Source organism: Populus alba, chromosome 8, assembly GCF_005239225.2.
Source record: "Populus alba chromosome 8, ASM523922v2, whole genome shotgun sequence".
NCBI classification, from domain to species: Eukaryota; Viridiplantae; Streptophyta; class Magnoliopsida; order Malpighiales; family Salicaceae; genus Populus; species Populus alba.
The window spans coordinates 11,959,199-12,239,074 of NC_133291.1; the positions used below are offsets into that span (position 1 = coordinate 11,959,199).

General features: G+C 34.5%; 34 protein-coding genes, 2 long non-coding RNA genes, 3 other non-coding genes and 2 pseudogenes across 65 annotated transcripts; 21 read left to right on the forward strand and 20 right to left on the reverse strand.

The window, feature by feature from the left end:
• Nucleotides 1-6,277: 6,277 nt before the first annotated feature.
• On the forward strand, nucleotides 6,278-8,010 carry LOC118054048 (uncharacterized). Its single transcript, XM_035065493.2, has one exon. It carries the CDS (start codon nucleotides 6,552-6,554, stop codon nucleotides 7,800-7,802), a length of 1,251 nt encoding a protein of 416 aa, XP_034921384.1. The 5' UTR covers nucleotides 6,278-6,551; the 3' UTR covers nucleotides 7,803-8,010.
• A 2,823-nt stretch (nucleotides 8,011-10,833) lies between these two features.
• On the forward strand, nucleotides 10,834-17,142 carry LOC118057480 (protein NPGR2). Of its 4 annotated transcripts, none has more exons than XM_035070076.2 (7): nucleotides 10,834-11,109; nucleotides 11,704-11,969; nucleotides 12,580-12,832; nucleotides 13,328-14,544; nucleotides 15,495-15,648; nucleotides 16,248-16,593; nucleotides 16,751-17,141. In XM_035070076.2, the coding sequence occupies exons 2-7, from the start codon at nucleotides 11,718-11,720 to the stop codon at nucleotides 16,755-16,757; spliced, it is 2,229 nt and encodes a 742-aa protein (XP_034925967.1). In that variant the 5' UTR covers nucleotides 10,834-11,109; nucleotides 11,704-11,717; the 3' UTR covers nucleotides 16,758-17,141. The 4 variants fall into 4 exon arrangements, with proteins under 4 accessions (XP_034925967.1, XP_034925980.1, XP_073267255.1 ...); XM_073411154.1 differs by lacking the exon at nucleotides 10,834-11,109 and adding an exon at nucleotides 11,173-11,562 and having other exon boundaries at nucleotides 16,751-17,142; XM_035070082.2 differs by lacking the exon at nucleotides 10,834-11,109 and adding an exon at nucleotides 11,174-11,502.
• Nucleotides 17,143-21,028: 3,886 nt separating this feature from the next.
• TRNAM-CAU (transfer RNA methionine (anticodon CAU)) lies at nucleotides 21,029-21,100 on the reverse strand. The gene has a single exon. It is a non-coding gene; the product is annotated as a tRNA-Met (tRNA).
• Nucleotides 21,101-25,154: 4,054 nt separating this feature from the next.
• On the reverse strand, nucleotides 25,155-28,031 carry LOC118057505 (multiple organellar RNA editing factor 2, chloroplastic). The gene is made up of 4 exons (XM_035070108.2): nucleotides 27,565-28,031; nucleotides 27,367-27,464; nucleotides 27,211-27,276; nucleotides 25,155-25,460 (listed from the first exon to the last, which is right to left on the reverse strand). Exons 1-4 carry the CDS (start codon nucleotides 27,981-27,983, stop codon nucleotides 25,318-25,320), a joined length of 726 nt encoding a protein of 241 aa, XP_034925999.1. The 5' UTR covers nucleotides 27,984-28,031; the 3' UTR covers nucleotides 25,155-25,317.
• Nucleotides 28,032-48,139: 20,108 nt separating this feature from the next.
• On the reverse strand, nucleotides 48,140-49,979 carry LOC140955903 (uncharacterized). Its single transcript, XR_012170637.1, has 3 exons — nucleotides 49,862-49,979; nucleotides 48,864-48,945; nucleotides 48,140-48,273 (listed from the first exon to the last, which is right to left on the reverse strand). It is a non-coding gene; the product is annotated as an uncharacterized lncRNA (long non-coding RNA).
• A 546-nt stretch (nucleotides 49,980-50,525) lies between these two features.
• Nucleotides 50,526-51,323, reverse strand: LOC140955872 (uncharacterized). Its single transcript, XM_073411031.1, has one exon. The coding sequence runs from the start codon at nucleotides 51,321-51,323 to the stop codon at nucleotides 50,526-50,528; it is 798 nt and encodes a 265-aa protein (XP_073267132.1).
• A 1,060-nt stretch (nucleotides 51,324-52,383) lies between these two features.
• LOC118057534 (protein NRT1/ PTR FAMILY 5.2) lies at nucleotides 52,384-57,468 on the forward strand. Its single transcript, XM_035070140.2, has 4 exons — nucleotides 52,384-52,567; nucleotides 54,393-54,610; nucleotides 55,602-56,167; nucleotides 56,274-57,468. The coding sequence occupies exons 1-4, from the start codon at nucleotides 52,459-52,461 to the stop codon at nucleotides 57,151-57,153; spliced, it is 1,773 nt and encodes a 590-aa protein (XP_034926031.1). The 5' UTR covers nucleotides 52,384-52,458; the 3' UTR covers nucleotides 57,154-57,468.
• A 505-nt stretch (nucleotides 57,469-57,973) lies between these two features.
• Nucleotides 57,974-62,098, reverse strand: LOC118057526 (protein unc-13 homolog). Its single transcript, XM_035070129.2, has 5 exons — nucleotides 61,450-62,098; nucleotides 60,300-61,187; nucleotides 59,740-60,195; nucleotides 59,440-59,626; nucleotides 57,974-59,055 (listed from the first exon to the last, which is right to left on the reverse strand). Exons 1-5 carry the CDS (start codon nucleotides 62,038-62,040, stop codon nucleotides 58,091-58,093), a joined length of 3,087 nt encoding a protein of 1,028 aa, XP_034926020.1. The 5' UTR covers nucleotides 62,041-62,098; the 3' UTR covers nucleotides 57,974-58,090.
• A 6,855-nt stretch (nucleotides 62,099-68,953) lies between these two features.
• On the forward strand, nucleotides 68,954-81,484 carry LOC118057550 (uncharacterized). Of its 8 annotated transcripts, XR_012170626.1 has the most exons (26): nucleotides 68,956-69,228; nucleotides 69,664-69,856; nucleotides 71,571-71,788; nucleotides 73,120-73,225; nucleotides 73,331-73,432; nucleotides 73,667-73,726; nucleotides 73,874-73,952; nucleotides 74,212-74,362; nucleotides 74,810-74,933; nucleotides 75,046-75,226; nucleotides 75,753-75,781; nucleotides 76,127-76,275; nucleotides 76,588-76,690; nucleotides 76,885-76,980; nucleotides 77,054-77,109; nucleotides 77,207-77,330; nucleotides 78,283-78,345; nucleotides 78,465-78,524; nucleotides 78,614-78,775; nucleotides 79,106-79,179; nucleotides 79,269-79,362; nucleotides 79,550-79,686; nucleotides 79,786-79,866; nucleotides 80,787-80,892; nucleotides 81,209-81,330; nucleotides 81,435-81,484. XR_012170626.1 is itself a non-coding variant. In XM_035070168.2 (25 exons), exons 2-25 carry the CDS (start codon nucleotides 69,683-69,685, stop codon nucleotides 81,278-81,280), a joined length of 2,601 nt encoding a protein of 866 aa, XP_034926059.1. In that variant the 5' UTR covers nucleotides 68,956-69,445; nucleotides 69,664-69,682; the 3' UTR covers nucleotides 81,281-81,484. The 8 variants fall into 8 exon arrangements, 7 of the variants coding, with proteins under 7 accessions (XP_073267241.1, XP_034926059.1, XP_034926051.1 ...); XM_035070168.2 differs by having other exon boundaries at nucleotides 68,956-69,445; nucleotides 81,209-81,484; XM_035070160.2 differs by having other exon boundaries at nucleotides 81,209-81,484.
• Nucleotides 81,485-82,957: 1,473 nt separating this feature from the next.
• LOC118057588 (heterogeneous nuclear ribonucleoprotein 1) lies at nucleotides 82,958-86,930 on the reverse strand. Of its 2 annotated transcripts, XR_004688986.2 has the most exons (3): nucleotides 86,502-86,930; nucleotides 83,878-85,168; nucleotides 82,958-83,378 (listed from the first exon to the last, which is right to left on the reverse strand). XR_004688986.2 is itself a non-coding variant. In XM_035070219.2 (2 exons), the coding sequence occupies exons 1-2, from the start codon at nucleotides 86,721-86,723 to the stop codon at nucleotides 84,020-84,022; spliced, it is 1,371 nt and encodes a 456-aa protein (XP_034926110.1). In that variant the 5' UTR covers nucleotides 86,724-86,930; the 3' UTR covers nucleotides 83,658-84,019. The 2 variants fall into 2 exon arrangements, 1 of the variants encoding a protein (XP_034926110.1); XM_035070219.2 differs by lacking the exon at nucleotides 82,958-83,378 and having other exon boundaries at nucleotides 83,658-85,168.
• Nucleotides 86,931-89,348: 2,418 nt separating this feature from the next.
• Nucleotides 89,349-91,177, forward strand: LOC118057600 (uncharacterized). 2 transcript variants are annotated; one of them, XM_035070235.2, is made up of 3 exons: nucleotides 89,349-89,592; nucleotides 89,689-89,777; nucleotides 89,942-91,177. In XM_035070235.2, exons 1-3 carry the CDS (start codon nucleotides 89,521-89,523, stop codon nucleotides 90,807-90,809), a joined length of 1,029 nt encoding a protein of 342 aa, XP_034926126.1. In that variant the 5' UTR covers nucleotides 89,349-89,520; the 3' UTR covers nucleotides 90,810-91,177. The 2 variants fall into 2 exon arrangements, with proteins under 2 accessions (XP_034926126.1, XP_034926132.1); XM_035070241.2 differs by having other exon boundaries at nucleotides 89,351-89,592; nucleotides 89,692-89,777.
• A 1,036-nt stretch (nucleotides 91,178-92,213) lies between these two features.
• LOC118057617 (uncharacterized) lies at nucleotides 92,214-95,714 on the reverse strand. The gene is made up of 2 exons (XM_035070259.2): nucleotides 94,766-95,714; nucleotides 92,214-92,665 (listed from the first exon to the last, which is right to left on the reverse strand). Exons 1-2 carry the CDS (start codon nucleotides 95,005-95,007, stop codon nucleotides 92,605-92,607), a joined length of 303 nt encoding a protein of 100 aa, XP_034926150.1. The 5' UTR covers nucleotides 95,008-95,714; the 3' UTR covers nucleotides 92,214-92,604.
• Nucleotides 95,715-98,359: 2,645 nt separating this feature from the next.
• On the forward strand, nucleotides 98,360-102,413 carry LOC118057631 (actin-related protein 2/3 complex subunit 2B). 2 transcript variants are annotated; one of them, XM_035070270.2, is made up of 10 exons: nucleotides 98,360-98,507; nucleotides 99,005-99,071; nucleotides 99,305-99,512; nucleotides 100,319-100,485; nucleotides 100,607-100,684; nucleotides 100,806-100,938; nucleotides 101,219-101,310; nucleotides 101,438-101,494; nucleotides 101,737-101,788; nucleotides 102,116-102,413. In XM_035070270.2, the coding sequence occupies exons 1-10, from the start codon at nucleotides 98,449-98,451 to the stop codon at nucleotides 102,313-102,315; spliced, it is 1,113 nt and encodes a 370-aa protein (XP_034926161.1). In that variant the 5' UTR covers nucleotides 98,360-98,448; the 3' UTR covers nucleotides 102,316-102,413. The 2 variants fall into 2 exon arrangements, with proteins under 2 accessions (XP_034926161.1, XP_034926169.1); XM_035070278.2 differs by having other exon boundaries at nucleotides 100,352-100,485.
• Nucleotides 102,414-106,318: 3,905 nt separating this feature from the next.
• On the reverse strand, nucleotides 106,319-107,456 carry LOC118057646 (uncharacterized). 2 transcript variants are annotated; one of them, XM_073410714.1, is made up of 2 exons: nucleotides 106,860-107,456; nucleotides 106,319-106,673 (listed from the first exon to the last, which is right to left on the reverse strand). In XM_073410714.1, exons 1-2 carry the CDS (start codon nucleotides 107,305-107,307, stop codon nucleotides 106,435-106,437), a joined length of 687 nt encoding a protein of 228 aa, XP_073266815.1. In that variant the 5' UTR covers nucleotides 107,308-107,456; the 3' UTR covers nucleotides 106,319-106,434. The 2 variants fall into 2 exon arrangements, with proteins under 2 accessions (XP_073266815.1, XP_034926181.1); XM_035070290.2 differs by having other exon boundaries at nucleotides 106,319-107,451.
• Nucleotides 107,457-109,712: 2,256 nt separating this feature from the next.
• LOC118057672 (protein PROTON GRADIENT REGULATION 5, chloroplastic) lies at nucleotides 109,713-110,726 on the forward strand. Its single transcript, XM_035070314.2, has 2 exons — nucleotides 109,713-110,192; nucleotides 110,410-110,726. Exons 1-2 carry the CDS (start codon nucleotides 109,914-109,916, stop codon nucleotides 110,512-110,514), a joined length of 384 nt encoding a protein of 127 aa, XP_034926205.1. The 5' UTR covers nucleotides 109,713-109,913; the 3' UTR covers nucleotides 110,515-110,726.
• Nucleotides 110,727-111,216: 490 nt separating this feature from the next.
• Nucleotides 111,217-114,009, reverse strand: LOC118057651 (eukaryotic translation initiation factor). Its single transcript, XM_035070300.2, has 5 exons — nucleotides 113,713-114,009; nucleotides 113,382-113,550; nucleotides 113,157-113,282; nucleotides 111,628-111,693; nucleotides 111,217-111,552 (listed from the first exon to the last, which is right to left on the reverse strand). The coding sequence occupies exons 1-5, from the start codon at nucleotides 113,919-113,921 to the stop codon at nucleotides 111,505-111,507; spliced, it is 618 nt and encodes a 205-aa protein (XP_034926191.1). The 5' UTR covers nucleotides 113,922-114,009; the 3' UTR covers nucleotides 111,217-111,504.
• Nucleotides 114,010-116,579: 2,570 nt separating this feature from the next.
• On the reverse strand, nucleotides 116,580-118,809 carry LOC118057682 (large ribosomal subunit protein uL14). The gene is made up of 4 exons (XM_035070325.2): nucleotides 118,658-118,809; nucleotides 118,158-118,442; nucleotides 116,989-117,030; nucleotides 116,580-116,840 (listed from the first exon to the last, which is right to left on the reverse strand). The coding sequence occupies exons 1-4, from the start codon at nucleotides 118,668-118,670 to the stop codon at nucleotides 116,758-116,760; spliced, it is 423 nt and encodes a 140-aa protein (XP_034926216.1). The 5' UTR covers nucleotides 118,671-118,809; the 3' UTR covers nucleotides 116,580-116,757.
• Nucleotides 118,810-121,180: 2,371 nt separating this feature from the next.
• LOC118057688 (uncharacterized) lies at nucleotides 121,181-127,030 on the reverse strand. Of its 3 annotated transcripts, XR_012170576.1 has the most exons (4): nucleotides 126,680-127,025; nucleotides 123,681-125,559; nucleotides 123,228-123,458; nucleotides 121,181-123,027 (listed from the first exon to the last, which is right to left on the reverse strand). XR_012170576.1 is itself a non-coding variant. In XM_035070355.2 (3 exons), exons 2-3 carry the CDS (start codon nucleotides 125,418-125,420, stop codon nucleotides 123,291-123,293), a joined length of 1,908 nt encoding a protein of 635 aa, XP_034926246.1. In that variant the 5' UTR covers nucleotides 125,421-125,559; nucleotides 126,939-127,030; the 3' UTR covers nucleotides 123,029-123,290. The 3 variants fall into 3 exon arrangements, 2 of the variants coding, with proteins under 2 accessions (XP_034926246.1, XP_034926229.1); XM_035070355.2 differs by lacking the exon at nucleotides 121,181-123,027 and having other exon boundaries at nucleotides 123,029-123,458; nucleotides 126,939-127,030; XM_035070338.2 differs by lacking the exon at nucleotides 121,181-123,027 and having other exon boundaries at nucleotides 123,029-123,458.
• A 6,640-nt stretch (nucleotides 127,031-133,670) lies between these two features.
• LOC118057712 (uncharacterized) lies at nucleotides 133,671-136,272 on the reverse strand. The gene is made up of 5 exons (XM_035070381.2): nucleotides 136,198-136,272; nucleotides 135,329-136,105; nucleotides 134,813-134,998; nucleotides 134,496-134,621; nucleotides 133,671-134,388 (listed from the first exon to the last, which is right to left on the reverse strand). The coding sequence occupies exons 1-5, from the start codon at nucleotides 136,270-136,272 to the stop codon at nucleotides 134,287-134,289; spliced, it is 1,266 nt and encodes a 421-aa protein (XP_034926272.1). The 3' UTR covers nucleotides 133,671-134,286.
• A 5,004-nt stretch (nucleotides 136,273-141,276) lies between these two features.
• Nucleotides 141,277-150,385, forward strand: LOC118057729 (pre-mRNA-processing factor 19 homolog 2). The gene is made up of 18 exons (XM_035070406.2): nucleotides 141,277-141,459; nucleotides 141,545-141,630; nucleotides 142,147-142,218; nucleotides 142,336-142,398; nucleotides 142,943-143,029; nucleotides 143,839-143,986; nucleotides 144,073-144,194; nucleotides 144,402-144,518; nucleotides 145,401-145,496; nucleotides 145,586-145,645; nucleotides 146,933-147,007; nucleotides 147,710-147,814; nucleotides 148,535-148,651; nucleotides 148,802-148,879; nucleotides 148,966-149,062; nucleotides 149,411-149,462; nucleotides 149,746-149,816; nucleotides 149,903-150,385. The coding sequence occupies exons 1-18, from the start codon at nucleotides 141,447-141,449 to the stop codon at nucleotides 150,016-150,018; spliced, it is 1,575 nt and encodes a 524-aa protein (XP_034926297.1). The 5' UTR covers nucleotides 141,277-141,446; the 3' UTR covers nucleotides 150,019-150,385.
• A 1,560-nt stretch (nucleotides 150,386-151,945) lies between these two features.
• Nucleotides 151,946-154,438, forward strand: LOC118057740 (plasmodesmata-located protein 2). Its single transcript, XM_035070417.2, has 3 exons — nucleotides 151,946-153,450; nucleotides 153,875-153,988; nucleotides 154,113-154,438. Exons 1-3 carry the CDS (start codon nucleotides 152,688-152,690, stop codon nucleotides 154,118-154,120), a joined length of 885 nt encoding a protein of 294 aa, XP_034926308.1. The 5' UTR covers nucleotides 151,946-152,687; the 3' UTR covers nucleotides 154,121-154,438.
• A 3,409-nt stretch (nucleotides 154,439-157,847) lies between these two features.
• Nucleotides 157,848-161,142, reverse strand: LOC118057750 (uncharacterized). Its single transcript, XM_035070427.2, has 4 exons — nucleotides 160,738-161,142; nucleotides 160,409-160,664; nucleotides 159,261-159,413; nucleotides 157,848-158,599 (listed from the first exon to the last, which is right to left on the reverse strand). The coding sequence occupies exons 1-4, from the start codon at nucleotides 160,933-160,935 to the stop codon at nucleotides 157,908-157,910; spliced, it is 1,299 nt and encodes a 432-aa protein (XP_034926318.1). The 5' UTR covers nucleotides 160,936-161,142; the 3' UTR covers nucleotides 157,848-157,907.
• Nucleotides 161,143-164,130: 2,988 nt separating this feature from the next.
• On the forward strand, nucleotides 164,131-166,833 carry LOC118057759 (uncharacterized). Its single transcript, XM_035070440.2, has 5 exons — nucleotides 164,131-164,551; nucleotides 164,653-164,772; nucleotides 165,553-165,648; nucleotides 165,753-165,845; nucleotides 166,279-166,833. Coding segments are annotated over exons 1-5 (543 nt in total). The 5' UTR covers nucleotides 164,131-164,550; the 3' UTR covers nucleotides 166,512-166,833.
• A 2,787-nt stretch (nucleotides 166,834-169,620) lies between these two features.
• On the forward strand, nucleotides 169,621-172,543 carry LOC118057773 (28 kDa ribonucleoprotein, chloroplastic). The gene is made up of 4 exons (XM_035070473.2): nucleotides 169,621-170,177; nucleotides 171,569-171,670; nucleotides 171,765-172,037; nucleotides 172,138-172,543. Exons 1-4 carry the CDS (start codon nucleotides 169,767-169,769, stop codon nucleotides 172,189-172,191), a joined length of 840 nt encoding a protein of 279 aa, XP_034926364.1. The 5' UTR covers nucleotides 169,621-169,766; the 3' UTR covers nucleotides 172,192-172,543.
• On the reverse strand, nucleotides 172,519-178,478 carry LOC118057763 (uncharacterized). Its single transcript, XR_012170592.1, has 7 exons — nucleotides 178,044-178,478; nucleotides 176,343-177,183; nucleotides 175,445-175,617; nucleotides 175,072-175,156; nucleotides 174,819-174,968; nucleotides 173,182-173,354; nucleotides 172,519-172,754 (listed from the first exon to the last, which is right to left on the reverse strand). It is a non-coding gene; the product is annotated as an uncharacterized protein (transcript).
• A 951-nt stretch (nucleotides 178,479-179,429) lies between these two features.
• On the forward strand, nucleotides 179,430-180,908 carry LOC118057780 (uncharacterized). Its single transcript, XM_035070484.2, has one exon. The coding sequence runs from the start codon at nucleotides 179,430-179,432 to the stop codon at nucleotides 180,906-180,908; it is 1,479 nt and encodes a 492-aa protein (XP_034926375.1).
• Nucleotides 180,909-189,540: 8,632 nt separating this feature from the next.
• On the forward strand, nucleotides 189,541-192,605 carry LOC118057795 (auxin-responsive protein IAA13). 2 transcript variants are annotated; one of them, XR_004689030.2, is made up of 5 exons: nucleotides 189,541-190,121; nucleotides 190,742-191,061; nucleotides 191,384-191,585; nucleotides 191,959-192,020; nucleotides 192,120-192,605. XR_004689030.2 is itself a non-coding variant. In XM_035070509.2 (5 exons), exons 1-5 carry the CDS (start codon nucleotides 189,748-189,750, stop codon nucleotides 192,167-192,169), a joined length of 924 nt encoding a protein of 307 aa, XP_034926400.1. In that variant the 5' UTR covers nucleotides 189,552-189,747; the 3' UTR covers nucleotides 192,170-192,605. The 2 variants fall into 2 exon arrangements, 1 of the variants encoding a protein (XP_034926400.1); XM_035070509.2 differs by having other exon boundaries at nucleotides 189,552-190,121; nucleotides 191,384-191,501.
• A 2,103-nt stretch (nucleotides 192,606-194,708) lies between these two features.
• Nucleotides 194,709-201,117, reverse strand: LOC118057785 (3-isopropylmalate dehydratase large subunit, chloroplastic). The gene is made up of 15 exons (XM_035070498.2): nucleotides 200,958-201,117; nucleotides 200,686-200,826; nucleotides 200,398-200,568; nucleotides 198,848-199,000; nucleotides 198,665-198,733; nucleotides 198,466-198,582; nucleotides 197,756-197,830; nucleotides 197,564-197,641; nucleotides 197,349-197,444; nucleotides 197,156-197,205; nucleotides 196,611-196,665; nucleotides 196,297-196,428; nucleotides 196,027-196,074; nucleotides 195,771-195,929; nucleotides 194,709-195,037 (listed from the first exon to the last, which is right to left on the reverse strand). The coding sequence occupies exons 1-15, from the start codon at nucleotides 201,012-201,014 to the stop codon at nucleotides 194,897-194,899; spliced, it is 1,542 nt and encodes a 513-aa protein (XP_034926389.1). The 5' UTR covers nucleotides 201,015-201,117; the 3' UTR covers nucleotides 194,709-194,896.
• Nucleotides 201,118-205,380: 4,263 nt separating this feature from the next.
• TRNAS-AGA (transfer RNA serine (anticodon AGA)) lies at nucleotides 205,381-205,462 on the reverse strand. The gene has a single exon. It is a non-coding gene; the product is annotated as a tRNA-Ser (tRNA).
• Nucleotides 205,463-205,510: 48 nt separating this feature from the next.
• Nucleotides 205,511-210,929, forward strand: LOC118057812 (glutamyl-tRNA(Gln) amidotransferase subunit B, chloroplastic/mitochondrial). Of its 4 annotated transcripts, none has more exons than XR_012170600.1 (10): nucleotides 205,511-205,649; nucleotides 206,090-206,760; nucleotides 206,994-207,206; nucleotides 207,603-207,743; nucleotides 207,841-208,044; nucleotides 208,610-208,807; nucleotides 209,536-209,604; nucleotides 209,783-210,084; nucleotides 210,262-210,378; nucleotides 210,480-210,502. XR_012170600.1 is itself a non-coding variant. In XM_073411104.1 (10 exons), exons 2-9 carry the CDS (start codon nucleotides 206,119-206,121, stop codon nucleotides 210,558-210,560), a joined length of 1,665 nt encoding a protein of 554 aa, XP_073267205.1. In that variant the 5' UTR covers nucleotides 205,511-205,649; nucleotides 206,090-206,118; the 3' UTR covers nucleotides 210,561-210,572; nucleotides 210,665-210,929. The 4 variants fall into 4 exon arrangements, 3 of the variants coding, with proteins under 3 accessions (XP_073267205.1, XP_073267207.1, XP_073267206.1); XM_073411104.1 differs by lacking the exon at nucleotides 209,783-210,084 and adding an exon at nucleotides 210,665-210,929 and having other exon boundaries at nucleotides 210,480-210,572; XM_073411106.1 differs by lacking the exon at nucleotides 209,783-210,084 and adding an exon at nucleotides 210,665-210,929 and having other exon boundaries at nucleotides 207,603-207,735; nucleotides 207,848-208,044; nucleotides 210,480-210,572.
• A 2,190-nt stretch (nucleotides 210,930-213,119) lies between these two features.
• On the reverse strand, nucleotides 213,120-215,861 carry LOC118057806 (uncharacterized). 2 transcript variants are annotated; one of them, XM_073411012.1, is made up of 2 exons: nucleotides 214,064-215,860; nucleotides 213,120-213,469 (listed from the first exon to the last, which is right to left on the reverse strand). In XM_073411012.1, exons 1-2 carry the CDS (start codon nucleotides 215,857-215,859, stop codon nucleotides 213,463-213,465), a joined length of 1,803 nt encoding a protein of 600 aa, XP_073267113.1. In that variant the 5' UTR covers nucleotide 215,860; the 3' UTR covers nucleotides 213,120-213,462. The 2 variants fall into 2 exon arrangements, with proteins under 2 accessions (XP_073267113.1, XP_034926414.2); XM_035070523.2 differs by lacking the exon at nucleotides 213,120-213,469 and having other exon boundaries at nucleotides 214,060-215,861.
• Nucleotides 215,862-216,648: 787 nt separating this feature from the next.
• LOC118058012 (uncharacterized) lies at nucleotides 216,649-221,752 on the forward strand. The gene is made up of 4 exons (XM_035070746.2): nucleotides 216,649-216,931; nucleotides 220,291-220,361; nucleotides 220,663-220,798; nucleotides 221,181-221,752. The coding sequence occupies exons 1-4, from the start codon at nucleotides 216,667-216,669 to the stop codon at nucleotides 221,264-221,266; spliced, it is 558 nt and encodes a 185-aa protein (XP_034926637.1). The 5' UTR covers nucleotides 216,649-216,666; the 3' UTR covers nucleotides 221,267-221,752.
• Nucleotides 221,753-221,951: 199 nt separating this feature from the next.
• LOC118057858 (histone-lysine N-methyltransferase family member SUVH9) lies at nucleotides 221,952-227,733 on the reverse strand. 5 transcript variants are annotated; one of them, XM_035070598.2, is made up of 4 exons: nucleotides 225,359-227,733; nucleotides 225,219-225,270; nucleotides 222,394-222,448; nucleotides 221,952-222,261 (listed from the first exon to the last, which is right to left on the reverse strand). In XM_035070598.2, the coding sequence occupies exon 1, from the start codon at nucleotides 227,515-227,517 to the stop codon at nucleotides 225,430-225,432; it is 2,088 nt and encodes a 695-aa protein (XP_034926489.1). In that variant the 5' UTR covers nucleotides 227,518-227,733; the 3' UTR covers nucleotides 221,952-222,261; nucleotides 222,394-222,448; nucleotides 225,219-225,270; nucleotides 225,359-225,429. The 5 variants fall into 5 exon arrangements, with proteins under 5 accessions (XP_034926489.1, XP_034926482.1, XP_034926474.1 ...); XM_035070591.2 differs by lacking the exon at nucleotides 225,219-225,270; XM_035070583.2 differs by having other exon boundaries at nucleotides 221,952-222,448.
• Nucleotides 227,734-231,491: 3,758 nt separating this feature from the next.
• Nucleotides 231,492-232,714, reverse strand: LOC118054065 (uncharacterized; annotated as a pseudogene).
• Nucleotides 232,715-245,696: 12,982 nt separating this feature from the next.
• On the forward strand, nucleotides 245,697-246,986 carry LOC118057949 (uncharacterized). The gene is made up of 3 exons (XM_035070690.2): nucleotides 245,697-245,907; nucleotides 246,106-246,235; nucleotides 246,351-246,986. The coding sequence occupies exons 1-3, from the start codon at nucleotides 245,748-245,750 to the stop codon at nucleotides 246,856-246,858; spliced, it is 798 nt and encodes a 265-aa protein (XP_034926581.1). The 5' UTR covers nucleotides 245,697-245,747; the 3' UTR covers nucleotides 246,859-246,986.
• Nucleotides 246,987-249,443: 2,457 nt separating this feature from the next.
• On the forward strand, nucleotides 249,444-252,102 carry LOC118057922 (uncharacterized). Its single transcript, XR_012170625.1, has 2 exons — nucleotides 249,444-251,499; nucleotides 251,590-252,102. It is a non-coding gene; the product is annotated as an uncharacterized lncRNA (long non-coding RNA).
• On the reverse strand, nucleotides 251,691-255,326 carry LOC118057894 (probable folate-biopterin transporter 8, chloroplastic). Of its 2 annotated transcripts, none has more exons than XM_035070628.2 (2): nucleotides 254,560-255,326; nucleotides 251,691-253,886 (listed from the first exon to the last, which is right to left on the reverse strand). In XM_035070628.2, exons 1-2 carry the CDS (start codon nucleotides 255,062-255,064, stop codon nucleotides 252,733-252,735), a joined length of 1,659 nt encoding a protein of 552 aa, XP_034926519.1. In that variant the 5' UTR covers nucleotides 255,065-255,326; the 3' UTR covers nucleotides 251,691-252,732. The 2 variants fall into 2 exon arrangements, with proteins under 2 accessions (XP_034926519.1, XP_034926528.2); XM_035070637.2 differs by having other exon boundaries at nucleotides 251,691-253,875; nucleotides 254,560-254,947.
• Nucleotides 255,327-256,466: 1,140 nt separating this feature from the next.
• On the forward strand, nucleotides 256,467-259,235 carry LOC118054073 (DEAD-box ATP-dependent RNA helicase 13-like; annotated as a pseudogene).
• Nucleotides 259,236-261,158: 1,923 nt separating this feature from the next.
• LOC118057913 (ammonium transporter 1 member 1) lies at nucleotides 261,159-263,003 on the forward strand. Its single transcript, XM_035070656.2, has one exon. It carries the CDS (start codon nucleotides 261,278-261,280, stop codon nucleotides 262,793-262,795), a length of 1,518 nt encoding a protein of 505 aa, XP_034926547.1. The 5' UTR covers nucleotides 261,159-261,277; the 3' UTR covers nucleotides 262,796-263,003.
• A 1,915-nt stretch (nucleotides 263,004-264,918) lies between these two features.
• On the forward strand, nucleotides 264,919-271,293 carry LOC118057907 (carboxyl-terminal-processing peptidase 2, chloroplastic). Its single transcript, XM_035070647.2, has 13 exons — nucleotides 264,919-265,076; nucleotides 265,176-265,461; nucleotides 265,546-265,695; nucleotides 266,340-266,422; nucleotides 266,581-266,789; nucleotides 267,583-267,651; nucleotides 268,011-268,129; nucleotides 268,492-268,567; nucleotides 268,642-268,683; nucleotides 270,079-270,187; nucleotides 270,596-270,693; nucleotides 270,770-270,863; nucleotides 270,958-271,293. The coding sequence occupies exons 1-13, from the start codon at nucleotides 264,981-264,983 to the stop codon at nucleotides 271,081-271,083; spliced, it is 1,557 nt and encodes a 518-aa protein (XP_034926538.1). The 5' UTR covers nucleotides 264,919-264,980; the 3' UTR covers nucleotides 271,084-271,293.
• Nucleotides 271,294-273,380: 2,087 nt separating this feature from the next.
• LOC118058022 (small acidic protein 1-like) lies at nucleotides 273,381-273,803 on the forward strand. Its single transcript, XM_035070752.2, has one exon. It carries the CDS (start codon nucleotides 273,463-273,465, stop codon nucleotides 273,649-273,651), a length of 189 nt encoding a protein of 62 aa, XP_034926643.1. The 5' UTR covers nucleotides 273,381-273,462; the 3' UTR covers nucleotides 273,652-273,803.
• Nucleotides 273,804-279,876: the final 6,073 nt, after the last annotated feature.

The following is a 279,876-nucleotide window of genomic DNA, read 5'->3' on the forward strand; positions in this document are numbered from 1 at the left end:
CCCCGAATGGACATCCTCTGTTTATGTATGTGCGGGATGAGTGGGTGGATAGTGTGGGTTTCCGGCAGTTTTTCTTTGTTTCTTTTCATTTGTTTACATGAGATGCTAAGTGTATGTTATGTGTATCAGCGATTAAGAATTGAAATTCGCACCAGAAAGCCTCAGTTCGAAGATAGAAAAATATATATATCCGAATTGTGAAACTTATACTCCCTTGGACCTTTTACTGAAAGAATTAACGAAATGACGGTTGAATATAGTGTGGAAACGTGATTCAACCATATTTTTAAAAATTTTAATTTTAATTTTATTAAAAAAAATTATATATATAGTTTTGGATTATTTAATGTGTTAATCTTAAAAACTAATTTTTTAAAAATAAAAATTTGATATATTTCTAAACAAATAAACACTTTGAATCGTAACCACAATCTCAAATAGACGGGTTTAAATTAAATTCAGAATCCTTTCCAACATAGTTTTTAGACTTGACCCGGTCCAAGATCTTGGTTCTGGTAGCCCGGGTCAATTTTTTTTAAATCAAAATAACATCGTTTCAGTAAAAAAAAAAATTAATAAATATAACTAGGTTTTTGATCAGGTCAACCGGGTTGCTGGGTTACATCAAATTTTTTATTTTTTTATTTTTTTTCAATCCAATTCAATTCTAACCTCTCATTCATCAGGTGCCAGATTGATCTGCCAGGCCAGGATAGGTTTCAAGTGTATGCTTTCCAAGTTTAAAGAGACTTCATTCTCCTTTTTATTTAGTAGAGCCATTCTGAGCAAAGTTATAAATACCGTTGTGGGAGCTTTTCTGAATTTTCAACTGGTATGAAACGTTTTGATACCGGCTCATTTTGACATTCTGAAGTAATATTATAATATCTAATATTAATTTTATATGCTAAAAAATATTTATTTTTTTGATAAATCCGTTATCTAATCCACTATTTCACTTGTTTGTTTTTTATAAGTCATACTCCTATAGGCTCGAGAGCAAGAAAAGAAGAAGATTCCCAAAGACTTATACCGCAACCTAGCAGAATGAGATAGAATTTATTCCCATTGTCCTATGCTTTTTTTTTTTTCTTTAGATGTGTGGTGGATGATAATGATTATGGTTCAAAATGTTTTTTTTTTAAATATATATTAAGATAATATTTTTTATTTTTAAAAAATTATTTTTAATATCAGTACATAAAATTAATATGAAAATATATAAAAATTTAATTTTAAACAAAAATAATTTTAAATTTTTAAAAAACAGGATTTCACACTATTACATTTTATCTCTGCTAAGAGAAAGGCCGTTGATCCTCCATCCACTTTATGGGTTAAAGCTCCTGGTGAAAAGGCTAATTATTTGGGCCTCCGCCTAGATTCCTCAATTGGCCCATCTAGCGATCAAGGGAAAGCATGTTATTCGGAGTGTCTGCTGGAATTAACCCAGCAAAGTTCTATTTGGGCTTCGTTTGGAGGGTTAAGATATTAGAGAGAGGCAAGACTCCCATGCTTGGTTGTTTGATTATGTTTAGTTGTGGAATATTTTCTATTTTTTTAGAATATTTTTCAGAAATATAAAAAAAAAATTTACTAATTGAAAAGGAAGATTGTTTCCTTGAAAAATCATTTTTTTCTAATTCTCTAATTCTTTGAAAAAAATGATAATTATCAAAATAATTGTTTTTTGAATTTTTCATGATTAGACATTATGTCACACTATAGTTTTGATTGTAAGGTATCATTGTAGTATATATGTAGTTTATACTTAAAACCTTAAATGTAATGTGATTTTTATAGTTTTTTAAAACAACATTCTATATTTTTTTCATTTATGATTATAAAAAAAATAATAGTAATGTTTTCATTTATACCTTTATAAATCAATAAATTATCGAATTTCTTTTTTGTGCAGTGAGTTGATATTAATAAAATACATATAAATTCATTTAAAAAAAAAAAACTTAAAACCAAATTCATTATCATGGCTTTGTAGAAATAGTAGGATGATACACTATATTTATGTCTTAAGAGAGAATTCATTTATATCTCTTCCTTAAATGTTTCTTCTATAACCAATAAAACCTTCTATTTGAATTGAAAAGAGTTTTTATTGACATTCTTCTTCTTCTTCTATTTATTTATTTCTTTGAATTTAAACATATTCAAAGAGCAAGTGATGTGATGTAAGTTTGTTTTACCATGAAGCAGTAATCATTGATCATAACATACTGGGTTGTGTTTTTACCTGTGTTTGGGTGTGTTTGATATAAAAATATATTAAATTAATAATTTTGATGTGCTGATATAAAAAATAAAAAATATTTTAATATATTTTTAAACGAAAAATATTTTTTTAAAACACTTTGCATCACAATACCAAATACATATTTAACAACAAAAGGTAAAGAACAATTATTATGAGATTAACCTAATATTTTAGCAGATACTAATCTCTATGTCCACGCTTCATCACGGGGCTGGACTATTTCTTAAACAAAAAATAATATTTACATGCTAAAAATAGGTGAAAAAAATATAAAAAATCGAGTGGGGGCACATGTGCCGTTAAAATCAAGTGAGTCTCCCGTCAATTTTGGATAGCAAGTGTAGCACATTCATATAAAACATTGATGATTTTTCTTGATATCACTTGGTTTTTATCATCAAAATCTTTTTGGTTCTATCATTTGTATTGTAATTAGAGCTTTAATGTCTATTTGATGTCCTTTTTCTCTCTTTTCTTTTTTATATCCAGCTATTTGACAATTTCTTTTTAACATGTCATGATTTGGAATAGTAATAAATTATTAATAATATATTTTTTTTTTATCAATATTTTTTCAAAGAATATTATTTCACCGATATTTAGAACAAATATTGCTAAGAAGCCAAAGTAGCCGCAAATTCTGGCTAGTTTTCTTTTGGAAAAAGGCACCTCCTGCATGGTATTCATGCTTTGATTTTCTTGATGGTTGAACCAAACCCTTCCTTGTCGTTTTTTGGATAGTCAACGTTCCCCTCTGACTCCATTAACGTTCCGATTGCTATCACTAGCCAACCTGTCGGCAATATCCAGGAGAGATCAGACAAACATCATGTCTGACGTCGCCAGAGAAGCATGGAGAAAATATTTAATTCAACTCCAAGCTAACCCTCATCGGACAGAGGTTATTTAATTCTGGATCGATGTGCTCTTGCTTCCATGAAATTCTTGACTTTCATTTATGTTCTTAGAGCTTGTTTTCTTGTTTCTTATTGTAGTTTGACTCTATCAATCACGGATGTCTCTGCAGGCATTCACTTCTGGGCGTGTAGCCGGGTTCGGTGGTGCCAGGGGCGGAGGAGCATAGAAGATTCCTGGCTCCTCCCTTGGGTTTTGTTAATTCTGAACGAGAGCTGCCCTCTGGAATCTTGATCGAGGTGCCAGGGAATCCACCATTAGCCCAAAATTTGGCATTGAGTTTGAACTGAAATCATTCATCAAATTGTGCTGAAATTTGGGCTGGTACTCCCGTTATTTTTATGCTATGCTTTGTTTGCTTGTTTATTGGAAAATAAATTATTTTAAATTATTTTTTTATAAAAATAAATTTTAAAAAGCAAATTATATTTTTATATTTAGTACTGTCATCAAAATTGAGTTTAAAAAATAATTTTTAGTATTTAGTTATGTAATAATAAATAACCTGGAAAATAATTTACTAGTTTTTTCAAATTTATTAAAAAAGCTGGGATCAAATATGAAAAATTAAAAAAAATCAAAGGGAGATGAAATTAAGAAAATTTAATTTTATAAATTATTTTAAATAAAATAAATAAAAAAATAGATCAAATCTGACAGATAAAAATACTAAAGGAGCATAAGTTTTTTTTTTTAAATCTAATTTTATAGATTATTTCGTGAAAAAAAAATAAAAAATAAAAAAAATATTTTGTCATTTCACCTTATTTTAAAAAAAAAGGTTTTGAAAAATGTTTTTCAAAGAAAATATAAGAAAACACCTTTTTATTTAATACCAATTTTTTCTTTAATTTTTCCTTAATCAACTTTGTTCAAGGTTACCACACATTTTTTTTTTTTTTAAAAAAGAGTATTTTTAAAAAAAAGTATTTTCATGGAAAAAAAAACAGGGCCTAAAAGTCCTAGAGGCAGATGATCATTTTAAAATTCTTGGAAAAATCCATTCGTCACGAGTCTTACGTGCCTTGAACCTAATTAATAGGCGCACATTTAACAACACTTGGATTGGATCCTCTTTCGTAGATAAGAATCCGACGACTAGGACTAAGTTACACGTGTCACACTGTCATGTTATTTAAAAAGATCGTGGTATATTCTAAACTTTAAAATATAACTAATCAAGCGCATTTAGGAAATAATAGAGTATAGAAACTAGAATAAGATCTTAATATTTATATAGAGTAGGAGTACGTGCTCGTAATAAATATATAATAGGCATGCACATGAATGTAGGGACATTTGCACGTAGCTAGCTGGCATATAATACGAAAAATTGGATAATTTGTTAGCTGTGTTTATTAATTGTTTATTTGATTGGAGTTGAATGTGACTGAAAATTAAATAGCTTTTTTAAAGCAAGCAATAAATATTTCATCTACCAAGCACGTGATTCGGAGCTTAAAGATTCTTTCTTTATTTTTTTGGCTTTTGATTTTTTTTTTGACAGCACAAAAGGTTTGTTCATCCAAGTGCAACACAAAGTTTCATGGAATAACCTATTTATTTTTATATTTTAAAAATATATTTTTTTAAATATTTATTTTATTTTATTTACTTCAAATTAATATTTTTTTTGATATTTTTAAATTATTTTGATATGTTGATATCAAAAATATTTTTAAAAAATAAAAAAAAATTATTTTAATACATTTCTAAATAAAAATATTTTAAAAAACAACCATAATTATATTTTCAAACAGGCTTAAATACTGTAAGTAATTACATGAGAATCCTGCACACTAGTTCCAAATCATTTTTTTACAAAATTCTGCAGGAATATATATATATATATATATATATTAAGTATTTAAGGTTGTTATAGTTTTTATTTTTTAAAGTGTTTTATAAATGTTAATACATTTCTAAATAAAAATATTTTTAAAAAACAACCACAATTATATTTTTAAACATGCTTAAATACTGTAAGTAATTACATGAGAATCCCGCACAGTAGTTCCAAATCATTTTTTTACAAAATTCTGCAGGAATATATATATATATATATATATATATATATATATATATATATTTGTATTAAGTATTTGAGATTGTGATAGTTTTTATTTTCTAAAGTGTTTTATAAATGTATTTTACTTTTAAAAAATATCAAATTAATATATTTTTTAGTATTTTAATAATTTTAATGTGATAATATAAAAAAAATTCTGAAAAAAATTAATTTAATATATTTTTTAAATAAAAAATATTTTTTTAAAAAAAACCTTACATCATTATATTAAACATATAATATATAATATACATACATCATACATACATCCAGGTAGGCAATGAAATGAAAATAGGAGGGGAAGCCGAAATGCTTTTTTTATTTAACAAGTTTTTCTACTTTCGTTTAAGATTTTAATGTAATTGAAAGTTTTCCCGAAATCGTGAAAAGAAGGCAAGATAAGGTGCCTTCTTTCATAATTGTCCGAAACTCTTATGGATGATCAGTACTGTGATCACATCATTGGATACAAAGATATCCAAGAGGCTGTTCGGAGTATATAGTTTTTTTATAGGAAATTCATTAAAAAATAATATATATATTTTTAATTTTTTTAAAATTATTTTTTATATTAACACATAAAACAATTTAAGAGTATAATTAAATTAATTTTAAATATTTTTTTTCATGAAACACTGCTTGTAATACAACTTCAAACCACGCCAAAATCTGTTCATCAAGGAAAAAAAAAGAAAGATAACTAATCAGTGTGCACTACGATACAGTCACATTTACTTCAAGAAATAATATGCTACGTACTAAAGTAATTAAATCTAAGCAAAGATTTATAAAAAATATATTCATAACTTAACTAATTAAGTCTTGAATTTTTTATTTAAAAATTATTAATTTAAGTTTTATAAATTTAAAAATTAATAAAAAAATTATATAATTATTAATTTTTAGAATCTATAAAATTAATCGAGTTGAATATTTAAAATAATATATATATATATATATATATATATATTAAAGAGAAAGAAGATGAAATAGAATAATAATATATCATTATCTTGTTGATGAGACGCAACAAGTACAGAGCAGAAAAAGGAGCACGATAATGCATGCTATTGTTTGACGGCATGCTTTCGAAAACGAGAGTCTTGTCATCTTACAGCTGCACCAAACGCGTGTTTATAATTAAGGGAGTATTTATGAGTTAATGTAGCGAACAGTTAGTGGTTGAAACCAATTTAATGCAGAATCAAATTGTTATATGAGGGCTATAAGACCCTCGCTCACATCCATCAATTTCTCATCAACGCTCGGCCTCGTTCTCCTAAAATCACAAACAAAATGGTACGTTTTACAAGGGAAGGTGCTTTGTTATCCTTGCTCTGTCTTAATGTGCTCGTAGTGAGCGTGCTTTCTAGAGATGTAGTGGCTGTTCAAAATGAGGACGAGAAGTTCCTAGTTATTGAAAAGGGTGGAGGATTTGGCGGTGGATTTGGCGGAGGAGGTGGTGCAGGTGGCGGGTTTGGGGGCGGAGCAGGTGGGGGCGGGGGTTTTGGTGGTGGAGCAGGTGGGGGTGGGGGATTTGGGGGTGGTGCTGGAGGTGGCGGCGGGTTTGGGGGTGGTGCTGGTGGCGGGATCGGCAATGGTGGTGGCCTTGGGGGTGGGATTGGAAAGGGGGGTGGCCTTGGTGGTGGGATTGGCAAGGGGGGTGGGATTGGAGGTGGAATTGGCAAAGGAGGAGGTCTAGGTGGAGGGATTGGGAAAGGTGGTGGACTCGGAGGTGGCATTGGGAAAGGTGGAGGATTAGGTGGTGGAATTGGCAAAGGTGGGGGATTAGGAGGTGGAATTGGTAAGGGAGGGGGAGTTGGCGGTGGGATTGGGAAAGGAGGAGGTCTAGGTGGAGGGATTGGAAAAGGAGGTGGCATTGGTGGAGGAATTGGGAAAGGTGGTGGACTCGGAGGTGGCATTGGAAAAGGTGGAGGATTAGGTGGAGGAATTGGCAAAGGTGGGGGATTAGGAGGTGGGATTGGTAAGGGAGGGGGAGTTGGCGGTGGCATTGGGAAAGGAGGAGGTCTAGGTGGAGGGATTGGAAAAGGAGGTGGACTCGGAGGTGGCATTGGGAAAGGTGGAGGATTAGGTGGTGGAATTGGCAAAGGAGGGGGAGTTGGCGGTGGGATTGGGAAAGGAGGAGGTCTAGGTGGAGGGATTGGAAAAGGAGGTGGCATTGGTGGGGGTATTGGGAAAGGTGGTGGACTTGGAGGTGGCATTGGGAAAGGTGGGGGATTAGGAGGTGGCATTGGGAAAGGAGGAGGTCTAGGTGGAGGGATTGGAAAGGGTGGTGGTGTTGGTGGTGGGATTGGAAAAGGAGGTGGTATTGGTGGAGGTTTTGGGAAAGGTGGAGGAGTAGGTGGTGGTTTTGGAGGTGGATCTGGTGGTGGGATTGGTGGTGGGTTTGGAAAAGGTGGAGGTGTTGGAGGAGGAATAGGAGGTGGTTCTGGCGGTGGCTTTGGGGGAGGAGGTGGCAGCGGAGGTGGGTTTGGTGGTGGGGGTGGGTTTGGAGGCGGTGGAGGTGGAGGAATCGGACACCACTAAACTTTATACGTTGCATGCATGCATGCAATCTCATATAAAGAAAAAAAAGAGAGACCTCTATAAAAATATATAAACTACGCAATTTGTCTAGTATTTTTATTGTATCGTCATCATGATAATTGATTTCTTAATTAATAAATATTGTTGTTTCTCTGTTCGTGTATTTTATTTATTATACTTAATTTCTTCCAAGAATTTTGCACGCCTATATGCTCTTGCTTTCTCTTGAACTCAAATGTGAACTTATATAATTCTGAGCTACGGCTAAGCTACACATGAGATGAAGGAGAGTCATTATCAAAATGGGTCCTATTTTTATTTAATAATAATAGCAATTCCATCAAAGAGAGGAGTCATAGCTAGGCGAGTCAAGGAATGTCCTCCCAAATAAATGTTTTGCTGATTAAAGACGAAAGCTATGGGTCTATAAGCCATTCATAAATAATCATAGTGGTCTATGCCTTTGAAAAATTGCCTTCTCAGCCATTTAATTTTGTGTTTTAAAAATATATTTTTTAAAAAATTAATATTTTTTATTTTTTTATCTTAAACTAATTTTTTGATATTTTTAGATTGTTTTAACATACTAATGTTAAAATTAAAAAAACTATATATACTATTTTGATGTATTTCTAAAAAAAAAAAACACTTTAAAAATACAATTACTATTATATTTTTTAACACCTTTTTAAATATAAGGACTGAGGTGTTATAATATAAATAAAATTAATTTAAATCAAGAAAAAAAATAAAAATATTTTATTTTTTTAAAAATATAAAAACAAATGAGTTTTTAATTCGAATAGATATATATAAAAAAATCACTTATAACAAGCATTGACATTTATGTTTGTGTTACAACGAGTTAGTTTTTTTTTTTAAAAAGGTTTATTATACTTTTATTTTAGTTTTTCTCTTTTTGAGGGGCTGTTTTCTTGATATTTATGTTTACTGGCAATTTTGGCAGCATAGATTGGGCCTCCAGTCATTCTAATGGACCTAAACATTCGTCTTTGGACCTTTCCTTCATTCAGGGGTAAAGTAAATGAAAACATTTTAACTTTGGGCTAATTAATGATGGCTGAACAAATACATAATGGGCCTTGGTTGGCATTAGATCATCATAATGATATGCTAATAAATACTTGGGCCTTGTTATCCAATATGGGTATCATACAATTTCATGAATTGACCTAGCATGTAGACTGGATTTTTTTAGACAAGTCAGTAAAATTCTTGTTTATTGATAGAAAATTGTATGATATCCAAGATATGATACAATTTCATAAATATCACGAGATTTGACCTAGTATGTTTACTTAGAATCTTTTTATTTATGGACCAATAAAAAATCTTTTTTTTTTTTTATTATTAAAATTTGAGTTGATTTATGCAAATTTATTTAACCCGCAACCCACAACTTGGACCGACCAAGTTGGATCCTATAATAATCCTATAAGTATGGGTTAGAGTCTATTATTTAGGTTTGTTTGAGATTATAATAGCGATATTGATTTAAAATGCTTTTCACTTGTAAATATGTTAAAATATTTTTTTTAAAAAAAAATTATTTTTGACACTAGCATATTTAAATGATCTAAATATATATATATATTTTTTATTTTAAATAAAATAAAATTAAAAACTTTTAAAAATATGATTTACACTGTTTTTCTAAAACATAATCAGTTTCAACCACGCAAAAACAGGGCCGACTTTACTTTTATAGCTAAGAATGAATTGTGCAGCCTATAGACAACCAAATAGTTGTTGCATGGAGAGGAAGACCATACGTGAAGGGTTATGGGTGCTCTTTAATATTGTGTTCTATGCATGAAAGAAGGAAAAATATATGACAAATTTTGTCAAGGATTTTTATTTTTTATTTTTTATTTTTTTATTTTTTTATTTTAAGAATCAAGTTATATATCAACAGAAGAACATGAGTTTGTTTGTTAGAATAAAAGGAGAAAAAAAAATGACATTTCAATTATTATTTTTCTTGAAAACCATTTTGCTTATGTAGTTGCTTTTATTTTATGTATAATAGTTTAATTGTCGAGTTGTAAATGCAAGGTTAGTGTATAACTGGCTTGTATGTTCCAACCATGTTGCAGGAGACCTAGTTTTTTTTTTTTTCTTCATTAAAAAATATATAATTTTTTAAGAAACTTTTTGTTATTATTATTAAACCGAAAAATATATTTATGTTAAAATGTTTTCTTTGTCAATATAATTTTTTTATTATCGTATCTCTTGATCATCCTGGTGAAGATAATATTTTTCAATAAAATCAATGTTTTTATTTTATTTAAAAATATTTTTTAATTATTAAGACAAGTTAACTAACAATCTTATTATAAGCAATGAAAAGATAATTTTTTTTAAAATATAAAAAAATTATTAAAATTTAAATAAAAACTTATAATAGTATTTAAAAACCATGTTAAAATTAAAAATATATGTGAATTTTGTAAAATTTTCTCGGACTGTAAAAAACCAAGGAAAAAAAGAAGACAGTAAAGAACCATGCGTCTGTCCTGCATGCTTCAATAAAATGATTAAAAAAACATAAAGTGCTTTACATCAACCATAAAAAACCTAATTATTTTGGTGTCTTGGGTTAATCTTCTCCCTCTCCTTTTCAATCCTTGAATCTCAAGAGCATCGCATTCATGAGACAGCTAGCACTAGAAAACAGAGTAATAAAAACATACCCACCCACCAGAGCACAGCCTCTTGGCTTAGCCATACTTCAGAAAAAAAGCTTACTTGGCTGTGTCTTTGTTCCTAAAAGGCTTGTTGGCCTCGCCAGTTGCCTGAAGTATCTGCTACTGCAAGAAAAATAAGTCGTGTGTGAGAGAGGAATTATTGTGGGGGGCAGCGCTGCAGTTGACCAGAGCGTGAAGGGTAGATTTCAAACTGGGTCCCATGTCCATTTCTTTCACCAATAGCATGAGCTGTGCAATAAAGTATATTTTTTGATAACATTAATGCATACTTTAATTAATTAATAAATGTGTAATTATGATCCAAAAGCTTCCCTCTGTTCACACCTTTGAAATAAACTCCGCTCATTCATGCTTCGGTGGACTGTTTGAAACTTCAACAACTACACTGGAAATAGCTCTCAAGATAAATTAACTTTAAGGAAATTGTAGTCCACACTCTGAGGGAAGGAAAAGGACGGTTAATAATATATAAAAGGGGAAAGAAAGAAGCTTTGGATTCTTTGTTGAATTGCGGAGATGTACCGTGAAAGTCTTGATGTGTTGTGGGCTCAGTCAATACTTTTTTGCCATGAAAGGTACTTTCTTTTGGATGGTTATTTTGATCCCAGCTGTTTTCTTTGTCTATATGGTAAAGGGTTTATTTTACTTCCCCCACTTTACCTTTCATTACAATCATGTTCTCTTGTTGATTTTCTGTTGCAAATAAGTCGTCTGGGTGGTTTAGCTGGACTTTTCTTGTTTTTGAGCTTTCGACTCCCTTTTTACTTTTCTTTAGCCTGTAGGGTGCTGAGGTCTGGGTGGTTTATTTATGTGGTGGGCTTTGGTGAAGAAGAACTCAAATTTATTGGCTGGTTTTGCATTTCAAGTGATAATTTGGATGCTCGAATTCTCAGTTTTGTGGTTTCAAGGGCTTGAAATGTGTAAAGCGATACCAAGACTTTCAAGTCATGGTTGATTAGGATGGCAATGTAGGTTTCATATGTTTGTTAAGAAAAACGTATTGGTTCAATGTATTTGAGAGTTCACAGGTTCAGGTTCTTCCATGTTGTTCATGATCATAGAATACATGGCAGGCAATTAGAGCATAGTTATTTTTTGTTGTTTAAGTTACTCAATGAATTCTGATTTTGTGTGTTTTGCTTTTGATTCTGTTTTGGAACAATATCAAGGGTAATGAAACGTTATGAGACTTAAGAATTGGATACAAAGGCGGGGACTTGGCATCAGAGGGAGATTGTGGAAGATGATGAAGTGTATACGTTCCGGGGAGCAGCTAAGATTAGATGACATGGCTTCTTCTTCAGAGTCCTTGGCAACTCGGGACTATTCGGCCAGTTATTCATCACGAGCTGCTGAGGCAGATATAAAGATCGAGAATAGCAACATTGAAGAAGCAGAGTCATCCCTTCGTGAGAGTGGTTATCTCAACTACGAGGTAAGGAAATAAGGCTTTGTTATCATTTTTTTTTTTGCTCTGCCAGAATTTAATGCCAATAGACTTGATAAACTGTTTAAATTTTCATATTAAATCTGTGAAGAAGACATTGAAAAAAGCTGTGCAATGAACTTTATCTATATACAGGATTTAGCTGTTATGCACCTTTCAGGTGTGGATAATGGGGATGCCTTGATATGTTAGGGTGACCTAAAAAACTTCCATTTTGCAGTGAATGAAACCACAGCATAACCATTTGGGGGCAGCATTGTGTGGTGTGCGTGTGTAATTTGAGATGAAGCATATAATGTCAAACTCATGATGTTATTTGAGATGGTCCGATCCCATTCAAGGTCAAACTAATGGATGCATCATTAGGAAAAAATATCGAATTAAAGTATTAGAAGAGAAGAAAGGGAAAGTGTATTTGAAGCACTCACCTGCGGCTTGCATTTTTCTTTGGGCTCATTTATAAGATTTGATGCTTTGTTTCTGTTTTATTTGACGCACCTTACTGCATTTCCTCATCATTGAAATTGGTATTTTTGTTGAATTTTATAATGTAACCTCACAATACTTCATGAGGCTAAGAGGCCATCTAATTTTATAGGAAGCAAGAGCATTATTGGGAAGGCTCGAGTATCAAAAAGGAAATATAGAAGGAGCACTTCATGTGTTTGAAGGAATCGACATTGCTTCTGTGACTTCTAAGATTAAACTCTCCCTTTCTAGAAGATGTGAACAAAACCGACGCCGTTCTCAAAGTGATGCTGCACCACCCATGTCGATGCATGCTATTAGTTTACTTCTTGAAGCTATTTATCTCAAAGTAAAATCATTGCAGGGTTTGGGACGGTTTGAAGGTATATTCTGACCTTATTTTCGTTTTCCATTTTATATTTTCTAGTTGAGTGCAATGAAACTTTGGGATCCAAATGCTGTGGTTTGATTTTGGAGAGCCACTGGTTTGTAAGACCCTGCAGTAGCAGGACTGTCAGTGGGCAGCAAGCTTCTCTTAATGTAGTTTGTTTGGATATCTCAAGTCTCGAATAGGTCCAAATATAAAAAATAAATAATTATAGAGGCACTTTTGCTTGTTTTAAGAAAAAAAATTGAATATATCAAGGAGTCATGTTGCTTGGTTCTTACAACTATTGTACCTAAGTTTTCTCTATGGGTTATTTTGTATGCAGCAAGCTATTTAATGTACGTATGTTTAGATGTTCTTATGTCATGAACACATGCACGCACAGATGCAAATGATGGAAATATGAGATGAAAGGATTCTAGATGGCTGTATGTGATGTATATATTATTTTTTCCTTATGGCTAACTTTCCTTCCTGCCTATGTTTGCAGAAGCTGCTCGGTCATGCAAAGTGATTTTGGACACTCTTGAGTCTGCATTACCAGAAGGCATACCAGAAAGTGTTTCTGCAGATTGGAAGCTACAGGATATTCTAAACAAAGCTGTTGAATTGCTTCCTGAGTTATGTAAACTTGTTGGGTCTCTCCAAGAAGCTATCTTGTCATACCGGAGGGCTCTCCTATATAATTGGAATCTGAATATGGAGACCACAGCTAAGTTAGAAAAGGAATTTGCTGTTTTTCTGTTGTATAGCGGTTGTGATGCAAGCCCTCCTAATCTCCGTTCACAGGTGGACGGATCTTTTGTACCAAGAAACAATATAGAAGAGGCTATTCTTCTGTTGTTGGTTCTATTAAGAAAATTTGCTGCAAAAAAGATTGAGTGGGACCCGACAATCATGTACCACCTTTCTTTTGCACTATCTGTTTCAGGGGAACAGAGAGCACTGGCCCATCAGGTGGAGGAGTTGCTTCCAGGGATCATGGAAAGGAGAGAAAGATATAGCATTCTTGCTCTCTGTTACCATGGAGAGGGTGAGCAAATGATTGCTTTGAATCTTTTGAGGAATTTGCTGAATAACAGAGAGAACCCAGACTGTGTTTTGGAATTATTATTAGCTTCAAAAATTTGCGCAACGAATATGATTTGTGTGGATGAAGGGATAACTTATGCTTGCAAAGCGCTCTCTAAATTGCATGGAAGATGCGACCAGATGGCAAGTGTTGCAAACTGCTTACAGGGTATTTTACTGTCAACTCAATCCAGATCAGTTGCTTCTGATACAGAGAGAATTTCTAAACAAACTGAAGCGCTTGAGGTGCTGGAAAGTGCTGAAAAAATGATGAGAGAAAGAGACCCGTCTATCATATTCCATCTCAGTCTAGAAAATGCTGAGCAGAGAAAGTTGGATACTGCCCTTTACCATGCAAAGCAGCTTTTAAAACTTGAGGCTGGGTCTAATGTTAGAAGTTATATCCTTGTGGCGCGAATATTGTCTGCTCAAAAACAGTTTGTTGATGCAGAGAATGTAATTAACGCTGCTCTAGATCAAACTGGGAAGTGGGATCAAGGAGAGCTGTTGCGGACAAAAGCTAAACTCCAAATTGCACAAGGGAAATTACAGAATGCAATAGATACCTACATTTATCTGCTTGCTATTGTCCAAGTTCGAACTAAAAGCTCAGGTTCTGGCAAGAAGCTGCCGAAGGTACGTTTGATTTACATACCCATCATGCCTATTATGGCGACACTGTGAAAAAACATATGTTAGGACGTTTAAATTGTAAATTTCTCACTAAGCAGAAAAGTCAGCAGCGTTAAAGAAATGGGAGCATGTCTTAGTCTTTGAGCATAATGTTTCGAAAGAATATACAATTTATTTTCTTCTCAATTGGACATGCATCAGGAAATTATTTTAACGAAGACAAGGGTTCGCTCATTTGCTGATATGATTTTAATTTTTTAACTCTCATAAGTGCTTTTCTTGAAATTTAGCATTCCCATGTGTTTATTCACTGGAATGCATCATATAGTTGTTTGAATGTAACATCACCAGGAACATAGTTGTTTGATCTTTTCCAATGAAGAAAATAATTTAAATTGGAGAATAAGAACTTTTTGCTTCATATTTTTTGTAATTATTTGTAATGCACAAAAATATAAATATTTACAGCCTTTGAAATACAAAAGTGTCTTTGAATGTCAATGAAAATGTTTCTTTTTTCTATATTAAAATTTGTAAAATTTCCCAAAAGTAATCCATGATTATTTAGATTGTGAAACTAGAAATAGATTATGGTATCGTGAGCAGTGCTTGCAACTAAATTTATGTTTTTCAACTTTGAGGTGAGAGTTAAGACTTATCACGTTTTAGGAAGTTTTCATGGGAAATATTTCTTGAAATTGTCTAGTAAATAACGAAATCCTCATCAACTCTCTACGGAGAGCTATTCTCATCCCAAAGTACTGTATGAATTTGAAAAGCTTTTGGGTTCTGTCGTTGCCTTGAGAGGTGAAAACAACTGGAGTTTGGGTTTGAACCCAATGAAGTCTGTGCTGAGGCAAAAATAGTAGTATTGAATAGCACGAATATGCTTCTCAATGTTTTTTTTTTTTTTTTTTTTTTTTAATGTTTTTTACATATATATAATTTTGCAGAATCGGAGAAACAGTGATCGGAGTTTGGAAATGGAAACATGGCATGATCTGGCTAATTTGTACACAAGTTTGTCAAAGTGGCGGGATGCTGAGGCCTGTCTTTCAAAATCCAAGATTATCAGTCCATATTCTGCTTCAAGATGGCACTCAACAGGTGATTAGATGTTCATAAATGATGCACTCCCACCTTCATCATGTCTTTGATATACAGGCTGAAGCTACATATAATATATAGGCTGTCTAGTTTATGTGCAAGATTGGATCCCTTTTCTGCTTATTAGCTCCTCTCAACCCAAAGTCTTATGTTAAAAGATAATAAGCACATGTTAAAAGCTGCGTCTCTTAACTGCAACTTAAACACTTCAACTGCAACCAGAATAGTTCCTAGAACCTTTCTTAGAAGTCCATTTCTTATTTGGAAAGTATATAAAGTCACCGACATACCACTTTCATCCTCGTACGCCGAAACTATTGAAGGAAATGTTAGGAAATGGCTCCAAAACATAAGATTGCTTAAAACTATGGATTGTTCTGTAATGTGGAAAAATCATATTGAAAGTTCAGTTTTAGTCGACTATGTTGCTTGCTGGCATATATGTCATTTTTGATGTATAGATTTTTTAGGTTTGGGGTACCAAATTAAAACAAGTTGCTTATAGACAAGTCAGTTCTGCAGCAAAATGTGAATTAATGTTCTGCCAGATCTTTCTAATACATTAAAAATATTAACAAAAGAACTGGTGATTATGTTAGGTTTACTCTATGAAGCAAAGGGCTTGCATCAAGAAGCTCTGAAAGCATTCAGGGCAGCATTAGATGTGGAACCTAACCATGTCCCAAGCTTGGTATCCACTGCCTGTATCCTCAGACGACTAGGCAGTCAGTCAATACCAATTATCAGAAGCTTTCTCACCGATGCTATTCGACTTGACAAAACAAACCATTCTGCGTGGTACAACCTTGGACTACTCTACAAGGCTGATGTCAGTGCATCAGCACTTGAGGCTGTCGAATGCTTCGAGGCCGCAGCGTTTCTGGAAGATTCTGCACCAGTTGAGTCCTTCAGATTACGACCTGATCTTGAAGCACATTTTGCTCCGTAAGCCCATATGGATGTAGATATGTATTATTACTCAAAAATACTTGTTTGACTTACTCTAGTTGAATGATGTAATGTAAGAGTTAATTTTATTTGTTTTTCTAGCAAGTTTTAATCCCCATTCTTTCTTTTAATATTTAACTTCAAATTAATCCAGCTTATAGTAATGGAAGGGAGTAATTATATTTATCAGACATGTTTCTGGACTCGAGGGATTCAATTCAAGAGAAAACATATTGAGTTTGAACTATGGGGATCATGAAATTGGTGAGCAGAAAAAATTCAGGTGGAAATTCTCTTCTCCAAGCAAATTCTTTTTAGCTATTAAGCCGACATACTTCTCTGGTCACTAGGAATGGAAGAATCCAGTCCAACTGGATCGAATTATATCAGATACCTGACGATTCAGGTGAAATTATACTAGCAGTTGTTGACCTAATAGATTCTTTTGAGAAAGCATATTTTGCGCCTATCATATGATTCAAGGTCTTTCAGACCTCCCCTCGTGAACAAGGAATTCGAATCTATGAACTCATAATTTTTATTTTTATTTAGATTTCAATGAACATTTTTCTTTTCTTAACACAGGAAGTGGACATTTTCTTTGCGTACAGAAAAAAAGGGCGTGTCATAAATAATTATATTGTAAATTGTGCTCACAAATTAAGTTTTTCCTTTAAAAAGAGAGGAGAGACACCAAATTGAAACTGATAGTTTTGAAGTAAAGAAAGAAATCAAAGGACTGCAAGAATAAGAATACTAACGTGTTGCAGGGCGAGGATAATTGATTGCTTATCTTATTTGATAGACATACTTACAGATATATAGTAAAAGAAAAAACTGAAATGCTAACTAATAGCAATAAATCATAAAAAACTGAAACTAGTATAACAGAAAGGTAACGTGGACTTATAGCATTCCTGAAGCAATCTTTAACAAAAACGATTAAGGAAACATGGGAAAAAGAATATTTTTAAAATTATTTAGGTTTCCTAAACTTGGGAATTATTATAAAGGTTGTGGTTGGAGTTCATGCTGCGATGGCCAGTTGTGGCGTCACAGGTCCTGTTTGGTTGAACATGGTTGCTCTTGCTGTCAGGAAGCATGCTATGTTAGAGAATAATATAAATCATATTCTGGGACCTTATTTAAAAGCTTAAGTTTTTGGGTTGAAATGATTTTTTAACATAATTTCAGAGCCTTAATAACCAAGCGGTCACGAGTTCGAATCTCAACGATAAATTGAACCTGTGCAAGTTTCAAGTCCGTATTAAAAAATAATATAAATCATATTCTAGGACCTTATCTAAAAGTTTAAGCTTTTAGATTGAGATGATTCTTTAACATGCTGTTCCATTTGTCGTGGTTGCTGGTACTCATAAGGCATGCTGACATCTGAATCCTATTGGATAGAATATCTGATATTCTTTGGATATTTTCCACTAGTATTCCTTGATTTAGAAGATAAGCCTGCAGTCTTTACATGGAACAGTTTAACAGATAACAATGCATACAAAATCACATATGATGAATTCTGCAAAACCTAGTTTAGACAACCGATCCAATGCGTATATGCACGATCACGCTCAAAACTGTCCTGTAAATTCTCGATTCTTATGAATGCTTTTGTTGATTACCCTCTCTTTTTTGTATGACAATTGTGTCCATTCTATCCGCAAAATCCAGCAGCCTTGCTAAATGAAATGAGATGTCCATCAGAAGTCCTGCAAATCTGAGAATTCTTAGATTGCATGGACTTCTTGTGGCAGTGGCACTCCTCTTAATGTTGTCAATCCTGCATTTGATTATGTGCCACCAGAGCTTGTCACTCTTCTTGTTACAGGCACGTAAGACTTGTTCTTATTTTTCTTGGGCAAATAGCTTCTCTGTTTCCAATTATCATCATTATGAAACAAAATTCCAAAAATTTAACTGGACTGTCTGTTGTACAGCTACATCTTTTTATCTGGTTTTTTAAGTTCTGGTCATTCTTTATGCTGCAGAGGAGGACATAACCCCTCATTCATGTACCGGCTCATTGCTGATTATAACTCTGCTGACGATTTGAATCTGCAAAAGAAAGCCAAGTCTTGAAAGGGTGAGCTTTATTTCTTCGTTGGATATTTTGTCTTTTCTGGCGATCCTGTTCTGTGTTGGATAACTTATAATGGCTGTGGACAAGTTCTTAACCTGTTTTGGTTGTTTACCGGATTCTGAAATAACAGTATTGTTTCTTGTCTTTCCTGAAATTGGCCGCTGGATTTTCTATTTTTTGCAGGCATGGCCGAGAGAACTTGATACAGGTTATAAATGAACCGTGAAAGCTGAAATGGTAGGTTAATCAGGTTTCTTTACATCAAAGAGAAACATAGGATGTAAAATTCAGGTTCTTTTTTCGGCTGTTGATGATGATACTAATTGCTTGCAAGATAGGCAAAAACGAAACCCAGAGAGTTTTCTTTCCTTGGGAAAAATATACTCCAATAGAATTGAAATATAACAATATAGCGTTGCTATTTGTTAGAGAAGTGACTCCCTGCAAAAGCAAGAAGTTTCAAACTCTGAAACTGTGCATTCGATCAGCTGTGAACAGTGTGTTCTATGATTAACCCATAAAAAACATTAGCTTTGGTGCTGCAATTTTGCAACCATGGAACTGCTCGTGCAATGCTTGAGGCATCAAATACTCGGAATGAGTTCACTTTTGATACCCTGTTAGAGAAGGAAACTGATCCTCAAGTTCAAGCACCTTGGGATACGAGCAAATTTTCGTTTTATTCTCCTTATCCATTTCTTTATCAGGGTTCCTCCGTTTTTAGCTCCCGGTGCTCCTTTCTGGACAGTAACTTCTCCATGCCGCTGCCTGCATGGGAATGGAACAGAAGCACACGATTGGATTTGGTCATCTGAACGTGACATCCAGTCATGACCAGAAAAGACATCCAACCATGGCTCGGTGATTCCAGATCACATTGATTGGATATTGATATCCGGTTCAAAATGTTGCAAGAAATCTGTGCACTCACACCTATGTTCCATTGTTTTTGTAACCTTTGCAGTCATTGATCCATCCACTCCAAATGAGGCAAAACGCTTCAGCACTGGAAATCAAGAAGAAGAAGGAGAATCTAGCCTGAAATTTGAAAACCTTATCCGAAAATTTCAAACACAACACTTTGCAGTGCCGTTATAATCTACAACTAGGTTAATGGGTAATGCAATTGCTTACAGATAGGCAGCACAACAATACATCACACCCTAATGAAACTATTCCGCAATTTCCTGATTGTGGAATCAATACAGGTTTGGATAAAAAGCCATGGACTTAAAGAGCACATGAACAAAGAGTAATTACCAGCTTGTGAGATGTAAAGATGAAGATACCATTGATTCGAGGGAAGAACTTCATCAGAACAGGGAATGAATATAAAAAGTAACAGAAAACCAAATACGCCAAAACAAAAACATATGACCAATTTATCACTCTTTGCGAAGATCTATGCCAGCCTTCTTAGCAACAGCATCCAGTCCGTTCTTCTCTATAGTCTTTAACGCTTTGGTTGACAATCGCAGCTTGACATAGCGCTTGCCAGCTTCCCACCACACCCTCTTGTACTGCAAGTTGACAAACTGCAACTTCTTGGTCTTGTGGTTTGAAAAGGAAACTTTGCTGGCCCTGTTGGCTTTCTTCCCGGTAAAGGGGCAAATTCTACCTGCAAAAAGATGGTTCAAATCACACAATGAATCAAATTCTAAACAACTCTAACAACGCCAACAACGCCAACGAAATTTGTTAAGGATCATAGTAAGCACCAACTCACTCCCATGTACATTATGAACAAAAATCAAATAAGCAAGGATTATCCCTGCGTCGTATCAGACAGAGACTAGCATGTCAAGACAGATGCAACACCTAGATCCCCAAAACAAGATGTTACTAAGAAACCGAGGCAAGTAAATCCTATAATTAGCAACGCCGCGCTTTTCTACCAAATGTTATGCGGCAATGATACTTGATCCAAAATAAAATAAAATTTCACAGTCCAAAACTTTGATTAATCCAGACCGAAGGAAAACAAGAGAAAGGGAGAAGATTTTACGTGCGACGAGAGGTTGAATAGAGGGAGTGAAAGGAGCAGTGAGTGGTTTTGGTGGGTTGTTAGGCTGGTTTTTCCAAGGTCTATGGTTTAATAGTGTGCCCTCTATTAAAATAGATTTATAGGTATTATCATTATCTTTTACTCAACCTCCAAACTTTATAAAATGAATTATTCAAAACAAATAATTTGTATTTTAAAGGGTTGTTTTGTAAAAATGGTTTGAAATGTTTTATAAACATAATGTTCGTATATATATAATATTTGATATATAATTTTCATAAAAAGATATACTATTTCTTGCAAAAATGACGGAGTGTTTTAGAAGCCTTTCTCTTTATCAGAGCCAGGTTTCGATCCTGGGACCTGTGGGTTATGGGCCCACCACGCTTCCGCTGCGCCACTCTGATCTTGTGATTGGGATCCGTATCTTATTATATATCCAAACACTTTCTTTTCAACCAGCCGATGTGGGACGGCTTCTGCGTTTGCCCCATCTCCAGACCTCCCCCAGAACAAAACAGAGCGGTAGCAGTGTGTTTATTTATTTATGGGTGTGACGTTCATTGTACAGACACCGTAGTCTTCCACCACAAATTTTTGAAGGACAAACTTGTGATCGGAAAACATGTCTTTATGTTGCTCAACACTTCAAGTACAGTTCTCTTTCTTCTTCGCATGTAGTCCTCTCGTTGAAGCCAGCATGAACCGTTTAGTTACGGTCCCTCTCGTTCTATCTGCTTAAACAACTTTATTGAGCAATATAAAGTCTGAACTTTGAGATCGATCAAGGTTTCTGTTTTTGGTTCAAAACAGAAGCAGCAACATATATATATATATATATATATAAACCTTTTTGGTTTTTATTTTTGCTTTTAAAGAAATAAGAACCTGTTACCAATTGCCATGAATCGTGTAGGGTTTTTCTGCTAATTTGGGCTGTTGTTAAAATGTGGGCAGCCTATACTGAATTTGTGTTTGTGACGGTGATAAAGTTGTTTGTGATCGGAATTTGAGCTTTTCTTCTTCAAAGAAACTGGGTTAGTGCACAGATAGGCTAGCTACATAATTCGAGACTTTTGCTTTATCAAGATGCGATGGAAGTGGATGTTGCTTTGCCCCACCCTTTTCCATTGTAATCTTATTTCATATCTTCACCCAAAAAATTTACCAAATTGTTCAAAGCTAACGAAAGTGGCTCCTAAAAAAAGTCTCGGCAACGAGTTCAGGCCAACCAGATCCCTGAAAATCCAAGCTTCAACCAGTTAATATGATTCCGGCATTTGCAAGCTTCCATTACATTCCAAAAAAAAGGTTCTCCTACATGTCATATAGGCAAAAGTTAATATCAGACAATTTCAATAGTGCTCTGACATGTTAAACGGTAGGGTTATTTTATCAGGCATGAACAGAGGATTCGGTAATCCAGATCTGCATGCAGGTGGTTTTCCCAATTAGTTCATGGAAATTACTGAAACAAGCAATCATTTTCGGAATCCGGCCAAGTAAATATCAAGAGGGACATATTCCACCACTACAACACCGTCATCAAATAACCTTCCCATGTAAACAATGTCCTGCGATGCATGAGGCTTCTGTTCTTCTGAAATCGACAGAAACACAGCCTGGCTCCAAAATGCGTCCAAGATTACAATCCTGTTCCTTACCGTCATCCTTCTCAATAGAATTCGGTCCTGTTCTCATACTATCATTCAGATGAGTTTTTTCAACATCTCCACTGACTTCCGCCAGATTTAGCTTTTCTTCAGCCATCACTTTGTTTTCTCCGACCTTCTCCAAATTGAAATCTTCTCCAGCTGTTGATTTGTTTTCCACACAGACTTCCTCTATTTGAATGCCATCATCAGCGACCTTGTTGACATATTGCTGTCCAATTCATCTTGAGCTGGTTCTTGAGAGTCAGATAAACTCTTACATACCAGGTCTTGAACAACCACCACCGCCACCCTGACCTGGCTGGCATGGCTCCTCTTCCGTGGCATCACTTGCTGGTTTATTTTCACCATCGCTGTCGCCTTCCATAACTTTTTGGTAAATAAATTCCTTGATGTTCCTTCTTTTAGAATTTATTTAATCACACTCTACGCTTTTTACCTACTTTTGACCCCATAAAAAATCAAGAAAAAAAAATTAAAAAAAAAAAAAAAACAAGAGTATATACATAAAGAAAGCCTAAAAGATTACTCAAGTTAGTGATGAAATTTAAAAATAAAAAATTAAAAAGTTGGAAGACCAAAATTTATAAGACTTGGCAAAATTAGCAATCCAATTATGATTGATAAAGGGCTTATTTAGTGAAAATATTTTTATTTGAGATAAAAAGAATACAAATTTGGATAAGTAAGGACTCAAAAAGAATTTTGGAAGGCTCAATTAATTTTATTGAGCACTTAATTGCAAGAAAAAAATGATTTTTAAAGTCAATTTATGTTTTAATTGGAAGAAATTGAAGTTTAGGGATCAAATTGTAATTTTAAAAAAGTTAATTTAGTGAAATCAAGGGTTTAATTGCAAAACTATTGAAGTTTGATGTACAATTAGGAATTAAATTAAAGAAATTTGAAACCAATGACCAAACTGAAAAAGGTGTGTGATTGTAGGGGTTCAACTTGACCAAATCCAGGGCCAAATTGAATGAAATTGAACATTTGATGGTTAATTAAAAGTTGAAGTGCACAAATTAGAAACCAGGGATCAAGATAAAAATAGTGCTTAATTTCGAGGCTAATGATTGAGTTCGACATGGTAAAATTACATAAAATTAAGAGTTTGAAGGTAATTACGGGTGTAATTAAAAACAACTGGAATGCAATTTGTTAGATTCTAAATTAAAAACACTATTTTTTAGGGTTTAACTTAAACAATACGTCATTTAGCCACTTTAGCTTCCTTTTCAACCGTTTTGGTTGATCTAGTAGGCTCTTTTAGGAGGATGAAAATAGCATTTCAAACCATCTTTGAGATTATAACAACTATCATTCAACTAAAAAACACCTTGGCTATAAATATTAGTTACTTCCATCAAACATTTAAATCTTATTTTCTTTACATCCCATTTTATTTAACAGACTCAACAACATCTTATTCTCAATCAGTTATCATTGCATTTTCAGATTTTAGCTTGACAGGGTTGTTGTTTTCAAACAAATAAATATGAACTACAGGCCTCCAAATTGCTTAAGGTTAGATCCAAATGAAAGTTGTATATCCCTTCTACCAAGATTAGGTGGTCTTCGATGACGATGACATAGGAGTTGCTCTAACAAAGTCTCAAAAGTTCTTAACTCAGTCATCGATGGTTATGATACTTATTTCACAACATCACTAATCTTTTTCATGTGTCTCACTTCAAGTCTTATAAAAAATTGATTATGTTTTTGTCAAGATCAAAAGGCCAGAAACAAGATCCTTGCATGATTCGTTTTGGTCCAATTCTTTACATAAAATCATTAAGACCACTTTATTAGTCAATAATTTAGGATTTATTTGTATCAATAACATGTTTTTAATAAGTTTTAATTCTAAGGTTTTGATTTTGAATCAAAATCTATTTTTATAGAGTTGTGTTTTTTTAGTGATAATTAAAATGTATGAATACTAGATTATTGATCATTGCATGATTTCTAACATGAATGTGTCCTTGATTTGTCTATATCTTGTTTGATTTGAAATCTACACTGCTATGTTCAGGTTAAATGTTTTTTAATGCCTTTATGTTCTGTGTTTTTACAGGTTTGATTTATTTTGATTAAAAAATTAAATTTTTGTGTTTTTCTGAAAGTTGATTTGGATTTGAATTTTAGTTTAGGTTTGTTTTTTAGGTTACATTAGTGAATGTTTGTTTGGTTTATGATCAAATCCCATCAAGTCAAAACCAGGTAAGAGGTTAAGATATTATTCAGCTAACAATATTTCTGCTAAAAGTTTTCTTTTATAAAACAAAATAAATTTGTGCTGAACATGGTTTTAAAAATAATAAATTTACATTTTTTTTGAAAATTTAAATAAGTTAATAAAATTCAACAGCCCTGAAGCTTTTTTCTCTGTAAATTAATAATTAATATTAATAGACTGATATTTAAATATTATAAATTGACTAAAAAACTCATATAATTTATTTGAAAATTCATCAATTTTAATTAAAAATATTTTTTACCAAATATTAAGTTTAAACTTTCCTGTCCTCATCCCCAATTGCTTATCAAGGAAAAATACCCCTAATTACTTGGGAAAATATCCACACCCTCGCCGGATCGAGTTTAGTAGACACCGACTGGCACAGGTAATTTTGTCATCACAATTCACCGAATAAACCAACGTTAACCACCTCTCCATGGGAGCGACCAACAAACATTATACCAAAAATTTCAACCACGGGGTTCGTCGCAAGTAAAACATAACAAGCAGCTGAGCAACCAGATCTAGAAAGAGCAGACGAGGAAATTACGAGAATAGCAGATTTTACATTCATCAGACATCTCAAGAGGGGTACAAATTATAACAAAGAATATCCATAGTTTAACTGTTAAGCAGAAACACGAGTAGCCATGCAGGACAAGCTCCCAATTGCAGAAACTATACAGTAAGCTTCCCCCCGTGCAGTGGTTCACCGTGAATTTTCTCTGCGTCGCACATATCGGGTTCTGTCATTATATCTTGGTCTGTCATTAGCTCTCTGCGGCTGAGGTTCCACCCTTCTCTGTCTTTCAGGTGGCCTCTGAACTATCTCACCATTCACAAACAACTCAGCTGCCATAAAAGAAAGCCATGAAAAAGTAACATGATAAGCACCTCTAAACTTCACAGTGGTGGCATGAGAACTGCTCTTCACCATCAAGGTGAAGAAGCAACAGAACCAGTGATTACAATTCAAGCAAGGCATTTGTTAATTGAAAGCATGGCGTGTTAATGGAAAGGAAATTGAGCCTCCAAAGCTCTGAATAAAATCTGGAATCTTGATCCAGGCCATGTCTAGTTTCTAGAGACATATTGAAACAGACTGAATGCAGGCTCAACCAGCAAATTTAAACAAAAGATATCCTTTTGCTAAAACAGAGAAGAGTCTAACCTGACCTTTCAAACTAGCATTTCAATTTTCCAATATTACAAACTAACCAAAGATTTAAGTGCTTATGTAACTGGTGTCCTGAATTGTCAAAACTCCAAGATAAATTTTATAAAAGCAATACAATTCTGTATCATCTACAATGATTCTGCACCTCCAATTAGCACAAAAAGAACAGAACAGGTAATGAGTGTATATTAATGTCAGTCCATTAGCATTCAAAGCCAGACATTGCCCATTTGAGGCTTTTAGCTTTGCCAAGATGGACTGCGATAGAGCAAGCAGATAACTATTAGTAAAATGTAAAATGAATAATGTCAAGACACCAAAAGGAGTTTTCGAAAGAAGTGCATTTTATGTATCATCTCCAATGATTCTTAACCACTATTGAGTAAAGGTGGACAGAACAGGTAATGAGAGTAAATTGATGCGAGTCCATTAGCATTCAAAACTAGACATTGTCCATCTGAGGCTTTTAGCTTTGCCAAGATGGACTAAGATAGAAATAACAGCAAGCCATAAACGAAAAGTTACAATCAACCCTATAAATACATTCACCAAGGAAATAACTACACAGTTCATCTTTAAACACTTAGCAATGCTGTAGCAATCATGTTTCATCTCCACTGATCCGCATCTCCATTGAATTTAAAGCACAGAACAGTCTAGAGAGAACAAATTGATTTTAGTCCATTAGCATTCAAAGCTAAACATTGCCCATCTGAGGCTTTTAGCTTTGCCAAGATGGACTAAGATAGAAAACACAGCAAGCCATAAAAACGAAAAGTTACAATTAACCCTATAAATACATTCACCAAGGAAATAACTACACAGTTCATCTTTAAACACTTAGCAATGTTGTAGCAATCATGTTTCATCTCCACTGATCCGCATCTCCATTGAATATAAAGCACAGAACAGTCTAGAGAGAACAAATTGATTTTAGTCCATTAGCATTCAAAGCTAAACATTGCCCATCTGAGGCTTTTAGCTTTGCCAAGATGGACTAAGATAGAAAACACAGCAAGCCATAAAAACGAAAAGTTACAATTAACCCTATAAATACATTCACCAAGGAAATAACTACACAGTTCATCTTTAAACACTTAGCAATGTTGTAGCAATCATGTTTCATCTCCACTGATCCGCATCTCCATTGAATATAAAGCACAGAACAGTCTAGAGAGAACAAATTGATTTTAGTCCATTAGCATTCAAAGCTAAACATTGCCCATAAGGCTCTTTAGCTTTGCCAAGATGGACTGTGCATTGAAGTAAATCAAATTATACCATCACCATTGTTTCTTCCTATAAAAACCTTCAAGCAGAACACCTTTGTCAAAATCACGCACACCCACACATAGAGAGCATCTTAACCAACTCCGAAACAAAAGAAAATTAGTTGCGCTCTTATAAGGAAGTGCAAAGTCTTACCACCATAGTCCTTGTACTCGGGGTCAACATATGAATCCGGGAGGACAAAGAGAACACCAGGCAAACCTGTTAACAAAGAAATAAAAATCAATAATCACGAGGAAAGACATTGTAAATCCATTTCTTGAGTTGCAATGAGTTAACATCTGAACAGACCTTCAAGCTTGTTAGAGGTTTCCTCATCAATCTCGCATCCAAATCCAAAATACCTCTCACAGGAAACATTATAAATCTTCTGCTTTGCTTCCTCTTCACTAGAAACAAAAGAAACAACACAAAAAACATTTAGCAGTCAAGAAACCGACAAATATCGAAACTTTCAATTAAAGAACGAGACCCGTAAACCCATTTTACCTGCCAACAACTTTGGATAAAGTTTCAATATAACAATCAATCATTTGCTGCTTAGTGGCACCCTCACCACCAGGCTTATCCATAACAATAAGCCAGTGCTCATAATCACAACCAGGGAAAAGTGGGGCCATCTCATTGGGTGGCCGGTCACTGAAGTTTGACCCCGAGTTCAAGGGCGAGTAGCCCGAGTTGCCGGCTCGGTTAACCCGGCATCGAATGGAAGTGAAACGGGCGGCGGGGTTAGTGGTTTTGTTGATAGATTGGAGATTGTGAGAGAGTGAGGGTAAAGATTGGCGGCAGAGAAGAGTGGGAGGTGAGGGAAGATGGGTTATTGAGATGGTGGAGAGGAGGCGTTTGGGGAGGAGGACGCAGAGATTAAGGTGGCGGGTGGTGAGGGAGCGAGCTAGGGTTGGGGTCATTTTGATGAAATTAGGGTTTTGGAGATTACCATTGCAGCTGAGGGGTTTTGGGGGGCTATTTATTAAGATGGATGGGATATTTTTGCTTTGGGCCTGGAGGACTTTGAGTTAGAGAATCTTGGGCTAGGCTTTGGGTCCAGAGGATTTGGGTTGGTGTCTATTAGAATTCTTTTGGATACTTTATTTGTGATAATGTTGATTCTTCCTCTTCTTTTTTTTTTAGAATAATGTTGATTTTTCTTAAAATTAAAAGTTTTTTTTTTTTTTTACCTTTGTATACGATAATAATAATAATAATAATAATATATTTGATTTAATAAGGTATAATTTCATGTGTTATAGTTGTCTCTAATTGATTTTGGTAAAAAATTAATCAAATTGAATAAATCTAGTTAAATTAATGTAAGTAAACTCATGGTTAAGTTAGCATTGAAAGAAAAAAAAATATTTAATAAAATTAGCTAAGAGAAAAAGAAAAGGTGAAGTATTTGAAAAACAGAGCGAAAACGCACCTGTAAAACACCGGGTTCTTGAATCAAGTTGGGGTCATAGTACCTCATGGGAGGTCTCATTATTTCCCGGAGCAGGACCTCAGGCAGCTCGGGTACGGCTGCCGTTGCTTTAGGGCAGTATCAGGCTTGAGTTGAGCCCGACGTCTTACTAACCATGGGCCACATACACGTTTGTCTGCCCAGTTCCCTCTGCTTTCTGACTGTAGCTCTTGCCGGATTTGTGCTTCGCGGCCACCAGGCGGTGGTTATTGCCGTTTTGTTCTCTTCCATTTCAAGTAGAAGCAATCAAGTCCCTTATTTGCTTCTCTCGTCGGTGCTGTGTATCAGTGGCGGGAAGGATTTGTCTTTTTGTAAGGACAGCTCAGCTTGTGTCCTGTTTGGACCAAAGTTTTTAAACCAGCCCAGCTCATGACGCGGCCTGAAGTTTTGGGGTTGCATGGGCTCATCTATACTTAAAAAAAAATAATGATTTAATTATAATATTTTTTAAATTTAAATTATACTGTTCTAAAACGAATTTAAAATTTTTTAAATGAATTTGACACAGTTTTAAATTGATCTATTTGATTAATCAAATTACATTAAATTATTTTTATATGATTTAATTTAAAATCTAAATTAAATATTAAGACCAGGTTAATAAATTATAAATTGACCCATCAGTATGGAAAGTTTAATAACACTGAATTAGATTAAAGAATACCAGCCTTTAACATACACACCTGATGGTATCAAATTGGTTAATGATGTGGTGTGGATGAGCTGTGTCACGTATATTTAAATTTCTTTATGAGAATGAGATCAAAAGCATTGTATTTTTTTTTATTAAATAATAAAGGCTATTGAGATAAATTATTTTTTAACAATTTTAAAAATATATTTCTTACATGTGTAAGAAAATTAATGAGTTTTAAAAAAACTAATTCTAAAAAGTTCAACTTAAAAACTTAAAAAATAAAAAAATAATCATTTTTTAAATAAAATAAAAAACTCTCAGATCGATCCACTAGATTCCAGCAGCATTTTATATCTTATTCTGACTAGGTGCCACAAATAATTTCGTAAAACTTGATGATTGTTTTCCCTTCCACGTTTATTCTTCTTTTTCTTTCTTTCTTGCTTGGCAGGACCAGCAATCCTTTATTTCCAAAGAAGGAGAGCCACAATCTTACACTAAGCTAATGATGCACGTTATATTTATACACAACTTGTTAATTTAAAAAGATCAATGAATAGAAAGGTCAAAGATAGTGATTATCTAACACGCAGATGTTTAATAGAATAATAAGAACAGGTTACGTGAGTCTAGTTTCATTTCTAGACCAATTATTCTTCATTTTATTTACGTGTTGAGTACAAATACTTGTAGGTTTGACAAGATATTAGACTCAATATTTTTGAATTTAATTAAATAATAAGCTCAAATGCTTGTAAATATAATAAGACGTCAAACTCAATCTTTTGGACTTGGCTTCATGTTAAGTTCAAGCACTTATAAATCTGATAATATACTAAACATAACTCTTTTTGGGCTTAGTTGCTCATGAAGCTCAAGTGTATATGGGTTTGGCAAGATGTTAAACCCAAATCTCTCGAATTCACATTATACCCAAATGCATGCAAGTCCGATAAAATACCAGATCTTATGATAATCATTCTCTTATACCTTTTAGGTGTATAAAAAATATTTTAAGAATCAGTTATATTTTAATTAATATTAATATTATGATAGGGTTATCTCTCTCAATATTGAATACAATATAAAATTTTTCTATAACTCTACTATTTTTTTATCAGCACTAATAATGTATAAGGGTAATTCCCATCAACATTAATGTTGCACTAAGAAATTTTTAATTTTCTTATTAAAATATTTAAGAAGAAAAAAGCTTTCAATCCTTTAAGCAAAACAACAAGGCTCAAATACAAGAGCTATAAATATATATTAAACCATCTAGGTAAAAAGATTCATGATCTTTATTTTCTTATCATATATTCTTCAAAGCATTAATTTATTATACAAAAACTAAGAGTAAGTGTTCTTATTTTTAGAGTTTAATGTTCTTCTATTTATTTATTACAATTCCTTATTGAAGAGTTCCTAAACCCTACAAAAAAATATAGTTTTGTGGGTACCGAGACTTATACCACTAATTCTTTGCTCTTCTTTTCCCATTGAATGAAATATTAACGAAAATATGTGATTATCTCATTTTTAAATATTCAAACACTATTTTTGAATATTTTTGAATTAATATATTGAATTTAGCAAATTTTTTATTTTAATATCATAAATTAAAAAAAAATTATTTTAATATATTTTTAATTTAATTTAAAAATATCTTCCAGCACTCTAAGTTTTTTTCCATCACCATCCATTTGAATGCAAAAGATGAATTGATTGTTGATGTCATACGTGTGAACCTTTGTCATATTTTCAAAGTTGAGAGTATGAACATTATCCCGAGAATATCATGTCGATAAAATAATTATTTTACTTTATTCAAACCTTTTCTTTTAATTAGTTTTTTTTTAATCCGTCTCGATCTAACTTTCCCTCTATCAGATGATTAATTTAATTATTATCCACGGACTTGAATAATGAATGAAATATTAATGATGTCTTTAGAATTATGATAATATTTATTTTTTAAAGTTTTTTATTCAGAAATATAGTAAAATAATATTTTTTTTATATTTTAAAATTATTTTTAATATCAACAAAATAAACTAATTTGAAAAAAACATTTTAAAATACAAAAAAAAATATTTTTGAAAATTCAAAACCATCGAGTTTATGTTAAACAATCATTTTCACAAATACCATTCAAATTAGCAATTTTGTTTGGTCCCCGTTTTCTTCATCTCTTTATTGTCCTTCTTCACTGCACGTTCTTGTCAAGAGAGGCTTACGTGTGTGGAAGTATTTTAGACATGAATGAGCAATGCTTATCTCTTACACTTGCAAGCTAGTTGGTGGAAACTTCTGAAACGAGGTAGATCCTACGTTGTCTGTAACGGAGCATGACAAGAAATGCGGTCACCTCTGAAACATGCATCAGCATGGTTTAAGAGAAACTTTAATTATAATTTTTCTAAATTTTCATTTATCAGTTGGAAAAAAAAACTTAGAGTAGGCATATTGATAGAAGAATTTAGAAAATAGTTTAAAGTGTAAATGTTAGAAATATTATAATGGACAAACTAACGAAATAATGTTTTCCTTCTCTCATCAATTAATTTATTAGTTTGTGTTCGGAAGTTCCTTTTCTTCCCTCTGTTTGTTTATAGCTGTCTTGACATTGACGAGGATTTGAAGGCTTTTAATTGTAATTTGAGTAGAGGAATTGACAAATTATTTGGGTCTTTCGAAGGTGTTGCTCTCGGTTTCTATTTTTATTTTTTAAGAATTTTTTTTTTATTATGTTGCGCTATGCATACATTTTTATCCCACCGACCAAAATCTTAGTTCCAGATCGAGTCCTTCTAACGTTGTCTTTGGACACAAAACGAAGGCATCAATTTTATTTTTTTTAGTTTTTTTACATGGATTTGATGACGCCCTGGGTGGCCATATATCAAATCAAATTATATATCATGACTTAGTTTTGAGGAACTTTAGAGAAGCTATGCATAACACTATATAATTTGAAATATTCTGTAAGAAAAAGAAAAAGAAAACAGTAAATGGAAAGGCAATTCATTGGAATATTCTAAAGATAATATGAAAATTAACGTCTTCTTTTTCGTTTGCTTTTTAGGGTTCATGAAATTTGCTAAGAGTCTCTATCGTGCATAATTTCTTCATTGCCCACCATTCATTGAACCCCTTCTTGTCCTGGAAGCTTATGTACTTGAGCACTACAACTCAGCAAGAGTTCAAGAAATCTACCAACTCAATTCATTAATCACAGGCACAGAGCTTTCTACGATCGCAAGTACTGGGCACAAGCTGCATGTTTGACGCAAGGTTATGCTATTGATTTCAACGTGTGATGAAATACCAACTCAGTCAACTAATAATCTGTAAAGATTTCTGCCCAATCACAACTCACTTTAGCTTTATATATATATAACGTGCCATTTCATCCACCTATATATGATCGGTAGCTATCTGTATTCACCGGAGAATACCGAGTCTTAATCAGCTAGATACTTTTCTTCTTTCTCTGCTGTTCATGTAAAGCGAGAAGGGAAACCAAGTTGCGCATGCTTTAGGCAGGCAGGCAAGCTAGCTAACTCCAATATGGGTAGAAGATGCCCCGCCTTATTTCTATTTCATCACACTTTTTATCCTTTAAGCGAGAGGTAACTGCCAATCCTTCCACAAGGGAATTGGTATATTATTTTGAAAATAAATTCTAGAAGATCGTTAAAGGGAACGTGTGCTTAAAATCCGATGATAAAGCAATTCCGGCTATATATATATATATATATATATATATATATATCATGCTGTAAGATTCCTCTTTGATGAGAAGACTCTTTATGGAGTATTTTAACAAATCACATGTCACGTCAACTCACAGCATATTTCCAAGTAATAAAGTGGAGATCAGTATACAGTTATAAATGTTAATTACAGCAGGGGTGCTTCTTGAGTTCAGAGAATGGAGAGGAAGTGGAGCTACGAGGAGCTCAGAACATTGAACTTTGTCGTGGATGAAACAACCTGATACCTGCAAAATGGGACATTTAAGTTAATACATGTTTTACACAACCAGGGCCATCATTAACAGCTCAGAATCAGGAGAGATTGAAGAGCTCACTCACAGTAATTCACCAAAATGGACTGCATTTTTTCTATTAAAAAAAATAAGAGGCAAATGTTCAGCCCCTCTCTCCCTTTCTCTCTAAATTTAATATAAAAATCAAATAAGATTAAATATTAAAAAGTAAAATTAAAAAATAAAATCAATCAAAAAAATAATAAACAATCAAAAAAATAAGAATTATAATTGAAATAAAAAATAATTAGAGGACAACTTTTGATTTTGACTAATCTAGTGCTATTCTTGATTAGAGAAGAGAGAAAAAAGGGGGGAACTCACTCATAGCCGAACCACCACAAATCACTGGAGGTTGGTTATTTTTGGTTGTCGAGAGTCGTCGCACCCGCCTCTTGAAAAGTGCTGGCCTCTTCCACACTTTGGTATATATCACACATGTGCCAAATGTTTTTTTTGTTTTTTTAGTAACATTTTACATTTTTAAAAGTACTGAATTTCTCTTACCTTTATTTGATAATGATAAAAAAAAAAAATCAAGATTAAATAACAAAAAATCCTTGGACTTGAGCCTAAGAAAATTATATTTCAAGGATAATCAAGGCATTTTAAATATCAAATTGAAATGAAATTCCGATGAAGTTCTTAGAGACAAGTTAGGTGAGTTTTGTTTTTAAGAGCTAAAATTATTTGATTTTGTTTTATAATAGTAAAATTATCATTTTATTGTGTGAATCTTCCGTGAAACATGAATGTATGTATAATTAAATACTAAATGTTTTAGCTTTTGTTTTAATTTAATGTGACTTAATAACAACGTAACCAAGAGGATTGTGACCTAAATGTCCTTTCTGCAGTGCCTAAATTTGACGGCAATTGTCTACTCCGCTCATCTAGAAGTTTGGTAAGATATTCATATTACCATTAGTCAAAGAGCAAAACGTCAAATATGAAAGCATGGAAAAGTCAATTTTCTTCTAGCGAGAACTCCATCCCTTAATTCTAATTCGCTTCTTTCTCGTTCCTTTTGAGGTTCGATGCATTAGAGAATCTATATTCTCTTCTTCCTCACCGGTAGATGGTGAATTTGTCCGATGTAGCTAGAACGGAAGTGCTCCTCGAAGATGGTGTGGATAGTGCTCAGATTAGTCAAGTTGATTATCGGATTATATAAAAATAATTAATATATTTTTTTCAAGTAAAAATTTTTTAATCTTGAAATTTCTACAAACACACTCTACTTTATATTTATATTTTTTATTAAATAAATAAAAATAATGAAATTTAAACTTGTCTGATATCTTATTAAAAAAATTATTTTAATTTAACTATTTAAGTTGTTAAGTGAAGTTTATAATATAATTTATGTTATGTTATAACAGAATGATTCCTAAACATAATTAAAGATAATGATTTTGCTGTTTTCACACTACAAACCATAAATATTTTACATTGTCACTGTCCGATTTTAAACTCGTCCTCGGGGAAGGTTTGACCGTTAAAAATTTAGGATTTCATGAGTAAAGATAGACGGCAAAGCTATGGAAAACGCAAGCATGACGCCCACACCTTGTAACGAGGAGCTAGCCTTGTCGTATTATAATAATAGTATTTCTTCAGTAACATGGGTCCTACTCAGGCCAACCAGAGAAGAACCGCAAACACACGGTTGACCGAACCCAGAGAGAATAGAGTGAAGAGCTAGGATATTTAGGAATTACAAGCCATCAGGCTGGAATCAAATTTTATAAGATAACCATTTTAATTTAATAGGTTAAAATGTGAGGTAAGATTTTATAATATAATTTATATTATTTTATAACACAATCTTTTAAGTAAAAAATATTTTAGAATTGAAACTTACACAAGTTTATATCAAGGTTGTTAATTCCGTTTCGGTAGATGTTTCGTTTTTTTTAATTGGAACGAAATGTTTCAGTTTCGGAGTGTTTCGGCGTGCCGTTTCGGGGTTGTACTGTTCATATATATATATATATATATATATTATATATATATATATTCCACAAACATAATTCAAATTCAAGATAAATTAATTATAAATTATGCAATACAAACACAATGCCAAATAAATATAATTTTTAAAATTTAAAATATTTTTAAATAGTAAAGATTAAATAGATCTTTAACTTAAAATAATATAAACCATATATTAATTTTTAAAAATAATATTTTTTGGCCGAAACGGAACAACCGGAATGAAACCGGAACGTTTCGGCCGGAATTTCCGGAACGAGCCGAGATTTAAAATGAGATGAAATTTGTTCCGTTTTGTTTCGTTTTTTGAATTGGTATGAAATGTTTCGGCCATTTCGGGCGGAACGGAACGAAATTGACAATCTTGGTTTATATTACCTTGTGGTTGATTTTTTTATCAAATAAATAAAGATGGTGAGATTTGAACTCGTGATTGTTTGATTATTAAGACTTTGATATCATATAAAAAAAACCATCTTAACCCAATAGTTTAAGTTATTAGATAAGGTCTAAGATATAATTTATATTATTCTCTAACAAATTTTATTATATGATCATGAATATTTAAGTATATTCTCATCTCCAACAAATGAGTTTGAATAATGTAGGATTTAATTTCTTCACCTACCCAATTTAAAATAAGTCTGAACTTAAAAAAAGACAAACTATATTTTCATTCATGGAGTATAAAACCATAAAATAAAGTCTAAACTTCAAATTCATGTGTGAAATCATAAAAATTCACATACTATATTATAAAATAAAATTACAATTTCATAAAATAAAAACGAGTTAAAAAAGCGAGTGGAACCCGATTGGACGAATCCTTCACCCGCCTCCGCATCTAACTCTAGTCAAATTATACTGGATTTTATACGCTTCTAATCCAGCCAGATAAAATCCCATTCAAACATATCATATTATAATAAAAAGGTCGGGTGAAATTATAATCCATAGAAGATAGCCCTTATTCCTATTATTCCTTTTATGAAATTATAATCCATAAAAGCAAATAAAAGCTATTTTATTTGCTTTTATTTTAGATTTCAGTACTATACAGGTTGATTTAGAGTTTGTTTCTTAACTCTCTTTCAACCATCTGATTTTTTTTATATATATAAAAAAGTAGTTTTATTAGAAATTGTTGTAGTTACTACCTAGGTAAGGAATTATATACTCTTTAAGGTAAGTAAAAAATAGACTGATTATTTTTTAAATTGTTTTTATTTAAAAATATATTAAAATAATATATATTTTTTATTTTTTTAAAAATTATTTATGATATTAACGCATTAAAAATGATCTAAAAACACAAAAAAATATATTAATTTGAAGTAAAAAAAATAAAAAAATTTAATATTTTTAAAAGTGCTTTTGAAACGCAAAAAAAAAAACCGGGTCTAAATAAAATGAATGATAGGATTAATTTTCAACAGATAGGAGATGAATCGAAGATGTGAACAAAGATTGTTGTTTTGTCAATTTCTTGGGATCCTTAATGTTGATATTGTGGGTGAACTGGAGATCAGGTTGGAGACCATAACAAGGTTGACTGGAAAGTGACAACACGGAATGATTTTTTTTATTTGGAAGTCAAAAGAGTGTTTAAGTCTAAGAATGCCTTGAAAAGGACTCCAAATGAAGAAAAGAGAGGTTTCCTTTCCTGAAATTCGAGAGTCCATTACATTGCTTAGTCGTCGATGAAAGATAGAAACCTCAGACTTTTGTTCCCTTTAATTTCTTTTACTACAAGTGTGAAGGAAATATACTCAACTCTCGACGAGGTTGAAGCTCCCATGTCGTTTATTGGCTTGTCGTTTCTCTGTAGCAGGTTAACTAGGTTAAGGCAGGTGGCTTAAACCTTTGATGAATTATATTAAACTATTATTTATATCTTAATGCTTTCTTAATTATGTTGGATGTCAATATTTTTTGTCTTAATGTTATCCCTCGTTGTGCAAATCAATGCAATTATCTTAATTCCCATGGTTTTCGAATGTGAGCGCATATTGATTAATATAAAAATATGACAACTTAATTAAGAGAAAGGTATCGTTGAAAGAAAATATAAATGGGATTAAACCATACATTATCATTGTTCCATATATAAGCTTTCTAACAATGTAAAAGTACTTTGAAATTCATTTTTAGTTATTTTTACATTTCTAAAAAAATGAAATATATATCTTAAACTAATTACAGTTTACAAAATGAAGATATATTTGCTTGATTCTATTAAAAACTATATATGAAAAAAAAGAAGTTAAATTTAGTTGAAAACTTCTAGTTTTATCTCATTGGTAAAGTTGTTTAATAAATGTTAAATTGAATTGTTTTTTTATTACATATCATTGACATTGTCAAATTTTTTTAAAAAATTATTATCCAACAACATGAGGAGCAAACTTAGCATATGTACTGATAACACTAATTTTACAAGGGTTAGGGCTCTCACCATTATCCTCTCAGAGACAATATTGTCAGGAGCAAAGAGTTAACTAACATACATCATCACCTTTCCACCTCTGCTTCCACCAATTACAAGAGACAGAGACCCCTAGGGTAAAGTCTTGTTATCAGGCCTTGCTGAAGCTTTTCCTTCTCCTTCAACTATCAGTCCTACAAAGACAAAAACAAATATAAAGCTAGAAGCAAGGATAAAGAAAAAGGACCATCAACCTAACTTGTAAAACAACTTGGTAGAATCCATGGGTCATTTCATTGACTTCATACATAGTTGAAGTCAACTCCAGCACAACACAATTCTTCTCCTTGTTCGAGATTTGATGAGGTTTTCTATTTACTTTATGAGGGGGCCTTCAGTAATGGGAACAACTTTAGATGGGTTACAGTTCTTCTCTGAGATTGAGTGTCCCAATAAATCTTACAACTAGCCATCTCCCCCTTAATTTCTTGACATGTATTGGCTTCTTAACCAACGTGTTCTTCATGACACCATTGTTTATATTGGCAAAGGTGAAGAGCCACTACACGTCATTGTTATAATCAGTGCCGACAACAAATTGATAACAACTTTTAAAAATGTTGACAGTAGGCTCGAGCCTAATGATCCTACAAAATTTTCAAATGAGGATATGATCGTCCATCCATTGGGGTGTACCTAGTCTTGACCCAGCTAACAGTAGTTGAACACTTCCCTTGCAACCCTTGAAGAAGGAATGGATACCCCATTAAATACATACAGATGAAGATGATAATTTTAAAATAACCTTAAATGAAGCCCAGGGTCTACTCACTGATATGCTCAGCGAGGTCGGGTATTGAGCCACGCACTTTCCAAATTAATAGTGGGGTAGAAATTCTACATCCATAGCACTTGCGCTGCTAGGGACGTTGTTCTTAAGAATTTAGGGCAACCTTTCTCTCCTTTAAATGTCTCTAACAGGGATATGAGGGGGACTCCTATGAGACCTCCTATCCTGGGTGTTTCTGGTAAAGGAAGGAGAAAGACTCATACAATAAAGTTTTCTCCCTCACACACCAAAGAATGATGCTAATGTAGCTCTCCTTCTTGTACTAGGGTCCATTCTGATATATCTTTGTCCCCTATTGCTTTTTCAAGCTTAGTTAGAACATGAACTTCTCATTGGGGATAAGAACCCTTTTTTTTTAGATGGATCCAATGTTCATGTGGTCCATTTGTTTTATTTGAAAGAAAGGCAAAAAAATTTTAGAAAGGGAAATATCTGAAGTGGGTTTTTTCTTGAATTGGAGAAGAGATGATCCAGGGTCTTGTTACAGGAGAAAATTTTCAAAAAATCATAGAAAGTGAAAGTAAAAGAGAAGCCACAAGCAAGAACTATAAAGAAACAAACTTTTCATTCCTATTGTAGGATAAATACCATCACATATCTAAAAACTCCACTCAATTACTACATTAAAAGCCAACCACCGTTTTATTTCTCGAGAGACACCTCCTCTTAGTAAGGACAAGCCACTTGGTTTGAAGATCCCAACAATCTTATGTGGGTATGTAAGATCTTATAGGGAAGGTAAAAAAGGTCTTATTTATTGCAAACAAAGACTCTTAAAAATCTTTGCATATAAAACCTGAAGATTTGGGGCCTATTAATAGATCAACATTCTTTTTTTTTTTGTTTGATCTTCCCTTTAAAAGAATGATCAAAGAGAGGGAAATTGTAAGATCCCACATCGGCGGCTGAGGGGTGTGTTGCTGGCCTTATTAGTAGTGCTGGTGCTAACATGTTGAACGTGTTTTGGGACGTCAAGCCCAGTAGTGGCCTCGCGTCACCAGGAACAAAATCGTGAGGGAGGTAAGGCCCGAAGCGAACAATATTCAGCATGTTGGGCCGGGCTGTTACATTTGGTTTCAGAGTCGACCTCACTGGCTGTCTGGTTGTGCCGACGGGGTCGTCGGGCTCCTTAGGGGGGTGGATTGTAAGATCCCACATCGGCGGCTGAGGGGTGTGTTGCTGGCCTTATTAGTAGTGCTGGTGCTAACATGTTGAACGCGTTTTGGGATGTCAGGCCCAGTAGTGGGCTCGCGTCACCAGGAACAAAATCGTGAGGGCGGTAAGGCCCGAAGCGAACAATATTCAGCATGTTGGGCTGGGCTGTTACAGTAATAACCTATCATCTTTAAGCTCTGCCAAGCATTGAGCCTAGACACATGTAGATCCAATGAGGTGTTTGTTTTTTTTAACGCGAGAGGTATTTTATCCTAACAAGTCAGAGATATTTTATTTTGATAAGTCATAGATATTTTATCTTAAAACATCAGAGATATTTTGTTGATACTTTAACCATTCTCTTTAATAAATAATGTGGAAACTATGTAATCTTTTAAAAATTTTAAGTTATTTATTTATTTTGTATCAGTTTTGAGTGGGGTAATTAAACCATAATCCATACTTTATCTAAAACTCAATCTTTTTCCTAGAAGGTGATAAAATGAGTTTCACTCTATGAATTTTATTCATAATATTTGTATATCAATTACAAGTTAACAATTCATCAATACATCTGCCTTTATATAGCAGTAGGCAGTAAAACTATTATGGAAAGACTCCTATAATTACGGTCTGTTACAAACTAATTTCTAACTGATATAAATATATTATGTATAGTTAATAGTAAAGTGAAACTAATATAATATTTAACACCCCCTCTCAAATTGGTGCATAGATATCAGTCATGCCCAATTTGTCGAGACTGGTATGAAAGATTTGGTTGGATACTGCCTTCGTCAGTACATTTACAAGTTGATCTTGAGATCAAACATGAGGAACTTCAATAATCTTTTCTTTCAATTTTTCCTTGATAAAATGTCTATCAACTTCAACATGTTTAGTTATATCATGTTGGACAGGGTTATGAGCAATGTCGCATGCCGCCTTGTTATCACAATACAACCTCATCGGACTTGTTTGTTCAACCTGTAATTCCTGCATTAAATTTTTTATCCATAATAATTCACATATTGCTTTGGCCATTCCCCTGTATTCAGCTTCAGTTGAGGATCTAGCCACTACTTCTTGTTTCTTACTTCGCCAGGTGACCAAGTTTCCACCCACAAATGTGAAGTATCCCGATGTAGATCTTCGATCTTGTATTGAGCCTACCCAATCAACATCGGTATATCCATCAATCTTCAAGTTGTCCTCTTTTTTAAATAGAATTCCTTTACTTGAAGATGATTTCAAGTAACGCAAGATACGGGTGACAACTTTCATATGTTCTTCACTAGGGGAGCATATAAATTGATTGATTACACTTAAAGCATAAGCTATATCAGGTCTGGTATGTGCAAGATACATTAATCTTCCCACTAGTCTCTGATAACGTTCTTTATTAGTGTGAATTTGTTGTGGATGTATACTTAGTTTCAGGTTTTCTTCTATAGGAGTGCTGACAGGACTACAAGCTGTCATACCTATTTCTTTTAACAAATCTAAGGCATACTTTCGTTGTGATAAAAAAATTCCTTCTTTCGATCTTGATACTTCAATACCAAGAAAGTATTTTAAGTGACCTAGAGATTTCATTTCAAATTCTTAGGCAAGATGAGTCTGCAAAGCTTTCTACTCTTCAGGATTATTTCCGGTTACTATCATATCATCCACGTATACGATTAGAGCTGTGACTTCCCCCTTTTTTATTTTCAGGAATAACGTATGGTCAGAGTTACTTTGCTTGTATCCAATGGATTTCATGAAATTAGTGAACCTCCCGAACCATGCTCTCGGAGATTATTTTAACCCGTATAAGGATTTCCTTAACCTGCATACCTTTGTGCTTCCTTTGATTTGCATAATGCATCAAGGAGGTAATTCCATATATACTTCTTCTTGGAGATCCCCATGCAAAAAGGCATTTTTTACGTCAAGTTGATATAGGGGCCAGTCAAGGTTCACGGCCAAAGATAGTAGGATACGAATAGTATTTATCTTGGCCACCGGTGCAAATGTTTCCATATAATCAATCCCATAAGTTTGAGTGTACCCTTTTGGTAACAAGCCTTGCTTTAAACCTTTCAATAGTGTCATTCGCTTTATGTTTAATGGTAAACACCCATCGACATCCAACTGGTACCTTTCCTGCAGGAAGTTCAACTACTTCCCATGTGCAATTTTTTTGAAGGGATTTCATTTCTTCATTCATGGCCTCTTTTCATCTTAGATCTGTTATGGCTTCCTGCGCACTGCTAGGAATAAATATAACAGATATTTGATTCATAAAAGTTTCATTTTCCTTTGATAATCTATGATAGGACACATAATTACTCATATGATAATGAGGATTAGAGGTAAGAAGTGGTTCATACAAAGTTTTGGGTTTTCCTCTCGTGGTTCTGTGAGGTAAAACTTTGAGTTGAGTTTCAGAACTTACTTGAGGTTCAGTTATGGATTTAAGTTCAGGATACAATTGTAGTGGGGAAGCTGGTAATTGAGGTACCTGAGTTCCTTGTTGTAGTACCTCTATTCGGTTTTCTTCACTGTCAATAGTTTGTTGTTGTTCTGCTCCTATATATTTTTCACTATTTCCATCTAATGCATCTTGCATGGTATGTGAAGATGCATTACTAGGATGCTTATCTCTTGTAATATATTGGTCATCATAACATGTCTGCCAATTACCCTTGTTGTGCTCCTGACTTGAGGATTCAAGGGGAGAGTTCAACAACTCAGTGAGTAGATATAGCAATGAGAAATATACACACACGAGGTAATATAGCAATGAGAAATATATATACAAGTATGGCTTTAGTTCTTATACGAAGGTTTATCAAATAGGCCATAACAAGAATATCATATGGTAGAACTCGTCAGAAAATCAAAATGCAATGAGCATGAGGCTCCGTACTGTGGGATGATCAGTCCACACAGGTTGGTGACTCCCCCGACCAACTAGGGTTCAGATACGATGTGCACAAAGACTAACACTACCCTGTTAGCATGGGTATTCTGACTGACATACCATAGGTTCATAATCATAATCAAACAAACATATTCATATCTCAAAGCTCAACTCATGACATCAATCAAATGAGGAGCTATCAATTCAGAATTCACTTCAAAATACATACTGGTTCATATCAAGAATTCAGATTCAATAATTGATCATGCTTTATCATAACAAGGATAATAATCAATATATATTATCAAGAAGCATGATCCAATTCATATTAACAAATCAAATATTTATAGTATTTCTCATGCATATGGAAAATTATCTACTCACCTGACTCAAAAGCAAATAGAAGCCAAAAGCAGACACTGAAGAAAATCCTACTGACGTCCCGTCGGTAGAATATCAGAATTATCTGAATACAAAGGAGACATATTCAAGAATGACTCGAAAGAACATATAACCTATTTAATACACTTAACTAAGTGTGTATTCCGTAATCTTATATGTTTTTGAACTAACTAGTCACTTTTCTCAAAAACCCAAAATCTAACGGTTTTCCCGAAATCTAATCCATAATAAAAACAACTAATAAAATAGATAATAATTCACTAAGTAACCCTTAATTATTCATCAAACTAATATGCAAAAGCTAATATTACAGCTAGGGACTAATCTGGAATTTATCATATTTTTAGGGCCAAATTGTAACTTTTATCAAATGGAGGACCAAACTGAAATTTGTCATAAATCCATGAATATACTGAAATTATGACCTTAATTAATCCTCAATTCTATCCAGGATGTATCATTATGCTTCAGGGATCATTCTGGAATTTTACTAAATTTTTAGGGTCAAATTATACTTTTTGTCAAATTGGAGGACTAAATTGAAAGTGTTAAATTCTCTTATCTATACAGTAAATCTGTCCATAATTCATATTTTATTCTGTTTAGAATCTCGGAATATGCTCCAGGGACCAAGATGAAATTTTCCAAAGTTTGGGGACTAAACTGTAATTTCTGTAAATTGAGGGACCAAATTGAATTTTCATCATCTTTAACCTCAAACCCAGAATTTCAACAGATCACCTACTGTTAACCCCTGATTTCTAACACAAATTCACCATTCAAACAAAACCATAACTCAAAATCATCATAATCTTCCACAATCAACTTAATAATCAATTACCCACAACAATCAACCCCTAACCTTCAATTTAATTCATCAATTAAACCAAAAAACACAAATTCTCAAAACCCTAACATTCATCAAAACTAAAATTAAAGCTTAATTAACATATTATACACATTAAACAACCTAAATCTTACCTTTTTCACTTATTTCCTCCAATTCTCTTCCTTTTTCCCTTATTTTCCCCTCTTTTCTCTTCTTCTTCTTTCCTTTCTCACTTCTGCCGATTCTCTTCCTCTCAAAATCAGATTTCTATTATTATTATTATTATTTTTACTTCCTATTTATATTTATCAACTATTTATCCAATTACTACTATACCCCTCATTTAATTTATTCCTACATCTAAGCCTTCAAGGGGTTTCTAGGCTTTTCCTATCCCTTTAATACAAAACATCACAATCTCCCCACCTTATAAAAGTTTCGTCCTCGAAACTTAATAGAAAAGATTGAATACTTACCGAGATTATCGAAAAGATGAGGATACTCCTCACACATCTTATCCTCAAGCTCCCATGTCGCTTCCTCACGTGAATGGCCTTTCCATTTCACTTTTACTGAAGCTATGTCCTTCGACCTAAGCTTCCTCACTTGTCGGTCGACTATAGCTTCCGGTTGCACCTCATAAACCATATCATCCCTCAAGTCAATGGGATGAACCTCTAATACATGTGATGGATCTGCCATATATTTCCTTAACATGGAAACATGAAATACCGGATGAATAGCAGACAAGTTTGGTGGTATGCTAACCTATAAGCAACTACCCCAACTCTATCCAGAATCTCATACGGTGCAATGAAACGAGGACTCAACTTGCCTTTCTTCCCAAACCTGAATACTCCTTTTGTAGGTGATACTTTTAAGAACACACTATCACCCACTGAAAACTCTAAGTCACGCCTTCTTCTATCCGCATAACTTTTCTGTCTACTCTGAGCTGTTTGAAGCTTCTTTCTAATTACCTCAATCTTCTCTGAGGTAATTTGAATCAGCTCCGGTCCCATTAGCCTCTTCTCACCAACCTCAAACCAACAAACCGGTGATCTACACTTTTGGCCATACAAAGCCTCATAAGGTGCCATCTCTATGCTAGCCTGATAACTGTTGTTGTAAGCAAATTCCACTAATGGTAGGAACTTACACCAACTAACTCCAAAATCCATAACACAAGCCCTTAACATATCCTCCAAGGTCTGAATAGTCCTCTCAGACTGACCATCTGTCTGAGGGTGAAAAGTTGTACTCAAATGCACCTTAGTACCCATAGCTTCTTGAAATTTCACCCAAAACCGCGATGTAAACTGTGGACCTCTATCAGACACTATCGAGATTGGCACTCCATGCAACCGTACAATCTCACTAATAAACAATTCTGCCAACTTTGCATATCCATAAGTAATCTTAACTGGCAGAAAATGGGTTGATTTTGTCAACCTATCAACAATCACCCATATCGAATCATAACCCTCCCGACTCCTAGGCAATCCTGTCACAAAGTCCATTGTGATCCTTTCCCACTTCCATTCTGGAATCAACAATGGTTGCAACAATCCAGGAGGTTTCTGGTGTTCACCCTTTACCCTCTGACAAGTCAAACACCTAGAAACAAAATCTGCTACATCAGCCTTCATCCTATTCCACCAATAACACACCTTAAGGTCTTTATACATCTTGGTAGAACCTGGATGCATTGTGTAAACTGTCTGATGTGCCTCTATCATCAAGTCTCTCCTCAGATCATCAACATCAGGTACACAAAGCCTATCCCTATACCTCAGCACATCATCATCACCAATCACAAAACCTACAGCCTTACCCTGCTCAACCTCATTTCTAATCCTGAGTAGTGAATCATCTTTCTTTTGAGCTGCTTTTATCTTATCAAACAAATTTGACTTAACCTGAAAATGAGCAATCATTGCTCCAGCTTCACTAAGATCAAATCTGATTCCTTCATCCACTAACTCATACAGCTCCCTAATCAGAGGTCTTCGTACTTCCTGAATATGAGCTAAGCTCCCTGATGATTTTCTACTCAAAGCATCGGCAACTACATTTGCCCTACCCGGGTGGTACTGTATGGTACAATCATAATCCTTCAGTAGTTCCATCCATCTCCTCTGCCTCAGGTTTAGATCCCTCTGCTGAAAGATGTATTTCAAACTCTTGTGATCTGTAAAGATCTCACAAGTTTCACCATACAAGTAGTGCCTCCAAATCTTCAAAGCAAAAATCACAGCCGCCATCTCTAAATCATGTGTAGGATAGTTCTGTTCATGCTTCTTCAGCTGCTGTGAAGCATAGGCAATAACCTTGCCATGCTGCATTAGAACACATCCTAACCCCACTCTCGAAGCATCACAATACACTGTGTAACCACCAGAACCTGATGGTACTGCTAGAATAGGCGCTGTAGTCAATCTCTCCTTCAACTCTAAGAAACTTTTCTCACAAGCTTCAGACCACTGAAACTTAATATTTTTCTGCGTTAACTTAGTTAATGGTGCAGAAATTCGAGAAAAGTTCTCCACAAACCTCCGATAGTAGCCAGTTAAACCTAAGAAACTTCTAATCTCTGTCGCCGAAGTAGGCCTAAGCCACTGCTTAACTGCTTCAACCTTTTGAGGATCAACCTCAATCCCATTCCTTGACACTACATGCCCAAGAAATGCTACACTCTCCAACCAAAACTCACTCTTTGAGAACTTGCCATACAACTGATGATCTCGCAGAGTTTGAAGCACCATTCTCAAATGTTGCTCATGCTCCTCTCTAGACCTCGAATACACCAAAATATCATCAATAAAAACTATCACAAATCGATCAATAAATTGGCCAAACACTCTATTCATCAAGTCCATAAAAGCCGCTGGTGCATTCGTCAACCCAAAAGACATCACTAAGAACTCATAATGACCATACCGAGTTCTAAAAGCTGTCTTTGAAATGTCTGCCTCCCTAATCCTCAATTGATGATACCCAGATCGAAGATCGATCTTAGAAAAGAATTGAGCTCCTTGTAACTGATCAAACAAATCATCTATACGAGGGAGTGGGTATCTATTTTGAACTGTCACCCGATTCAATTGCCTATAATCTATACACAACCTCAATGACCCATCTTTCTTCTTCACAAACAACACCGGAGCTCCCCAAGGGGACACACTTGGTCGGATAAACTTTTTATCCAACAAATCCTGCAGCTGCTCCTTTAACTCTCTCAATTCTGCTGGCGCCATTCTATATGGTGCCATTGATATTGGTTCGGTGCCCGGAACCAAATCAATACAAAACTCAATCTCCCTATATGGAGGCAATCCAGGTAAGTCATCAGGAAAGACATCAATAAACTCTCTAACTATAGGGACTTCATCTAATTGAGGAACTTCTTTCTCTACATCCACTATATATGCTAGGTAGCACTGTACCCCTTTTCGAGCCATTTTCCTCGAGATAGCCGACAACATAATTGATGGAGACCCAATCTTATCTCCTTGAAATACCAACCCAACTTCTTGATCTAGATCAAACATTATTTTCTTACCCCAACAATTTACCGAAGCCCTATGCTTAGCCAACCAATCCATTCCTAAAATCACATCAAAATCAACCATATCTAAGACATTTAAGTTTCCCATAAAGATCTTATCTCCAATCTCTATTTCACAATCCAGATACACATACTTTACTACTATTAACTCATCTAAGGGAGTGGAGACTGAAATGGGGAATTTTAACAAGGTTGGTTGTTTATCTAACCTCATAGCAAAATATGGGGACACAAATGAATGAGTTGCACCCGTATCAAACAAAACTTTTGCTTCACAATAGCAAACCATAAGAATATGTTGAGGTGCGGATGTACTGCCCTACCTCCTATACCTTGCATCTCTAAACTACACAATAAGGACATCATCTTTATTGTCATTTACTCTAATAGTATCAGCTATTCATCTATTCCTCGACATTTCTTAAAATAAAAGAGAGAGCACTTAAGTCATGCTAGAACAAATAGCATGGTAATTATCACAAAATTATAGGAAAGCATATCTATCACGAGGAAGAAGACATGCTTGATGAGAATTTAAAATTTAAAAAAAAAAAAAAAACAACAAACAAGACGATACAGATCCTAATGCTCCATTTATTATGAAATTAATTATATTATTGTTTCTTTAACCTAAAGCTCTGATACCAAGTTTGTCACGACCCGATTCCCGAATCCATGACCGGCACATAGGCAAGGTTCCCCTCCAAGGTTCCAAACCTATACGAACCCAAACTTACATACAATCTTATCCTTCAAAACTCAATCAGAGTTGTTCAACGCAACATAAACAACAAACTAACTTCATAATATAATTTCATAGTTTTGGAGCACTAACTTGACATAAAAAGAAAGATACGAATTACAACCAAAAGCAGGTTCGGAAGGTTCAACAAAAGTAACCCGCTATCAAGCTATAAGCCTGAAAAGAATAAATAATGAGAGGGTGAGTTCAACAACTCAGTGAGTAGATAACGTTTAATATACACACACGAGGTAATATAGCAATGAGAAATATATATACAAGTATGGCTTTAGTTCTTATACGAAGGTTTATCAAATAGGCCATAACAAGAATATCATATGGTAGAACTCGTCAGAAAATCAAAATGCAATGAGCATGAGGCTCCGTACTGTGGGATGATCAGTCCACACAGGTTGGTGACTCCCCCGACCAACTAGGGTTCAGATACGATGTGCACAAAGACTAACACTACCCTGTTAGCATGGGTATTCTGACTGACATACCATAGGTTCATAATCATAATCAAACAAACATATTCATATCTCAAAGCTCAACTCATGACATCAATCAAATGAGGAGCTATCAATTCAGAATTCACTTCAAAATACATACTGGTTCATATCAAGAATTCAGATTCAATAATTGATCATGCTTTATCATAACAAGGATAATAATCAATATATATTATCAAGAAGCATGATCCAATTCATATTAAAAAATCAAATATTTATAGTATTTCTCATGCATATGGAAAATTATCCACTCACCTGACTCAAAAGCAAATAGAAGCCAAAAGCAGACACTGAAGAAAATCCTACTGACGTCCCGTCGGTAGAATATCAGAATTATCTGAATACAAAGGAGACATATTCAAGAATGACTCGAAAGAACATATAACCTATTTAATACACTTAACTAAGTGTGTATTCCGTAATCTTATATGTTTTTGAACTAACTAGTCACTTTTCTCAAAAACCCAAAATCTAACGGTTTTCCCGAAATCTAATCCATAATAAAAACAACTAATAAAATTGATAATAATTCACTAAGTAACCCTTAATTATTCATCAAACTAATATGCAAAAGCTAATATTACAGCTAGGGACTAATCTGGAATTTATCATATTTTTAGGGCCAAATTGTAACTTTTATCAAATGGAGGACCAAACTGAAATTTGTCATAAATCCATGAATATACTGAAATTATGACCTTAATTAATCCTCAATTCTATCCAGGATGTATCATTATGCTTCAGGGATCATTCTGGAATTTTACTAAATTTTTAGGGTCAAATTATACTTTTTGTCAAATTGGAGGACTAAATTGAAAGTGTTAAATTCTCTTATCTATACAGTAAATCTGTCCATAATTCATATTTTATTCTGTTTAGAATCTCGGAATATGCTCCAGGGACCAATCTGAAATTTTCCAAAGTTTGGGGACTAAACTGTAATTTCTGTAAATTGAGGGACCAAATTGAATTTTCATCATCTTTAACCTCAAACCCAGAATTTCAACAGATCACCTACTGTTAACCCCTGATTTCTAACACAAATTCACCATTCAAACAAAACCATAACTCAAAATCATCATAATCTTCCACAATCAACTTAATAATCAATTACCCACAACAATCAACCCCTAACCTTCAATTTAATTCATCAATTAAACCCAAAACACAAATTCTCAAAACCCTAACATTCATCAAAACTAAAATTAAAGCTTAATTAACATATTATACACATTAAACAACCTAAATCTTACCTTTTTCACTTATTTCCTCCAATTCTCTTCCTTTTTCCCTTATTTTCCCCTCTTTTCTCTTCTTCTTCTTTCCTTTCTCACTTCTGCCGATTCTCTTCCTCTCAAAATCAGATTTCTATTATTATTATTATTATTTTTACTTCCTATTTATATTTATCAACTATTTATCCAATTACTACTATACCCCTCATTTAATTTATTCCTACATCTAAGCCTTCAAGGGGTTTCTAGGCTTTTCCTATCCCTTTAATACAAAACATCACACTGACAATAAATTATAATTAAGAGTTGGAACAACTAATACGAAGTCAAGACTTATATTTTCAGTAAGGATGACAGACCCTTTCCCATTAACAAACGATAAGGTACCATTTGCTGATGATATAATATATTGTTCTGATGGTTTAAAAGATTGAAGCCATAACTTGTCAAAGGTCATATGATCAGTAGCTTCGGAATCAATTATCCATTCATTTCTACTGCTAAGAGTGGATGTATGAAAGACTTTACCAGATTCTTCCTCTATTAATGTTGAAGGATGTTTTCCTTATTTCAGATGTTGATGTTCTGCCACAAATTCTTCCTTAGTCGTGAGACTGGTCTTTGTTTTGTTTGAAGGATGTTCTGCCACTGCAACTAAAGCATGAGTATTGGATTTTGAATTTCATTTACGAGTTGCTTTAGCAGGATCCCACCATCCTGGATACCCAATTAGTTCATAGCATTTCATCTTTGTATGTCCAGTTTCACCATAGTGTGTGCAGACATATTCTGACTTCGCCTTTCCAATTTCATAGCTGCTATTTTGAGTTTCTGATGTCCGATTCTTTTCAATAATAGGGCCATTTGATCGGTAGATTCTTGGCTTGCCTCGTCGTGCCATCATTGCAGATGATTCAGCATGTCCAGCTTCATTGTTCAAAGTAGCTCTGCGAATAGCATCACAACGTACATAAGCATGAGCTTCTTCAAGATCCAGTATCGGATCTTTTCTAAGAATTTCCCCTTGGATTTGTTCAAATTCTGCATCCAATCCATTCAAGAAAACATGTACCCGTAATCTTTCAACAGATCTTCTGTAAGTGATAATATCATCCGGGTCTTTCATTTCAGTTCTGTCACGATGATCAAGTTCTTGAAAGATTTCCATCAGATCACCATAATATGTTGATAGTGGTCGACCTATCTGCTTTGTGGAGAAGGCTCTCTGGTTAAGTGCAAAAAGTTGTGATTCGTTTGATCCATCATAAAAGGCTTTAGACAAGGCATTCCATATTTCTCGTGCGGTGCGCAACCGGATGTATCTTTTCATGATGTCTGGTGACATAGACATTAGCAGCCATCCTTTAACTTTTTGGTTTTCTACATACCATCTTGAATAAGAAACATTAGTTTCCTGTGGTGGTTGTGTTTTGCCCATAATATATTCAAGCTTTTCTCTTCCTGCAATATGCATTTCCATGATCGGAGACCATACATCGTAATTAGTTTCAATGAGAATAACACTGGTTGTGAATCCAGAGTTTTCAGTTTGTACATGGATAATGGGTGTAGATTCTGTTGTTTTATCATTCATCATGGAAAAAAGATGATTTCAGGATGCACAGGAAAAAGGAACGTTCAAGAATAGGTTTCAAGATCAAAATGCAGAAAATATTTTCAAGAATAGATTGCACGATTCAAGACTAGATTTCAAGATAAAAAAAAAATGCAGAAAAGAGAGAATAATTCAAGAACAGTTTTCATGATTCAAGAATAGATTTCAAGATCAGAATACAAAAGAATATTTCAAGAACATGTTGTGAATAGGTGAATGAACGTATAGTAGAACAAATTGCAAAAAATTGATAGATAGAATGCAGGATTTTGGATGGTGAAGTAAACTGAGTAAGATATACAAACAGAGAAGGAGACGATGCAGATCCAAGAAAGTAAATTGAAGGAAGGAGATTTCAAGGAAAAGATATATCATTGGTGCATTTTCATGCTCTGATACCATGATAAAATGAGTTTTACTCTATGAATTTTATTCATAATATTTGTATATCAATTACAAGTTAACAATTCATCAATACATCTGTCTTTATATAGCAGTAGGTAGTAAAACTATTATGAAAAGACTCCTATAATTATGGTATGTTACAAATTAATTTTTAATTGATATAAATATATTTATATATAGCTAATAGTAAAGTGAAACTAATATAATATTTAACAGAAGGTTCACACGATCCTGATTGGATATTCTGATAAGTTGGGATGAAGTAGCCATACATACTCCAAGATAGTGGACACACCGTAGCAAGCTAAACATGATGATGGATCAGGTATAAATAACTCCGCTGGAAACTATGCACGAATACGGACGATGGCTGTCATTTTATGGAGATGGAACACGGACGATGGATCTAGCAAGCGTTTTGCAATAACAAAAAAATTAACGAAAGCAATCACAAATGGCATGATGGTAAATTAAGGATTTAAGAGGGGTTTTATCAGATGGACACTTCGATATATAGTGGTAGCGACTAGAGCTAGCATAATCAGGCTCGAAAAAGAAGAAAGTTGTCGAACTTTATTAGGCCGAAGAGCTGGCTATGGAAAACGGGCTTGATGATTGCACACAAGATGGAACTGTGGATCTCAAAGGAAATCCTGTTCTTAGATCCAAGAGAGGCGGATGGAGAGCTTGCTCCTTTGTTGTTGGTAATTCATCTTCTCCACTCCCTCTCCCTCCTCTCTCTCTCCTCTCTGATGTTCATTAGTGAGTTCTAACGTTGGTTACACAGAAGCCAACTAGTCTGCAAATGTTTTAATCAGGACATTTGCTGTTTTGAGCTACGCTTCTGGAACCTGTTTTCCAGGTTGCTCGAACTCTTCTTCTTCTGTTTTTTCTTTTCTTTTCTTTTCTTTTCTTTCCTCGTCACTTTAAGCCCAGCCCCTCGTGCATGCCATGGAAAAGACAGTCTGACCCTCCAATGACTTCTTGATACTTGGCATGCTACTCTCCATTAATATGATTTCTAGCTCACTGTCAAGGTCTCCTTTTCTTTGATGTCAATTTGCTTCGCATTTATGAACATATCAGATGATTAATTTACATGGGCCTAAGGATAGATAATGATTACATATGATCACATATGATCAGTCCAAGACTCATTGATTTTGGCCGATGTTTGTCTCCTCCGTGTCTTGTTTTTCCTGGTTTTCCGTCTTCTCCAATCTACCCTGAGGAATTTTGGAATGTTTAGCGACTGCAGAAAACAAATAGAAATGCAGAAGTCAAGCAAGATTTTGAGATGATCTTGGGGAACTGTAGCAAGAAATATCTCTCAGCTACCTTGTACGTTCTAGTTGAGCTAGAATTTATTTTTTTTAAAAAAATATTAGCAATTATTTAGGAAGATGTTGAAGCTAAACCAGAACCAACAATCGTAGGCCACAAGTTGAATGCTGCGCTAATAGCCACCAGCCTGCCTAGTAGCATGCATGCCTTTTTTAAAGTGTTGTATTTTTAGGTACTCTCTTTAATTACATATTAAAATTAAATTTATTTCTCTGATTTAGTTAAAAATAAACTATAAGATTCATAAAAAACTAGCTAGGCAATCTATTCATACTATAATAAATTAGAAAATCTATAATAAAAAATTATTTCTTATATATTAAATACCTAGTCTGAGGAATCATGCAATTAGCGAGGAAACACACTCATTTAACCATTAATTAGTCCAACCCCTCAAGTTGATTGCACAGATACTTATAATTAACATAATCCTTTTCCCAAATATTCCTACCTCGAAAGGTATAATTTATCACTATTAGTTTTCGGTAGGTGAAACTGTATTCATTATATTAAATGTACAGAAGAAAACACAGAGTTTTGCCTTTTTGCGGTGAAAAAGCATTTATAATATCTTTTCACTTTTAAAAAAAAATATTACTTTTTATTTTTCAATTGTTTTGAGGTAATAATGTTAAAAATAAATTTAAAAAAAATAAAAAAAACTTATTCAATAATCCTACCTTCGTACGATTTAGGGTTGATCTATAAGACCATAAGAATAGTGACTAAACGTTAAATCTGCATGTGTAAAATTTTAGATGATCAAGAAGGAATCTTTGCTAACTTTGCTAGAAGAATCAGTACCATTTAATAATTAAGTCGGGAATGTTGCCGGCCAGGGAAAATAATTAAATAGAACACAAATATTTAACAGTAATATAAAGGAAATTACTAACTTCCTTCTTTAAAATGCAATTAATTAATGTTCTTTTGGGTACAAAAAACAGTTGTCAAGAAATCCGACTAATCTATTTCAATAATGTTCTTCTTTGTAATTATCAAGTGGAGTAATATTTATCACCTCTTCAAACAAAAACAAAATTATCATTTTCTAGTAGAATCATGCTTTAGTTATCCGTACTCTGAACTTTAAGGTCTTCACGGACCCATATATATATATATATATATATAATTTTATTTTTCACAGAGCTGCAGCCTGATTGTGTACTGTAACGTTCTGTGCAGTGTATGAGGTTTTCGAACGTATGGCATACTATGGGATATCAAGCAATCTTGTAGTGTACTTGACCACGAAGCTCCATGAAGGCACAGTGAGGTCGTCCAATAATGTTACGAACTGGGTTGGCACCATTTGGATGACTCCCATCTTGGGTGCTTATGTTGCCGACGCTCATCTTGGTCGGTACTGGACCTTCCTCACCGCATCTGTTATCTATCTTTTGGTATGTATGCAGGCGTTTCATATCTCTCTTTTACGCATGCATTGCATCTCGTCGGGAAGATGAGAAGCTCAGTGAACCAGACGTTTCAGACGTCCCATTTAGCAGTGTCTTTTCACACGAAAGTGGGTCCGAAAAACATGTATAATTGGGTTAATGATAAGCTGGACTCATCTGATACGTTTTGTCCAATGCCTGATAGATTAGGTTTATAATTTTTCTTAATCATTTCACATCATCAATCATGTTGTTTGTAGAGAATTTATCGGCCATTATGTCATGAGCTGCACAGTACTGCTTTGATTTCTTGCTCTGTGTGCTTGTTCACAAAGTCAAACAAGGAACAGTTATGATTCAATTCTTACTCGTGTATCTAAAATTGGATATGATATGATCTAATTATTTCCAACTAGTGGGATTACAGCTAGTAAAAGTTTGACCACCCAGTCTCTGTTTTATAAGGCAGAATTAGGAAGATGTCGTGTTCGATGTAAGAAAAACCATTTGCTGTGAGGTATTAAAGTTTTGAATTATATGGAACTTGGGTCTCAGTATTCCAACTTGAACTTTGCCTGGTCCCATGTCTGTCTCAGAAAAAGCCATGCATGCACCTTTAAGTCAACTTGGCATTGAATTATCACCCAAAGAAAACACTGCCATGTATTAATTATGGCAAAGGATAGAAGCGGTACCTAAGAAGCTAAGACAACGTGATTTGTGGATAATATTCGGATAGTCAAGTGGCTGAAGCGATTGTCGGTGTTAGCCCTGTGATGACCTAGATGATCTCAGGGGTCAATCTGTAATCTTGTAAGAACCTTGTTTCGTTTTTTTTCCCTTTTAAATGATATAGTTTTGATTTATTTTTTTAATCCCGAGTCTTGAACCTAGTCGTATTTACTAGGTAGAGTTTAATAACCAAGAAATGCATAACTGTGGAAAGTGATTTTTGATGAAGTTAAAGTTTTAACTAATACCTTTGACATGATGACAGGGGATGTCTCTGCTAACACTATCAGTTTCCCTTCCTGCTCTAAGACCACCTCCCTGCAAGGATGCCAATTTGGACAACTGTAGAAAGGCCTCCACAATGCAATTAGCAGTGTTCTTTGGCGCCCTCTACACGCTAGCTGTTGGAACTGGCGGCACAAAGCCGAACATCTCGACCATTGGTGCTGACCAGTTTGATGATTTCCACCCTAAGGAGAAGGCTCATAAGCTATCCTTCTTCAATTGGTGGATGTTCAGCATCTTCTTTGGAACACTCTTTGCTAACACTGTACTTGTGTACATACAAGACAATGTGGGTTGGGCATTAGGGTATGGGCTTCCAACACTCGGGCTTTTGATATCGGTGGCTATATTCTTAGCTGGCACACCATTTTATAGGCACAGGCTGCCAACAGGAAGCCCGTTTACAAGGATGGCTAAGGTCATAGTGGCAGCCCTGCGGAAATCGAAGGTTTCAGTCCCTAGCGACCCTAAGGAACTCTATGAGCTCGACTTGGAAGAATATGCTAAGGGGGGGAAGTTCAGGATTGATTCCACACCAACCTTGAGGTTTGCATTAGTTGCAGTGCGTCTGCATTTTTTCTCTTCCAGCAGTAGCTTAAATATAACTGGCCTGGCCTAGTGGTAACTCTGAACTTGTGCAACATGTATGCAGGTTCCTCAATAAAGCTGCTGTGAAAACAGGTCGAACTGACCCATGGATGCTTTGCTCAGTTACTCAAGTAGAGGAGACTAAACAGATGTTGAGAATGATTCCGATACTGATTGCCACATTCGTCCCAAGCACGATGATTGCTCAGATAAATACTCTTTTTGTCAAGCAAGGCACTACTCTTGACAGACAAATTGGCAGCTTCAAAATCCCACCAGCAAGCTTAGGTGGATTTGTGACATTATCAATGCTTGTTTGTGTTGTGATATATGACAGGTTCTTTGTTAGTATTGCTCGTAGATGGACAAAGAATCCCAGAGGGATCACTCTTCTTCAGAGAATGGGAATAGGCCTTGTTTTTCACGTTATAATCATGATAGCTGCATCACTGATTGAAAGGCACAGATTAAGTGTGGCCAGAGAACATGGCTTGGTTGAGAATGGAGGCCAAATTCCTTTGACGATATTCATTTTGCTTCCTCAATTTGTGCTCATGGGAGTGGCTGATGCATTTTTAGAGGTGGCCAAGCTCGAGTTCTTCTATGACCAGGCACCTGAAAGCATGAAAAGTCTTGGCACTTCTTATTCAACAACCAGTCTTGGAATTGGAAACTTCCTTAGTAGTTTCCTTCTTTCCACAGTTTCTGATATCACCAAGAAGCATGGTCACCGAGGGTGGATTTTGAATAACCTAAATGCTTCTCGCCTGGACTATTATTATGCCTTCTTCGCGATACTCAACTTCTTGAACTTCATTTTCTTCTTGATTGTGAATAGGTTGTATGTGTATAAGGCTGAAGTTTCAGATTCAATGGAAGTACTGGCTGAAGAATTGAAAGGGATGACATTGACGGAACCGAACCAAGTTTCTTCACATGAATGAGAAGTGCAGAAGAAAATCCTATATAGAAATCAAAGCTTAAATCAGAGAATAGGTTTCAACTTTCAAGTTGATGACCATTGAATAGAAGCTACCTCACTCGATCGCCTACTTCGGAGTTGAATCATTCGGGAGAAATGGTGGTTAGTACGCGTATACTGCATTTTCTTCACCCTTCGAGGGAAAAAAAGCTGTCACATTTATGATATATTGAAAGAAAACGACAGTTAATGTTGATAAACTTTAGAGTGTTTATCTTCAGCAACAACATAATTAAGAAAATCTCATGCCATAAAGGAATTGCATTTTGTGATATAACTTGTCTCGAAGTTAAAAGTTTCTTGGAAAGCACTGTGAAATTAAGAGCAATTTTGCAGAAATGTTAAGAAGTGAACTTAGTACTGAACTTCTCACGCACAGCAGAAGTTTCTCTTGGTGCTTTGCTAAACATAAGGCACAACCGGGTCGAATCGAAAAATGTGGTTACTATGAAAAGCCGAATTCAATGAGGAATTACAGAGATAGTCTACCAGCTAAAATGAGAATTTATGCTCAAACATTTGAGAAGATCTTTGCTTTTCTCTCTCTCTCTAATTTCATAGCTCAGATACAACAAATCAGGTTAGAATATGAAAAAACAAATGGGAAAAAAAGGAGAGAATATTTGCACCCTCCCTAATTATCAAAGTTTTTCTCCATCACACATGTACTAGAAGTTCCTGCGGCTAATTTTTTAAAGAAACAAACTATCTCAAGCTCCAAGAAGATCTTGATATGGAATTTTAACATAACCAAATCCAATTACAATGAGCTCCCTGGCATTTCCAATTTAAATTATCTGTTTTGGTTTCATGGCTAGAAGTCAATATTAGATTAAAGCATCAAAAACTGTAGCATCCTTTGCCTGAAATGTTCAAGAGATCAAAACCATCATTTTCTTTTATCTTCTCTTTGCTAATTGGAAAGCTTTTTTCAGGAAGTGATTTGCTGCTTTATCATTTCTGTGGCATAGCACCCTTAGTATTGTGTTTGGATCTGCCCTATTCCATCTTCCTGTTGTTGGTGGCATTGGTAGATTGTGACCTGAACCCACAACTCCTATACCACTTGCTTCACAAGCCAGGATACTGAAATCTTCCATTAGTTTCTCTGTACTATCACCCATCAATGCTATCACCCCTTCAACAATCTCAGCCTCCTTTTCCACCGCCTCCTCATTCATCAATCCTTCACCACATGTGCAAAATGTGCGCTTTAAGTTGGCAAAGTCCTCCTCGATCATGGGATAATCAGATCGATAAAATACCCGGCTGCAGCCACCTGCAAGCAAAACCGTGAGAAAGGCCTCAAAAGAGGCCTTCATGACTTCTCTCATTGCCAAAGGTTGGGCTCGGTCTATTAGAATTGCTGTCAACAGAGAAAGGTCCTGTTTGATAATTCTCAATGCATGTCTGATCCTTGAATTTTCTACATCAGCAACATAGAGACTATCATAAAAAACAGAATTTGAGTCGAGGAATATCAGACGATAAGCAGCAACTTCTGATACATGTTGACAAGCAGATTGAATGGAAGCAAGGGCTAGTTCAAAGTAGGAAGAGGAATTGATGCGATGCCTGCGATGATAACCACGGGATGGAGTGGTTCTTGGGGCAAGAGCAAGGTTCTTTTCTAGAGAGTGGAGGTGAGTGAGAAGATAGTGCAAAGTGTTGAGCCGTATGTAGAGTCTTTGTGTTCCACGGCTTGTTGATGGCCGAGGATGGTGAGCATCACTTACACCAAATTGGTGCATATCTTCTGTGTTGCTAGAGCATGGAGCAGCTTTCTTCCACAGTTTAAGGAACTTCGAGTCGCGGTTGCACCTGGTTAGAGGAGGGAGTGTAGGGACATAGCTCTGTTTTGATCCTGCAAGCATATCAAATAAAATAGCAGCTTAGTTGAAGCCAGATAAGCAATTAGAACGTAGTATATTTGTATTTTCGCTAGCCTTCAGTGATGCATGTTCATCTCCTCTGACTGAAGAAAGGATAACTAAGATAGAATTACTATCCAGTCCTCCTTTTTTTTCTGAAAAGCCATGCATCTACTATAATATGCTGCAGAATAGAACAACCACCAAAGAACTTTTGCTGACTGTCAAATGTCCTGTGGTCATCAGTAAGTTGCTTGAACAAGACCCTATTTCTTCCAAGCAATTACTTCCACAGACAAAAATCACTTCCAAAGATACAATTCCAAGCAGAAAAACGTATGAGAATATTAAGAATAAAGAAGGTGTTACTTTCTTACCACAAGCTGCTACCAGGTTGGTGTAATCTTTGAAGATATTATCAAAACCTTCTGCTAGATCATAAATCAGATCATCAGTAATTCCAACAGGAATTTCAAAGAAATCATTCACAGCTTCCTTGGCTATTTTCATCAACTCCGCAGCTGATGTCGCATATGGCTCGAGTTTGGACTTCGGATTCCATGTCTGTAACATTTATTGCAACATTTCATTCTCCAATACTTTTTAATATATATATATCTTATCCCAGATAAGCTTAAATGCTGTATTTCATTTCAGCAAAAATTAAAGAAACTCACTTCAGAATCTTTGGCTCGGATAAGACAATCTTTCCCTCTGTCAAACCTCTCTACAAACCATTGTTTCATTAGCTTCAATATGACTGAGTCAACTTCATATGGAATCATCTCTCGTACGATTGTTTTACCTCCATCTTCACAGTCTGCAGAGTCTTCAACCAACATTTGAACCAAGAACTTTTCAAGTTTTCCAGCACTCTGCAGTACTGCAACGGTCTCATTATTGAGGGTGGAAATCCCAGCAATATATTGCTTCAAAACTGCTCCATAGCACTGATGTAGCGTTACAGCAGCAACGCTAGCTACAATCGGGTTCCATTTCTTCAGAATGGGGCTAAAACTCTCCCTTTCTCTCAAGGCCAAATCCTCAACTTCTTTAGCTAACTGCAGGAGTGCCTCGCTTGCTTCATCTTTCACTTGCAGACTTGTGCTCTTATAACTTCCGGTTTCTATTATCTGCAATCGACAAACAAGAATGAACATGAGAGACATCGCTGTACAGAAACAGTAAATCTTGAAACTGAAAATTAAGCAAAGAGGCGACAGAAAGAAATAGAAACCTTTGCAAATGCTTTCTTTACAGAAGCTCGAATGTAATGATCCACACGATCCCCAGATGAATCAACTATCTGTGTGTCTCCTTTATCTTTCCCAGCCCCTTCTGTGATAGTAACATCCTCGCCCAAAATTTTTGATGCTGATAATGCTAACGGCAAAAGATTCTCAATTAGGAAAACATTTCCCCTCTGGAAATAGTCATGGTAGTGAAGCAATCTCCTCTCTGCCCACCCTTGCATTGAAGCCAACATAGAAGACAAAAGCTTCACATACATAGCCTCTCGGTCTGGCTTCTTTGCATCATTAGCCACCTCCGTCGATAACATAGCATGTGTCGCATAAAGAAGATCCGGCTCTACTTGTGAAGTAAGAACGTATTGCTGGAAAAGCACCCAAGCAAAGCACAAATTGTGTATAGGTCTATTGATTCCTAGTGCAGACCATGTCTTCTTTATTAACTCAACAAGCTCGTCAACCTCATCAAGGACTAATGTCTCATCCCTGAAATCAAATATTGATTGAAGAAGAGAAATGTATATGTGAATGTTGAGTGGAAATCCATCAGCCCAATGGCATACATCGGTTGGGGTACCATTGGCACTTCGCCAAGACAAGGAAACAACACTGTTGCATAAGGTTCTCATGGTGTCAGAATTTTTTCCTGTGTCAATAGGTTTGGTCTCGCTGGCATGGATGATTTCACGGAGACGCATAGCATAAGAATTTGATTTATCAAGCGGGATTGAGGGGTGCAGGAGGAGACCAGCCTCCAGGATCTTGAGCTGACGCCTTTGCCAGAGATGGTACTCTTGACTGTCATTAAATTCTGATGGTTTTAGGTGGCGGAGGAGCTCTAATGGAAGGATTATTGTCTCTGCTCGCCTGCCCATCTGTGAAAGTGAAGAGGACAACAAGTCATGAATTGATCATGAAATCAAAACGAAAATTATGATGCATCCAAAATCAATTAAGAAAAAAGGGGAACACAAAATCATAAAAAACAAACTAGAAAATAGTGCAAACCCATTCACGCATGCAGAAAATGTAATGACAATCTTGGACAAAAACAAGGCAAAAACAGATCAATTTACTTGCCGATTAAAATGTGTTGTGAATAATAAATTTCGAAACACATACAGTAGCAATACGTACTTGGCCAACAAGAGTCCTCATGAGCGTCTTCCTCAACCGATTATCACTATGCTCCGTCACTCTCATCTGCGCCCTCATTATCTCCGCGGATGTCAGCGGCCTCCGAGGCCTCCCTGTAACCGGAACCGTGGCAAACCCCAGGGCAGGACTTGTCCCTCCATGTTGTGGAGGACCACTAGATGACACTGGTGCCGTCCCGGCTCCGCTGCTTCCTACTGCGGACATCCTCCTTGTAGGGGACTTCTTCAGCATCTTCAGCCCCAGAGCTCTCTTTACCCGACTCGTTGGAGACATGACCACCACCGGGCCACCGCCCATCCGTGCAGTCGGTGAGCCTGTTCCTGCTGCTCCATCCCCATCATGATGTTGGTGATGGTGGTTGGAATAAAAGCTGATTGCATTGCGGCCTCCTCCAAAGCCAGGGGAGGAGCGGCAGGCGGTGAAGAAGACCTCATAGGCAGTCTCGCGGATGTCATCCTTATCAAGACCTTTAAGGTCTCCAAAAGGCCAAGAGAGATCGGTGTCTGCGGGGTCAATGGAGATGGTGGTTAGGGTACCAGAGAAGGAATGACAGCGGCTATCTTGGGCCATCAAATATATTGGCAATGACGTCTGGGATATCCGTCAGGAGAATGAAGGCAGAGAAAGGAGGAGGCCGGCATTCTCCAAATTAAGAGAGAGTGAGAGAGAGAAGATCAGAACACATGCAGAAATTAATATTGTAGTTGCATGAGAGTTTTGTGTGGTGGTTTTTGTTAGTTAAGACAGCAATTTCGTGCTAAGAAAGAGACGAAAAAACAGCTGATGGTTAAGAGAGAACAAAATCAATGTTGTGTGAGGAAAGCTAGGAAAGCTTATGGTGGTGAACAGGTTTTTGTCTTAGCAAATATTAGCAAATCCCTTCTCCTGTCTTTCTGCTTTGTAATAAACTTGTCATCGTAATTTGTATACAATATTCCTGTTTGACATGCTTTTTTTAAAAAAATCAGTTTTAAATTATTTTTTTATATTTTTGTATCATTTCGATACCTGTTTGCATCGTTTTTATATCTGATATGCTATAAATAGCTTAGTTTTCTAACCCTAATTTTACTTATGTTTTGTTTTATACGTGTGTGTACGAGGTGGTTAAAACGAAACTTCCGAACGTCGTAAAGTGTTTGACAGCCAAGCAAGGAAGGGGTAAAAAGTCCTACGTTGGCCAATTAGGGCACTTATTTCTGCCGTTCTTCAAGAATTACAGAACTTGCTTCCAGCAGGACCCTTAATTCAGTCAGGGTTTCATTTTGGATTTGAATGTCTTCTTGATCCATTTGGAACTGAAAGATCTTTGATCATTTCGATCTGGTCTCATTTCTCACTACAGTTTTAAACTATAGATTACCCCAATATCCATTGAATTATTGCTTCTGAAAATTATATAATTCAGTTTCTTTTCTAATGCAGAGCCTGCCCAGGATGATAATTCTTTTTTAGACAATATTTAGAAACGCGGGTTAATTTATAAGTTTTAAAAAATTTAATATATATATATATATATTATATATATATATATTGGATCGAAATAACGTTGATTTTATAAATAATTTTTTCTTAAAAAAATATATATATTATTTTAATATAAAAAATATTTTAAAAAATAAATACAATCACCCTAGCCTTCTTAGTTTTAAAACTCTTGTCTCTTCACTATGGTTACATGGCTTATTCGGCTGTGGCCTTCTAGGGAAGGGTTCCTAAGCTGCCATTGACTAAAGGAGTGTTTGGTAGTAAGTGTTAAAATGTTGTTCGTTTAAAATTTAATTTTTAAATTAATTAGTGTTTTTAGATTGGTTTAATATACTAATATAAAAAAATATATAAAATATATTATTTTTATATAAAAAACTTTAAAATATAATTTTTATCACAATTCCTAAAAAATATAATTAAAATATTGTTTATTTAAAATTTAATTTGTTTTTAAATTAATTAGTATTTTTGGATTGTTTTAATATGATACAAAAATAAATTATTTTAATATATTCTTTAAAAGTTTTAGCGTTGCCTTGCCTTCATTTAGTCATCTAGTCTCGTGCAAGTATGGTTTTGAAATTCGAATCCGACCTGATAAGTCGACTCAGAGCTGGAACTTGGAATGGATTGAAAAAAAAAATTGGAGAAGAAAAAACCCGGTGTGACCTGATGGGTTGACCCAGCAAAACCTGACTACAAACTTGTTGATTTTTTTTTTTTTTTTTTTTTTATTAAAACAATGTCGTTTTGATTTTTTAAAAAAAAACAATATGACCCGACTGACCCGGTAACTCAATTAAAACTTGAAACCTGGATTTTAAACTAGACCGGTCACCAAACCGGATCTTAAAACTATACGTGAAAGTGCTGTCGTGTCCTCTGTTGGTGAGGGCACTCCCAATTTTCCTTATTATAGAGATTGTTCCCAGGGCAGTCTATGGCTAGTTGTAGCTAGAAAGTAATAATAAAAATTATATTAACTATTGCTATCTAATATAAATTTAAATCCATACCGATTAATTTGGAATTTTGAAATATTATTTAACTAGGATGATAATCCTATTGGATCCATATAGATCAAATATTCATTTGGTTTATCTAAAATTAAACTAGAGAGAGGGAAAATCTAATTCAATTTATCAGGGATCAAGTGTTGGGTAACTGAGGCATTTATTTTTCTTGGCCCCGACCTCGTTTTTAAATTTCTTTTTTGTTTGATAGGACTGTAATTTTATTTTTTAATATAATATATAGATTTTTATCCTGTGATCATTTATGGATGATTTTTATAATTTTATATATGAATTTGAAATTTTAACTCTATTTTTTTTAGTTTTGGATTACGAATGGAGATATAGTTAGCTTTTTAAACTTAGATTTTATTTTTGTAAAACTATATTTGTGTGTTTTTTACATGGTTATGTCTAATGCCATGTGCGTGTGTAAAAGAAACACCTTGTTTTGTGATAAAACCAACATCTTAATTTAAAAAAAATAATAATAATAAATTAATGGAATCTTATAGATTGTATTAATTAAAAATATAGCTTATGAATTAAATTAAATCAAAATCAAAATCAAAATCAAAATAAAAAACAAAGCATTTATAATGTATTGTGTTTTTTATATTTCTTAGAATTAAAATAGTAGTAGTAGTAAATAATTATTTTTATTTCGATAATATTCCATTGAGCGAAATTAAAACTAATTTTTTAGACACTTTACATGAAGTTTATTTTACCATAAATTTGATAATTATGAATGTTATTTAAATATTGATAATACCAACAATCTTTATGATGATGACCAAAAAAATCTAAATAGCTTTAGAGCAAGACTTGTGTGTTGGATAACCAATTAATTTCTTGAGTTTATTAATTTAATATATTCTCCTTAGCTAACATGGCTGGTAGCCGGTACTTAGTGCTTGGTAAACCAAGATGGTTAGTGGCTAATACTTGCAAAAAAAAAAAATATAACTTTATGAACTCTCGGATGTTTAAGAATTTGTTTTTAGAGAGAAAAAGTTGCAATGACGTTTTAGAGAAAAAAACTCTAAAGGATTGTGAATGAAAAGATTGTGAACTTGGAGTTGAAGGTTTCTTGTAGTATTTATAGCTCATAAATCATGTTCTTTTGTAGAGATAAGATACTAGAGTGTTATTTTGCCCTAAAAGTATTTAATAAGAAATAAATATCTCTTATATATTAATGCGAGACAATATATCTTACACATAATTAATAATGGATAAATATCTCTTACATATCATTAATGTGTGATGGAAATGTTTTATACACCTTGAAGAATTGAGAGATGAATATATTTAACTTTAATAATTTATGATAAAAATGATGAGAATAAACAAATAAAATCATGTAGCCTAATATGGAATCTAGAAAAATTGTCAATTTTATATCCATTTGAGCCAAAAAAATAATGGATCTAAAAGCTCGCTAAAGGCATATGTATATGGGTTCAACGTATAGCTGAATCTAGAAATGTGTGTCTGACAACTTGCTACACTTATATTTATTTGGGCTCATCGCGTAGTTGGACTCAAAAATATTAGGCCGAATAGTTTATTAGACTAACATGTATATAAGCTTAATGTGCAGCTAGATCCATGAATATTAAATATAGCAGCTTGTCAGACTCATGTATATTTGATATCAATGTATAAGTGAACCCAATGATATTAGTCATGGAAAATGTGTCATGCCCATTTATAAGGGCTAAATATTATACCAAATCTAGATATTTTGGATTATCACTCAACCTTACATTAAATTTATATAAAAATATCATTTATAAAACATGTTTATCCATCACTTTATAACATGAAAGAATCCGTAACATCACCTATATGTAAGTATGCAGTAATAATAATTTATTCACATTTATAGAACTGATAAGTTGCAGGCATAAATACAAAAATCTCCACTAATGAACAATTGTCGAATCTATATTAGCTATGAAGTTATTTTTTGAAATGCAATCCTGCTTCAATAAATGTACAGTATCACTTTACAATTATTGTAGTAAAAACGTTAAAAACATCTTTCATTTGAAAAAAAATATTTAAATGATATTTTTTTAGTATTTTTAAATAATTTTAATTTATTAATATAAAAAAGAAAAAAAAATATTTTAATATATTTTTAAATAACTAATATTTTTGAAAAGTATGCTACCGTTATTTCAAAAACACATTATGCACTGTACATAACATATCTTTTCTTAATTTAATGAATCCATTGTTTATTTTATTATCAACTTTTTTGTATCTTTTTCATAATTATGCATTTATTTATTCTAAGAATTGTTATTCTTTTAATTTTTATGAATTCATCGTTTGTTTTATTATCAACTTTTGACATTAATATTTTTAAGTATAATTCATATATCTAATATAATAAGATGTAAAGATATTTCTAAAATATAAATAAAAAAAATATTAATGTTTGTTTAGTATCTCAATGATTTTATTCAATGAGAATAATAGATGGGTAAAATACACTCTTTTACATTTGACATTATTTGTACACCCTCAATTATATAATTATAATTATTTTCACTAAGCCAAACACATTTCTAAATATATATTTTATTCATTCTTCTTCCTCCTATATTATTTTATTTTCGTTCTTTCTAACTAAGCAAATGTTATCTAAGAATTCAACCATACAAAGCAATATTTTAATGATTTTGGAGGACCTATTTAGTATTGTGTTTCAACTATGTTTTTTTAATTTTTTAATTAATTTGTTTAGTGTTTTTAATTGTTTTGGTATTAAAAATAAAATTTAAAAAATAAAAAAATATTATTTTAATATATTTTTAAATAAAAATTATTTTTAAAAAGATCTTTACATCTATATCAACAGACATAAGTTATTGCATTTCGCACCTTTATAGTGTGTTTGTTTTTTAGGTAATTTTTTTATAGTTGTGGTTTGAAAAAAATAAGTTTTAAAAAAGTGTGGTTAGGTGTGATTAGTTAAATTTAGATACATGTTTGTTAAAAATTATGGTTGAGGTTTATATATAGCAAAAAAACATGTATAAAATGTTTGGTAATTGTATGATTATGGTTGCTTTTCAAAATATTTTTTATTTGAAAATACATCAAAATAATTTTTTTTTAAATTATTTTTAATATCAGCGCATCAAAATAATATAAAAACATAAAAAAAAAATTTATTTTTTTCAAAAATATTTTTAAAACACAAAAATAAACAGAGTTTTACAACATTCAATTACAAAAATATATAAAAATTACATTTCAAATTTAATTATTTTTAATAGGCTACACGGTTAAAAAAATACAATTTAGATTTTTACCAAATTACTGCTTTTTTTTACTGCGCGAAAGCTCCCAGTAACAAACGCAGTCCCTTCAAATCGTCACATGGTCTTCCTCGAATTTGCTTACTGTACAGTTTTTTTTTTGCCCCCCCTCTCTCTTCTTACTTCTCCCCAGACAACAAGGACATGCTTGGCTCGCCAAGCTGAGGCCAAAAGACACTGTTGGAAAAACTTTATCAGAATCGTCAGAAGATACGTTAACTTGCACCCATGATGTGCGCTGTCAGATTCCCCTAGACTGCCAGAGATCCACAAGTTCTCGCTGCTTCCTTGAGGCTGGATTCACGATCACGTGGTCCATTGTGGGGCGTACAAAATGAAGGACAGGCACTGCACAACTGACTTTTTATTTTCTACAAAAGGAAAGGTTTCGAAACGTGGTTGTTTTTTTAATAAATAAAAACTAATTATAAATTGGGTTTATAATAGTCAACTCTTGGTTTTGCAAAATATATATTTAATCCTTATATTTTAAATGTATTTATAACTTAATCCTTTTATCCTTTTCATGCTCCTCTTCACTTCGTTCGATTTTTTTTTTCTGTTTTAAAAGATAGAAGAGGAAAAGAAAAAAAAACGATTATATTGAAATATTTGTGAGAAAAGAAGGAATTTCTAAGAACAAAATACTTTTAATAAGAATGGCTAATGACTACTCAATTAGTTTTTAATATTAAAAGGATTATTTAATTCGTTTTTAAGACCAGATGGATGAATTTATAATTTACTCCAATAAAGATAAATTATTGAAATATTGAAATATTTGTCTTAGACACGGTTTGGCATTGCGTTCCAAACGGTGTTTCATCAAATTTTAATTTTTTTTTTTGTTAAAATTGAGTGCGGTTTGTACTTTTTAGATCGTTTTGATGTGCTGATGTCAAAAATAATTTTAAAAAAATGAAAAAAATATCATTGGCATGTATTTCAGCACGAAAAGCTATTTGAAAAGCAACCGCTACCACACTGTCAAACACGCTATAAGTGTGGTCATGGAAAGTATGATTTAATTTGTTATTTTAGAAAATTATATAAAATGATATTACATCCTCCTGGAAGGAGAAGATATTTTTGATAGTTATCTCTAGATTATATTGTTAAAATTATTTTATTTTTTTTTATTATATAAAATTACTTAGATTTGAAATACAATAATAAATAAAAGGTTTACTTACCATGTAGTTATTAATATAATGGTTACCGGAGACTTATATGATCGTTAATTTCAGAGCTCGTGGAATTAGTCGAGGTGCGTCTAAGCTAGTTCAGATACCCGCATTAAAAAAAATAAAAAATAAATACAATATATATAAAGCTTTAAACACTTCACTCACACATAAGGTGTTTTTAAAATTTATATATATAAAAAAAGTGATCAGATATGTTTTAAAAAATATAAAAAACAAAGCTACCGCAATTTAAAAGAACTCGTTTGAAAATACAATTGAAAATTTAAAATCTTTTTAATATGTTAATATATATAAAAAAATAAATTTAATACATTTCTAAAAAAAAAAAAAATTTAACCGCCAAGGAGGTTGTTACCACGTACGGGAGCCAAGCCTAAAACGATGGAAAACTGAAAACTACGCTATCTTTTCAAATAAGTTTCAAGGATTTGAAATTATGTATTTACAGCTGAAGACTTTTCAGTAACAGTACTAAACGCAATAGTCGCTTATCCAGTTAACTCTTCTGCCACATTCATCGAAGGGGAGTGTGTGAGAGAGAGAGAGACCCTACTTTAGCCAGACTTGTCTTCTTAGACGTCTCTGGCTTGAAGGCAGAGAAGCTTTTGAGAGTTGCGGCAGGTGGAACGTGAAGCTATACTAGCTTTCACGGGAAGGCCAATTGTTGGTTCAGACCATAATCGCACATCCTGATAACATTTTGCAGAGGTAATTAAGCTCGATCATTCTTCTCTTATTACTTCTCTCTCCTTCTCTAGTGTACGCTCTGCGTGTGCGACTATAAGATTAGAGCAATATTACTGGCCATGAAAAAAAGACGAACTATGGGAACCAATGGTGGCTTTAGTTCTAATCCAAGCTTGGAGGAGATACTCATTGCTATATCAAGAGAGATAATGTAATCCAGCAAAATTTGCCATTACAGGTAAATGTTTACTTCTGATTTTGTATACATGGGAATATTTTGGGCAAATATTCTCTGTATCGTGGCTGTTCAATAAATAATCACAGTTTGGTACTTGATAAAATGTGTTTATGTTTATTTATTTACGAGTTGTACAAATATTATCAAGCTTCTTGAGATCTCTTCGATATACTTTTCTTTCGAGACTTCAAAGATTTGTGAAAATGTAACCAATGCAGGAATAGAGTAGAGTAAAAAATGAGAGTAGCAGTGGTTGGTGCTGGGATTAGTGGACTTGTTTCAGCTTATGTTCTTGCAGAGGCAGGAGTTGAGGTTGTTCTATACGAGAAAGAGGATTACTTAGGCGGCCATGCCAAGACCGTCAGCTTTGATGGTGTTGATTTAGACCTCGGCTTCATGGTCTTCAATCGGGTCAGCCACATCTTCTAATCTATTTTTCTTTCTTCTTTAAAACTCTCTCTCTCTCTCTCTCTCTGATCTCTCTTCCCCTTGTTGCTAAGGTATGGATTGATGAATGTTCTCGTGATTACCACGTTAAAAATGGAAATACATGAATCCAATCATTATTGGTACTTGTCGGATTAAGTGTAGCTAGAGCTATATATTTTTTTTTTTTTTTTTTGGGGGGGGGGGGATTAAAAAACGAAAATTCGATACAGACAAATAGATACATATTTTCAATTAGTGAGGTTCTTTTCTGTACTTCTACTTATAATTTATTCATTTCTATTATTTTTATCAATCATGTCAGGTATGGTTGGTTAATATTCCAATAAGGTAGCCTCGTAAATATTTCGATTAGTTATTTTGTTCTTGATGGAAAGAATTTACTAGCATATATGAATTGTTTGCTTATGGCTTAATTTTTTTATGTAAAAACCTAGCTCACGACGACAAAAACAAAAATAAATAAATAGACAAGTTTAAGTGTCCATGACATTTTTTTGGGAGATGATTGGTCATTGCTTCATAAGAAGATACTGAAAAAAAAATAAGTAAGAAAAGGACTTATTCAAGATAAACTTTCGAAACTGTTAAAATTCATCCGAAAATTTAAATGGGTTTCCATAATTAATTTTGTTCACCAAATACGAATCCTGTTCGGTCAACTGGCACAAGTTGCCGGTGTCTGATTTTACTCTTGCATGTTTTGAAGGGGGTGATGGACATTAACCATATTGCATTGAAATATCAAATTCATGGCATTTGATGAATAGTCTAGATACAGGACATACCTTGAACTTTCCCTTGCCATTGTTGTTGTCTGCATAAAAGTTGATTGCTTGAAACTTCAAAAAGTTAATGTGCTGCTAAGCTTAAGGCTTGCACCATGTCTCCCAAGGTTTCGAGGGGAATGGCTAAAAGTGCTAAGGTGGACAAGAAATTCTGGATGGTTTGATAATTGAAGACAAAACTCAAGTGTACATGGATCGAATCATAATAGCATGGCAATTGTCCAGCCTAACATGGCAATTCAATTTTTATGTAAATTTATGAGTCAACTACTGCCTGTTAAGCTGATGGATTATAAGGATAAAACAGAGAGATGAGTAAGCCTTTTGATCGCAAAACTAAGAAAACTAGTATGGACTTTTAGATAGAGAAATCTAACTACGTTATGAGGTTGATAACATGGAGTAAAGAAAAATAAGCGAATAAAGCTGCAAGTAAAGTGAAAATAAAACATAAAGCTAAAATAAAATTAATAAGTTGAAAGACATGATTGGTATGAAGATGACTGTTACAAGCTCATTTTTATCTATTTATTGAGAAAATTAACTACACTAGTCTCTGGTATATCTTGAATTGCTAGTGCTCTACTGCTCTGGTTTCCAAATTGCCTGCAGAAATTGTGCCCACCGTCTATAGCAATGGCTGATAGCTTTTACCAATTTTAGTGGTTTAGTGGTTCAAGTGTGAGCAAAAACTAGTTTACTCACATGCATCATACTTGATATTGTTTCTTAAAGTTACTATGTGGTCCTAGGTAATCAAAGATTATTGATTTGGCCTGATAGCTTATGACAATTGAAGAACGTTTATTTTTTATGTAAGCAATGTAGTAGTTTTTGTTACACTCAATGAGTAGGGTTAATTGACTTGGAGAGTATCGGCATATAAACAGGTAACATATCCAAATATGATGGAGTTCTTCGAGAGCCTTGGAATAGATATGGAGTTATCGGATATGTCATTCTCAGTGAGCTTAGACGAAGGGCAGGGTTGTGAATGGGGTAGCAGAAATGGGTTATCAGGTTTGTTTGCACAGAAGAAGAATATGTTAAATCCGTACTTTTGGAAAATGCTTCGAGAAATTATCAAGTTTAAGGATGATGTACTCAGGTGAGCCATTCTCTTTTCAGATATTTTGTACAATGTGCATTAGGACATTAAACTTACACCGCATGTGTTTCTTGTATTTTGGAGCTGAACATTAGCTGCTGACATCAAACTTATTCAGTGTTTTGTTCATAAGGATTTAGGATGTGCAGTAGCCATTCCATTTAATTAATTTTGCCTCACATGTTATTGTACCTTCAAGTTTTTCTTTCTAATGCAAACCTGACATTAGCAAACGAAGCAATCAATTTGATTCTATGGTGCAAAAACATGCCCCATGGCCTTGAGTTCATCATTCAAGGCTTAGCTGAACATGCATTTGGCAGGAATCATGGCAAATACCTTCTAGGACTTATCTGGCTTTTAATCTTCTAGTGTTATTTGTTGTATGGGCATATAGGACGAAGAGTGTGTTTGGTATTGCGGTAGCTGTTGTGGTTGTGGTTTAAAAAAAGTTGTTTTATAAAAAGTACTTTTAGTTGAGGTTGGTTTGAAAAAATAGGTGTTTGGTTAAAACTGTGGTTAAAATTGAGGTTGAAAAAAAAAATAGTTTAATGTGTTTGGTTAAGAATGCTTTTGAAATTGAGATTATAAAATAATTTAAAAAAATATATATTAATATTGATGGTTTTAAATTTAAATATTATAAAATTAATTACTCCTATTACATCATGAAAAAAATAATACGTTATATAAAATATTTTTTATTATTCCATTAAACTATTTATAATTCCATTACGTACAAAATTTATTCGATAAAAACTATAAAATTGATATTACTGTGCGAGTGAATTTAATTCACTTTATACTAGTTTTTCGAGAAAAAAATATTGTTTTGTCAATGAATTTAACTCTTTAAACTATTTTTTTTTTTAAAAAAAAATTAATACAATTAAAACTTTCACAAAAAAAAAAAAAAAAAAAAAACAACCGTGAACAGTGCAAGTGAACAGTGCAATTCACTGGTGAACAGTGCAGTGAATTGCACTGTTCCTATTTTTTTATAACGTGCAGAGAATTCCTGTTCAAGTGAAAAGCATGTTTTCGTTGCTTTTCCTTTTCAGCGTTTTAAACACAAAAATTGTGTGGGTTCCATGAACAGTAAACTGCTTTTTTATATTACCAAACGGCTGCGTGCTGCGTTTTAAATAAAACACAGCCGCAGCCGTGTAGACAAACGGAGTCGAAGGCAGCTTGTGGTTTCTTGAGCTCTGACTTGAGAATTTGATTCTGTTCATAAACTAGCCTTTTAAGGCATTAATTAACGACTCGCTGTAATTTTAATGGCTTCCGAATGGGAATGGCAACTAATTTTCTTTTCTTTTCTGCTGCAGTTATCTTGAGATGCTTGAGAACAATCCAGATGTTGATAGGAATGAGACCTTAGGGAAATTTGTCAAGTCACGAGGTTACTCTGAATTATTTCAGAAGGCTTATCTTGTGAGATCTCTAGAACATATATCCTGTCCCGTTTTTTCAACCTTCTAATTAGGTTCTACTTTTGGTCGCCTTACTTCATGACACCAATAACGTTGCATATTTTAGATTCCCGTATGTGGTTCGATATGGTCCTGCCCTTCAGAAGGAGTCATGAGCTTTTCAGCTTTCTCTGTACTTTCATTTTGCCGTAATCATCATTTACTTGAGGTAAGTGTTGTATGTTTTCTGAAATAAGTAGAATGCATATATTCAACCAATACATGATGCTGATATGTGCACACATTGTTAAAGTGAATCGCTCATCTTTGCCATTTAGCCATTTCTATATGCAACATTGACTTTGGCATTACATAAGCAAACCATATGCTTTTGTCTGCTATTGGAGTTCTAGGCAAACAGATATATTAGATTTTTCATTGACTATGCCTTTGTACTCTGCAGCTCTTTGGTCGGCCTCAGTGGCTCACTGTCACACGGCGATCGCATTCTTATGTCAACAAGGTGCTCACTTGCTGCTTTCACTGGACTACACCATATTTCTTTCTTAACATTATCTGAATAGTCGTTGTTTTAATTAATGTATTTAGTTTTGAGCTGAAACGGCATTCTTCTTGTGTTTAATTTCATTCAACGTGGTAAAACAATCAGGTCAGAGAAAAGCTGGAAAGTTGGGGTTGCCAGATACGAACCGGTTGTGAGATACAGGCTGTTTCAACTACAGACGAAGGTAAGCTGTAACATTAATATACTAGGAAATTTGTGGCAGTAAATGCTGTATAACATAAGAGTTGACGATGATTATGTTTGAAGATGTGACGTGTTTTAAAATCAGAAGTTCATTGAAATCTACAACTTCTGCAAAAGCTAAGAAAAACTTGAATAAAATTAATAAGAAAAAAGGAAAATAATCTACAGAAAATTCCTTGATGATTGATGAATAATACTTAGCTCGAGTAATTCTAATGGTAACATGAGAAGTATTTTAGCAGGTTGCGCAGTTCTCTGTAGAGATGGCTTGCTAGAAATGTACAGTGGGTGCATAATGGCTGTCCATGCCCCAGATGCTCTGGCATTATTAGGAACGCAAGCGACATTTGATGAGACGAGAATACTTGGTGCTTTCCAATATATATATAGGTAATTATTTTTATTTTCTTCCACTTTTCATTTATTTTTCTGCCGTAGCTGACATCTTTGTAGGACTAAACATCATCAGCTTAAACTTTTGGCAATTAAGTACATTTGCACCACACTTTACAGGACAATTACTTATCAAGTTTGAGATACCACTTTCTGACAGTTGATGGTTTGAACCAAGTAACACACTATTCAAATAGAAGAGAATTTTTTTTCCCTTCATTTATTAAATTGCCATAAATTTTTGAAGCTTAAAAATTTGCAGCATCCTTTCCAATGAACCTGTGCAAGAATTATAATGTCAGGACTATTTCTATCGGTAGTCCTCTGGTAGTCCTTCTTTTGAGAAGTTTAACAAAAACAAACTGTTGAAAAGTTGATGCAACTGTAAACTCGTTTAGTTCATTCGCTCAAGATTTGCAATCATTCTACTATTTCTATTGGCAGCGATATTTTCCTTCACCGTGATAAAAAGTTTATGCCCCAAAACTCAGCAGCATGGAGTGCATGGAATTTCTTAGGAAGTACTGACAATAAAGTCTGCCTGACATATTGGCTGAATGTGCTTCAGGTTTGTTTGTAATTGAGTCTCAGAATTTATCTGTCAACTTTCAAAAGAATAAGGAATAAGCCCAATATCGCTCTATCTAATTCTATTGTTTAAATATTGTATTTTTCTGCAGAATATTGATGAAACAGGCCTACCTTTTCTTGTGACACTCAATCCAGATCATGCACCAGATCATACCTTGGTCAAGTGGTCAACTGGCCATCCTGTTCCATCTGTAGCTGCAACAAAAGCTTCGCTTGAGCTTGATCATATTCAAGGCAAGAGGAGAATTTGGTTTTGTGGAGCATACCAGGGTAAGTCTTTCGTTTGTAAAGAAGAAAGGAAACTAGAATAGATACAATGTTTGCTTATTCTGATACATCTATCTATGCTCTGTAGTTTTTTTTTTTCCTTGCAAGCTGCATTCATAATGCCCACCATGATTTCATTTAGGGCAATCCAGATTAAAAAAAAAAAAGAGAAATGAAACACTGTTTGGGTATAATATAGAATGTTGAAGACTATGACAATTATTGACAACCTTGGATAATTTCGAAAATTCTTTAATCAACTACGAGAGGTTCTGCTAACATTAATTTTTTTACAAACTTCCCAAGCCAGTTTCAAATTTGATGTGGGAAGATGAGCATATGTACTGCACTTTATTTTTTCATGTTTTTCAACACAATCAGGGGACAAGTTCCTTTTAAGTTTCCATTATAGTTCTTTTTTATTATTATTGTTATTGCTCAGCCTTCAGAGATATTGCCACTTCTCAGATTTTAGGTGCCTGGACTATTTTGATACTGATCAGCAGAGCATTCCGTGTTGTATTTTCAGGTTATGGCTTCCATGAAGATGGACTAAAGGTAGGCATAGGTGCCTCTTAAGCTGCTTAATATTAAGTAGAGACAACCTCTATTTTGACCCCTATGTTTGTAGTGAAAAGAAAATTCCTTTGTGTTCTATTTTTGGTCAGTTTCCACATGTCTTTTTGCTGGGAAGCTATAAAATGTTTCTAGTTCTAGGGCACAAAGGAATCATGCACTGATAAGCTGTTCTCTTCTTTTCATGAACCCACTAAGCTCATTCATATCTTCTTTTCATGAACTCATGAAGTTGGTGTTCTGCCACTGACAAGTTAGATATAACATTTCTTTGTATTGGTTCCGATAAAAGAAAATGAAATTCTGTGTTTCTATTACACTTTGCAGTCAGGCATGGTTGCTGCAAACGGTTTTCTTGGAAACAGCTGTGCCATTCTGAGCAATCCAAAACATATGGCACCTTCTATGTTAGAAACTGGGGCGCGCCTTTTTGTTACTAGATTTCTTGGACATTATATCTCCACTGGCTGTTTAATGTGAGTTAACTTATAAAAATAATTGCTATCCCTTTTTATTGTGTTTTCTTTCTAGCGTTTTGATGTTACAAAATCAGGCATGCATAATGTAGGCTTTCTGCAGTTTACCTCCTCTATTGTCTACCAATCTAACACCACTTTTCATTGCATCATCTCCTGTCGCAACATTGCTATCTTTGTCATTTGTCCAAATCTTTTAACTTTATTCTCATTTCTTCTATAAGCTTGTTTTTTCGTCTTGAATCTTATTGATATTGAGAGTCCATACTAGATTATCCTCTCTTTTTCAATCAATATATGGTGATTTGACAGTTTGCTGGAGGAAGGAGGCACAGTTTTCTCCTTTGAGGGAACTACAAAAAAATGTTCACTGAAAACTGTTTTGAAGGTTCACAATCCCCAGTTTTACTGGAAGGTATGCACGCCATTGTAGTTCACTTCCAAGCAAATCACATTCCACCTTGAGTTCAAAATAATCAAGAGGAAAAAACTGAACTGAATTGATATGCTACAAACAGAAGTTTTTTTTTTTTTTTTTTTTTTAGAATAATTTAAAAGCCTAATTCAAAATTGTTACTGCAACTAATGTGCTCAATAAATTTTTCTCAGATAATGACACAGGCTGATTTAGGCCTTGCAGATGCATATATCAATGGTGATTTTTCCTTTGTTAACAAAGATGAAGGCCTTCTAAACCTTTTCATGGTGAGATAACTGATCTAATCTATCTCTTGTGGATTGAATTTCAAAGAACTTTCTTTACTAATTTGTATTGCAGATTCTCATTGTAAATAGAGATGCTAATAAATCTGCATCAAAGCTGAACAAGAAAAGGTATGCTATGACTGGTAGCTCTGAAAATATGATATTACAAGAGATTGATATTTTTGTTTCTTTGTTTCATTAAGTATTCTCACCCTGTTGGTTTCAGGGGCTGGTGGACACCATTATTATTCACAGCCGGTATTGCATCTGCAAAATTTTTCATTCAGCATGTATCAAGGCAAAATACTCTTACTCAAGCTCGCAGAAATATCTCTCGTCATTATGACCTGGTATGAGATTGTTAAACTGGCACCGATTCAAAAAAATTCAGTTTTTCCAGTGGCCTTACATTATGTTTAAACATCTCTTTCTATGCCATGTTGAATTATTTTTATAATGTCCTTACTTGTATGCGTAATGGAAGGAAAAGAAAATAGACCACGGCTGCTAGCAAGCTTATGGAAAAACTATTTAATTTTTGAGATGAAGATGAGGGTGCCAACATTTGAACACCAAACCATTACATTAAGATGGTTTTAGTTCTATACCATATTAAATTGTCAGATCTAGCAAAAAATATAGCCTTTTAGGGTGTAGGTAGTGGGGACACTAGACCCACATTGCAGAATACACGAGTATATGGACGGAGACGACATAGAATAACCCAGCCTATCACTCTTTGGTTGGAAGACTTATTTTTGCTCATTGTTCCGCATTAGTAGGCCTAACATTTCTTTCATTGTCATTCTCACTATGCCTTTAAGCCAATTCCTCAACTCATCAGTGTATTTTGGCGATATCTAAAAAGAAGAGGGAGACAAGCTAATGAAAATATTCAAATAAAAAGAAAAGCTAATGAATAACTTCTAAGATTCTTTGTGATCTTATATATGTGAACATGCAATGCAATGGACTTGCCAAAGCATTCGTATTAAGCAGGATGTGTAACATGGAATCATTGTCAAAAGTCTTAGTTTCTAAGATTCATTTTGAACCTTGTTGAAGGAACGAAGAGATAGTGCTGCTTTCACTCTCTAATAATATTCACGGTGTTACAGTTTCAAACTTCTAAATTAGTGACCTCGCTAGTTTTTTTCCCGTATCATAGAATTGTGAGAGGTTGTTGATTTCACTATTTGTCCATATATTTACTTCTGTTGTGGTCTTGGAACTTTTTTGTTGTCAAAAGTGTAATTATTTGTGATACTAGAAGCTCACATCCTTTTCTGGCTGCGTCTCCAGAGTAATGAGCTTTTTGCATTGTTCTTGGATGAAACAATGACGTACTCCTGTGGAGTATTTAAGGTTGGAATCCCTGCCTATTTTTTATTTCATTTAAAATAATGCATGAAAAAAAATAATCTAATCCCTGGCATGATATGTTTATCTGATGATGTGTTTATTTTTATGTGTTTTGTTTAAAGACAAAAGACGAGGATTTGAAAGATGCTCAAATGAGAAAAATATCTCTTCTAATCGAAAAGGTGAGCCTATCACTTAGCTAATTTACAATTTGACCAAGTTTGCTTGATGCTCATGTCAACTTTTATGTTCTTACACCTGAACAATCTAGGCTAGAATCAGTAAAGATCATGAAATTCTTGAGATTGGTTGTGGCTGGGGAACCTTGGCCATTGAAGCTGTCCAACGAACTGGATGTAAATACACTGGCATCACTCTATCTGAAGAACAACTAAAATATGCAGAAATGAAAGTGAAGGAAGCTGGCCTCCAGGTATGAACTGGAAATTTGAAGGACAATTGCAATTCTGATATCACCCTGATTTTCCTGCTTTTTTCTACTCTTTGGCCAGTGGCCCTTTTGCCTTTTGCCTTTTGCAGTTTTCACATGCATATGGATGTTAAAGCTTTCAAACATAATTAGAGATTGTATTATATAGCAAGCAAGGAAAAAGTTGGCAATGTCTCATTTAAAAAAAAAAAACCTGGTTATGTTCATGGAGACAAGGTTTTCTAGAGGGGATTTCTTTTGCTTTGTACTGAAGCATAACATGGTTTTTTCTGAAATCAAGTAACTTGTTTTTAACATGAACCATGTTACCAGGACCGTATAGCATTTCACCTCTGCGATTATCGCCAATTGCCCAAGACCCAGAAATACGACAGAATAATATCCTGGTGAGTTCTCTCACCGAAATATTACTTTTTGATCATAAATGTTGTACTAATACTATTACTTTAATGGCCCTCATATTTCACTTGTCCAGTGAAATGATAGAAGCCGTCGGCCATGAATACATGGAAGAGTTTTTTGGCTGCTGCGAATCAGTATTAGCAGAAAATGGGCTTCTTGTCCTACAGGTAATGAAAATATTGGAATTTTTATATTTTTTTGCTTATTTCTTCCCCTTTGAATTGTAAGGTAATGGGAGCGATGGTAGAAGTTAGTGCTTAATTGTCAGGTTCTTTAGCAGTTTGGGCCATGCACATTATTCTACATTTTACTTAACACTGAGGGGGCTGACTGTTTCCAAACATTTTTTTGTAGTTCATATCAATACCAGAAGAAAGATATGATGAGTATAGACAAAGCTCAGATTTTATTAAGGAATATATTTTTCCTGGTGGATGCTTGCCTTCATTAACAAGAATAACATCAGCCATGGCCACCTCATCGAGACTGTGGTAAGAGCCGTCAGTTTTAGCTGAATTTTGCTGCTGATGCCATTGTTCTTTCTTCAAATTACTTTTCTGCACAATGAACTTAAGTTTGTGTTTGCACAGCGTGGAGCATGTGGAAAACATTGGAATTCATTACTATCAAACACTTAAATATTGGAGAAAGAATTTCCTGGAGAATCAGAGGTAAAAGTCACTTCAGAATTTTTCAGATTATTTTGCAACTTATGGTGTCAGCTTCACCATGTTCTGCCAGGAAGAAAGAACCTTCTAGTTTATGCCAAACTTTAGGTTTTTTATATGTTGATGGAAGACACAAGTTTTTTCATAATATTTATATGGCTTAATTAGGAGCCCTTTTTAACCTAATTTTTGCGTCTCCATCCATCATGGATATGCCTAGCCTACCACTTTTACGCCTTCAATTATCACTAATGAATCTTATACAAAATAAAATATATAATTATACATAGTGTTAATTTAAAAACATGACGTGATATATGAACCATTTTAAGGAATATTTTTTACACTGTGTTGATCATATTACATTTTCGAATTCGCTGTTACATGCTAGGCAGTAATCTTTAATTACAACAGAGTTAGCATGAATAATGCTTGACATGATCCTGATCCGTGTGCCAAAGAAAAGAAGATAGTTGGCTTCAAGAAATAATGAATTGCTTTTCCTATTTTCAGAAAATGAAAAATATTCCATGTGATTGTAATGTAAAAAAATCTTGGTTGCATTGTTAGAGAATCCTTCAGACCAATAATTATTGAGAATCTGCTACAAGTCACATGCCATTCATTCAGGTAATTTAGTAGTTTAATTGATTTTCAGTATGATGAATAGATTCCCTTACAGACACGTTCATGTAGTAGGATGCATCAAAAGTTTGTGCAGAATCAAAATTAGCGTTTGCTCGCCAGAAGACTATTGCATTTGCAAGAATTGACACCAGAAGTTTCTGAAATCTATATCATTCGTTCTGTTTATTTTCATCTCCTTTTTTTCCCACTGATAATCTCAGTGGCTGGTTGTAGAATAACTATAATTTTTAGAATCAAACCGGCTATTTATGCTGGTGCATTGATTTTCTCTGTAGAAAAATTCATGCCCTGGGATTCAATGAGAAGTTCATCCGAACATGGGAGTATTATTTTGACTACTGTGCAGCTGGTTTCAAGACACATACACTTGGAAATTACCAGGTAAATCTCAAGATTGCAATATTGTTATTCAAAGCTATAATATGATTTTTGTAATTATCAATCAACTTCTCATTAAACTTCTTTGGAACATGCCTATACTAACTATCAACATACAGAAAAATGGATGTTTGTGATCAGTAAAAACTTGGTAATATTTATGACATATAACTACTCGCAGAATATATAGTTGATAGGTGCTACGTGCTGATGAGGTGTTTATGTCATGATTTGTTTAATCCGAAACTACATATGGCTTTATTAAAATTCTGTCCCTTCAGCTTACAAGCAAAGAAATTTGATTTCCTCTGCAATGTAGGTTGTATTTTCACGTCCTGGCAATGTTGTTGCACTAAGCAATCCATACAAAAGTTTTCCTTCAGCGTGTTGATTTTTTCTGGGAAGGAAGAAGATAGCACCATCACACTGAAGCCAGTACAAGTATGAATTTCTTCGTTTTCCGGTTTTTCTTTATTTAGTTAACTTTGATCATTTGTTGTCAGAGAGCTAAAAGTATATTATTTGCTGCTAATTGAATCTTGCAGCCAAATTCAAAGATCTCCCTTGAAATTAAGAATTTTTGTTATTATTTTGAGATTGAATATAAAATATAAAAATTTGATAAAAAAAACCTTTAATGTTTAAAATACAACAAGATTGTTTTTCTGTTATAAAAATTTTATTGTTTATACCAAAATACCATTATCAAATTCAATTTACAATCAATGGATCCTGGCCATTGACCATCATGCAGAAAAAAATGTAATATTTATAGGAAGTCATTTCCAGCGCACCATGAGAATCTGGAGAAAACATTTCTTGGAGAACAAGAGGTAAAGAGCAATTGCATAAATTTTTCAGTTCTTCGCAAACCGTGGTGGGAGGATTTTCTTTTTGTGTTTCTGATCATCAACTAGAGATGATTTTTCGTGTTGAGAAGAGCATCTCAAGAAACAAAAATGGCAGCCAAATGATTTGATAGGCAAGGGTCATTAACAATGGTAATGATCCAGACAAGAGTCATAGAAGCTTGTTTCAAAACACTTGGGATATAACGGAAAATTAAGACATCACAACTAAGAGATTGGGGCATTGGTTTCGCATCATTGAGATAAAAAATTTAAGAAAATCATGAGTTGTAAAATTGCAGGAAGACGTGGTTCCAAATTCACGGCACTGAGAATTCGGATTCTGTATGAAATGAAGTAAACTGCTTTCTCACAAGACAGCAAAACAAGGTATTTACTTTCCAAAGAACACAAATCACTAGATATCTATAAAGATTTTGTCCATCCACAATCAAATATTGGACATCAAGGCTGGAAACACAAGCTCAAAGGTTGGAAAAAACAAAAACAGGAGGGCGATGACCATGTTCTTAAGCGCCTGTTTGGGATTGAAAATGCTTTTCAAAAACGTTTCTGAAAAATTTTGAATTTTTTTTTTAAATGAATATGTTTTTGATATTTTCAAATCACTTGAATGTGCTAATTTCAAAAATAATTTTTAAAAAATAAAAAAAAATATTATTAGCATGCTTTTCTAAGTGAAATCACTTTAAAAAACAACAGCAACCACACTCCTATACATGCTCGGACCTCGCACTTCACAGAATCACTAACCCACCGTTTTGCTATCACTTCAGTACATTCAGCTCGAGATGTAAATGTTGCTAATAGTTGAAGTGTACAACTTAAGAGGCACAGCATCCTACCCGCTAAGTATTAGCAAATATAGAAACGCCTGACCAACATTTTGCTAACCAACCGATAAAAAGACGCAATACGGCACAGAAAAGGCAGACTCAAAAGGGAGCATCCAGCCCCATAATACAAATTTTGGAATCAAACAGAGAATTTTCCACCTAATTACAAAGCAGACAAGGACATCCAACCATTGGAGAAGAAAATCATGGGTCGTGGCAGCTCTTGAATGAGATTAAAACATCACAAGACTCGTTATCAGTAGTAGAAAAATGCATCAAATTAGACAGGCAACACCATTTGCATATTTATCCTGTATCCCACAAAAGATAAGTTGACATAAAAAGTAATTAAGCAATCAACGATATTCCAAGATCAACTAAAGTTTTCGATTGATAACTTATCTGGTGCTCTAAGCAATTGGAATGACACATTATCTAGTCCAGCGCATAATTATGTGTCCTAAACAATTAGGTAATAGGAACTTGCCATGTAACACAGCTAACTAATTAAGTCAACATACCGCAAGCTCCCTGTCTAACAAATCCATCAGTCCACAAGAAACCAGAATGATTGAGAAATTTACGACTTCCAATGCCAAGAATCTGCAAAAAAAAAATGTGGCAGTTTTGGCATTGCTAGCCGGAAAAGCTTTTCTTGGGTTAATCACAAATCCAACTGACAAGTCCTCTTCACACTTCCATGCTGAACAAACCCCCACTAGGAAGCTCGGGTTCAGCCATGAGTGGACCCTTTGACCTCACCTTAGAACTCGAGCATCTCCTCCTGTACAACACAAGGGCAAATACAGGGGGGAAATGATTATGTCATCTTCAAAGTGTCAACTACCACTACGATTAACGCTATCCATTTACGAAGTGATCAACGAAGTGCTTATAGCTCCACTGCTATCAGTTTAAAACTCTCAATTCAATCAATCTCTGTAAGCCTACTTGTCAAGTTAAAGTAAGCATATCAAGTTCTAGAATTCACTTCTAGCATCTTGTTCCCAGTCAAAAACAGATCAAAAGGGGCCCAATATTAAAGACAATAAAATAATACAGCTGAAACCAAACAACACACAGATATTATATGCGCAGTTAAACACTAGGATAGAGAACCGAAAGATTCCAGAACAGCTAGCAGATGATTGTAAGCACGCTGAATTAAGAACTACACTCAATAAGCAAACATTAAATAAGAAGGGCATCTAGCACGCCTTGAACTAATTATTAAAGACTAGCAAAACAGATAGTGCAAACTACTGGGATTTAAGCAACCCAACCATTCCCAAAGTGCATCATCCAATTTGAGCCGCTCCCCTGGTGCTGGGAGCAAGAAATCTTCAGAGAACCTCATGAGAACAGCCGGACATGCTCGCTCACAAACAGAGATGAAGACCTGGTAGGCAACTAAGGTGTTCACAATCACTGTTGTTGGGCTTGTCGGGCCTGAGAACCACCATAACCACCACCATAACCACCAGGACCATTTGCTTGAGGACCCCCATAATTTCCAGAAGTTTGTGGTTGCTCTGATCTCCATGATGCATTTCCATACCCAGAATTTCCATTTGCATCACCATATCCACTCCCCATGTAGCTGCCGCCGCTACCCTGTAGTTCTGCCCCGCCAGGACCACCAGCATTACTGTTTGAAGTGCCCCCAGAACGTCCTCCAACAGCACCATACCCAACTGGATTCACATAAGATCCATCATTTCCACCATAACTACCATACCCATAACCTTGATTCCCATAACCAGTGGCTCCACCAGGAGATTGACCAGCAGACGCTGAACCAGGACCACTGCCAGCACCAGCATTTGAAGCACCCCAAGAAGCAGCACTCCCATAACCCATAGCACCATAGCCAGATGAACCTTGACTGTTCCATGAACTTCTAGGTGCCCCAGGAGGACCGCTTGCATAGCCAGGATTTGGAACATTAGGATTCCCATAGACCGCGCCTGCAGGTCCCCCATAACCAGCACCAGCTCCAGTGTAGCTGCTATAGCCACCATAACCAACACCATTACTGGCAGGACCATATCCATATCCAGCTGCGTTATAGCCAGATGACCCATAAGGAGGAAAACCACCTCCAGTGCCTTGAGGCTGCATATACCTATTTGAATCCATTCGACCATCATATGAGTTTGTGTTGCCACCAGATGCACCGTAGCTCTGGTAACTGCCACCCATAGAGCGGCCACCCCCGCCAGGATTGGCCTCTTTAGGAAGAGCTCGTTTTACTTCAACTTGCTTACCATTCAAATCGTGGAATGTTGTCTGTAACACCCGGTCAACTGCATCTTCAGAATCAAAGGAAATAAAACCAAATCCACGAGGTCGCTGGGTGCTCTGGTCGTACATTATTACTACATCAGTTACAAGGCCAAAGGCTTCAAAATACTGGCGAAACCCATCATCATTTAGAGTAGGAGGCAATCCTCCAACAAATATCTTTTTGGTCCGAATATTTCCACCACTGCTGGTGTTTCTACCAGGATTCAAGTTTCCAGCCCTGGCATTCGTTTGCTGCTCCTCTCTTGATAACGCCCTCTTTGCCTCAACCTGATAACCAAAGCAACTGGTTGGAAGGCAGGAATACAAATTGAAAGCAGGAAACTCATTCATCATGCAGAATTCCCAAGATATCTTATCTGATTACAGTCCTCTAAACTTGTATAAGTAAATTCTTCATGTATGACAAGCCTAGTAATCACTAAAGAAATAAACAACTCTCACAAAGGTGTGGTCTATATGCATAAACTCATGTTATAAGATAAATTGATTTGTCAAAAAGCCAATCTTTAAGGATACTTGGGTTGGCGTCACAATCTCGACATCAACATAAGGTCACAATCTCAACACAAAACTGTTCACATAAATCAGTATACCTGGTGCGCTAGCTAGTCAAATCCTGGTACAGTGTAATACAAAAATAAAATTGGAAACCCACTAAATAAAGATGAATAGCTTCTTTGACAAACCTCTATAGTTGAGCAATTAGAAACAAGTAACCACAAGCACAAATAACACCACTTCAAACAATCTGTTCTCGCTGAAAAGCTACCTAATAACAAGAAGCTGTAGTAATATATTGATTTATTCAGTGAATTAGCTAAATATGTGCAATTTTGATTTGCAGGTCCTCTTCAACAGCATTAAAAGGCACATACCCACCCCGTTGAATACCAATGCAATATATCACATGGACTCACTACCAGTGCCTGAGCTGCAGAGGAGTCTGGAGGTTTAACTCGCCTGAAAAAAAATTATCATGCGAGAACACCAAACCAGAGATGGGATCATGTATGGAAATAGGCTTATGGTCGTTGCTTAACATTTCTATAATTTATCATTAGACACATCGAGCTCTACTACATCTACAATGTCCATAAAACTAGTGCAAATTCAATAAGTGAAACTGATTCAAAGAAGACACAGGGTGTTCAAAAACCAAAAGGGCCTTTCTATAGCTTCCAATTAAACAATTCACAGGAGTCGGTTTCTCTGTTTCTTGTCACATGGAATACAACCTTAGAGGCGGAATCGTTATAAGATGATCTCCGCAGTTGTTTTTTTTATTTTCTATTTCCTTTAATTGACTCAATTGAGCAACTCAAAAGCAGCTAGTGTATCAAAAACCCATTCGCAAATACAACTAAATTAATTCAAAATCAATCTGAAACCAACGGCCAGTAACACCGTACCCAATAAAATTGTTACCATAAACCAGGAGCTCAAGAACCCTAATATCACACTCCAAAATTGCAATAAATATATCGAAATTCAACCAAGAACCAGATAAAATCAAACCCGAGAAGAAAAAAAACATTGCCGAAAAACCACAAAAAAAGCCTTAAAGAGTAAAAAATAATAAAGAATAAAAGCTTTAACTCACCGTTCTACCATCAATAGTGTGCGTATCTTGAAGAACCCTATCGAGAACGGAAGGGTCTGCAAAAACGACAAAGCCAAAGCCTCTAGGCCTACCAGTGGTCTTATCTTTCATAACGACAGTCTGCAAAACGTCGCCGTATTGCGTAAAATATTCTCCGAGCTTCTCCTCTGACGTCTCCCATGAAATCCCTCCAATAAATAGCTTTCCCTGATCTGAATCCATTGCCTGTACTATTATTTAGATATGTAGATATAGCTATAGATGAGCCCCTCCCCCTCCCTCTCTCTCTCTCTCTGAACTAGGGTTTTTTTGGATTTTTAATTTTGGAGGGCTCTGAGCATTTTTGGTGATTTTTTTTTTTTTTTTTGAGGGTTTGGTTATGGTGGCGACTTTTTGAGAGAGAAGTTTTATGGTTATAGGGAGAGGGGGCTGGGGAGAGGGAGGGAAGTGTGATAATGTGAGGTTATGCGATTTGGAGGGTCCAGATTTGTTTTCATTCGTATGGACGGTTGTGACTTGGTGTGGTGGTTTTTTTTTTTGTTTTGGACGTGTAACCTTGTCGTTTTTTGCAATTCAATACATCATGTTACCACTCGTTGCTGCGGGCCATTAGGAGAACCCCTACAAAATTAAATTTACGAGTAAATTTTAAATTTTTAAATACAATTGAGTCTCGAAAATACAAATTAATAAATTCTTTAAAAAATTAGATGAATAAGGACCAAATAAAATTAGATGAATAAAATAAATAAATAGATTATGAAAATAGTGGATGTAATTTTCTTAAAAAAAAAAGTTAGTTATTTAACAAGTCAAAGGATAAAGACAAATATAAATTATAAGAAAGAATGGATGTGACAAATACTATTAATTAACAAAATTAGTGTTCAGATATAAGGGTTTTCATGGTTTCAATATAATTCTCGAATTTTAGTTATAAGTTCAACAAAAAAATATATTAAAAATGAGGGAAACTTCTAAAATTAAAATAAGAGTTTCAAGGCTTTTATAGTTTTATATTTACGAAGAAAATGTGAGTTTGAGTCTAATTTTGGAATAATAGGGTTTTGATATTTTTCAAATTCAATTATAGAGTTGAGCAGGTAAATGATAGATTTTTGTGGCTATTTTTAAATTGAACAAAGTAAGAACAAGTCCAGAATTTAAATGATAATTAAAGCATGCAGAAAAAATCTGAATCAGTATTGGATCTCTTAAAGAATTAAAGCTAATTTTGAGAGCATTTGAAAAAACGGTTGTAATCATTTTGCTTTAAAATTAAAAAAAAAAATTATTAAAAATTATTTTTATATATGTTTTGAATTGTTTTGATACACTAATCTCAAAAATAATTTTTAAAAAATAAAAAAAAATATATCATTTTAATATATTTTAACAAGAAAAAATATTTTAAAAAATAACAGCAATCAAACTATGAAAAAAACCTTCAAGTTCATGAAAATAAATTTAAAGTGAAAATATAATTTTAGTATGTTTAGACGTTAATCCAGGCCAAAGAAAAAACTTGTAAAGTGAAAAATAGGATATTCATATTCTTTTTAGATGTTATTATGAAACTAAGTAACATAATTTTAGCAACTAATTATCCAAGTCTAGACAGAATAAGGAGAAATTCAAAATTTAAATTAGGTTTTTGAGATGTCTGGAAGAGGGAGTACCCAACAATAATGTGATAGAGGAAAAATGATTATTATGTTCGGGTTATGGTTGTCAAGTTTATTTTGAGTCATTAAAAACGAAAATTATATCTCAACTTGATAATACTAGCTTTTTACCCTATCTAAATAAGTACCCAACAATAAAATGTTTTATTGAGCCTTTTTATCAACATAATATTACATCATGTTTTTATACACCAAAGTTTTTATTTAATAACAACTCGTGTAACTAAGAATCGAACTTATATTTATTTTTTTTTATTAATGTGGGTGTTTGAGTCAGTTTGCCACGATTAATTCCACCGGCCTTGAAGTTAACAACCATGTAAATCTTCAATAGTCATTATATGAGCAACCACATAGCTCGAACGTGAGATCACAAATGAAACAAACTTTTTAATTTCAAGCTTTTACCACTAGGCAAAAAAAAAAAAAAGATTCGAACTCATATAGACCATGAATTATAACCAAGGATCTTCTCGTGAATAATTCATTTACTATAGATTGATTCATTGTATTTAAATAAAGGGCATATAATTGAATGTTTTTAAAATACACAAACTTAAAGAATTATTTGGAGAGAGTTTTGCATTGTCCATTCAAGGGATAAGATTGAAAAATTTAAATCTTGAAGGTTAATATATAAATTTAACTCAGTGATTGAAGATGTAAGAGTTAGAAAATTAACATGAACAACTCTACTAGCTAAAATAAATTTCTTCTGAGATTATATATATATTAATGTAGATATTTGGATTAGTTTGTATACACTTCGACTAATTTCATGGATCTTAAAGTTAATAATCATGTAAGCTTCCAATTGTTTTAAGGTTTGTGGGATTCGAACTAATGATTTTTATAAAGCAAATCTAAGATCAGAGTAATTGAGTTACGTTCCTGGTTAGGATTTGATAATTTTAGTAGTTATGGTGATTGATGAATGAGTTTTATCATGAATTACTGAATTATTATTAAAATAATTTAAAAATAAATTTAAAATAAAAAAATGAAGAAGGTGGTTGTACCGCGCGCTAGGCGAAGACAAAAGTAGTTTCATCGCTTTCATGTGTTCCCTTGTCTCAGGCTCCCTTAAATATTATTAATGGTAAAGCCATGCAGTTCAAACGCCCATGGTCCACCTAGTCCCGACCCACCACCACCACCACTTCTAAACTACAATCATTGAAGCCCAACGTTCCCATTTTCAAATCCCGTTGGAGCACGAAATGGTTTTCAAATCCACTTGACAGCCTCCTTCTCCTTCTCTCTCTTTACTTTTAGCCAATCTCCATCTCACCATTAACAACATCCTCTAATCCTTTGAGGTTTCTCTCAAACTGATGGGATGCTTTCTTGGCTGTTTCTGCTTGTCTTCTAGGAGAAAGCGTAGAAAACCGGCTTCTAGAGACCAAGTATGCTAACTTCTTTACAATTTTCTTTTCTTTAATTACCGTTTTTTTTTTTTTTTTACATTAAAACATATTACCATCTTTTTATTTTTGATGTAGCAGAAACTTGGTAGGTATGAACCTCTAGATTCTGTTTCTACAGATTTTGGCACAACAGGGAATTACATAACCTCTGAAGCTGAACTCAGGTCCCTCATTAATTCATCAGTCCCTGTAATTCAATTTTTACCATATTCTCCAATCATTTAATTTTCTGTTGTATTTTTCAGTGCTGTGGGTCTCTCTTTTTGTATTTATTTTGTGCTCGGTCAAGATTGGTTTCTTTGGTGAGTGTGTTTTTTTTTATTGACAGCAAAAGACCTAAGGAGTCATTGAACTATAAGGTTAGAAAGAAGGTGAGCTTCAATTTGAATGTCAAGACTTATGAGCCAATTCCAAAAGAGGAGTGCAGAAATGATTACTGGGAAAGTGATGAGGAAGAGACTGACAAAGTTGCAGCAAAAGAAAGGCAATCTTCTTCTCTATCTGAAAGGGATTCATCCGCGTTCAAAATGGCATCTTATCCATCAAATTATAGATATAGAAACTGCGTTGACAGTTATGATGAAGAGTATGAAATACCACGTGAAGAAAGTGATTTGGATGATGATGAAGAAGAAGAATTCTACGAAGAAGATGAAGATGATGATAACAATGGCTGCGATATAGATGAATTGAGAGTAAATCAAAAGGAGTTATTTGGACAATTCAGCTCCTTATCTGTGAGCTCACAGAAAAGAAAGTCTTTGACAAAGTTGGGAGAAGAAGGGACAACTGAAAATCTAAAGCCCCTCGGTGATTCAAATGAGGGAGGATTGAGATCGCGCCAATATGTTCATTCTGTGCTGAAACCAGTGGAAAATCTCAGTCAATGGAAAGCAGTGAAGGCAAAGGGAACACAACCACCAAAGCAACAGAGGAAAGAAAATGTAGCATCTGAGCAACACCCACCCCTTAGTTCACCCTCGAATATCACTCACTCCACAGGTCTCATGCAAGAAATTGCAGTTGATGCTAGCCTCTCAAACTGGGTAGTTCCTCCTGATTCTTACCAGAAGAAAACTGCATCCAATGATGTTGAGACCAATCCATCAAAGAAAAGCTTGTTTGACAGTACATATCCATGGAGAAATAAAGAAGATACGCACATTTCAGACATTGCCAACTTGGAGACCTGCTAAGAAAATTCCATTTTTTTTCTCTTCAAGGTGTGATAAATTCAAAAAAAAGAGAAAAGAAAAAAGAAAAACACATGGATCCAAGCTAGAGACCAATTTCCTGGAAATCTACCTCAGGCGAGAAAGCAAAAGAGGTTCTTCTCATATGAGGTTGGGATGAATCTGTCAATGGAAACGCAGCAGGGGGGTTGCTCTTGTTATTTTCTGTAGCCTATACTGGGCAAGTGTTGGAACAATTTGGGATGATGTGATCGTGTCTCTGTTTCTGATTTTTGATCCGCTTCTTGGTGTTGTTTTGAGTGTAAAGAAGATGAGCTTACCTGTCTTGTTCCTCGACATCATTATTTTATTTTCCTCCTTTTTCCAGTTTACTGTTTGTCTTAGAATCAGTACTAGCTGAACAGCTCAATTTCAAATATCATCATTCTCAGTTTCTCACTTTCACAATCATTAAAATATATCAGAGCCTGGAGGATTACCTTCCAAGTCACTCCAAAGACATACAGAGGTCAAGGAGGCACATGTCAAATACTTTCTAGTTTTGTTTGCAGTAGAAGACAAAAGGTGGTGGTCTGTTAAGGTTCTTGCGATGAAACATGTCTTCCAATACTGGCAAAATGGACAAACATGTCTTTCAAGAACTGTTCAAGTTGAGGATACTCCCGTATTAATCTACAAGATCCCAATGTTTCGGTTTGCGCATACAATTCTAAATCAAGAATTAATCATGACGAGTTCTGCCGAAGTTGTTGTTAGTTTGTGTTGTTCATCTTATACTTTTAAAAGTTTTTTTAATTAAAAATATATTAAAATAATTAAATTTTTTTTATTATTTTTAACATTAATTTATAAACACATCCCATGTGTATTATTTTTATTATAGCTTTGTTTTTTTCCCAACAACAAAAGAAAAAAGAATCTCAAAACCAAAAACCTTCTATTTTTTGCACTGAGTCCACCAACAATTACTTTTCAAACCTTATTTTGATAGAAATTAAAATAACATATTTTTTATTTATACATATCTATTTTTTAATTTATTTTACATACAAAAATTCATCTCACAATAATTTTAATTAAAATATATTTTTTAAGTTTGATTTTTAAAAAAAAAAAAAACACAATTAAAATATTTTTTAAAACTTTTTATTGTTTTTAACTAACAGAACGCCAAAAGAATAGCACCATAAGTGCCACTCATCCCTACACATTACATACATCATGCATGGACACACTCGAAACCTAAAAGGGAATAGAGCACCACAAGTGCCACTCATCCCTACACATTACATACATCATGCATGATCACTAGGTTCATCACAGGAAACTTGCTCCTGTAAACATGCAGCAGTATGCAAAAACACAGGTGCTATGATAGGATTAGGAATAATGGAGTGGTCACGAGAGTGAAGTAAATGTAACTTTAATCGTCAGAGTGTTATTCATCTCTTGTATACAATCATATGTCAAAAAGAAAAAATGTTCAGTTTTAATTGATATCCTATGACATCTCATGTGAGCTAGATCATCTTTATTTCTGTCTGTTTTATTTCCCAGGAAAAGATCCACCAATTCAAAGCTGCTTGTTTGAGAATTCACCACAAAAGAAACCACCAAAATCCCTCCTTAAATTTCCCTTCTGCAAGCTGCGCCCAAATGTTGACAAGGATGGCGAGGTGCCTCACCTACAACAAGAACTTGGAAACCAATCCTTTCACACAATTATCATGCTGCGGCTGGAGTGAATACCCTCCTAGCTTGTCCAGCAGAAATCTACAAATCGATGTACTAATGATATCTACATTATTGTACATGAGCAAGAATCTGAACCATCCTCTTCATCAGAATCACCAGCATCACTGCAGCCACAAATGGAAAACTGGAGATTGAGGGAGACAATAATAGTCAATTAACATTAGATCTATGAACAGAAGATAGTCAATGCTCAGATAAATAACATCACAGGCTAAAGGGTTTATTGTGGACACACGTTGGTGTTTAGTTTTTTCAATTAATTATGATTCATGAAGGCAACAAAGTAAATTTGAAGAGCTCAAAAGGTCACCTAATGCTTGGAACTGACCGCAGATTTAATCAGTTGAGTGTTTCACCAGTTCATTAAAATAATTGGACGGTTAAAATATGTGTTATCTACAGATGTTTTGATCATAACACCAGTTCCTTCCACCCACATCAAAACCACAGTAGAGAGCAGGTCAATTTGAGAAGTTCCACATGATGCAACAATTGAAACATTACCATTACAACAGGGTTTTCCTACAGATAGAAGCAACGGATTATTGTTCCAGAGGAATAGACGACTTCAGTTTTTGTTTTTTTTTTAGATTCTTTTCTTATCTTGACTTTCATTTACTTGGATCCTTCTTACAATTCTCATCCTCAATTTTAGGGAGGCATATTGCAATAATGGCTACTTTTTGAACATCAATTAAACATCCGGAACATCCGCAGAGGATATCGTAACATGAATCAGCAAGACTTGCACCAGATAATACTTGACAATACTAAATGAGATGCGAGGGACAGGTTGAATCATCCACCAAATCAGAGTGGTTGACAACGACCAAAGTGTAGATTTCTAAATCCACACTTGAACTGCACTGAATCACTGAATCGGCTGAAACAAAGGGGGTCTTATCAAAACCCACCAGAAAACTACTATTAGCCACCTTCTTTTTGTGGGAAGCAATGGAGAGAAACTTGCTAATGGTACTAAGAAAAGAAAAAAGAAGAATGAATAATGTGTCATCTTATGAGAAAATTGTTTCCTAATGGAACCTTGCAAGGATACTAGACAGAGGGAAAGGAAAGTCTGATACTAGATTACTAACAAGATCCACAACATAAATAAAAGCCAACGGAAAAAATCAACTGCTCTTATCTATAGCTAAAACTTCAGTGTAATACTGTAGTCCAAATAACAGTAATGTTCTTAGCACAAACTACTTCCTTCATGAAAAACAGAGGTCACTTAACGTTCAATCAAACTAAAATGACAGTAAATGAGCCTGAAGGTTGAATGATGTTAAACACCGGATGGCAAACAGATCAATTGATAAAAACTACCCATAAGCGGCTTAAATAAAAATCTAGGTTTCACAGTAACTCCGGCAAAAGTTTAATCATTTTTGTTTGAAGTTTCCAACATTATAATGATCATATTCATTCCTCCTCATTGCTAATAAAGTTGATAGCATATCATTTGCTCTATGTGTTCTGGATAATTAGGTCCCATTGTTATTGTTAGATGATGTTGAACGGGCTTGTCCTTTTGATTCTAGATGTAGAAGAGATAGGCAAGAACTTAAGCGATATATCCATTGCAAAACACAACAGGGGTAGCTGTTCAAAGATTACAAGAAAATTGGCTTCATAAGTGATAACTTATGTCATGAGGCTTCCAAACTAAATACAAAGTAATTTGTTATGTTCGGTAAATGGGAGTGACCAAGAATCAGAAAAGGAATACAGACTCGAGAGGGTCAAGCTCTGCTCATACCACAACAACTTGACTCACTTCAGCCTGTTCCTTAATTAGAGTTCGTTCCAGAAATACTTGCATGGTATGCGTGGAACTTGCCTAATGTTCATACTTCATACAGATGCACTTCTCCTCAAATTGAGGAAAAGTCTAAAAACACAAATCCAAAACAAGTCATCAAAATGCTTGGAAATAACTTAAAAACCGCCAGGATAATTTCACCCAGCATCTATCAATTAATCTGAAGCTTATCTGCTCATAGATGATCAAGCATTGCCAGATCATATGCCCATAAATGCACTAGTCCACCAACTTTTCTTTTTGATGATTAAGTCACAACTAGTTTCCAAAACTGAAAAACTCATTACTCAACTTGTGAATCAAATATCAGATAACAACAAAAGCAAAGCTAGAACAGTAAAAAATGCCAAAACTCAGCCAAAAATTATGAAATTACCTGGGTTCGAATTCTAAAATCTCCACAAGTTTATTCCCGTTATTATCATTCCACTGAACTTTTCTCCTGACTTTGTCTGGACTTCTTGACATCCCACCTTTCCTAGGAGGCAATAAAGCCTGGAACTCACTATAATCTTCTCCATTCTCTTCAACATCCTCCTCAACATCTGGAGAGTCTAAAGTCATCATCAAAGGCTCGTGTTTTGATCCATTAGCATCCTTATCAACATCCTTTTCCATTGACTATTACAAATTTACACCACAACACAAAAAAAGCACAAACAATGCTATCAAAAACCAATTCTAACAATCAAAATGACATTTAACATAAATAACACCAGCCCAGATTTCCAAACATCAAGAATTAACAAACCCTAACCCCAAAATCCGCTTTTTGCGTGGTTAAGGCTGTTTTGATAGGGTTTTGATCAAGATAAAAGGTCAACGCTCATTTCTTACACGATCAAGCTCAGAATTGGGTTAAGAAAATATATATTCTCAAGAAATCTAAAAGAGAAGGGATAAAGAGGAGGAGTCATCGAGACGAGGAGGAGGAAATAACATTGCTTTCCCAAGAACGCGACAGAAAGACTGGAGCTTTGAAAAGAAAAGAGTTTTGTTAAGCTAATTGATAGATAGCCATGTGAAAAAGGAAACGAACAATAAGACAGATAAAATAGGATTAATCGTTCTAAAAAGTAAATCAAACAAGATAGAAAATGAAACCATTTAATTTAAATTTTTAATCAAAAAAGGGTAAAAACCCAAGATTGATTTTTTTGAGGAACCCAAAACATAGTAATTCTTGTTTGCTCTCTTATATAAATTAGACGACTCCTCAGACCCTTTTATGTTTTTTTTCCCCTTAATTACTACTACTATTGGTCTCTTATTATTTTTTGAAGAGTGGAAAGGAGAGGAGATACGACGGCTGTCAGTGATTGACATGGGCGACCGGACCATGAAGTGGTTGATGGTGCACGTTAGTTAAATCTCGTTATGATATAGCTATCCACGTGGGATACTGTGATTAGTCAAGGGTCTTGGTGATGCCTGAAGTGGAGACAATTTCTGTGGGGGTGCTTGGTTTTGATGATCATTCTGATACTAGGGGCCTTTTGCCTTCCACGACCGTTTCCGATTAATCAATAAAATTTATATGAATCATTAACCATCAATTTAGTTAATAATATTTATAATATAAATCTTGTCACATTTAATACCACCGTTTTAATAAAATAATTAATAATGCACCAATCATAAAATGATACAATTAAATTTAATTATATGTAAAAAATTTATTGATTTATCCTAATGATGAATAAGATTCATCTAATAATTTTCAATAAATTTTATTTTTTAAACTAAATTTAATACAGAATGCTTATCTTGTATAATCTTGTATATCAAGAATTAAAGTCTTCTTTAATTAGATTCTAGATTTAATGTGTTTTTTTTTTATCATAATGCAATATATTTTTTTTAAAAAAATACATTAAAATAATTTTTTTTATTTTTAATATTAGTATATCAAAAAATATCAAAATAAAGTTTCAATTTTATATTTTTTCAAGATAAATATATTTTTAAAAAGCATTTAAAAATAAAAATTAGCATACTTTACACATATTATTTATATTATTTTTCAGTGTTGTTTGTGTTTTGATTTTCATGAGAGAGGTTCTTTACTTTCCTTTTTTTCTTATGTTTTTTTGGGAAGATTCGCTCTCTATTTATTTTGTTTTTAATTGTTTTACGTATAAGTAAAATAACGAGGAAACATTAAAAAAAAGAGAGAGGCATTGTCGTATTATAATTATTGAAAGTATATTCATTTTACATCTACATATATTTCACTATTCGTTATAATATAATAATTCTTTTTTTTAAATCAATGAACTTAGTATTGAGGTTATTTTAGTTTTCCCATAAGAAGCTTTAGCTATTACCAGATTTATCGGAGATAGAATTATCTTTTATTTTTTTAAAATACATTAGAATTATTAATTTATTTTTAAAAGCAAAATTTCTAAAACTAACATTTAAGATTTTTTTTTATTTTTTTAAGTATAGTAAAATAACTTAATTGACTTTAAAACAATTTTTTTAAATCTTACATCTCGGTACTTTTTCATCTTTTCAATCTATTTTTTTTTTTTTTTGTTATTATTAAATTAGTCAAAGATAACTTGATATTTTAACAAACATAAAATATTATCAAAATGAAAAAGTAGGTGACACATATAACATTTATGCCACCATGTAAGAGGTACTTACGGCTTTCTGGCGCCGTCACATGCGGCGTCTTTTAGTGGCCACAATGCCTTTCTACCGTATCGTTGGAATCTTCATGGCATCTTCTTCTTGGTGGGGTGGTGAGTCGTAATGGCAGGATGGATTATCGTAAATGAAGCTTTTTGTCTCCTCATTTATCTCAATCCCCTCAAGAATTATGTTAGCCGTTCAAAATTTTAGAATTGTCTTCTTAGTTATTGATATTCAACTTCAGTTATTATTATTTTTTTATTTTTATTTTTTTTAATCCTTTTATAAAAGTTTTTTTTTTCTGATTTATCTTTCAATCCCAATTTGTGATAAATTATTTTTTCAATTTGGTCCTTATTTTTTTCTTAATATTTTTGTACAATTTTTTTTATTTCAAATTAATGATGTATTATTTTTTCAATTTGGTCCTCATTCATTTTATTTTTTGGTCCTTTTGTTACAATGATTTTTCTTTTTAATTTTAACCTTCAATAGAAAATTCGTTATTGTCCTCTAATTTATTTTTTTATTTTTTTATCTTCATTCTTTTTAATTGCTATTTTTTATTTGAATTTTTTCTCTAGTTTTATTTTTCAACATTTGATTAATTAAAAATTGAACTTTGTAGTTTGTCCATGTATATGCTTTTGATCCACTGACCTGGGTCATGAGTTTGAAAAATCAACACAGGTTGACATTTGTTTTTGTTTTTTAACTTGTTTCATTTTTTTATTTCATTATTTGACATTTTTTTTTAATAACTTTATGGTTTTCTTAGATTTATTTTTTATTAGATTATCTCGATCTTATGACTTAAACCACGAGTTTGATAAATAAAACTAGGTTAACTTGTCTTTTATTACCAGATGACATGTTTGTCATGCTAACCCGAGTTAACTTGCACCAATTTTTCTTGTCCCTTATTTACCTATTTTTTTCTTTTCATATTTAATCAGTTGAAAATTAAACCTTTTAGAAAGAGAATTTTTTTTCTAAGTTATTATAATTGCTTTTAAAAAAAAAAAATTGAACCGTTAACCCAATAGTTGATTTACTTTTTTTTCTTTTTTAAAATGCACTTGTGATATTTAAATAACATTTTTTTAAAAAAAATGTCCTCACAGTATAGGCACAAGTATAGGAAAATCAAACAGAAGCTTATAGTAGGAGGATGTTGGCAGGTGATCGATTTAGCTTACTCTACAAACAACATAGTGACAAGGCAGAAAGATGGAGAGATGAGAGGGAAATAACGGTAGGTACTTGCTTCTTGGGTTGCTCACAATGATTGCAAGATTTCAACTTGCTTTCTACTCGAAGTTCACAGATATAGACAAAACCTGTGGATTTGGAGTTCTATATCTGAGTTCATTTCCACCACCATGCGAGTTAAAACTTGATTGAGGATTCTTCAACATGGCATGCTTTGAGAGGGTGTCCCCTGCACTCAAGGAGATCCTGCTCAAGTTATACCAGTAAGCACTTTTGATCCATCAAGTTTCTCAGGGTAGAATTTTACTTGTTGCTAATCCTCATTTATCATATCTGAGATGGTTGAATTTCTTTGTTTAATGGTAACTTCTGCATACAACATGATTTATCATTGACTTACCCTAAATAAAAAACAGGAAATTAAGAAATAAATGTATGATAAGTTCTGCTAAGGTGTCTGTCTCATCGACTCCATGTAACAAGTCTCTGCCTCTACAGAACTATCTCATCAGTATATTTCATATACAAATAGAAAATGTTGTGTGGATGCAATTCTAGATATTCAAGCTCTAGTAGTCGAGGAAAGGAAAAGGAAACTAACAAAATGCTAACCTTGAAAGTAGTAGGCATTCATTGCTCTGGTCAGTTTTGAAATTACTTTCTTCTCCTTCACATTCCAAGTAAGCAAACATGTATCTCAAGTTGCATGGATGATCAACAAAAACGATGATGAGAATTGATGCTCTTCCTTTCATGATAGTGCTGAGAAGCCTGTGGAGATCGATCATCACTTGTATGAATTCGGGTGCGTGGAATACCATGTTCAGGTTAGTCTATTGCATTCTTAGCATGATGATTACAGATAGCTTATGTCAACACAAATAGTTGGAATGACTCAGCATCTGGAAATCTGCAGCTGTGGAAATAGTTGAGATTAATGGCTGTGTGCATGCTAAAGAAGGACATGCCTACTATCTGTCAATTTGTGCTATCCTGACATATATAGGGTTTCAACAAAATGTTGAGAATTATTATGGTAATCATCCTGTAATGTTCACAGTCTTCTGCAGCTGATCCACAAAATAACTACCTGTCAATATCAACTCCACTACTGTCCCAGGGAGCCCTGCTATCATGTGGTTTGTCGTCGTACACTACGCAGATGGTAAAGCAAGTTTGCTCGGATGCTGTGGAGATTGTTGAACCTGCAAAAGAAGGATATCAGCTTACCCTAAAGCTAAATCTTGCAAAGATTCCACGTGGAAAAGGTTTGCTACTTCTCCAAATCATCGCAATAACAATAATTATATATAAAAAAACAAGCGCTCATTGGTGCTTTGTGGCGCATACTAGTGCTGTCTTGAATTTAAGCATATTATTCCTTCTATTCAACTAAAAATCGAGAGTGGTTTTCAATATATTATAGCATCAGTATGGAATATACAGAGAAAACATAGATTCAAACTATCAGTCTACAAAAGAAGAAAGAAAGCTTGAACGAGAAGAAAGTTGTGTAAATTCTTTACACAAACAAGAGATACAAGAACTCCATGCAGTAAACCTGAGTTCAGGTGTTCCAGCAAACACAAATTAACAGTACAAAGAAAAGTTCAACCACCCAAACTAGACATTTTAAACCTGAAATTTTGAATCTTTGATCAACTAGAGTACCAGATCACTGTAGTACTTAGTTAGCTGTCCTCTTAAATAATAGGTTTCCTGCTTCTGCCAGTTCCACTGTCCACAATCTCAGATTTGAAGACATCCATACCAAGTTTTCTGTGACACCGAGAGTAGGAAATAAAGAGATTAGCAGATAATACTCCTGAAAAGAGTCAACAACTCAGAAAATAGTACCATCTGTTTACGTGGAGAGCTGAAACAATAATAAGAGCTGAAAGGGACTTCTACTAAATGTAGACAAAGCATTCAACTCAAGATCCTAAAACTTAAGGAATGAAAGGATAAAGAAGAAAATCTTAATAGGAAATGTTTATTTTTTTTGTCCATTTTCATACCATGCTGTGAAATTTCTGCACTTCGTAATCATGCTGATACAAATGTTCCTTTCCAGACTCTTACAAAGTGATTACGCAAATTTCCTCAGTGCAAGCAGTTATCCTATGTTCCCAGCTGAAAGAAATGTTGAGAAATGTCAATTCCCAGGACACATCCCAAGGAATGAATAAGCCAATTAAACTTGTTTATCACCCAAGAGAGCCCTTCTATGTCATCAGACAGGTAATACCACTCAGGCAATCATCAACTTCTTCTAATTAAGGTTTCAATCCCTGAGGGACAATATTAGACTTCATATTCGAGTACAGGCTGCTAAATTGAAATAATATTTTTTGCTTGACAGCCACAAAAAATCACAGCAGTATTCCCAATGCGTTTTAAAGAGCACTCAGATGTGATTATAGCAACAGCCTTCTTTCAGGTTCGCAAAACACCAAACATCGGAGACACCTGATTTTTGGTTTGGTCCTGAATTCTCTTCTTGTTTTTATTTAAAAAACACGGCATCTTCACTAGCCTTTCTCCTTTTCCTTTTGCAATAGGAGCTCATGGATGTGGGTAGTTCAGAAAAATGGGCCAAAGCACCACCATGCACCTGGTCACCCATTCCTCCGCCAGAACTGAGAGGAGAACCTTTAGAAGATTTAAGCACCAATGGAGGGTTTGTGTCTTTTGGTATTCCCTTGCTCATAACTGAAGACGAAACCACGAATAGAGTGGTTTAAACAACATTTCCATCGTTTTGCAATGATTATCAGTGAAAATAACAAAATTGCTTGACAACTAGCTATAACTTCGGTACACAACATACATGCACTAAATTCATTGATTTTGAAAATTCTCATTTCGATATTAATAATAGCATTTGTTATCCTCCCCCTCTTAGACATGGTTATCAACATACAAGAAAAAGTTGAGTATGTTTAAGCTGACGTTTTTGCTTCCACATTGCCAGATATTTCTTCACGCCATGTTGAAGGTAAAAAACTAGACAAAACAGTATGGAGTCTATTGAACTTCTATGCCTATGTGAAAAAACATGTGAAGGTAATATTTTCTATCAAGGTTTTTTTTCTTTTATTTATTTTCTATTGAGGTTCTTTGGGCGTGAGGGGTGCTGAGCATTGGAGTTCATAGCGCATACGTCCTTTGCTGACAAGATTTTCTCCAATAGGGCACCAGAGGTTTCATACAAAGAAGGATGCAAAAGCGTCTGGAAAGTTTGGTTGAGGTGCTGAACAAAAACCCTAAACATAAGATTGATAACCAAAGAGCATTACAGTTTTCCTTTCTTGCCATTGAAAAATTAACTGTTTTGCATTTTGATTTTTGTTTTTCTTCCCCTGCACTCCAAACGGTAATTTTGGATCCAACCTAGCAACTCCACATTGCAAGAAAAGTAATCACAAGTCTATAATACATTAGCCCTCGAAAAGAGGACAGTGAGACTAAGTTTCTTACTGCAACTTGCAGGTTCTGCACAAGGAAAAATTGGAAGAAAATGAAGATGTTAGAAAGTTTAAAGGTAAAGTTTTCAGGTCATTTATGTTATTACAGACAAAATTAAAGAAAAGAACAAGGGCAAGTTCAATTTTGCTTCACATAGAGGCACCAGATGATGTCTCTTATGTTTTGATGGATTCAGGGCTGAGAAACTCTTAACTAACCCACAAGTCATTCAATCATCTATATGGCAATTAGAGAAATACTAAAATAAGAACGTCTTTAAAACGATAATTTGTTGCTCAACAGTCTCATCAGCAGAATGACGACAAGAGAATGAGTTAAGAAAGAAGTGACAAATAAATATTCTTTACTTTTGGTTTACATTCATGTTTTGTTTGTGTTCCAGCACATGCAGAATGTCGGTATGTTGGAAAATTGGTCGGATTATCAAAACCAAAAAACTTTAAGAGAAGATGTCGTGATTTAACCAGGAAGATCATGCAAATTCATTTTCGGATTAAAATTCATGGATTTCGGCGTTTTCATAGACGATGGTTGACAATCCCAAAGTTCTCTTCTCCGCTGCGATATACTAAGCTAGAATGATGTAAACTCCATGTTATATATTCTTATTTGCAGTTATGAGATGTACTTTTGTGCCTTATGTGAACTTCTATCCATGAATATTAGCTTGCGTTTGTCTAGTAGAAGTACATCAAAGCTGCATGTTACTCTATTATACTAAGATTGTGACAAATGGCAATAGAGCAAGCTCAAGAGCCATCTGGTCTATCGTTAAATGAATCTAATCTTATTAACAACACCACTGTAATGGGAATTCTGCAGTTTGTATCAGTTAATCATACACAAACAGGTAAAAGAAAGCAAGATTAGTTAAGCTCGTGCAACCTCCTGTAATGTGACAGTTATTTTAATGTGTAACTAGACTTCAAAATCATATTTACGTATTAAACTAAATCAAGAGGTCAGAGAAACTTACTAGAAATTTTCTGCACTGATATTGTTTTTTCTGAAAGTCCAGCAACCAAGCCACTTGTATATTTTCCTTGTTTTGCCGAACCGTGTACACACAAAAGATTAACAGTTGAAACAAAATTTCTCTGGATAGTAGACTTGAATCTATAATTGCCAGCAGATATGCACTCCGGTTTCACACAATTCTAGTTTTTATTACTTGTTAAGGTTTCGGTTGCTAACTCCCTCCTGATAAGCATACCCTCTTCATCAAACCTTCTAAGAAGACACCTATAAGAAGGAAAGGTGATTATCATTACGTAGGTAGCAAAATCTGCTTTGCAGGGCTGTAGAACCATGAATTTCCGTCAGATGCACCTTTGTAGTTGAATTTCTCTTCAGCTTACTAGTGCCCCAACTAGAACAACTTTAGAACATTGACATTGCAAATGACTCCCGTAAGATACCCTACCTAGATCACCAAAAAAAAACGCTACTGATATATGTTTCTGCTATAGCCGCTTAAAAGATGCTAGTTAAGATTTCTTATATGTGGTGCCCCTTAAAGAATACCGAGTCCTTTTTCTTTACTCCAGTCTGTTTAAAGCTACAATATATATATAAGAAATTCAGAAGAAAAAAATCCATTTCCTGTTTTTTCTCCTTGCAACTTCAACTCAAGTCATTTTCGATTTATTTATTATTGTCTCGACTCATATAACCCTCAATCTTAAACGATTTGGGTTCCTTTCCATGGATTTCCATCCAGAAATATTTTAGGCCAGGCTCTTTGTAAGCTGTTATGATACTAAATCATTTTTGTTTTTTACTTTAGCCCATGATATTTTTTCCATCAACCTCCTTATTCCATCTTAATACTTCAATGTGATCACATTCCTCATCAGTTCATTCAGACTTGATGTTGGATGTGAGATGATCCTAGTTTCTCTTTAAGTTCCCTTCAACAGGAGTCACCCCCACCATCCAGATTATGTACTCATTTCTTATCCAGACTTTAATGGTGTATTTACACGCCCTAACATCCATATTAATACTCTCATCCCTTCTACTCTAGTACAATCACTCTACCTTACCAGCATATCTAGAGACGCATGCTATAAAGGACCTCCTCAACAACCTTCCCTCTATTTTTTTCTTAGTCAGCGGTACCTCCACCTTGATGAAAAAGGAAAAATGCTGGCCATCCAAATTTCTTCAAGCAATCTTAGATTTGCAAACTCAGCTTAAATATATCTTACAAGGTCCTAAAGCTTTTCTACTTGCTTCCCTTTTCTGAAGTAGAACACGCCTGGTTAGCAGAATGGATAGGAAAAATCATGAAAGCGGCAAACAAACCAAACAGATAAGCAGAATGATAGTTGAGGAATAGGTATATAAATATAAATGAAAATCAAAACATCGGAAATTTTAACAAGGAAAGTCAACAACTAAGAAATACTAATAATTTTTTAAAAAAGAAAACCTCAACATGTTCCCAGAGGATGTAGCGGCAACAGTTCCATTAATCTGATTTTAGTAAACAAGAGGAAGAAATCTCCAAGGTTTCGTTCTGGAGATCATCAATTGAAGACTTCACAGAACATCAAAATACTGAACCAGTAGACAAGCATCTGGTATCTTTATAGGTCAAAAGCCAACAACAGCATTTGCTGCTGAGAATTCTCAAAGTGATAACATGATTGCCAATTTGACTTGTGCGTTACAGATAAATGTGGATGAAAACTAAACTACAAAAGGTAAAAAGTGTGTGTGTGTGTCTGTGGGGGAGACGATGACAAACAAAAGTATCAACAGATAGAAAGTGCTCCTTGTTAGCTAAAAACAGACATCAGAACGTGAGAAAAAATTCATCATTCAAGTTAAAAAAAGGTATCTTAGACGAGTCATGCAACGCTGCTTACAGGATACCAGAAATATCTTGATTTAAATCACAACTATTGTCTGACTCTTTTCTTCTTTTATCCAGGGCACATTTAGAAAAGTCTTCCTTCAGTAGCGTGCTACAGTACTAAACATAAATACTACTTAGATGTTGCTCCTGTAGCACATCTTCCTCTTATGAACGCTGGATCCATCTCATCCATCTCATGCACAGCATCTTGCAAGTAGATCACCGAAAGGATAGTCACATTCCATTTATTTGCAGTTTGATAGAAAAAATTGGAAGGGGCACAAAGACTTCAGCTTTCTACAACAAATAAATTAAATACACGTTCCATGATACTCAAAGATTTAGTGTTTTGTGAGGAAGAGGAATGTGAGAATGGGAAAAGGAGAGAAGCTATCCGACAAAACAATAGCACCTGAGTTCAACAGTAAAAATACACGAATTGATAAAGGCCATGATCCATCTGTGAATTCACACCATAGAGGTCCTTAAATTTTACCTTATTCAAAATCTGAAAAATTCTAAAGAATTTCTAATTGGCTCCAAACGCATCAAATAAATAAAAATCACAAATTAATGCGCTTCACTCTGTGCATTTTATCCACTAAAATAGCAATTCTTCAACTTGAATGATAGTAAAAAAAAAATCTACCATATTTCTGCCTTGAATCCTAAATTTCATTGAAATATACTTTGTTTTGCTACTATACTTTACATGCTGTTAGAGGGATGAAATCTTAATTATTCACTGTAGAACTGGAAATACTCTAAAGCTTGCGGGTATTTACAATCAAATGAAAGAAAATATCAAAATAAACTTGTATAAAATGTTGAACTTTAAACACTTTGATGATACATACATTCTTTACTCAAAGGCAGAAACAGATATTGAAGCCCCTCTCAAATACATACATACATTCTTTTTGGCCCTTTAATATCTAAATCCTGTGCCTGCTCCTGCCCATTGGAGTAGGCAGAAAATGTTATCGATGCCAACAGGCAAATGCAGCAACCGTTTCCAAGTTTTGGCCTCTCAGTGCCTAATCTATGGAAGCACATGTTAGTATGGCAATTATAAGAATCAAGGCCTTTTCTACATCCCGTACTTTTCATAAAATGTACATGATTTTGAGACTGTTTCCAATAATTATATCAGCAAATGGTAACATGTTAGAAATCCATCCTGTATACAAGTGGTCTTGCATGAACCTTCATTTTCACTTTTGGATACAGAATGCAAATAAACGAGCTCAAATTGCTTCAATGTTTGGCGGTCCATCTGTGTACGTATTAGATTACAAAATACATTTGTTTTACAGTACCTAGTTGCAAGATAAAAAAGAGGAACTTGACTTTAGAAGCATCTCCTGCTAAACAAAAAGGAAAGAAAAAAACGCCAGCCGATTCTGCTGTAAAATATTAGCATGATGATTAGCTGAAAAGATATGACATTTCATTTGAACGGAGCTTTTATTTTCCTACAAAATTGCACCTGTATGTGGCTGTTCGCATGATTATGTTATGGCCTCTCATCAAATACATAGATATGAAAGCAAGTCAAACCACCTTAATTAGTTCCACAAGTTTTGATTGTTTTGCCAACACTGCTCATTAAACGAAAACGATAAATAAAAAGCTTAACCATAATCATTCACTGATCAAAGGTAATTCAAAATTAAAAGGACGACCTAGTAACCCTTTCTGGGCATAAACAGCAAAAGCATATCAGGAAGAGAACACCATTGCCTTACATGTATAGACAAACAATCGATTTAAATTCAATTAAACACTAAAATTTTGTATCGTAAATACATGGGAAATTAGAAGAAAAAAAATACACTTCATTCCACCTCAAATTCAGGAAGCGCCCGCATCAAAGCACTGTCAGATTCAAGCCCTGCCAACAAAGGACCACTTGCTTCACCATGCCTCAAATTCCTATTACTTGACAACAATGCAAGCATCCCCAAGCTCACAAGAAAGACAACAATTGCATGCCCAACAAACAACAAATTCACCAATGCCACACCCCTTAATCCATCCTCCTCAAGATCACACTTGAACTCAACATTTCCACTTCCTGGCAAAATCTCAATCTTATGACACCCTTTCAAACCAAAAACATCAGTATATAAACACAACCCAGCTTGCAAAAACCAAGTCCCTTTCAAAACCAACCCACAACACAAACAATACTCAGCAAAAAATGCACCAGGCCTAATAGCCAAATACAAACAACAAAGTCCACAAACAAGACTCAGCTTACCACACAAACCATAAACAGCCTCACCAACAAGACCAGAAGTGCCCTCACCAATAAAAGAATACTCTACAAAAAACAAAATCCCACCAAACACAAACAAGAAATTATCAAGAATGACTAAAAGGTCAATGCTATCGCGTAAAACAAACAGAATTGCCAAAACCCAGTAGAGAAATAGAAGCACTGATTGATGCAAGAACGAGAAACGGTAAGTTATATGACCCGTACTAATAGAGAAGAAAAGAAAGATTAGAGAGAAAGAAGCAATAGGGAGGGCTACAGTGAGAGCATATAAATCAAGATTAATCCATTTGGGATCAGAGAGGTACCATGTTTTGGATCTAAAAAGAGATGTGTTCTTGAGGTAAAGAGAAGAGGAGCAGAAGAGACGTCGTAGGCCAATAGGGAGAAGGAAAAGACTGGCACACAAATGGGTTACGAGAGATGCCATTTCTTTCTCCTCTTCTGGTTTTTTAGTTTCTGTTGTATGTTCCGGTCTCTGTTTGATTATTTTAAGGTTTGGAGAAATGTTCAGACACGACACGTTCCAACTTGTTCTTCCAAGGCCAGTTTTCAATGTGCGGGGGAGAAGATGTCATGTGGTCACTTCCAACTGGTGGCATTGTCTTGACTGGATATTTTTATAAATTTGTTAGATCATGTATGAATATATTTTTATTATTATTATTATTATTATTATAAATATTCCAATGGTGTGCATCTCATTTAATTTTATAGATATTAAAATTAATAATTATATAAATTTTGAATAATTCTAAAATTTATAGAACTTGAATTAATAATTTTTTAAAAATAAACTTAATATCTAAATTGTATTTCTATAAATGATGAATAGCATATGTTTGATCAAATTAAAAGTTAAACAATCTTCATGCAGGAAGTTGATGGATGAGACTTCGGTGGGGGGGAAAAAAGAAATTTCATTTGATTGTTTGGACATGTATGTTTGATAACATGATGAAGTAGAGGGATTTTAAAAAATATTTTAAAATAATTATTTTTTAATTTTTTTAATTCTTAAATATTAAAATGATTGAAAATACTAAAAAAAATATTAGTTTAATATTTTTTTTCCAAGTTAAATACACTCAAATAAAGTTTCAAATACAATACTAAACACACTTGAATTGCATAGCTTTTGTTTTTGGGTTCTTTTTAAAAATATATTTTATTTAAAAAAAATATTAAATTAATGTTATTTTAGTATTTTAGATGTATTAATACAAAAATCTGAAAAAAAAAAAAAAAAAAAATTGATGGTTATGCTAGAGAGAAAAGGATAGTAATCCATTATTTGTAGGAGTATTAAAGTTAAAATCAAAATTAAGAGAAAATTAGCAATTATATTTTGAAAACTTTACTTAAATTTGACATTAAACTCAAAAAATCTGGAACATTTATGCTGTAAAGTATATTCATTTGGCTGTGGTATATGAAAACAATCTAACATGGCAAACTGACTTCATAACAAAAGTCAGTGTAGGGCTAGAGAAGGTCTTTGATCGGAACAACCATGCCTGAGCATGTCGTAGAACTCAAGCTGTTTCTGTAATGAACAGGTCAATTACATAGCCCATTTCAGCGAAGGTCCAGTCTACCTGCAGTATTTGTGCAGCTCAGAGAAGCCCTCGATTCCACGAATTGTCTCTTCCTTTACAGGGATGCCAGTCAGGGAAACCAGCAACAGAAGTAATGCAGTATAACCAGAATGTTAATTAGGGCTCGCAAAGATTGACCTGGAAGACGATAGAGTGAGATCTTGCATAGCTCTTCTGCGGGAGAGATGATGGTGTCAGTAAGTCCACAAACTGCTTAGCCAGCCATTACACAGCCGGCTGTTCTTGGCAGCCAATGAAGTATTCATGAAGAGGCCAAGGAACTTTGGGATCACTGTTATAAAGTGATCTTCTGTGGGTTTTTTTTTTCTTTGATAGAACAATGGAGTATGTGAGGATTTGGGATTCATTTAAATGCATCAAATTAATATAAAAATCAAATCTTTTAAGATTATGCGGAAAAGATACTAAATGATCTTGTTTGGCATCCAAAACTAATCCAGAAATAAATTTTACCATTGAAGAACACTACTAAAATAGCATACACAGTTGAGAGAGTTTCAAACTTGTTTTAAACAACCTAAGCAATATTTTTTTTTTCTTGGTTCATTCGATTTTATTACATAAAAAAAATCAACCTCCTAGTATTTTACAATAACTTTTTCCACATCTAGTTCCATAAAAATCACTCCAGCCAAGATGAATATTGGTTACTCAGTAAGTTGGCTCGGGTGTTCAAGATGTTTTTACATTTACTAGAATCAGAAATTCTAATTTATACTTTTGATAAATTTAAAATAGACTAAACTATAGAATGATATAAAATGTAAACTGTTACACACTCAATAAAATTTAGAAAATAAACTATAATTCTCGGTGTATATTATCTAGGAGAAGAATACAGCACAAGCATGTTGTTCACATGCAGCCTGCGGTGTGTGGCATCCAAGAACTGAGGAAATACGGCCAAATTCATATTAAACTGTGGCATCCAACCCCGATTTCAATAGTCTTTTGGTCAAATACGGCCAACTCTTTTTTTTCCATCATAATAAACTGAACGTTCAGAATTATGCCATCGAAGCTTTTACGTGTGAAAAAATGGTAGAATGAGTGAGGGCCCGATCCTCAGGAAAGAGACACTAAAATTCTAGGTCATGATTTTCTCCTCTAAAAATTTGGACCGCTAGTAATAATATGCTTTCTCATGTGTGTGTTTGGTCGGAGGTCTAAGGAAAAATCCAAGCTACCAAGCATGTGTGGTTCTTAATGCTCCATGAAGCCCCTTCTCTCCCACCATCCTCCTATTATAAACCAAAGGCTCTCGTATTTTACACCGAAAAATATCCTCCCTCTGCAAAGGCCTAGAAAACACATACATCACAAGTTTTCTTGTAGAGCAAAAGAAACACCATCTAGATATCAAAGAGAATAGCAAGAGCTTGAAGGAACTTGGAGCGTTTAGCAGCAGTGTTTTTCAATGGCTACTTCGATTTCTGCAACTGGGTTTAATGGAGGTTTTGGGACTTCATTTAAGGGAAGTTGGGGTGCTTCAATCGTTGGTGAAGACTATGCCATGTTGATCAAGTCAGTGCCAAACCATGTTAGAGTTGGGAAGCCAGTGAAATCGCCTCCCATGATGAAGAACGTTAATGAAGGAAAGGGTGTTTTTGCACCTGTTGTTGTTATCACGCGTCAAGTAATTGGCAAGAAAAGGTTCAATCAGCTCAGAGGCAAAGCAATTGCCTTGCACTCACAGGTATAGTTCTTGTCTCTATCACCAGATTTAATTTCACTAGCTATGAATTGTGGTGTTGGTAGCTTTTTTCCAGGTTTTTTTTTTGGTCACATATTGGCCTTTTATATCAAGATTACTAAGAATTTATCCTTGCAATACCCTTAGAATATCGATCCCCAACAATTTAATCAGATTGCATAACTAATATGTTAATTATGTCAAATGGCTTTGGGAGCAGGTGATTACCGAATTCTGCAGATCAATAGGAGCAGATCCAAAACAAAGGCAAGGACTGATTAGGCTGGCCAAGAAGAATGGGGAAAGACTTGGATTCCTTGCTTGAAAAAGGAAACGATTTCTCCTCTTGTCTTCTTCGTGTAGCACGCTTTTCTAGCCCGCTGCTCATCTGAGGACTTTCAGATGTATATACTCTCTTCATCTGGGTCCCCTGGAATCACCATGTTAACGACACTGTATTCCTAATTCACTCTTCGTTTACCTGTAATATTGTCTTTAGATTATTGAAGCTTCAATACAATTTATACATTGCTACTAGTGTGACTTTGGACTTCCGGGGGGGGTAGGGGGCTAGCTACTGCTTGAACTGCTCAAATGGTCTCCAATGAATCCTGGCGCTGAAACTATAATAGATTAATCTTAAAAACGAAAACTGTAGTGTGTAAAATTAGGACCAAGTAGAGCTTTCTTCAACATGCAAATTATGTTTTATGCATGATCTTAATTGACAGTTTTCACGAGACATCTTCATAGCAAGTCGTGCTAGTTAGAGTGGTCAAAATTATCATTCAAACAGCTAAAAAGCTAGCCATGCTGCCATTTCTTGCTAGCTTAGAGGAGGCATGTGAAGCAAAAACAAAGTGATACACTGGCACGTTTTAGATCAAGCACCTCGCAGTTCCCAGCGGCCTTCCCTTAAGGTTGCAACCACCGATCACAAGGAATTTCTTTTCTTTTTTCTTGAAAATCCGTGCACCCATTATGCTGCTGCAGTTGGTACGCTCATAAGCGATGCAGACATCATGAATTCAAAAACTAAATCTCTTTATAGAATAGCAAAACCCAAGTACAAAAATGATTGGAACTGTAGAAGTGGTGTTTCTTCTGCCAAGTATATTGGGCACAACAATATCTCTTAACAGTACAAATTGCTGGTAAGTGTATAATACAATACTCTCACAAGCTCAATCTTGTCCAACACCAAAATTAAAGGAGCATCATCATGATACCATCCGATCAAAAATACATTCCATTTCTTGGCGTGGAAACATGCTAAGAAAACCACACTGCACGTCACACGACAGCCATGGAGTGCTTACACATTGTATCGGCTTTTGGCATTTCTTTCCCTTTTGGAATCATCCTGCAATTACCAAAATAGTAAGATTTAAGAAGTAATTTTTATTAAAACCAGAAACTACCAGAAAAAGAAGATTACATGGAAGCTGTAGGTGATCTTGTCATTGACGTCAATGATCTCCTTCCACTTCCTGCCAATGCTCATCTACGTAACAAAATTCAAATGTCAGAACCCCGTTATACCGGAGTGCAAAAGGGAGTGGTGTGAAGGGCTCCTAAACTTCCAAGCAATGAGGGCAACAATAACTGATAAACATGAAGCATTTAGCAGCGAGTTTATTGGTTTCCAATTATCCCAATGAGAAGTTTCCATTTGAACATTGTGTTATGTTCTACATAAAAGAGATGTAAACATGGAAACTTGTTTCGACAATAAAAAAGCCAAGATTCCAACTTGCTGATCTGTCATTGAGCTAAGTGGTAACAGATCCATAGCTATTTCATCTAGGCTAAAGCATCAGAAGAAAAACGTTGAATCAGTGTGTCAACTAGCTGTCAATAGATAAGGTGAATAGAAAATGCATATCAACATGCAAGAACATGAGACTGCATTCGTAATGGCACAGTATCCCTTCCCACAAGCAAGGAAAAGCTCTGGAAATCACTTGGGAAAATTTGAAGTTTTGAAAAGACCACAGAAAATAGAACGGGGAAGGAGGTTCTGATAATTGTTAAGCAGAAAAACAAAATAGAGCTAAATTTGTTGTGTATTGCCAAACTGTCATCCAAACACTGCCTAATTAAATAGCTTTACTGGAACCTTCAGCTTGCCATATAAACCTAAATTATAATCTACCAGAAAACACACATATACATAATGAATACAAGAAATAAAAGGTGAAAGAAAGTGCCAGACTCAAATGAAAGTCAGCAATCTAAGCACATGTTTTTTGGGAGAATAAATTCTAATCATCGGCATGCTTAGCTATATCAACCAAGCATTACTGCACTCTCAGGAACAGCACTCAACTCCTTGTAATTACTCAGAATTCTTCGTCAGATTATATGCAGAGATGAATGACAGCAATTAGCAATGACAAACAGCTTGTGTGCTTCAGATAAACAGTCATCCACATGTGCTAAAAACAATATGCAGTATGTGTTCTCCAGGTAAATCATTGCACAGATACAGAAACAAAGAAACAATCCTGAGCTGCTAGTCACCCATTGTCTACTTACATAATTAACCATTATAAAATCAGCCATTGCCGAGAAAACCTTTCATCAATATTTGTTGATGCAAGAAACCATATAGTCATCAAGACCCCCCCGTTTACATGCAAACTCTAATTATTTAGAAATATTAAGCGAATCAGTATTTAGTCTCAGACATATAATCGCATGTTTCTCTTCCCGGTCTTTGAAACATGGGACACCAGAAAAGAAAAAAGCCTCGATATATAAACCAGAGAATGCCGACGAAATTTCCATTCACTGCAGGCAAAGAAAGCCAAGCACACCTTTCAATGAAATGCATATGATGTCTAAGAGCAGGTTCTGTGCATAGAGCTGGTGCTTAAGGGACAATATAAAGCATTGAAATATTGGAAAAAATGTTATCTAAATTCAAAGGTACGTTAATCTGAGAGAGAGAGAGAGAGTGACAACCTGGGCAGCCTCATTGGCAGCAGCTTTAGTCCACAAAGCAAGTTTATCCTGCCTCTGACGCACGCTTGCAACCACACCACAAATCTCATCAGGTTCATCAAATTGCTCCCCAATCAAAGCCATCAACTGTCCAATCATTTATTAAAAAAAAAAAAAACCATGCTAATATTAAAAACAAAGGTGCCTAGACCACAAAAATTAAAGAGTGAGAGGCAAGATGATTACAGTTTCAAGCCACATGGTATCCAAGTCGGCCTTTCTGCTAGAAGTAACAGACCACTTGCCTCCACTAGCACACACTGGATCTTCCCATTTGGGTTCAATCCCATCTTTAAATAAATGGAAATCAGCATTTCCAGGCAGCTTGCTTGGCTTAAATACCTGTTCATACAAACTGCAAAAAAAAAAAAAAAATATATATATATATATATATATATATCATTAAGCAAAGCCCTAAATAAAAATTAAAATAATGAAAAATCTCAATCAATTAAACAAAGATCTAGCAATAGATATAAAAAAATTCAAAGAGAATATGGATAAAGGAAATACGTGCCACCAGAATTCTTCGACGGTGTCGAAGGAGTAGACCTTGCGGAGACAAGTGCCCCAGGCGGCGCCTTGTTTGGATTGGTTGTCGAACCAAAAGGTCCACTTCCTATCAAGTTTATGCGACTGTGGCTGAGGCTGGGGCTGCTGCTGCTCGGTCACCACCTCTCCTGTTGTTGGTGCGGTTACTTCAATACCAGCTTCGTTTGCCGCCATTACTAGTGATTTTTCTGCTCCTGTTGAGATTTTTTTTCCTGCAACTGCAACGCCGAACGAACGGAGGGTATCTCTCCTGATTTGTAATAAGTGCCCTTATATTGGGCCTTTTTAATTGGAAATGTGGGCTTTAAAAGTTTTTGCTAAGCCCAGGTTGTTAGGATACCTTCTTCTTCTTTTTAAACTGATCGGAGGAAATAACGCTAACCCAGTATCCACAACTCTGTCTATTTAAGTTAAACCCAGTCACATATATAAATTTATAATTATATTAAAATTGATATTATTTACATGATTTAAATAAATAAGAATGATATATATTAAAGGAAAAATAAAATTATATTAATTTTTTTTGGTACATGTGTCTCCAGTGGGTACTTCTAGAATATTAAAATTATTTTTCAAAAAAAAAAATAGCAGCAATGCTTGTCAAAAAAATTAATAATAATTAAAACAACTATTATTATGCAAGATAACAAGAGTATAAAGTGCTAGTTTTGTAGTGATATTATATTTATTTTTTAAAATATTTTTTATTTAAAAATAGTATTTTTTTATTTTTAAAAAATTTATTTTTTTGTTTTTTAAAATATGTTTTATTTAGAAATATATCAAAATAATATATATTTTTATTTTTTAAAATTTAATTTTTATATCATCATATTAAATAATCTAAAAATATTAAAAAGATTAATTTAAACATCGATTTAGAGATAAGTCCCGGGTTACACTGTTGAACCTAATTTTTTTTTATTAAAAAAAAAAAAAGACATATTTTGAAAGGACAAAAGGAACAGAATAAAAAAAAAAAAAGGAATGGTTTCCGCAAGCAAACTAGGAGGCGGTAACGTCCCTGCTGGACACACCACAATTCAAAGTCGGAGTTTGGAGCTAGAGATGTTAGCGAGCTTGATCATCTTTCTTTTCTTTTCTTTTTTTTTTATCATAATTACAACAGAATAGAAAGCCAGTTCTCCATTGAACATGCAGTTTTTTTATATATTTATATGACTAGCAAGTGAGTTTTTCAAGAATGGAACATTAATTAAGAGAGCCATTGTTGCAGGCTGTTCTCACTCTTGCAATTTGCTTACAAAATTGATACCCAGCTTTGACTTGCGAGCCATATCATGATAGACTTAAGAGGAAGGGATAACAAAATTGCTTGCAGAATTGATGTCCAACTTCGATTTTGACTGATCTTTTCCTTTTCTGATAACTGATTTCAGGTCGGTTTTGTGCTAAGCATTGATTCCATAGAAAATCTTCAAAAAGGGGATGCAAATCACTTATATGACTGAAATAACTGGAAATAAATAAATAAATAAATAAAAGGGGAAATGCCTGCTTTCATGGAGTAATCCTCATTCAGTACTATGCTCTGAGCTAGGCCACTCTTTCTGTAAGTAAACTACGCTTTGTTTTTTATAACCTGGAAAAATATAGTTTAACTAATCAGATTCTAAGTTTATTTTTTAAAGGTTATCAGTTTAAGTACTACAAACCTTAAAACTACTAGAGATTTTCATGGTCGTTAACTTCAGGACCCGTAAGATTAGTCAAGATACACGCAAACTATGCCAAACATCCATGTTAATAAAAAAATAAAAATAACTATGATTTGTTTTTGCTATCAAAAGACACTTTCCATGAAGGATCAAATGCCACGAGGTAAACTAAACGTATATTTCATGTGTTTGTGACTCTCATGATCGGCTTAATTTTCTAATCTTTTTCGAGATCCAAGCAAATTCTTTGTCTTACTATTATGGAGACAGGAGGCTGCTTGTCATGCTGTAATGATTTCATTTCCAGGGATGGTTCCCTTCTCCCCTTTTCCCTATAAACATACAAAACATGCACAGAGCCAAGCATGGAAGTGACTCTGCAACTCATGCCACAGAAGGAAAGTAGGGATTATGAACTGCATCTACATCAATCTTAAAGATTAAAATTTTACTCCCGTGATTACTGGATATACGTGCAAGTATATGCCAGTGAATCTCGAAAACATTTTCAGCAAGTAAGCTAACACAACGCCGGACAAGTTAACATTTTATAAGCGGGAGAAATGAGGTTTATAAAAAACATATTTTCTGGGAGATGGATCAAGAAAGTAGAAACTGTGACTTGATTCTACTTCACATGCTGGCCAAGATGCCCCAAATTAAAGAAAATTGATATTTCAATCGATAGGAAAACAAAATGGTATTTATTAAAAGAACATCAAGAACACAACTAATATATATATATATATATAAACATATTAATCTTTTGTATTTATGATCATCTAACTGTAAAATACTAATTTTATTTCATTCAAATTAAAAATTATAAAAACAATTGTGCTTGACTTCAAAAATAAGATTTATTAGGCTTACAATAATAAATAAGAACAGTGTATTATATATCTTTTCATTTTCTCAGTTCGAAAAGTGTAAAATTTACAGCGTAAATTTGAAATACTAATACACTTGAAAATCGATTGCTTGATGAAAAAGCTTGCTTCATTTGAATCTGATTTTTCTTTTTAACATCATTATTTTAAACAACTCTAAAAATTACAATGCACTACTGTTTGACACCCATGAATCAATCAGATTGAGCTTTTTTTATAGGGATAGAAATTTAGATGAAAAGCTGCCCAAAAACTAGAAATGAACACCAAAATTATAACTTTCTTGCACAAAATCCATAAAGTTCATTACTGCATATAAAACTCAAAACAAAATTTAGTCAAAATATCAAAAACACAACTAAAATTGACCCTACAAAAACACATAGAACTTAACGACAGTATGATTCCCAAAGAAAAGGAACAGACAAATTAAAGCTCTTAAACGATAGCATTAGCTGCACTTGCAATCCTAGGCCAAAGATCAGCACACTCCTTTCCAATTGGACCGGTAATTGCTGAACCTGAAAGAAACCACAAAGGGAAATGTGAATAAAAGAGAAACAATGCAAGCAAAATTGTACATCTCAAAGCCCTGGAAGAATGGTGGCTGTTATGCGCCCAGATCTTAAGTAAAAGACTAACGGTTGCATCCAAGTATTAGCTGTGTACCTTTCATTTCTCCTTTGGGGTTCACAATGACACCAGCATTATCTGCAAAAAACCAAAAAAGCTTCTGATTCAGGAACAAACAAATTATTGTTTTAAGGCAAACAGCCATAACAATAGCCTGCTTTAGATATCAAAAAGCATAGTTGTTATAAGGTTAAATTTTACTTTTACAATCTGGTGCAATCAGAAAATCCCACCCCCACTAACAACATAGATACATAACCAAACATGATGCAGATATTCCTCATGACTAACGATTTGAGTGGAATTGTTGCAACATCAAAGAAAAAAATCATTTTCAAATGTATAAATGCTGGGTCCAAATGGAGCAGATATGCAAATTAAAAGACTCAGCATATCTGTAACGAGGGACACGGTCAATTTATCAGACAAGTAACTGTATCAACCATTGTATTGAGGAGGATACCTGACATATGCCTGGTAACATGTCATGTTAGCCTACCAAAACCACCGAATGCATTATGCTATAACAGCAATGAATTCATCTATTGGTACAAATATGATCAAGTTGTTTGAATAATTAATTGACAACAATAACCCAATGCAGTACAGAGATACCTCTAACTAAACTAAACATAATATGCATGGCCCAGACTTGACAGGGATGATAACACAAAATTACCGTCCAGATTGGGGTAAGGTGAGTAAATACAATCTCCCTGGGTAAGGGAGGTGAAGAGAAACTGTGATAAAAAAAAGCTCAACACCACATCACCAGTGATTAACCATTCAAACACCACTTCAGGCATGGAAATTGTGGGAATCAGTTCAAATAGAGAGCTTCCATGAAAGAGTTTATCAAATTGCGAAAAGTGTAATTCTACATAAGAGAGTTCACACTCGATAAATATTCGATCATGTTCAATATAGCTGGGCTAAGGTAGCGTCATATCATTAAACACACACAAACTCGGAAAGGAGAAAAGCATGCATCATGACGCTGGTTACCAGCAAACCCTATTTCAACAGACATGAGAATCTACATGCGTTTATTTATTACAAAAATAGATCTGAATCGAATGTGTTTTATAAAATTTCAAATTATAAACAAATTGCACGCAACCAGTTAAAAAGAAAGATAAAATAAAACGCAATGATTGAAAAAGAAGAGCAATATCAAAATAGATAAAAGAGGGGAAGAGAATGACCTTCAAAATACATGAAAACACCATCCTTTCGGCGCCAAGGCTTACGCTGCCTAACAATGACAGCAGGCATAACCTTCTTCCTGAGATCAGGCTTCCCCTTCTTGACGGTGGCCATTACCATATCACCAACGCAAGCAGAAGGCAAGCGGTTCAAGCGACCCTTAATTCCCTTCACGGATATGATGTAAAGGTTCTTAGCACCAGTGTTATCAGCACAGTTCACTGTTGCTGCCACTGGCAGACCCAGTGACATCCTGAACTTGTTACCAGCTGATCCTCCACGTCCTGTATTTCATTCAACCCACCACCAACAACAACAAGAACAACAGTGTTAAGGATCTAACTATTATGAGAAACAAAACAAGAGATCTGTGATGATTTTGACTGTTAGCAGAGACAAAGCAAGAGATCTGTGATGACTTTGCTCTCTTTTGTGTCATTTCCTAGGAATTCAGAGAGAAAAGAAAAGTAGAGAGCGTAAGAGATGATAGAGAACTGACCTCGCTTCGACATCTTCGACTGCTGAAGAGAAATCGGAGAGAGAGGTTAGGGTTTGGGGAATTTATATAGACGGCTTTCAGATTCTAGGGTTTTTGTATACGGGCTTTCATATTTCCGGTTATGTCCTTGTTAGTAAATAAAAGAGGGGCCTCGTCAAATCGTGAATAGAAATACAGACCCGATTCAGAGTCCCGGGCCCTATTCAAAATCCTGGGCCTGGCTCCCTTTTACATCCACTCTTCTTGCGACGCCGAAACTACCTCTCCCAATTTCTATCCGACAAGGCAGTGTTTAATATTGAGGTTCCACGGTGTTTTTGAAAAATTATACAAAAAAAAAAAAAATTAATTTTTTTTATTGTTTTAATTTTTTTAATGTTAAAAAAAAATTATATTAATATATTTTCAAGCGATTATCAAACACACAAACAAGCACTAAATGATTTAGTCTCATTGGATATATATATGTGGGATATATCTCAGCTAACTATTTGACTCTTATTTCTTCACGTTCAGATATTTTTTTCAACAAAAAAAATTAACATGTAGGCTTTTTTGACATATTTTTTTACATAAAAAAATATTAAATGTAAATTAAGAAGCTTATGCACACATCTAATTAAATAAATAAAAAATCATATGTATCAAAAAATTAAAAAAAAAATCATTAATAATAACTAAATATGTATTTCAAAAAATCAAAAAACATTTGTAGATCAAGATATTTTATTTCACAACATAGTTTAATTACTCGATTCTATTCAATGACTTTATATATTCAAAATATATTTTTTATTTAATCAAAAAATAATATAAATAGACATGCACATAAAATTGATCGAATAGAATCAAAGAGAAAAATAAATTCCAATGTTGCACTTATTAGAAATATTATTCATAAATAAGTTTTTAATTTTAAAAATAAAGTTCAATTATATAAAACATAAAAAAAAAAATTATAGATGGATTAGAAAATCTCTTCAAAAAATAAATACTTAAAAACAATCACTATGTAAAAAAGACTAAATACAAAAAATAAAAACTAGAAAGAATGGTTATTAATTTAAATATAAATTAAAAAAATTATTTTAATACATATAAAAAAACATGATTTTTTTTTAAAAATTGCTAAATTACCAAAAAAAAAAAAGATCCAATGTCGCTAGACCTTATCTATTTAAAAGGGCAAGCTAGCACATGAGGCTAGTTTTTTTGAAAAAAAAATAAGTCAAACAGCATGTTTTTTTTACTTTGCCTATATTTTAGCCATTATGGTGGTAAAAAAAATTAGGGTGTAAGTTTTTTATCCAACACTCATTTTCAATCCATTTTTTACCTAAAACACCTATAAAAACACCCTTGACATCTTAATAAATCAGTCAATGAACTTGAAAAAAAACCTATATCAAAAGCCAAAATCAAACAGAAACTAAAAATCTTCTCGATCTCGTATTTATTTTTTTAGGCACTTTTAGTGCAAGAAAAATATACATAAATTGAACTCCCCTCATCAAATGAAATCATTTAACAAAATGAATTAACCCTTTTGGTAGTTGAAATCAGGATCAACAATAATTTTCTCTTTTTTCATTGTTGGAATCCAACAATCTCCCTCTTATTTTTCAAATTATATCTAAAAAATAATAAAAATAAATTTTTTATACTAAATTGAATTGAAAAGGTATTGAAGGATCAAACATTCATAATACGTGGAGTGTGAGGACAAGTGAATTTTTTATGTGAACTTTTTAAACCATCATTAATTTGTGATATCTTTTTTATTTTTGATCTTTTTTTTTAATTTTGTTTTCGGTCAACAAATCCAATTCAGCTATCCTTTTATTTAGCCCAATGAAAGATGCAATCATGTAAAAAAAAAGTTTTAGGATAAAAAAAAATGAGTCCACAATAGAATGTAAGAGAATAAACACTGCACGTGTACAATAAAAAACTTGAACCTTTTAGTGTATTCTATATAAAATAAAATAAAAATAGATGGGTATAAGGAACATTGCCTCCGGCTACGTGAAAAACTCAATCTCACAGCATCATTATTATTAGTTTTTCGTTAAATATATTTCTTGAGAAATTTATCCATTGAAGTATTTTTTTTTAATTTGATCTATCTTATTTTTATTCATATTTAATTAATGTTTCATAGTTATATTGAGATTTAGTATTTATATCAATTTAATGTTTGTTTTTCTCACTGTGTTAATGAGGAATTTTTGAGCTTGCCCCGAGTTTTATAGAGAGAAAGATAATTTCTCACGAATCCAATAAACATGAGAAGGGGATGGAAGAGTAAAATTCACCTTTAATCATAAAAAATAAAAAGACTAGTCGTATTTGAATTTGTCAAACAAGCCTATCCAAATTTAATGATTCAACATTGAGAACCGTATGCAATGCAAAAACTTTTATTTTAGTGCTTTTTTAAAATACATTTATATTAAAAAATATTAAATTATTTTTTTTAAATATTTTATTATTATTTTGACATGCTAATATAAAAAAGAAGGATTTTTGAAAAATAAGAAATTTGAAGACAAATGTATTCCAATTGTTTTTTTTTTTTTTTTCACATGATAAATTAACTGTAATGTAAACACTACAAGTAATCTAAAGGGTCAGTGTAGTTCGTTTTCATGATTTCCCATGCTCTTGATTCATGTAAAGCTTCTGAAAATAGCTCCGCGACAGCTCGGGCGAGGCTCATGCTCCTATCTTTCCAAAAGTAGGGTCATCAACTTCCTTTTGATTCTTCAACACCAAGCAAAACAAAAACAAAAACAAAAACCACCACCATGGGAGGAGATGACGCAACTGATTTTTTTAAGAACAGGAGTTCCTTGTCTGCTTGAATTTAGACCCCGTTAACCGAGCCATTTCGGCAATTCCTCTAGAAATTTTAAAACTTTCGAGACTGGCCTCGAAGTTATTGTCTAGTTGACGTGAAAAATGAAATTTTGTGAGAAAGAAAGCAGGGAGGAGAAATTGACTAGTTTACATGCTCCGAGACTGTCCTTTCTCACTGTAATGTAAACCTCCTGTGCTATTTCAAGATCCAAGCATTCTCCTCGTCAAATTAGATAATCTTTACAGAGCATGCCTTGACAGGCAGGCCCAGCATTCAGTCAACCGATGAACGGAACCTCTTTTATGGTCTGGATAACATTGTTAACTTGAGACAGTCAAGTCATGATCCTTGAAAGACACGTACACAAGCTTGTTTTCCATGTTTCAAAATCTGACAAGAAGGTGCCTGCCTTGATCATGAAGATTTGCAATGTAATCTCCCCTGCACCAGAATAAAAACTGTCCCAAAGGACAAGAGTTAAAGACAGCCTAGAGAAAGTTCTCTATAATTCGTCTGGCAGAAAATCCATGCCACCTATTACATCCTCATGTTTGGTTGAATACAAAACATTGCTACCCAACTACATGACAGATAACTATAGGTGACCAGTAAGGACGAAAGGATTCAGCAACCATAACAAATACCTCAAACAGTTCCATTGTTCCAGTTAGTATTCACTTGAACTCATGCGTTCATATATCATAATATTCTGCGCACCATTTATAATATATAGTGAATGTAACAAATGAAAAAGAAGAAATTTACGGAGTCAAATCATGTCTAGGTATAACAGATAAAGTGATTAATTAATGAATAAGTTGCTCCAAATTAAATCTCCTACCTACTCCTGTCCGGCTACTTTCTTTCCTGGTTCTGAGTGCTGCCTACGTTTACAGAAGCTACCAAGGGAAGATGAAAAGTCAGGAGAGCTGCTTGCAATGCTAAAAGACACAGCATATTACTGTCGTCCATTATAAGGGTGTGCCAGGGAAAATTGTTGCTAGACACAACTCTTCCTTGATTAATACATAGCGGGATTTATTATATCTCAACCAAATATATTACAGTCAAGAAAAGTAAGAACTTACCCAGTTCTTTAGTGGACAAACCGATAAATTCAACTTGACGCACTGAAGGACCACGGAATGTATCAAAAATTCACCTGCCAGATTATAGAAGCAGAGAAACAAGTCTCACTTGCATCCACAAAGAAACAATAAAAATAATGTACAGTTGGAGTTCACATTACCTACAAATGCAAGAAGTCTTCAATCCGTATATTTGACAGGTTTCAGTTCATGATTGGGAACCATGCATTAACATGAACCACCATGAGCCACAAAAGGATCCCAGTTATTTCCACTTGAAAATTAATAAATTTAACCGCTCAATTTGCGCTCTTGTGGAGCACCATGCGTTAAGCCATTTAAGAAGCACATGCCACCATATACCCTAGAGAAGTGCATGTAATAGCCAAATGCACCAATCCGATTCACCAGAAATAATTGCCCTTATGAAAAAAAAAATTCATAAAAAATAATTGTACAATCAATCATAGAATAGAGGTTTCATGAGTTTCTTGACCGAAAGTCAAAGGATAACCAATCCCAATCACCAGCAAGAACAATATGATCCTAAACATTCTATCAAAACAAAAGACTTCAAAAAATGAACCTACTTCATGTATAAATTACTTAAATTTTGACTTACAAAGTGCTATGATACAGTAGGGGAGTTACAACTAGATCAAGCTGAACCACAAATCTTCCTATGTCAACTCCTGTACATATTTTGGTTGGAGACTGGGACTTTTTGGGTATGGATAAATGCCACTGCAATTGAGAGGGACTGCAGAGCTGACAATGTTGACTGAAAGTGCACAAAATACAAGCCATCATGGACATTCACCATACTCATGGGGGGGGCACCATTCTCTGAACCCTGAAAAATTAGAGTAGGGTCATGCTTAGATTAATGCTTATAAAAGAATCCACAAATTGAGGAGAAGAAACAAAGAAACTCAACAAATTTTGAAACAAAAATTATTTATATATAAAAAAAGGAGCAAATTCTATCAGTTGCTTTGGCTTATATCCATCGAGACACCACTAGCAACAGACACCTTAAATATTATGGATAAAGCCTTTATAGAATGTGGCTCACCTCTATGAACAAATCAACTAACTTGCACTCCCCTTGCGTATCTGCTAGAGATGAAAACTCTTTGTGGGCTGATCTGCTTTTAAGTACTGTTAATGGACAGCCTAGGTCCCAGCCACCACAGTCACAGTGTCCACCTGATCTCCACCTATCAATAAGACTAGAAGGACCACCATTTCTGGTCCCTGGACCTCCGTGAAGACCAGCTGGAATGAGAATATCAATGCTTGTTGAGCAATCACCACTATCTTGGGCACAACAGACAGGGAGCACTGAGGATTTCACGTCTTCTGCTTGCGTTACAGCCATTTTCTGGAGAAAATTCAAGCCCCAACCTCCAACCTTCTCCTGACGCTTTTCAGGAAGATGATCTTTCACCAAAATGGCAGCCAATTCAAGATTTGGTGGAAGATGATTTTCTAAAAGATTGGTGACACCAAGTGCATCCATGTTGTTATCTCTCTCTTGAAATGGCTCCCAAGAAGAATTCTCCAGTATGGCACCGGATCCACCAAATCTGGAGTTAGTTCTCCTCTTGGATGAGTTACTGGTCCTGAACACTTCTGCCACCCTGCTTGACAATCCCTTGTTCTTCCTGAGGTCGTGGCTTGAACTTTGCCACTCTCCCACATAATTTTCATAACCGAATAAAACAAATTCTCTCTGCGTGATTCTTGAATTTTTTGGGCAAAGAGCAAAATAAGTTGACACCTTCATCTTACCTACAAGGTGCGACTCTTTATCATGATTCATATGTTCCTTTTGGGAACCTTTTCTTGAATGGAATAAATACACATACTCCAGAGCCTTATCATCTGCTGAATCAACATTATACAAGTTAGCCACATAGACCAACTTCTGATTGTCTATGGAGAAGACAAAATGTGGGTTTCCACCCTTCCATGTGCATTGGAGGGTCCCCTGAGTAACAGTAGCAGACGGAGAAGAAGAAGACTGATCAGAACATGTAGAGTTTGAGCTCGACATAGAAATAAGCCTTTTGTGCAAAGTCTCTGATCCAAATTTATGGCTTCCAGGAATTTGTGCTTCTTTATCAAGCTTGTGTGGTGAATAACCATGTAATCCACTAGGAGAGTTCATCAAATTAAAACATATTGGTCCTTTAACCTCGCTGGAACTCACTTTCTCAAAATTGGCATCACCATCATATGAACCATACTGGAGCAATAAAGGACTCTTTAGTATATTCACCATGCTCTTGCTACCCATGATCGAACCAACAATCCACTGTTCCGCTGGGCTAATGACCACATTCCCAGTCCCAGCTAATGGACAGTCAAAATCAAACCTGGCCAAACCATATGTATTTTCACTCCCAGTTCTAGCTATATTCAGGCCATCAGAGAAAAAACCCACGTTTCCCCAATCCAAGTACATAGAGCCATTGCATGGAGCCGCCTGAGAAGTGCTGGCATGTATAAATTCTAGGCAACGACGAAGATATTTCTCATCAATTGTTGTTATATGCTTTGGAATCCAATTGTCTAAGACATGAATGCCTCGAAGGAATGAATCTTTGATGCAGCTTTTACTGCTTCGCAATTGCTTAACTTTTAAATGCAGATAGCGATGTGAATATACCCTTCTCATCACCCTCTCTGATTTTGATTGGGAACAGTCCGGCTCATTGTCACCAGATAATTCTCTTTCATGGTTCAAGCTATGCAATGAATCCTCTTTACCCTGACCATCCTTTTGAGCATTGGCAGATGTACCATCCATCTTGAGCCTCTAATCTAACACAGCAAACCAATGGCAGACAACTTTGTTTTCAATCATCTGTCTCCAACTAATCAATATAAACTTGAAAGCTCCAGAATCATATAAGCCTCTTATTGCCAAGGTCATATCCCAAAGGAATCTGAAAAGCAATTTGAACAGCTAGCATCAGTATACTGCAAAGAGAAGCATGCATGAGAAGAAAGCTAATACTCATACATTTCAAATCAGGATCTCCGAAAAAATCAAAACAATTAGGAAAAAAGAAAACAAAAGGTAAAAATTCAAAATCATTAGTGGTGGTGAAAAAACTGATGGGGAAAGCACATAGAAAAAGCAAACCGCAGGCATCCATGTTGGCTCGAACATATTGCTTGTAATTGAGTAAATCTTGAAGCTTTCACTTTTCTGCCACAATACCAATATCATAGGGCTTTCCTTTCTTGATGTTACTTAACTTTGTTTCTCACCTCAAACAGGAAATTGAGGCACTACAAAGACGTCTTGTGACAATTAACAATGTCAATATAACTATCAATATCAGAGTTATAATAGCAAACAATACAGTTTCTTTAGGACTCTATGATTGTGATATTGATTCTTAGAGAAATAGAAAAACAAGATTGCAATTTGCAAACGGGAATTGCATAAAGAAAAATAAAGAAATAAAGAGGAAGAGGAAGAGTAAGAATTACAAGGAGAAAAGGAACAAGCAAGGTGCCTCTTCCGCGGATGTTACATAAAATAGACTGAAACTGAATCCCACGGAGTGATAGAGAGAGGGAGAAGGAGTTCACAAATCACATACGTATTCAAGAAAAATTACGGGGTTGACCCAAATTCAACAAAAAGGTGTAGTTGCAAAACACAAGGCCAGCCCTATGAATCTAACTACCTCACTTCAATTCAACAACACTCTTCTCAGCCAAACAGACACCTTTTATTTGTTTCCTTTTAAATTCACCTTACTCCAAATTTCAGTACAGAAAGGAAATCTAAAAATGCTTGAAAGGAAATAACTATGACCATTAAAGAAAGCTAATATCTCCCTTCTTGCACCACCTTTCCAAGAAACAAATCCAAAACCCAATTAAGAATCAAAATCACAAATCCAGCCAACAACGTAGTAACTTAAAAGAAATGCGTAAACGGAGAAACAAACATCCAAAAAAGAGTAGCAAACTTTAAATAGTCGCCTGTGTATATATAGTAATTAAAAAGAAAAGGGAATATCAAGAAAGATACCAACTTTTGCTGCTTACCAGAAGAAATGGATCCAAGAACCAAAACCCACATCAATCACACTCTGATTTCTAAGAAAGCCAAGAACTTTTATTTTTAGGCTTATCTTCAAAATGAACAAGCAGCCAAAGAAACACGTAAAGAACACACCAAAGAAGGGGAAAAATGACTTAACAACTGATCCTCATACAAGGTTCTAAGCATAATATGTCTCTCTTTAACCAAAAAGAAACAAAAGATGTTCCCTAAGTGTTCCGAGAGAGAGATGAGAAACTTAACCGAATCAAGGTAGTGGGAGAGCTTAGCATTGAAATGTGGATGTATGCCACGTTTCTGGTTTAATTTTCAGTGAGCCCCCCCCCCCCCCCCCAAATCCATGGTTACGTGGAGGACCCAATTTTATTTTTTTTCTTATTTGCTTATCGTGTTTGCAAAATTCTAATGTAGGACCCAATTTGTTTTCCTCTTCCTTCGCAATATTTTTTAGGCCATTATATTTATATAGAGTTACAGAACACGATGCCAGAACCTGGATAAGGACCTCTTGTGCTGATAATGGGAAGAGGAACGAAAGAAGAAAATTAAAAATGAGCTGGTAACCATGATAGCTACAGTACTTTCCCACTATATTCCATCCCATTTCTGATTCCACCATGGGGCCACACACCACATGACATAGAGGTCACCAGCATGAGATTAGAGAAGAAATATACCATTTTTGTTTTTTTATTTCTCCATTGATTTTTCTTTTCTTTCTAGGATTTGATGATTCGCGGAGAATTTTAACTCACGTGAGAGAGAGAGAGAGAGAGAGAGAGAGAGAGGTGAGGCAAAAGTAGATGCTCCTCCGTGTTGTAGGGCTAACATGCCTCACTCATATTCTGTTTGACTGTTTCTGTTGCCATTGTGAATGATTCCATTGCAGGGGATGTTGGTTTTATTGTGATCGTGTTCTTCTTGCACGCTTTAGATATTGCTTGGGTGGCGTAAATTTTTTATTTAGTATATGTTGTTATTTAACCAATAGTTCACGCGTCTTTGAATGTATGTTTTAATTTATTTATTTTTGTTAAAATTTAATGTGATATTAAAAATATATTTTAAAACATAAAAAATATTATTTTTATAAAATAAAAATATTTTAAAAAACAATCCACTATATTTTCAAACACACTGTTTTATTCTTTACGCTTCATTTGGTATTCTGCTCAACCATAATTATTAATTTAGTTTAAAAAAATAAAACATCAATTCAATTGAAAACGACATTACACCTCGTTAACGTTAACAGCTCCGTAGCAAAAGAGTTGTGCTGCTTGATTGGAACTGAATCGATCATAAGTTGAGAGGCTATTTTAACTTGTGACTTCTTGATCACTTCCACTGGATACGAAGAACATGCAACCTACAGTTAGTAGTAGTTAGATGGTTAAAGAATTAACTTTAGCAATTGACGAACATAACTCAGTCGTGTAACTCCTTGAGGGTGTTGAATTATTCAATCTTTTTATTGTATTTGGGCATCTTTTAAATAGAATGAGAAAAAAAAAAACTGATACAAAAAACTGAAAAAAATAACTGAAAAAATTAAACCGTGAAAAAAAATCAATTCAAATTTTAAAAAAACCGATCGATTTGGTTCGATTTCGGTTTTATAAGTCCCAAAACCAAACTCAAACCGGAAAAAAAACCGAAGCAAAACCAAAAAAACCGAACTAAAACTAAAAAAATCAAGTCAAACAAATATGAACCGGTTTCTATCCTAAGATTTAAACTCGTAACTAGTTATTTATTAATCTTTTGATATTATATGAAAAAATAATTTTAATTTAAAATTTTAACATGTTATTTGATATTTTAAAATATAATGTATATTATTTTTAAAATTTTATAATAAATTTGAGGATATATTATAGTAAAATTATCTATCAATAGTTATACTACGAATACAAAGAGAGATGAGAGAAAATTAAATCTGGATGCACAAAGAATTATAATGACATTATCACCTGGATTTAAAAATATTTTCTTTCTTAATCAATCAATCAATCAATATAATTCTCCATAAAAAAACATAACTTTTCATTTACTCAAACAATTATACTGCGTAGCGTGTCTTTGAAGGAGGGCTGTGGCCTATAAACAGGAGATTAAAATAATGAGGAGTGCGATTATCTCCACTGCCTTGTCTGATTTCTATTTATAATAAATCATCTTGAAGAACTATGTGATGTGATAAAAGGTAAATTCCGCCATTGACAGGAGAGGCTGATGGTCTCAAGCTAGGCTGAAATTCAGTGGGTGTAATCATGTGCTGGAGACTGGCACCGCCACCTGGCCTGGAAAGGATCTTTCATGTAATCTCCCCTCCATGCCTTGTGCAGAGAAAAGATTTCGATGTTTTATTATTGATTTTATGAGGAATAGAAAGAGAATTTGGCCTTGGGCATCCAATAAAATATGTGTCGTGCATGGGATTTTTAAATCCCTTTTATCTTTGTTTTTATTCATATAGATGTGCCGATAATCCATATAAAGCTTGATTAATTTGATTAATTTTATAATTTTTAAAGTTAACAATCATGAAAGTATTTAATAACTTTTAAAAAAACTCAAACTTTATAATTATTGAAAAATAAATTTAAAATTTAATCAGTTAGACTAATATAAAGCCATGAAAAAAAAAATTTGTTAAATGAAGTTGAAATGGCTTTGTTTTTTTTTATCTATCTTTATTGTTTACAGTACAAGAGGTTTTAAATAATAGTTTTTTTTTATATTTAATATCCATGGTCATTTTAAATAATATAACCATGTATAGTCTCTACATTCTAAGTATAACTTTAACATCATACAAATAATTAAGTTTTAAGGCAATAGAAAAAATAACATGTAAAAGCTTGATTAAGGATTCCATTTAATTATTATTTTTTTATATTTATTTATTCATGAATTTTAATATTTTATTAGCTTTTTTTTTAGAATTTTAATTGTCAAGGTAGTTGATAATTAATCAAAATAAACATATATAACTCTTAAAAATAGCAACTACTAAAAAAAATCACTTAAAATTATATTATTATAAACTATTGGTTTTAATTACACTTGACATGAATATAAATTAACAATATACACATGAATAGAATACAAAAATCATATAATTTTTTTAATAGATATTATATTTTTCAATGTTATCCGGGTTTTCTAATTAGAATTAAAAAATTAATAATGCAAGGCAGTAACTAAAAATAGCCTATAAAAAGTTCAACTAACAATTCTTTAATGTAATATAATTATTTTTCATATTATTAATGACGTGAATATAATCTAACAACGCATACATATATGAATAAAAAATGTATAAATTATTTTTAATAGAACTTGTATGTCACTGTTATTTGTCCAGCGTATAAAGAAAAAAACTCAAGACAATGGAGAAAATGACCCATGATGTATACACTCACTTAACTAATTTTATAACAAATTAATCTTAAATTATAACTCAACTAGGTGAAATCATCAAAAACCCTAACCTAAACCCTAAAACCCTTATCCTAAAAAATTCACAAATTAACCAGGAAAAATAATATATCAATAGAGAGGAAAGTAAATATACTTTGAATTGGTTAAATGGGATGCTTGTGAGTGATGATGATGGCGATGACAATAATGGTCAGAGAAATAGTCAGTTTCCACGTGTGGATGGCTAGGAAGAAAACCAATGAATGAAAAAGAGAGAGAAAGGTGAGGTCTATTGTGAGGAAGATAGAGAGATATTTTTTTTTTAACAGTGGAGAGAAAGATTAACTTGCCTGAGTTAAGAGCAACACCAAAAATAAGGAGGAGTAATGAAAAAAGAAATTGTCTTGAAAATAATTAATGGGATGGTCGTGCATATAGTATATGCTCGACATATTGGTGGCACATATGCTATATGCACGGACATTATTGGTCTAATTGTTTTAGAGCGTGTTTGGCAGTGTGGTAGCGGTTGCTTTTCAAATAGCTTTTCATGCCGAAATACATGCCAATAATGTTTTTTCATTTTTTTAAAATTATTTTTGATATCAGCACATTAAAATAATCTAAAAAGTACAAACGGAACTCAATTTTAGTAAAACAAAAAAAATTCAAATTTGAGCAAAACACAGATGCAAACGCAGCACCAAACACTGCTTTAGTATGAGATACAAGGTTTTTCCTGTGCTAATGGTAGAAAAAACTCAAGGGTCATGTATAGGATGCCTCCGGGTCCAGGTGTGAGGCTGATACCAATCCCAGGATGTTCAACCCTAGTCTAATTTTCAAAAAATCCCATTTTCCATCAATTTGAATATTCTAATTTTCAAAATTTTACTTGACGGGTCCAATTGAATCCTTTAATTATTTCAAATAACTAGTTTTTTCTTTTCTTTTCTTTTCTTTTGTTTTTTCCCCTTACACAGTAGTTCAAAAATCTGGTCAAAGGTAAAAACTGGTTCTCCATCGGCATACTTTTCGGAGCCGCCTCTAGGACAATTAAAGCCCCCTTTTGTAGTCTACGCTGATTGAAGTCTCCAATCTAATGGCCAATGGGCACGCAGCCTTTTGCAGGTTAGAGTTCATTTTGTCAGAGGTCTAGTCGAATTTGCACACTCGAGCTTCAACCTCCCGACACCCCCGTGACCGTGACCTTAGTTTCTGTCAAAACATCAACGTTAATCTTTGTTGAACACATGGTAGGACCAAGACACCAAGTGGCATGTTTCTTGATCACTGTGTGTTTGGAATTTTAAAACCAAAGGAGCGTTTTTTTGCATATAAATTATTAGCCGGGTCGCATTCATGGTCACTAATTCACATGCTAAACCGAGAAATCCAAAGCAGGATGTTTTTAGGCCGGGTTTGCTTTTGTATTTTTTTTTTGTTTTTTTAAATCATTTTGATGCGTTGATATCAAAAATTATTTTTTAAAAATAAAAAATATTATTTTGATATATTTTCAAGGGTGAAAAACACTTCGAAAAGCAAAAAAAACTACAATCATATTCTCAAACACGCAATAAAATTGTTATAAAATACATGATTAAATGATATTGGAGGGTAATAGAAAATTATTTTTATAATTTTATCTAAAAATTTAAGTTTTTTGGTTAAAATATTTTTTTATATGATATTAAAGTTTTGTTAACCAAATAGTTATGAGCTCGAATTTCATTACTTTCATTTATTGGATCAAATTAAGTTTAAGTTATTGAGTTGAGATTGTTATTTAATATGATAGTAGCTTTGTTGATTAAGTGGTTATGAGTTTAAATATTATCATTTAATTTTAATTAAGTAAGGAGAGTTGAGATAGTCTTTTGATATGATATTAGTTTTATTAACTAAATAATTATAAATTTAAATTTTATTATTTTATTTTTATTAAATATAAAGTAACGTAAACGTGAAGGGATGTGTTATGATATAAAATTATTTTATAACCCTTTAAAGTGAGATGTTTATTTGACGGGTGAAATTATCAGCCGGGTCGCATTCATGGTCACTAATTCACATGCTAAATCGAGAAGTTCAAAGCAGGACGTTTAAGACTCTTCTAAAGGTACATATGACCAAATCCTCGTGGCTTGAGGTTATAGGATAATATAAAATTATTTTTATAATTTTATCTAAAAAATTAAATTTTTGGTTAATATATATTTTTTATATGGTATTATATTTTTATTAACTAAAATGACTTACGATTTCGAATCTTATTACGGTCACTATGTTTGATAAAATTAAAGAGTGTTTGTCTACATTGTTGTGTCTGTATTTTGTTTAAAATGTAGATGCAACAATGTTTAGTAACAAAAAAAAAATATAAAATTACTATTCATGGATCCTACCAAATTTAACGATTGAAACGCTGAAAAATAAAAGTAGGTATTACCTGTTTCTTGCAGCTGCACCATGCAGCATCCCTCCACATTGTTCACTTTAGTGAACAATTTTTTTTTTAAAAAAAATTTTTTCTTTTGAAAAATCAGTTAACTTCTGTGGCTGCACCATGCAGCATCCCTTCATACTATTCACTAAAGTGAACAGTGTTTTTTTTTTTTTTAAATCTTTTTTTTTTTCAAAAAATCAGTTAACATTTTTTTTTTAAATAAAATTAGTTTAAGGTAAATTAAATTTATTCATACTATAATATCAATTTTATTCTTGATAATATTTTATCTAATTTTATTGCACGCTAAAAAAATCATGGAAACTGTAGTTTTTATCGGATAAATTTTATATGTAATAGAATTGTATATATTTTAATGGAACAATAATTTTATATATATATATATATATATATATATATAAGTATGATTTATTTCACGATGTAATAGTAATAGTTAAATCTACAATATTTAATTAAAAACCATAAATATTAATATATATTTTTTAAAATTATTTTATAACCTCAATTTCAAAAGCATTCTTAACCAAACACATTAAACTATTTTTGTTCAACCTCAATTTCAATCACAGTTTTAACAAAACACCTATTTTTCAAACCAACCTCAACTAGAAGTATTTTTTACAAAACAACTTTTTTCAAACCATAACCACAACAATTACCGCAATACCAAACACACTCTTAAACTTAAGTTATTGATTTGATATTGTTTTTCGATATGATATTAGTTTTGTTAACTAAATGGTTACGAGTTCAAATCTTACAACTTCATTTTAATTAAACAAAAATTATTAGATTGAGATGATTTTTTATATAAATAGTTACGAGTTTAAATTTTATACTATATTTTTATTAATTACTTTGATGTTCATGATATAAAATTATCTTATAACCTTTTAAAGTGAGATGTTTATTTGACGGCTGAAATTTACGACTAGAACACATAGAATAGAGGGTATTATATAACTTAACTACCAAATTTTTGACATGGTTTCAGGCCACTACCCATCATTGGACTGGGTGGAATATTTTTGCCACAATTCAAAACATATTGGGCTTGTAGAACTAGAAAGATGATCGACGAGCCTTGCGAAACACAACACTCTAACAGACCAGGCTCCAATGTTACCGATGCCTGGCCTGAAGCATTCGCCGAGGAGCGACAGCCGTCGCCGGGCTCTCTATTTTTCTTTTCCATCGGTTTCAATGGCCAGAGCTGACAATTTACTACAAGGAAAGGTTCCTATCAGAGAGCTTGAGAAGGTCAGACTCAAACAGTTAATCTCTGCAAAATATACAGTCCAGTAGCTAAAAATCAATCCCGATTGACGTATTTATTTCTGCAAGTAAATAAATCGAGGAAAATGGATCGAGCACTTCAAATTGCTCGTACACATGAGTAAACAAAAACAACTTTCATTGACGAACTTGCTCAGCTACTGCTCACAATAAGATGCCACAGCATTTAACAGATCTGCTGGATCCTGGAGATGGGTAGGGATACATATTATCTACACAAGCTACCTTGTTATTCAAGTGTCTACACAGTCCTGACACAATCATTCATATATGCTGGACGGACGAGGATATTCTACGGACCACCCAATTATTGGATTTCTTTTATTATAGATTTAACCTGGAAAGTTAACATCTTGACTGAAACAGGATCCTTCAAAATTGTAGAGATGGCTAAGCTGGTTAAATCCAGGACTGGATAGAATAATTGCATTCGAAGGAGTTCACACCGCTGATGTGAGCAAAAATATCCGAATCAATCACATCTTCTTCTTTCATTACTGCCTGCAGGAAAAAGAATTGCAGGCAAGGAAAAACCAGTTATTGATTAACCAAGAAACCTTTTCTGTTGGATATGAGAAGAAAAGAAAAAAAATAACCAAGAATCTTACTTCTTCATCCTCATCATCTTCATGATGGCTGCAAACAGTCCTGTGAATATCACCAAAATCATCATTCTTTGCGAACCTTCCTCTGACTCGAGGCCGGCTGTCTGCCAGTGTTTTGCGGCAGGCATACTGCAAATTTGATCAAATCATTAGCGATGAAAAAAAAAGGAACACACACACAAATCATTCAGGCTAAGTGCAAAGCTTTCGTTGCATACATATATGATCATGATATCTGTTTTGGTGCAGGTATAAATATGGGCTGCAACCCGGTTTGCTAGAGATCTCTACAGAGAGGGAAGGCGGGAGACAGATAGTACCTTAATTTTCTTGCTGAAATTCCTCTCATTCCTTTTCTTCATATACCTATGGATTTTCTCCCTCCTTTGCTCAACAGAAAGTTTGCCCACCTTGAAAGTTGAATCTTCCAAACTTGAAATCTCTGATGTTAAAGGAGCAGAACTCACATGGCCCCCCACCAAATTTGGAGTTTCATTGCCAAGTGCCTTACAAAGACAGATTAAAAGGATAAGTGAAAACAAATACAACGTCAATTCCTTCAAGAAAACCATATTTGAAGCACACATGCTCTGCTATTTGGGCCTAAGAAATGCCACTACTCTCCAAGCTGGTGGTTTAGTTACTGAAAAGTTTAATTGTTTGGCTTTGAAAATCAATTTTGAAAAATAACTCTCTTGGTTTATCAAGATAAAAAACCCTCGTTTCTCACTTGGCATATGCTCTCTGTAGAATGATGGTAAAGGTTCTTCAATTTCCTACCTTAAATTCTTAACTAAATAATGGAAATGATATAATTCTGTATGCATTGCCAGTACCTGTAGATCACCAGGGTTAAGAACATGCTGGAGGGAATCAGGACAATAAATTCCACCATTATCACCCTGAAAATCCAACTCTAGTGTTTGCCATTCAGAACCCATAATAATACCACCATCGAACATACCAGAACTCTCAGCGGATAATGAGGCGGCATTCAGAGTTCCAGCAGGCATGTAAGCACCCGCTGCAGGTCCAAGAAATGAACAAGAAGGTGATGATGGGTTCAAGGGTACATAAGAAGGCACCGAGGACAGGCAATCTTCTTCAAAAACAGATGACAATGGATGTGCCGTGAGTGGGGCAGCAGGGTACTGGGAGAGACCATCAGCAGATACAAGATTTGTTAATGTGAGTTGGGGTTGTACTAAAGAGAAATCAAAATGGTCATTCTGGGTAGAGATAAATTGAGGGACAGACAAAGTAGGAGATGGAGAAAAGTCTATGGAAGCTGAGAGTACATTATCAAGCTCATCCTGGGAGTCAAATATTATGGACAGATTACTATTGCTGTTGTGAGTATTGGCAGCTGTAACTGCTGTGGTGCCGGTGGTTGTGGTTATAGGGGTTGCTCTTTTATGATTACCACTGTTATCCTGGTAGCTATTGTACTTGTCGATATCTGGTGGCAATGGAAGATTGTTAGCACAGGAAGAGTTGTCCTCATAGCAACAATTTGAGTTGGAATTGACTTCTGAGTTTTGCAGGGTTTCTTGGAAGAATTCAGGGTCACAGAATTCCAAGATTTGGTCACTGACGGGGCTCGAAACATCATCCTGTAAAATAGTAAAGCAACAGTGTCAAGATCATTAACACAAGTGATCATCGCATGGCTACTGATAAGCTGCACTTATCTTCTTATGCAAACCTTATAGTTTGATGTTTTACTACCATGATTCAGACTGGACTTTCCTTTAGGCATACGCCAAGGATGATTCTTCATTGTTTGCAACGTGGTTCCTCTCTAAATCGCTTAGGCCATGATATGATAAAGACATGCAGCATAAAAGACTAAAATTCCCTAATCAAGGTGATTTTGTGCATTTAAATCATCAGGGATAGAGTGAGAGTTCATGATAATATCGGGTTCTAAGCTGCTCTCACCTTTTCAAATGTATTCTCCCTGCAAAGTGGGGACGGTGGGTGTCTAAGCATTGGGTTCCAATTCTCTGTCCTTGCTATATATGTATCCTTGGACCAGAATGGAGTGGAAGGAGGGTGCTGAGGGTAAGGGATTCATGTGGGCAAGCACCTAGTCTAGCTCATATAATTAGTGCGGTAACCAAAGTTCCAATCTAGTTTCTATATTTGATCAAGAACAAAAATTCTCCACGGGAGAATAATATCGGTGTTGATATTTACGTATAAAGTTGAAAAAGTTGTGCATCTGTGCACCATGTGATATGTGGGAAGCAGTACACCCAAGATTAGCAAAAAGACCACATAGCATTAACGAGAAGTGTGTTCATGGCATGTTTCTTTCACTCGTTATGTAGCAGAAGCCGAACTCAGACAGACATTCGGAATCGAAAGGCAATTAGCTAGGAAGACCCAATATGCTGTCCATGTGAGCTAGGTTCTGTCGTTTGGAACTTACATCAATCTAAAATGACAAAAAGAAGAACAGATTTGATATTCCTTGTACACATATTCTATAAATGTCTGAAGAAATTGGCTGGAATTGTCATAATGTATGGCCAGCAAAGTAAGGATCTTGATACTTACTTTGGCTGATGGTGCCCTTAAGATAATATTGACAGCGTTAATTTGCATCATTTTGTGGCCGGCGGCCATACGCATATCATTGAAGCAAGTACTCTTGTGCTTCACTTCTGTATCATTGAATTATCCAAAGGAGATAGATAGATAGCTACTTTGCTTCTTTCTAAATGTTTCTGTAATCTCTTTCCCATGGCAGCAATACATTTCTAATTCGTAATTAAATAAGAACATTGCATCTAATCGTGCAAAGGGACTGATCTAAGCTAAATATATGTTGGCCACCTCCCTTAATTTGCTGCAAGATCAATCTCGCTCCATTTCGAATACGAGATGTTTGGATCTAGCTCTGTTATGATCTCTTTCTATAAAAAGCTTTCCCTTGTATAAAAGAACAACTTGATTGAGAACTCATCATAAACATTTAACTAACCCTCACGAGAAACAAGAAAAAGATGATCAGATCCATCGAGCTAGCAAACATCACCCACAAGCTAAAAGAAATCTGCAAATAATGTTCACATAAAATGAGCTAACATGTATATGCGTGCATGCGTGCGTGCATTAAACGGTAAAAAAAAAAGAAAAAACAAAGAAATAAAGAAAAGAAACTTACAATGGGAAGCTGCTCCGGTGGATGAATCATGTCCTCCAACATTGTTTGCATTTCTTGACTAATTAATATTGTAAGCTAGCTGTGTTCCTCAAAATCTAATTAACGTGAGAATTAATTAAGCCTTAATTAACTTCTTAATTTCTCGCACCCTCAAATAGCATCGAGTGATAGCCTTAGAGAAGGGCTCTTTTTAGATGAAGATGATGATGATAATATATAGTAATTCAAATGTTTTACGACTAAAATTAACATAACCCAATACTCCATTAATACTAAAACCAAGAAAGAAAGAAAAAAGTTGAGGGAAAAGGAGAGAAGGTGAATTATTAGCAGTAATACTTCTATGTCGAGAGACAAGGAGGGGATGTTTGTTTTTTTTTTTTTTTTTTTGTTTTTTTTTTTTGTGATTAGCTAGGAACAAGGAGGTTGTGGGGTGTCCTAAATAGTTAATTACTTGCAATTTTACAATTTATAGGAGGTCCTGAGGAGTTGTTTGTCCAGTCAACTTGTCTTTGTGTCAACCCGACAAAAAAGGTTGACCCCAAGTTCTTTACTTCTTTTGCCTTGCCCAGGTTATCACCCTATGGGGTCGTGAAACGTGGCAGTCCTAGTGAAGTGGCATACTGGTGACGTGGCTGCGTGCAGCTCGGTTTGCGAGGGGTCAGAGTCATTATACGTCACTTGATACGGTCAATCATCAAATTGGGCTGACCAAGTTTTACTTCTCTTTCTTTTGTTTTGATTTTCCTGCCAGTTCCTCCTTGCCTCATACTTTCACCCCATGCGGTAGTTTTTTCTTTTTAAAATGTTTTTTTAATTATATTTATGATTTTAATTTCTTGATATAAAAAAAAAATTAAAAAAAATTATTTTAATATATTTTTAAATAAAAAATACTTTTAAAAATTACCTGCTATTTCATACAAATAAATTATTCTCGTATATTTTCCTGGATGAAACTTTCACGTCATGGCGTCCTGCTTTTTTGGCTCAATTTCCTAATAATAGAGCACATGACAGACAATACAAGTTCATATGATTATTGCCCCCATGTGTACTGTCATTTTAGCACAGGGCAACGGTGTTCACCTTGTTGATGCTGTTATACATTGGCTTCGAGAATATAATGTTAAATTTCACATTATAATTTAAGGAAAAGAGACCATTGACAGCAATGAAATCTGAGGTCTTTGGTTGACCTCATGAATCGAGCTGGAGCTCGAAACTAGGCTCTTGTTGTGCCATGGCCTCATGGGCTGTTGAAGCTCAAAATCAACTTTCTTTAAGGTGTTCGCATGGCGGATCCACTGCATAAGCACCCATGAATCAATAGATCCTCTAAATACCAGGTTTCTCTGCACCACCTGCTTCTGTTCAAATCCTTCCAAACACAGCACACGATCCCCTGACTCCCCGTGTTGCAAGACGCGTCTGTCTGTCTTTGCAGCAATTAAAGAACGTTCCAGGCTGCCTCATGCTCGCGGTTCCGCCTGCCTGACTCGTTTTGAGACATCAATGTCAGGGCCTCCCCCCTCACCTGGCAGTGTAAAGCAGGTGTTCGCCGTGTTCTGTGGAAATTTCAGGAGAGTGAAAACCCTTCTTGCTTTATATCGGAAACTATTATTCTACTCAACTCCGATTAACACACGTTGCTTCTTGAAAGATCAAACAGGATATTCCTTGTATTGTTGGGGTCGGAAGAAGGAAGGAAGGAAATTTACCGACAAACCAACTTTTCACACGGTTGCTTTTATCCAATATTCCAAATGGGAACCTTAGCAAGTGCTATAGCTAGCCTCTAGATGATGATTTTTGTAGCTGAAATGAAATGAAATATTATTATTTCCATTTAAATTAGTGTCGGCAAGTATTTGGGACTCGAGATTGAACACACATCACCAAGAACAAACCAATTTAATGAAAAAAAAACAACTAAACTGAATAAAAGAACGGACGCACAAGATTTGGAATACTGTTTCATATCAGGCCAAGGAGTTCTGTCCAGTTGTTGACATAGATGGATCGAAGTTAAAGTGCTATAACTTCAAGATTAGAAAAACAACAGATGCAACTAGAACTGGAACGATATCTTTATAGTGATTGAAATTTGATTACAAGTTTTATGAAATACGATGGAAAAACAAGAACAAATAACTACACAGTATCTAGATTTCTTCTTGAAAACACGATTAAAACACAGAAGAAGAGAATTACAGTACATGTTCAAGATGATTCCCAGACTGTGATTTTGCTTCTGATTTCGCCCAAAATACAACAGTTCCTCCTACGGATTCCACAAACAGCCAGCTTCCTTCAACTATCCATTCAACGCTTCCCTGATCATGATCTTCATCACTTGGAGTTGTTCAGCATATTTCTGTCACTTTCCTAAACTTTCTGCGATCCCAGCCATAACTGGGTGACGGATCATGTCTGTTATCGCATAAAATCTTAAGAAATTCGATCTGGTGCAGCTAAAGTTAAGAGTGCAGATTCTACTGTGTATATATCAGGCATGTGGGGAGCTGGGTCCTCCACACAAAGCAGAGCCATGACCCGTGACAGACAGGAGGAGGGTATATAAAACTTTGCAGGCCATGGCAATTGGCAAGTGATTAGCATCTAATTCTATGTTTCCTTATCTATATTGTTTTTCCTTTGCTTTAAGTTCTAATCAGAACTAAAACATTAATTCAAGGATTCTGAAAATCAAATTACAGGCAGTGATTTTTATTATATGTACAGAGAGGATCAAATTTGTTGGGGGATGTATTTTAGCTTATCAGTAATATTGAACCGATCGAATTCTGAAGAACTTTGGAATCTCTCAAATGTACATTACAAATTCATCATGTTTCCCAAAGATGTTCATCCTGACGTGGGTAAAGCCCTATCTATTTATAAGAGTAGGCATATAAATTACGCGTCTCTACCTACATGAATAAAAACATGAGAACTCTAATCCTAAGGATACCTCAACTGGTGAACCTGAATTTACTCTTTAATAATCATGAGTTCGAGCTCAGAATCATTAAAAATTTATATAATTATTAATTTTAGGAAATTTATAAAATTAATCAAGATATGCATAAGCTAACCTCATACTCACATTAATATTAATAATAGAAAAAAACATGGCTACTCTGAATGCAACCTATTATAAGGCTACAATTACAGTTACAGGTTGGGTATATTAATTCTAGTTAATCAAAAAAATTATCTTGTTTTAAGATTTTTATTTAAAAAAATTAAAATGATATTATTTAAAAAAAATTCAGAAAATTTAAACCAAGTTTTAATTAAATTATCTATTAACTTGTCCTGTTAATTTCAATTCTGACTCGAGTTAAGCGAATAAATATTCAGATTAGGCTAGATTTCATACACTGGCAACGGGTCCTTCCTAGCTATCTAGAAGCCATAAGGCATATCACATTAATTTGTGAACGAGAATTGTATGAAAATTGGTGAGATCTGAACAACGACGAAAATTCTTAAAAATAATAAAAATACGGCATCATATGGTGAATGGGCTACCAAAACAATTGGGCCATGAGAAACTCATTAATGGCCGAAAACCCAACCCCCTTCACTTAGATCGGTCGGTCTTCGATCCCTACACACACACACAACAGATATTACAGTCCCTAGCTAGCAATTAAAGTCCTGCCTCTTTCCTGCTGCAGCTGCTGCTGAATTTCCCCCCTAATAATCTTTCATTTTAGTTAATTAAGCAGTAGCTCTAGCCAGTCGCCAGATAAACCCTAACCTCTCTGTCCACAATGCATTGCTCAAGTAAGTTTCTCGTTTTCTTGATAACTTTGTTTTTCTTTTATCTTCTGTAGTTTCTTATCGATCTCTGTTTTTTTTTTCTGGACAGTTTCCGGCGAGGTTCCGGAACAGCCTGTCGTTTCGAAGAAGTCTGGGCTTTTATATGAGAAGCGCTTAATCGAGAGACACATATCGGTATATTTTTATTATTTTTTTGTTTTTTAAATTCTAGGGTTTTAGCTTCTAGCTCTTTAGGGTTTTGCTTTTTGGCTTCTTAGAGTGTTGGTAGAGCAACAGAGATTTTGATATTTTTTTTGTAAGACTTGAATAAACCGACGAGATGTTATAGGCTAAAAGCGTCATCATTGAAATTGTTGAAGCTACTTGTGCTGGTTATTTTGTGTAATTACCGAGGAAGTATTAAAAATTGCAAAGGTTAGGGTTTGCAACACTGAGGTGACAACAAAACTAGCCAAGATTTATTTAGAATTTTCGTGTCTTTCCAAATCTTTTCGGACGTGCAAGAACAAGTTCCTTTTATAACAGGAGGGAGGGAGGGAGGTGTAGCTTTTGTTGCCTACGGCTGTTTTTTGTTTGCCAAATCTATAAAATTGAGCTTCACTTTGAACTGCACTGATCTATAAAGTTTCTTTTCAGGAAACTTGGTATTACGCTTGATAAAGCTTGCATTGTTGTTTATTTTCTAATCAGGAATATGGAAAATGCCCAATTACTGGGGAACCACTTACCATGGATGATATTGTTCCAGTCAAAACAGGCAAAGTATGTTTATTTCTAGTTGTTTGTATTGATTGTTATTGAAGTCTTTATATCCCACTGTTGCAGCATCAACCATTTTCTATACTTGATTAGTTTTTTTTTTTTTTGGATTTCTTGTAGATTGTGAAGCCGAGAACTGTACAGACTGCTAGCATCCCCGGGATGCTTGGGATGTTCCAGAATGTATGTTTATCAACCATATGATACCCTTTTTGTTGACTTTCTAACTTCTAGCTTCACATGATAATAATAGTGTGGCATTAAGATAGGTGTCACTCTAAAGTTGTAAACTCTTCTCTGCATTTCTTTACTTTTCACAAGTTATAAGGCTTCAAATAATTAACTGTTTTACTTGTAACATATATGAGAGGGATGCTTGCCTCCATCTAGTTCTCCTCGAATTATTGCTATGACATTGATAAGCCTCTATTCCTGGTTCTATCAAATGTCATGTTCTTTATCCTTTACAGTATAGATTTTAAGCTTCCCTGGAGTTCAATCATGTGTGACTGCCATATTTGTTCTCCTTGAAATGTTTTAATTTCCTCATCTACTCCGTACTTAGATGACTAAATTTTTTCACTAGGGAATCCTTTAGTGCCTTTAATTTGTTCATTAACGAGTGCTAATTATCATGGCGGCTTAGGTGCACTCTTTAATTGAGCTTATTTTACTAATATGTTTACATTTGATTTTGTTTGTAAATTCTTTCTTGATCTAATTGCAGGAATGGGATGGCCTAATGTTGTCCAACTTTGCATTGGAGCAACAATTACATACAGCAAGGCAAGAGCTAAGTCATGCATTATACCAGGTAATAGCCTCATCATTAAATGCTTGCTAATATGCTCTGCTTTTGACAGGGCATGCTTGGTATATCATCTTAACTGCAAATGCTGATTTGTATTTTTTGTATCTATTATTTAATTTTTGTTATTTGAGTGTCGTGTTAAAATATTGTTGCCTACTTTTTCACTTGGCTTCATTTTAATCTCGTTTGGTTTATTATGTTTGTTTTCTTTTTTGGCATTCATTGTTTCATCTTCACAATGATCACGAACCCTTAATCCTTGTTGTTTGTGTTATTAGCAATGTATCAGTGTTCTTACTGATCCAGTGGTGGCTTTTGATATGACTTTCAACCGAAATGGAATTTTCCTTTTTCTTTACTGATCTAGAGAGTTATAACATTGCTTGTTAACATGAAGGCTCTATTTCAGTGAGGTCTATTGTTGTGGTAGAATGGTCTGTTTATTCTTCCAAATTTGAAGCTGCCTCCTTTCTGCAAAGGATTTTGAACTATTGAAATTGCTGCACCCCCAACATTTTGCATAAATGTTATCATTTAAGACCCTGGAAGTTAAATGGTATTTTGAAATTTTATTTTCAATTTTTTATACTCCACATTAGCTTTTGTACGGGTCCAATCCTAATTCCATGTTCTTGCTTTTTCTTAGGCTCAATCCTAAACTTTATACACTAGTTCTAGTTTTTCTTTTATCTCATTTTTTTCTCTTTTCATTGGTTGAAAAAACATTGTAGGTTGGATTATTGATATTAGCACTTGCATACTTTACTTATCCAACACATGGACTCTGGTTGTGTTGTTTCTTATTTTGGCAGCATGATGCTGCTTGCCGTGTAATTGCAAGACTTAAAAAAGAAAGAGATGAAGCAAGGTCATTTCTTGCACAAGCTGAGAGGCAGATACCCATGTCTGCATCAGAAGCTGTTACAGAAAATGCTTCAGTTCTTAGCAATGGAAAACGAGGTTTTTCTCTCGTATCCTTCTTGGTTTTTCAGTTTTTCTAAAGTTTCTTATCAATATGCATTTAAGTTCTGTTGGAATCACCATAGCTGCCGAGGATGATGATTTGGGCCAACCTGGGAAGAGAGCACGACCTGGAATTTCTGCTAGCATCATTACAGAGCTTACAGACTGTAATGCAACTCTTTCACAACAGCGGAAAAAGCGGCAGGTATTGATTCATGTTAATGTAGGACTAAATTTTTGTTGGTAGATTGTGGATTTAAACACTATTTTGGTGTGAATCGTTTTTCAAATCATATCTCGTTGCATGATTTAGTAAATAGTATAAGGAATGAATGCAGTTACAGCCTCTTGTTTTGTATGTGCTGCTTGACTGATTTGATGCTTGTCTTTCTCTTCCCCTTTTCACTGTTAGATTCCTCCAACATTGGCTCCTATTGGTGCTCTAGAGAGGTACACCCAACTTTCTAGCCATCCACTTCACAAAACTAGCAAGCCGGGTATCTTATCTATTGATATCCAATATTCCAAGGTAAGAAAATCTATACACACTGATACAGTTGGTGAATTTTATATATTTGCTGGGTTTGCTTGTTTAGAAGATTTTTATAAGCAAATAGTTTCCAAGTTGCATTTAGTCGTGCACTGTTCTGTATTCTGAAATTTGTGGAAACTGTCCTCACTTTGTGTGACTATTCACTTGTACATCAAATTTAGCCCACTTTCAATTTAGTTGCTGCATTTGCGCTGCTCGTCTTGTTTAGAAGATTTTTATAAGCAAATAGTTTCCAAGTTGCATTTAGTCATGCGCTGTTCTGTATTCTGAATGTTGTGGAAACTGTCCTCACTTTGTGTGACTATTTACTTGTATGTCAAATTTAGGCCACTTTCAATTTAGTTGCTGCATTGTGCTACTCTTGTCTTGTACTTGAATATAATGTTGCATAAATTGCTGCTTGTAGCATAATTGATTATGACGTTGCAAAAATTTCCCAAAACTGCATCTTAATGACTGATGAAAGGTATAAATTAAATCATAAAGCGGGAGATCAAAGCATGCAAATATTAAAATTGAAGTGGTTTTATGGAGGCGGCTTATGCATGTTTTCAAGAAAAGCCTCTCCCATCTGTTTTTTCATGCCAGTGTTCATGCTTTAGTATGTTAAGGGTTTTGCTTCATTAAAATATCAGACATAGGGATTTTCTTTTTTTGGCTCTTCTCATAACACTTTGTATCTTATGTCGGGAGTGGATAACAGGAGTTTTGTTTCAAGTTTATATAATCTAAATGTTGTCTGAAGTCGCCACAATTTTTAGCTCTCTTGTGGGAGAAAAACTAAAATTAATGGGCCAGATTGCTTTGCTCACTTAATGATTTGTGGCTATTGATGCACCTTTTCTCTCTGGTCTTCAGGATATCATTGCTACTGGAGGGGTTGATGCAACTGCTGTAGTCTTTGATCGGCTATCAGGACAGATTGTATCTACACTCAGTGGTCACTCAAAGAAGGTTGTTATCTTACTTTATTTATTTCTGCTTCATGCTGCATCAATGCTATCAAGTGAAACTTATGACTTGTAACATCATTTTTGCTGTAGGTTACTAGTGTGAAATTTGTAGCTGAGGGTGAATTTTTCTTAACTGGATCAGCAGATAAGGTAAGCACCGTTCAATTTGGCGGGCTTAAAACTTCTTATTATTTACTGTTGTTGTGCGCCCCCCCCCCCCCCCCTCCCCACATAGAAACTTACTCATCATCTCATGTTTATGTCCCAACATTCCTTTGGCGTGTCCCAAAGTGTTTTTTGACCTGTCAGTTGTGGGTGGCTATGAACCTAAAAAAATCATGCTGTTTATGAGAAACCAAAGCATTCAACAGAACTATTAACAAAAGTATGCAGTTTCTAACATGTATTGATCGCATTAAAAATACTATTAACAAAAGTATGCAGTTTCTAAAATGTATTGATCGCATTAAAAATGAAACAATGGTAGTAGAAGAGAGTTGAAACCATCCAGGCTGGCTGTCGTAATCGTCTTTCAGGAGCTGATTTGTTGCAGTTGCTCTCTCTCATTCTTTGCACAAGTTGGAAGGGATAACTTGACTGTGTATTTAAGGTCTTAACATTTAACCATTAAATCCAGCTTAACAATCCAATACCTTTTGACAAGATTTTTATATTGCTGCAGTAAAAAAGACCACTGATTGAGATAATAGTTACTACAAGAGTGATTTCTTGTCCCTAGTTTAGAAATGAATATGTATTTAGACGATGGCTGGTGGGCTGATCTGTTTGAATAGTCTCTAAGCCTCAACTGAAAGGATTTAGATCTTTTCAAAACTAGTACTGGAGTTAAGGTACCATTTGCCAGAACTTCCAAAAGTATTGCAATATAATCTTCTTTATGCAGGATTAACTCATCAGCAATCATCAGTCTGTAATTATAGGAAAGCACTGAGGTTTCTTTAATAAAAAAGGGGGTCAGATTGGACCACGGGAATGTAATTGCAAAATGCCCTTTTTGAGGGAAGGAATTTTTGTCTTGAACAGTGATTTTGTGTCATTTAGAGGTAGTGGATGTGCTGTGGAATTGGAAGCAATTGCTGGTGTGGAATTGGATCTCCTACAAATAAGGCTGCTGGCATCATGGTCATGGATTTTATTTAGTAGAGGATTAAATCATGAAACTATTTCCATTGCGATCTTCAAACTTGCTCTATGTGGAGCTGTAGTGAATCCTTTTGCTTAACCTTATGATGAAACTGGACTTTTTTGATGAGCCATTGCTTTCTTTTCTGTCACCCTTTCCATTTCTAATTTCTTTTTCACCCATTAAAGAACTGAATTTCTGGCAGTTGGATCATCTCATCCATAAGTATCCATTCTTAATTTAGTGTTCCTAGGCATTCATCAAGGATTTAATTTATTTTTAAAATGCTGCAGACCGTTCGTGTGTGGCAAGGATCCGAAGATGGTAACTATGATTGCAGACATATCCTAAAGGATCATACTGCGGAGGTAATACCTTTCAAAACCACATTGATCTTGTTTCATAACCAGTGGCTGATTGTTAGCCTGATCTTGTGGATATAAATTCCTAATATTGGTTCTGTTTTGATAAATCTAGGCATATTCTAGATGGATACTTGTTTTAATAAAGTGCAATGCTTAGGTTTATGTTAAATAGAATGGAAGATAGATGACCTTTGGTAATGGGGCCTTTCTAGGTTTACTTTAGATAGCTTTGGAATCGGGCCAGTATCAAATAAATTCCCTTTGTTCATGTCTCTTCCCTTTACATGTCCACATTTGAGGGTAGCTCAAATGAAATTCTCTAATATGCAAGCTTGAGGCCATGGACCCAAGCAAGATTCATCATGGGCTGCATTTCATGCATGCCTTGTACACCAAAAGAAAATTGCAAAGCAGTGGTTAAACAAATAACTCATCCATATAATGTTTTCATCTTGTGAATTAAATTGTCACAGCTAGTTTATGCCTACAAATGGTTCATTCTGTGATCAATCAAATTGAATTAAGGAAAAGCATCTGCTTTTCCTACAAGGTGGTGCCATTGCTTCACCTTATTTTGCTGACTTAAAACACTAAATTTTTGCATGCTTTTTTGGTATCTGAATACTTGCCAGCTTGACTGTGGTTTTGTACTGATTTCATGCTGTTTTTATTATATAATACTTGTATGCTTACAAATTCTGTCAGGTGCAAGCTGTCACTGTACATGCAACGAATAACTACTTTGTGACTGCTTCTCTTGACAATACATGGTGCTTCTACGATCTCTCCTCTGGTTTATGCATGACTCAGGTCCTCCCCCCCCCTCTCTCTGTTTTTTTGTGCGCGCGCTCGTATGTGTGTCTTGCACACATTCACAGAAGTCCTTTTCAATTTTTTTCCTGATTTGTGAGTTATGTATGAAGATTGATTGAAGACAAATTAAATGCCAAAATATATAAATTTATCTCCTGATCTGGGATTTTCACTTTTATGACTGGTTATTGTGTTCCATTTAATATAACGGACCTGCAGATAGAATCCATGAAGTTCAGGAACAATTACAACAATTTTATTTAAATTCAAAGAATTGAATCTTTCTATCACATACTTGTGGTCTATTTCATTTTTTTTTCCATAATATTTGTCAAAGTTGACAATATAACAATAAATTAATGTTCAGATGCCCATTATTCTCTTTTTATGATGCATTTTTACATGTTCAAAATGTAAGAAGAGGCATATTTAAAAGGCATTAAGATCAGACATAGGTAGTGAATGGTGGAGTATGTTTTTGTATTGTATGACTCTGGAGTAGTTTCTTCTGTATTGCAGTAAATTTTTCTTCAGGCTCTAGTTATCAATTACAAAGTTCTGTTTCGATAAAATTTCCTCTTTCAGACAAGGTTTATAAATGTTTCAGTCATGTTAATTTTCTAAACTTATAGTTTTTATTTCAATTTTTAACATGAAAATTCCCTTGTGTCTGTTGGTTCTGGTTCTGGATGAACTATATAATGATCAATTTTGCAGGTTGCTGACACTTCCAAAACTGATGGCTATACATCTGCTGCCTTTCATCCTGATGGTCTCATCCTTGGAACAGGCACTTCAGAAGCAGTTGTTAAAATCTGGGATGTAAAAAGTCAGGTACACATGCACTATTGTAATTGTTGTGTTTATTATCTTTTCGAAGTGCAGCGTGTAGAAGGCAGACGTGTACCGTATAAAACCTTCATTTATTGATTTAATTAAAAATATTTGACGTTTTACTTTTCTTTTGTTATTTGTTATATGCAGGCCAATGTTGCAAAATTCGAAGGTCATGTTGGGCCCGTAACAGCAATATCTTTCTCAGAAAATGGATATTTTCTGGCTGTAAGTATCATGTTTTTTCTGAACAAAACATTCAATGATGGATGATCTGACATGCTATGATCTTATTTAATGTTTGTACTGGACAGACTGCTGCCCATGATAGTGTTAAGCTGTGGGATCTGCGGAAATTGAAAAACTTCCGGACACTCAATCTATATGATTCCGATACACCTACAAACTCTGGTGTGTATTACTATGGTTATGCTTTTCCTTATTTATATGTGTTGCAATTCATGGCTAGTGGCTGCAGCAATAGTTCCTATGACTTTGTATGGTACCGCCCTAGTCCACCTGTTTTCCATTACCTGACAAGTCATACTTGCTATGATGAATACTGTGTAAAGTGGTTTTAAAAACTTAAAAGCCTGGCTCTATGTGGAATTCTTTCTTTCTTCTCTTATTTATTTATTTTTTTAAGCCTGTTGACCTTTTTAGTGCTTGGGTTGGGCAATCTTGTTCCACTGCAATATGCAGTTTTTTTATTTTATTGTGAGGGAAGATGTAATGGTGTTCCTCCTTTTGTTATGGCAGTGGAATTCGACCACAGTGGATCTTACCTTGGAATTGCAGGATCAGATATAAGGTGCTGTCTCTTATGGCTCTTCAAATATCTAGTAGTTTTCAGTGGATTTTTAAGAATTGTCTGTCTGAAGTTGGATAACAGCTCTGCTTTTTAACTTAACAAAATGTTCTGGGTTGTGCATAAAGTTTTTCTGATAATGCTAATAAATTTGTTTCTTTGTTGCAAGAACATTCTTTGAAGCCTTTTCAGAAGAGCTATTATGATTTTTTTTTTTTTTTTTTTTGCAATATCCTGTAAACTCTTATATTTATCTCGTCTAATTTTGTGTCTTGCACTTGCGCAGAGTTTACCAAGTTGGCAGTGTTAAAGCAGACTGGAATTGTATCAAAACTCTTCCTGATTTGTCCGGAACAGGTTTTTCTCCTTCTCTTGCTATCATTATGTGTTGCTTCCCATGTTTGTTGGACTGACAGATGCTCTATTATTCTACTGGTTTGCAGGAAGAGCAACTTGCTTAAAATTTGGTCCAGATGCCAATTACATAGCTGTGGGATCAATGGATCGCAACCTCCGGGTATTTGGCCTGCCTGGGGATGAAGCTCCATTGGAGTCATGATGCACCTTTTAAGTTGCCTGATTCGGAGAGTTGAGTTCATGGATCTCTGCAGTTGTTGCCACAGCTTTTATTGGGCTGGCGCAGCAAAACAATAGGCTGAGTTGTTTAATTATGCGTTGCTAACACTTTATGCAATTTCCAGACATGGAGCAGGGTGGTTGTCTGGGATTTGAAGAACTTAAATTCGAGCGACTACTACAGCCAGTCATTTTGTATTCATGTTGTCATTGGAACTTCCAGACCATTAATCTACACAGTGAGGTGTTTGGGGGACACTTGATACTTGTTAAGTGAGCATCTTTGAGGGATTGGTAACCTTTTGAGATTTGTATTTGATTCACTGTAGTAAAATGTAGTTGTTCGATTGTGTTCGTATCTGCCATGCTAATTGACTGACCTTAGCTCTGCTGCCCTGGTAAGTTGACAACCATCCCTCAAAATCCCCCCCTTTCCATCTCAATAGTGCTTTACTGAAGTGTAAAATCTTTCATATTTGTTGAAAATTACTCTGTTGTTGCTTGCAACCCAATCCAACTTGCCAGCCATGCAAACGTGTTTGAGGAAACAACGTCAACCAGCAGATCCCATGCTTTAAGGATTCGAACTTCAGTTAAATGGAGAGGGCTCCATGATCCAAAGAATAAAGAATGAGATCACAAGCTAATTAAGAAGCTACCATAGCCCGCCTCGTATCAGGTAAGGTATTTTGATGAATGTATGAACCCCCAAAGCAGCAGCAAGAATATATCATCATAAAGAAGAAATAAAATCTCAGAAAGTCGAAAATGTCTGCTCCTACGATTCGTATGTTTTTTCAATAGATGCTTCCAGGAACGCGAGTCATTTATCCACCTCTGATAGCACCTGCGCACCCCTCGTGGTCAACCAATTATGGAAAAGTAAGCCACAGCTGTAAGCCCTGTAGACAGAAATACTTATATTACTGGGATTTAGGATGTTTGTTCATCACAGTAAATATTTTGAAGGGACGGTATATATATATATATTAAGAAATATTAATTTAATAGTTCGTCGGTGGAAAGGAAAAACTAAAGAGACGGTGCGGGGTGTGTGTATGGGTGCGTGGACAACTTTACATGTGTTTGTGTCCAAAAGCGCCTCGTCCTCAGTGGGTTCTGTCGGGTCCCCCCCTCCTCTTTAACGTACAAGTCTTTGATTGGTAGCTGGGAGAATTTTTTTTCCAGTTCATGAATCACAATATGGGAAAATTAGATACCGCTTCTACATTTATAATTCATCAATTCTGGGTTGGAAATATAGTTATTTACTTGATTCATCTAAAAATATATTAATCGAGTCTTAAATTAACCCAGTAAATTGATTTAGATTTAATAATAGTGATTGAAAATTGAATGTCAACGTATCCAAAAAAAAAAACAGCATAGCAATTAGGTTAAAAAAATTCAATCAAACTAGGGCTTTCTTCTTTCATTCTTGCAAACAAATCAATGATATTTTTTTATATATTAAGATATTTTATTTTCATGTTTTTGCATGATCGATGGATTTTTCTAACTCAATCATATTAAGTTATTTGAATCAATCATATTATAAAACATATAATAGGAGTTTAGGTTGGTATATTATTTTTAACGCTAAAGCAAACTGTTTGAGTCATTTGAATTAATTAAATAAAGTGTTGAAATTTATATTTGGTGATTTTCTCTTATATAACTAAATTTACTTTTACAACATTTCATAGTTTGGAATTAATGATACGAGAAATGTCTTAGATAGATATCTTGTGAATTTAATATTTTTTAAAAACTAAAAATAATTAAAAATATTTTAAAACAGAAAAACACCCGATGAATGAATAAGATCATAAGCATCTTTGTTTTGTTGCTGGTCAAACGAAGCAATACTTTCATGATGAAATCTACTGATTTTGCCAACTCTGTAGCTTAGTTTATTGCTAATTATAAGATGCCAGCTACAAATGACTCCAGATTTTGTCATATGCTTTCCTTGAAAGTTATAAATTCTTGCCAGGCTCCTCCACTCTTTTCAAAGAACAACCAGTTACCTGGACTTCAATTCAATCCTCATGACCCACACATGAAAATTAAATGAGTTACTGCTACATTCAAAATCCAAACCCTAGCTCTTGTATGATGTTCCTCAGTCAAACTTCATGCCCTTTCCTAACCCAGATCCCTTTACTTACATTCATGCCCTCCACACCTTTCATGGAAGAGAATATTTTGTAGCTTCTTGCACCTTTAAAAAATAATAATCTTGTTTTAAACCGATTTTGTTCTCATTCTCTTCAAATACTACAAAAAATACTTAAGATTGGTACTTACTGCTTACCATTCCGATGAAATTGTAGAGTGAGTGCTTCTTCTTTTTTTAACTTCTATTGGTATTGGACAGTGTACTGGTGGTGGGGAGAGGTGAGAGAGAAAAGAGACCGCTCCAGCTCTCTGACCCTGCACATATACAGAGAAAAAGAAAAAAAGTGAATCACAAACACCAGAAAACTTAAAACCAAAACCCGGAAGACAGTTTTTTTGAGCAATTCAAAGCACAGCCAGAACCCAACACCACTCCTTCATTTTCCTCCTACTGTTCTGTTTTAGTCAGAATCCATTTCTCAAATCCTTCCAAAACCTGTCATGATTTGATCCATTTCGGCCATTTCCTAAATGGGTTTTCCCTCGAAACCTTTTTCTTGCTTCTTCTTTCTCTGTCTTCTCTCTGTCAATCTTTCTCAGTCTGCCCTTGATTACAGCACCTTGGTCTACAAGGGTTGTGCGAAGCAAGCTTTTCAAGATCCAAATGGTGTCTATTCACAAGCCATCTCTGCCCTTTTTGGCTCATTAGTCTCCCAGTCCACCAAAACCAAGTTCTTTAAGACCACCACCGGGACTGGCCAAACAACCATAACTGGTCTCTTTCAATGCAGGGGAGACCTTAGTAATACTGACTGCTACAACTGTGTCAGCAAACTTCCAGTTTTAACAGACAAACTCTGTGGCAAAACAATAGCTGCAAGAATCCAGCTTTATGGATGCTACATTTTGTATGAAGTTGCTGGCTTTACACAAATTTCAGGTATGGAAATGCTGTACAAGACTTGTGGGGCTACAAATGTGGCAGGAAGTGGGTTTGAAGAGAGAAGAGATACTGCCTTTTCGGTGATGCAAAATGGTGTGGTTAGTAGCCATGGCTTCTACGCCACCAACTACCAATCTATGTATGTTCTGGGGCAGTGCGAGGGTGATGTTGGAGATTCAGATTGTGGCGAGTGTGTGAAAACTGCTGTTCAGAGAGCTCAAGTTGAGTGTGGGAACTCTATTTCAGGCCAAATCTATCTGCATAAATGCTTTATTAGTTACAGTTATTATCCAAATGGGGTGCCCAGGAGATCGTCATCTTCTTCCTCATCTTCCAATTCATTTTCATCAGGTTGAGTACTGAAATGGAATTTTTAGGAAATCTAGAGAGAAGTTTTCTGCTTTTTATCTAGTTAGTAAGTAATATTCGTTTTGGTGATGGTTTGCTTTACTGGATCGTTGATTCATCCTGTTTCCTAACTGAGTCTATTTCCCTGTAAAAAAGTTTTTTTTTTCTCAATATATTATCGAGTCTCTTAATCTATTGCAATCAGTATATGGTTAGGGTTGCTGGATCTTTCTCCCCTTTTCTTCCCGCTCCACTGTTAAAAAAAGTCCATTTTTAATAGATTATTGTGTCTCTATCTACTGGAATTAATGTATGATTATCTTGCGTGAAGATTGTCTGGTATCTTATCAATGTGTCTGAAAGTGGTTTTATTTTAATTGGCCTGGGAGATGTATATAATAGAGAAGTTGATTTGTGATGGATGCAGGGACAGGGCAAAATACAGGGAAGACGGTAGCCGTTATAGTAGGAGGGGCAGCTGGTGTTGGGTTCTTGGTCATTTGCTTATTGTTTGCAAGAGGTTTGCTGAAGAAACATGATGGTATGCTTTTTGGCACTCTGATGCATATGATGTGAGATAGGATAATAATACTCTGCATTTCATTGGTAATAATCTCTTTTGTCCTTTCAATGCTGATATGGTTGGAGTATGCTATTTTGTGCAGATTTTTAAGAGAAGGAGATGGATCTTAAAGAGGAGGCAAGCAATCATCTTTCCTCGAGGTGGATTCTGTCTACATTTTCATTTCTTTCAATAGTGTAAATGGGGTTTTGTGGTGGACCAGTTTTGATGAAGAAAAGATAGGATAGAAATGGCAAATGTGTGCCTGCTGTCACAGCCTGGTAAGGCAGTATATCCGAGACTGGAAGTAACTAGGGCTTGAAGTTGTTTCACAAAGGTGAAAACATATAGCAGAATGAATTGCTTGTCAATTTGAATGGATGACAGAGGAGAGTTGAATCCAAGGGTTTTGGCCTTATTTTTTGTACAGCGTGTGGATGTTTGTCTCTTTCCCCCTCCTCTCCAGATCAATGCATCCCCATCCCCATCCCCATCCCCATCCCCATCCCCTTCTGCTTTATGCTTTTTACAAAGTAGCCACGTAGCTTCCTTTTCTCCTTCTCTAACATGCTGATGATCCTCGCAGATGTGTTTATTCTCTTCTCATCTCGTTCTCGACCTGGTTTAGCCATGATATTGCCTAGAAGATGTAGGCGATTTGATGTAGAGCCTCGGGTTGGTTACTAAATGGAAACTCAAAAACACCATCATTTTCTTGCATGATGCCGAACAGTTTTGTTGTGATTATTAAATGGTGATAACTCCTCCTGTAAGATTTCGCATGAACCAATAGAAACTGCTGATAGAATAGAGACAATCCAGCGTGGTGGTCCTCCTCCCAAGTCCTTACAAAAGAGTGCTGGAGGAGACAGCTAGATGCAATTATCATACATTGTTAGCACCTTGGAATATATATATAGCAAGTTGTCTTTCCATGACAACAAACTTGCTGTTTTTATATTTTAATGCAACAATTTCTCTGGTTTTTGGAGCGTGTGGGATAACAGATGAATCGCAATTTTTTAGAGCTTTCAAGGAAAATAAAAGTTACCCTTTAAGAGGTAGGTGTCGAGCTGTAAAAAGAGCTTATAGTCGGCACCCAGACGCTCTTCCTCGAAATAAATTGAATGGCACAAATTGTGTACCGGAGGAGAGAGAAAAGGAAAGGGAGGAAGAAAAATACTTTTTATTACAATATTATCGGTATCATTGAAAAGATTTTGATAAAATAATTGAATTCAATGACTGGTTATCAACTTTGATTAGAGTGTGTTTCACACAACATGTGGCTTGTCTTTAGACAAAAAGCAAAAAATATTTTCTCGTGCATTAAAGGTGAGTCATTTTTTATTTTATATATATATATTTGGAAATGGGCTGTCCGTTCCTTGTTTTTTTGAAAAAAATAAAGTCAATTGATGCTTTGCTTGTTGTCTCCCAAATTCTGTATCAAGTTGGAAAATCAAAGGTGATGTTTATATATATATATATATGTATATATATATATATATATATAAATCTGATTTTTGATTCAAAACATTGATAAAATCTTATACACCTGACTAAATTTGTATATAGTCTTAAATTACTCAAAAAAAAATTAAAAAACAGTCTATAAATTCAAACCAATATAAAATAAAAAGGACTTCTTGAGCTCATATCCATGATTTTAGATAATACAAAGACTAAATAATACATAGGTGAGACTCCTGTTATTGAATGAAATCTATTGATATCATTATTGATTTTTTTAAGGTTAAATTACTGGTCAATCGAGACTCTTTTACACTAGAATTCAATAACTTTTTTTTTTCTTTCGAATTAGGGATTGAAAAGTGAGAAGAACGAAGGTTTTTACCACAGTTAAAATTTTGAAATATTAAGGGAAGAAAAGCTAGTCTAAAAAGAAAGGGATCAAAGTGAATTTTTTGTTATAATTTTTAAACTGCCACCTTTTTTCTTCTTTTTTTACATCTTGGTCCCCTCTTTTTCAATTTTGACCCTTCTCAACAAATTTTGATAAATTGGGGGCATAAAAGGATGCAATTGAGGAGAAATAAAGTTTGAGGATTAAATTGATAAAAAATTACTGTGATTGCGTTTTAGATTTTGTTTAATAATATAATCATCATCTCACAACAGTAAAATAGTCTAACCAGACAACACGAACCCTTCTCGCATGGAAGGATGAAGGAATGTGGATTTGTACTATGAAAAACGACATTTCCCTCAGAATTACGCTTGACAGTTGCGTACACCTTATCATAGAAGAGAAGAAGACCATCAATCAAATTGTCGGTCAAATCACCAATATTCAGTTGGCACTCAAACAGCTGAGGTCCTCATCAATGGCTTGTCGCCGGATCAAAGGTGGGTGCCCCTCCACCATCTTTTCTTTTCCCATCTTGTTTTTTATCTTTTTTGAGTGATATTATTGCGTCACAGGGATTGTATGCACTCATAGCTATGTTTTGAAAGTATTTTTTAAAAAATTATTATAATATATTTTTAAATTTTTTACAGAAATTATAAAATAGATTATTATAATCAATCTAGATCAAGAAAATCCTTGCATTAGATATGGAAAATATTTTTACAAAATTTTGTTATTATTTTTAGTGCATCAACTGGGAAGGGTAAAAATATTTTTACATGAATTCCGAACGGGATTTGTCTAAAATATAAACAGTGCATCGATATGGAAAATGGGTAAAAACATTAAAAATATATCTTATATTTAAACTTATTTTTCTTTGTTAATTTCAATTTGGTTTTTTCTTTCTATATAGGCGAGGTCGAGTTTTGCTATTAGATAAACAGTTAATGAGTTATTTTTCATTAAAGTTTTATGATTTATTGAGTTTTCTCTTGGGTTTTCAGATTTAAGACTTCAAGCTTAAGGATTGAGATTTGATTATACACTACATCAAATTATCTATTAAAAGTGGGCAATTTTAAATACCCGACTTTAACTTTATATATGATTATAACAGGTGTAAGAAAACAATTGAATAAAAGAAATTTAACCCCTCCTTATGATAGAGATGGAGGAGAACTGCCTTTGAAAAAGTGAGCTGCACAGATTTTTATTATTTTTTTGCAGCGGCGGCAATCCCACTTGGGCCAGGTGTTGTAGGGTGGTGACAGTTCCTATCATGTTCTTCATAATGCATATCATAGGGAAGGAAGCTTATGTGATTGCTGTGAATGTGCTATCGGCTAAAGAGAGAGGTGGAGAGGGCGAGGATTGCTGTGAATGTTAACTTGTGTCATGAATTTCTGAATAGTAGTTCTACTTTTGTGATAATTGGTAACTTGTACAAAAACCCGACAAAAAAATATAATAAAAAAGAGTGTCGAGTTCAGTTGTGGACGGGGACACCGAGGAGGCTCCGTTCTGGCAAATCGAGCTCGTTAAGTTGGTACTCGCGGTCCATGGCGATGAGGAGTGGGAGCACCAAGACAATGAACGTTGTCCCTGTTATCCACGCCGCCTTTCCCACGGGCTTCTTCGCCATGAACAGCCCTTGCTTCTATACCATGCTTCCATCCACCCTAGCCAGCACTCCTGCCTCCATGCTCAATCGCTTCTTGCCTTCAGTTTCAGGCCCCATTATAAATAAACAAGTCAAGGGACGGGTTTTATGAGTGGGTTTTGGATTCTGGCTGGAAGATGACCTATACAGTTGACATGTAGTCCACTAACACAACGAGAAAATAATAGAAACTCTTGAAGTACATTACATCACTGCTAAACTGCATCGGTAAGGTGAGCTCAGTTTAGAAGGTCGAGGGGTTAGTGTCAATTTTTTTTTAAAAAAGAAAAGAACAGAGAGAATTCGTTGAGTGCACCGTTGAATATCACAGAAATAATAGTTGATGTCGAACCATTTGATGATTAATCAATGAGTGTAAAACCTCTGTTTATGTACTGAGAAAATGAGAACGGTAAGTTGAGAACACTTTCAACCTCACGAGATTTAGATACGATAGCATTCATAATGAAATCCCTGCTGCAGTGCCTAGTATTCATCCCAGAACCTCTGCATACAACCAGAGATGTATTGTATACCCAAGGGACTGCAACAGTGAATCCCAAACCAGAACCTTCCTCTCCATTTCCTGCGAGAACGCTCTTGTATGCCCGGCAAACTTTAGAAACATGCTTTCCCATTGGTAAAAGTTGCTGGTAATAATGTGAAATGGATGGATCTGCGCTTAAAACTTCCGAATCAGAATGGATGTTCACTACAACGGTTCCATGTCCAGGGTGCAGCCTGTTACTGAGAGCTTTGAGAAAAGGGGAATCCGGGTCCCAAAGCTGGCAAGGGAAGATATCATCACCATCATATGCATCAATGAATATCATGTCATACGTATTACTGGTGTTAAGAACAAAGTTCTCAGCATCTGCCTCATAGAGGCAAAGTCTCTCATGGATGCCTTTCCACAGCACTTCATCAATGGGATTAGGCTTTGACAAGGCACGCTGACCTGACGAGGTCATTACCGAGAAAGATGGAAAACCCATTGCTCGAATTGAAGCAGAGATAACAAGGGGATCAATTTCAACTATGTCAACAACAGCACCTGAAGAGAGAACATAATTTCAGTCACATTCGTACTGGATTCACAATCAATCATATCTTGAATTAACAGTCTTCTAGAAAACAACAGCAATAAAGTGGCACAATTTTAAAAGAGGCGTGCAGTATAAATGCTACAGGGACATTAATTTCACTTGCTTGAGACAATTGGGTTTTCATGTCTCAGCTCCAGGCAGTGAAAAATCATAAGCACATCCACAGTAGATCATAGTGTAAAAAAAAGGCATTTCACCTTCATTGCCTCGTTCAAAAAGAAAAAAAGTCCTTGCATTACTCAACTTCTATGTTAGATTATGAGATGGCTGGGATTTCATTCTCACGTGCTTCAAATCTTCTTTCTTTATCATTCATTTCCATTATCACCTTCTCAAAAGTTCCTTCTATATTTTGACTCTCCTAAACACTAAACACTACACACTCAGACACAAAGAAAAAGCACGTTACTCCTGCAATGCATTCTGCAAGACAAACTAGACAGGTGTTGGTTATATTGTGAGAATCCATACCATATAGTTATATCAGTCAGGGAAGAGATTTTGAGTAGTACTCTTGTGATTCATTATAACCATGACAGAAAAGGCTTCTACCAGAATTAAAAAAGGCACAGCAGAGAAACATGCACCAAGGAAATGGCCATCACCTACCTTGGATTTTTGTAGCCAAAAACAATGGTAAGCTTCCACCACCATGACCAACGCATAAAATGCGGATTGTTGTCTTTCCATATATAGCATCCACAAGGTCATTATTGCAGGATGCTAAAGTGGCCAACCCAGCTGATACCATACTCTTCAAATCTGCACAATGACAAAGATAAATAAAAAATTAGCCAACTAAAAAGAAAAGAGCCTTTTGGGCTAATTACAAGGCTTAAAGCATCAGCATTAATATTACATAAACACCATTTAATTTAACAAACAGTGTGGAAACAATGAAAAACATGCTATGGACGATCTTCAATTACAATGAGTAGGAACCTCATACTATAGTTTCCCCCACCCCCACCCCATCAAAATCCAAATGAGAAGCAAGCTATTCTGCATATGATCTGCCTGGAAAACTGTAAACAGAAGTGTTACCCCATTCAGGGAGCTATTGCTACATCATACAAGATGTTTACTACTTACTAAGGAGCTTCACCATTTAAAAAAACAGTAAAACCTATATCATCCATTCATTTCAGAAGCAGTGGCATGGTAAGTGATAATGATCAAAACTATATTAATTAGCACAAAACAATAAAATTTCCAAATCCACGATCCATAATAACAAAAGAGGATTGCAATCAACAGGGTCCATCTTGAATCTAGACTTGCCCACACCACAAAACCATCCCTATTTCTCCATCTAGTGAAGAAACAAATAAATAGATCATAAAAGTCCTTCATCTGGTAGTTAGTTACTAGCAAAACAGCAGACATAGAAGTGAAACCTCAAAACAGCTTCAAATCCAAAATATCTGACTATACACAAAAATCAGAAATGCTTACTTCTCTCACTAATGTATCAATAACATAAGAAATATAACAGAACCAATATGTTGGGATGAGAAAACCAATAAGGTAAGATTATTGATTTAAAATTAGAGTCGATCAAGTCATTTGATTAGCATGTCAACAAATATAGGGTCCCTATCTATTAAAGAAAAGTCAATTGCCGCGGTCAAGCTATTTAAACATTCTGTTAGTTGGTTTATAATTTTGATGCAATGGAATCAGACTATTATATGAGAAGCACGATACTAAACCACTGAAGCAATGGGATTTAGTGAATGCAGGTAAAGGAAATATACATGGAACAGCAAGACAATGAGGTTGCTGCATTAGGAATATAGAGCCTGCAGCTGAAGGTTGTGATTGTTGTCGATGGTAAGCAGCCATTACTTTAACAGCACTCTGTCTTGTTTCATCATTAAAATGAAGTGTCCGCCATTGATACCCAATTATACTAAAACCTCCCCCTACTTCTCCTTTATGGTTATTCTTATGTATCTCCTCTGCATACCTTCGTTCAAGCCATTTCTCTGTTTCTCGCCACTCAACCTCACTCTGCAAAAACAAAATACAAGATAAATAAAGAGACTTGAGTTTTTTACAGACGAAGAGAGATAGAGATACTGACGGGTCTAGAAGAGGGATACGCAAGGACGGACACGATGCCGTTTCCTTTATCGGAAGGTGAACGCAAAACGGTGTGGCCGTCAGTGCACGTGCCCCACCATTCAGACGAGTAGAACCAGTCGCCTTCGTCGTCTATACAACGCCGTGTTGCTGTGCAGAGTCGCCGGGTGGAGATCAGCCTAGCTCTGTGCCACATCATCCCACAAAGAGATACTTGATGAGAAAGATGATGATGATGACCCCTAAAATTAGATCTTGAATTCAACGAATCTTAAGCCCTAAAATGTAAAATCTCACTGAAATGTCTACAGTCGGTCCTTAAACCCTCAGCTCATGGAGAAGTGGGTTTCTACTTTCTTCTGTTTGGATGAAGTTAACGATGTTCTGTTTTGGATTGAAATAGTTCGTGGATAACACCAGTTTGGTTGCTTGGGCTTGTAAAGGAGTCACAAGATGAGAGAATTAACGCATATTAAAAAAAAAAAAAAAAAGTGCTTTTGAAAATAATAATAATTGTTTTAAAAATTAATTTTCTCTTGATTTAATTAATATATTTAAAAAATCAATCCAAATTTTTATGAAGATTTAATGATAAAAAAATAAACAGAGAGTTATGAAAACATAGATAAACTTCTTTTTTGACATATCTACTACCATTAAAAAAATCCTGATAAAATAATTTGAACTACATTATCAAATGTAATCATAATTTGTTAAAGGTAAAGTTAGTTTATGGTTAATTATAAGATTTTTTTAAAGTATAATTATAATTATATCGTTAAGATTTTTTTAATAGTATTAAAAGTATTGAAAACGAAGTTGAATGTGTCTTAAGTGATTCATTCATTTCTCTTTTTCTTTTTTCTTTTTATTTTTATCTCATGTTATATCACCTTTATCTTCTTTTTTTCTTAGCAATTTGATCTTGAATTCCATCTTTTAACCATTGGGTACTCATAAAAAATTTGATTAATTTTTGTTTAAATTAATTAAATTATGAAATAAATGTATTTTGAAACATCACTAAGCAACTATTTTTAAAATAGTGACTGTGTATAAAAACACATTTTGAAATCCAATCATTATTCCAAATAGTAATTATATATAAAAATAATTTTTTGAAACATAGTTCAAACTATATTATTTTTCAAATACATTTTCAGCATGAATTATTCTCCCAAAACTTTTAGCAAACCATGTGATAAAAAAAATCTTGAATATTGAGAATTTTTTTTTTTTTTGGGTTTTTGTGAGTGTTTAGGTTGATTCTTAAAGAGTATAAAATTTTAAAAATAGAATAACATTTAATCTTAGCTTTCAAAATTGATTTAGATTTAATTAATTTAAATCTCCAAATGAACTTATCAGCTAAAAATATAAATATACAACATATTGAATTTCATACTTAGAAAAACCAATGATTTATGAAAATTCATTTATCTAGTTTTGGATAAAATAAAATACTTAAATATTTTATATTTTCATAAATATTATCAAATATATTATGTATCATATAGGCGGATTTAATACTAAATATTTTATTTAATTAATATTATTTATTCAATTAATTCATATAGATTGATTTTTTATTACGATAAATTGACTAAGCTATAAACCATTGTTGATTTGGTTTAAAAATCTATTTGTTTTTATGTTTTAAAAATATTAAAAAAAATAATATTTTTTATTTTATGTTTTCAGATTGTTTTAATCTCTTAATATTAAACTAAATTTTAAAAAATAAAAAATTATTATCTTGATATATTTTAAAATAAAAAATATTTCAAAAAATAACTATATTATAATTACAAACATACTGTAACAGTTGCAATAGATATAAATAAAAAAACTATTTCTTTCTAATTACTAATATATATAAAAAAATGTTATGAAATTTATATTTACGGCATTCTTGTCCCTATTTTTCAATTCCCAACCTCCATTTTTGAAACATTACCCAACACACAGAGCTTCGGCAATTCCTAGACTTGCGATGTAAGAAATTAAATCATAACACTGCAGTGGCAACACAGGTAATAACAACAGCTCTGGCTCTTGCAAATATAGACACCCTCTGCAAAAAATTACCCAGAAAACAGTTCAAATATCATCTCCTGTAAACTGGATCATTGAAATCATGACTTCAAAATTAAAATATTATCTCAATTTTCTTGGAGCTCGGTCCATGAGAAAAGACGGTACTTCGTGCAAGGCAGTAAGTGGTATCAGAAAGAGAATGAGAATTGAAAAGAGAAGGAACAAGAACAAGAACAAGAACCCTGGGTTCAAGTTTTAACTTGAAAAATCTTTATGTTTTTCGGCTAGAGAAGCGATTAAGAAAGTTCTTCTATCACTACTAGGTTTTGTTCCTTTTTATGGGAGCAAATCCAAGCATTGTGCTTGATAGAGGGAAAAAAAAGAAGATAGGATTGGCTTGAAGAGATTGAAAATGTTTTTAAGATAAAAGTGAACAAATTTTATCACAACCCAGGTAAGTATCAACGAAATCTTGGTGATGTAACTCACTTGGTTAGATTTTAAGTTTGCTTTTTAGAAATTAATGGCTTGAGTGTCATAAATCTCAGGGCCACTAAAAACTTACCAATTATCAACTTCAGGACTTCGGGAAATTAGTCAATGTACATGTAAATTAACCTGAACATTTATAATTACAAAAAAAATACATAAACAAGCATCAACGGACATTAAAAAAGATAGTAATGGATACCTTCAGATAAGATATTATACTATCCATACTCAAACTTGAGCTCCACCTGATCAATTTATGAGTTTCTATCATGTATTTATAATTTAAACCTAAATTTGAATATTATAATTTATAAATATCTAATATATAATTAACTTATATAATATACATGTGATTTTTTAAAAACTTTAAAATTATTTATTTATTTTAGATTGATTTGGACCAATCAAATCATTATCTATATCCAACTCAAGTCAGGATATATTTTTTTGTTTTTGGGTTTTACCCAAACACAATAAGATCTAATTTTTTTTATTCATTTGGGTTTATTAAGCTATGTGTTTACCGGGTTTGGTGAAATTACCATCCCAACGGGCATATACATGTTCATAATCCAAGTTATCTCAATCAACTCAGTTTGAAATACAGGGACTCAATTGAATATTTGGTACTATGAGAGGGACGAATATGAAAATAATCCCCAACAAGTGGAAGACACGCACGGTCACACATCGAAGTTTAACTGACGTCACCCGCCAATTTTAAAACATGAAATTAGAGATATTAGGTCCACGTTGTCCTCAAGGAGCATTCCCTAATCATGTTACAAATGAAAAGAGAGGCCAGGCCACGCCGACCACCTACGGATGGGACAAGCACGCGTTGAAAATGAAAGAAACGAAGGTTCCTCCACTAAAGGAGGCGGAGGAGGTGGCGTATCTGATTCGGAAGTCAAACATGGCCAGAAAACAGAAAAGAAAACGTTAGCAGGCCCCACCCAACCATTTCCTAACGCATGCATCATTTGAGTTTTTGACCTGACCATTCATTCCCCTGCCTTTCCGATTCTAATTTTCTTTCTTCTACTCAGCAGACGGCATCAACGTGTCTCTTCCAGTTTCTGAAATCCAAACCCAGTCATCAACTCAATACTCTCACCTTGGATCACACACCTCACAGAAGCCTCTGTTTCTTTAGCTGTTTCTGTGGTTTTGCTTCATAACACAGCAATAAGATTACTTCCACTTGTCATTATATAAACTACTGTATCATAGTTTCATCATCAACAGAACACGATAGCAAGTGATTTGACTGCAAAAAACACAAAGTGGGTTTTTGATCTTTGGAATTTCTTTTTAGAAAGTCGTAAACTTTATTTGTATTCTGACATGGGTTTTCTTTTTCTTTTTTCTTGGAATTTGTTTCAAGTGTACCCAAAGGTGAAGGTGAGAACAGATGGGCAAGGTGATCAACCTGCGCACAGCTGGAGTTCTTTGCTTTCCTTGAAGGATATCCAGTTTCTTTGTTTGCAGGATCCTTGTTTTCCAGGTACTTCCCGCCCTTTATCTTTCCTCAATCAGCCCTTTTTTCTTTCTTTATTTTGAATTTGGTGGCGTTTTTTTTTTTCCTTTTCGAATTGGTTTGATTATTACTTCATGAGTAGTCTGAGCTTGATAAACCGCCTCTGTTACTGCTAGCTGACATAAACAGTTGGTTGTCTTCGTTTTCATATTACCTGTTACATTTATTTTCTATCCGACAAAAGAGAATTCAAAAAGTATGGCCAAGAATTCAACTGTTTGCTTGGTTGCTAGCATGGTTGAAATTTCTTTGTTGACCAAAAAGCATGGTTTACTTTTGCTCTGCCAAAGTTCATGTACGTCCTCCTTTGAAATGCAGAGGAACTTTCTGTGTTATTGTTTGTTGTGAAACCTGCAGCAATAACGATGAATATTATACAAGAGAGAAAACAAGAAAAACACACAGTGGTTCGGCAATGTTTCTACATTAACAAGAGCGAGGATCTTTGCTTCACTGTATGTAATATTAGGGTTACCTAATGTTTGACAAGGAGTATTATACCCTGAGGAACATGATGGCGCAGTGTTGCACTAAAGAATTGCAGTATGTAAAGTAAACAATACATAGAAAACCAGGCAACGAGCCTACAACTGAGAAACTGCTCTCCTTTGTTTCAATTAGGGATACATAAACACTTACAAATTGAATGACGAAAATTAGGACTATTTTCTTTTTCTTTCGAATTTCATTTAAGTTTGTTGATTGGTATTTGGTCCATATGTCCCTGCTGACCTTTATTATTTGCAGTGAAGGGGCACCAAGACGATTCTCCACCACCCATAGCAAGAATCCCGAAGTCTTATGTACCGAGTGTGATCATGCCAAAAGTCTCTGTTTCTGAAGGTTAAAGTTCAACTCATTGCATTCATGGCCCAAAATTCAAAGTAGAATCTGAGCAGAGATATTTGTCAGTTCTTACATATAAACTCTCTATTGATCTTTCACAGGAACAGAGAAGAAAAACATTTTTAATGAGGAGGATAAACCAAATATCAGAGCCAGTTCAATCCCACGCCCGCGTGCTGTCTTATCCAGTCCTGGTAATTTCACTTTCCTTTTTTATCATTCAATCCAAATTTATCTCTTCAAGTACTATAGACTGCCTACTATAGCCATGTCTTGTACTCTATCATGCCCTAATATCTGCAGCAAAGAGCGTAGTATAAACATAAGAAATTAACTAAAAAGAAGCTAGCTTCAACCTAGTCCAGGGCTGGAGAACGGAAGTAAGCTTTCATGGCCCTATGTTTGTGGCCTAAAAAGATGGATATATTTTCTGTGGGAACTACAGCCATAGCAATGAAGCATGCGTTTGGTTTATGCTTTAATTTTCATCCTATATATGATATCCCTCGTTGTTCGTGGAGGAACGTAGCTAGAGTTAGGGTTCTTTCCATTCATGTCTGTGTATGGCCACGATCTGCTTAGATGCCACAAGGATTTCTAACAAGCGATTTTCGAATTCGTATCCAGACAATGATGCAGTGATCGGGAATAACAACAAGACTAGAGTGGCGAGGCCCTCAGCTTTGAAGAACAATAAGGTGATTCAAAATAGGCATGAACAATGTAAAGTTGTCCCCTGTAGAATCACTGATGCTAGCCCAACAAATACAAGAAAGTCCAAGAGCACTCCTGGCAATAAGAGTGAAGTTAAAGTAAAGAAAGGGTTGCCAATGGATAAACCACGTTGTTTGAGAATCTAATTGCATAATATACACGCTGGATCTATTGCTGGGTTGATGATCATAGCAGGGACATTGTTGTTTCTAATGGGAGCACGGCAACCTCTGTTGCAATTTTGCTGTACTGTGACAGAAATCACATGAAGGGCAATCTTCATGTAATAGGATCTTTACGTTATCAGTTTGTTGTATATTAAAAAACAAAAATTAAAAATTATTTTTTTCAAAACGGAATGTATATCTCCTTATAACTAGAGTATGAATTAAAAGCGCAGAAGAGGTTCATGAGAACTGAACTTTTAACTTCCTCCTCGAGAAGATATACCAAAACTCTTGCTTCTAAGCTGCAATTGTTTTTTCTTCCTTTTTGGTCTCCAGATGTTCTGTTCAGACTTCTTTTCTACAGCAAAACCACAATTAGATATACAGACATGCAGTAGTTATTATTTTTTAAAATGTTTTTATTTTAAAATATATTAAAATAATATTTTTTTATATTTTTAAAATTATTTTTAATATTAACAAATTAAAATATCTGAAAATATTAAAAAATATTAATTTAAAATAATAAATAATAAAATTTCAATTTTTTTTAAAATACTTTTAAAATATATATAATAACGAACTTACCCTTAGTCCCTTACTGCACAAACACGACTTCGGTTGAAAGATGCTCTGTCCGAACTTTCAGTTACTCCAGAACGACGTTATCATTTATGGGCCTTCGGAGACGTGTCGTTCAGATTTTTCTTTGGGCATCTAGAAAGACATGTCAAACAAGGATACTCCAAGCGCCAGTTTCTGCCTGGCAGAAAAGGCTAGAAAGACCATTACAAAAATGCAAAAGGGTGAATGAGAAATTATTTAGGTGGTATTTGTTTTTTTTTTTAAAAATCATTTAAAAATATATTGAAATAATATTATTTTTTTTCAAATTTATTATTAACATCATCATATTAAAACAACTAAAAAAACACATAAAAAATTAAACACAAAAAAATTCAAATTTTCTGAAAAACCTCAATTGAAATGCAGAGCTAAACACCCCTTTAGCCTAAGGCTCGTATCAATATGATTTAATGATATTACTCCTGATTTAATGATATTACTCCTGGATCAACTTGGTATTGAAGGCAATGTAAATTTATTCACCATGACACAATTACTTTTTAGAAATTATATGAGGTTACATTTATCAATTCACCTATTTATATAGTAAAAAATATAAATTTAATCATAGAATAAAAAAAATAACTATGATGTCTATTATTCAAGGATATTTTGATATTTTTTTTAAAATAATATAATTACTTTTATATACCCTTAGACATAAAATCAACTTGATTATCTGACAAAGGCTTTTTTGGGTGTCAATTTTCATTATTTATATTGTAAATTTAAAAGTTGTTTAGGTTTTTTTTTTTAATTTACATATTTTAAATATTATTAAAAAAGTTGCTAGCGTGTTTGGATGGGCCCCGTGCCATTCAAGTGATGCATATAAGGTCGTCCGACAACCAAACATAATCTTTTAGGGTAACGTTTGAAAGGTCTCAAAGCTGCCGACCAGATAAGACAATGCGTGTTCCAAGATTTATGATGGTTTGGCGCACACAACCATTTGTTTTTTAATTGTTTCTCTTTATTAGATTTACTTTGGCTAGTCAATATTAAGAGTGTGTTTAGCAATGTGGTAGCAGTTACTTTTTAAATAACTTTTCGTGCCAAAATGTATGCCAATGATTTTTTTTATTTTTTAAAAATTATTTTTGACATTAGCACATCAAAACGATCCAAAACATACAAACCGTATTAAATTTAAGCAAAAAAAAAAGAATTTTTGAATTTTTTTAGGAACTCCAAACGCTCTCTAAATTAGTTAGGAATTGAGTTTTTTGATATAGTCCGGGTTTAGGATTTAATGAGTTGCGGGTTTGAGATCTTTGCTCGGATTTAGAAGATTTGTTAGGGTTTTCTTGAGGTTTTTTCCCTCTTTTTTAAAGCTAATATTTTTTTTTCAATTTTATTATTTAGAATTTATTTCATTAGTGATTATGTTTAATTTTTTTTACCCGTTTTCTATATGATTTTTTTATTCGTGTATTCTTGGTTGATTTCCTTTTTTATTTTTCGATTTGTCAATATATTAAATTCCCCCCCCATACCCTAAGTGATATTTTTTAAAAAATAAAATAAAACACACTTGCATCATAAAATTATTATTATTTTTTTAATTTTATCATCTTTTATTTATTTTTTATTTTTCAGATTTGATCTCTATTTTTTTTTATTACTATTTGTTTTGTTTGAGATTAGTTTTAGATTTTTGTTTTACAATTTCAACCTCCATGATTTTTTTTCTATAGAATTTGACCTTTATTTTTTTATTGTTATTTTTTTGCTTTTGCAAGTTTTTTAATTTAATATATTTTTCATGATTTTATTTTTTGGAATTAAATTGCTTCATAATTTAGCTTTTTTATTCAACGTGGGTTCATGATTTCACATGTTACTAGTTTTAGAGATTCAATCAAATTTAAAAGGTTTGCTTAGGTTTTTTCCCTTTCTTTTAAGCTGATCATTTTAATCTTTTTTTAAGAGTTTTGTTTTGTTATTTTTTTCGGTTTAACTTTCATATAGTTAGTCTTTAGATTCATGACTAGAATCACTAGTTTCAAATGTTAGCACGAGTTAATTTTATTTATTTATTTATTTATTTATTTTAATTTGATTATTTAACCTTTGATGTATTGAAAATTAATTTTTGTGTTTTCTCTCTCTTTCTTTTAAAGTTAACCTTTTTTTTTCATGCTTTTTTTTATTAAAATTATCTTAATTTTATGTTTATTATCACAAAGTTTATGAGTTCGTTTAACTAATTTTTTAGTTTCAGATTTTTCAAGTGCAATTTTTTTAACTTTTTTTATTATTATATTTTTTTTATTTATATTATTTAAATTATTAATCGTGACTGGAATATCAGATTTTTTTTTCTTAACTTTTTTCGTATGTTTAAAAAAGATAAAATCTGACCCGTCCGGCCTCGAATCGCGAGCCACAAGTAAAGTTACTACAAACTCCGAGTCCGAACTCACCTTATCTCTCCAGATATATCTCAACGCCATCTCATTGGACACAATCTGCCCACATCAGCTTGCACAGCCTCACCCTCCTTCCATTCCCCTATCAGCACTTACTTTCAAGTCATCCCACCCCTTGCCATAACTGAAAAAACCACCACCACCACCACCAATTTTCTTGCCAATTTCTTGCACCATGGCTGCCTCTGCTGCTGCAGCTGTAGGCTCATCTTTCTCTCCCTCATCAATCCACACCCTCAAATGCATGCATGTCAAGCACTGCCCATTTGATCACTCTCTCCTCAAAGTCTCACCAGTTCGCATCACGTTAGCCACGTTATCTCGCTCGAATTATGTTATAGAACCACTTCCACGAGTTGCAGCCTCATGGAGGGTGCCAAGAGTATCCTCTGATGTTGCTCAAGAGGAGGCACCCGCAACTGCTCCTGCGGTGGAAGAAGAGGAACTGGCCTCAGGAGAAACAGAAGGAGAAGCTGATCAGGTCCCTGTTAATACCAAGCTTTACTTTGGGAATTTGCCATATAATGTTGACAGCGCACAGCTTGCTGGGATGATTCAAGAGTATGGTACTCCAGAGATGGTTGAGGTATGTTAAACATCAATATATGATGATATTTGAGGAGGATGATTTTCTTTACTTCACTTAATTAGGATCTGCAGTTGTGGCTAGATTTACCATTAAGACATGAATAATCAAGGCTGCCTATGATGCCAAAGTCTATAGTGGAGTGTGTTCGTCAAACATGCAAGAACCAAATTACTTTGCTAAATGAACTTTCTTGTTGACTTCCTAAAACACGGCTCTGCAATAGCTTGAAAATTCGCTTCCTAATCAGGTGATAAAGCTTGTTTGCTTCCATAAAAAAGAAGAAGAAGAAGAAGCAGCTTGAAATCCCTCAGATAGGTAACTGCTCATTTAGCAGCATAATTTCTTGAGAAATTCACCCTCGAAATCACTTGGACTGAGAGATAGCATGTGCTTAAATTCTACATGGAAACCTGATTGCTTTGGCCGTGTGATCTAGGTGCATGTCTGCATCAACATACCATGAATGAAAGTTCTGGTAACTTCAAACGTAGGGTAAAGGGACAATTCAATCAAAGTAGTGAAATTCCTGTGTTAGCGATCAGTTGAGCAATATTTAGTGGTACATTTAATAGATTGAATGCAACTATATGAGCTTCTTGAACTTGGATGAATGGCACAAGCCTGATAATTCAGTTTTTATCATCTCAACGCACAGCTGTAGGTTGCCTCTTAGAGAAGATTGGATGGGTGAATTGGTGGTTTGTTTGCTATTATTCCCCTTTTACCGTCATCACGAGCTCTCCATCAATCATGAACGTGTTTCAGTGTCCTGGAAAAAACCATGGTAGGGGTGAAGGAGGAGCCACATGTTAGCACTGTGGCAACGGTTCCCTGGTTATGCTACACTCACACGGATACGAAGATGATTGGTAACCAAGTAGGCTCTTCAACATGGACCTATGTGAGAGGAGATGCATAATTGTTGCCAATTAAAAAAAAGGAGGTGCATTATTGTTTAACTGATGATCTCACTTGTTGCTAGTGAAGTTTTACTCCCAATCTTCACTACTTCAAGGGGTTTTGGGAAGTGAAAGAGTGAAATCCGCCTTAATATGCAATAAAGCACAGTAGTATTCATTTTCCTTTGTTTTCAAGACTCCAGAACACCCAAATTAAGATGGTCCCTTCTCTTGCAGTTACTGATTTCATACTTTTTTCACGATAATGATGATTAAACTATAACTGATGGAAACTTGACCGATGTTAACGAAATACTTTCTGAATATTATAGAACATGTGCTTAAGTATTGATTTCTCTTCACTCTTTACCTTGCAATTTGCCTTAATCGCAATGTTACTGCTTGTCATGGAATTTAATTTTTTTTACTGTTGTTATAATTTTTTTTTGTGAGAGCAATTCTTTCACTGACCAAGGAGCATGGCTGCAGGTTCTCTATCACAGAGAAACTGGAAGAAGCAGAGGTTTTGCATTCGTGACAATGAGTAGTATTGAAGATTGTGAGACGGTCATTGAAAATCTCGATGGAAGCGTAGGAACTCTCTCTCTCTCTCTGTGAGTGTGTGAATACTTTAATATATTAGCGAGTCATTTTGCCTCAAGCTTCAATTTTTTTCTTTTTTCAGCAATACATGGGCCGCATCTTAAGGGTGAACTTTGCAGATAAACCTAAACCTAAAGAACCATTATATCCAGAAACAGAATACAAACTTTTTATTGGAAATTTATCCTGGTCAGTAACGTCTGAAAGTTTGACACAAGCCTTTCAAGAATATGGTAACGTTGTTGGAGCAAGGGTTCTATATGACGGGGAGACAGGAAAATCCCGTGGTTATGGTTTTGTATGTTACTCAACAAAAGAAGAAATGGAAACAGCCCTTCAATCTCTTAATGGAGTGGTATAATCTACCTCCCTCTACTCAGTATATACTTTCTGTGTTACTTGCAACATTTGTTTTTGGAAAACAGTTAATCAATGGTCATGTGTTCCTTATTTAGGAACTGGAGGGACGAGCATTACGTGTAAGCTTAGCTGAAGGGAGAAAATCATAAGATGGAGGGTGGAAAAGGTGCAGATTTGAGAAAAGATGATCAATGCTGATAGCACCCAGAAATGGAAGGAAACAGTAGTTAATTTTACTATTGCAATCACTTGGCAACCTGAGATTCTCTTCTCTTTCATGTCTATTGTGTTTGCCCGATCTTCCACTTCCGACTGATGAGTAGAAAGTAGTAACTTATAAAATTTGTCGTGGTTTTGGTAAGGCCATGAATATGCTACGATAAACAGAAAAAATCTTTCTTGGCTGCTGGGAACTGAATAGAGCAGCTGAGAAAATCGTCAGAAAGTGTTGTTAATTTGGCTGCAATTTCTCTCAATTTTAACAACATTTTAGTTTATTCAGTTGGAGCTTATATCTTAATGACATTCCTATTGTCTTGCTTCTGACAAAGCATTCGTAACCATACTCCTCGTCTAGTTTTTATGATGCACTTGAGCATTGGCAGCAGCTACTGCACCTTCATTGTGATTGGGCATCTCAAACTGACTCATGCTCTCTTCTTCATTTTCCTCTGTTTCCCATAGGAAACTAGCATAAGCTGCGAGAACATAGCTGAAAAGAAAGAAATAATGAAACGTCAGGCCAAGAATCAGTCGGTCCTAGAATGTATAATTTAGCTGCCATTCCTATCAAACAATCAAAGCATCTTCCATCATGCAAATCGTCTAGACCAAAAAATTCTTTTGCCAAACAGAATTTACTATAGGGAAAGGAGTGGCCGGTCCAATCTCTAGAACTCAGACTCCTCCATACCATCTTCCCTTTCTTATGGAGTCCCTTCCTTGTAGGTGAGTGTTCGTTTTCTAGATATACTTGCAGAGAGTAATAAAAAAAGAAGAAGAAGAAACTGGAGGTCCGGCATCAACATTTCACATTTTCAAACCAAAGAGCGTGAACTTTGGAACACCGAAGGACCATCTTGCAAACACAAATAAATGGGAAGCCCTCTAAACTCTAAAACATTGAGAAAGGGATGTACCTGTCCGCAGGAGTTGCTTGAATTGATTGTTTAAAGTAACACAAGGCTTTATCATGGTCACGATAAAGTTCCCACACCAATTTTGCATATTGCGACAGGATTTCTCCATCACCAGGATCAGCCAGTATGGCTCGGGAGAAGTATTCCTCAGCCCCTTTAAGGTCTCTCTTGGACTGTTGGTTGAAAACAAATGTTATAGCAAGAATGAAGGAGGAAGAATGACAACTCACAGACTCCAATCTAGGCGTCCACATGAAAGAAGTAAACAAGATAGTAAAAGAAGCACAATGTGCAAAACACTCTAGTCCACAGTGTAGCTTGTTCCCACAAGCAGCTAACCAAGAATTTGCACTGTGATCACCATACCACGCTGCCGGCCTCCTTCAATTTTACATGTGATGTCACTCTAAATACAGAAAACGATCACAAAATCATCCCAGTCATTGTCAAACATATATTTATGATACTCCATTAGAGATTACATAGACACTACTTGATTTTGTATACAAAAAGCCAATAATAGAAGACTTGTATGTATATAACTAAACAAGAGTCCCTTAGATCTGGTTAGCATGTTGATTTACATTTCTGACCATTTGCAGATTTCTTCAGATTTTTTATTTCCTGTACCAAACTGTTGCATCTTTTTACAGAATGACTGTCTTTACCACAATTGAAGTTGTGCCAAATCCTAAGCCATGTCTTCACCTTAACTCGTGTAGTTGCATCCTTGCTTTAATTGCATGTCTATGAGACATAATACATGTTGTGCATGCATATTTGATTATTCTTTCCAACTAGTGTTTTCTAACAGCAAGATTCACGATGAAGTGCAATGACCGTTGAAGGACAACTCCATCCATCATGGGATTCAATAAAGTTTGCTAGGATAGCCTAGAGATGGGACTATACGAATGTCCAAATTGCTAAAAGCGCCGAAGTAACAGATGGATGCATTGAATGACTTTATATCTCTGACTCCCATGTTAAAGCTACATCTATAGTGAATGACTCCTCCAATCCAGGATTACGTGTCCCAGAAAAACAGATGGTTACTAACTCCTACTCCTTAATGGAATGTGTTCCAGATGACATATTGTGAATTATGCAGTTACACATTCATCTCCAATTTAATCTTTGGAAAGATCTATTCCTTAGATCATAAGATGGACTTTCCTCATTGATGATCATTTTGTAGTTGTATGCAATGGTCATGGAAAATTATCCTTAACCTAAGTTGGGTATGCCCTTATCAAACTACTGATCCTCTATTATATCTCTCCTGAGAAACAACGATTTTCCAAGTTACCTTTCCTAACTTGTTTGAAACAGTTTTTCATGCTCGCAAAATATCACTCCAACTACTGAAACTGTCTAAAAGATCACTCCAACTATTCAAACTGTTTAAAAGAATTAAGCAGTCTCGATGCATCAGTTCACAAATATCCCATACAATAGTTTTCTCTGCTTCCACCATGCCTCTCCTCTAGTCTCTAGATAATGGGGTCTGATGGAAATATATCCAGTTATGACTAGAAAGCTCAGACATTAATTATAGATTCTTCTCGTATACTATTAGAAGTATACAACCTGAATGAGCTTATGATGAAGTAAAGAGATAAACTTACAGATCTTACCTGATACAGAAACTCAGCATAGTTTCTTAGAACCAAAGAGTTGCAAGGATTTGCCTCTACCATCGCTCTATAATACTCCTCAGCATCGAGATCCTTGTTGGCATCAGATGCAGCATGGTCTTCCAGATCAATATGATGCTCAGATGGAAGCTGCAACAGTTTAAAATCCTAGTTGGTGGCTAGGTTTTCAAGCTTAGTTGGAACCATACAATAAAGCATTCACAATTTTATGACCAAGAAGAGAAAGTGGCACCTGGATAAATTCTGGTTGAAATGTATTTCCTTCCCCATCATCTTCTATTTCCCAGAGAAAGCTGGCATAAGCTGCAAGAACATTGCTGAAAACATGGAAAGCAAAGTTATGCTTATTCATCTCAAATACAATTCAGGTGCAATCAATTTCAAAGTCCGTGCAGGATGTGGCACTGCAGCTGTTTGCGCCTGGGTGCTTGTTGATGCTTCTCACATCACCATATCAAAAGCACACAAAATGCATCAATTTGGTGCTTTGTAGCGCAAAAGCACTTTGTAAAAGTAACTCCAACACAATAGACATGCCACTATTGATGGGAGTTAGATTTGCAACTCTTTGCAAAGGAGCTAGAAGAAAGCAAGTTCATATTCACCTGTCTTGAGGGGCTGACTGAACTGCACGCTCAAAGTTAATTAATGCTCTATCTTGATCATGGTTCAGCTCCCATTCCAGTTTTGCATACTGCATCAGAATTTCACCGTCTGCAGGAGCTGCCAGTGTTGCAAGACGATAATATTCCTCAGCTCCATGAAGGTCTCCCTTAGACTGTTAAAAAGAGAAGCTTTACAATGAAAAACCAATCATTTTCTTATGGCCTCTACAAAATATAAAGGTCCACTCTCAGAATGCTTGAGGAATTACAATACTGAAGAAAAACACTATTATCAACAAAATGCCTGTCCGAACACTATTCTTACTTTAATGAGATTATTTTATGTCAAAATGCTTCGTTTCCTTAATAAAAAAAATAAAAATAGATGGCCATTCTTACCAGTTAAAAGTAATTTCAGTATTTGATTAATTGTGACGCCATTTAGAAAACGTGGGATCCAAAGTTATGCATAAAACAATAGTACAAAAAGTACTAGCAGAAGCAGAAGCAGGAGTAATTGAAAAAAATAAAAATAGCAGCTATCAAGCCAAGCCAACCTTCCATTCTGCTCCAAATTGACACAGAAGCACCAACAAGATTACATTTCCTTTAGACATTCAAACCTAATGAACATGACTGGAAGCAGACCTTGACAAAGATCTGAACATTAAAACCCAAATATTATAGGACCTGATCATTCAAATTCTAGATCCCATGATTAACAATAAGGAGGTCAAAAGACTGGACAGCTCTTCTGGTAAGCACGGTGACAACTGGTGATGGCTCAAGGTAGGATCGATAGAACGTAATGCATCAATTTCATGACATGAGTTATCTTAAATAGGTATGATGAAGTGAAAATTAGAGTAGAGTCAGAAAAGAAAAAAACTAATCTTGCCTGCAACAGCCGAGCATAGTTTGAGAGGAGCAAAGGGTGGAAAGGATACTCATTAATCATCCTCTTATAATACTCTTCTACATCATCATCTTCATCAAAGTTCGGAAAACTTAAATGAAAACCACCGCCGCCGCCACTATCACCACCGAGATCTATATCATCAATCCCAAGCCCAGCAGCAAGATACAGGGGAGGACTAGCCGGTTCCCTTACTTCTTCAATATCGAAATTCTCAATTCCGTTTGAATCTTGTTCCTGCTCCTTCTCTCCTTCCTCCTCTATTAACCCCATGCTCGTCTCTCCAAAACTGAAGTCCCCGCTACCAATAGATTCTATGTTTTCTCTAATAGTAATAGTTCTCATCAATTCTTCTTCTCTTCCCACATCTGTTCCATTGTGTCCTTCATCCTCTAGTCCATCATTTTTGTAAAATATCGAAAAAGAAGGTGAAGAGTGCAACATTCTATATTGAAATTTCTTTGATGTAGTAGTTGAGTTACGAAATTCTTCTTGATCACAAGAAGATGTATAGACAAAACTTTCCAAATTACTATCGGACGAAGCTCTTCGAAGGCTGTTAATTCGAGAACTACCCTTTTCTTGATCGAGTTCAGACAATGGAGATGAGCTGCTGCGGCCTGATAATGGTGTCTAGTTGAGGTGCTGCAAACCGTGAGGGAATGATAGTTTGTGATCATGAAACACTGGTTGGTGTTTGATGTGGTTGGTGTGGGTGTTGTTAACAGCTTCAAAGTCTCTATTAGGGCCGTCCGAGAAGGGTGAAAACAAGGGTCCAGTTGCAGAAGTTGATGAGCTCCTCAGAAGCATTTTTGCCTTTGACCTTGGACAAATCAGTTTAACAAGAGTTAAAAATTGTTGTACACGTACAGGGTTTTCCCCCCTCTTTGACAAATACAAAAAAGGGATTTCGCATTGTTAAATCTATCTCGAGATTGACCATAAAACCCAAAAACAAAAATTAAGAACATTTCATTTGGGTTGACGACCTCCACACCAAAAATGAAATAGCTTCTGATTTTCCAAAAACAGAAGGGAGGCATATGTTTCATCTTTCTTACAGAGATGATAGATTAACAGTCTGCGCATTAAATTAAGATATTAACCAATTTTTTTAATTGAATCTAAGCAATGCTAAAACAATGAACAAATTTGCAGAACAATATTAATGCTAAAATTATTTTTTCCCCTCTTCTTTGCCTATAATTCAATATACTTTTTGGACAAGGTTCGAACTGAAGACATCGTGGATTAGAATGAAACTACTCATTTGAATTAACTAAGAACATATAGATGACCATAAATGTTGTCACGAGTAGCAATTTCTATGTTGATATCGCTCCAGTTGTAGAATAGTGGTTAATTAGCAAGATGCATGTGAGTGCTTTAGACTTTTAGACCCATTAGCAATGAAAGGTAGCCAGGAAGACTTCACATGATAAATGGCAAGGGTTTTCGTGAGAAGCGTCTCAGCCACCACGGATCTATAGGATACAACCCACGTTTAAGGCCAATTTGTTAAATAGTAGCAGTACGACTCACTTCACTTGTGATTTAATTGTTGCTGTTTTCCTTAAATTTTAACCTGAAAGGAATCCCAAGATTTTCTTGGCTTTACACACTGCCTGAACTAATATGAAGGCATATATATATACATGGATTAGAGAAGAGAAGAAAGCATACCTTGTATCTTGGTATGGTGCAGATGATCTTTCTGGGAATAGGCAAAAGACATGACCACCTCAGTTCTCTCCACTCCTATAGGCTATTGCGGTGAACAACATCCATGAATGCGTGAGAGTTGAGACTTGGAAGAGAGGGGTGGGTGTTTTGGGGCGTGAACTGTGGAGCGGTATATGTAATACGAGCAAGAGCAATGGAATGGAGGTTTCTTCATTGATGGGGCGGGCGGCAGCAGAGCATGGGAACTTGCGCGCGCGCCCATGACGGACAGACCAGGCATTTTAATTTAATTTGATTTTCTAGATGGCACGTGGACTTTATTGAGAGGTGGCAGTCACCGGCTGCCTCCGTTAGGTGTCAACAGAAGAGAGGATGGAGGGCAATGATCCAGCCTCCAAAGGCTCAGATCGACATGTCGTGCTATACATAAATCACACGACCTGTTTCTTATTTGACTAAGAATAACTTGTGGTGTGTGTTCATAATCTTCATTTTTTTTTATTACATATTGGTTCGAAAGGCCTTCGGGCCACCAAAAAGAATAATCTAACCCAGATTTCTAGCACCCTCCTTTACTTCCTTCTCAGGTTTCGAACTTACCAGAGGGACCAACGGCTTCGACATTTCTCTTGGACCATTGTCAATAACCTGATGCCGAGAATCTATAGCTGCAATATAGAGGATTGGCTAACGGAGGAGAAGCCACCATTATTAGAAAACATTAGCGGGTCATGGTGGCGATTTTAGAGAGAAATTTTAGGAACTCGGTATAGGAATTTTAAGAATGTTCTTCACATAATAAATAAATAAACTTGCACAAAAAAATCCGGACTTTTTTTTTTTAGAATAAATCCAGACATGTTGCTTTTACAAAAGTATAAAAATGGCATCAATGACAGCAGATACGTTCTCTAATTATAGCACGTCTAATTATAATGTTGATACTTTGTATTGGAAATTTTTTTAGAGCAAATTAGGAGCCAATCTCCCAACCCCAAAAACTGGAAACCAGCCATTGTTGTCTGACCCGAAGAAACGTAATTCAGGACCTGATCGGACTTAGCTTCATCCCCACCTAACTAACATTTCAAACCTTGTCTCTTCAAACTGCCAATACATTCATCAACCTTGTGATTTTTGCTGCTTCCTGAGTCGTAACCTTAAGAGATGTCTGTCTTCTCCCAATACCCAAAACTGTGTCGTCCAGGTCAATACATTCTATGATCTCTGGTCCGCTTCCTCTTCGTCAGAGATATCTCCTTCCCTTGATGCCAGCCCTCCTTTCGTCGTCCTCTCCTTGGACGACTGTCTGGAGGACATTTTAAATCTCTATTACAATCTTTACAGCAGTAACAACAAACCTTTTTTTTTTTTTATATCATTGCAATGTCTCATGTGATCTTGTCACCCTTTCAACTCCTGGAACTCAATGTCATTTCTGCACAAGATCTCGCCAAGGTCTCACGAAAGATGAAAACCTATGCAGTTGCATGGATCCACCCTGACCGGAAACTTTCGACAAGAATCCACTCTGAGGGACGCAACAATCCCACTTGGAATGACAAGTTTGTTTTCCGCGTGGATGACAGGTTCCTCCATGGTGACACCTCTGCTGTCATGATTGAAATCTACGCCCTGCATTGGTTCCGTGACATTCATGTAGGCACCGTCCGCGTGATTGTTGGGAACCTGATTCCCCCGCCTGGTCCCCACCATCACAACCAATTTCAGATAGGCATGCGCTTCGTTGCTCTCCAGGTCCGCCGACCGTCAGGACGCCCCCAGGGGATTCTTAACATTGGTGTGGCCCTTCTTGATAGCTCAATGCGAAGCATGCCATTGTATTCACAGCTTAGCTCGGCCGTAGGTTATCGTCAACTTATGGGGGGAGAGGACGTGAATCATCATAAAGATGTTTCTGATGTTAGCAGTAGTGGCATCCGTTCCAATCCCCTCTTGCCTCCTTGGCCTCCGAAACCTGAATTAAGACGTACGAAGAGTGATTCAAGTTCCTTGTTTGGGTCAATGGTGATGGAAAAGAAAAAAATGGTGATGAAAGGGAAGGGTGCTTCCATGATTAGTGGCTCAGAATCGGAGGATACGAAGATGATGAATGGAGGGAGAACAAAAGCTAGTTCCATGGTCAGCGGATCAGAATTGGAGAAGAAGAACAAGAATTGGAGAAAAGAAGCCAGTTACATGATAAGTGGCTCAGAGATTGTCAAGAAAGACCAAAATAATAATTTGGTTCTTAGTGATTCAGAGCTTAATGGGGCATTTGCAAAAGCCTCGTTAAGCTCTGAAGCATTAACAAACGAAAGATCTGATGACAAATCAACCGAATTGGATAACATTGTGAAACCTGTACCGAAGTTTCCAGGGTTGGATCTTGGATCTCCGTACAACAACTTCAGGCATGCAACTCCGAAAAAGGCAAATTTAATAAGTAGGCCAGCTATCACCGATTCAGAATTGGGCCCATCACCATCAGAGGTGGCGGCAGTAATGACAAGAAAGAAAAATCGTCGAGTCGTAGAGATAGAGAGTGAGATAATGGGAGTAATGAGCTTGGATGGAAGCATGGAGGGTCTTCAATCTAAACTGGAAAGATGGAGAGCAGAGCTTCCGCCAGTTTACGATGCCAGTGATATCTCAAGTTTTCCTGCTAGCAGCACTTCTAAAGAAAGCAGAATTGTTAAACGACACAACCGCAGGCACAGTGCTGATGATGATGGCACGTTTACTTGCTTCGGTAGATTTTGTGGTTTGGAGTGTTCAATTGTATGTGGTGGCCCTCCCAGGACAAAAACAGATGGGAAGAGGAATCGAAGCTATTCCATGGATAATTTGAGGTATAATGTTTAAATTTACCTGATCAATGACTGATGGGATCGTTTATCTCTGTGATTCGGATTATTCGATCGGTTAAAGTCGGGAAACTAACAGCCTTTTGCTTTAGTGCCTCATGAGAATTAAGGTATCATAAGAGTCAGACCTGTAGCCTCTCCTTAATTTGATATTATCTATGTGCAATGGCACAGTTCGGAGATCAGTTTTATCAGATATGTTGTTGCTGGCTGTACGAGGATCTTGTCACATTCTACTCCTGAAATTAACAATCCTTGCTTTCAGACATTTTCTTCTTCTGGCCAAGAATGTTGTCCCTTTACCTTTGCTCTCCGATTTTTTCTTTTGAATCTTGTTAGATTGAAGAGTTTTTGTTATCTTCAGTGTTAATCAAGCATCACTTTTTAAATACCAAGATCAATTGCCCTGGAATCCTTCTTATTCTTAAGCTAAATGTCATCTCTCCGTATGTGCTCGTCGTCATTCTTGCGCAGGAACCATGCTTTATGTTATTTTCTATGGATCATCATTCCCTATTGTTTTAAAATCAGGTATCAGAAATAAAGATTAATAGAAAACTAAGGTAAGGTTATTTATGTTCAAACGATGTGGGCACAAAACTTTTGATCTTGTCCATTGATTCTCGAGTTCTTGTAATTAATTTAAGCTCCTTTTCTGATACTGTTTGATTTCAAATTAAGGATTCTGCATCAGCCAGCAAAAAGTGCTCTTCAGTGGATTCCATTTCTGATAAGATAAGGAGTAACGCAATAAGGATTCTCTGTGTCGAGAAAATTGTTGCTCGGACACCCACACACAAGACAAGCTCCGGTATAGATCATATGCTATCTTGGAAACATTTTACTATTTTAGAGAATGGACATTCCATGGGGTTTCCTTGTGAAGTAAAGTTAAGTTACCTGGAAATGGGTTGTCAAGAGATGAGTGGGGCTGTGATTTGAAACATGAATCTCATCCCTTTGAAATGCATGCAAATAAAATAAACCAAAAAAACTCTAAAAAATAGACCTAAAAAATTCCACCAAAATAGGTCCAACAAGATTGAAATGGGATTTTTCTAGGATCTCATGCGGGTCTCTTGATATTTTATACTTATCCAATATTTATTATTTTGAGTATAATATAACTCAAAATATCACAAAGGGTAAAATTACACTCCAGATTCTTCTCTTTGCAAAAAGACAAAACTCATGGATTATAAATACACTATAAAACCTCTATTGTATATATATTTTTAGAGCATATCTCTCTAGAATATTATTATATTTCTTCTCTCTAAAAATATATTTATTTAACCATTAAAGAGTCTCCATCTTCACCAAAAAAGATTTTTTACAAGTACTAACCATAAACACCTTGATCTATCAAGTATAAATTATTAATCATCTTAATTAGGGAGAATGAATGAGATTATTATGAACAATTGATTAACTGATTATCCAACCCGGAAGCCCTATTCTTAGGCTACTTAGATTTTTTAGATATCATCAATGACATCGTTTATGAGAAACTGATCAAAAAATCATCATTTTCTAAAATTTGTTTTTAATATTTTCAGGCTTATTACATGGCACACAATCAAGACACACCTGGATAAGGACACATAACAAACTACTCATTACCTCGAACATTTTTACTCAGCCAGATCTTTCAACAACTCACCGGTCAGATGCTCTTTACAACATTGATGGTCTTGGCAACAACTCACCAATCAGGTGCTCTTAGCAATTCCTTACTCAAACCGTTTCGCTACCTAAGATCAAAATTAGACATTATCACTCTAACAAGTCTTGACATTCTTGACAACATATAACACCTCAGCTTTATAGCCACTGACCACACTAAGTGCCTGTAGACGATTACACTAATCAAATGAGACTAAATATAATGACAATCCTAATAGTTCTTTAAGGGGTCACTCGCGCCATTGTGATACTCATGTACAGAATTGATACTCCAAACATCCTCCACCTAGCAACCATGAGATGGACACCGATTATTGTAACCATCATTTCATGTCAAACTCCTCGGGCTCCCAAGAGCCTAACAAACAAAGGACTAAAAGAAGATTTATACATGATCATACTCATGAGAATGACTATAACCCTCATTAATGGAGGGGTTCTTCCTTGTCCAAACAAGTATAGAATAATCGATACCTTAAGGATTACATTTTCATAAAAATGAGTTCGGATAATTATGATGGGTTGGCTGACCTAAAGAAGCATGTACAATAATTTAGAGTCAAGTTCCATTGATGGGTTCAGTGACCTATATGTTAAGCTAGTAACACACTTCAGCACCATCATACCCATCAAGAAAAGTTTTATGTAACTATTTGGTGCTACCCAACACGAGAATGAGTCTACACCAGTATATTTAAAGAGGTTCAATAAGAAGATATTCAAGGTGAAAGAATTGTTTGAGTTAGTAGCTTTAGAGAACTTAATATAAGGGGTAAGGGAACATGCCTTTTAAAGAAAATTTTATGCCTTGCTAGACATAAATTTTTTCAATGTGAAAAGGTCATGGAAAATCATATACGAGTGGGAAAATCTGATTTGCTAAGCCCCCTTCTCATTACATGGACAATCAAAGACCTTCCAAATAAAATCATTCTCCATGATAAAGAGATCAACTCATGGTCATTTGATGTATCCTAAAGGATCACTCATTTGAAGTTATCAGGGTAGTTAAAGTAAACACATTTATACCACCTCTAATACATGTTACTCCTAAAAACCTCTCATGTATCTACCTATCACTTAGATCATTTTAGGATGCATAATTCTTAATAGGTATGTAAGTTTATTTTTAAAATAAAAATAATATATTTTTTATACATATTTTCTATCTACATATCTCTAATTAAGACTTTCAAATGCTTTCTAATTTTTATAAATCATGAATATTCAAATCAGTTTATATATATTTTAAATAATTCTTCAATATTGTAAAATTAACAATCAATGAGGTTGTAGATTTGCTCGGCTATTGTTACCACCTGAAAGATGGAAATTTTCCAAAATGACAGGGATGTCCTAAGCCCACTAATCTCCAACGTCGAAGGCACTGTGTTAACATTGTTTCTGGGATGGGCTTCTCGTAGCCAGCTATGCTTGAGTCTTCTCCAGGCCTTGTATTGTTAATTTTAGGTGCTGTCTACTATATCTTAATTATTAATTCACGATCACTTCAAAAAAGAAACTAAAAAATAAATTATTTTTATATATTTCCAAATATTTTATATATTAAAAAATAAAAAATTATAATATTTTTATATATTTTCAAATAAAAAAATATATAACCTATACTGCAGTTCAAACAAGCACAGTAATGACCGAAAAGAAAAATACGCGACTGTGAGAGGGTTTAAATAAAGTACGGGGGCTGTATTATTATAATATTTATGTGACGAGAGAGTTGCAAAAGCGAGTCAAGGCAAGGCAAGAGAGAGAGGGGAAGGGGAGGAGGCGGAACGGCGGCGGCGAAAAGAACTAGGGAGGGAGGGAGAAGGCGTGGAGAGAAAAAAACAAAAGAAAAATGATGGCAAGCAACTAAACGTAGGCCTGAAAAAGAAATAAAAAGGCTAGAAGTTGTCTCATATTGGAGGTACACTGTCCCCTCTCCCACCATTTCTGGGTCCCATTTAAAAAAGCAACCTTCCGTACCAAATCTTCATTTTAATGGCCAATGCCTAGGTTTAGGTAGAGCAGCTAGCTACTGCTCCAAGGAGAGGCACTCCTCTGTTGAAACCCCACGCGCCTCGCCCTCTCTGTCCTCCCCCACCAATCTACCAGCAAGAATCCCAAAAACTGCTTGCGAAATGATGACGCAAAAACCTATGTTAGTCTTCAAATTATCAATTCATTCTCAATTGAATTCCTCTACTAAGAAGTTTTTTCAACTTAATCCTTAATTTTGTTAAAATCTGTGATGATTTTAGATAGAGAGACAAAGTTGAAAACTATAATGGAAGGAGACTGAATTGAAAAATATTTTAATAAATATATAAATTGAAGAAAATCAAATGATCAATTTAAGCTTTTTTAGATTGAAATTTATTTTAATCATAGTAAAATTTTATATTTAAAGAGTCAAATCGTTATTTTTGATCGTGGTTCAAGAAGATATCAATAAAGAAATAATGGAATAATCTGTTGGGTTAGGATTAAGGTTAAACTATTAAAAGATTTTATATATATATATATATATATATATATATAAATTGACTTTTATATTTATATTAAGTATATCAGATATAATCAGCATTTATAAAAGATGTAATATACCATTTAAAAGTAAAACAAAAGATCACATACATTTAATTTGTGTTATAATACCGGTGCTAGTGATTTTTATTATTTTATATGAACACCTTGATAATGAAACTATAAATGATTGTTGGATTAAGCAAGACTTTGTAAATTTTAAAGTATTAAGACTGATTCGTAATATTTTATATAGATAAAGGACTAGATTGTAGTTATGTCACTCCTTTTTAATAGTTTGTAACAAAAAGTGCCGAGCTGGTCCCTGTTGAAAAACGCAATTGAAAGAAAGAAAGAAAGAAAGGGGGGCGGTCTGGTCCCCGAACCTCCTCCTAAGTTCCCCGGTCAGGCGCGTACCCTGTCTACTGACGTGGCGCTCCTTGGCAGCTTGGAGGCACGTGGATCGGCTCCCACCTTGTCGGTTTGTCTCTCGTATCAGACAACCTCTTACCTTGCCTAATCTTCCGATCTGCAATCCTAATTAATATTCATTTCACATAGTTAATTGCCTGCCCCCAGCTACAGCTGTGCTCCTCCGTCGTATAATAAATCTCATAATGATTTTTGCATAAATTCTGAAGAATAGAAAAAACTTATCACGTACGGTTATTTATTTTTAAATTTGTTTTTCTGTTGTAAAAAATAATTTTTTTTTATTTTTAGATTATTTTGATATATTAATATAAAAATATTTTAAAAAACTATCGCGATAACACTTTTAAACATGCTAAGAATATAATTCCGTTTCTAGACTCTTAATTATATATTCATGTAGATGGAGATCCTTCATCAACATTGGATTAGGTTGTGATTTTCTTTGGGATATAAAATTCTAGATTTTTTTTCTTGTTATTAATCGCCACCTTTTTGAGGGCAGCCCCGCCTTCCACTGACGGTGCATCTCTCTAGCCTCTAGGTCTCAGCTTTCGAAAACAAGGGTTTGTGCATTTTGTCCTTGAAATGGTGGACAAGACCTAGGAAGAAAGGAGGGGTGAAGCCATAGTCTATGCTTTTACTAGCTGCCTCAGACTTTTGACCTTAACCCATGCTTTTACACCAAAGCTCGATCGAGTTGTTAACAATCATCATCTAAGTTTGCAACTTTTTGAAGAATTCTCATCGAGTTGATCGGTCTTGTTTAGGCAGGCATGCATGCATTATGATATTTACTGCAAATTAATTAGGATCATAATAGTTTGCCACCCATTTCCTGGTTTTGATCATGCATCAGATGCTCCTTTCTACTCGAATCAAAAACCCAATCCAGCCCAGATTCTCTCTCCCCCTGTCCTTTGAAGAAAAATCTAGTTGTCTTGCACTTGAGGTCTTGGCCCTGCGGTTGAAGGGACTTGTTCCTTTCCTCTGCATTCTGGATTCAAACCTCACCGTACGCGCTTATCACCCCCGCGGTGCCTTACATACTCACTGGGTTTGCAGGATGTTCAGTGAGCCGTGAGATTAGTCGTGGTGCGCGCAAGCTGGTCCAGACACCCACGTAAATAAAAAAAAATCTAGTTGTTCTTGAACCATCTAGGTAGTGGTCCAGTGGTAAGAGCTTGCGACCAAGAGGTTTGCTGCCTCTGTGGTCTCAGGTTCGAGCCCTAAGTTGCTCATATGATGGTCATTGAAGGCTTACATGGTCGTTAACTTCAGGGCCCATGGGATTAGTCGAGGTGCGTGCAAGTTGGCCCGGACACCCACATTAAACTAAAAAATAAAAAATCTAGTTGTTCTTAGCATGTGATTTCAGGTTTTTTTTTATATATATATTTTTTTTCTACTAGTGTACTCATTTTATCTCTTACTTGGCAAGCTTTTATCCCGTTTGGATAGAAAAAATAGTTTTTATACAACAGTTTTCATTGTAAATTCTATTAGGTTTTGAAAATGGTGGTGTGTTTTGCAAAGTTTTGAGTTGTAATATTTATTCGAGAATATAATTGTAATTATTTTTTAAAAATATTTTATTTGAAAATATATTAGAATATATTTTTTTAAAAAAAATTAATTTTGAAATTAATGCATCAAAATGATATAAAAATATCAAAAGAAATTTAATTTAAAATAAATATTTTTTAAATATATTTTTAAAACATGAAAACAAATGATGTGGTTTATTATAACTTCTATTGGGAATGAGAGGGCCGGATGCAATTATTACGTGGTTAGTGATTTGTTTTATAAATAAAGAAAAAAGAAAAATAGATTTCTTTCCAGAACAAAGGGTATGTTCAAGAACCAATCCTGAACTTTTAGGACGGCTCCTGGAAGGAAAAAGATCTTGTTTTATTAATTAATTGATGAATCCACAAAAGTAGATATCGTGGATAATATTTTGATTTTTATAATATTCCAGTCTCTTTTTAAAAAGACACATTTTGAGGTTTTTTACTATTAAAAGAATAATGGATAAGTTATAATAATTTCCTTGAAGTGACATGATAAAAAACACCAAGATATTCCCTTTCATACAAAAAAAAAAAAAGGAAGCATAGTTTAAAAATTCAAAACAAAATGAAAAATAAATTTTCTCCGGTCCCTTTCTACGTATATTGTTTCTCTAGTTTCTCCCTTTTTTTTTTAATTCAACTATCTTTTTTTATATACATAATAATCAATGGTCTTTTGAAGAAAAAAAAAGTTTCATATAACATTTTTTTAAGATGAGAAGGGCTTTTATCAAAGTATTGGAATATATTAAAAAACCTAGGAAATTTCATGGCGCTTCAAGAAAATAATCATAGTCTAGCCAAGATCAAATATGAAACAAGGAATTAGAGAGTCTAAGAAGTTGTATATATGTTAACAATATATAGGTTGTGGGTTTTTGATAATAATACTTGACATATATTATTGTGGATTCCTACATTAAAATTACCTTTCTTCCATTCAATTTCTTTTTAAAAAGTCGTGGAGTTAGGGTCATTTCAATATTTTTTAATGGTTTATTGGTCATGAAAGACTATTAAATGGTATATTTTTTTTTTAAAAAAAAAATAGTTCAATTACTTATTCACCTAAGATTACAAAAATTATGACTTTAAACGCCATCTTATTCTTTCCCTGTTGACGTAACATGTGGTGGCAAATGATAAATGATTTGTCGCTGATAATTATTATTTTTTTTCTCTCTCTCTCCCTTTCTCTTTTTTAGAGAGGTATAATTTTTTTTTTTTATTTCAACTTCAATCCTTGTGTTTTTAGTTTTTTTCTCCTTTCCTGCAAGTTTGGAGTGATTTGTAAGTTTATCAGGATAACATAAACTACTATAATTTACTGGGTTAGTAGGATTTAAAAAAAAAAAATAATTAAGTGAATTTTACTCTTTTTTCTATCATATTTTTTTCATTTATATAACTAAAAAAAATTAATTTAAGAGAAAAGTCATATTATTAAATTTTATAAAGTTCGTAGACTTGTTCACTTGTTTGGTTGTTTGATTTGGTTCATGGGGTTGACGAGTTTGTTTTATTTTTTTATTTTATCATTAGATGTTAGTTTAATTGAAAATTCAGATTCATAATTGGTTTTGTTTATCTTTTTATAATGTTATCACGGTCTAAAAAAATATCGTAGTATTGGATTGGTGTTTGATCCTATGATCGTTTATTTTGTTGTGATATAGTTAAATAAAAAATAGCCTAGAAAAAATCATATTATAATTCTAATGGAGTCCATAACTCGATTCACAGGTTTGATGTGATAGCTCAAGTTACCCGATTTATTGGTTTGATAAGTTTAACCATTGACCGAATATGTATTTTTTGGCCATTTTTTTTTTTCAATTCCATCTTTTAATGTTAGTTTGGTTGACCAATACACTACATGTTTTATTTTTATTTGTTCTCTACTAGGTTATTATTGTCTAAAATAAGTGTTTATTTTTAGATTGTTGCTTAATTTTTATAAGCATATATTTTTATTATATAATTAAGTACAAATTTTTTTATAAAAAATGCTATGAAATCCAATAGAATTTACGATCATGTCGTTGGGAGATTATTATCGATCAAATTTGTTATTGTTTTTAACATAATTTTTTTAAATTATTATTTTTAAATTTTTTAAAAGTTAAGCTGTGTTTTTATTAAGTTTTTAAAATTTACTTGCTTAAAAAAATTTAATAATTGTTTTAAAAAAAATTTACGGTCTTAATATTTTTTTATATTTTTAAAAAATTAATCCAAATGTGTTTTATATATATATTATTAGGTGGGAATTTTTCATTTAATTTTGCGTACCTCCAGAGAAAACCAGATTCTAAAGAGACATGATGATCATGCCAAGAAAAATTGACTGTGTGTGTTGTGGACCTGTGTTGAGAGTGCCTGGCGCACTACCAGACATAAGGGTCCCACAGTCATCACTCCCTCCACCACCTTCCTTCCTCCCCTAGCTAGCTACAACTTACCTTCTCTTGCTTTCCCTCCTCATTCCTGGACCACTAGCAATCCTAGTATTTTTCTCCTCTCCTATACCGGAACGCATTCTCTCCCTCTCTGGTTTCTTAGTTCTAAAACAAAAAAAGAAACTTATTTAACCACGAGCACAAAGACTGTATTTTTATGATGGCAGGTGGTCTTGGTTCACTCGGCGGCGGCGGTTCTTCCGGGGCCTCCACAAATGACTCCACAATGTCAAAAGTGGAGGTGGTGGAGGCTGAGGCAAGTTCATATCCAGTGGAAGCTGAGCTGGAGCTGGGGCTGAGTCTTGGTAGTGGTGGTGGTGGTGGTGGTGGTGGAGGGAAGGGTAAGGCAAATGCACGGGGTGAGCGTGGCAGAATCTTGACTGCCAAGGACTTTCCTTCGGTGGCCTCCCAGCCTCAAAGGCCTAACAGCAACACGTCTATATCTTCTGCTTGCGTTGTTGGTGCTGTTTCTGGGACCAAGAGAGCTGCTGACTCTGTCTCCCATGAGGGTGGATCCCCTACTGCTGGCAGGTGGCGACCCCATTCTTTATTTTTTGTTAATATTCTTCAAATTTCTTTCATCTGCTTTGTTCGGTTACTAGAAACAGTTAGAAATTTTAATATTTTGCTACTATTTTCTTTCCTGGTGATTATATGTAGCCGTTATGTCTGCAAGTACCTTTTGTTTCCTGGCCGAAGGGGGTTCTGGATTCCTTTATTAACTAAGCATGATTAACAATTTTTTTTTTTTTACCACCTTGTCATAGAACTAGACATATATGCATAAAGTTTAAGTCTTCCTTATATTTTCTCCGTTGCTTGCTTCTATATCTTGTTAAGCAAGTTGTTCTGTAAACGGTTTGATTCTTCATCTTGCAGTATTAAAGCTTGATGTTTTGTATTATCCCTTGTTTTCCCCTGTATTCGTTTGTTTGTTGATCGATGATAATTTCTTGAACATTTATTTGCCAACGTTTCCTTAATTTATCTATGTTTAGAGACATGAAAGAAAAATCTGAAATTTGTTTCTGTTAGTATATCTTGCCTGCTTATAGGGAAGTGATTTATCTGTGCGAACTTTATCTTTTCTCATTAATTTCTCCTTTGATGGTTTAATTTTCTGATTATATCAACTTGCTTTCTGGGAGCAGTCAGGTTGTGGGGTGGCCTCCTATAAGGGCTTATCGGATGAATAGCTTGGTGAACCAAGCAAAGGCTGCAAGAGCTGAAGAAGACAAGGGCATTGGTGAGAAGGATATATCTAAGGATAATTTGAAGAAGAAAATCTGTAATGGTAACAAGACCAGTGCTCCTAGTAATGAAAAGGGGCATCTTGGATTTGTCAAGGTGAATATGGATGGGATTCCAATTGGAAGGAAGGTAGATTTGAATGCTCATGCTTGCTATGAGACATTAGCCCAAGCATTGGAGGAAATGTTTTTAAGGTCCGCCACAACTATCAATTCCATTGGTGAGTCCGCGGCCTTTCTTTCTCTATTTTAATTTGAAAATCTGACAGAATCTTGGATTTGATCTTTTATTTCCCACCACAGATTTCTTTCCTTCAATTGCAATGCAAATTATATGAATATTACAGATTCCCTGCCTGATAAAGTCTTTGTGATGAACTTGGTATGATTTCCATTGCAAATGACAATCAGTACAGAATGTTACTAGTTGGATCGCTTCAAAAACAAAAGAAAACTAGTTTGGTTACTTATGTTTCAGTATATCTTACTGTGCTGTTTTGATATATCCTTATGCTAACTAGCTGTTGGTGTATAAAATATCAGGTGGCGAGAAGCGGCAAGTAACAAAGCCCTCTAAGTTATTGGATGGATTGTCCGAGTTCGTACTCACTTATGAAGATAAAGAGGGAGATTGGATGCTTGTGGGAGATGTTCCGTGGGGGTATGCAACCTCCATTAAAAATAAAATCACATTACTAAGTAGGAGAGATGAGAGGAGCAGGTGGTGGGGTGGGTGAACAGGCAGGTGTGCATGTGTCAAATGTTTCTTGGCGACCTTGTCAATTGAGACAATCAGTGAGGAGCAGAAAATAAGCTATCTGCTCGGATGGCTTACTTATCCTGCGCCTCACACAACATACTAAGCTTAGGGATGTGCACTATTCCTGTGTCCATAACATTATCTGTAACATATCGTTTTCACACTGATGGACCCAAATTCCATCTGCTGTATATTGTATTAGGTTGCATCAGTTCTCAGTTGTTTAACCAGGTTGACGGAGAGAATGTTGAGCTCTTGAGCAACCTCCATTACCTTTTCCTTTCTAAATAGGGAAACATTGCATAGTTCAAGCATTCAATTTCTAATTCTCATGGTTTCTTTTTCATTGTTTTTTCAGGATGTTCCTCAACTCAGTAAAAAGGCTTAGGATCATGAGGACTTCGGAGGCCAATGGACTTGGTATGCAAAATTTTCAATCAACTGTCCTGTGTCCGCTTGCTAGTTTTCCTACCTATTTTTGCTTCTCTTAACACTCTAAAACTTCTTAATTAATTGCAGCTCCAAGATTCCAGGATAGGAATGAGAAACAAAGAATAAAGCCTGTTTAGTCACTTCTGCCACAGCATTTTGAACTCCAGCAATACGGAGACGCTCACTGCTTAAAAACAAAAGACAAAGTAGAGAAGTTGACGAATCAGAATATTTGGCTAAGATTGTTCCATCTTTTTACTGCTTTTCCATGTTTTTGTCGAACCAGTATCTGGTTCTAGCTTGTTTTTGTAGGCGATATTCAGTTTAGCTTCTTTTCTTTTCATCTTATATGGTGCTGCTGCCATACTGGCATCGAACGCTTGACTGCTTCTCATACTGTAAATATGGGAGTACTTGATATCTAGAGTGGAGTTCGCTGCAATCTGGTGGACTCAGTTTAGCGTGTGGTTTGAAGCTTGAAATTTTTCATGGTATCGGTTGGCCCTGTCTTTGAAATATTTATACTTTAATCCATTGATTGTATGCCTGCGGCTTGGCATAATTGCATTGATTGATTCCATCTTCTCGTCACTAAAACGTTACTCTTCAAGTTGTTCTAACCTTCTTTTTATGGTGCTACTATGGTGCTTAATGGTTAAACCTTCGACACCATTAATTAACGAAAACGCAATTCTGATAGTTCAGAGGCCACAATCAAATGAAATTCCCTTCTCATGGTTTTTTCGACTACGTAACAGATGATATCTCTGATTTGTCGTCTTCTTTCAAGCAACGCTCCAGATATGTGATGTCTGTCCACAAATAGTTTAGGCTTGCCACAACAATCCTGAAGCACTAAACTATGGCATATGGTGTACCGATGGGGTTAATCATCTTGCAGTCGCACCTGGAGATTCTATCCTGATGGGCTGATCATTAAATCTTACCTTATACAAACTGTATAAGTTTTGGCAGAAATTAAGAGGGTGGCTAAGAGTAAGTGGTTGGAATTGTGTATCAATATGGAAAGTTGACACGAGAGGACAATGGTCAAAGAAAGATGATATTTTTTACTTGATCAGTGAGGTGAATTTTACCTGGTAATAAAATACATGATGCAAATTTAGTCTTTTCCTTTGGCAAGTCTGACTTTCATGTAACCACTACAATGCTGCAACTGGTGCTTCACCAGAAGATGACGTAGAACATGGTTAAACCTCTCTAGTTTGAGGGGAAACATATGATTCCATAAGAAACTTTAGGCAGGAACAGGTTGATGGGGTAATTTGTTTCCTTTTTTTCTTCATCTTTTTTGAAAGAAAACAGAAAATAATTATAACAAAAGGACCTGGGTTCAAGTGCAATAAGCCAATAAGTGAAATCCGGGTTAAGAGATATTAAGACAAACTTGGTGTCTAAGATTATGCAATCATTTTGATTTTGACTGCAGATTACTACATTTTGATTTTTAGCATATTGACATTCTTTATAGTAGTAGTTGATTTAGGCAACTGTATACTGCTACTGTTCATGAAAACCCTCATCATTGAAAGGCCTCATGCCTAGAAGCTCTTCCTTAACTTTCTTTGCACAGTTCTGAGGATTTTCTTGCTGGTTCCCACATCTTGCAAAGTAAAGTGAAAAAATCACTTGTATTCACGGAAAAGGCTGATGGTCTCATTTGAACCTTTTCTCAAGCAGCCATGAGCATGTAAATCACTTATCCACCATCTAAGGTCTATTCTTTCACTTCTTGTCTCCCAAACCTCGCCATACATGGAAAGCCTCAACCAAAACATGAGTAATAATAAGTCTCGGAACCCTTCAGCTGGAAAGATTTCCAGTAATACTAATGGCTCCACTGCAATCTTTGGAACGCCTTAACGGGGGGAAGAGAGTCAAGTAACAATGATGTCTGTCCATTGACAGCAGAGACATTTAAATTGAGTGCTTGTGTATATTAATAAGATGATGCATTCTTGCCAACTTTTACAGCACAGTGCAGATTGCTCCACCATCTGGTAATTGCACTGAAGTGCAGGAAAAAAACAACAAACCTGTAACATGGTCTTGAAATGAATGAGTGTAGGATACAAATCTGAGACTGTAAAAATGATAATCAGATAGGGACAAGGGCATTTTCCTCTGGTTGGCAAAAACGGGTGGGAGCAATGAATATGTCTTCCCTTTGTCTACAACCCAAACCCGATTTTATATTTACATTTAAATTGTTTATATATATATATATATATATATATATATTTCAACTATATATAAGTTCCGCTTAATATTCATACGGAGTTAATTTTTTTTTCATTGTGTATTAACTGGAATTATAAAGAAAAATAAAAATTCAATATTTGAACCTATCCAAATCCTATGGGAATATTTGTTCCCAATTCATATGGAGTTAAATTTAACCCAAGTTTATTAATTAAATTTTATTTGTAGAGTCCCAGGCCTACATAGATCTCTCTTAATTTAACCCAAGTTTATTAATTAAAATATTTTTTTGTTCTGCATCACAATTCTATTCTCATCCTGGTGCATCGGCCTTATCCCTGATTATTACTCATCTCCTTGCCTGCTATTCAGGGATCAATCTTTGAGCTCTTTTACTTTGCTATTCACAAATACTCACAACAGTTGCTCAAAGTAAAGCTGGGTGAGGTTCCATTGTAAGCAACATATCTCATCTGTGCTACAATCTTGCACAGGAATTCTTCAAAATGGTTAAAAATGTGATATTGTAACGATTGCACATGGCTAGAAATTCATACTCTGGGATAGGGCCGGATATTTATTCTCCCTTGCTATTAAGTTACAAAACATTTGATGCACAAAGTAACATGACATCAAAAAGCCTACTGCAAGAACTCTCTTGGATCAGTAACAAAACCAGTCAAAGCAGATGCTGCTGCCGTGTATGGAGAAGCAAGATATATCTGGCCTTCCTTGTGTCCCATCCGACCAGGGAAGTTCCTATTTGTTGTCGATACACAGACCTGCAACGACAAAGCCCTCACAGCAGTTAACGGAATATCTGAACATCATTAACGCCTCCCTTAATCTTTTCCCAGTGGACATACAATGCAGAAGCACACATGGCAGAGAATTATTAATGATGCTACGGGTAATTTCTAGTGGACTGGTCAAATAATCATCAACTAGATTTATATATCGAACAGCCCAACAATCTAGTTCAGGATGATTTGAGGGAAAGAGAAGGGAACAACGCTACTTTCAGCATTTCCTTTGGAATCAAATAAGGCCTACCCGAGCTAATAACCAGATTGAGCTTTTTTTCGAGAGTATACAAGTGTTGTAATCAGATAATATTCTTCCAAGTCAGCTTAATATGCCAAAGACGACCCTATAATTACTAGTCACCATCCCGTTTCAAATCCTACTTGTCTGATTATAAACGTGGTCCAGCATAGCCTCATGTTTTCAGAATTCGTATGATCTGTTGAAAAAAATGCAACTCCATTATGGTAGCCACCACAAACGGGACTAGAACAGACAAAGCACATTTATTTTGAGGATGAGGTGATGGACTAGATACTGAGGTAATTAGAACCTGGAAGCAAGAGGAATTCCAGATTTTGATTATGGAACTGCTCATGCAATTCGACCACACAGTGTTCCAAGGCTTATAGCTGGAACCACAAACAAACTCTATGAAGGCGGAACATTGTGTTCCTAAGATGTACCAGTAGGTAAAGAAAATTGACTTACTACAGCCTTATTCATGCGTGCATAAGTGTCTCTGGGGCCTCCCATACAGGCACCACAAGTAGGATTTGCAGGGGTGTCGCAACCAGCTTCTTCAAAAATCTGGGAGCAAGTCTTGCCTCCAGATCCTGGTACTGGGAGAGTATACAAGTCCATCCAAACCTGTAGATTTTAGGACATGAATATGCCATATCAAATGTACAACTAAGTCTCTACAATCAATCCACATATAAAGACATAGTTAAGCAGCATCGCAAACCTTTCCGGTAGCAGGGACGAGGAATGTGGGAACTCTAACCTTTTTACCCTGGAGAAAAGCCAAGGATAAATTAAGTTCAAGAAGAGGGGATGAAACCAAATGTCAGGGTAAAAAAGAGTCAAATATATGCAACAAAGACAAAACTGCCGCACCACCCTAAAATCAAATGAGCATAACTATTAACTCCTATCAATTGTTCCCGCGCACATCAGCATGCTGCAAGATCCAATAACATCAATAAAAATAAGTAAAATAGATTATGGCACTTACAGAAGCTAGAAAAACTTTGGCTGCAGCCATAAAGTCTTCTGTTTTTCCGCCAGTACAAGATCCAATGTATACTCTGTCAATTTTGACATCTTTGCATTCTCTTGCTAAAGCACGATTGTCAGGAGAATGAGGCTGCAAAAATATATGAACCACCACTCCTTAAATGGTAAACAGAGCAATCTCCAAGAAATAAAAGATAACAGCAGCTTTTGTAAGAGAATCAACCCAAAGAAGTTTTTTTTGGTCCCCCACTGCAAATTTCTTTTTTTTAAAAGGAAGAAATTAAAAACCTCAAACATAAATAAATCACCCACCTTTGCGACCAACGGCTCTAATTTTGTGACATCAAATCTATACTCTGTGAGAAATCTAGAAGCCAAAGAAATATGTCATCACTATAAATGAAAACAAACTCAACACATAGAAACAACTTAACAATATTCTAGCAGGGACTGCCTATTACAGCAATAAAGTTAAAATCATGGTCCCAAGGGAAAAATAACAATGTTAATTGACCTTCGAGTTTTTTCAGATGAGTATAAGATTCCAGATGACCAAATTATAGTACTTACTACCTGAAGTAAGATACGGCTAAAGACAACCTTAAAATAACAAAATGTCAAGGTAGTCTACAAGTGTCCATTGCCACGATTTTAGTTATCTATAATCTCCAATTAGGAAATTTGATTACTTTAGACTTTTGCAGTTAATGATTGACCTAATTATAGCAAAATTGATCCAAAATCTAACAGGATTTTAATATATAACCATTTTGATTTATTTTTACAGATCCCATTTTAGAGTCATCAAAAAACCAAATAAAGTTACTTGGCAACCATTTTAGTTAAAACACACCTACCTTGCTTGTGCATCGCTATAAACTGGTTCATAGGGCAGGGACGTTTTATCCTGTGAGCAACAAAAGAAAACATTCTAAACTCTTGCTAGGCAAAACAGCTCTGGTTCATGCAAGAGAAAATATCATCTATAATGAAAAACACAGAAAACCTAAGCAATGTTGCATGGTCCATCTAAAAATCAGCAAGGCAAACCTCAAGGTACTTGAATGTAGTACTGTCAGCGGGGACAACACCATTCTTCCCACCAGCTTCAATAACCATGTTGCACAGTGTCATCCGTTCTTCCATCTATATCCAAGACAGACAATCAGAAAAATCAAAAGAAATAAATTGATGTGCAATTAACTAGCACAGATAGAGCATGGAGGACCAAATACTGCTCAACTATAGATACCAAGGTTACTCACAGTTAAACTTTCAACAGTTGTGCCAACAAACTCCATCGATTTATATGTGGCACCGGCAACAGATATTTCACCAATAATCTGCAGAGTGACAATAAACATCACACAATTGATACAGAAAATGAAAGTTAATATTTTTAAGTGTGTTTGTGGTAGCTTAAAGGAAACAAATGCATCAGACCCGAGTAAACTTACTTGCAGAATCAAATCCTTTGCTAGCAAATAATCAGGCATTTCACCATCCATTACAAATTTCAGAGTTGGGGGCACCTGCAAATTTAAGAAGTAGGAAATCACAGGCAAATAAAGCTGGCAATACCACAATCAATTCAATCCAGATGAGAATATAAATTTGTAGAAATGTCGCTCTGTTGAAAAATTAAGGTTATTCATGAAGTATATATAAGTTGGTAAAAATCACCCTTTCAGAACCTAGTTTCTTTAGATATTTAAATCTCTAGTTCATTGTACTGATTGCCAGCTGGCCACTCTGGAACCATCACATGCACAAGTTGGAAACTTCACAAGTTGCAATTTACATGTTTTGGCAGACTGCAGAGACATCTTGAAAATTCTAATTTCAGGTCAAAATTGGCAATTACTCCTTTCCGAGGGAACAACAGGTTTGGTGGATATGTTTGTAACAAATTGAGCGAGTAATAATAGCTTGAACCCGCGTAGATTAATCCTTGATGCAAATGCTATCCAAGGTCACCAAACCTCATTCTAAAAGTAGAACAAGCTTTGCAAAAGCAGTCTATAAAATCATGGATGATTTTATGCTATCCAACAGAGACCAAAAAGAAAAAGAAATCTCATCTGAAGAAAGCACCTAAACCAGATATTCCACGCATCCTATTCAACATGAAAACAAGGATGCAACATAAAGGATCAACTTTTCTGACCTTGAGCAGGAGCTTCCCAGTGCCTAGTACGAAACCAGCATCAGTGTTTCCAATTCCAGTTGCAAATTGGCCAAATGCTCCAGCAGTGCATGTATGTGAATCTGTTCCTAACAGTACCTGAAGGTCATAATGAATAATTACTGGCTTTCTTGAATATAAATGATGAATTTGACAGCTCAATGAGAGTAAAAAACTACACCTCTCCAGGTCTGCAATGACCTTCTTGGGCAAGTGCGACGTGGCATACACCTTTGTAGTCGGGGTTAGCCTGCAAAGTCACAAGTAATATATGCCCATTCAATGTCAGAAAATGGAAGTGACAAAAAATTCATCAGTTAATATCATAGAATTTTCAATTAAGCACATTGACACTGAACCATACCTTGTAGTTACCAAGATCCTTAATATCATAAAAGTACTTAATATCTTGATCATTGCAGAAATCTCTCAATATATCCACATTGCGATTGGCAAGCTTATCTTCAGTGAATATATAGTGGTCTGGTATAACGACAACCTTTTCACGGTCCCAAACCTGAGATTTTTAAAGAGGAAGCCAGGGAGGCACTTTCAAGCACAGCCGGAAGACGACTCCAGAAATACAAACATACGTGGAGAGAGAGTCGGAATATTGATAATGTCAGTTGCTATTTATTGGAACCTCTGAAGTAATAAATGGAGTTTCTAGGAATCAAATGGAAATTGAAATAGTCTGATAATTTCACGCAGCATTCTAGAAACAGGGCCTTCAAAGCATACACCCCCATCTAGAATATACTAGCTATTTTACCCCGCTTTGCCGTGGGTTAAATATATATATATTTTTTAAAATAATTATACATGCAGACTTTTATGACATGTTTTTTACATTAAAAACCCGTAGCAGAATTCGTATAGGATTTTATACATGTATCTCGTTAAATAAATTGAGAATAATTTATTAAACTTGATTATATCAACCTTAAACTTGATTATATCAACCTTAAAACTTCTTCTTGATTCAACTATTTTTTTAATATGTATTTAAAATTAAATCGCATATAATTTTTTCTAATATGATGCAATCAATTTAATCAATTTAAAAGCATTCTCACAAACTATTAGAAAACATTTGAGAATGAAAATGAAAAAAAATAATCAAATTAATATAAAAAAATATTTTGACTCAACTTCTTACACAATTTAAAATTAAAATATGTAGGAGTTTTTTAAAAGTGACCTGATCGACTTGGACAGTCCAAAATCAATCTGATCAACCAATAAAAAAAAATTAAAAATAAAATTGAGAAAAAAATCATGAAATTGACGGGAAAAAAAACCTTTCGACTTATTTCCTTGTTTAGATCAAGTTTAAAATTAAACAATATAAAAGTTGTTTTGATGTAATCCAGTTGATTTAGTTGGTCCAAAGACAACCTTAGACAATTATTAAAAAAAAATAAAAATGAAATTAAAAAAAATCATTAACAGTGGAGCACCATACAATTCCCAAATTCTTTTTCATATATATATATATATATATAATAAACACAAAATCATGCACTCTTTGTTTTACCCGGGGTGTTCCGTATTGATGTTAAACTTGTTTTTAATTCAAATTTTTATTTAAGAAATTTTATTTAGTATTTTTTTTATTATTTTAATTTGTTAATGTAAAATATAAATTTTTTAAATAAAATATTATTTTAATATATTTTTAAAAAATAATTTCAATACTAATATCAAGCACCCTCTAAAAAATCCAAACTAAACCATTCAATTCATTCAAATTTATCGAATTTTTTATCAACTAGAGAAACAACAGAATCACATTCAAGTGTTCTCTACTTAAAAAAAAAAAAAAAAAAAAAAACCAAGTAAAGAAAGAATCCAAGAAGTCCTTGCAAAAGAAAGAAAGAAAGAAAAAAGGGCTAGTCTACAGCAATTGAATACCTTAGCATGTGGTCCAAACTCTCTCTTGAATATCCCAATAGAACCAGGGCCAGAAATATCATGGGTCATCAAGATATCAACGTTGACCCAAACATTCTCACCTGGGCTCACCTGGGGCTCCTCGGACGCTCTTGCGAAGATCTTCTCTGTCATTGTCATTGCAGTCTTCACCTACAAATTCACCGACATAAACCCATCCCATGATTAACACTTCCACATCGATTCTGGAAAATGAAAAAGACAGCACCAAAGAACTCATTGCCAGAAACGAAATAAAAAGAAGCTAACCGAGCCAGTGGTGGCAGGCATGCGCTCTGATTGCTGAGGAGCCATGACCGATACAATCTTCTTTGAAACTGATTTCTTGCATTTGGGAACGGAAAAGGGTGGTGATGATGACGAGGAAGAAAAGGCAGAGAGGCCCAGATCCTTGCGCGGCAGAAAAAAAACAAACAATCAATTAAAGCTGAGTGCATATATATATAGTAATCAAAACCAAAACAGAAAATTAAAAATCGGTGGCTAAAAAGCAAAAAAAGATAGTGATAAGAAGTACTAACCTTCTTGGCGATGAAGGATGAGGTGGGAGGGGAAATAGTAAAGGAAGCCAATGCCATGACTGGACAGTCTATGATGAAGAATGCTGCTGTTATGTTTTTAAGGTAAAATCCCAAGTTGTAATGTTTGGTTCTTGTCGCGGCTCTAGAGCACGCTTGACGCCCAAGTCTGCCGCTAGAAGTAAAATACAAGTGCGACTTGTGCTCTGATGAGTGATGACTGATGTGTCCGGTATCTTGATGGGCCCCATCCAATCAGAAAGAATAAAATTGAGTAAATTCAAGCTCTTTACATGGTCCCTCTAGTTTTGGAAAGTGGCCATATTAACCCTTATGGTTCAATGTTGATTGCGCGAGACCTTTTTTTTTTTTAATTCAAACCCTAAATAATAGATATTATTTTATTTTAAAGTTAAATTAATAATTTTAATGTGAGGAAAAAATAAAATGACTAATCTAATTCTATATAATTTATAAAAAAACAATTATATCTTGTTGAAAACATCTTCTTACCCTAATGCCCCGTTTAATAGTTTAATTGCTAAGCGGTAATTTTATCATTGCGAGCAGTGCTCTTAGTCTTGGTGTAAAATAACTTTACTATAATAATTAATTATTTTATTTATTTAATTGATTTAGGCAACTGTATGCTGCTACTGTTCATGAAAATCCTCATCGGTGAAAGGCCTCATGATGCCTAGCTCTTCCTTAACTTTCTTAGCGCAGTAGTTCTGAGGATTTTCTTGCTGGTTGTCGCATCTTGCGAAGTCAAGCGAGAAGATGACTTGTATTCATGGAAGAGTCAGCCTAATATGCCAAAGACGACCTTATAATTAATTAATTACCAGTCTCCATCCCATCTCAAATCCTACATTCTTATCTGATTATAAACGTGGCCCACAATTTATGAAACCAGAGGGGCCGCAAAGTAAATTTACCCAGATAAAATTCTGGGTGAAGTTTGTTTTTGCCGAGGTTCATCATCTTCTACCTCCGTATCTCTGAAGTTTTCAATGCTAAGTTATGGTGATGGGATTTGCGAGTTCAAGTCCTCTTCTAGGGTTTCTTCAGGCCTTACCGTTTTTCCATATACTGTCTCACTTAGAAACTCAAGTAATATAGTACCATGCAAAAAACAAAGGGATCCCTTGCACCAACTTTCTCCCCTTTTCAGAAAAGAACCACCGCCTCCAAGCCGTGAGTCATCTTCTTCGCTGCAGGCCACTACCGAGAGCCACATCCTCAGCAGCAGCACCAGACAGTAAAGGAACCGGGAACTCATAATCTTCCCTGCACTACACCGTGAGCAAGCAACAGCAAGAGTGGCGACTCTCTCCTCGGTCATAATCTTCAGCAGCCATCCACCATTCAAAGTAGCTTCCTCCTCCGCCCCAGGTAATCGTCATTCCTCTGTAACTTGCGCTTCATGTTTTCCTTTCCTTTGAAAGAGGCATGCAGGACGTGAATTAATAATGCATGTCCTGCTGTCCCTGATTTCTTCCTTTCAAAATGAAAGAGGGATGGGCTGGACCCTCAGCCCAGACCATGTGGCTGAGCTAGGTCAAGCCTAATAAAAAAGGAATGGAGGCAAACTGGTCTAGGCTTGAGTCTTGGGCCTAATCAGCTCAACCTTTAAGCCTGGAACACACCTCCAATGCCTTTCCACTAGTTTTTTTTTTTTTTTAATTAGTTTTTACTTTAGTGCTTAGTCAAACAAAGCCTTTAAAAATACCTTATAAAATTTTAAAAAATTCAGGGATCATTTTAAATTTATGCATGCCCCCATCACATGTTTTTCTTAATTTTATTTATATTGGAACTTGTACTATAAGATATTGATCCTATATCAAAGAATCTGCTTTTCGCTGAAATTTTAAGAAATTTCAAAGATTTCTCTAGAAATTTTCTCACTTCAAAAGAACACAAAAAAATATTTTATGGGTGTGCATATGAAAAAGTTTCTAAAAAATACAAAGAAAATCATATTTGCATGCATTTTAGGATTTAATAACCAGTTTATTAAATTCATGAGAATTTGACTAATATTTTAATAAACCACTATTTTTTAATTTATGAGAATTAATGGTTAAAAATCATGGTATATAACGTTGGACCTACAAATGAGATTGATATTTGAAATATTAGAGTTGACTAGAAATTTTCAGAATTATTCTAAATGTTTACCAATTTTAATTAGAAGTATTTTTCACCATAATACATAAATTATAAAAAAAATCTAAAAATTTATTTAGGCACGAGTCTATAATAAAAGTGTGACTTTACTAAACAAACAAGAATAGAAAGGGCTTTTCTCACTTGTTGCTTTCTTAAACGCTGGATTTATTTATATGAGTAAAATCTTAATTCCAAATTAAAAATAGACCATTAATCAAAAAATTATCAAAATCTCTGAACTATATCAAACTAAAAAACAGCTTATCTTATGTAAGATACGCTAAGAAATAAGGATATTAATATCTTGCATAGCTGCAATCAATTTATTACCCTTGAATTTTTAATAAAATTAATACACTTGGATTTTCTAGTAATTATAAACTAAACAACTAGATAACAACTCCAAACAACATCCGACATCAGGCGTCCGCGTGCTACACTTTACATATGGATATATTTACAATTCCTATTCATTCGAAGCGTTAGAAATGAAGATCCATGATTAGAAATTGTGAGAACGTGCAAAGAGATCAGAGCAACAAGAAAATGAAAGAAAAATCAAAAGTTTTACTCGATCTGGCAATGACAAGATTAGCAAATTCAAGTTCTGAAATTGATCTATAAGCGACATAAACATTGCGAGACTAAGGTGGCGGAACGCTGAGATAGCGATCGGTATGGAGTCTTTCCCATCGACTTGACTGACAGAGGCATTTCTATACTCCTATCATTTACCATCACTTTCTGGAGGAAGCTGACCTCGGAAGTGATTGTTTCTATGAAGCTTGCTGGATTTTCAAGTAATTTTGTGAGATTGAATGAAGATAATCATGCTAGGAGCCACGAATTCTTGTGGGTTTTTGTATTGAGGACATAACCTGCATTTTGTCCACGTTTCTGAACTGCAACACAATTGCACTTGCTGTTCTCAATCGAATACTCTGCTGCATCCAACCCTTTTGTCCCCGAACCTCCTGGCAGCTTAACTATGCCTGCTAGTGCAACAGAAATAAAAAAGAAAGATAGTTAGGAAGTTCATATCCAAAAAAACAATCTAAATAACAAGTTCAAAATGGCATCCTCTGTTTCTAATAGGATCTTCTGAGCAAGTTCTTGATGAGTTGGTCTGTGGTCGTGTTATAAGCTCTTTCCTGCTGTATCTAACCCTTTTTTTGGCCGGAGTACTGTTTGAGGACCATAATCTAACACACCTATATTTCTGCACTCTAGCTAGCATTGGATTTGGCAGTTTTGAGCCCTTCAGAATAGATTTAGAGAGGTCTGTGAACATGGTCTGTTAACAGAGTTCATTCAGATAAGGGAATTTTTTTTTTTTTTTTGTAGCTATTTTTACATTAGGTATTTATGTGCATTATACAGCAACCAGTATATGTATGAAAAGTAAAGTTTGAAGATGGCTTGTCAATCTCAACCTAATATTGCAGTAGAGAGAAACCTCGTCGCTGGCCAATAATAAGAAGATCAACTCCTAAAAGGTTGCTTTTATTAAGGATAGTATTCGCCTTGTCGCTGGCCTCCTCCATAAACTGCGTCCTTTCTAAGCAAACAGGAACTTTTGGGTGTGTAATCTCCATACCTGCCTCTTTGCTTCAAGAAATTCACCTGGGACATGAATTTTCGACATGGAGGAGTATTAGCTCATCATTCTCAACAACTACACTTACGGGAAAGTGCATATTGAAGCGCACCTGCCGACTCGCGGCCTGTGTCTGCCGCCGCCATTACTAATTCCGTTGATTGTGTAGTATTCTCACTTCCCATCACCACCATTGGCCACCAACACCACCCAATCGGGTTTAGACGACTTGAAGTAGAAAATGGGCTTTACGAATATGCTGTTGCCCTTGTGCATGGTTTGTGTTTATCCAAAACTACTTAACTTTTGTCAGCTCATATTTTGTGGATGAACACCTTAAGGACATTGTGGAGATGTGCTAAATATGGAGAGAATTGTAGTGCTTTGATGTTCTAATTTTGGAAGCTAAGTTTGTTTCTAGAACTCCAGCAATATATGAGACTTGGTCGAGACATGCCACCAGATCCTGCTGGCAAAAGGAAGCATCTGTCAGCTGCAGTTCATTTTATAACTACTTTGAAAGAAAGGATTGGAAGACAAGGGGGCAAAAAAGAAAAAACCTAAAAAGAGATGGATTTGATCTTGTAAAATTAGAGAGTACTAAAATGAATATTTTGACAAATTTAAAGGGCGGTCTTCTGCTCTATAAAATGACGTGAGCGGCAGGATTCGAACCTGCGCGGGCAGAGCCCACATGATTTCTAGTCATGCCCGATAACCACTCCGGCACGCCCACTTGTTTGTTATCATTAGGTGTTTGTGATATTTAAATATAACTTTGAGGATTCAAAATATCTAAAATATAGATGATTGGTTTTAGAGGTGCAGTGGATGGCTGTTGGGAGGCTGGTTTCTTCTTTCGCAGCAAGAAGCCTCTTCTTCTTCTTCAAGTTGTTGGGTTGCTTTACTACTGAAGAAAACAGGTGATGGATTAATCAAGAAATCATTAGTCCCTTCACTGCTAGTACTGCTATGCATTCACTCATGTAGTTAATATATGTCCTGTATTCCTCTGTGCTGCAAGTTTTGTCTTTCCGTGTTTATTACACTCCGTCAACTAATTTCTCTTTCCATTCCTTCACTTGTTTTCAGTATTTTTAGACTGAAAATAATTCATGGGCTCCTTTCAAGATCACTCCTTTTTTTTTTTGAACTTACAGTTTCGCTCCCACCTCTTACAAAACTTTCGGCTTTCATTTTCAGAGTTTAATCGTGGATTTATCTTCTGGGTATTCGTCAATTTTGGCCCTTCTCTTCATTTTCAGTTCAAAGCTTTGTGCTTTTTTTTTTAGTTTGTTTCTTGCTTTCACATTTTGGTGTTCCTGAAATAGCTTTTGCTTACCACCTATTTGATGTTTTACAGGTAGATTGGAGTATAAAATAAAGAAAAATATGGCTTCCATACTGTTTAGAAACATCCAAACCCACCCGATATTGTTGTATCCAAGTGTATTGTTTAGAAGAAAGAATGGTGCCTTGTATTGCACAATGAAAAGCAGCAGCAGCAGCACCACACAAACTCAAACAGCCACACAAGAAAAACAGCAGAACCCACAAACCAAAGTTTCTCCTCAAACTCAGACCAAAGGTATTGATAAACGTATAAAAGACTATGAAGCAATCATTGGTATAGAAACCCATGTCCAGCTATCCACTTTGACCAAAGCCTTTTGTGGATGTCCATACAACTATGGAGCTCAACCAAACACTAGCATCTGCCCCGTTTGCATGGGTTTGCCAGGTGCTTTACCAGTTTTGAACTCCAAAGTCATTGAGTTTGCTGTGAAATTAGGTCTTGCACTTAATTGCAAGCTGTCTTTCAACTCAAAGTTTGATAGGAAACAGTATTTTTACCCTGACCTTCCAAAGGGTTACCAGATATCTCAGTTTGATATACCAATTGCAAGCAATGGTTATGTTGATTTGGATCTTCCGGTGGAATTTGGTGGTGGGCATAGGCGGTTTGGCATTACAAGAGTTCATATGGAAGAGGATGCTGGAAAGCTGCTTCATTCAGGAAATGGGAGTTTTTCTCAGGAAATTATTTATTCCCTTTGTTTATACTAGTATCCCTAATTTTTAATTGCATGCAATGTCAATATCAAGTGCTCCTGGTACTGCTGCTGTCATGATTTGTTCATTAGTTTACTATGGATAACGGGGAAAGAGGATTATTAGTTCATTACATTTTTGCCTCTAAATCTTAAGGATTAGATGATTAAACTTGTGTTATGACAGGGTACCTGGCAACTCTTTCTCATCTTTTGCAGGTTGATTTGAACAGAGCAGGGGTGCCTTTGCTTGAGATTGTTTCTGAACCTGATATGAGAAATGGTATTGAAGCTGCGGAGTATGCAGCTGAAATACAGAGGGTGGTCCGCTACTTGGGAATTAGTAATGGTAATATGCAGGAAGGCTCACTTCGTTGTGATGTAAATGTGTCAATTCGACCAATTGGACAATCAGAGTTTGGGACAAAGGTAATTTTAACTTGTGCTTTCAAGAAACTTAATAAATGATCTCAGTATGTGGACTCTTTCAGAACTCAGAAAGCTATAAGTGAAATGCTATGAGTTGTTTTAATCTTATACTGATAACGTGCTTACAGTCATTCTGAATAATGATAGACATGTCATATTCTTGTGAAGTAGGTGCATACATATTCAGCCATCTTGGAAATGCGAATTTTTTTTTTGTCATGCTCTTGACTAGCAGATTCATCCCTTCCCATCTTATTTTATTTCTTGTGATTGTAATTTCATTCTAAAGGATAGATGTATTGTCAAATGCATTCTTCAGCAAATTTTATCTGCTGGTTTATTTGCGGTTCAAAATATTTATCTGCTGATTTATTTTCTCTTACTTTGTGTTGACAGGTTGAGATAAAGAATTTAAATTCATTTTCGTCAGTTAATAGGGCCATTGATTTTGAGATATCAAGACAAGTGCTTCTGCACAGTCAAGGGCAAGGTAACTCAATTGTACAAGAAACTCGGCTTTGGGAAGAAGGTGCTCAGGTTAAAACTAGATGCTGTCTCTCATTTTAGAGCAATAAGTAGATGTAGTTCACTCAGTTAGCTAATGGTTACTTATATCATCTTTTACACTGTTTAGAAAACAGTTACGATGAGGAAAAAGGAGGGGCTTTCTGATTATAGATATTTTCCAGAACCAGACCTTCCAGAAGTTATTCTCAAAAAAGAATATGTTGATAGTATTCAGAATTCTTTGCCAGAACTTCCTGAAATGAAGCGCCGGAGATATGAGAACATGGGCCTCAGCATGCAGGATGTTCTTTTCCTTGCAAATGACATAAATGTAAGCCCTTGTCACATTCCAGAATGTCTCTTGTATTTTCTAGGATCTATTTTTCAACTGGTCTGGGACCAAATACATAAATTACCACGTTCATATTATTTACTTTCATTACAAGAACTGTGGTATAGAAGAATTGAGAAAAGATATACTTTGGATTAGTGGCCCTTGGTTACATGTTCTGGGAATTCCCAATTTGAAGTTGTCTTCATCTCCTCTCTTGTTTGTTACAATGAAATTTTTCCTCAAAACTTTGTTGTGGAAAGCTTGTGGTATTTGCCAAAATTTAGCTATCACGCATACAGAATGTTGCAAGCTTCAAGAGCACATCATGCTTCTACAGAGTGATGTATGGTTTGATATGCTAGTTAATTTTCAGGTTATTGAATTCCAAACCTCTGAAGCTGCACCTTGACCAATTTTCTTGTATTACTGAAAGGAAGCCTGAAGGATTATAACTATTGATTTCTCAATTCATGTGTTTGTTGAACCATATCATTTCTTTGTAAAAGGTTTCACACTGGAATGATCTTATGTAGGATTTTCTTTCATCAAATGAATTTTTTAGGTCGCTAAATTTTTTGATGCAACAATCGCCAAGGGTGCTGATGTAAAGCTGGCTACAAACTGGATAATGGGGGATATTGCTGCCTATATGAAAAATGAAAAGGTATCTATAAATGACATTAAACTTAGCCCTCGGGAGTTGGCTGAGCTTATAGCTTCTATTAAAGGTGGGACTATCAGTGGGAAGATTGGGAAAGAGGTAATGTTTCCATTACCAATGCTACTTCTTATTCAAACTTCTTCAGGATCTTTTTCTTTTCTTTTCTTTTCTTTTCTTTTTCTGAAGCAACAGGATCTATTACCCAATAATCTGATCTCTATTGCAAGAATGAATGGTATTTCAGCCTTTAGTTAACTTTGCGTCTTGCTGCAAGACAGCTCTTTTTATTTTTCAGTAAATTTCTCATGACTTACTGTTTTAAGTTTTTTAAACAAGAAGGATAAAACATAATTTACCAACCTCATCAGTTTAAGGATTTTGCTTCTTTTTCTTGGTGGATTACAAAAGCCTCATTAGCATGTAAGCAGATTTAACCTTTTTATTTCAGTTTTCTTTCTTCCTTTTTCCCTTTCCCTTTGTTGTTGACCTGTATATCCAAGAATTCTGTAAGAGATAATTAGAGCTAAATAATTGAAATGCTTATAACTCTGCAGCCTCATATAGGAGTTGCATGCAGGCTTAGAAGCCTGCAGCATCATGTTATACAGGAATTACATACAGGCTTGAAATCTGAAGTGTCATGATGTACATCAATTATAGACAGGCTTATGTCTGCAGCCTCATGTTGTAGAGGAGTTACAGTGTTCAAATCTGAAGCCTTTATATTTTCTCTGTACAAATGAGCAATAAATGAGGTAGATTTTTGTTCCTATGGGCACAACTAATAATTCTTCATTTTTTGGGAATTCCCTATTTATTGTTTGCAGATACTGTTTGAGCTCATAGAAAAAGGTGGAACTGTTAAGGGACTGATAGAAGAAAAAAATCTGGTTCAGGTAAGTTATCACTTTGCCCCTCTAGCATATATAACTATTGTCCACAGCAATAACTGGGAGTGTTCAACAGGTGTTCAACAGTCTAATTACATGTTCACTTTAAGTTTAGAAGAAGATGCCCTAAGTTTATGCATACATAAGCTACAAAATAAGTGATTGCCTTTGCCATGCCAAACAGAAGAAACAAATAAATTATCTGGAAGCGCGGCTGCATGGCTTTGTGTTATTTGTTTACAAGCCTTTTGGGTCAAGCATGGTGTCAAGAACTTGGAACATGAGGAAAAGCTGAGTTTCTTGAATTTACTATTGAACTTTCCACCTTTACTTCCATTAAAAGGTGATAACAAATAATTTATCATTCAGCTGGCCATGTTCTAATGAGTTGGTCATGGTGTTGGGAAAGCTTAGAAGCTTAGCTTGTCAAAGCAATGTGCTTGATATTGAGCATGGCTACTATGGTTGGTGAAAAGGCTGGGTGAGGTATCTACCAATCCAGTCCGAGCCCTATCTGCTGTTCAGTTTCCTAACACGTTTAAAAGTTTGAGATGGGTGTAATTTCAGTGATTGAATATGGCATAAATGTTGTATGTAGATCAGAATGAGAGGAACATTTTTTAGGTCAAATAGGTGGGTTTCTGACACGTTTCAATATAACAGATAGTAGATCCTGCTGAAATTGAGAAGATGGTAGATAAAGTGCTTTCAGAGAACCCAAATCAGTTGGAACAATACCGTGCCGGAAAAACCAAGATACAAGGTTTTTTTGCTGGCCAGGTATAAAAACCATAACAGGCTATGAGATGAACCTTCAAGCAATTTTTTCCTGATTATGCTTTAGAGGATCGGGATAATTCTGAATGCTGATTCATTCACAGGTGATGAAATTATCAAAAGGTAAGGCCAATCCAGGACTTCTGAACAAGATCCTTCAACAGAAACTGAACGCCTCAAGCTAAAAGACTTTGCAGGTGACATCTCCTTGAGCTTCTTGTTTCATAATTCACACAGCACACGCTAGTTAAATCCCATCATAAATCTTGTCTTCCTCGGGTGTTGACAGAGAATGCGCTAAACACGGATTTTACTGTCAATGGCAATCTAAAATGTTCTGCATATGAACCGTCATCTTTTATACGGATCAGAAGAAGGGGATTCAAGTCCTACCTAGGTGTTGGCTTGAGCTTGGAGGAGTGGCCAATCAGCTTTACATTTATGACTGGCCATGATTGAGATTCATTTTTATTTTTATAATAACCATGTATTCCCAGCGTTGGCATACAGAAGCATAATGAATGAGAATACCACTGACATGACTTGAATATTCATATGGTATTGTTTTAACAAATAAAATATGCACTCATTTTTTAGTAAAAGAATCTGCAATTTATGCATCTTTGGGAGGCCATCAATGGCAGTCCCGAACTTTGACTCGTGTGAATCAGAAATCTTCACATTCATGGCTAACAAGCATTGGCACCGCGCACAAACTGCCATCTGAGAGCATGTTTCATTCCTGAGACAACTTTTCCTCATTGGTCTCCTCCGTTTGTCCCCCATTCTAGTAAGTTCTTCTCGTATCTGTTTACGCAATTAAGTTGTCCAGTTCATGCTCAAGGTGATGCGAGAGAAATTGCACCTTCTGACTGGAACAATGAAACTTAAATAACAAGAGAAAGATCATAGTAAATATTTTGTAAACGTTGTTGTCCATTCTCGTTCTTGTTTCTATTTTTTTTTCAATTAACGGAGGTGTTCAATCAACTTGTATGTATTTCTATTAATCTCATGGACCCTAAAGTTAACAACCATGTAAGCCTCTAGTAACTATCATATGAGCAATTATAGGGCTCAAACTTGAGACCACAAAGGGAGCAAACTTCTTAATCTCAAACTTTTATCATTAGGCTATTTTCTAGATGGTTTGTCCATTCTAATTCTTGCATTACAATTTGAGCAAGGCTATTAAATCTACGAGTCAGATGGCCTCTACAGGAAAGGGAAATTTTTTTTTTTAACTTTTTAACTTTAGTTTTAAAACCTGAACCGGATCGGCATAGATCGGCCGGTCTAAGTTCAGCCGGAAAAAAAAATAAAGAAAAAAAATTAAACAAGTAAAAAACTTGAATCAATTAGCAATTTGATTAATCTAAAATTCTAAAGTAGATCCTGGTAAAAAACATGTTGATTTTTTTTTATTTTATTTTATTAAAACAATGTTGTTTTAATTTTTTTTAAAAAAATAAAAAAATTAAGTTAACTAACCATAAAGTTCCTGATCCATGATACAGGTATTGCCCCGGAGTTTATCTTGGTAGAGATTTAAAACTATACTTCAAACCTATTAGTTTTAACCATGCTATCTTCATTCTTTTCATTGGAGACCCAAAATAAAGGCAGATAATTGCTTGCACATGAACTGGGGAAAGTCTCACATGCAGGCATCGGCACAACACAATTCAGTCAATATTTTAACGATAAACGTTGGCATTTGCCGGTGCCGCCACCGTATCAATCCCCTATTCAAACTTCTTGGCAAGCTCACCTGTCCCTCAAATTTCCAACACATAAGTGAATATGTATGGTGCCAGCGCAAACTAGAGGCTCCTAAGCGAGGCTTAATATCATTCTATTTTCCTGAAGTCTGATCTGTTCAACCAGTGAGATGCTATCACAGATGTTATCTGTAAGGTTTCCTCGGGTTGGACAGATATTGCCCCTCGAGTGCAACGCCAGAAGGGAGTGTTTCCATGCTCGTGGACATCTGGTGCTAGAAAGATAACCTGCAGCATCAAGATTTTCCATACTAAACGATATTATACATGAACAAAGAATACGACAGATTTATGGAGGTTTACAGGATCATCCATCATAGAAGCAACAATAGTCCCGCAAAACATAAATGGCTCTAAAAATTGATGGAAGAGGCTCAGAGCTATGCCAAATATACAGAGAGAAAATTGATGTTTAGAATACGACCTTGATGCATTGCCTAGTTTTAAACTCAACGATATAGCTCAGGTATGATTGCCACCGTGGACCATTCACTGCTGTCAAGAGCTTCTGAAGTTTAGAGTAGCAGCAAATCTCAATCTATTGAAATCACTTTATGTCAAAGTTAATTGCCCTTGGATTTTGGATGTCAAGAGATAAAACTCTCATTTTCCTAGTATCAATTACAAGATAAATCAGTCCCATGTTATTGCATGTAAAAGTTTATATCAAGAGTAGAATTGAGAAACATATCAAAACTTATCGAGAGCATTTACCATCACTAATGTATATAACCAACTGTGCTAATCCTTTGTCCCATTGACAAAAGAAAAAAACTCGGTTCTTTGCAAGGACTAGCACAGAATTTTGCAGTTGACTCCGAGATTAAGGCTACCCTAGTCAAGGTTGAACTTCATGTCGGCCAAGACCAGGTAGGATAAAAATACAATCAATAAACAGTGAACTGATACACTAATCATATCGCATTTGTGCTCAATATGCATGCACTTTATGCCTGAACTAGATAGGATCAAACCAGTTTATCAACTGTCATACTCAAAGCAATAAGAAAGGGTAGTAGAATACAACAAAGAAGTAAAACTGCCAAAAATCTCAGGAGCTTTCAAGAAAATTACACTTATGGTTTTACATCAGAAACAAAATGATTAACTTGCAAGGGTTGAGATGAGCTTGCCCCAAAGGCACTGAATCAATTCTCACCAATTGCCGCAAGTAAATTTCAGCATAGATGAAACTACTTTGTTCTTCCACTCATCTATTCAGCAGGATATGTGCAGTCTCTCTCTGGCAAGGTGTCTGAAGTGGGTTGATCAACTGATATAAGTGCCTAGTCAGATCTGAAAACAACTAGTCCCTGCAGCCAGAAGCAAGAGATGAACACTAGCTTCCATGATAATGGCCAGTCAAATCTAAGCACTGCTAAAATGATTGAAAATGTCTGCAACAAATCTAATAGAAATTAAGTTGTGATACTTCAGATTCATGCCCAATTTAGTCTAACAGAGCATTGTCATAATTGGAAAATGGCTAAAGCATCCACCAAACATGGAGTATCTTCACAACATTAAACTAGTTTATTTTTTAGAAGGAAAATGCAGTGGCGAATAATATAAATGGTATAAGGAGAACATCCAGGCAATCTTTCTATATGCACATAATAATTCTACCTCCAGTAAACCTCAATTTGAAAACTTTGAATCTAGCCTCAAGCACAGAAAGGATGATTTAAATTATATAATGCAGAATGAAAAACAGAAATAAGAATACGAAAATCCAAAGAGCCATTGAAGGAAAGGGATGCTTGCTGTTGGAGCTCATGACTGTGGAATTCACAGTGCAGGTTGAAAACAACACAAGACATCAAGGCACATTGACTCAAAAAACTAGCCTATAATCATTAAACATGAAAATTATTTAGTGTAAAACTTGTGCGAGACATGTTACTTACCAGTATTTAATCAAGCCATCCCAGCCACAAGTTGCCACTTTACTTTGCTCTAGTGGATGCCACTCACACCCAATGCATACTCCCTCGTGACATTTGAGGGTCCTGAAAACCTTACAACTCTTCCAGTCCCAAAACCAGCATTTACCCTCACCATCTCCTGACATAACAAATCGTCCATCTGGTGAGAAATTGACTTGACAAGCATAACCAGCTACAATGTGCCCAGCGAACCTCTTCTTCTTATTCAACTGAAATCTTTCCCTGGTACTATAGATAAGGATCTGGTTATCCAAACTCTGCGCAGCAAGCCAATTCGAATTGGGATGAAGAGAGATCGCCGGCATAGAATGCATGTGAGGCTCACTGATGTACTTTATAACAACAGGGATCCCAAATTCCCATACACGGAGTGATTTATCATCACTTGAAGTAACAAATCTCCTATTATTATCCACAAAAGTGATGGTATTCACTGCCCCCAAATGCTGGTCATACTCCTGAGTAATCTGCCCTGAGTTCATATCCCACTGCACAATCTTCTTATCACTCATGCCCGCCAACAATATATTCTGCTTATCATCATCAGGATTGAGCTTAACAACATACGGAATCTTCCCAGTTGAAAACGTAGATATAACCTGGCCAGTCTCTGTATCCCAGTACTTAATATTCTTATCATAACTAGCAGTCAAAAACTTAGTGCCATCATTACAAAATGAAATATCCCTAACAGCCTTAGAATGACCCATGTAAGTTCTCATACACTTGCCCGAATTAAACACATCCCATATCTTCACCTTTGTATCCATACCCGCAGAAAGTATCAAGTGCCCATATTTAGGGAAAAACCTTATAGCAGAGACTCCTTTAGTATGCCCACTCCATGTATGCACCAACCTCTTAGGTATATAGCAATGATCATTACTTGCTTTAGCATCTTTAGGTGGCGCAAGCCACGACCTCCCTTGATAATCCCTCTCTTCTTTACCATGGAAAGTAGTCTTATCAGCCACAACCTCACCTTTCTCACCGCCAGCTTTCTCTGCCTTCTTTCTCGCGTGCTCCTCCGCATATTTTTGCTGCTCTTCAGACAACTCAGTTTGTAATCCCTCCTTTTTACCGGCCCAAGGGCTCTTCCTATTCTTCATCAACCACGCATCCGTGGCCGGATTATCGACCTCCTCCTGATCCATTACATCATCACCATTACCCTCTTCCTCGGTTACTTCCCTTTTCTTCTCAATTTTCCGCTTCTTTTGTTCATGTTGCGGAATGTTATAAACAGAAATTCCATTAGTTTTCTCTAAAGTATCCAAATCACCAACATAATTATTACCTGAGGAGGCGGACGGGTCCGCCGCGTAGCCATACTTGTGGAAAGTGTTGTACTGCTCGTCGAAGACGAAGGAGTCGATGGCAGCGTTCTCGACGAAGCCGAGCTTGTGGTTGCGCATGCCCTGGGCAATTCCGTCCTTGGCGTAGGGATGGGCGGGGCCTAGAACCGGAGCCCATAGCTGGTCGTACGTAGGGTTGAAGGCGACGACGTGCTGAACGGGGTCAATAGGTTTAGAGAGGGTCTGATTGGCTACTGTTAGGGCTAGCATGGTGTCGTCCACTTTGGGAGCGGCGGATTTGGAAGGGAGGAGGCGCGGAGGGGATGATGAATCTGGAGAGGAATTAGGGTTTTGGCCATGTTCGTCCAATTCGTCGTAGTTTTGGAGAAGATCCATCGTTGGGGATGGAGAGAGGGGTGCGTTCCCTTCATAAAATATGTGCTCTAGCTGATCCGCACACATTAAATGAAAGGGTAATATAGTCAAATAATAAATCTCAATTCATTTCTAAACATTTCAAATTACACGATTCGATTCCATCCTAGTAATTTATAATTTGTAAAAAATATAAGAATTCGGCTATTAAATCCCAATTAAGGCCCCCGCCCTCTAAGGCAAAGAAAGGGAAGAGACTGGCACCCACACTCAATCTTCACAGAATTAAAGGCTAGTTTGGTACTAACTGCTATTAGTAACATGGTTATTAAACTGATTACCTAGTGAGTCCATCTGAAAATAAATTTTTAATTCGAGTTAAGTTTTTTTTAAAATCAATCCATAATTTATCTGGTTTAATCCGCTACATGATTCACCTTATCAAAATTAGATTTGAACTTTGAAAAGTAGTATTTTTTTAAAAATAATATTATTTTAGATTATTTTAAAAGAATTAAAATGATATAATGTTAATTCATTTATGCTAATTTAAAAATTTGTTTGTTTTTATGTGTCAGAATTTTTTTTAAAATAATTTATTTTTTATTTAAAATTAATATTTTCAAGTTATATTTGAATATGTTAATATTAAAAATAATTTTTTAAAAATAATAAAAATTATTATTTTAATATATTTTAAAATAAAAAATATTTTAAAAAATAATAGTAAGGTTTAATAATTTTCTTTAAAAAGAAGTAGTGGAGGGCCTCATTGAAAGCCTATCCAATATAACAGGTGGACGAAGTAAAAATACCTGTCACATTCTGTCAACTGGTGGGATAGTTATTTTACCATTTTGAGTCCAAAGTGGGTCCCACAAGGAGGAGCCACAAATGTCCTGTCCGAAGAAGAAGAAGAAGAAGAAGAAGAAGAAGAAAAGGGAAGAGAAGGAGCCCTGCTACTTTCCTTGTGAAAAGAAAAAACATCATCGATCGAAGATGGAGACACAGCATTCATGGAGACTCAGACTGTCCTTCAAGAACGCAACAATAGTCATGACGGTGTTGAATATAATCACAGTCCTTTTCTTGCTCAAGGGTTTTCTTTCTTCTCCCTCTACCCGCAACAACAATCTCGCACCTGACAGCTTCAATTCAGGCATGCAACTCTCTCTCCCCCTCCCCCTCCCCTTCCCTCCCTCTCTAAAAAAAATTGAAGATACTGTTGCGATAGTAGTTGCTTTGTCGTGTTTTGGTTTATTTAAATAATCGGTATATGTTTCAATTGAGTAGAAAGTTACTAGCTTGGCGGATTCTTACCATTCTGCTCTATATTGTTGGGTTTTTTTTTTATCTGCAGTCAAATAAACAGAATCATTTAGTCGTGTGCTCTCTGTGTTTTTATGCTTCATTTCATTGATGAATTCAGTAACACAATTTCTTCAAGGGTTGGATTTCGGGTTTTAAATGTGGAACTCGTGGATTTTGTGAATGTACAAAGGAAAATTGTTTAGGGATTTTGGTTGAATTACAGATGAAAAAAATGTTGGCCCTTTTGTGCTATGTTGTATACAAGTGGCTACGATGCAACCCGTTTGGTGCCATTGCATGGCTAGAATGTTGAGGATAGGCTTATTTGTTGGTTGTTAAGATCATGGGTGGGGTCTTGGATTTTATGGCCAAGGACTTTCGAATTGAATGAGGAATCTTTCAAGTATATGAATGCCTTATCCCCTCTTGTTTCACTGGGACAGGACTCATCCTTTGATGTTTTTTCTAAAAAAATTCTGAGATAGTGTTTAGATCTATCCATGAATTTTCTATTTTCCGAGATTCTTTTGTAATACATCAATTTGCATCTTGCAATTTAAGCTTTGCATATGCTTTTGACATCCAGTAGTTCAAGCAAGACTTCAGACAAACCTGCCAGTCCCGGGCATATGCATGAGTTTAGCTGATGGTTTTGCCAGAACCAATCTTTTCCTTCAAAATTGATATGATGAAGTTTGGATGTTGGATGAATCCTTCCTGTTTGAATGCACCCTAAGGTTCCAGCACTTTTCAAAATTGTGTGCCATGGTAGGAATAGGATTTATTGCCTCGGGTTATTTTGCTTCCCCTTTTTGGATAGATCCCTTTTAGCTTTATCTGTCTAAGGAATGTTATAATAAATGACAATTTTTAGAATCTGTATTAGATAAGATGGTGTTATAAACAGTTCAATGGTCATTTTAGTTGAGATAAAAGGGTGTAACATGCAGTTCATTGCTCATTTTGGTTGAGAATTGACTCTAAGGATAATTTCTAAGAGCATTATTAGGTGATAATGACATATTGATCAAACAGACTCTATTATGGCATCTTTCTGTATCAAATTGAATTTTCCTATGTTGGATGTTAATTGTCAACTTTTCTCCATTCTGAGGGGGGAAGTGTGATAATGAAGACTTGCAACTTTGTTGCAGAGTTACATAGACTGCTATTATCTGAAATTTCACCATTTTTCACCAACCAAGTAGCTCATATGCTTCATATTTCTTTGGAAAACTGAGCCTCAGGATGCCCTGTAACACTCTTCTTGCGGAAAATTTGTTGTTTATATGTAAAAATAAAATAAACAGAAGAAGTAAACCATTACAAAACTACACCATGTTACTCTCTATTTCATGATGCTTTGTGAATGTTACAGCTAGTTTGAATATTTTAAGATGAACCTGCATGTAGTTTCCTAGGCAAGTAGAAGGTTTTACACCAATAGGGCATGAATATAATAAAAGTTGAAGCAGACTTTACGTTGCACATCTTGAAATGAAGCTGTTGCTTTCAATCAACCAACTCGCTCGAGGTATCTTTGATATTTCTTTTTCCTCTTTTTATCTTGAAGGATCAGAATTATTGTATATCAATAATTTCATTTTGGACTTAAAGTTTTCCTCCCCACACACCCAGAGATTTGAATGTTTTCAATATTTTTGCCACTATATCCTCTTTCAGTATTGCCTAGCACCTTGAACTAATCAACAAAATATTCTTTGAATATTGCTTGCACTAATGGCCTTTTCTTTTGATTAAATAATGGTATGAGTGCAGAATGTTTCAGAAAATCATGATTGCTACCCTTAGGAATGTACAACCCAAAATTTTCCACTACATTCTACCATTCTTTCTGGTCTTCTTCGGGTGCGTTTGTTTCCTGTAAAGTGGTTTCCGGAAAACCACTTTCTTAACTTTCCTGTATTTGTTTGGAATTAGAAAAGTTGGTCAATGGAAATACTTTCCTGTCAAAGGAAAATTTAGCTTTATTTCCAGGAAAGTGTTTTCCTTTTATTTTGGATGGAAAACACTTTCCAGAAGTTGTAAAAAAATTAAAAATATCATATTATTTGTTGATTATGTCAAATTTGATCCTCAAACTTTTGATTGCTATATATTTTGTTTAAATCTTTTTTTTTTCTTTTCAAATTCATCCCTTAAAATTTGATTTAATTTGATTTTTATATTAACTTTGGTTCTTATTTTTATGATTGTTATTTACTTTTCTCTTATCATCTTTTATATTAAAATTTTTTATCTATCAAATTTGGTCCTCATTCTTTTGATTGTTACTTATTTTATTTAAAATAATTTATGAAATTGTAATTATTATTATTTTAATTTCATCATCTTTTAATTTTTTTATCTATTAGATTTGATATTTATTATTTTGATTATTATTTATTTTATTTGAGATAATTTATGAAATTAGATTTTTGTTAATTCCATTCTCATTCAACTCTTTAATTCGTAAGATTTGATCCTTATTATTTTAATAAACTTGAAAAAAAAAACATCAATAAGCTATTTTTCAGCTTATTTTTCATAACATAACCAAACACTGGAAAGTGTTTTCCATCTTACTTTCCATGACACTACCAAACATCGAAAAATAATTTATTTTTTCAGAATTCACTTTTCAAGGAAACTATTTTCCTGCAAACAAACAAAGCCTAGATCTTTAACGTGCTACCATTCTTGCCTTTTTCTAGTTTCTACTAGTGAATCTGAAGTTAAAATTTTTCTTTTCTTTTCTTTTTTTGTTTGCTTGAAGCAACTGTAAAGTACTTTGTAAATGACCAAGTCTGAATCACAATATAAACAAGATTATCGCAGCATGCTTTCAACATTTTTTTTAGTTATATGATATTGTTTTAAGATTGGAAACAAACTCTTCAGTGTTATTCTGGTGAATGTCAGTGCTTTGCTATATTTAAGGAATTTAGTTAGCATTAAATTATATCCACACAACTTAAAGATGTACTTGTTTCAAGTCACAGTTCTTAAAACATGCATAAAGAGATGGGTATTAAGCTCGCTGTCTGTATTGTCTTGGAAGTTAATGTTTTGAATGAATTCTGAGCTTGATGGTTGTATTTCTTGATTGCCACTGAATTCTATATATTCTTGTACTTTTTCTACATCATTGATGGAGCAACGGAAAACTCTATTTGACTTTCTAATGTCCAAAAACTCAAAATGCAGTTGAGCTCAGCTACATCAAGGAGTCTGAAGAGATGCGCCTTGCCTTGCAACCATGGAAGCTTATAAAAAGAGTATGGTGTTCACTCTTAAATTTTAATATGCTTGTTATATGAGCGATTAAAATCCCACAGAACCACTTGAAGAACATTTTGGAAATGAAGCTTTACCTGTACTTATGTTTTCTTACTTCCATTTTGGAAATTTGGCATGCATTTTTTCCCCATCAAGATTGGATTCTCTCTCTCTCTCTCTCTCTCTCTCTCTCTCTTGTCAGTTGTCATCGTGTATCAAACAAGCATGAGGAGGGAAATAGTGAGAACTCATGGTTTGGAATATGTTCTCTATAGAAGTTGATTCTTTCAGTGTTTGCAGATTAAAGAAATTGAACAAGAAGCCTATGCAGAACCTGAAACAGTCCAACACAAAGATATGAAGCAGACTGCTGCAGTTGATCTTTCTAAAAGATTGCAGGATATCCGTTCAGTTAATGATGTTTCCAGTTTTAAAGGTAATTGCTGCTTCTTTTTTTAGCTTTATGTTTTGTGCAGCCGCTTTTAGTAGTCCATACAAAAAAGCTTTATATCTGTGAGATGGCAATGGTCACTTCGCTGCACCAAAATATACAAAAAATAAAAAATCTACCATCCCAGTATCATTGGTTATGGTTTGGTCAGTTGATGACTTAAATGCTTCTCTCCAAAACATATTCAGATAACATGATTTCTGAAATTTTAGGTCTGGGACACCTGATGTCCCTGGGTTAAAAATTTATTATACAGTGCCTCAGAAGTCAGAACTTTTATGTTTTGACACATGTACGTTTATTCTTGAGGTAAATGTTGTTGGGTAAATTATCATGTTGATCCTGATGACATTGAATATTAACTCAGCTTTAGAGGAATGGCGTAAACGGAAGATGGAACGAGCCAGACAGCGGGCTGTGGGAAAAAATGGAATTGGGAACTCCCAAGCTTGACTCCCTTCAAGACATGCGTGTTCAAGGGGATTTGTGAAGCATCAATCATACTACTATGAACTCTCTTTAAAATTGCATACATGTACATATAGAAAACTGAATGTTACACGAATCTCGAGCACTTCTGTGATGGCGAAGTTAGTTGCTCACCAATGATAACAGCTATCAACGAACAACATTGTTTTAGTGATAGTGTGTAGAGCTGAAGATCATCGAGTCCTGCGAGAGGATTTAACCTTTCCAAAGAACAACTTAAAACTGGAAGCACTTAATATTAGAATTACGTGAATTTCAATAAGTTTTCTCACCAGTGTTTTTTATAATTACTGTTTCTGTCTGCGAGATGGGATGCATCTCAGCTTTCTCATTTACGTAATAACAGATGAGTTGATGCTGTGGAAGGTGATTCTGGATGCGAAAAAGTTTCAACAGACCTTTCAGTTGACAGTGATGTTGTATCTATTCCTTGGCAGCTTTTTGCCACCATGTAATATGTATTGGTTTACTTTCATGACAACTCTGGCACAAGAAACATAAACCAATGCACAACATGTTTTCAACATTCATTTATATGCACATACGAACCTACCCCATTGCTCCAAATATATGCACATACGAAATATCTAGTGCTTGGCCACCAATCAGCACTTAAATCCAACTCCTAATTTCACTAAGAAATACAATCTAAGGTACTAAGAATAAATTAGTTGGCTATCTTTGATGCAACAAGATTTTCTTTACAAGCTTGTACAGTTAGAACTTTGTATATACAAGGTACAATAAGTTCATTCAGTCATCATACAAGCAACAAGCTTACAAAATCCTATGCAACTTGCCTCGAGGAATTATTGTACAAGACTTCATCCTAGAGATCCAGTCAACCAGAGTCAAAATGCCAGTAATGGCAGCATCCACATTTTAGCTGAGAAAATTGTCATCCACATTTTAGCTGAGAAAATTGTCAGTTCCAACATCTTGTTTCACCTTTTTACCACCTGCGACGCCATAATAATATGAAATCAAGGGGAAAACACAGAAAGGCCATGTCAGCACAGGTGATTGGTGGATGTTACTTGTAATCCAGTACTCTGTAACATCAACTCTCAAGGAAAAAAAAAGATGACAACCAGAAAATTGAAGACATAGGTCAAAACCGTGGAGGATCCATTTTCAGACTCCCACCTGCAGGAAGGTAATGAAAATGAGCATATATTTCTTTTTTTTATGATACATATTGGGAGATATGAGAAAGAAGAAGAAAAGGAGGAGGCTGCAAAAGAATTAAACTGCATCGCACAAAGTTAGCATTTGATAAGAAATTAACACTCACATTTCCGGGCATGTTATACAATTTAATTCTTTTGCAGAAACATGACATCACGGCTATTATATAAACCAAGCCACTAATAACTTCAAAGCCAAACCTTTTTCAGCCCTATTTGCATCCAATGGTTGAAATCCCAGATTACCTGAAAACTACATCACATTGGGATAGAGGTTGAGGTGTTTCAATAACCAGGACAACCACCCCATTGTGCAGCTTAAGGTTCCATATTCACCCCCAAAAGGAAAAATAGAAAAATCAAGCTCAATGTTATCAGACTAGTCAAGCACCAAACAGCATAAAGTTACAAAAGATTCCTTGAAAAGGAATAATCATAAATCAACCCCACCCACCCCCCAAAAAAAAAAATATATATATATATATATATAGGACGAAAACAAAGCCAACATATAATTTCTTCATTATGCTTGCAAGATTATTTTCACAAAACAGCACTATTCTGAAAACTCAAGTGCTCATCTTTTTTAGCTGACAAGATAATTTCTCCATTAGAAATTTTTTGACATGAACCCTTAAAATTGCAAAATACAGTGTTAAGTCTGTAGAGCTGGTTGCCAGCCAGTATTTAAACTGCTCACATGAACGCTCATGAAAGTTTAGGTGTTGCTGCGCTTAAATGAAATGTGACCTAAAATCACCAATCCATATTCTTCCATTTGAAACTTTCTAGACAAAAATAATATTAAATTTAAGAGCTTGGGAGAAATATCTCAACATGTCTTCAAGAAATGAATTTCCATCAGCCACTCCAGGTAGCATGCATATAGGTATTTATGTATAGAAATCAATGCTTGACAAGTCCCCCCAAACCCAAAAATTGATAGCTCCCGCTATCAATTTAAGAGATTAAAAGTATTTCTTGACATATGAGTTGATGGAAGTTAGGAAGATAATTAGTAGGACAGCAAAGCACTTGTCACGAAAATTTAGATCAGTGACATCACTAATCACATTAATAAGTTTTATTATTTTTTAGTAATAATTTTATAAATAAACCAGTCACTGATGACCTACAACAGCACTAATACATCATAATTCCTTGTAAAGGTATTTGGGTGTTCATTTAATGGAGTTAGAGCACAAGTTCTTCGAAAAGATTTCATTTTCAGCCTTGCAACAATTTAGTTGGACGTTTTTTGCCTTTTCTTGCTCTAGATGCATAGCTGAATGGTTATCTTATTTAATTCTATCCTTTCAGAATTTTCTTCTCCGGTGTTTCTCCATCATTTTCTTCTTTCCACATTATTTAGTCATGATTCTGCACATTGGTTAGGTTACAAGCTATTGTAAACATAAAATCTTGATGCTGTACAGAAATGGAATAGAAAGTTGCTTAGAAGTCCTATTATACTAAATTCTATACTGCAGCAATAACTATCATTTGCTAATAACTATTTTAAGGGACACGTGGAAAGCCAAAATAAGAAATGGGCCCTGAGATGTACATGTATACTTAAACTTTAATGGATTGCGAGCAGAGATGCTTAAAAGGGAAAGGGGATGCCTTAAAAAATAATAAGCTATAGAGAAACTGAATGATTGGTCAATTTTGAATAGGCTGCAAACATTCAATTTTCATTATTTACACAGCCCTCCAATGGTCCAACTTTTCATTGACAGCAATCAAGTTTTGTCCAATTGTTATCAGTCATACAAATGGCAAATTCCCATATGTAGCCATTAGTACATATGGGATGATAAGCTTTAATAAGGTTTTGTTTAACTAAACCTGTCATAAGATCAAGGAAGCTTGTTGACAAGATGGCTCAGAGGAAGTATCATTGCATTTCAATGAAATTGAGACTCTTCTTATTGACAAGAAAGAGTGGAATTTCAGCCAACATTATCTAGAATCTCGATTGCGAATATGGCATAAGCATATAGTAGTAGAGCTACAGGTTTAAAAAGGCATTAAGGTTTTCTTGATAGTATCTGTTTTAGAAGAAAACAGATTAATCACAAAGAAACAGTATCAAAAAAATAAGGAGGGTTAAGACCAGGCCTCAGAAACAATTGAGAAACACTAGACAAATCAAAATCAAACTATTAAGATGTATGAGAAAAGCATCATGCATAATCTTTGAAGTAGCAAGACACTGTTGAATTGGTTCTAATGTACATGCATTGAAGTGCCAAAGTGAACATGAAATCTAGAACTTAGATACCCAACTGACAAAAATTGGAATCCAGAGACCATGCTGCAGACTACTCCAAACATAGAAAACGTGGTATGTAAGCTTGGCTTTGCAGGAAAAAAACACATTAAGGGCCAAAAGAAACAATGTTCGGTTCCAATAAACCAAAAGTTGATGAGATGAAGACGTCCTAGAATGAACGTCAAAGAAGGCTTACCCTAATAAAAGAAAAGCCAGTATGATTATTTATAGCAATAGTGAGATACTAATTTAATCATTGCTGACACAACTTTTAAATGAAAGAGAGGGGAAAAAAAGAACAGGATTTGAGTTGTTCTAACTGCAAGAAAAGACACAAAAATGCATAACGAAAGATCCGCGAGAATATGGCGTGATAAGGCAAGGAATACGACACACAATAAACACAAACTCGTTTGAATCAGCAAATTGCAAAAGGAACAAAAAAACTAACCCAACAGCTGACACAGTTGATACTGCAAACTACCAGAACTACAAAATATATCCTGTTATAACAATGCACAACAAAATCAGATGCACTAATATGTGTTCAGGGTAGATCTAGAGCTGCAAACAGTAGATAATTAAATTTACCTTAGCACATCATGTCCTCGGAACACGGTGATATAACACACAAAAAAGTTGCACATCCTCTTTAAGTTTAATCAGTTGCAGATAGCAAGCTTCCCTGTCCACTCATCAGCCACCCCATAATCAAGGCTTAGCTCCCTTAAAGGTGGGATATTCTCCATTGCAAAAAGCATGATGTGAGGGAACATCAAATTATTGTGATCATACAACACAAACTGCACCAGCACGTTTGGAGTTGAACTATGGCTCATATAACAAGCAACATTCCTCATTTTTGACACATCCATTGCAAAATCCAATGGTGGAATCTCAGGATATGATGGACGGATGTAATTTGGATAGATCTGAGACAAATCCCCCCATTCTGCCCATTTAGCAGAAAACCTATTTGGATAAACCAACCCACCACCGTTCATGGTGAAAATCTGGGCTTGCTCTCTAGTGATGACAACCCCTGCATACTCGCATATAAAAGCACCAGCATGGATCAAATCCAACGACCTAACTCCCCAGCCAGTTTCCATTGACCTAAACACTTCCAATCTGTTTCTCAGTCCCCTTTGAGTCACCCTATTTCGACAGGTTGGCGGACACTTGCAAGAAACCCCACATTCAAATACCACTGGCTTCCCCCTCAACAAAAACCCATTATCATCATATGCAAACTCACCTCCGTTCTTCCTCTCACAAAAACAACCATCACTGCATCCTGAAACACAATCACATCCAGTTCCATTGCTTCCATTAGTAATAACAAAGACTGGAAACACGGTGCGTTCAAGATACTGATAACACATAGGATCATGATCATTATCAATATCATTGAACAAAAAAACCGGCATGTTCTCCTTCTTATTTGAAATATCAAGACTTAAATACCCTCTAGGCCTCACACTCAATGGCTTAGTCCTCAAAGTCTCCGCAAACTTCAAGATCGAACTACCCATTTCTGGTTGGCCATCTATCCTCAGTAGCTTATACTTATAAACACCAAACCCTGATTTCCCAACATCAAACCAGCAATCAAGAATCTTATACAACCCATCATAGACATAAACCTTACTACTAACACTGCCTGCATGTTTAATCCCTCTAATCACTCTTACCTCAATCCCATAATGCATACTCCTCTCCATCGCCAAATTCCCACCTTCCAGCTTCTGGTGCTCACATTGCTTGTTCAAGCTGTCCTGCCCGCCATGTCCGGTGTAAATAATCACATCTCCAGAATCCTCATCGTCCTCATAACCACCTGAAACAATAATGCTAGTAGCAATAGGCTCCCTATTCGAGCTCTGGCTAGCAGGAAGATAATCAATTCCAGCCTGAGGTTGTCCGTGCAATCCAACAACACACAGTTCCATTCTAAAAAAGAAAACATCCCCAATTTGAACACCAGGAATAGACCCCACAATCCGCTTGTCCCGATTGAGCCAAAGCCCACAATCCCTCATTGTAGCGGCAGCACGGAGATCTCCGCGCGCGCGCCGTCCTAGGCGTTCTCCCCGTCGCTTCTCCTCCTCCAAGACAGATAAAATCCGAAGGGAGTCATAGATCATTCGTGTCCGGCGGACCAAGTCACGAAAATACCTCTGGTCCTCGAGTCCGAGGTCTGTTACACGTACGAGCTCAGAAGACCGCTTCTGGTACTTCGGCCGCTGGGAAACCACGACAGATGAGAGGGCATTGTTATCACCTTCTTTAACAGGGACGATAGCGCGGGAATCGGGGTCCGAAACGACTGAAACGTCGCCATATTGATCCTGCAGGCGTTTGGCAAAAGCTGTGCGAAAGAGCTCGGAGATTCGGTTGTATTCGGAATAGAGATTATTGGAATTGTCGTCCTCGGAGGAGGTGGACTGGGAGAGGGGAGGGGTTAATTGGGAATTAGAGAAACAATTTGGGGTAGAACTGCTAAAGAAGAGATCCTGGGAGCTGCTGGTGGGGTCTTGCGGTTGTTGTGGTTGGTAAATTGGGGTTTCAACATCAAATGGTTCAAGTTTAGGTTCGACTTTTGGGACTAAAAAAGCTGTAGCTGCCTCCGTCGTGGAACCAGCGGTGGCTATGATGGTGGAGCTGGTGGATGCGGCGGCCGCGGCGGCGGTTAAGGATGAGGATGGAGATGGGGGGACAAGGTTGAGGTCTTGGAGCAAAGAACCCATATTTAGAGAGAAAGTGGGGGTATAAAAGCATGGAAAGTGGGGTTTCGTTAGGTTTTTTTCATGGATTCAAGTGAGGGAGTAGGAAGCGCTTCAAGTTGACGGAGTTGCTGCCATGGCAGTGGCAAGGAGGAAAAGAGCAACGAAAAAATTAGACTTGGTTTAGACAGTACAGACAAAAATTGTCTTCGATGCGCTTGGGTTACAACTCAACGTTTTGCCGTACGTTTGCTCTCTCTTATTTCGCTTGAGTTCCGTGCACACGTGTATGGTGGAGATCTGATTATAAGACAGGTACGGTGTCCAACGTGTCATTATAAAAGGTTAAAGAAAAAGAAAAAACTACGAGATATTGGTCAACTGTTCTAGATTTACTTAGTAAAGATTCCTGATTCTAATTTTATAAACTTAAACCTAGTAAAAATTTATATAATTATTAACTTTAAAATTTATAAAATTAACCAAAATATATATAAATAAATTAAAACATGCATGTTAAAAATTAATTAATAGACAAATTATCAAGTGCTCAATTTGGAATTGCGGTAATTTAAAAAAAAAAAACAGTTTTAAATTATGTTTTTATAAATGTATTAGTATTAAAATTAAATTTTAAAAAATAAAATAATATTATTTTAATATAATTACATATAAAAAAATATCTTAAAAAAAAATTTCTATTATATTTCTAAACAACCCGTACTAAAATGCTCTTGAAAGATTTATCAACTAAATATACTTTTTTTTATTTTATTTTTTAATGGACCAACTTTTTTTCACAAGTTATGTATTTTTGATAAACAAGAAAAACCATAAATAAAATTGATGGTATAAAATTAAAATATAATAGGTGAGGAATATATTTTTTATTAGAACATGCTTTTTAAATTATTTTTCATATAAAAATATTAAATTAATATTTTTCACATGAGCTATTTTAATTTTAATATGATTATATCAAGATTAATTAAAAAAATAAAAAAATATATATTATTTTAATACATTTTTAATTAAAAATATCATGTGTCATACTACCAAACATGTATATACATTGATATAATAAACTATTTTTGTTACATCTCGAATAAAAAGTTTCCCACTACTTATACTGAGATAATTTATATCTATATTTTCCAATAAAATATATTTAACCGTTTATTTTTAAATTACCCATGTCCATCTCCTACAATTCAAAATATTATTCACTCTTTTGTACTTCGAATTTCTTCTCAGAATATTTTATCTATAATAAAATATTAATATTAACTTATTAAAACAAATATATATTTTAATTAATTATTTTAAAATAAATTAAAATTTATGCTACATTGTTTATTTTAGAAGAGACATGTTGAGAGAAAAGTATCATGATACTCCCGACATTTGAGCACAGCAACATTTTGTCACCATTTTTTTATAAACAAATTTAGTCTGTAAAAAGATTCGAAAATATTATAACAATTCTATTATAATTGATTTAAAAAACTCTTAAAGGTTGAAATTTATAAAAGTATCATGATTAATTATTTTTTTATTATTTAAAAAAGATGGCAATTTATTATAATTGTTATTGTTTTTTTAAAACATTTTATATTCAAATAATTAATTTGAACTAAAAAAATCAAATATTTTAAATATTTTTGAAATTTTATTTTTACTTTAAATTATTTTTTTATTATTTTAAATCGTTTTAATATTTTAATATAAAAATAAATATTTATTTTTTTTATATAAAAAAAAATAAACTCGATATCTAGGCACTAAAGTAGACCATCTATCGAGTTATATTAAAAAAAAAAAAAGTAATTCGTACTAGCATGAGTGGAGTGTGGAGACAAGGGAGGTGCAAATGGAGGTCTTGGCTCCCACAAACTCTCCAGGTTCTGTGCATGTTGGGGTTTTGGCACCGAAAACAATATTTTTTATTTAGAAATTGGCACTCTTGTAATCTTGCCAAAATTCCTTTTATTTTTACACACCTGCAAGTTGTATTTTTTAATTATGCATATCTAAGTCACCTTATACTGGATTTGACTAATTTATAATTAAAAAAAAATACTTACTATTAAAATCTGCATACTTGTAAAAAAATCTGTTAATTTGAGATTTTCAATCAATTGTATATTTATATTTAAGTTAGAGAATATAGTGATAAAATTAAAATTAGAAATATCATATCCTCTTAATTGATTCTTTACCATTTAATTATTTCAATATCCAGCAATAATCAAGTGGTTATATTTTTTTATTATTATTATCATTATAATTTCTTATCAATTAATCCCATCCATGTCTCCTATACATAATTAACCCAGTTAAATTTATTGTATTAAATAAGTTTATTAAACTGGTTTTGATGAATTATTTCTATTTGTTTTTTTCATTCTAAAAGAGTTTTTAAAAATAAAAAAAATAATTTTTTATTTAAATTAATATTTTTTTTTGATATTTTTAGATTATTTTGATATACTTATATCAAAAATAATTTTTAAAAAATAAAAAAATATTATTTTGATACATTTCCGAGTAAAAAACACTTTAAAAAGCAATCACAACATCACTATCAAAACACGCTAACATATAAAAGTTTAATAAATTTATTACTATGATCAAATTAATGAAAAATATAACTCATTTTATTTTATTTTTTTCAATTTTTATCATGATATTTTTTATATATAAAATATGAGTTTTGTACTTGAGATTTCTCCTTTTTTTACTTTTATACAGACTTTTTTTTTTAAATATAAAATAAATTTAATCCATTTAATATGTCACTTAATCGAACTACTTATTATAAATAACAAGCTCTTATTTATTATTTTATCAATTTCTTGGGTCATCTTCTGTTCGGGAGGTTATTGGAAAAAAGATTTTATGACTGAATGAGAGTACTGTAGAAATTGAGTTTCAAAATATTTTATTTTTTATTTTTTATTTTTTAAAATTTATTATTAATATTAACATATTAAAAAATTTTAAAACATTAAAAATTAAATTTTTAGATAAACAGTGTTTAGATTTAACCGCAATGTCAGATACGATGGAAGAGGGTAAATTAACTTGATAGTCTAGCTGCTGCAGGATCAGCTGATTGCTTGGGGCAAAACTGCCCTAGCTTTTGGGTAAATTAACTTGACATCCTAACACAAATCTACTTTGTAGAGACCAATAAATTAATCAACTGATTTTTTTTTTCTTCATTTTCTTGCTTAAAGGTTTGCATGCAAGGAGATAAACGTAGGAGGCTAACAGAGGTTGGAGACTGAGGGTAGTATGCTTCACGCCGGGATGTTTAGCAGCAAGAATGGCCCGGGATATCGTGACACTGGCTACGGTGTGGGGGCTGGCACTGGTGAACCTATACATAAGGGCAGTGCTGTTCCGGCAGCCGGCACTATGGCTTAATTTGAATTAACTAAACGGGTGTGTGTAGCATAGTCTCTGGTTATTTTCATTTCCACGGCAGGGACTCTTGATCAGAAGAAAAGAACTCCATGAATGCCTCTCCATCACAAACCAACTGCAGGTGGTTCTGTAGATTAGCCACCCCCACTAAATCCACTTTGAACCAACATTGTTAACTGTTGTAATGGTTTTGGTCTACCTCTCCCCTAATCTCTCCTAAGTTTTGATTTTAATTACCTCTCCTCATCAGCATTACAGTCTAAGTGCATAGCTATTGAACACACAAGAACATACGCAGCTTCTATAACTAGAACAGTCATCAGGTATCAGCAAGGCAGATTTCCAGTGTGGCAATTAAACATTCAGTCTGAAAACTGGCCAACTTATTTAAGCTTCAGTCTCAAAATAATTTGGGTTAGCTAAATTGACCCTCTTTTTACATTCTGTTCTGCGCATTCCATTCTGTTCCAGGGGCAAACCTTCTGTGTTTGTTATATAAGCTATGACTAAATACTAGCAATACCAACAATATTCAATGGAGGAACCATAGAAGCACATGAAAAATGGGACAGAGATCAGGGGGCACTCTGTGAACAGAAATTCCTTAAAAAATAATGCTCATTTTGATACGAAATCATGCTTGAAACAATGCTACAAAAAGTATTGAGAGAAAAAAGGAAAAAATGAGGCAGAAAAAGAGCAGGAGAGTAGCACAATATTAGAAACTTTTGAGTTGAGGCACCTCAAGTTAAACCTTCATTGATATAACCTTCCTTGCGACCTTCAAACCCTGGCCCGTGAGCTTTCTCTCTCTCTTCTCAATCCGCCGCATCTTCTTCTGTTCAATTCTGTCAGCTATATTCCTTGATCTTTTTTGCTGTTTCTCAGCTTTCATTTTCAGCTGGGTTTCAACCCTTTCCTTCCACTTCTCAGTATTCTTTTGATGCTTCTTGCTATCCTTCTTTAAGCTCTGTTTCAGAAGCTTTGGATCATCATGAACTTTAATTCCTGCAGCTCTACTTGTTGCTGCTTTCCATGAATGCTTCTTTGAGACTAGGCCCCCTTTATATGGGTCTTTCTTTGCTTCTTCCAATTCTTTTGCTTTTTCAAGCTCCTTTAACATTGAAACCTTCCTCTTCTTCTTCCCGTGTTCCTCTTCATTTCCCATTTTAACATGACTGATCTTGAGCTCCTTTGTAGCTTCTTCTGCATCCTTCTCCACCCTTTCCAGTGAAGCACTCATGCCAGGCCTCTTTTCTTCAGACCCAGATTCCCTCTTGCGTTTCTTTTGCAGAACCACTTTCATCTCCCTCCTCTTCTTTGATCTCTCTGAGCTACCACAATCTCTACCTCCTCGAAGCTCTTCAATTTTACGATGAAGTCGTTGCCGGAGTTCTTCATACGTGACTGATTGGTCATCATTTTCTAAACCAGACACCATTGGATTAATCTCCACTTCTTCACCATCACTCTCGCTGTTTGATTTTTCCTTCTCCAAGTTTTGCATCAACAAATCAAGGGTTGTTGTAGAAGACTTCTCAGGATCAAGACGTTCTCTCCTTGCTTTCTTATTATTTTCCCTTGCCTCCTTCTTTGCTGAAGCTTTTGCACCCTTACTAAGGCCATGAAACCATGGCTTCTTTTCGTCAGTGGGTAGATAGAACTTAGCAGGGATGAGTTTAATCAACTTGTCAAACAACAAAGAATGCTGATGAAGAGGAGACTTAAGATCAATATCAGGATCTGATTCACCGAAAAGAAATTGCTTTTTCTTGCTCTTTTCTTCCTGGAATCAAATTTAAAACAACACAAAGAACAAATTGTCACTCATGTGCGGCGTCGCAGCGATCATCCTCTACACTCAATTGTGTGTTTCTGGAAAATATAGGGAGACAGAGAATTCTTATCTCTTATTAGTGGAAAAAATGAAATGGGAGTCACCACCTAGTATTATGGTCACTAGGAACCTTAACTGGTCTTAGAGATCGGGTACGGAAACTGGTTGCGTAAAAGAAAGATATTAGCACCCCAAATACGCCCTACCTATGGTAAGCTGCATAATTTTATTTGTTTGATCAAAATCTAAGGTTTGGTCATGTTTTCTAATTGTTGGTCCTATTTATCTAAGATTCAAGAAAAGCCCTCCTCAATAAAGAGGTTCTTATTTTAATAGGGTAGAACCTAATCGTTTTAACTTTGGGAAAAAATAAATAAATTTAATATCCGAAATACGTATTACATGTAATATCGTACCCCGGATACTAAAAGACAAACAAAATAATTTTTTTTTTGTTTTAGAAATTTTGGTCAATGTTCTCTTAACTTTAATAAACTAGTTATTAAAGCCAAAATGCATGCTAAAACATTGTTTTTTGATGTATAAAAAACACTATGATTTTTTAGCTTTGAGACACTTGGTTGTATGCATAAAAAGATTTTTTTTTCTTTTTTTCAAAGTTTTTTGTATTTTGGAAGTTTTGACGAAAACCGAGTATTTTAATATTGGATTTTGTATTTTTAGCAACATAAAAATATTACTTGTTATTAATCAAAATGACATAAAAAAATACACGGGAAAAATGTAAAATTCCAAAAAAATATTTTTGAATTTTTCTTTTAAAAAAAAAAAAACTAGGCCGGCGGCGGCGCGACTGTCTTTTCTTCTCCTCCTCTGTGCAGAGCCCGCGGTCTATGTTTTTTTCTTCCCTCTATTCTGTCCGGTTTCTCTTCTCCCTCTCTGGTTCTGCTGGCGTTGGCAGCGCTGATGTTGGCGGGATGGCGGTGCTGCTGTGGCGGTGGAAAGGAAACACGACAGTGGTGCCCGGGGGGGCGAGGAACGATCCTTCTTCTTCTCTGTGCTGAGACCACCAGTCTCTGTTCTTCTGTTCCCCACTTTTGTTTTGGCTTTCTCTCCTCTGTCTCTCAAACAAATCTTCCTCTCTTTTTTCTCGTTCCCCTCTGTTTCGATTTCTCTCTTCTCTACACTCGAAATCCTCCCTCCTCTGTTCTGCTCTCTTTCGATTTCTTCTTCTTCTTCTTTTTTCTTCTCTCGTCTTGCTTCACTCTCCATCACTACCCCTTCTCTCCTTCTCCAAAATTTTGCCACCCCTTGTCCTGTAATCTTCCCTTATATTAATAGGATGTCGAGGGAGAGGGTCACCATAAAAGCACAGGGCATGGTGACAGGGGTTAATGGTGGCAGGGTGGGGATGGCTTGTGTCCGGGTTTTGCGGGCAAGTAGGATGGACAGAGAGAGCGGAAAAAAACATTTAAAATCTTCTTCTTCCCTGCCTCTGCATGTGCAGGGAAGAAGGAGTACAGTGTCATTCAAAACGACACTGTTTCATTTTTATTTTTTTTTGGAAGATAAAGAAAAAAATTTAAAATTAACCCAAAAATGGATTATGACACAAATAATAATCGGTCTGGTCTGACACCAAACAAAATAGGCAGTAGCTAACAACTAACATTCTAAATGCACTATTTCAGAACAAGGAACTTAAGAAAAATCAGACAATCTAGTTCCATATCATCAACAACCAGCAACCTTAACATTGTTCACATCAGAAACCTTATCAGTGCAATGATTAATAATTTTTATTCCTTCAGTAACACCATCAAAAAATGGAGAACACATTCACGAAACGACAAATCTTAACAAATATACTTCGTAAATAATAAACATTCATAAACAAAGAGAACTAAGCTGAATCAAGTAAACAAAAACCCTAAAATCAAGAATCACCAAACGCCAGTCCATCTTACACGAAATGTTGAAGTAAAACTATATCTCAACTGTCAAAGTTTTTTCTCGAACAGTAAGTAAAAAGGAAACCCTGGATGAATGAGAGAAAGCAGAAAGAAGATTACCTGTCAGTAGTAGACGGAGGAGGAGCAGGCCTATATGATATTATTCAAGAAGCTTACAATGGGGAGGCAGCTTTCCCTGCTACCACTACCGCCTACGCCAAAGCAATAGCGGGTCGGATCACATGGCTTTCGATATGGGCCTAAATGGGTCAGGTCAAGTCCATGAAACAACTAGACTTGAGCCCAACTCGCTCTCAATTTCATTAATTTGGGTTGCTCTCTCTCGACTGGGCTTGTAATTATGGTATTAGAGAACGCCAGTGTTTTCGGCTTTTCTTGTTTAATCCTTGATATATTTTATTAAATTATTTATAAATGAATAAATTTGAATATTTATTAAATTAAATCATGTGATTGTAAAATATTGAATAATTCACATACATTTTTTTATATAATTTATCTAGTTTTAAAACATTAAAAAATTCAACTAAAGTAAAATAAAAAATAGGGATATGAAATCGGATTGTATTTTAATATTTAATAGCTATTAGTTAGCACATGTGTGTTTCATAAGAACTCTTAAGAATAATAATCACCCAAATATCTCACTAATTTATTTATGAGTGTAGCTGGAAACCAACACAATGTTTTTGGTATCATGTTGTTGGAAGAAAGTCCTCCTCTTTTTTTCAAAAAAAATAAAAAATAAATTAATAGCTCAATTTTAATATATATATATATATATATATTGGAAATTTAATTATAAAATCCGAGCTGGTTTGTCACATTATGATCAAAACATAAACTATCGAATATTGTAAATATTAAATATGTATTCATATGACTATAGCACTAGAAAGTAATATAAGTATATTATTTTTCTCTTCTGAATGAACCTATTTGAATGCCTTGATGACCAAAGTTGAAACATATTTAATTTAACAATACAACCAAAAAAAAGAGATTATATTATAATAAAAATATGATTATAAACAATCTGATATTTCTTAATTTAATTTTTATTATAAATATTTATTAAATACAATTATAAGTTAAATAATGTTAATTGTATAAATCCCTTCACCTAGAGGATAAAGAATAACTTAAAAAAATGACAAAAAAATCTTCAAAACGAGTAACAATATTTAAGGATCCAATCTAATGATTCAATATATATATATATATATATATATATATATGGGTGTTTGGGTCAACTTGCGCGTATTTTGACTAATTTATATATATATATATATATGGGTGTTTGGGTCAACTTGCGCGTATTTTGACTAATTTTATGGATCCTAAAGTTAACGACCATGTAAATCTCTAGTAGTCCTGAAATTTGTGGAATTCAAACTGGTGATCTTTCAGGAATAAATTTAAGGTCTAATCCGTTGAGTTTATCCGGTTATTAATTATATTAATTATTTATAAAGAAGGTAATGTTGGTCTACTGCCAATAATTTAGGGACTAAATCTGTGATTGAAAATTACTTGAAGACCAGCATTACGAGAATTGTCCATGTCATTGAATACTTGATCATCAACTATGACCCTTTCCGCTTTCAAATTACTATAATTAATGGCTATTTTCAAAAAGAAAAACTCACGACTAGCTAGCTAGGGTTGTTGGCAGACAGCTCAACCTAGCAAATGGCCGGTGTTGAGATCATCTAGAGGATGACATGCTTAATCCCTTTTATAATTGCTTGCCTAATCACTCTAATAATCCAGTCTAGCGATCTGGTCCTGTAAGAGTAAGACGGTCAAATTTTCTTGCGGAAGAATCACGAGCTGAAGTCGGAATCACGAGTCTACTCTGAGTCAAATACCACAATATAAGTTGGATCAATTCTCCAATATTTTATATAACAACAAAGTGTTTGAAAGCATTGTTTACCAGAAGCCAAAGGTTGTGAAAAGGAAAGGTCTGAGTAATCGTGTTCCTAGGGTTTGGACTTCAATGTTCTTGAATTTGCGTCACATTTAATATATATTATAATTACTATTTCCTGTAGCTATATAGTATAATTCTGTTTAGGCTGATTCTTTGTTTTCCCAAGTACACAAAAAGCATACGAAAACAAACAGGTATTTCTAAATGTTTTCATGGCAGTAGTGATTCGAAGCTAAAGAATCCATAGTGATCATCTTATACTTTTTTTTTTTTTTTAGTGGGTGTCTGAGCCTACTTGCATGACCTCGACTAATTCCACAGCCTTTAAAATTAATAACTATGTAAGCTTCCAATGATCCTGAGGGTTTTTTTTAACTTGGATATCCGAGCCAACTTACATGTACCTAAATTAATTTCACGGAACCTAAAATTAACAATTATGTAAGCCTCCAGTGACTTGATGTTTGTGAGACTCTAACTAATGATATCTACGACATAAATCTAAATCATGATTAATTAAGTTACACCCTTTAAAATTATCATCATCTGATACTTGTTCGATGGTGTTTTAAATGGTTTGGAAGGGTGGTAAGATACTGTTGAAATTATATTTTGTCACAGTAATATTTATTGGTTTTTTTTTAACAGATTATGCTTAAAATTCTCTCTTAGTTACAAAAATATTACTCATACAATTCTGTTTAATTAGATGATTCTTTGTTTTCCCAAGTAAACAAAAGTAGACGAAAACAAACAGATAATTGTAAATGTTTTTCCATTGATATGTAATTCGTGGTCTGGTCATGATGATTAATACACACACACAGAGAAACTTATCTTCTTCTCCTAAGGAAATGAATAGATAATAATAATAATAATAATGTGTTGCTTGGGATTCACAATGACAAGCATGTGATAATGACAATGATGTTTTTTTATTTTTTAAAAATTATTTTTAACATCAGCACATCAAAACGATCTAAAAAATATAAACTATACTCAATTTTAATAAAAAAAAAATTCAAAATTTAACGAAACGCAGGTTAAAATACACAGTTAAACACTCTCGAAGGTGGATAATAGCTAGAGAAGATGAGAGATATGTATGCCTACCCAAATCGTGTTTCAAGCTTGTATAAGGGAGCTGAACCGCTGACCAACAGTACACAAGCATGGCATTCATGCTCCAGCTGGTCAAAAAAGCACGCCTGGAAAGGCCGTAGGGCATCGAGCTGAGAAATTGATTGATTTTAAAAGGAATAGATAAAAGAGGGATTAAATTAATTAAATCATAATTAGGGAAGGGGAGGATAGACATGAAAAAAGAACACTTAATTATTCCGACTTTACTAATTTTTTAGGGTTTTTAGTGCTTTGCCAGCGATAGGATATAAATTCTTGTTCAAGTAAAAAGAGGCATCGGCTAAATTAGTCGGCAGTAGTGCCCAGAAGACCAAGGATTAGAGAGAGAGAGTTTGACAAGAAGTTCATAATTAATATAGAGGACAAAAAGTTTGACAGCATTAGAGAGAGAGAGTTTGAGTGTTTTTTTTATTTAAAAATATATTAAAATAATATATATTTTTTTTATTTTTAAAAAATAATTCTCAACATCAATGTATCAAAATAATAAAAAAAATTATTAAAAAAAATAATTTAAAACAAAATAAAATATTTAAATTTTAATGAAAAGTATGTTTCACTATAACCCAAAACAAACAGGTCTAATAAGTTAATGATGGTTTAAAATTAATGGGAAGATTATCATAGCTTAGTTTGAAAAAAAAAATAAGGGATGTCTCACGTTTTTATGGGTATGCTTGATATTCATTTTTTTTTGCTAGGGTATCTGTGACTTTTATTTTGATGTAATTAATAATGGAATAGTTTATTAATTTGATTATTGTATCATGAATTAATGAATATTTCTTAAGAATATTTATGAATTATATCTATTAATTATATACATTAATTGTTATAGTTATTAGATTTTATTTTTGACAATAATCACCGGTAGAAATCAAATAAAGTATAAGAAAAGATAGATACGACATGTATAGTTTTTTGAAGATACTATTATCAAATAACCATCTTAACTCAATAATTTAAGTTGTTAGGTGAGATCCCAATATATTATTTATATTATTCTCTAATACACTCTCTCAAGTTAAAGTCTTTTGGGCTTGAAACTTGCACAGATTCGAATTACCTTGTGCTTAATTTTCATCACGTAAATAAAGATTATAAGATTCGAATTCGTGACCATTTGATTATCAAGGCTCTGATATCATGTCAAAGAATCATCTCAACCCAATAACTTAAACTATTAAATGAGATCTTAAGATATGATTTATATTATTCTCTAATATATATAAAAGCACTAAAAAAAAACGTGGAATTAAAGTTTCATTGTACTTGAAATTGGAGATATGAATTAAAGTTTTTTTTTTAAAAAAAAAATTATTATTTGTAGTTGATATTCTTACAAGTACTAATAAGAACTAGTTACATGACCTGCGCGATGCCGCGGGTTAATTTCTTTTAACATAAAAAATATTAAAAAAAATTAAGATTTAAAATTGTTAGGTCTTTCTGCAAAGTTATACTCAAGAGTCTTGGGTTTAGCTGCAACGCTTGACCCTAGAGTAATATTTATAATATTAAACTTACATGACTTAAGTTTAAGTGAGTCTGGCTGCAACATTGGACCCAAGAGTATTGAATGTGGGTCTGGCTATAAGATCGTGTCATAAAAGCGTGATAATTAAATAGATTAATTAAAAAAAAAAACCAATATGAAGAAAAAGAAAAAAAATCTGAATTAACTGGGTTAAGCCTTCAAACCAGGTTAACTCGTCAAATCTGAGATCTGCGTCATGAAAGTTAGATAACTAAATAGAAAAATAAAATTGACGGGTTTACCCATAATTAACTGGGTTAACCCGTCAAGTCCGGAATACGTGTCATGAAAGTCTGATAATTAAATAGAAAGAAATTTAACATTAACAAACTAAAATAAACAAAAAATTAATTAAAAAGAAAAACAATTCTGGGTTAACCCGTCAAATCAGGTTAAGCCATCAAACTCGGGATCTGTGTCATAAAAGTCTGATTTCTAAATAAAAAAAAAATTAACATTAACAAACTAAATCAAACAAAAAAAATTCATTAAAAGTAAAAAAAAACCAAAAAAACAGTTAGTATATGTTATAATTATAATTATAATTATAATAATATAATATATTAATAATAGGAAAAGTTAAAAGTTGTGGGGAAAGCTACATTCCTTTCCCCACACTTGTAGAGTATTACTTAACTAGTTTCGAATCTTGCCTGACAAATTGTAATGAAACAAATGATATTCTTTGTTTTTATTTTTTTCAAGGTAAAGATACTTATCGAGTGACAATTATACTTTAGCATTCACAATTAGCAGAGCTACAAAATAATTATAGTTAATTTTCACAATGATAAAACAGAATCACAATACAATAAGTGATTATATTAAGAATTTATTATTATTATTATTATTATTATTATTTTATTGAGAGATCAAATAAAAAAAAAAGTGGAAAATATCTCGATTGTCGAAGAAACAAGCAAGATTTGCGTGAGTTCTATAATCTTATTTGTTTTTATATTTTAAAAGTGTTTTTTTTATAATTTGTTTTTGGTTTTAAATTAATATTTTTTAAGTTTTTTAAAATTATTTAGATGTATTGATATGAAAAATATATTTTAATAAATTTATAAATAAAAAATATTTTAAAAAATAATCATAACTACACTTCATTTTAACCTGGGAGGCAATCAGGCAGATTAATCATTAAAAAAATTCAAAAATTCAAGCATTCGTGCACAATTAGCTTATGTCATCACGCATGCCTTCAAGTTGATAGAGATCTGTCCAGGCGACCATGACTTCGTCACCACCGTCCATGCTAAGGAGAAGATTGTGTGTTTGTATTTGAGGTGGAGGTCGAGGTTTAGGTGTGGGATCCATTAAAATACAAGAAAAAACAAGAAAAAATAGTTTTTTCTGATTAAGGTTTGTGCATAAATGAGTTGTATCCAACCACAACCTCAACCACAAAAGCAAAAACAAACACACGAAGAAGAAAAGAAGAACATTTGACGTTCATGTTTTTGTGGCCAATTTACAGGTATGGTCAAATTTGATTAAGAAATAATCTGACTCAAATTTGGATTGGTTTCTGTCCGCCACCATTAAAGCACTCTTTGTTTTATATTTATTGTATATTAAATTTATCTGTTCCTTTTTACCTTCCCTGATTGTTACAGTCAACGCCATCGAGAAGGATTTTAAGCTCGAAATAGTTCTGAAAATCCTAATTTACCTAACTGATCTTTGCCGTCCGCTTTCAAGAACTTATCGAAACATTGAAAACTTCAGAGAAAAAATGATGAAGAAAGACATCTCTTTTACTTCTTTCAATCAAATTCAATGCTAATCTATTAAGCGGGCGTTTGTGAAAACAGTAAATATTATTTTTCTATTTAGAAATATATTAAAAAAATTTATTTATTTTTAAAAAATTTAATTTTATTATCAGCACATTAAAATAATTCAAAAATATATAAAATAATTAATTTAAAATAAAAAATTAAATTCAAAATTTTAAAAATATTATATGGTTGGATCGCGCTTCCAAACACTCCTTTCAAGTTTTGACAGGTAAGAGATGTAATCTGTTCGGCACTGTTCATTACTTTGTTTCCCTATACCAATTTGCGAAGAAAGGGGGTTGCAATTCATTTCTTGGATGGTCAGAGAAAGTGGGGTTTTTTTTTTTTTCAAATTTAATTTGGAAACATAAAAAAACTTGTAATTTAGGAATTTCTTTGTTGATAAAAACGTAAAATCATTAACACTATGAAAAATTGATAATTGGTTGCTATTTTTTTAATTCTTTTTCTTAGAATAAATTTTATGTTTATGTAGTCAGAAGCAGAATTACATAAAAGTTGTCTTAAGATTTATGATCTCCACCATTGCAAGATAGAACCAGGCAATCTCATGCAACATGTATGTGTGTGTGTCTATATATCCATATATACATATATATACTTGCACTAACAATGTTGCAATCAAGATCTTTTTAAATTATAATCTGGAGGGATATAATTCAATTAATCAGGTTTTATATTTGTTTTCTAGAGATCATCGATTTAAGTCTCACAATAATAATAATAATAAGTATGCTTGAAACCTCTATAAATCATATTAATTCAGGCATTATTTCTAATTTCATATTAATTCAGGCATTATTTCTAATTTCTAATAATAATAATAATAAAAAAAAATCTCTATAAATCATATTAATTCAGGCATTATTTCTAATTTCATCAAGAGGAATAAGTATGCTTGAAACCAAAGGCACAACTTGCTACTGAGATTCTAACTCAGCTAAAATATTAGACAAAGATATCAGCTTGATTCATTTGACTGACCGGTCAGATGAAATCGAGTTACAAAATTGGAGTAAGTGGTCATTCAGTGTTTTTAAAAAGTTCTAAATTTTTATTTATTTTTAAATTAATTTTTTTATATATTTTTGAATTATTTTGATGTATTTATATTAAAATAAATATATTTTTTAAATAAAAATGTTTTAAAAATATAATCTTTATCCCCATCTCAAATTTGTTCTAAAAATGTATTGAACTTCATACTACATGATTTTTAAAAATATATTAAAATAATTTTTTAGATGATTTTAGATATTATAACGTAAAAATGATAAAAAAAAAAATTATAAAATCGTTATCTTAATATTTTTTTTTTAAAAAAAACACGCAACTTCACTCGAAATCATGATCTGGCCTGGTTTGTTTATTGTGATCACATGCTTTATCAGGCTTCTAGAAAGTAACATGCACGACGCAACGTTAATTCCCTTCCAAGAAAGTAAAAACAAAAGGGAATTTGTACTTGTAACCCCACTGCATCCTCCAAACTTTATCCTCCTAATCACTCTGAAAAGACACCCACCGAAGGTGTAAAACTAGGAAACACAAGAGGTCCTTGGAGTTTGCCGCCTGTAACTGTTAAATTATTATTTTAATTTAAAATTTAAAATTTAAAATTGATAAATAAAATTTTAAAATATAATTTATATTATTTTTTCAAATAATTTTTTTTTAAATTTAAAACTTATACGAACTCATGTTACATTATAATTAATTTTTATTAAATAAATATTAATTATGAGATTTAAATACATGACTATTTAGCAATCAAGATTTTAATACCTTTTCAATTTAAAAATTTAAATTATTAAATAAAATTTCATAATATAATAATATAATAAGATAAAATTTATATTATTTTATAAAAATAATAAAGCTCGAGGACACTAATGCTTAGCTGTAAAACAAAGTTTAGTAGTGCAAGCATGCTGACGGAAACTGGGGCAGGACACGGATTAGCGGTGTCTAATTATTGGATTAATATAAGTTTGTTTTTATATTTTAAAAATATTTTAAATTTTTTTAAATTAATATTTTTTTGGTATTTTTATATCATTTTGATAAGCTAATATCAAAAATAACTTTAAAAAAATAAAAAAAATATTATTTTAATATATTTTTAAATAAAAAATATTTTAAAAAATAACCATAATTACATTCTAAAACACAGAGCAAACAAGTTTTGAAGCTGATACAGTTGCCTGCAACAAAATAATGGGCATATGGCCATGTGTAGTCTTTTTCCCGATTTTAATGTCGTTTTTGTAGTTCATTCGAGTTTGAAGTTGCCAAAATAGTGGAATGGTGAATGGCAAATAACTTTCCGGTTTATTTTATTTTTATGAAAAGTGGATTCAATATATTTACTTATTATTAGAAAAGTTCATCATTATAAAATATTTTTTTATCAGATAAAAATTCAACTAGTTTTTTTAAAAATATATTGTTATTTTTTAATTATATCAAATTTAATTTTTAATCTTTTAATTATTATATATTTTGTTTTGAATTTTTTCTCTTAAAATTTAATTTAATTTTATTTTAATATCAATTTTGATCCTTATTATTTTTTTATTGTTGTTTGCTTTACTCTCATTCTTTTTATAATTAAAATTATTTATCTATCAGATTTGATCCTTGTTCTTTTGATTGCTATTTATTTTATTTGAAATAATTTATGAAATTGTATTTTTTTTTAATTTTATTATTTTTCAAATCTTTTTATCTATTAGACTTGGTCTTTATTATTTTGATTATTATTTATTTTATTTGAAGTAATTTATGAAATTAGGTTATTGTTTTTCAATTTTATCCTCCTTCAACTTTTTTATCTCTAAGATTTAGTCATCATTCTCTTAATAAACTTGAAAAAAAAAATTAATGTTATTTTCTAGCTTATTTTTCATGATATAGCTAATTATTGAAAAATATTTTTCAACTTATTTTTCATGACATTACCAAACATAAAAATATAATTTAGTTTTCAGGAATCTATTTTTCATAAAATCACTTTCTAAACAAAATATTTTCCATTAAATAAGCACAACCTTAATGACTCAGGGAGTGTTTGAAAATATAATAGTAGTGATTTTTAAAGTGTTTTTTACTTGAAAATACATCAAAATAATATTTTTTTATTTTTAACATCGCAATACTAAAACTATCCAAAAACTTAATTTAAAAAAAATAATTTAAAACACAAAAATTAATCAGTTTCGAGTGATTTTCAGCGAGTAACAGAGCAAGAAGCCATGTCAGCATTTAGAAATTTGAAGAGTCCAAGATTTGTACCCTATCTTTGTTACTGTCTCTTTGTACATATATATAATGTTCGAGCGTTTCCATGTGTTTAGCACTTGTTTCCTCCCAAGCATGTTTTGTGCCCTCTCTTCTCGTCTCTTTGCTAGACTGAAAATACGCATCCATGCACCCACCACGGAGCATTTTCTTCCCATCATCTTCTCCAAAACACACACCTGTCCGCAAGGTGACCGAGACCATCAATGGCTTCTATATTATAATGGCTCCAGCACCCAAAATGGTATCCAGCAATTCTATTTAATTAACATTTTAATGAAGATTACTCGCGTCGATCTCCTTAATGAGTATGCTAATCAAACAGCTGGTAAGAACTTACTGGCGCACGAGTAATTTTCATGTTAAAAAACCCACCACCCATGTATTTTTAATTTGCTACTTCTAGATTATGCTTTTAGGGCTGTTCATCATGACACAACACGAAACATTAGAACAATAAAAAAAATTTAATTTAATGCTAATTTTTTTAAAAAAATACTGTTGGAAGACAGTACTGTAAAACATGTGTATAGTGTCTTAATGCATGAGCCCTTTTCTATACGTGGCATCCGTCCATGAGATTACCAGTTCTCTGTCACACTTTAGCATAAAAAGAACCCTAATCTGATTGGATTCTATCCTTATTAGGACATGTCACCCAAGGTCTTGACATTCTCTAATTAGATTTCCCAGATGCCCTTGCGTGTCGCCAGTAGTGGTATGAGTAGCTTAGGAATTTCCCAAATCTATAGAAAGATTTGATCCTTACATCACAACCACTTGATTGGTATGCCACTTCTGCGAATACTCATCAATCAGAGGGTATGGAATTGATTTAACAAATCATCTTTTTTTAGATTCCAGTAAACCTTATCTTTTAAAAAGTAGTCTAAGTAAAAAAATAAAATCCCAATTATTTTAGACTTTTACACAAAATACACGTTTTAACTCCAACTCAAAACTTGTTATATAAATTTCAAGTTTTTTCTCATCACGCCACGCCATTCTGAGACGATTTAGCAAATCATGATCCCATAAACTTTAACTAATGTTTCAGAACAATGGATAAAAAGCTATGGAGATGAATTCGTTACAGAAATATAAAAATATCAGATATTTTTTATTCTGATAAATAGCAATCAAACTCTACAGTACCTACTATAGGAGAGGAGAAGGGCGGGGGTGATATGACAGTGACACAAAGCTGACTGATGGAATATCAGATATAAATACGCAACGAACACTAGCCCCATATGCACAGAATTTGGAAGACAAACTTCACCTGCACGTTAACAAACACAAGTCTTTTCCTTAATTCCTCCCTTTATACATGTCTTGGGGAGTGATGGCAGGGCAGCTGGCCTGGGGTACTGGTCTGATCGAAGAGGGTTGGAGGAAAGGACCTTGGACTGCTGAAGAAGACAGGTTGCTTATTGAACATGTCAGGTTGCATGGTGATGGAAGATGGAGCTCTGTAGCCAGGCTTGCAGGTGTATATCTAACTCATCTCTACATACAACCTTTTCTTTAATTAGCTACTTAGCTCTGGCTCCGTGTCTTAGCCTATTTAACCATGCCAGAGATTTATCTGGATATCCATGGAAGTTGCTAAGCTCGGTTAGATTGTTACGATTGAAATGGTGCCCAGGACTGATATTTTATGTCCCTGTCTTTGGCTGGCTGTGTAGGGCTGAAAAGGAATGGAAAGAGCTGCAGATTGAGGTGGGTGAATTACTTGAGGCCAGACCTGAAGAGGGGGCAGATAACTCCCCATGAAGAGAGCATTATTGTGGAGCTGCATGCTAGGTGGGGGAACAGGTAAGAACTTGAACTCCCATCATCCTTACTGGTTTTTTGTTTTTTCGATAGTCTTCGTTGAGATTTTTATATAAAGCTTTATATATAGCTAATTCAATTTCTTAAAAAAACTCAGGTGGTCCACGATTGCGAGAAGCTTGCCAGGAAGAACTGATAATGAGATCAAGAATTACTGGAGGACTCATTTCAAGAAGAAGGCCAAGCTCTCTCCAGATAACTCTGACAAGGCAAGAACTCGTCTCTTGAAGAGGCAGCAATTTCAACAGCAGCAGCAGCAGCTGCAGCGACTGCAGCAACAAACTCAACATCAACAACCACTGCAGATAAATCAATTGGACATGAGAAAGATCATGTCCTTACTTGATGAAAACGAAGATCAAGCGCCATCTACACCTCAAATGAGGCAGGAAATGGCCCCTCATGCCATATACTCCAACACAACTGAGGAACATGGCTTTCTATATTATAACATGTTCACTGTCAATGCATCAGTGCCTGAGGCCTCGAACGAGGATATACTCTGGGATGGCTTGTGGAACTTGGATGATCTCCATGGCAATCTTGGTGTGGCATGTGCAACAAGCAAAGCTAGTATGCAAAATTTAGTGGCACCTTTTTGTTAACTGATCACTAAGCACTGTTACATTTCTCTTGGTGTTTTAACTGTTACTAATTACTATGTATTTAGCTAGCCATCATCAAATGAGAAGGCTCTTTATCTGGAGCTCATTACTACTCTGTACGATTACCTTCTCACAAGAATATGGAACCTTGATAACGCAAATTATCCATCCTTCACCTTTCCACTCTCCTCCCCCTCCCCCTCCCCTTCCCCTTCCTCCTCTTCTTTCTTCTTCTTTATCCTGTGACAAGATGGTACCCGTAGACCAGTTTTCTTGTATGGAAATTGATTAAGCTCTACTCTTTCATTCGATCAAAGATAAACCATCTATGTCAGAACCAGGCAGTTCAAGAGCATGGAAATTAACTTAATTCCTCATGGTATAATCCAAAGTTTTTGAACCCTATTGATCAAAGAGGGAGTCTCTTTAATTATCTGAACAATTCCTTTAAATCCAACCTTCACTTCTTCAGTAATCACTATTATTATCATTATCATGATTTTTTTTTTTTTGGGTTTTAGAACCGCACACATGTTATTGGATTAGTTTTCGTACAGTTGAATTCAATCCTCCTTTCCTATCCCATTAAAAAGAGATTATATATCTACATTGAAACGAGGAGAAAATGGGTTCTTCTCAGAGCACCTTGAGACATCCTGGTATATACTTCGAATTAGAGCAAATAGAAGAGTCAATGCCTATGGTAGAGCCTCTAAAGTTTTTGCTTTTACTGTTTAAGTCCCCATGTCTGATTGATTTTGGCAAGGATACATATCCCTGACTTCACCCCTTTTAACTAAAGATTACACCAAAGTAGTGTTTGTTTTTGTGTGTGGATATATTTTATAAAGTGTTTTTTTGTACAAGAAATTATTAAATTAATATTTTTTTTAAGATGTTTTTGTTTAGTTATTATCAATAACAATAATAATAAAATAAAATAAAATACTATTTTAATATATTTTTAATTAAAAATATTTTGGACTGCCTTATCAAACAGACACTAAATTTCTATCTATTTTTAAGGTGATTTTATTAAGCTTTCTTTGTTTCTATCTATTTGATTAAATTTAATGCGAACTAGATTCTCTCTCGGTGACACTTATTCCACATGTCAATATCTTTCTGATTTGCCGTCTCATGTAACTAACCTGGTACTGTTGTTTCATTTTAATTTTAATTTTAATGTTCATGGAGTTTTCGATTCGATTTTTTTATTATTATTATTGAAATTGCTTTTTTTTTTTTTTCCTAATCATATATATATATATATATATATATATATATATATATATATATAAATTAACATAGGTGTTCGGTCCAACTTGTGCACACCTCGACTAATTTCACGAGTTCTAAAGTTAACGACCATATAAACCTCTAGTGGCATTGAGATTTGTGGAACTCGAATTGGTGACCTATAGAAAATAAACTTAGGACTTGACTGATGACTAGTTGAGCCGCACCTCTCAAGATTAGCTTTAATTTTTATATTCATAAGAAATGATTTTCCCGATCTTCTTCTAGCATGTTTGAGACTGTAGTTGTGATTACTTTTTAAAGTGCTTTTTATTCGGAAATACATTAAAATAATACTTTTTTTATTTTTTAAAAATTATTTTGACATCAGCACATCAAAATAATCAGAAAACATCAAAAAATATTAATTTGAAGCAAATAAAAAAATATTTTTTTTAATTTTTTTTCAAAAATATTTTTAAAACACAAAAACAATAAGGGCCACCCGTGTTTTTAAAAAATAATTTTTTTTATTAAAATTTATTTTTATATATATTTTTGAATTGTTTTGACTTGCTGCTAATATTAAAAATAATTTTTAAAAATAAAAAAATATTATTTTAATATATTTCAATACAAAAAAACACTTTAATAAATAATCACAAACACATTTTCAACCAACATACGGTAGACCAAGATTCGATGAAACGTAGAATTAATTTAGACGAGGAAGAGAAAAGGACAGGGCATATGGTACTGTGTCAGAAAGGTTCTAATCCATGAAGCAACTTGGAATGAATTATTGTAATGCAAGAAGTTGAAGAAAACTCTCTGAGTGTTTGTTTTTGTAATTTAAAAATATTTTTAAAATTTTAAAATTTATTTTTTTAATATTTTCAAAAAAAAAATTTTAAAAAACTAAAAACAATTATTTAAATTTATTTTTAAATAAAAAATACTTTAAAAAACAAAACTTTACCTCTCATATGAATGCCTGCGATGGGAAAAGAGAAAAGCCTCTCTCTTCTTTTATATATATATAAAAAAAATTTTCTGAAGCCCAAAAAAATTTCTTAGCAAAGCATAAATTGAAAAATTCAAAGCATTGTTAATATCGCATGCCTGTACAAGCCGTTAGATTTTTAATTAAATTTGATTATTATCAATTATTCTAATAATATTTAACGTAAATACACTTTTTTATTAGAACTAATATCGGTATGCATAGATCATGATAATTATTATAAAGTCAATTTATTATCAATATTTGTATTTTAAATGAGCAATAAATTATTAGGGCCAGTTATGGCTAGGTCCATAATCCGTACCCAACTGGCCCAACCGATTTATTTCCGCACAGTCTCGGTGTCTCCTACAAGAAGCTCCCGCCTAATTCTAACCACACTCAGAGCCGTGAAGTCCAGATGACCCTCTTCTCTGTATTGGAGGCAATTTCCGTCACTCTGGTCTCTTATGCTAAAGATCTCCTTGATTTACTTCATCTCCCACTTACCCACAAATCTCTCAAACTCACCCAACAATGCCATGCTCGAATTCTCTCTCTTGGTTTCACTCAACACCCCTTTTTGGCCACAGAACTCGTCTCTGCATACGCTGTATACGGTGTCCCAACTCGTTTTTAACTCGCTCCAAATCAAGAGTGTTATCTATGGAACTCATTGATTAATGGGTGTGTGGAAAATCATGTTTATAATGAAGCTGTTGGTTGGTTTTATTAAGTTGCCGTGGTGTTTTGCTTATGATTATACACTTGCAACGATATCAAAGGTTTGTGGTGAGATTGGTGACTTGAATTCAGGGAAATTGATTCATGGGAAAATTTTTAAAATTGGGTTTGTTTTCGATTTTATAGTTGCCAATTCTCTTATGTCAATGTATAGCAAATGTGGGGAGTTTGGAGAATGTTTGAAACTGTTTGATGAAATGCCTGAAAGAAATGTGGGTGCTTGGAATGTTATTATATCGGGATATGCGGATTCAGGGGACCTTAATTTTTATAAGGATATGTCAGATTTTGTTAAAGATATGCAAATCGAGGGGTTAAAACCTGATGTAATCACAGTCTCTTCTCATTTGAGTTTGCGTGACGGGGATATGGTGAAAAAGAGAGCTTCGTGGGTTTATAGTAAGAAACGAGTTGGCTTTGGGTTCGGAGTTTCATTTGGGATCTTGCTTGATAGATATGCATTCTAGGTGTAATAAAGTTGATGTAGGTAGAAGGGTATTTGATAGCATGAAGGGTGGGAATGTTTATACTTGGACAGCAATGATGGTTATGTGAAGAATGGATCTCTAGAGGAAGGACTGGTTCTTTTTCAAGAAATTCAGGTGAGGGATGAAGTAGAACTTAATAAGGCTTCGCTTGTGAGTGTTCTTCCTGCTTGTAGCGCAGTTTCTGGTTTAATTGGTGTGAAACAAATTCATGGATATGCCATCAAGAAGGAATCTAATGATGATGTTTCCTTATGTAATGCTTTGATCGGCATTTATTCCAAGTGCGGGAGCTTGGATCATGCAAAACAAGTCTTTGAGCATGGTTCTTTTCATAGGGATCCAATATCTTGGAGTTCAATGATTTCTGGCTATGGATTGCAGGGGAAGGGAGAGGAAGCTATCTTTGTATACAACAAGATGCTTCATCTTGGGAATAAATCAGACATGATAACAATAGTCGGGGTTCTTTCTGCTTGTGGCCGGTCAGGATTGGTTGATGAAGGCCTGCGCATCTATAAATCTACAATAAATGAATATAGGATGAAGCCAACGGTTGAGATTTGTGCTTGTGTTGTGAATATGTTAGGCCGATCAGGCCAGCCTGGCTGAGCTTTAGATTTTAGTAAATCCATGCCAATGGAAGCTAGTCCAAGAGTTTGGGGGGTGCTTGTTAGTGCTTCCATAATCCATGGAAATGCTGAGATGCAGGATCTGGCTTGTACCTTATTCAGTTCTAACCTGAAAGCCCTCCGAATTATTTCTCACTTTCAAACTTACATGCGTCTTCCAGGTGATGGGATGTAGTATCTGAGGTGAAAACAATGATGAAAGAAAGGTGCTTAACAAAAACTACTCGGTGGAGTTGGATAAGCATTAATAACACCACTCATTCTTTCAATGCTGCTGATAAACTGCATCCTTGTTCCAAGTCAAGATATCAACTGCTGGATGACCTCGTATTGTTGATGAATGGAGCTGCTGTTCCTCATAATTTTGAAAATTTGACATGGGTTTCGTGAATATGCTGTTTTCTGTCTCCCTTGACAATTGAGGATATCTTATGCAAGCCATAACCATATGCACAGATATGCATTCGTTAACCAAATGATTGAGACTCGACTGCTGTCTATACCTCTGGACATGTTTGCTGAAAATTTTGTCATTCAGGTATGTGTATTTCTTTCTTGAGTTTTTATTGTCTTAGTTTGACGTGAATTCTAGTTATTTACTCAAATCTTAATTATTCGTTTCTTGCAGGCGAATTTTGCTTGTATTCTCAAACTGGCCAAGTTGTTTCATGTTAAGCTATGTGGATTGATAGTATGGACACACAGCATTCTAGTTCCGCTTCGGCTCGCTTCTTTTTTTTTTTAAATAATTGAAACAAAAGGAGTGCAGCCAACCTTGAAGATAATTGACAAGATCCGAAGACTTGCCGAACTGCTAGTGAGTCACATTCCATTACTGTCGGGAGCAATACATGCAAGCATCGTTTGACAGTGCCGGGATTTACAACTCTTTTTTTTTTTAATCTTTGTAGATAAAAAATTGAATATCTAGCAACAAGATTGTTGGAGCAACACGATCCGCTGAAACAGGAAACAGGGTTGCTTGCGTTCCATATGGATCTTACACATGTGGCTTCCATTGTAACCATGTGATATCAATGCTTGGTGTTCAAACTTCTTCACTTTGCCAAATTTGTTAGGGAAGCGTGGATTAGTCAACCAAACTATGTTTGGAATAATACAAGGTATTTTCATGATTCCAGTTCTTGCTCATAATTTTGGTTTCTCTACTCAACTGTCCCCTCTGCTCTGCACACTCAACCCTCTAGCCTCCACCCGAACTTTTTTTTTTTTTTTTTTCATAATTCAGGAATTTATTAACGGCACCACGAAGCAGAACCCAAACCATAGTTGTCATAGCATTAGTTCACTACCAAAAGTTAAACATTGGGTATATAGGCTTCCAAAAATAGAACGGAACAGTCTCAAACATCATCTAAATGCTTTCCTGCTTGTTCTTCTCCATTCCTCAAGCTGCCATATGAACTTGATGCGCATCAGAAATAGTCCTCTGGAAATTAAACTACACACTTCAACAAACATCAGAAGCAAATCTTCATATCGAATATCAAAATCCCATGATCAATAAAACTTCCTGCTTGAATGGAGCTGGTAACTGATGCGTGTACATTTATGAAACAATAATCCATTTGAAATTAAACAAAGGATCACCTTTGCCAGAGGACTTGCACCAATTAAAGGATCATTCTAATCTTAGCTGCGGCTGAAATGGGCTTAATTTGGGTGTGAAGACATGAGACTTGGACAATTCAAATGTCCCGATCTTCTACTCGTCTCTGTCCACGAAAATGTTATCGTTATGCTAGCTGGTTTATCTCTGTGAATCAGATTCTCTTTCACGGCGGTAAACATAAATAGAACCTATCAACACTCTTCCAACCCTTCTATTTTTCCGTGTTCTTTTACTCATACCTTGCTTTCTCTCTTTCTCAACAATGGGTTCGGACATGGGTACACGATGAATCCATCCTAAAGGCAATAATGCTGCAAAGAACTGTATCAAAATTCCCATTGGCAGGCTTGAGTAATCACCAGATGTTATTCCAATCAGAGAAGCTAACCCAACACCCAAGAACCCACTGACAATTGATGATAGACACAACGAAGATGCCAAGAAAGAGGTAAGAGATCCTTCACAACCCTGAGGACATAAACTAGCCAATAGCATTGAAAAAGGAAGGAGCTTAAATTGAGCAAGTATTTCTGCTAAACCCGAAAAACAACAAGCAAATACCTCGTTGGAAATTCCCAGTTTAAGATTTATCTGTCTCACTAGAACAAAGTCCAGAAGAAGAGAAGAAGCATATAAAAACTGAACTGCACCAACTAATTTCCTCATAGGCACTTCTTTCCAATAACGGTCATAGAGTACAGTCATGGAAAGAAGCATCACCTGGCCAATTACACGTGACGTTCCAATAATTGAAGGATCAAGATGCAGGCACTGTGTTTGATAGCAAAACATGGAACCTGAGAGAACCGGAACTGTAGCAATAGAAGCTACGATCCAAGTGAGAGGGTGGGAGATGCTGTCCTCGTTTAATGCAGTTTTAAGATCACTTAGCTGTTTTCTGGTATTCTCCCAAATTGATGTGTTCACAAGGTTGTGATTTGATGGTTCTAATAAACCAAGAGATTTCTCTCTTACTATTGATGAAGTTGCTAGTTGAAGAGAGAGAAGAACTGAAAATACAAGAAACATGGTTTTGGGTGGTGTTTTTTGTAAGAAACAACCACCTAGCAAGTTGCCTAGGATTCCACCAACAGCTAAAGCCATAAATGCATAAGACTGGAGGCCTCCAATTCTGTTTTTTTGGCCATACTCTGTGACAAGAGCATCATTTGCTACTTCTGTGATTGAAGCACCAAGATTACTGATAAGAATGCATGAAATAAGAATCGGAAGGGCTTCCCGTGCAACAGGTATCAATGCCAGCGGCCCCCAACCCAGCACCTGCAAAAAGACTGAGAATTTCACTTCCGTCAGCATCCTTTGTAAACTTGATCAATCAACCAGATATATTAGTTCGTAAGAATTATTTAGGATATGACGAGCTTACTCTCACTATCACAATAGGTTTAGAATTGAATTTTCAAATTTCCAATTTTCTTTTATCTCTGGTGATGGCCATATCTTTACCTATTTTTGTTCTTCAAGAAATTCCCTACAATCACTTACAATAGACATCTAAGAAAGACAAACGATCACCATTTACTATGCACTTTCAAATTCTAGTATTCATTCACGACTGCAATTGATAGCAAAAGGATAGGATCAGACCAAAGTCAGCTACTATTATAACTAGTCTGATAAATTAGAGGTTCCGCATCTTTTTATTGTCCATGCACAGGAGGTATGGAGATGGAAATCGACAAAAAGAAGCTTGAGGCATAGCTACATAGGGAAAAGGAAAGGTGGGGATTTCAGGCAAAGGACAACATGCCAGAATCCATGCCCAAGAAAATTTAACCACATATCCAGCCTGATTTAGAAAATATTATAGGATCCAACAAGAAGCTTAAAACATAAAATTAAAGAATGCCAGTCAAGATGATTAATTAAGAACAATTTGAACAGAAGCAATGAACGCTGAAAAACATAAACTAGACAAAGCAGAGGATATATAAGATAACAAACCTCCCATGAGAATATAAGGTACTCTATGAGCACCTCCAATGTAAAAAGCATCAGAGAGGAGTCCATAAAGAGGTTTGGCCACCATGGGAAGGTTACCAGAGATTTGCAAAAGCTGCAATTGTGATGGATGCAAGTTGAGATTGTGAGCCATATGGAAGTTGAGAGCAAGCCAAGGAAAACTCCTAAACCCCTGCATCCAATACCCAAACCCACACAAAGCCAGCATCTGTTGGCTACCCACATGGCCAGAATCTCTTCTTTCCTCGTATCCCCGGTTTATCTTGCCTTTCTTATGAGAAACGTGATCTGGGGTTATTAATACGGAGCCAAAAGGATGAGTCTTGGACTTTGCAGGGTTGTTAATGGTGTTGGGGTTTTTCCTGTGAAAAGAGCATGGAACTGGTTTCAAGTGAGATAACTTAGTAGAAGAGGATATTTGTATTTTTGGGTTATCTGGAGACAATTTTGTAACTGGACTTCGACTGGCAATTGATAAAGGAATCATGGTTCTTGAATATCAGGAGGCTAAGAAGTTACTAGGATTGTCGGCGCAGTTTAGATTGACTCAGTTTGTGAGTTGGAAACAGGAGGTGCGACATTGAGATCCACAGTTTAAGGTTTGCTGAGAGAAGAAAGAGAGTGAAGTTTTCGAGGAAGGAGAAAAAACTAAAAGACTGCAGGAACAGGAAGGGGTTTTGTATGCTGCAGGAGACCGACAGAGAGGGTGGGAGCCTTGGAGGGTTCCAGGCAGACGATGACACCTTGTATTTGTGCTGTAGTTTTTAATTTTAAAGGGGGATTTGGAGGGTCCTACCAACAAGTATCAAGGAGATAGGAGGGGTGATGGTAGGGTTTGATAGGTCAAAAATGGAGACATCACAGATATGACGTGATGTTAGAAAGGGAGTCACTTCGTGCTTTCTCTAGTCTGTGTCCAAATAATTGCTAAACGTCTAAAACTTGGATCTTCCAAATATAGAAAAAAACAAGGAAATAAAACTCAAAATTGGCACTAATCACATGTAATTTGTTTCAACTTTCAAGTGGTCTTTTGTTTTCCCTTCAAATTAAATTTTTATATAAATTAAAAAAAATATTTTTATTTTAAATTAATATTTTTTAGTTTTTTTAATTGTTTTAAAATATTAAAATTAAAAAATATTTTTTTAAAATAAAAAATTAATTCTTTAAATTAATATTAAAAAATAATATAAATTATATCATGTGGATTTATCTAATAATTTAAATTTTTAGATTAAATTAATTATTTAACATGTATTAAAGTCTTAATAACCAATAAATTACAGTTTAAATTTTATATTTTTTATTTATTTAATAAAAAATTCAAAATTTATATAAAGATGCTTTATAAGTTTTAAATTCATTAAAAAATAATATACTTTAAAATTAATAATTTAATTCATTTTTAAATTGAATTCATTTGGAGGAATTCAACTCATCGATGTTGGTTTGGCTCATAGCAACCATCCTTTACCCTCTCAATTAACGTGGAATTTCAATCAAATCTGCAAATTTAATTAGCTTCTTCATTCCTAGTGCCAATAACGTGACTTGATCCAGAGCTGCCTGCACTGATATATACCTCAAATGATAGCTAGATGAGACCACACACTCCATAGTCCATACCACTCACCTCCTGGTTCTCACCTGCTATGATCAGCTACACTCCCCAGTTCTCACTTGCTGCTAGCCGCATCCACCATAGCTACATCAACTTTCTAGCATTGTATCTAGCTAATGCACGAGTGCAACTCCCGAAACTTTGCCAGTACTGTGATTGAAGAAGTAAAATGTGCCGACTTTTGTCGTCAGAATTCCCAGAAAGCATGCATTGTTTTGTGTTTTCTTTACCTGAACACCCTAATCCACTTTCTCCCTTGTGTTTAATGCAGGCAGTTGACCATTTTCGTTCATGAGGCAGATCATGCTATTCTTGTTGCCACGGATGTTGCTGCAGAAGGCGTCGACATTCCTGGTGTCCGAACTGTTGTTCGCTATCAGCTTCCACATTCAGCAGAAGTAAAAATTGGGATGCTTTAATTTACATTTTTAAAAAGTTGTTGTTTTCTTTTCTTTCTCTGTTTAAAATTTCATTTCATCTTTTTGTTAGGTTTATGTTCACCGAAGTGGAAGGACTACGAGAGCTTTTACTGATGGATGCAGCATTGCCCTTATCTCGTCAAATGATACATCAAAATTTGCTTCTTTGTGCAAATCATTTTCAAGGGTAGCGGCTCTTGCAAAGTTTCAATCTTTTCAACTCTGAGTACATTATTGTAAGAGATTATGCTTTAGTTTATATTGAACTATTCTTTATAGAAAGGTTTGGAGTTATGATTGAGGGTTTTGGAAAGTTAAACATTAGATTTTTTCCATTTGGCATCAATTATATCAACGCAGCACTCAGTATTCTTGCTTTTTTCACAGCAAGCCCTAGATTGTAGTATTGAATTATTGCCCGAAGGGTTGCCTCTCTTTGTTTTTATTAACAAAGGGTCAGTAATTAAGGATTGCCTCAAATAATTGTAGGATTATCTCCTCTGTTTATGCAGGAAAGTTTTCAGAGATTTCCTTTTGAAGAATCGTCGTACTTGCCAGAGGTGATGAGACGGCTGTCTCCTACACGTCAAATAGACAAGATTACAAGAAAGGATTCCCAGGTATATAAATCGTTTGCTTGGACAATGTGAATCAGGGAATCTCCTTATTTTTGTCTACATAATTTGTCATGGAAATTAAAATTTCAGTTCCCCGAAACACCACTTCTGCTTCATTCTGTAACTGGTGCGTGTGCATGTGCTTTTCTAGGAGAAGGAAAGGAAAACCTGGTTTGAGCGAAATGCAGACTCAGTTGAGTTAATGGTGGAGAATGATGACAGTGAGAAGGAAAGAGTAAGCAAAAGAGAGTCAACTCCATGCAATTGAAAATTTACAACAGGTTTTGTTTACTATGAAGAGTTTCTTATTCTAGTTTTGTTCTGTGAAATTTGAGAGTTTGGCCATTCCTTTTTCATTGAACAGGCATTTACAGTAATTTCTTTTGGATTTAACTTGCAGGAGCTTAACTCTCTGCTTTCACGTCCTCTGCAACCAAAATCAGTTTCACATCGGTATTTGGCAGGGGTAATAATCCACTGGTTACCTTGACCTTTTCTTGGCCACTATTAGTTGCGTGTCAATCTATTGATCAAACACGTATTGAAACAGTACTTTTAAACATGTCTGGGTTCTTAGCAATAGCATGTATGGATATACCTTTCCCGTTTGTAAATGTACAATTTTGATTTTCATGATATATACTGAGATTTTTGTTTTTATATTCCCTATTAATACATGCTTGAATGATGAAGTCTGCCTGGTAATTGTTGATACACATGCTTCCAGAGCTTTGCTGCAGTATTTACTATGATAAATTCTGTGTAGTGTTAGCTGGAATTTCACATCTCCTGCAGCATCAGTTTGAAGAATTAGCAGCCAAAATTTAGATTTGGGAGATAAAAAAAAAAAAAAATGGTGGTTACTGTTCAAGATTGTGTGGAGCCACTCCAGGCACTCCGAAGTGCTGGCCAGGAGGTATAATTTCACTATCGCATTCTTCCCTGCTTTTCATGATTTCTTTATTGAACATTATGCAGAGCTCTAAATTCAAAATCTGGTAACGTCTGGACATCAATATGAGTGTTTTCTTCTCTTTGAAACTATTCTATACCTTGTGATGATGATCATATCTTGGGTTATAGTTCATGAATCATTTAAATAATCAATGTAGCTAAGTTTGCTATAAAATACTGTCTGTATATAATATTCGGTTGCATAAAAATTCTTTGGTGGAGAGAATTTTTTTCCTGGCAAGATAGTGAAATTATGTGGTTTGAGCACAAGAAAGCAGTAGTAGTTGCAAAGAATGATTCCCTGGGTTTTCCTCTGTTTGGCTCCCCCTTTCTACGCAGCCAACATTTCCATTTACTCCTCTAAAGAACGAGATAGTGCCCAAACCTAATACCACCAGTCCCCTCCCTCCAGTATTTGGTACACCTTGTGTACACGTCTGGGAGGATCAAAGCTGGAAGGCCAGCTGTTTTGTTCATAAAAGAGTCCTCATGGCAACCCCTGGATAGGCCTGTGCTGATTCTCCAGAAATTGAAGGTGGATGTAAAATTAACTTGTGAGGCTTTTCTAATTCTACGAAAAGAAGATCCAAGTCGTGACTAGTTGCTGATATTGTATGCAATTTTTTAAAAGGCTCATCATGTCACTGGTAACTTTGAAAATGCACTGAAAGCTTTTCTGACCTTGGTTCTCATCCTGAAAATGTGCTTAATAGGAATAAGTAAGGAGATACAGATCGTACATATTTGCCATCCTCTTTCTTTCCACATTGTTTGGTTTCTGGCTTCTATAATAGCTCTTTATCCTGTTCTCAGGTGCGCATGGATGTGAAAGATATGGCAGAAAAACGTATAAACATGGAGAGTTTAAGAAGAAAGGGAAGAGAAGAGAAGAGAAGAAACGTATATTCTCAGCTCTCCATCCTTTCCTTTTGATGTTTTTTTCAACCCAGTTGTCTATCATGCCCCAAGGTTATTTTACTGACATCGTCATACAGGTTTACATGAGAAAAAAGGTTAAAAGAAGCTGACGAGCAGAATTCTTCTTCGGAGATTTTATTCTCCCCTTCTCAATTTAATTTATAGGGTAACTGAGGCTCTTCATAAACTGCATACGATTGATCCACAAAAAAAGGACGGTACAGCAAACATGTAATGTCATTTTAATTAGATGTAAAACTACATGTTGAACAGAGTGTTCTTAGCAGGATATGCGAGGATCCTTATCTGAAGCTAGCTAGAACATGTAATGTTAATGTTATCGATTCAAATCAAGCTGTCAGCCCAAACAACTGAATGCGATCGAGGGGTCTGAGCTCCAGATGTCGATTTACTCGTGATCAGTGCTTAGAATTGTGAGTAGTTGACGATGCTAGCTATGAACACAGTACAGTTCATCAGGATATTGCTTCCTTGTGAGAATCGTTAATTACCCCAATAAAGAACTGGGATTGACTTGTCCATGGAGTGCGATGGGAGGTGGCAATGGGCTCCATTGCATACCAGGAAATCATTGATTTCCCAGCAGGATATGTAAATGCTTGCTGCATCAATCCATACATGAACTGTTTGTTGTTTTATCATGTGTCTACTTCCATTAATTCAAGGTTGTCCCAGACAAATGGATTTCATTGTTATTCCATGTGTCTTCCTGCCTAGATTGACCAGGCAAAGGGAACTGTGGACTGTTTATCTTGTATGAAAGCATCAAATCAGTTGTTTTTTCCAGACAAGATACAGGCGGAAAAAGGATGATTTTGCCTTCTTTTCTCTCCTAATATTGTCTGACATTGTCAAATTTAGTTGGAAGTGTCCATAAAAGGGCAAGCAAAACAGTTAATCAAATCCCATTTTCCTTTTCGTTGACATGTCGTACCGTATAGAATGGTGCTTGCTAGCCATGGCTAATGTACTTCCATGAAAAGGATGTCGGTGGTTAATGAGAGCATTTAACCTTACCACAAAAAAAAAAAACCTAATATATATAATTGCATGGTTCGAAACAGGTTTTTGTAAATTAACACGGTAAGAAAAAGTTATTGATGGAACTACGGTTTTTTTCTTGTAAAATTTTTAATATTACGATTTTATTTGTTTTTATGTTTTAAAAATATTTTTCAATGCTACCCTTCTAATTATTATTATTTTGGTGTACCATTTTATCATTAAATAGCCTACTATATAAATTTGGTTGGAGCTTTTATACAGATCTTGAAATATTTCTGATCAGGATGTTGTAGCATACATGTGGATCGACTTGAGAGAAAAGTAAGAAAAAATATAATAAAAACATGGAAAAAAATAGATTTTTTTATTAGTTAATTAGTAGAAAAGGAAAGGTTTGGAGCTTTTGAAAACTACAAGGATAACATTGAAATTTAAACTACTATGATAGAAATGGAATATTGATAAATCTACAAGGCTAACAATATAGTTTACCTTATTTATTTTTTAATTTGAGGTGAAATTAAAGAATATTATGTGAATTAGAGAATAATATTGTTTTCTTAACTAAACGATGCATTATGTCCAAAGAAGAGTTTAATAATTACTTGTGTGAGTACACACATATATATTAATTAAATACTCGTATTTACTATTTTATCATATAGCTTTCTTTAATTATCATTTTGAATTCAATGAAAAAAAAATGAAGTTTATTCCAAATGAATTATAGAATCATTCTATTAATTATTTTATATATCTATTTAAAATAAATAATAAATATAATTAAAATGATAGTTCGAGTTCCATAAATTGTTATAATTACTGAAATCTTTAATGATCGTTAATTTAAAGATCCTATGAGATTACTTGAGATATGCGTAAGATAACTTAGACACTATGTTAATCAAAAAAAAAATTTGAAAATAAAAATTTATAAGTAAAGATACTTCTAGTTTTAGATATTATGAATTTTTTTTTTTTATCTTTTATATATATATAATAAAAATTTAATAAGATGTATACTGACATGAAATTTTCCCACTTTCTCCCCATGTTTAACGAACACCATAGATTTTTGCTATAACTCTCTGCTCCCTCTATCTCTCTTCGCCACAGACTGTCACACCCTTCACTTCGAAACCATGGCTTCCATGACCTGTTCAGCAGGCGAACTAGCCCAGCTACTGGGCCCCAACGTCACTAACTCCGCTGGTGCTGCTGCTTTCATCTGCTCCCAATTCCAAATCGCGGCAAACAATTTCACCGCCACCCAATTTGCCGTGGACAACACATATCTCCTCTTCTCTGCCTACCTTGTGTTCTCCATGCAACTTGGCTTTGCCATGCTTTGTGCAGGCTCCGTACGTGCCAAAAACACCATGAACATCATGCTCACCAACGTTCTTGACGCTGCAGCCGGTGGCCTCTTTTATTACCTCTTTGGCTTTGCCTTTGCCTTCGGGACCCCCTCCAATGGCTTCATTGGTAAACACAACTTTGGTCTTAAGGCTTTCCCAACTTCTTTATTTGATTACAGTTACTTTCTTTACCAGTGGGCTTTTGCTATAGCGGCTGCTGGGATAACCAGTGGTTCAATAGCTGAAAGAACCCAGTTTGTTGCTTATTTGATTTACTCCTCTTTCTTGACTGGGTTCGTTTACCCTGTCGTGTCTCACTGGTTCTGGTCTGTTGATGGATGGGCTAGTGCAATAAGGAGAAATGGAGATTTGTTGCTTGGGAGTGGAGTTATTGATTTTGCAGGGTCTGGTGTGGTGCATATGGTGGGTGGGATTGCTGGTCTCTGGGGTGCTCTAATTGAAGGTCCGAGAATCGGGCGTTTTCACCACTCAGGCAGGTCTATTGCTTTACGTGGTCACAGTGCTTCCCTTGTGGTTCTTGGCACTTTCTTGCTTTGGTTTGGTTGGTACGGGTTCAATCCTGGGTCATTTAATAAAATCTTGAGTGCTTACCCTGATGGTTCTGTCTATTATGGTCAATGGAGTGCAATTGGGAGGACTGCCGTGACAACAACCCTGGCTGGTTGCACAGCTGCTTTGACCACTCTTTTTTGTAAGAGAATTCTGTCTGGTCATTGGAATGTTACTGATGTTTGTAATGGTTTGCTTGGAGGGTTTGCTGCTATCACTGCTGGGTGCTCTGTGGTTGAACCATGGGCTGCTATAGTATGCGGCTTTGTTGCTTCTTTGGTGTTGATTGGCTGCAACAAATTGGCTGAGATCTTCAAGTTTGATGATCCATTAGAGGCTGCGCAGTTGCACGGTGGATGTGGCACTTGGGGTGTCATTTTCACTGCCTTGTTTGCCACCGAGAAGTACGTGGGGGAGGTTTACCCGAATAAAACGGGTCGCCCATACGGGCTGTTCATGGGGGGTGGTGGGAAGCTCCTGGCTGCTCATTTGATACAAGTTTTGGTGATTATCGGATGGGTTAGTGCTACAATGGGTCCATTGTTTTTTGTTCTTCATAAGTTTAAGCTCTTGAGGATCTCAGCTGAAGATGAGATGGCGGGTATGGATCTGACCCGGCATGGTGGGTTTGCTTATATTTACCATGACGATGACGACGAGTCTCAGAGGCCCGGTACTATCCAGCTGGGTAGAATCGAGCCTACTTCTACAACCTCTAGTGGAAATGTGTAAGAGGGACTATTTTGTATTTTTACAGGGTTAATTGGGGCTTGAATATGCCTGTGAGAAGTTGTTTGTTTACATATGGAAGACAATCAATATTGTAGGGTTTGATGAGTGGTGCCTGTTGGGATAACGAAGACGTGGATGACAAGCTTTCTTGTTCAGTCATGTTTATAAAATTTCTTTTTAAATAAAAAATGCTCTAGAAGTAAATATACTTGTGGTGTAGTAGAGAAAAATGGAACATTATCAGGAAGGAATGGTGTTCTTTTTTCTCGTGATTTGTTTATATCATAGTTTTTAGATCTAATTCGGTTTAATATTTGAATTTTAGGTTTTGATTGGGTTACTAGGTCACTTGGATCAATTTTTTTAAAAAATTAAAACGATATCGTTTTAAAAAAAAAAACAAAAAGCTAGTTAATGGATTGCAACCGGATTTTTGATCAAGTCTTTTCAGGTCAACCTGCCATATTGTTTTTTTTTCCTATTTTTTTCAACTCGGTTTAGTTTCAACCCCAGATCGGCTGAGTTTTAGAACTATTGTTTAGATAATGTATACATGTGGTCATTGGTTTCCTGATGGAATGGGGATTGTTTGGTTTTTTCTTCCAACAGCAAACAGAAAACAATCAATCAAAGTATTTTTGGGATTTTTCTTTCTTTTGACAGCTGCATGCCCTGTGCCTGGGATTCGTTCATTCATTCATGAGTTTCTGGCTTCTTGTAAGCTATCCTCATCGTCCCCATTAATTATTCGAGAGCAAGCAGAATCTTCTGAGTTTATTTGTGATACGGTTTTCATAACTAAATATAAAAAAGTATTTAAAGGATGATTAGTGGCTTCGTATTAGTTATTAATTATATTTTGATGTCATTTAATCTCATTAATTAAAACATGTTGTTAGGAACGTCAAGAATAAAAATTTCTTCCCTCTGTTTTCATCCCTGCAATGAAATTACAGCCACCCTTCTTCGAGTGTGTTTGACAGTGTGATAGCGGTTGCTTTTAAAATAGCTTTTCGTGCCGAAATACATGCCAATGATGTTTTTTCATTTTTTAAAAATTATTTTTGACATCAGCACATTAAAACAATCTAAAAAGTATAAACCGCACTCAATTTTAGCAAAAAAAATAATAATTAAAATTTGATGAAACACCGTTTGAAACGCAATGCCAAACGGTGTCTTCTTCTCTCTCACGGCGCATCCGGCCAGCAACCGCCTCTCTGGCCAGTCCCAAAATATTACATTCTAAACGGGATTGAAAATGTTATATGTTAACATTGGTTGTTACTAGCAAGATTTACATGAATTAGATCAGGGAGGTTATTAACTAGTATTTCTTGCTACAGTTATTTTGATATTTTCCAGGGACGAAATAGAAAGTAATTGCTCGTTTTCAATTTCACATGTCACAAAAAGTGTCTCTTCCCTTGAGTTCTTGAAGCATACTAATTATTTAATTATTTTTTAAAGTATTTTTTATTTGAAAATATATTAAAATAAATATATAAAATACCATAAAAAACCCAAATTGTTTTAGATGTATAGTGTAATGTTAATTTTCTTTATTTCATTTTAAATACATTAAATTCACATAAATAATGTATTCTTCAAATCGTTCAATTAATGCACACACTTGTATCAATTAAAAAATATCAACCCTTTTATTTTACAGTAATTATTAATAATTACATCATAAACCCAACTTAAATATAAAAAGTAAACCACCAAAATTAAAAATAATATATTTAATTAGACTCAAAATTAATTTTTCTTATTTACATCGATTTTCTCTTATCCTATGTTTATCTCTCTCGTATAAAATAATAATAATAATTATTTACTCCTTGAATATTATAATTATAAGATTTTTCATTTCTTTTCTGCTATGAAATCGTAAGGAAGAAAGTTAATTTTCAGGAATTAATTAAAATAAATATGGTGTGTAATTTCCCTGTACTTTCTCTTTTCCACATAAATTAAGTTGATCCATGGGACCATCTCCCTCATTTTCCAATCAAGTATGGACCGAGCCCAGTAAAATGGGCTTCGTGTTATTGGTCCTGCCCCCAACTTGAAGCTCTCGGCCCAATAACACTAAAAGAAAACGAAAACGAGTTTCTAAACGGATAAGACAACAAATAGGAGGAAGCCAACGGAAATCGAGGGGCCGTGCGCTGCCAATGCCATGAGCATGGAGGTTGTCCTTGCTCTCTCTCCATTTCCCCGTTTCTCTCTTCCTAACACCAACCTAAAAACCAATCTCAGCTCCTCTAACTCTCAGGTACTCTTTTCACTGCACTACAATCTACCCATCCAGAAATACTTTTTTCTTATCGAAAAAAGAAAAATCAAAGCGATTAAATTGGAATGATTTTCGCAGGTTCTGTTATGGAGATCCCCGTTAATGAACGTACAGTTAAATCACTACTACAGCAGAAAGCGAAGGGGCTGCATTAATGGTGGCGGAGCTTCTAGGCGCAGCCTTTGGCCTCAGTTTTCGAACAGCTATGATCGATGCAATCTCAAGTTGGGGAAGTGTATTAGCAGGCTCCGAGAATTCATGAATTCTTCAGAAAAAATGAGAAAACATGTTTCTTCTACTCTTTTCACCCGGTTGGTTGTTTCAGTGTTGATGGTTTCTTTTGCGGTCAGCAATTCACCCTCCTGTAAGTTCTCAGTTTCTATAAACACGTGGAGGTAGTGCTAAATCATGTTTGGAGACTGGTTGTTTAATTTCTGTTGTTGTTTAGGGGCTCTGAGCGAAGAAAATCTTCTCTTCTTAGAGGCTTGGAGGACGATTGACCGTGCTTATGTTGACAAAACGTTCAATGGACAAAGTTGGTTTCGGTACAGAGAAAATGCTTTGCGCAATGAACCGATGAACACGCGCGAAGAGACATGTATGATCCTATTCCTTAAAAGCATCCATTCTTTTCTTTTTCGTGGTTTGCTGCATCTCACCTGGCTAGATTTAGATTGAATTATCTGTGACTACGTGCATGTTGAAAGATAAGATTTCGGCTATTCCGTACTTCAGAACCATTGGCAGTAAAATTAGTTGATAAATATAGTTTCTGACTGCAGGTTTGAGAAAGAAAAAAAGAAGAAGAAGGTAAACATTGTTTATGTGAAAAACGTTGAACTAGTTTAAGTTAATTTCTCTTAAACATCTGGGGATGATTTAAACTTCGAAATTTATTTTTAGATACTTGTTATTTTGTTCGTATTCACATTTTATTGTTAATTATCTTTGAGTTTTGCGTTGGAATTTTATTACTCTTGAAATATTTTTCTGAATTATTATTATTTTTTATATTATATAAATTGCACCCCAAAACAAAACACCAAATCGCTCCAAAACTGAAATATATCGTAACAATAAAAAAAAAAAAAAAAAAAAGGGAACGATAGCTGGAATGGTCTTAACAACCATGCTTCCACCAGAAGGGAGCAATCAATTAATTATTTTCTTGTGTAATAGTTAACCTTAGGATAGTCTTTGAATGTGCTGCCTCTCTAAGCACTAGTGCATATTTGCTATCAGACACGGCTATCAGGAAGATGCTTGCCACACTTGATGATCCTTTCACTCGATTTCTCGAACCTGAGAAGTTCAAGAGTTTGCGGGTATGAGGCATTTTTATCATATTGATGTTATCTATTGCATTTTGGCCAAATAACTGGAAGGAAATCTATAGATGTTGGTATATGCTGTCTACTTAAGAAGGAGTTTTATGAATCTGATGATCTTGTCTGAAACCTGTCCATGTTTTCTCTGAAGGCAGTCTGGAACAAAAAGTGCTGTTACTGGTGTAGGGCTGTCAATAGGCTATCCTACAGGGTCTGATGGATCACCTGCTGGACTTGTTGTCATTTCAGCTGCTCCAGGAGGTCCTGCAAATAAGGCTGGCATTGTATCTGGGGACATTATCTTGGCAATAAATGATACAAGCACAGAAAGCATGGGCATATATGATGCAGCAGACCGGTTGCAGTAAGCATTTTTTTTATAAGGCACCTTTTCTTGAAAGTCAATCTATTTATTAGGTCACGCAATTTGTCTACCATGTCACACACTGCCAGAATTCTGTTGAGATCAATATTTTATGATCCTCAAGGAACTTGTGAAATAGAGGTTTTCAAAGGATATGTTGCATCTGTGCTGGTGGTTCATCCAATAATCTGAAGGCATGTTAGCATCAGTGAGAGTATAAAGAGCCATTCTTTTTATAACGTTATACTTTGGAAGATTAGGACCTCTTCATGTGCTTTTTATTCTTTCATAGAGTTTTCTCATATGACTAAATTGACATCTAAGTCATATGGTCTTTTTTTAGCAGCTTCTCTGACCCACTCAAAACCATGACAATAAGGCATGCCACTTAGGCATGTACTGCATGTTTTTAGATGATGAACTGATGAGAAAAAAAGTGGGTGCATTCAAATGAATGGGAAAAAAATGAACAAATCATAGACCACCACTATTTTGTAGTGGGATTTGATTTCTAAATATCTCACTGTGTATGGCTATAGAGCACATTATGGAGGAAAAATATTAATGTAGCTGACTGTACTTGATTTGGAAGCAATTCTTGATTGAGTTGGATGTGTTTACTGTGCTAATGATGTTGCCAGCATTTTTTTGTTATATATGTGGTTATGGTTGTTATTTTTTGTAGTAATTGGAAGGTAAACATTGTTTCTGTGATTCCCAAGCATTAACTACAGAATGCCGTTAATTGTTCATCAAATTTGCAATATGCCTAACCTTATATAGTGAATTGTAGGGGACCTGAAGGAAGTTCAGTAGAATTAACCATTCGCAGTGGGCAAGAAAAAAAGCATCTCGCTTTAACGTAAGAGTACTGCATTGTTTATCTCTCTTTTGATGTGCTATTAAAGTTTGTGCTTTAACTTCTTGTCCAAGGGAAATTTGACTCCACTTTTATCCGAGTTTAGATTGATTCTGCTATTTCAAAGTGGTGGTTTTGAAGATCTGTGCTTCACTATGCTTTTACTGCGGGAAATTTAACTATTTTTATAGAAATTTAATAGCACCTTCATACACTATGCCGTATTTGGCGAAAAACATACAACAAAAGAAAGAAACAGCCACCATTACCCTTTTTCATCGCATGGCATACATATGTTTCTTACATCCTATCAAACATATCATCAATGTTTTTGACATTTGAAACTAACTGCTGCTTTCCAGGCGAGAGAAAGTGTCTCTAAATCCAGTGAAGTCAAGACTCTGTGTAATTCCTGGTTCAGGGAAGGATTCCCCCAGGATTGGGTATATTAAACTGACAACATTTAACCAAAATGCTTCAGGTAGTTTGAGGTAGCTATTTTATTTCTGAGGAATTATTCATTTTTTCCTTTAAATAAAGAGAGAATTTCTCAGTCATAAATCAATGCACTTGAAAGTTTGCATTCTTAACCGAGCTCAACATGTTTAGATTTTAAACTGTCTGTAAATGGTCTGCTATTCCCCCATCTGTAATGATTTTTGGAGCTCAACATGATTTTTATAATGCTGCTTTTGCATTTAGTACGTATTCGGTATATAACATTCGTGGTTGCCAAGTGTTCTTCTCTATTGCACCTTAAAAATTAGTAGTCTGTTAGAGTGAAATGTTTTTGGGAATTCCATCCATTTGGGATAGCATGTTGAGAATTCAGATATTTTGCAGGTGCAATCAGGGAAGCTATCAATACTCTGAGGAGTAATAATGTTAATGCCTTTGTGTTGGACCTTCGAGATAATAGGTGATTAGCTTTGAATATCATATATTTTAAACTTGGTCCTACGGCTGCATTCTGAAAGCTTGAATTTGCTGCAGTGGTGGCTTGTTTCCAGAAGGGATTGAGATCGCCAAGATTTGGTAAGTTAAATTGCGATGAATGTATACATTTGAATTTGAATACGTGGGTGCTGTAGCTTAAGCATTGGTAGCAGTACCTTTTAAAGGCAGGATTGATAGGGGTTTTGGCTGCATGGTCATATGAGCATGATTTATGTTTTCTTTTATTTCAAAACGTATATTTATTGTCTATTCCTCTATACCTACTGTGAACTATGTTTATTGGTTTCCAGAAATGACATTGACATGTCTTAATAGTCAAATCTATAAATATAGTGTCTTGGTTTTTATCCAAAAGAAAAGGATTAGGTGGATATGTGGACATGTGTGTGTGTATTATATATTTTCATGCGTTTGTTTGTGGTGTGTCTTCATGTATTTATATTTAGGATTATGTCCATGATTTGTATGTCATATATCCTTCTTCACTTGATTGTTGCTTGGCTTCTTTTTATCACTTGCATCACTTAAAATGATTGAGCTCTTGACTACCCTACACTGGGATACTGCTTGAAGGTGCTTCATTGTCTTTTGCAGTTAATGCAGACATAATTTGTATCCGGTATTCATTGTCCTTTCTAATAAAGACTTTTTGAATCAAAATGAATTGGTACTGGTTGAGAATTTGTTTTTAATTTAGAATCAAGGTTGTGGTCAGCTTAAAAAATTGCTTTTCATTTTTTTTCTCTCTATCTAATTCAGCATCATTTCATTTTCTAGACTCACTGTCCAAGATACCACATTTACTCACTCAGCAGATGTTAACTTTTTTTTTTCCTAATGCATTTCATGTGGGAACTGTGCTATTAAGAATACTGTTAGCCTAAATGTAAATATAAGTAAAATAGGTGGCAAGTGCTATTCAGAAGTTGCAGTGCCCTGTTTCACTTGAAGGAAGAACCTGTGCTTATTACAAACAATGAAAAAAAAATGTAGATATACGTCTATGGCTTACAGTCAACTGTATATTTTTGGCTCTACCACATGGCTTGAAAAGAGAAAACTCTTAGGCATTCTTGTCACTTATTTTCCTTCAAAAGTTTAGTGCAGCCTCCAGTGTTTACTGGGAGTGCTTGTGGTCATATTTGTTTGGATTGTATCTTGATGTTAATACACGGTTGATTTTAGTATATTATATATTGTCGCATAACATAATTGTATTGAATTTTGACCTAGGTGTGGGTGTAATTTTTGTGCATGGGGGTGGGAGGTTGAATAGTTTGCTTTCTTTTTCTCTTCTTTTCTTCTCTCTCTGTAATTTTTTTTTTTTGAGGGGGGGTGGAGCGGGGATTTACTAAAGAGATTATTGGAACCATGAATTAACATAACAAATGTGATCACTTAATACCCTATACTTTCATCTATTTAGTCAAGACTCACTGTATACTAGTCTATTAATCTGCTGGTTTTGTTCAGGTTAGACAAAGGTGTCATTGTGTATATTTGCGATAGTCGTGGGGTTAGAGATATATATGACACAGATGGAAGTAGTGCAATTGCAACTTCAGAACCCCTTGCTGTACTGGTAAGCTTTCTTATACCGAATCCTGGGATCATCCATAACATTTGTTGATGCTTAAGAGTATGTGACTTGAGCAGGTAAGTTTGTGAGAACTCTCAGTTGTCTTGAAGGCTGTTTTCAGTAAACTTGATGTCTTCTCTCTGTATGAGCTGTCACAAACTCTCTCTCTTTTTCAATTTCTAATATAATTTGGTTGCAATGTAAAGCAACTGCTTTAAATGTGATCATGCATCTGCAATTTGCCCCGTTCTTACTATTTGTTCTGCCACCTGTATTGAGTTTTCACAACATCTTTGTCTCTTGTTTGAGCAAGAGCTTTACTACAAGGGATTTTACATGTGCTTGATTTTCACATTTTCAACATCAAATCTGTAATCAGAGACCACTTACTTTGCTCTGAGTTTCTATCAGGTGAACAAGGGAACTGCGAGTGCAAGTGAAATATTAGCCGGTGCATTGAAAGACAATAAGCGTGCTGTTTTATTCGGAGAACCCACATTTGGAAAAGGGTAATTGCTTCTGCTTCTACAACATTTATGAACTATGTCATCTGTGACTAACCAGCATGTTAATTCTGTTCCACAGCAAGATTCAATCAGTTTTTCAGCTATCTGATGGTTCTGGCTTGGCTGTTACTGTCGCTCGTTATGAGACCCCTGATCACACAGATATTGATAAGGTCAGTGGCTTATTCTTTGTGCAGCACTCCTCCTCTCCCTCCCTCCCTCCCTCCCTCCCTCGCTCTCTCGGTAATTCGTCTTGCTTTTACCTAGGTTGGTGTGATTCCAGACCATCCACTACCTAGATCTTTTCCAAAGGATGAGGAAGGTTTCTGCGGCTGCCTCCAAGACCCTGCATCTACTTTCTACGTGAACAGGGGCCAGCTGTTTGCGAGATAGCAGATTCTCGTGTGTTTTGACATTTTTTTGGGGGGTTAAAGACATCATAATTCCTTTTCAAGTGGAGTAGATTCATTCTTTTGTTGGTTCATTAATCTTTATTGGAGCCAGTTTAACTCGAGCAAACATTTGCTTCAGTATTTTATGAGAAGGGATGTCAACCAGCTTCGGTCTGGTTGACCATGAAAATGACTTGAGTAAGTTTGACCACCGAGAAGTTCATCTCCCTCGATTGCCAAAATTTCATACGAGGAATGTGTCGGTGGATATCATCCAATGGAAAACTCATTAAAAATGAAATCCCAGGTCGATACTATGTTTAGAAGCAAATTGAACGAGGAACAACTATAATATACCATGAAGGGATCTTCATCATCTTGATGGTGTGATGGTATTTCTGTAATTATTTCTGATAGCTGAAGTGGCTATCCTTGTTAATTGAACCATCATGATCATCAATTTTTTTTAAAAAGATATTTTTAAAATACAAAAAAAACTTTCTCTTGCTAATCATGGACATACCTCGTCATTACAACCCAATATTATACATCGCTAGCGTTTATCTAAATACGATTTTCATAAAAAACAACCACCGCTGCTTACAATTGGTTTTAATCTTTGATAAATGTTTTTAAGAACTTAAATTTACTCTATTCCACAACCTTAACCATTACAAGATACCGAAAAGGTTTTTTTTTTTTTTTAATATTTAATTTGTTAAAAATTTGATTTTATAATTTATTTTCTATCAAGTTATATTAGTTGCATAACCTAAATCATGAGTGAATTAAGTTTACTTGATTTTTTTTAGTTTTATTTATTTATTTTTTATTATGTTATCCTGGTCTTATAATTCGAGTTATAAGTTTAACAAATTAACTCAAGTTGATTTAAGTCATTTTTTTAGTTTTTTTAAAACATTAATTTTCTTTCAATTTTGTCATGTAATATTTTATTAATTGAGAATTTTTTTTTTTTATAATTTGATATGCTTTCTATGAGTTATCCCAACCTCATGATCTTGATTATAGGTTTAATAAGTTAAAATGAGTTGACTCATGTTATTTTCACAATTTGTTTTCTATGAGGTTATCCATGACCTGAGTCACTAGTTTGGTAAGTTAACCCGGGTTAATTTTGGTTGTTTTTTATGTCATTTTCTTAATTGATTTTTTTTTCAATATTATCATTCGACATTGAGTTAATTAGAAATTTAGTTTCATAATTTATTTTAATTTGTTTTTTATATGTTTATTCGGGTTACGGGTTTGACAAATTAATCCAAGTTGACTCAGGTAAAAAAAATTTTAATTCCATTCTTCAACATTGGATTAGTTGAGAATTAGACTTCATAATTTGTTTAATTTTGTTTTATGTTGAGTTATCATGTTCTCATAATAAAGATTGTATATTTGACAGGTTAACCCAAGTTGATCAATATATTGTCGTCTTATTATTTTTTAAAAAATATCATCTTGATTTTTTTTAATTAAACTATGTTGTTACCAATCGTCCAGGTTGTTTTTGGACTTACTAAGTCAACTCGATCACATTAGATTATCTCTATATATTTTTTTTACTACAAAAAAATTTGCAGTGGTGGATTTTTTTATTTTTTTTCAAAAAATTGATCCAATCAACGTAACAACAACACCAAATATTCTAATTACTATTATTTTTAATAATTATTTTTGAAAAAAAATATTTATTTTTATTTCTTAATTATATTCCATTTGCATTCTATAATATTTTAAAAAGTTGCACAAAATATCGTGGACAAGAGCGAGATAGATAGTGTTTTTAAATTAAAACACCGTCATTTAACCATTAACAATTCTATTTCTTTTTTATATACAATGTCTAGAGTAAGTTACATTATACATATGTTTGAAAAATTAATAAAAGTACATTTTTTTTCTAAAATACTTTAATTATCTTTTTAAAGCAAGATAGTCAAATTATTAAAAAAAATTAATGAAAAAATGATCATGATTATTTCTTTAATGAAAAATATTAATTTCTCATTCACAATTTAATTTGGTCCATTTTGGTTTAAGTTTTCCTTTAATATCCTTATCTAATATTTTTGCTTATAATTTATCCTTTTTTAAAATAGTAAAAGAGCATTTGTGGGTACAAAAAGAGGCATTCTGTAGCAACTTTTTTTTTTTTTTTAATGTGGAGGGTTTTTTTTTAACAAAGTACAAACCTTCGGATACTGAATATAATTTCATGGTATTTCAGGGAGGTTGCTGTAATTTTCACTAATATATATAATGAAAGAAGATATAATAGCTGGTCGTCTGTTTAATTTGTTTAGCTTGAGCCACAAATCGATACGGGAACCCCTTCCCTGCTGCAATAGAGAGAGAAAGAGAGATGAGGCCGATGCAGGTAGACTTCTTCGCGGACATGGAGGATCAAGGATCAACAGTGGCTATGGACGTAGATGACGTGGACGCACTGGAGATGTTCGGGGAGGGAGTCATCAACATGGAAAACAAACTCGCCGACGCCGATTTCTTCAACTATTTCGAAGACGATTTCGATGACACCGACATCAACTGATCTGACCTGACCCTATCCTCCATGTATCTACCTGCCTTGGCTTTTTCTAGCTTTCTAATTTTGGAGACTAATGTTGTTTACTATGTCTCTGGATTCTCTTGTTCTGCTTTAACTATTAATTAAATATAATGGATGGAATTGTGTTTGATTAATATTATCTCTTATTATTAATATAATGAATGGAATTGTGCTTGATTGCTGTGGAAGGTTCAGTGAAAAATTGAGTTTTTTTAGGGTTTAGCTTCTGTTGGGGTTTCTGCTGATGCAGTACAATGATTGGAGCAGCATGTGAAGAAATTTATTTGGCTTTGATTGTTTTATTTCCTAGATTTAAGTGGTACTTGTGTATGAAGCATCAAAGTATCTGTAGGGTTGGAGGAATTTTCACTTTTTTTGGTTCTATCATGGTGTTTTTTTACGGTTTCATAAGGCTCAGTCCTCTTTCTTCGCTTTCCTTGTTTTTGCTTAGGCTTGATGAGCCTGATGGCGTTATTTTGCAAACTGAAGTTTCGTTTAATTCCGTTTCTGGTGTTAGGTAGTTGCATTTGAATTCGTGCTGTTCTGGAATTGTAGTTGACCAATAGGCCTGCAAATTCACATTGGTTTTCGGTTAAATATGATAAAGTCCATGTGTTTCTTCAGTTTTATCATTTATGGTACTTTTAATGTGCTTAAATTTGTAATGCTCTCGAAGTTTTGTTTTGTTGCAACTGTGTGGTGCTGTCTAGGGTATTTACAAAGACTGTTATGAAGACTTTGTCAATTATTTACTTTTTTAAGTTTATACAGCATGCATGTTCATTTGGAAAAAGAATTAGATTGGGTGCTTGATATGGTTCAATCTCTGTTGTTGCCCGTATGGAAGTTATGGAATATACCTAGGAACCAGGCTGAACATTACTTACATAATGGGCTTAAATCACTTTATGCTCCTCTATTTGGACCGATGAATATGAAGGTTTGAGTAGTGCAGATGTTACAGTCACCTATCTTAAACTGGATGACTTTTGTGGAAATCTGATTTTTCTGTGTCTTGATGGCATATTGTTGTTGAGTATTGCTTAGGATATTTTTCTCCTGGTGTGTTGTAATGGATATGTAGATGTAGGTAGTCCTTGTAAATTTCAATTGCTTTTTATGATGGTGATAAACTCAAGATCAATTAAAGATGTTTCTGTGTTGTACTATGTCAAGCTATGTGATTTGTGATCCTGTGCTTTAAATATATTTTTTTGGGGGATTTTTGTTTTTTGGGATGTTTGAGCAGTTCATCAGAAATAAAACTTGGATGGTGATATCATCATGGTGCGGGCATTAATTGTTCATACTTCTCATCTGCGTTGCTTTTAATGCAGTGATAGTAGAAACTCAGCTTCGGTTTGGCCTCTTTCTAGTCTGAAACTCTCCTAGGTGTGGTGAGATGTTTTGTACCATAACTTAATGGTTATAGTTAAATGAATGGGAGCTCACTGGTGGCACTAAGCAGATGTATGCGACAAGTCTTTTTGTGCTTGACGCTAAACTCATTCAAAGGGATGTCAATGTATACAGGGTGTAGAAAGCTCTAGTCATTTGGTTCGCGCCCGGCCGTGGGCTAGATGTTATTTTTCTTCTACAAAAGAATTGTATAGGCAGGTTTTCTAGACATATTTTTATACATAAAAAAGTTTGAAATGTAAATTTAAAAGCTCATGTATACATATAATTAAATAGATCCAGAACTATGTGTGTTAATAAAAAATAAAAAAAGGTATGCATGGTAGAATATTTCTCAGTTGTGTGTACTGAATTTGTCTATCAAAATTGATTTTTTTTAATCAAATGATGTTAAAAGGACATACATATTAAATTGATTAAATAAAATAAAAGTGAAAAAATATTATGCAACATTGCTAGTATTAGAAATATTATTTGAAAATAAATATTTTTTATTTTAAAAAATAAAATTCTTGTATACAAAATATTTTTTATAAATGAATCAAAATAATCTCTTAAAAAATTAAATACATATAACACTATCAAAAAAATATCTATTGAAAAAAGATTAAATAAGAAAGAAAATCACAAATAAAAGATGTTGATTGAAATATAAATTTAAAAGTTATTTTAAAAAAAAAGATGTTAATAAGAAAAAGCAATATTAGAAAATAATAATAATAATAATAATTCGGTTGTTGTGATTTAACTCATCAAACTCATGATCCGGATTATGAACTCAATCAAGTTCAATATTTTTTTTTTATTTAAATTTATATTCAACCTAAGAAAATAAAGAAGAGGATCACAACGAGCTTAGACTCATGGGCCTATAGTCCTGTGTAAATTCCTAATAAATCATAAATAAAATAATTGAGAAACATGTTGTGTAAACCTTCAATCTAAAAATTGACAAATTAGAGTAATTATTAAATAGGATAAGCATGGGTTTGTAAAATATTAACTAATAATAATAATAAATTGTTTAAATTTCTAAATCGAATAAAAATATTATTTAAAGAAGAAAAATTTATAAATTTAAAGAGGATGATTTATGGAAAAATAGAAAGGAGTTCAAATAAATTAACTTGTGACCCTTTGCATGAGAAACGTTGACTATCAGTATGAATCTTATGTACAATCTTGTCTTTTGGATTGAAGTAGTAAAAAAAACTCAGAGAAAAAAATTATGACAATTATGAATAGAAATCTACTACAAATTAACTTGAGAACCTCAATGATTTAAGTAAATCATGCAGGAGATGAAATTTAGATTTTTGGTGAAAAGTATTTTTCAGTATTGAGCATATCTCTTGATTCGACCATTGGATCGAACTGAAATGTTACGAGTAGTCCACCAACAAATGCTTTTACCATGAGTTAAATTTTCAGGTAAATTGAAGTTTAAAAAAGCCTCGAAAAATATCAATAGACTTGAATTAGATAGAAAAAGTCATGTATAATTATGGGAGGTAAAATGGTCATTTGGGCTCATTAGAGTAAAAAAAAAAAAAATCTTTCTTAAAAGGTTGTTATAGCTGCAAACCCAGAAGCCATGAAAATGGCTTTTAAAGCCTTCATCTTCTCCTAAGACTTTGAGAGAATCAACTATGATCGAGAGCTTTAGGTGAAATTGAGTTTGTCTTTGGGAGAAAACACATCAAGGATAGATAACTTGACAGCCATAACTCCACTTTACACCTTTGGATTAGGTTTTTCTTTGGATATGTTGTTCATTATGTTCAATACATCCTAACTGTAGGGATATGCAATATCAGGCTCTGTGTGAGAGATATGATCGGTGGAACATTTTTGAAGAAAACATCTTTTCTGCACAGACATCTGCTAGACCTAGCTCTTAAGTCTGGCAGGTGTTGTCATGCTCAATAACTTGGCCTGGTGTGCTACCAAGCAAAAGAGGTAGGTTTGACTTGTGTTTCTTGAAAGTGTTAAATCTGAGAATTTTTGTCATTACAGCCCGAGCATTTGCTACACCCATAGATTCAAATATAATACCTAAATTTAACTTCACCAATTCTATATATTTTTATATAAAATCTTAAAGGATTTATTTGTTAATAAATATGTTTAATTAAACAAGCCTATACTCCACCAACATTATTAGGTGTATTAAAGTTTTTCAGGACTCACATTGTCTTCATATTTTAGCTTAATGAAATGAGTGGAATACAAACCATAACACAATTTAAAATATCATAAAGGTAAAATTACATTTCAGTTCCTCCTCTTAATCAAAAAACAAGACTCGTGAACTATAAATACACCATGAGACTTCCATAACAAAAGGTTCATAATCTCCATTTTCTATTGCATATACATTTTTAGATCATCTCTCTATAGAATATTTTTATATTTTCTCTCTCTAAAAATATACTTATTCAAGCATTGGAGAGTCCCATGTCTACCAAAAAGGACTTTTTACAAACACTAGCTACAAGCCACATTGGTGTACCAAGCACCAAGTATAAGCTATCAACCACCTTGACTAAAAAAATGAATAAGATTTTTAAAACCTATTAATTAACTGGTTATCCAATTTGAAAGCATTGTTCCTAGGCTCAATTGATTTTTGGGACATCATCACTATTGAAAAATCTTGGATTGTAGAACGATTCAATCGCACACATTCGTCACTGGACAATTCAACTAAACACACTTTTAGAATGTGGAAACAAAAATGAAGAATTTTCCAGAAAATATTTGCTTATCTGTATAAATCACAAGTGCATATTATAATGATACTAAATAATTATATTATGAAAAAATCACGAGAAGATGTCACATTTATAGGCTCTAGCTATTAACTAGTTGTTATGCTTGCAGCAACCTTATATCATGCTTGTGCATTGTCATGAATTTGTTAAAAAAAAAATTAAAAATTATATGGAGATACACTATTGTAATACACAATGTTTTTAAGAAAAATTAAACTATAAAGTTAAATTCTCAACCAGTTTAATATTAAAAAAAATAAAATAGACAAAGATAATTTAAAAAATATATATAAAAAAAGAAAAGGAAAAAAAATCATGTAGGGAAACACTGCAACAATCTATAGTGTTTTGTAAAGAAATATACAATTGTAATTCTTAACCAACTCAATATTAAAAAAAAAAATCAATAAAGATAATTTTGGAAAAAATTATATAAAAAAAAAAAAGAAAAAAAAAAAACCATGCAGGAAAACACTGTAGCAATCTACAGTATTTCATGAGAAAATCTACAATTGTAATTTTCAACTAGCTTAATATTAAAAACAATAAAATTGATAAAGATAATTTTGAAAAAAAGTTATAACAAAAAAATCATATAGGGAAACAATTTAGCAATCAACGGTGTTTTAAAGTAGAAATAAAAAATAAAAAAAATAAAGGAACAAACATGTGGGGAAAGCTAAAGCTAAATTCTTCAACTCAATATTAAAAAAAATCAATTCAACAAAGATAATTTTGAAAAAAAAAAACATGTGGAGAAAAATATTATACCAAAACAAAAACCATGTAGAGGGAAATACTGAAGTAATCTACAAATTTTTTTTTTTTATAAAAAAAAACTACAAACTAAATTATTAACCAGCTTAATATGAAAAAAATTCAAAAATAATTATTTTGGAAAAAAAATCATAAAAAAAATGAAAATAAAAGACATGGGAAAAGTTTAAAAGGCATGGGGTGTAGTAATCCACAATATTTTTTTTTAAATAACAGAGTTAAATTTTCAATCAGTTCAATATTAGAAAAAAATTAGCAAAAATAATTTTTTAAAAAAATATACAATTTTTTTTAAAAGAAATCAATCATGAGAGAAGAAAAAAAAATAAAACATGTAAAAAAAAAAAATATATTTTAGTATAATGAAAATAAAGGTGTGGGAAAAGTCTAAAAAGGCATGGGGAAAATTATAATACTTTCTCCATCCACAATCTCACATGTCTATCATTTTACCACCAAGATATCTTGAAATATTAGTATAATGAAAATAAAAAGGAAAAGTCTAAAAGACGTGGAAAAAGCTAAAGTTAAGATATTTTTCCACGTCTTTTAGAATATTGTTAATACATGTCTTGTTTTAACGCCACCCATGTTTTTCATATCATTTTCATGGACTTTAAGCCCGGATCTAATAAATCTTGCAATCCCAATCTTTAAAAAAAAAAAAGAAAAAAAAAAAAAATATACAAAAAAACAAAAATAGGCTTGTTACTGCACCCTCTCTTTTATTTTTCAGTTCCACAACGTCCTGTTTTTTCTTTTTTCTTTTTTCGTCATCACGTTGTTCTTGGCAGCATCAGCATCCTTTCTCTCCCTTTTCTTTCTTAGAAAAGAATTTTCAAGAACATCCTTCCTATGAAAACCTCACTTACATTGTATCTCCTGTTAATAGTTGGGATCATAGCCTGTATTTCACCATCCATCACATTCTTTCCATGTCCCTTTTTCTTTCTTTTCCTATTGCAGACTGTAGTTCTCACAATCATATCTTGCGTATTCGTTCAACCCAGATTGATACTTCACTTCCATGGCGAAAAGAGAGATAAAAAAAGAGAGGCGAAAGAGATAAGGTTGTGTCAGAGTAGAGAAAGGAAGAGAAGTCAGAACTCCCATGCACCAAACTACCAACTGCTGTGATCCTTTCTTGTTGTGATTGTGAAAGGGGGCTGTAATATTGTGCAGGGAGAGGGAATCAGAGGAGGAAATATATGTGGGATTATTGGATTTTCTCTGCCTC

Coding starts and splice junctions, on each gene's coding strand:
- LOC118054048 (XM_035065493.2), top strand. CDS start 6,552: ATGGTACGTTTTACAAGGGAAGGTGCTTTGTTATCCTTGCTCTGTCTT.
- LOC118057480 (XM_035070076.2), top strand. CDS start 11,718: ATGAGACTTAAGAATTGGATACAAAGGCGGGGACTTGGCATCAGAGGG. Junction 12,833..13,327: donor GGGTTTGGGACGGTTTGAAG/GTATATTCTGAC, acceptor CTATGTTTGCAG/AAGCTGCTCGGTCATGCAAA. Junction 14,545..15,494: donor CTGGCAAGAAGCTGCCGAAG/GTACGTTTGATT, acceptor ATAATTTTGCAG/AATCGGAGAAACAGTGATCG.
- LOC118057505 (XM_035070108.2), bottom strand. CDS start 27,983: ATGACCCCAACCCTAGCTCGCTCCCTCACCACCCGCCACCTTAATCTC. Junction 27,277..27,366: donor AACCTCTAACAAGCTTGAAG/GTCTGTTCAGAT, acceptor CTTTGTTAACAG/GTTTGCCTGGTGTTCTCTTT. Junction 25,461..27,210: donor CGAGTACAAGGACTATGGTG/GTAAGACTTTGC, acceptor CTTTTATGGCAG/CTGAGTTGTTTGTGAATGGT.
- LOC140955872 (XM_073411031.1), bottom strand. CDS start 51,323: ATGGAAATGCATATTGCAGGAAGAGAAAAGCTTGAATATATTATGGGC.
- LOC118057534 (XM_035070140.2), top strand. CDS start 52,459: ATGGAAAACGGGCTTGATGATTGCACACAAGATGGAACTGTGGATCTC. Junction 54,611..55,601: donor CATCTGTTATCTATCTTTTG/GTATGTATGCAG, acceptor ACATGATGACAG/GGGATGTCTCTGCTAACACT. Junction 56,168..56,273: donor GATTCCACACCAACCTTGAG/GTTTGCATTAGT, acceptor ACATGTATGCAG/GTTCCTCAATAAAGCTGCTG.
- LOC118057526 (XM_035070129.2), bottom strand. CDS start 62,040: ATGGCCCAAGATAGCCGCTGTCATTCCTTCTCTGGTACCCTAACCACC. Junction 60,196..60,299: donor TAAAGAAAGCATTTGCAAAG/GTTTCTATTTCT, acceptor TGTCGATTGCAG/ATAATAGAAACCGGAAGTTA. Junction 59,056..59,439: donor CAACCTGGTAGCAGCTTGTG/GTAAGAAAGTAA, acceptor ATATGCTTGCAG/GATCAAAACAGAGCTATGTC.
- LOC118057550 (XM_035070168.2), top strand. CDS start 69,683: ATGAGAGTAGCAGTGGTTGGTGCTGGGATTAGTGGACTTGTTTCAGCT. Junction 74,363..74,809: donor GCTTTCCAATATATATATAG/GTAATTATTTTT, acceptor TTCTATTGGCAG/CGATATTTTCCTTCACCGTG. Junction 76,981..77,053: donor GCCTTCTAAACCTTTTCATG/GTGAGATAACTG, acceptor TTTGTATTGCAG/ATTCTCATTGTAAATAGAGA.
- LOC118057588 (XM_035070219.2), bottom strand. CDS start 86,723: ATGGATTCAGATCAGGGAAAGCTATTTATTGGAGGGATTTCATGGGAG. Junction 85,169..86,501: donor ACACTATTGATGGTAGAACG/GTGAGTTAAAGC, acceptor TTTGGTTATCAG/GTTGAGGCAAAGAGGGCGTT.
- LOC118057600 (XM_035070235.2), top strand. CDS start 89,521: ATGGGATGCTTTCTTGGCTGTTTCTGCTTGTCTTCTAGGAGAAAGCGT. Junction 89,593..89,688: donor AACCGGCTTCTAGAGACCAA/GTATGCTAACTT, acceptor TTTTTGATGTAG/CAGAAACTTGGTAGGTATGA. Junction 89,778..89,941: donor ACCTCTGAAGCTGAACTCAG/GTCCCTCATTAA, acceptor TTTTATTGACAG/CAAAAGACCTAAGGAGTCAT.
- LOC118057617 (XM_035070259.2), bottom strand. CDS start 95,007: ATGGAAAAGGATGTTGATAAGGATGCTAATGGATCAAAACACGAGCCT. Junction 92,666..94,765: donor ATTTTAGAATTCGAACCCAG/GTAATTTCATAA, acceptor TTGTGGCTGCAG/TGATGCTGGTGATTCTGATG.
- LOC118057631 (XM_035070270.2), top strand. CDS start 98,449: ATGGCATGCTTTGAGAGGGTGTCCCCTGCACTCAAGGAGATCCTGCTC. Junction 98,508..99,004: donor ATCCTGCTCAAGTTATACCA/GTAAGCACTTTT, acceptor CTTTCATGATAG/TGCTGAGAAGCCTGTGGAGA. Junction 100,939..101,218: donor TGGAGGGTTTGTGTCTTTTG/GTATTCCCTTGC, acceptor CCACATTGCCAG/ATATTTCTTCACGCCATGTT.
- LOC118057646 (XM_035070290.2), bottom strand. CDS start 107,307: ATGGCATCTCTCGTAACCCATTTGTGTGCCAGTCTTTTCCTTCTCCCT.
- LOC118057672 (XM_035070314.2), top strand. CDS start 109,914: ATGGCTACTTCGATTTCTGCAACTGGGTTTAATGGAGGTTTTGGGACT. Junction 110,193..110,409: donor CAATTGCCTTGCACTCACAG/GTATAGTTCTTG, acceptor CTTTGGGAGCAG/GTGATTACCGAATTCTGCAG.
- LOC118057651 (XM_035070300.2), bottom strand. CDS start 113,921: ATGGCGGCAAACGAAGCTGGTATTGAAGTAACCGCACCAACAACAGGA. Junction 113,551..113,712: donor ACCGTCGAAGAATTCTGGTG/GCACGTATTTCC, acceptor TTTTTTTTGCAG/TTTGTATGAACAGGTATTTA. Junction 111,694..113,156: donor CTGCCAATGAGGCTGCCCAG/GTTGTCACTCTC, acceptor TTTGTTACGTAG/ATGAGCATTGGCAGGAAGTG.
- LOC118057682 (XM_035070325.2), bottom strand. Junction 117,031..118,157: donor TGTTTTCATGTATTTTGAAG/GTCATTCTCTTC, acceptor GGTTTTTTGCAG/ATAATGCTGGTGTCATTGTG. Junction 116,841..116,988: donor CCCCAAAGGAGAAATGAAAG/GTACACAGCTAA, acceptor GGTTTCTTTCAG/GTTCAGCAATTACCGGTCCA.
- LOC118057688 (XM_035070355.2), bottom strand. CDS start 125,420: ATGGATGGTACATCTGCCAATGCTCAAAAGGATGGTCAGGGTAAAGAG. Junction 123,459..123,680: donor TAGTTGATTTGTTCATAGAG/GTGAGCCACATT, acceptor CTAATTTTTCAG/GGTTCAGAGAATGGTGCCCC.
- LOC118057712 (XM_035070381.2), bottom strand. CDS start 136,272: ATGAAGAATCATCCTTGGCGTATGCCTAAAGGAAAGTCCAGTCTGAAT. Junction 134,999..135,328: donor TTAACCCTGGTGATCTACAG/GTACTGGCAATG, acceptor TGTCTTTGTAAG/GCACTTGGCAATGAAACTCC. Junction 134,622..134,812: donor ATTTCAGCAAGAAAATTAAG/GTACTATCTGTC, acceptor TCAAATTTGCAG/TATGCCTGCCGCAAAACACT.
- LOC118057729 (XM_035070406.2), top strand. Junction 143,030..143,838: donor TAAGTCATGCATTATACCAG/GTAATAGCCTCA, acceptor TTATTTTGGCAG/CATGATGCTGCTTGCCGTGT. Junction 145,646..146,932: donor TAACTGGATCAGCAGATAAG/GTAAGCACCGTT, acceptor AAAATGCTGCAG/ACCGTTCGTGTGTGGCAAGG.
- LOC118057740 (XM_035070417.2), top strand. CDS start 152,688: ATGGGTTTTCCCTCGAAACCTTTTTCTTGCTTCTTCTTTCTCTGTCTT. Junction 153,451..153,874: donor TTCCAATTCATTTTCATCAG/GTTGAGTACTGA, acceptor TGATGGATGCAG/GGACAGGGCAAAATACAGGG.
- LOC118057750 (XM_035070427.2), bottom strand. CDS start 160,935: ATGATGTGGCACAGAGCTAGGCTGATCTCCACCCGGCGACTCTGCACA. Junction 160,665..160,737: donor CGTATCCCTCTTCTAGACCC/GTCAGTATCTCT, acceptor TTGTTTTTGCAG/AGTGAGGTTGAGTGGCGAGA. Junction 159,414..160,408: donor TCATTGTCTTGCTGTTCCAT/GTATATTTCCTT, acceptor GTCATTGTGCAG/ATTTGAAGAGTATGGTATCA.
- LOC118057759 (XM_035070440.2), top strand. Junction 164,773..165,552: donor GCAGGATCCTTGTTTTCCAG/GTACTTCCCGCC, acceptor TATTATTTGCAG/TGAAGGGGCACCAAGACGAT. Junction 165,649..165,752: donor AAAAGTCTCTGTTTCTGAAG/GTTAAAGTTCAA, acceptor GATCTTTCACAG/GAACAGAGAAGAAAAACATT.
- LOC118057773 (XM_035070473.2), top strand. CDS start 169,767: ATGGCTGCCTCTGCTGCTGCAGCTGTAGGCTCATCTTTCTCTCCCTCA. Junction 170,178..171,568: donor GTACTCCAGAGATGGTTGAG/GTATGTTAAACA, acceptor GCATGGCTGCAG/GTTCTCTATCACAGAGAAAC. Junction 171,671..171,764: donor TTGAAAATCTCGATGGAAGC/GTAGGAACTCTC, acceptor TTCTTTTTTCAG/CAATACATGGGCCGCATCTT.
- LOC118057780 (XM_035070484.2), top strand. CDS start 179,430: ATGTCTCATGTGATCTTGTCACCCTTTCAACTCCTGGAACTCAATGTC.
- LOC118057795 (XM_035070509.2), top strand. CDS start 189,748: ATGATGGCAGGTGGTCTTGGTTCACTCGGCGGCGGCGGTTCTTCCGGG. Junction 191,062..191,383: donor CACAACTATCAATTCCATTG/GTGAGTCCGCGG, acceptor ATAAAATATCAG/GTGGCGAGAAGCGGCAAGTA. Junction 192,021..192,119: donor TTCGGAGGCCAATGGACTTG/GTATGCAAAATT, acceptor AATTAATTGCAG/CTCCAAGATTCCAGGATAGG.
- LOC118057785 (XM_035070498.2), bottom strand. CDS start 201,014: ATGGCATTGGCTTCCTTTACTATTTCCCCTCCCACCTCATCCTTCATC. Junction 200,569..200,685: donor TGCCTGCCACCACTGGCTCG/GTTAGCTTCTTT, acceptor GTGAATTTGTAG/GTGAAGACTGCAATGACAAT. Junction 198,583..198,664: donor GTCATTGCAGACCTGGAGAG/GTGTAGTTTTTT, acceptor TATGACCTTCAG/GTACTGTTAGGAACAGATTC.
- LOC118057812 (XM_073411104.1), top strand. CDS start 206,119: ATGGCTTCCATACTGTTTAGAAACATCCAAACCCACCCGATATTGTTG. Junction 208,045..208,609: donor TCCTTGCAAATGACATAAAT/GTAAGCCCTTGT, acceptor TGAATTTTTTAG/GTCGCTAAATTTTTTGATGC. Junction 210,379..210,479: donor AAGGTTTTTTTGCTGGCCAG/GTATAAAAACCA, acceptor ATTCATTCACAG/GTGATGAAATTATCAAAAGG.
- LOC118057806 (XM_073411012.1), bottom strand. CDS start 215,859: ATGTGTGCGGATCAGCTAGAGCACATATTTTATGAAGGGAACGCACCC.
- LOC118058012 (XM_035070746.2), top strand. CDS start 216,667: ATGTCCTGTCCGAAGAAGAAGAAGAAGAAGAAGAAGAAGAAGAAAAGG. Junction 220,362..220,662: donor CATGGAAGCTTATAAAAAGA/GTATGGTGTTCA, acceptor CAGTGTTTGCAG/ATTAAAGAAATTGAACAAGA. Junction 220,799..221,180: donor TGATGTTTCCAGTTTTAAAG/GTAATTGCTGCT, acceptor ATATTAACTCAG/CTTTAGAGGAATGGCGTAAA.
- LOC118057858 (XM_035070606.2), bottom strand. CDS start 227,517: ATGGGTTCTTTGCTCCAAGACCTCAACCTTGTCCCCCCATCTCCATCC.
- LOC118057949 (XM_035070690.2), top strand. CDS start 245,748: ATGTCTTGGGGAGTGATGGCAGGGCAGCTGGCCTGGGGTACTGGTCTG. Junction 245,908..246,105: donor CTCTGTAGCCAGGCTTGCAG/GTGTATATCTAA, acceptor CTGGCTGTGTAG/GGCTGAAAAGGAATGGAAAG. Junction 246,236..246,350: donor CATGCTAGGTGGGGGAACAG/GTAAGAACTTGA, acceptor AAAAAAACTCAG/GTGGTCCACGATTGCGAGAA.
- LOC118057894 (XM_035070628.2), bottom strand. CDS start 255,064: ATGATTCCTTTATCAATTGCCAGTCGAAGTCCAGTTACAAAATTGTCT. Junction 253,887..254,559: donor ACCTTATATTCTCATGGGAG/GTTTGTTATCTT, acceptor TGAAATTCTCAG/TCTTTTTGCAGGTGCTGGGT.
- LOC118057913 (XM_035070656.2), top strand. CDS start 261,278: ATGGCTTCCATGACCTGTTCAGCAGGCGAACTAGCCCAGCTACTGGGC.
- LOC118057907 (XM_035070647.2), top strand. CDS start 264,981: ATGAGCATGGAGGTTGTCCTTGCTCTCTCTCCATTTCCCCGTTTCTCT. Junction 265,696..266,339: donor GAACACGCGCGAAGAGACAT/GTATGATCCTAT, acceptor ATTTGCTATCAG/ACACGGCTATCAGGAAGATG. Junction 268,130..268,491: donor ATTTAACCAAAATGCTTCAG/GTAGTTTGAGGT, acceptor GATATTTTGCAG/GTGCAATCAGGGAAGCTATC.
- LOC118058022 (XM_035070752.2), top strand. CDS start 273,463: ATGAGGCCGATGCAGGTAGACTTCTTCGCGGACATGGAGGATCAAGGA.